This window comes from Sylvia atricapilla, chromosome Z, assembly GCF_009819655.1.
Source record: "Sylvia atricapilla isolate bSylAtr1 chromosome Z, bSylAtr1.pri, whole genome shotgun sequence".
NCBI classification, from domain to species: Eukaryota; Metazoa; Chordata; class Aves; order Passeriformes; family Sylviidae; genus Sylvia; species Sylvia atricapilla.
In genome coordinates this window covers 45575393-45819185 of record NC_089174.1, presented here as the reverse complement: position 1 = coordinate 45819185, position 243793 = coordinate 45575393, and the positions used below count along the sequence as shown (strand labels likewise).

The 243793-nt window shown below is 40.1% G+C and overlaps 3 protein-coding genes across 3 annotated transcripts; 1 reads left to right on the top strand and 2 right to left on the bottom strand.

Annotated features, from left to right (window-relative positions):
• Positions 1 to 914: 914 nt before the first annotated feature.
• Positions 915 to 89045, bottom strand: DGKQ (diacylglycerol kinase theta). Its single transcript, XM_066339281.1, has 23 exons — positions 88847 to 89045; positions 67290 to 67369; positions 57688 to 57787; positions 53029 to 53114; positions 52178 to 52303; positions 50613 to 50766; positions 45524 to 45592; positions 38728 to 38828; positions 37122 to 37345; positions 36197 to 36287; positions 33169 to 33223; positions 31966 to 32027; positions 31554 to 31704; positions 30668 to 30706; positions 28909 to 29024; positions 21026 to 21177; positions 19500 to 19648; positions 18745 to 18926; positions 17083 to 17183; positions 12780 to 12926; positions 11425 to 11536; positions 9711 to 9863; positions 915 to 8618 (listed from the first exon to the last, which is right to left on the bottom strand). Exons 1-23 carry the CDS (start codon positions 89043 to 89045, stop codon positions 8523 to 8525), a joined length of 2745 nt encoding a protein of 914 aa, XP_066195378.1. The 3' UTR covers positions 915 to 8522.
• Positions 89046 to 112206: 23161 nt separating this feature from the next.
• ACO1 (aconitase 1) lies at positions 112207 to 147229 on the top strand. Its single transcript, XM_066339024.1, is given in 26 exon segments — positions 112207 to 112274; positions 123741 to 123861; positions 125581 to 125749; positions 127813 to 127950; positions 129291 to 129360; positions 129466 to 129649; positions 132318 to 132457; positions 133417 to 133518; positions 133520 to 133589; positions 134010 to 134054; positions 134057 to 134109; positions 135087 to 135203; positions 136460 to 136568; positions 136571 to 136618; positions 139176 to 139311; positions 139800 to 139881; positions 140154 to 140214; positions 140217 to 140309; positions 140838 to 140962; positions 141716 to 141820; positions 142489 to 142631; positions 144005 to 144151; positions 144153 to 144189; positions 144600 to 144722; positions 145639 to 145824; positions 146526 to 147229. Coding segments are annotated over 25 exon segments (2694 nt in total). The 5' UTR covers positions 112207 to 112274; positions 123741 to 123764; the 3' UTR covers positions 146640 to 147229.
• A 1505-nt stretch (positions 147230 to 148734) lies between these two features.
• On the bottom strand, positions 148735 to 171354 carry RIGI (RNA sensor RIG-I). The gene is given in 23 exon segments (XM_066339023.1): positions 148735 to 150079; positions 150082 to 150366; positions 151951 to 152097; positions 153874 to 154022; positions 155556 to 155726; positions 156430 to 156517; positions 157797 to 157945; positions 158781 to 158845; positions 158847 to 158914; positions 159520 to 159545; positions 159548 to 159676; positions 161245 to 161346; positions 161757 to 161919; positions 162632 to 162732; positions 162735 to 162889; positions 163738 to 163885; positions 164778 to 164897; positions 165714 to 165836; positions 167578 to 167728; positions 168222 to 168265; positions 168268 to 168399; positions 171005 to 171136; positions 171221 to 171354. Coding segments are annotated over 23 exon segments (2775 nt in total). The 5' UTR covers positions 171327 to 171354; the 3' UTR covers positions 148735 to 150058.
• Between the last annotated feature and the right edge of the window lie 72439 nt (positions 171355 to 243793).

Genomic DNA, 243793 nt, shown 5'->3' with positions numbered 1-243793 from the left:
GAAGGTCAGTGTTTTGTTTCCTTCCCCTCTTTTGCCAGAACTATAGCCCCAAACAGGTTTTCCATTGTATGATTTTTAAATGTAACTGTAGCTGCTTCAGAGCTTGTTGATTTGCAGTCCAGCAAGGAACAGTAAAGTCTGTCCAGAGGTGTTGTAACATAACCAAGGCCTCCTTAGTTCTGCAGTCAATTGTTGAACAGAGGGAGAACCAATTTCTTATTGCCAGAGGCAAGGTTACTGCAGAAGGGACATCCCAAGTGGAGGTGTCCAGTTGATGGACCGACCACGCCCCAGCCATGAAAGGCAGACCTTAATCTCCAAGGAAGGGTAAGCTGTCCACCAACAGTGGGGCAGAGTTTCCACCCGGGCCTGGCTCACTGGACACTTGTCCCAGCTGAGTCCCTCCAAGCCAAGGTCCATGAGGTCTGGCCCTTGAGTTGTGCAGGCCAGGTCTGCCACTGCTCATCTGAGCCAAGCACAAGGCTATGCATGGGCTGTTACCCACAGCCTGAAAACACCAAACACTTCTAGGGAAGTGCAAACAGGACAAGGAATTGTACAAAAATACCTTGGAAAATCTGGATCATCATTAAAGTAACTCAAAACACCAGAATGCCTAACACACCATGGTCCTATCACAGAAAGACTTTATCAATTACAGTTCTATCCAGAGAAATAAAGGTTCTAGAGGTGCTTGAATGTTGCAGGGATCAAACTTAGATGTTGTCTCACAAATGAAAACATATGAAATCACATTGTTAGAACACAGCCACCCTTTCACAAGGCATGACCCAATCTCAAACAGCAAGGTTACAGAATTCCTATAAAGGTGCCCAGCTGAGATAAAGTATGTTTGTTTCTCCAGAAGTACATTCTGCTATTTTAATTTAAAGCATAACTACTCCACAAGCATCCAGGGTAGAAGAGATGTTGTATTTTTCACAGCAAATTCTACTTACAGATCTCTGGAACTTGTAAATAATACTTAGAATACAATATTTCATATTGGTGCAAAATGTACAGTCAAACACAGAACATGTACTGCAAAATATACACAGAATTGTTCTAAGAACAGAACCCAAGGATGAACAGATGTTTAAATACAGGAGAAAAACTCCATCTTTTATAAATTACATTTTTAAAAACCTATTAGTATACTAGGTATGTTGCTTGTAGACAAGTTACCACAATATAGTGACATGTCTCATTTGCAAGGCAGACATTGAGAAACAAGTTACATCATTAAAAGCTAGTTTTTGAGACAAACCACAAGTAAATGGTGTGATAATGCATTACTGGTTTGAGGCACAGACTGTAGAAACCATTTTCAACCACCTTAATGCTTATACTTAGGCTTTATTTTTTTTTTTTTTTCTGAGAATTAGGCAGATGCACAAAGAATAAGCACTAGACAATAACTTGTCAGCTTACATTAGTTTATTGGTTCAGGATTCTTTATTACCAATGTATTAGAACATTCACAAGAAACGCTGGGAGACACCTTAAGAGTATCCTGATAATAAAACAACATTCATACAACTGTGTAAATTGGATGATATAAATAACCAGAGGTGAAAAAGTTATTTAAGCAGTAGTTAATTTATAGTTTGAGAAGAATTAAGATGTCATCAGTCATTCGTAAATAGGAGAGACGCTGAAATCTATAGTGAATTACAAACTCTAATGCTTTGCATTCAAAGTAGAGATGTTGTCTTCCAATACTTAGAACTTGTAGCTTCAAGATACTGATTGCTGCTAGCTATACCATTGTTAACTAAACTATCACAAGGATAACTTGCTTTGGGCATGTTTGGAATGCTAGAGTTATACAGCTATTGCTATGCTACCGATCCCCAAATTTTGCTTTAAAATAGCAGTGAAGGCTTTATAAGCACCCAAAATTACACAATAAATACTCAGTAATACTTCAAGCACCTCTTGCTACCCAATTTGGCAAGATAAGCAGCACTAAGGAATCGATGCCATGGTGAGAAAAGGTGTTAAGAGTTTGACTCAGGCACTCTTGATTTGTGCCTGCCTGCCTTCAGAAAGTGAAAGAGCTTGTGCAGCACATTCTGTGATGGTGACATAAAGGACTGTAAGTGCCAGATAGTCACCAGACTTACAACCTTTCTGCAGTCTAGCACAAGGGCAGGCACTCTGCTCTTCAACCTGCAGTGATCTGTATGGGGAAGAAGCTCTGCCTTGTATGGCTGATGTTTATATTGGGAGTTGCTGCCAGAGGTGTAATAGGGATAGATCTACACAGTATAAATGAAGCCGTATCTTCTGAAATCAGGTTGTCCCCTAAAAAACACACTAGACCAGTGCAGAGTGACATGCTACATGGGTATGCTGCCAGGAGAGCTCAGAGGGATAATTACACCAGTAACACTGCCCTATTAAAAAATACTTTGCTTTGAGATAGATCTTTAATAGCTACAAATGTTTATTTCAAGACTTAACTTTTTCAGCGCTGATCTGCTACAAAAGCTCATAAATTATCTTCACAAAAAATAAAGTCACTCTTTCAGAAAACATATGTTCAGTATAACACACTTGTATCAGTACAAATTCTGTCCTGTGACTCCAGGCAGAGAAGTCATAACCCACACTGAAATCTCTCCAAAGCAACATAACCAGGACTCTAAAACCAGAAGTGAACTATTCCATTAATTACCATAGTAAGCAGAAACAATGCTCCCAAAACACACAAAGAGTGCACTGTTTCAGTGCACATGTATGGGTTTACAATCAACAGTCACTGTCCTGTAAACATTGAAACTGCTGCTCTAACTGCAAGTTAAGGTTAATAATGTGCATTCGTTTCACTGCACTCCACACATACAATGCCTACACTGCTTAAAAAAACCCCAAAACAACAACAACAACAAAACAAATCCATTAAATAGCAAAAGGAATGAAGGCTTTGGACTGCATGTCTCCTGCAACTAAATGTCAAATCAGTAAGTGTTGACATTATAAATAAAACTTGAACATTATTTTATGCATCATAAAAGCAGTCTAGTAAAACCAAAAAATTAGAATAGCAGCAAGTTGCTCAAAAATGTAATTTCAGTCAGTCAGCTATAAATACATTCTGCCATGTGAGAAGCAATCTCTATCCCCAAGCAGGCTTTCAGAAAGAACACAGTGTTAGACATGGATGGGGATCAGGAACACTGCAGCCAGAGAAACTCTTAAACAATTGTATTTTACAAACTTGTTCTCATTTTTATCTGAAAGTGCATTTTTGTATCTGTAGAATCATCCCCATATTTACAAAAAAAGTACAAACATTGCAATTTTGCCACACCCTACGCCTACCTAACCTGTATTTTTTGTTAAGTGCAAAAAGTATAATGAAGTTATACATATTCTGATGCATGTAAGATCGAAGTCTGAAAATGAGGCAACGTTGTCACTGGTGAATACAAGGCAATTCAATACTTGCCAAATCTTTTCTGCACAGCTGTAAGATGGCTAAAGTAGAAGCTGAAGTAGAAATTAAAGAATAGTTTAAGCCAAACTGACAGAGCAGCATTCAGAGCAGGAACTCCATTCCCCCACTCTCCACACACATTCACCAGCACATGCTCATACCTTCGTTACCAGTTTTGGTACAGAGCTAGGCCCAAGGGGCAGGAGGGCAGCCTGGCAGAAATAGGAAGATGTACAGTCACTCTGAAGGTGGTAAGGAAGACTTTCGGGGTGCAGACTGAAAGAGTATCTACTGCCAGGGCACAACTCCAATGAACCCCCAATACTGTTGCTGGAATATGGACTGGAAACTATGCAAGACAGAGCATACCTACAGTTGGTACATTATTAAATATATAACCAAATCTGTTGTGTCTTCAGCGTAAGCCCTTTTAAGTGTCATAACAGGTTCTCTTACCTTCTCCTTCCACAAAAAGAGGTTTCATTTGATACTGATGTTTATATGTCAACAAACTGCTACAGAATCACATGCAAGCACAAATGCTTAGCAATTCGAAACACCTGATATTCTGATCAAGTATATTATTTGCTTTTTAAAGAAATGAAATGAATACAATATTTGTAAGAAGATAATTGTGAAGATTTACAACTGTTGCCTGTAACAGTTCATTTAGCTTTGTTCCTTAGTTAAGTCTTGTAGTGACAGCTTCTTCCAAGTTTTTAAAATGCTACAATAGCCATTGCCATTGGTTTTAGACACACAGATACTTGACTAAAATCTAGAAACAGCAAGCAGAGCTCAAACTGCATAAGTGCAAAGACTGTATTCTAAACACAGTTGTGCTTTTACTACATTGCCATCATGTCTTGTTGGAAAGTGCAAGTCCCGCCTCATGTCCAAAACCGGTGAGAGAAAGATCCAGAAGTGAGTGCTATCAGAATGCTGTAACAGGACAAAAGCTGTATAATTAGGCACTGTGGAAGGAAATAGAATAAGGCGTATTCTTAAGGGTGTGTGCACATGTATGTACACACATGTATGTACACATACATATATACACACATATATAAACAGAAGTTTTTTGGCAAAATAAGCATTTCACCTAAAAATCAATGCAGTGAAAACATCAGCAATTTAAACTGTACAAGTCAAGGGTAAAAGCCATGGAGAAAAAAGCAGCAAATTTTCCAAAGTAACACCCGTATCTCAGGGATGAGCTTTTGAATTTTGGTTCTACTAATCCAAGGCAGAGGTAATGCATCTATCCATCAAAATAGATCTTAACCAACCACCTGCACTAATCTGTGACACTGGGGTATTTGAAAGCAACCAGGTTTTCAGGACCTTTCTCTCCCCAGTGCTGGCAATGCCTAGGTAGGACACTAGTAAAAGGTCAGAGTGTAAAAGGTCAGTAAAAGGAGAGTGTACCTCAGCAGGAGAGATGCTAGTTGTGCTGTTTGTGCCTGCCATGGTTTATAGGCAAGGTAAAAAGGCAGTGGAGAGAGGATGAAGGAGTGTGCTCAGGATAGCAAACAGCCTGTGTCTCTTCCCTGTCCACAGTTACTGCTCCTGGTCCTGTGTCCCTGATGTTACTTAACACCTGTCTTGATATAACTGAGCCTCTTCCTCAACATTTTGTTGCTGCATTATTTGAAGTACTTGGCCATGTGACCACTAGGTTCTCACACAATATTACTCAAACAGTCAGTAGGGAGAATCATCTATCTGCCCACTGTCACATAAATTATACTACATTGTTATGTTCAGTGAAAAGGCTAAGTCTAAATGTTTTGTATTAACTGCGAAGAGTTTTCCCCTCCCTTCATATAGCCCATGGAAGAAAATATGAGGCCTTCTCAGACATCATATGCAATGAAAATGTGAGAAAAAAATACACACACACATACATATATTCTTGATATAATGGCCTTTACAGAACCTGAAACTAGAACATCTTAATAGAGGGGTTAATCAGTGAGTTTCTCCTTTTAAAAGCTTTTCAGGGCATTTCCTGTCTCAACTGGAATCTATTTTGTCATCAAAACACATTAAGCATCATCTTTTGATGCACAGAGGCCTTATATACTAAGTGTGTTTTTCTTAACCTATGTTTTCATTCCAGTGTGGCACTCATCTCCTCAAATATATGGCAGTTGGTTTCTGGGGAAAAAAAAAAAAAGAAAAAGGAAGGAAAAACAAAACTCAAAGCCTTCTTGTCCTCCACCAGGACCCCCTCTGGATGCTGGGACAAGATTACACTCATATTTCAGTGTCACATTCCTACCATGATGCTATCCTAAAACAGGCTTGTACAGAGTTCTAGGGATGGGAAATCTCCAGGAAGAATATGCCAAAGCAAGGGGCCCTCTGATTAAAATATTGTGACCTGCGAGTTTCATGTTATTTCAGGTAACAGATACAGAGCAAAAGCAGAGACAGCCAGATCCTTAAAAAGCCAAGAACTTGAAACACTGTCAGCAACATGGTGAAGGATTATATATGCCTTGAAAAATAGTAAGACAGGCTTATTTATTTGGGCTGCAAAAGACACTTTTAAGTACCAGCAGTCTTAAAATTTATGCATGTTTTCTCTAACAAAAAGCCCAGCTTCCATTACTGAGTCAGCAACTGGAAAGCAGACCACACATTCTTTCTGCCCCAAGGATACAAAACAGTTTCTCTGTCTTTCTGGACAATTATGAAACAGCAGCCTTTTCCACATTTCCTCTCTAATTTGTGAGCTTCATTCAGAGAGTGCACATCCTGAAATACAACACTTCATCCTCCCTACTTGTAATGCTGGTACCAGGATGCTAGAAGAGGTCCAGCTGACTGACCCCTCATGCCCAGGTTCTAAAGAAGACAACCCTGTGTTTAATGATCAGGAAGACAAGGCTTTTAGGTCTGTACTGTCCAAACTACCTCCTTCATATGATGAATCCAGTTTTTATGTTGAATGAAAGTTAAGTTGTAGTCCACACTGTAGGACCCGAAGAACATCTCCAAATCTAAATTAAGAATTTAAACAATTAAGAAAAGGTTTCACTGAAAACAGAAAATCATTCCTCCAACTGCATCTCTACCAGAAAACTGAGAAGGAATCACTAGACTGAACGGAGAAGCTTCAGGCATCTACCATTTTCCATAGCTGTTTTATCTCTTTATCGGTTTATCTGCATCATTCTGTTGCTATAGATGACATTCAGACCCTTGTTGCACCATGACTGGAAAGTAGAAAGCACATATAATGACCAGCTGTTGCTGAAGCTGGCACAGTGCTGAAAGTAGATTCATCAGCAAGACCCAGCAAGAACTGCCTCAACACATAATTGGCTCCATCACAAAACAGCTTTTGCATATTTCAAAGTTACACCTAAGTCCCCTGAAGCAGATAGAGATGTTTTTCTAGACACACTGGCAAGAGGAATGCTCCTAAGGCTGACACTCAAGCAATGAATTCATGCCACCTGCATCTGAAATCATTATTACTGTTCAACAGAGGACAAGTGAGCCCACCATATGGCTAAGTGGGCTCTAGCTAACATGACTTAAGCGGCTCCAAGCAGCAGATGCATACAAGTGGCAAAACCTTACAGGGCCCACCCACAAGTGGCTCACAGAGCCCTTTGTGCATGATGTTGGCCGAAAAGGAAAGCTTCAGTCCCTGGGGAACCATGGTGAGATGAGATAGCAGAGATATGGGTGAAGAAAAACATGACTACAGCCATGGATAGCAGATGCAGATAGTGTATGACAGGACCAGCACAGCTTCTCCAGCACCAATCTCCAGCACAAAGCTGTAAAAGCACTGGATCCCCACACATTCAGCAGATGGGTAAACACAGAGAGGTGGTCTTGGCCTCACAGGAACTGATGGAGAAACAGCCTCTGAAGAGCACAGTCATCCAAGTGAGAAAAGGCAGTCACTGTGTCTCTGGGCCCACATCTAATAACAACACCCAAAAAGACTTGAGAAGCCTGATGAGGTAAATGAATTTTCATGATGCCTCTTGTATTCCCAGTTATTTGAAGCCTTGAGCATGTTACATGCACACTACAGGCTTCAAAAGCTGCTAAGGCTCCTCAGCAAAGCAATGCTGTACCATCAGTTCAGCCACAACATATGACTGTGCTAATTTATTTAATTGAACACTAAGTGGTACTTCTTTTAACCTAATTAATGATAATTCTTGAGCTTGCTATTATATAACAGTCCAAATGAATGAAAATTACACCCAAGTAAAGTCAAGAGGAAAAAAGTCTGATGTCAAAGATAATGGTTTCAGTGATAGAAAAGAATTGGTATAATGTACTACTGCCTTGGGTATTCTTGTTCCTTTTTTCTTTTGAGAGTTGTAGCTGATGAAATTCAAATGCCTGTTAAAACAGGCTTTGGCTGAATAATGAGAAACTAAGTTACAGTTGAAAAATTGCATACAGGCTGTTTCCCCTTCATTCATGCTGTCCAAATACTGTTGAAATAAATGCTCTGAAATATTTTGACTCAACTGTTCTAGCACTTTCTCTCTTCCCAGTGCACTGAGATCCTTTTCCAGAAATAATCTCTCCTGTGTTTTGTGCTTTTCTCTTTACACTTGTACTGTTTCAGCTGTGCTATTTGGACTGATCAAAGGAGTTCTCAGCAGCTCATCTTTTTGCCTTTTTTTTTTTTTTGGTTAGGATGCTATTGTGAACATTTAAATTCTTTAAATTTAAAGAAACACATTTTCAGTTATAGAACAATTAAAAAAAATCTGTGGATTTTCTTTAAGAATGAACTGGGAGGAGGGAAGGATATTTTGTGAAGGCAAATGCAGAAATCTCAGTATCTTGGAATCTCTGTTTGGCTGGGAGACAGCTAACAGAAAAGTAACCCCAAGTAAACATTTCATATGAGACAAGTGGTACATAATAGTTATTTGTGACAATGAGGTACTATCTTTGAAAGAAAAAGAAGAACCCAGTACTATCAGAGTGTAATGAAAGGCACACTCGTAGGCAACACTCTTCATGACTCGTCTGCACTCAGTTTTACTGGACGAGGGTGGTATGTACCATTGGTGTGAACACAGGTCTCCACTTAGCGTCCTTCAGAGACTGACATGCTATCCACTTTCACCTCTTTCAGGCTTCCAGTTTTTTTCTGCTTCTGTTTGGATTTTTTCAACATATGGACCTAAAATTGAAAAATTTAAAAGAAGATTAAAATATCTGTAGTCATCAATAAGCTGATCTAAGGCAACTAACTAATAACCAAGTAACAAGCTGAACTGCAACAGAAAAACATTTAAATACACAAATATCTGGTGCACCTATCCTTGTAAAGCTATAGGATTTACTGCTTTTTTATGTAAACATATACATGTTATGTATATGTATGTGTGTGTATATATAATCCTGTACACACATATATATATCCACCCATATATAGAGATAACTAGTAAGTAACCTGGTAGAAGAAGAAATGTTTCTCACTGAAGGACAAGTTAGGTTTGCTCTCTCTCTCTTTACACTACCCTCCCACTTCTTCTCATGAAAAGGACAAAGTTTTAACATATTCTAAAACTCTGAGGTAGGACCCTCTCTTTCACTCCTCCTCAGCAAGGGCAATTGCTCTGGTAGCCCTCCCAGTACAGCTACATATCCTCTGAGCTTGCCTATAGCAGCAAATGTCTGTGAGGTGGAAAGCCATCCTTAAGGTAGCAGGCAAACGTGCAGACTGGTGTGCACCACAGCCACCTACTGCAAAATGTTTATTTCACAATTCGAAGTCAATAGAGAACTTAAATTACTAGGGAGCTGATGCTGCCTTCTATGTACACACGGAGATAACAAAGAAAAAAACAGACATCAATTACTCAAGTCTCTTTTTCACAGACTCTCCTCTCATTCATTTTTCTCCTTTGCTACTACTGTCTGATGGATCTTCCCTTCTCCAGCAGACTGATTCCCATCTTGCACATTGCACTACTACCATGGCCTTTAAAACTGCCCTGCTTCAAGAAAAGAAACACTGCCTGCATATCTCAATACAGAGGAAAACTTGAGTCACCAGGCCAAAGCTCAGGGACTATTTTTTTAAACATGAGCCTCATCTGAGCCAGTGGACAAAGCCTTCAAACCATCATCTTTAGAAATTGCTATGTCAGTTACCACAGAGTGCTAAGCAGCTCCTTTAGGGTTATCAGAACACAGACAAGCAAGGTAATACAGTAACATCCAGTGCAGGAACAAACTCAAATTGCTAAGAGAAACCTAAACCCAGTACCTTTGGTCCTGCAGCAGAAATTATAATCTGGCCAGGTGCCTGAATCCAGGGCTCTCCATCAACTTGAACAGGAATTGGCTTTAGGAGCGTTACACGGAAATATGAGCCCTGGGCTATGCGGATTCCTGATCGAAAACCACCTTGGACTTGACCCTGTCAGGGAATAAATACCAGGATATCAATCACTCCAACTAACAAGAAGTACAAATACTAGCTGCAATTAAAGTAGGTTTATATTACTTTATTCTCACTTGACATTTTAAGTTTCAGCTAAAAAACTGCTCAGGCAAAACTAGGATGCCTTTACTGCCCTAGCATTAATTATTTGAGGAAGGAGAACTTGGATACCCCTGCAGGCTGCAGGAGGCAAAACAACTCCCAAAGCAAAGCTGTTTGTAGACAAAGGTTGGCCAAGAAACATACACTCACAAAGGTCTTGTTTGCTTTGGCTTCCCCCTCGGTAACACAGTGAATACTTCTAAAAACACCTAATTATACACACATTCTTCAGCACATGTGAAATTCCAAAGTCTAAAAGCAGTTTATTAATCAGAGATAGTTTTTCCAAACTCAACTCCATATAGCTACAGAAATACATACATACAAACGCTGAACTTCTTACATGCATACTCAACTACAACTTATCAGCTGAGTTAACTTTTAGAATTAACTGTAGAAGTGAAGCAATGTTAACTTTACTGCTACACTTGGGGAATGTGAACAGAAACCAAAAATGGGAGTAAAAACCTTAATATCACAAACTCAAAGCACAGGTTTGTTAACATTTATATTCCAAAGCTGCTTCTACTTTCACAAAAGATTTAAGGATCTCTACCAAAACAACTCTTTAGTATATTTTATAAGATCTAAATTACAAAATAAAGTTTTAACCAACACCAAAGATTGAGCTCCACAATATTTAAGCACTCATCTTTCCATTTTTGGTGGTTTTATGGATTAGTTATCTCTAGCTACCTGACCACATATACTTTTTCAGCACCAGATTTCTTAAAATAGTGGTAAGAGATAAAGAAAAAAATAACCTACCATTCCACAAGACTGAGTTACTAATCGCAGACCACTGTAAAAATACGTAATACATGAAAAACTTAAAAAAGAATTGCATAAGTTGAGTCGTAATATTCTTTGCAGAACAGCATACCACCTGCTTGATGTAGCATTCAAATCAAGAGCAGCAAGTACCAAATTCTCAGTGACAGGTGTTGGAAAGCCTGTGGCAGATGATTATGAAGCAACCTGTCTTGCTGGAATCTCCACTGTGATTGTGATGAGGTAGAACAAGACTTTTTGCAAATACACTAGGTGAAGGGTGCATATTTTTGTAATGTTAGAATAAAATCTTGTTTTCATCCCATGAACTGTTCCATTTGGACACTGTGATACCTGTTATGAGAAAGCTAGTGCATTCTGCAATACATATATATGTATTTGTATTTATTATACATATATAGCATTATATATATATATATATGCACACGTGTATGTTTCTCTACTTCGTTCAAAGTCCAGTTAAGTTATGAAGCATTTCCCCATGGACTTTTAACAAGTTCTTGATTCCTGTTACTTCTTACCCAAACTCAACAAAGAGGCACAATTTTTAGGACCATGCCCTTGCAATGCACTGTTTGTTACAGAAATAAGCCTGTCCCATAAAATAAATGTTTCTTTTGTGCTTGCTGGGATGCCAACTCACCATGTGAACGACACCAGTCACACCAACCACTTCCAGCAGGCCGTCATCAATGCGCGGTTTCTCAAAGCGGTTGTCACTCTCAGACCCCCAGAGGTCGGCTCCAGAGCCCCAGCTGTGTGGAGAGCACACCAGTGAAAGCCATGTGGGCTGCCCCAGGGCACACTCTGTGATGCCCTGCTAAAGGTGGCTGGTTTCTCAGGCTTCAAAAGCTATGCACTCTGCTCCCCCACCAGCTGGAGGGAGCAGTTTTCCTGCATTGTAAAAGCAGGAACTGTTTTTCTAAAATCTGGAAGAATTTTTATCAGATCTTTTTGTCATAAAAGGAGCAAAGTAAATAGTTTCCATTGGAGATAAAATGTGTAAATAGGAAGGTAACTCGGTAGAGTTTTAGTTTGCTGGGAAGTACAGGTTACAGCTAAACTAACCCTTAATTTTCAAGACTGAAGAACTTATGATAGCTCTTAATGGTCTTGACAACATTCACAGAACTTACTTAAGAGAAACTAAAGCTAAAACAATTATCGAGATTTCATTCTTGTAGCTGGCCAAAAGCACTTGTAGTTAAGCAGATACTCATGCACTTCAGTCCATTGAAATGCTTCTGACAATTTAAACCATGCTGCTTTTTGTGCAGTACTGACCCTTCCCACTCAAATCACTTGCTTATTGTTTTGGCACATGAACTACGCATCACTTAATTGTGATCTTTTCTTCTCCACAGCTCTTATGTGCAATGTATATTTTTGTACATGTGTACACGTGCAATGTATATTTGTACATGTGCAATGTGTGTACATGTAAAAAGAAATATTTGAATAAAATATTTTCAGACTAAAATGCAAAGAGATACAGGTTGTTTAAGACAAGATGGCACTTGAAAAAAATAATAGTATGGCAGGGTAATTACCTGCTGGTTTTGTGCAAACAAAAAACCTGCCTCTATCAACATCACATGTAAGGAAGCCATATCTCCTGTGGATTTAGCTTCCACAACAGTTACTTTAGCTCCCTGCAAGTGTCAAGGAAGCACTCACAGGCCTGTAAAGGTATCTGAACTGTGGTCTTCCATGGCTGCCCAGGTAGTATCACACACTCCATGTATATTGATCGGTTGCCTGTAGGACCTGGGGTCTGCCCTTCACTGCAGGACCTGCTTTGCTACCCAATCCCCAGCATATCACTAAGTGTGTGCAGGTTTGATTGTTGATTGCAGATCAATTGCCTTTGATTCTGTCACCTAGCCATTTTTTTCATGGTTACCTAACCATTTGACTTTTGATGTTCAAATACCAAGCAGCAATTCTACACATACAGTCCAGCATGCATCCACAAGGGATCCTTCCTCTTCTTTTTACCTGGGTATATTAATAAAAATGAGTCCTTCTATACTTGGTAACTCCACTTCGTGCTGGTCCACTTGCAGCTTTATATCCTTGTGAAGGTTTCTAGTGTGACTTATCTTTTGCAGCCCAACTTTGACATAAACTCCCTTGTTGTGAAACCTAGGAGCAGACAAGTATCTTGTAACTAAAAAGTAAGCCAGACATAGCACTCTTCCCTGTATGTATACCACTATTGTCCTCCAGCAGGTATGTTTAGGGAGTTTTTCAATTAAAACCCATTTCAAATTCTTCTAGTTTTACTGCAGAAACAAAGCATAAACCATAAACTGCTACTTCACATACCTTTACATAAGGGATGATTCTGCTGCTGAGGCACATGCAGATTGTGAAATTTAATTACAGAAAAATCATCCCTTCTTGAAGCATTGCCTGAATACAATGCCTCTTTGAAATGTAAACTCCTGGGCTGGAAGATTACACTTTTGATTAAGACTTAGAGGTCATCATGACCCATTTAAAATTGTTTTTTCATGCAATGCTACAATACTTACGGCAAAAAAACATTTGAAAATTTTTGCTTTACACATTCCTAATTAATTTGAAATATACTTAGCTGCAGAAACGGGCTTAGTAATCTCAACTTGTGACAGAGCTCTAACATCTCTAAATTTAGAATAAAAAAGATGATGAAGATTTTTATGGCATCCCTAGAAATGGCAAAATATTTCAAGAAAAACATAAACAAAAGTCAGTTAAACACACAGATTATTTTCTTCTGTAATGGAAGCCTTTGGATACATGGCCTTCAGGGCAACCTCAAAATAAAAAGCATAAATTTCCATTATTTGACCCTACCAGTACATGGGTGTAATTGGAATTCAACTCTGCAAAATCTCTCTAGCATTATGTCTAACTACCATTGACATTAAAGTGGCGAAGACAGCCAGGTTATGGCTGAGTCTTCAGACAGACTTTTCAGTCACCTTAAATTATTACATTGGGAATGATTAGTCCTACGTCCTAACAGTTTAAAATAGCACCAAATTAAAGATACCTCATGTAACACCATTTAACATACATTTCTGCTCTATTCAAGATGTCTGTGCTAAGGCAGGTTTTATCTAATTTGGATACAACTGAAAAATACTGGAATATCAGTAGGAAACAAAACACTTGTAATATCCCCAAGAAGTATAAATTTTTGTTGAATGAAGAAGGAAGCCTTCAGAAACTCAAGGAATACTTCACGGTGCCCCAGTTGCAGAACAGTTGTGTATCTCTGTAAAATAAGTCTAAACTTGCATAAGATTGTATAAAATATTCTCCCAAACCTTGCATTTAGTAAACTGCTTGCCACAGCAATCTCCTGCCATTTTGGATGGTACAAACAAGATGTGATCTCTTCTGTAGTATGCACTCCTAAAGACTGCTCCAGGATCCCATGGGAATGACCTGGATGATGAACCAGATGCCTCCTCAGCAAGTACAAAGCTGGGAGGAGTGGTTGATAACCCAGACAGCTCTGCAGCCATTCAGAGAGACCTTGTCAGGCTGGTGAGATGGGCAGAGAGAAACTATCTGAAATTCAGACAAAGAGCAAAGACAGAGTCCTGCACCTAGGGAGGAATAATCCCATGAACCAGCATAGGCTGGGGGCAATCTGCTGGAAAGCAGCTCTGAGGAGAAGGAACTGGGGTCCTGGTGGACAACAGTTGTCCATGAGCCAGCAGTATGTCCTGGGGACCAAGTAACCAATTGGATCCTGGATGTATTAGGAAGATCATCACTTGAAGGTCAAGCAAGTTGATCCTGCCTCTCTGCTCAGCCCTGGTGAGGTACATCTTCACTCTGTATCCAGTTTTGGGTTCCTCAGAACAAGAAAGACATGGAACTCCTGCAGTGGGTCCAGCGGAGTGCAACAAAGATGATTAAGGGACTGGAGCATCTCTTTAACCAGGAAAGGCTGAGGGAGCTGGGCCTGTTCAGCCTCAGGAAGAGAGGGAATTTTATCAATGTCTGTAAGTATCTGAAAGGACAGTGTCAAGAAGACAGAGCCAGGCAGCAAGCAAGGACAAGAGGCAAGTGGGCAGAAACTGATACACAGAAGTTCAACCTGAACATGAGGAAGAATTTCTTTACTGTGTGTGAGGAAGCACTGGAACAGATTGTCCAGAGAGGGTGTGCAGTCTCCCTTGCTGGAGATATCAAGAACCATCTGGAATGCAATCCTGTGCCAAGTGCTCTGGGATGATCCTGTTTGAGCAGGGAGGTTGGACCAGATAACCGCTGCAATCTCTTCCAACCTGACCCAGTCCATGATTCTGTGAATGAAGGCAGATGACCTATAATGAAATTTTACACTGTGAAAAAAACTCATATAGTTTGGTACTCACCAAGGCAAAGACCATCAATGTCACAATATGTATACTATTTTTATCTGTGCCGCAATGCAAGATCAGTGTTGAATTCCTGCAGGGATGTTATCACTGTACTTTGAGCTGCTAGTGAAATGTAAGCAATCCAGAGTATGTAAAGAGACTACTGATAGAGGCCAGAGACCACACAGCTTTTGGGACATTTATCAGTATAAGGTCTTGCTTCAGAAGAGCACTCAAGCCCATATTTCTTCCAAGGACTACCTGCAATTTCTGTTGCCACAATCTGAAACTTACTGTTCTGCACTCAAGAGCAGCCAGTTCACCTGCCAGCAGCTGCTGCATTTTGCATTAAGAAGATACCATTTTTAGTTAATTTACTAGAAATGAATTTCTTTTAAAAGCTAGTATTACTGACAAGAGCATGCACTTGCTTCTTACGGGGAAGCATAAATTCAACTATTTTAGCAGTCATTTTCACAGGCAGTCAAAGGTAAATAGCATGTGTCAGCACTATTAGCATGTACAAGCTTTTGGCTTCTGCAAATATGTACCTCAGTATCAATTCATTATTTCATGTTCCCTTTTCAGAAGTGTACAGCCCTTCAGATTTGGGAAAAAAAAAAAAAACAAAAAAAACCTCTCTTCTTTCCCACAAGTTCTTCAAGTCACCCTGCAAGAATGACACCAAGGCATTGTCCACTGCACTACGGATGGTGCACACTAAGAAAGGACTGAGATGAAGATGACAGGGATGAAAAGCACATAGGGCAATAGCAATCAAAGTATATCCCTTAAATGTAGTTGCAATAAGAAGAGGATGCATTTTTTGAAATGCTGCAGCTTTGCAAACGTGGAGTAGTATATTTTGAAGAAAGAATGAACATAACTTGTACATTAATTGCACAAGTCCATCTAGAAAAGTTTCACCTACTAGAATGGACACTGCCATAAGCAAAATTATTCCCTGATTTTACTACCTGAGATGCTTTCAGTCAAGTGTATTGAAAATGCAAACCTGTGCCTAATATTAATTTATGTACTAGGTACCATTAACAACTGCATTAGTCAGCTTTTAAAAAAAGCACCATGAGCAATGCCTGTAATGACAAACAGAACACTACAAGATAGGTCAGATTACACATCATTGCACTCATAACTGGTCAGAGAATATTTCTAATAGTTACAATATGAAAACTGTACAGTTGTAACTGGCTGTAACTCTGACAATCAAGAGACAATTTAGAAGGTGTTTAATCACAGACATAGGGGAAAGCAAACAAAAACAGTTTCTCTAAGGAATTACTAATCAATTACATATACATGATTTCTTTTGCTCATCAATTTCAGTAATTATGGGAAGAAGAAAAAGTCCCATTATTGGTTGATATGCATGCCGGAGAGAAGGAAGGTCTTGTTAACATGTTTTTAGTAAGATTCTCACTTGAGATACAGAAATATTTTTTATCATTAATACCAGAATGCAGGTGCTGCAACAGGACTAGGTAAAACTGGAAAAGGTACAGAAGAAGTTCTGAACACTTCTGAACAGTGCTTATTGCTCATATAGCAGCACTGCCCTCACTCTTGCTAAAGGCTTGGAGCAAGAGGTATTTCCACCATCTCAAAATTTCACTGAACTCAACAATGCAGTTATTGTCAAACTAAGAATACTGAATAACAATGACTTGGCTTCCAAAAACCACTTTGGTGCTCTCTCTTGGAAGAGGAAGAAAACCCCCAACCAAACCCAAACCAATGAAACACAGGAATTTTGTGTCTATGATCTCCTGGCTAGCTTAATTCCTCCTTGTCCCAGCTATGCCACAAGCAGTATTGGTGGAGCATCTGGTAGCATTTAAGATTATCAGCTGTAGGGTAAATTGGAAGTAATGCAATACCACAGAATTGACCTACACACCTGGTTTTCCCAGGATTACCTGCTATTAAATTTCCCTGGTTCTTCTTCTCTAGCTTGATGAAAGTCCAAGCTCAATTCTGCATCAATGCCAAGACCACAGTAATTGTTCATCTGTACAATCTGACCAAAAGGAAAGAAAAAGGTATAATTTCCTGCTTACATTTATAAATGAAAAATGAAGAAGTTCCAAAGCTTTTCAACGAAAGCAAGCTTTGCAGATGATTCTTCCAAGTCACTTGCATCTTGACAGATTCTGGAAAACATTTTCCAGAAACACTGCACTAAAAATAAAGCTGCATGAACAACTGTTGACATGTATAGTCATTATTTCCAAAGTATCAGAAACTTTAAAATTTAATCTTAATTAAAAGTTACAAGCATAATATGGCAGAAATAAAAACAAGTGCAGAAGTAAAAGCAACTCAAATTCTCAAAGCAATTCTATTCAATAACTTCACTAGCTGCTGAACACTAATGCCACTATTATTTTTGGCATCAGCCATGGATTTATATTACATCATTGGGAAGACACTCTTACTTACTTTGGAAGGTGACCAGCTTACACCAGATGAATGAAGAACTTGACTTCACGTACTCAGCTGCATTTTAACTAGCTCCCTATATGCCAGGCTCAAGTTCCTACAGATTTTGACCATTTCTTCCATGAAATCTTCCTTTGCATGCTAGTTCATTCCATAGCTCTTTTACCCTAGGCCTTACTCTCCCATCCTCCACCTTTAAAAAGCAGATTAGGCACCACGGAAAAAAAAGCCCCTGTCTCCACCAAGTGCAAAGTAGCTGGAACCTGAGCATCTTAAATTCTCCAACCAACTCATAATGCCTAGGATTTTCCAGTGACCAGACTAAAATCTTGGACAATTGCTACCATTGTTATAAATTCCTACTTTTTTTTGCAAGCCCCTTGTCCAATTTCTTTCTTTAATCTGAAAAGAGACAGAACCAGGATTCACATACAGCTCCAAAATCACCATCTACAATCAACAATTTTGCTTCCTAACCAGAAACAAGCTCATATGAAGCAACTGACAGTGACTTTCACTCAAAAAAAAACCCCAAAAACCCCAAAACAAACAAAAAACCCCAAAAAACCAACAAAAAAACCCCACACCAATAAACAAACAAACAAACAAACAACCCCCCCCAAAAATCCCAGATGGCACATATACAGGCACACAATAGCAGTAAGATGACAGAAGGATTTACTTTCTGTATGTGCTAGCAACTCCTAGTAATTTCTTAAACAGTGAAAGGAAAGATGATAGTACCTTTTGGGGAAGGAAGTGTTTTTGGTTGACACTCTGGTTTTACAAGTGTTTTGGAAAGTGTTTTGGCATGCCTTCCAAAGCTTTTTCTTATTTGAGAAATAATTTTCTTTCCAGCTGAAGCCAATAGGAATGCCATTGCTATGTGAATTAATCCTTTATCAGATGCTTTTTGCTAAACAGCTACAAAACGTGCTCTGCAGTCAGTCAACTAGCCCTGCCAAAACTGAAACACTAGGTCCAGATGTATGCTGTATTTGCTAGGAAACAGCTCAGAAAGGCCCAAGCACAAACACAAGTGAGCAGTAAAAATGAAACTATGTTAATACCCACCTTCTTTGTGATTTTCACTAGAACAACAGCTCCTAAGAATCACACCCAAATGGTGCTCAGCTTACCTTGGGAGGCTCAGGTTCCGCAATGCCATTTTCTGCACCTTCAGCTGGCTCTTCTGCATCCAAAAGGATAGTCCAGCGATCCATAAGAACATCATCCGCCTCATCCACAGAAACCAAAATGGAGTACGGATCCTCCCCACTGTAGCCAGCTCCCCAGCGCAAGACCCTCCCCAAGTCATTACCTGGGCAACAATGAAGAACACCAAAACATGACCGTGTTTCACAATCAGTACATCAGCCCTGTTTTACAAATCACACTGCATTAAGGTGCTCCAATCAAGTCACAGAATTAGTTCATTTGGAAGGAAGAGTTAACTAGCAGAAACAAAATATCTAAGTTGTGTGTCTGCACATGTGCTTATCATTGCATACAGATGCACTAGAGCATTTCCACAAAAACTGGAAGAAAAAGCTGTAATGGAGTTGAGACACCCAACTGTGTTTGCTGTCTTACAGCAATGGCTGATGCACCTGTAGTTGTCAAGTGGAGGATAATTTGCCCTCCCAACTCCTGTCCACTCACCCACACACATCAGCATTCCTGCTGACTTGTTTTTCCCTGATGCTGTTTTTCTGAAAGCAGACTGACATTTCCTTGAAAAGCTGATACTGTGGTTTACTTTCCAGCACTACCTAGAACTGAATCTCACAGCATGTTGGCTGCAAAACTATGTCCTGTGTCAGACACATAAAGACAAAACTTTCCACAGGGCTTCTGAGCTCAGCAGAAGAATGGTTCTTGCTGTGATTCTCACCTGTTCCTAAAGGTAAGATGGCAACTGAAGGCTCTGAGCACACCAGCTTGTGCCTGATCTCCTCGAGTGCACCAAGGACCCAGCCAACAGTGCCGTCGCCTCCACACACCAGCACTCGGAAGGAGGGAATTTGGGAGAACGTGTGAAACCTCCATTGTGAAGCAAAGCACAAAGAAAAATTACAATGGAATATAGGAAATGCAAAGTCACAAGATGCTATTTAAAGTAAAACAGTATTATTGGGTTTCTGTCGATGTCCCTTTACCATCATTTTCTGGATCAAATTCAACAATGTAAACGGAAAAGTATAAAGTTCTAGATAAAGATGATTTTAAAAAGAGTGAAAACCATATTCCTCTAAGATTCTTCACAGACTGAACTATATGGTTAATCACTTCCTTTTTCAAGAGAGAAAAGAGAGACCTAACTAGTCATATGAACATCTGTAACTCTCTAGATCCTAGAGGAGATGTTGATTATTGGTGGTGTTTTTGTACTTAGCCATAGGAATCACAGTACATTTTCTTCTTAATAGTACTGTTTTCCTGGTGATGCTTACCTTTTCTGGCTTTTCATCCTACATATCAACATATAATGCAAAACGATTGTTATTTCCCATTGCACAAGAAGCAACGAACAAATGGGAGCATTTTGCTATAAAGTTACAGAAAGATTCCAAAGCCAAAACAAAATGAACTAGTTACTGAAGTTGCAGCTTGAAGGGCATTAAAAAGACAACAGAATTACACAGTTCTGACAAAAAAAATTGTTTGTGTAGATTGTTTGTCTTGTCTCCTATATAAGCTGCATTGTTCCCACAAAGCTTTTGTTCTGAAGATCTTGTCAGGACAAGTTTTTTATTAAAGTAGTAGTGAAGAAACTAGGAATAAGCTACAACCCTTGCTTTCAGTTTTATGAAGCTGTAACAAAGTGGGCTTCATTAAATCAAGTCATCAGTTCCTGTCTTCCTACAAGCACATTATGTTCTGTTCCTTGTAGAAATGTTACAGCTGTGATCAGGCAGACCCTGTTAATTCTGCAACTGTGGCCAAGTTTCAAGAGTCAAAATAGAAAATTTTATTATACTTTCCTGGTAGTTCCCATGAAACATCAGAAGAAATAAAAGCAAAAATCCACCCTCATTAGGAAATGTGACATTTCTCTTTCCATCTCCATTCATATATATAATCTATTTATTTTTAATAATTATTAAGTATGTGCTACAGTAAAGTGAATATGACTTTCCCAGGGCTAGACTCTGCTAGATTTGATTTAAGTATATAAATTAGGAACCACTCCATTCTCTTGTCTTGTCTCTTGTCTACTCCATACTCTTATGGGGTATAGAGAACCCCATAAATATGTTCTCACAGGAAGAACAGTCAGAAGGAAATGATCCACTGCCCTGTTCTTCAGGCACAGAACAGAGGCCATTTAGATCTTCAAAATAAGTGAATCTAGTCCACCCTTTTATAAAACAACAACAAAAAAAATACATTAAAAAAAATTAAAACATGATGATTTACCCAGGCAGTGGGCCCCCATTGGTAAGTTCAAAGACTTGATGTGGGTTTAGCAGCTTTCTAAAACTGTACAGCAAATCACGACCTTTTAGACCACCACTTTTTGGATTCACAAATACAAGAAGTGGGCAGCAATTCTGTGGTATCTTGGAAGCCTGAAACAAAACAAGAAAAATCATTAGTCAATGACATGAAAAGGCAGGAAAATTACTTCTGCATATCAGAAATACTACCTGATGCTTCCTTGATGCCCACTAAAAAAAAAAAAAAAAAAAAAAAAAAATCCAGATTCTATAAATAAAAAGACTCAATGGAATTGAGAGTTCCTTAATCCACTCCAAGCACACATTTGAGCCTACCATTAGAAACAAAGGCATTTTAAGTAGCCCTTCCTACACATTTTCAGTAAACAGTCTAGGTCAAAGAACATTGAGAGGGATAAGAGTTCTGTACAATTAAAACAGTTTCCTTGAAAAGCAAAAACTTCTCCCCAAACCAACTGAAAAAACTATCTTTAGTTTTGTGGTTGTCTTAAAATGCATGTCAATTTATAAGGACAAAGTATTTAAAAATGAAGATTTAGGGCAGACAGGGGTGTACGTCTCCCTATGAAATTAGAAGCTGAAAGCTTCTTTTAAAAATACATAAGCCAAGCTTTTCATCATGAGGATTTACTCAGAGGTATGAGTGTCTTACGACCTACTGAAGCTGCTGCTGAAGGGACTCTCGAAGCCTCCAGAGACTGCACAGGAGGCCACTGGACATGGCAGAGGCGAGATTTCCTGGAGCACTTCATGGACTGCAAAGGAACAATATCTGCAGCCTCACTGGAGGTCAAAACTTGCAGCCAACAGGATGCACCTTGGGACTAGTTTTCACCCAGCCTGTTCGCCCATAAATAGTTTTGTAAAATGATTTGTAAATAGTTCTAGGAATATTAGAAAACACCAGCACACCTTCCATCCATCCTGCTACAAGCAGAGGCGTAGGTACATGCAGAAAAGTCCACTGGACATTCCAACAACTGCACTTCTAAACAGAAACATTTGCCATAGTCCCTAAGTTGTGGTAATTCTTATTTACAAATTGGACAGCATTCAGGAAACAGCAATTTGTCACGCAGCTGACCAGATGGATTCAGGGAACAGAACAACAGTGCTAAATATAAGTCAATTTAGACAAGAATGATTCAGGGGTCGGTGAGGCAGTAGCATGGCCACAGCACGAAAGCATCTGGAGAGATACCAAGAGCTACAGACAGGAGGAGGCGGCACCTAGACAGCCTTTCAGCTGCTGCCTGTGAGCGACCACCAGAGGCCATGATCTGAGGTGACCAACAGAGAAATTGCCTCAAATTAACGAGTTAAATTTGTGGGGATGCAAAATGGAGTCTGACATTGAGATACCCCAGACCTGTGAGCTGATTTAGGGACTTTACAAACAAATGATTGTTTGGGTCTTCACAGTACTTGAGGGATTTCCTCTAATTTTCTGTTCTTAGAAGAGCTAGGTGCTAATCCTCTGCAAGTCACAGCCTGCCAGATGTGTCAAGATGCTGACAAACACATAAAAATCCTTCTCTAACACTGCCTGCATGAGAAATGCTCTCTACCATCCAGTGTGACTTGTCTCTTGATAAAGAGAAAACACATTCAGGAAAGGAAGACTAAGCAAGTATAAAGGCTGGTGAAGCAGGCACACACTGCCCCTTCTTTACTCATCCTTCAGATCCTACAAGACATTCAGTTTAAAAATATATCTGTTTTCTTGAAAAATAAATGAGCCAAACAAGGGCTGTTTTGGGGGCCAAACAGCTGAAAGAATCTCAATGTTTTATTTTACTGGAGAGTTCCACTGCTGACAAAACAAGTAAGTAGGCTGATGATAAAGAAGCTGAAAGCTGTGCACACAAGCTCTCTCCAAAGGAACCACCTTCATGCTAAACTGACAACTGAAGTCAAAACACCTTTGGCCTCTACATTCAGGCATTTTTGGAAAGGGGGAAGCAATTACTTAAAGCATGCCCAACACATAACAAGGGTAAAATACTCATTTCTGTTAAGCACATGGAAGGGATATTTGTAGGCAGCAAAGAAAGTCTGTGGAACATAATGCATGCCACTGTCATAAAAAGGATTCTTTGAGTATTAAGTCAACAGCTCAAGGATCCACACATCCCAAAGAGACAAGTGGATTTCGTCCCCTTGAGCCATTCCAGGAAGAGTAATTAATGAAGAGCCATTAATGGAAGAGTAAGCAGAGCTCTGATGTTTTCAGAAGTAAAGGCCATCTTGTCACTCCATCAATTCCTGCATCATCATCCATATCCTACTTAGAACAGCCCTTTGATAATCACAAAATCATCAAGGTTGAAAGACAACTGTAGGATCAAGTCCAACCATCCATCCAGCACTGCCACTGTAATGCTTAAATCACTCAACCACATCACCAGCACCAGATCCAGATGCCTCTTAAACACCTGCAGGAATGGTGACCTCCCTGAGCAACCTTTTCCAATGCCTGACCACCGTGACAGTGATAATTTTTTTCTAATATCTGATCTGAATCTCATGTGTCTTGGATTAAGGTCATTTCCTCTTGTCTCACTGCAGGCATGGCAGGAGAGACTGACTGCCTCATCCTTTCAGACTGACTCCACACTGATTTCAGGGAGTTTTAGAGGGCAATGGAGTCAGCCTCCTCTTCTGGAGACTAAACAACCCCAGCTCCCTCAGCCATTCCTTTTAAGACGTGTTTTCTGGTCCTTTGGTGATCCTTGTTGCCTTCTCTGGACACACTCCAGCACATCAACGTCCTTTTTAAAGTGAGGGGCCCAGAACTGGACACAGGATTTGAGTGCTGAGTACAGGAAGACAATCCCTGCCCTGGTCCTGCTGGCCACTCTGTTTCTGATAAAGACCAGGATGCCATTGGCCTTCTTGGCCACCTGGGCACACTCCTGGCTCATGTTCAGCCAGATGCTGACCAGCATTCCAAGGTCCTTTTGTGCTGGGATACTTTCCAGTCACTCTGCCCAGCCTGCAGTCCTGTATGGGGTTAAATCCTATGAGCAACAGAAGGCAGAGCAGCTCTGAAAGGAAACATCATGTCCCATGGGGTAACAGAGCACACTGTTCCCTTCCAGCACTCCTTGTCCAGCTTTTACTCTGCCCTACTCTCTCTCCTGTCCACTTCTCATTTCTTCCTCTTCAGAGCCTTTTAATACCTAAAATTAATCTCCAGCCATTTCAATTTTCTGAACAATACCAGCAACCTGAAACCTCAAGCTTGCTATAATGCCTGGAAACTTGTGGGGTTTAAAAAAAGGGAGTTAACAGGATAATAAAAATAAAAAATATGAAGTTCTGCAGCTTGAAGTAAACAAAAACTTTTTCAAAAAAGACTAAGAGCAAAGATACCAGCCCAGCACTGAAGTCTAACAAATACCTTACCTGAATATAACAAGAAGATTTGATTATCTTTTCTTCTTCAGGAAATTAGTTTCTAAAAATACTGGTTTGGGACATTCAGAAGTGACACGCTGAACACATGTTTTATATTACTTGCTTTTACAGTCATGTTCTAATGCATTGGGTTTAAAACCAAGTAACTGAAATAATTCAAAAGCAACTTAAGTGAATCATAACTATTTCTGAGACATGGTACACTCTAAGGCATTCAAAAGCTCAGCTGTGTTTTGTGAAGTTGTCTGAGATCTTACCAAAGTAACATAAATTGTTGCAAATACATATTTACAGTTTCTACTGTAAATTGCCAACTATATTTCTTGTCAAGTGTCAATACTGCACCTAAACCCCCCCAAACCAGTTAAATATATACCCTGAATGCTACTAAGATTCACATGCAGCTACAGCAAATGCCTGAATCTAAAAAAAATCTGTACGTAGTGTAAACTGAACAGTCCTACTACTCAAACCTACCTTTGTTAAGGTATCTTACAATGTAAATTCCTAACTATACACATTTAGATGTAGCTATTCAGAATAAAAGAAGTGTTCAAGAATGTGCTTGTCTTTACAGTGAACTTGCTTCCCATCACAACTCTTCATTAGGCTTAAAGGAGTAAGAAACACTGCTAAATCCCCAGATAAAGGCCAGCTCTAAGAAAACAATTATTTTTTGGTAAGGATTAAAATCTCTTGACACTTTGTACAGTAGAGCAGGGATGCTGCTGTGCTTTCTCAAGAGCACTCTCTTCGTTACAATTAGCTGTTACAAAAGAAAGCCTCAAGGGTAGCACCATTATGCAGCACAATTTTTAAAAGTTCCTTAATAAAGGCCCACTGGGGACTGACAAGTTCGTTTGTTACAGGGCAGAAGAGAGTATGTGACTCAGCCCAAGGACTCCCTTCCCCCTTTAGCCCTGGCTTCAGTGCTGTGCTTGAGGAGTGAAATCTGCAGAACGGTTTTGTGTTGGCTGGCATTCAGGAAGGAATTTATTGCTCCTTTCTTAGAGACAGCTGAAGGAGGCTGCATGATTTAGACACTCTGACAGTCACTGTGAACTGCTTAATCCGTTAGGAATAGCACAACATGGCTTTAAACTGGGGCAAGATGTTTATTATCCATGCTAATCCCCTTCCCATTGACTGTACTGTGTAATCACATCTCACAACAAAGCAGAACAAGGCGTTCTGTGCCACCAGCCCACCCGGGTGACATCTTCCTGGATGGTGGGCTGTCTCCAGAAACTGCAGATATCTCAGATAAGTAGAATACAACATTTTCAAATGGCTGTCAGCATCTTCCACGTGCAAGGACTCACAATGCCCCAAGCACAGAATTTTCTTCACCCTCAGGCCAGAAAGGACTCATTATCTGATGAGAAATTACGTGCAAGGTGTCACAACACTACTGGAGCAGCAACTGGGTCAACTCCCAACCCTTTTCTTTATTTTTTGGCATATGGAAGGATGGAAGAAATGGAAGGATCACAGAATCATAAAAGTTGAAAGAAGACATGCAACGTCCTCAATTTCAACCTTTGGCTGAATACCACATTGCTGACTAGACCACAGCACTAAGTGCCACGTCCAGTCACTTCTTGAACATCTCCAGGGATTGGTGATTCCACTGCTTCCCGGGGCAGTCCAATCCAGTGCTTGAAAACTCTTCCAGCAAAGGGTGAAAAAGGCAGCACCCTTTCAGAAGAGTGTGACACCCTTTCAGAAGGGTGTAAAGTAATCACTCATATTTTGGCTAAAATGCTCATTTAACTACAGTGCTTTTAAGATGTAAATATTCGTGAGAGGATTTAGCAGAATGAATTAAACAGAAAGTTTCATCTATTTGGGTATCTTCTACATGTTTTCCTGCTACTCTTAATGAATCTGACACCAGAGGTGAAGTACACCAGAGGGCACTCCACTAGTAAAAGGCATTACTGACAAAGCCACAAAAACTTGTGCTGGTATTGGCCTCATACAACTGGCTGCTGACTTCCTTACCTGCCAGTGCTGCAAAACAAGTTCCCGTTAAATTAGTTCGGAATGGAAAGATTTAGGCCTGCAATGTCTTTCACCTTGAATTGATACCAAAGAGTGAAACCAAACTGTCCCCACAGTTCCTTACACACAGCAGAAAAACAGTTTATAAAATACAGTGCTTTTATTTTTTGACAGCCCAGGGAAGACAGTATTTTCATTCATTTGAATATTGTGAAATTTAAAAGTGTTTGATTAAATTATTAAAGGCCTGAAACAGCAGAACAGATCAACACATCTGGTAACACTAACTGCTTGACTTTCTATGAGGCAAATTATGCAAACTGATTCTGCCTTCAGACTTTTCAGTAATGATAATAAGAGGGTGAATTGCTTTGGGTAGACTTGAGCATGCCAGACTAGAACCATGCCTCCATCTTATAGACAGTATAGCAGACAGAGAGTAAGTAAATTTTATGTCACAAAAATAAGACTAGCAACCTACTAAGTAATACTTCTGGGCTTTTACCAATTTTTTAAGAAGGGCTATTTTGGTTTGTTGTGGTTTTTTTTGGTTGGATTTTTCTTTAATTTAATTGGCAATTCAGAAAAATCATTAGCCCTTCATTACCAATTGCTTTGTATTTCACTCACAAAAGAAATGTCAAACATGGTGTAAATTTAGTATTGTGTCAGTTCCTGTGTATTTCTTGGTACTGTATTTAAATTATCACACATATAAACAAAGATTAGTATTATCATAGGCTAAAAAGATAGCCTGGGTTGGAAAGTACCACAGGAAGTCATTTGGTCCAACTGCTACCCAAAGTAAAGACAATAACCAACCATTATTCTACCTAGGTAATTAGTGAAGGGCATAAGTTGGGTGAACAACCATACAAAAAGCAACACTTGAAGTATCATTTAAATAAACTCTTGGCTCCCTTCAGTGAGATGACCAAATATAAACAACAGATGCTGAAATGGAAACACAATGTTTGTGCCCATGTACCCTCTCTGCTGCTTACATATTAAAAATTAATCTCTAGCAGTCTCCTGAACTGGAGTTTCTAAAAAATATCTTGCATCAGATAAGAGATAGCAATTTCCACATTTTCCTGGCATCAAGAAGTTATCTTAAAACATATCCAGAAAAACAAATATATGTAATCAACAGTGTGGAGTATGTTCAACTTCACATCACAGACACCCAATATGGGCTCATAATGCATTTGCCTATAAAACACCAAAAGCAAGTATCCAAAAGTTCATAGCTGCTTTCTGTTTCTCGTAACAGGCACTCTGAAACCTAGTTTGGACAAAGGGGCCATGATTTTTAAGGACTTCACAAAATGCAATTCCTGTGTACATATAAGAACAAGGCTCTCAGTTTTTTAGGAGGGGATGTAAATTTTGATTTTGCCAGTTGCACATGAGCCCTACCACTAATATCTACTCATCTAAAAACCATAGTTTTGCCTTCAGGAAGCCTTGACAAGTGTAGAACTCATTTTTAAACAGTGAAAGCAGGTATGTGAGAAAGCAACTATGGCCATAGAACTTGATGCCCTCCTATACAAAGTTGTTTCATAATTCCCAATAATAATCCAATTTTTTTGACCTTCTGTGATGTTCAAGAAGTCAAACCAAGACTCTCACTTCACTTTCCATAACACAGTTCCAGAAAGACAGTAACTGCAAGACACACAACACCTCAGCAGAAAGTAACTACAGCAACACTCTTTTTTGGAGAGAACCTACATAATACTGATTAAAAATATCACTTCACTCAGTTAATAATTTTCTTCTTGTCACGTTGACGCTACTTTATTAACATTAAACCTCTTTTTAAACAAACTGGTTAATATGAAAGGGATTAGTAACAACACAAATAAGTCAGAACGAAGCCTGAATTTGTGAAAAGACTCTTGCACTGTCTTTCAGAAGACTATGTTCTTCTGAAATCCTCAAGTGGTAAACAAGGTCAAACTGTTTCTGCTACAGAATGAGGGAAATGAAGATAATGTCACTGTGAAAATAAGCAGAAGTATTTTACCTCACAGTTAGTGAGGAAACATATTTAGCTCCCATAACAAAGTTTTGTAAGCATTTTAAGACATACCAGCAGAAACTGAAACCCCATTTAACATTTTGATTGAAAAAAACAAACAGAAAAATAACTGTTTTCCTCCCCTTTATAGTTGTATAATTAGCCAGCTGTAGATTGACAATTAAACAGTAATAGGACAAATTACATGAGTCACTGGATGTATCATATACATGAAGTACAGGCTCTGAAGGTTTTTTTTTTTGGTCACACTACTTATAGTATGGCCTCTTTGAATAAAACATATTTTCATTTAATTCTAGCAGAAAGAGTTTTAAGGCAGTTGGGTTTTTTTTCTTTTAAAGACATATTTTAAATTCAAACTGGTCTCTTACCATAACTGCAGGAATCACCACAGCATTCAGAGGCTTGTCATTGACAACAGTATCTTTAACTAGCATATATATTCTTTCAGCTTCAGAAAAACATGAAATTTGAAGTACAACAGCACCTGTAAAGAGGCATCAGAACTACTTTTTATATTTTCTATTGTTATTATTAGAAAACAGGTCTCATATTACAGCAAAAGTTTACTCAGTTTACCAAGGACATTATTCAGCAAAACTTATTATGCAGTTGTTTGTTGAATCAGTTTTTAAACCTTCCTTCCAACCCTCAAACACTTCTCAGGTTTTTTGTTAAAACAAAGCAACTTGAAGACAAGAACTGCAGCACAGAACTAATGCATATTTAAAGATTTCCTTTGAGCTCCAGAGGTAGGGCCTATTTACATACTCTTTATCATGACTAACATTCTGTTCTGATCACATACAAGTGGCAGGGGTATCAGGTTTCATTTTGCATCCAATTATTAAAAAATCCATTAGTTCTGTTCATTAACAATATCACAGTAAGAATTACTGCAAGCAAATATTTGGGCTGATAACCAAGTTAAGATGTTTAAGTTGGTTTAGGTTCTGAATAGAGAAGCTGGGGAAGAAGGGAAGACAAAAGAGAAAAGACAAAATAAACACTGATAAGTTAGTGTACGGTAAGATATTTGGTGAGGAGGAAAACACGGCAGAATAAGACAAAAATGCATAATGGACAGTATACGAGATGCAGGCAGGTAACATATGAGATGTAGGCTGGTTGAGACAAAAAGGGACAGTTAGGAAGTTATGAGAACCACAAAAATACAAACTTAAGAAGAATGTGGCAATAAAAATCACAAGCAGAAACATCTAAAACCACATGCACTTAAATTTGGTTTAATGATGCTGTGACGTGGGACAAGTATCACAAAACCAAGTATTTGCCACTGACAAGCATGGAAAGGAGAAGGTGCATCTGAAAGCTTTACAGATTTTCCTATGAAAAGATCAAAATCAATCAGTATCAATTAGTCATGTGGACGTAGCAAATAACACAATGGAAGCACACATCAGTCTTCAAAACCATGCTATACAAAGACCCATTAGCAGACATGTGGAAGTTAGGCCTGCCAAAGGATGTGAAACATCTCAACTACAGACACCTAAACATACAGAAGAGAAAATCCCACACTTTAAATTTTTACCAAATGCAGATCTCCACCTGAGCACTGCACTAAAGCTGCCCAGAGCCACTGCTGCTCCAGCTGTCAGAAGCCTCATGGCTTCTCCGACCTTGCTGAAATAAAATTCATACAGCAAAAGCAAAGAAACAGCTCAAAGGATGAATTAATTTATTTTCTTCAACTTTCAGCCATTGAACTCTAGCTCTTAATACTACTAGGAAACAGTGACCATGCAACAGTCCCACTGAGTCCAAAAGCAGTACCAAATTTTTAGTATTCTTGAAGTGAAAGAGAGAACACTTGAAGGATTTTTAACAGATCTGTGGTGTTATATTATTCAGTTGAAGTGTAACTTCAAAATTCATTTTTATGATGAAATATTACCGCCTTCTGGTACACAAGGCATGAAGCCAACCTTTTAACTTTTTTTAATAAGGTACCACTAATCCACTGCTCTTCATTAATACAATGTATTACATTTTACCTGAAGGGCTTTTTGCTTATGCAGTAAGACTAACTGAGCTTCCAATCTCTAGTATTAAGCTGCAGTTTTGAACATAGACATTGTTTGCAAGACTAAAAGTTTTAATGCTTACCTTGTGCTTGATAAACATGACTCACAGATACTACATTTGCTGCAAAGGGTAAAAATATAAACACATAAAACCTTGGGTACATTTAGAGTAAATATTTAAAATATTTTTAAAAGTTACATAAATATAATATAAACAAATATTAAAAGTTATACAAATACAGGCAGAACCTCCGCTAACACTTTCCCTCTCATGTTTACTTTGCAAGTAAGAAAAGCTAAACTGATTTTCATAAAAGGTGACTAAGAATTCTTTCTGGCATTTCAAGTTTAATTCCTCTTGAAATGACATAAAAGACTGGGAAAAATGCTTTGTTTCCTGCAACAAAAAGCATGACACATTCTTGACACTATTTATACAAAGTACTGGTCGAAGGAATATTATGAAAATTCAATTATACTTCTTTGAAAAAGAAAAAGAAATTCTTTTCCCTGAGTGTTTGTCCATCGGTGTGTGCACACACTGCTCATCCTTCTCCGTGATGGGGCACAAAGCTCATTACTAACATGGAGAATGGCCCAGCCAAAAAGTGTCAGAGGTTAAAAAAGCAAGGTATATTCTGCACATGGTTTAAGGTATGTCTAATTCTTTTAAAAAGTGATGCCTTTTTGCATAAACATACCAATTAAAAAAAAAAAAAAAAGGTGTAGTCACATATAACTAGAGTAATGTAATAATTTTTCTGTAAATAATGAGCTGTTATATCTCTCCTGCAACTGTGAGCATGTTAAAATGATTTTAAAAGGCCACATGAGAGTAAGAGGCAGAATGATTTTTTTTAAAATCAGGTCAGAAAAAGGTAAAATTATAAGAAAAACGAGCAATTGATGCTACTACATTTTGTGCTGTACAAATTCATGTGTCTGAAAAAATGTACCTGTTTACTTACTTTTGATAGCTAATTCTTCCTTGAGAATATTTGTGTATTCTTCAGGGGAAAGCTGAGGTGGAAGGCCACCAACAAATAAATTTACTTGTACAATGGATTTAATATTTTCCACAATGTAAAATCTTGTTTGATTCATCTGACGTATTGAAGTCTACCAAAATAAAGGAAAATAAATGACAGGACATTTGGCAAAAAGATACTGTGAAGCAAAATCCAAAATAGTTCTGCACTTAGTAATCATGTCCTCTATGCCTAGAGAATATCAGAAACAGAAACCAACTTCAGTGCAAGCACTTAGCTTCTCTACACTTGAGCCTGCTTAGGGGGTAACCAATGACTCACTATTTCTGTAAGAAAGGGGACTCCATACTTGCTAAAGAAAACTCAAAACATGTTTCTTTTTCAGATTTACCTTTCTTATGTCCTTGAGTCTGTTAAGAATCAGTTCCTGATTGTCCAAGACCATGCGCTGAACTGGAGAGGGCACAAATTAATCATGTTAGAATACATGTAAATTTTTATTAGGCTCAATTACACAAAAACAGTAAGAAGAAAAATTAGGGAACAAGTACAGCTCTGCATACAACTAATTTTCTCATAAAGGACCATGCAGACCTGAGCTACTTCTTATTTAACAATAAAAACACATAGGTGCTTGTAACAGTCTGACTTTTTCCACAGTTCTTAAACATCGCCCTCCTTTAAAAAAAGGCAGAAACAGCTTGAACCCACTCAAAAGACAAGCAGCACTTTGGTCATAATCTAACAGTTTGACAGAAGACTTTAAAACTATATTTCCAAACAAGTAAAATAATAAGCAACTTCTGTCTTTTATCAAAGTATTAAAACAATTCCAACAACTTCCAGTGAATGTAAGGTTGCAAATGATGCTTTAAAACAGAGCACCAGAAACCAACCAAGATTATAACATTCACAAAGATACAATAACCTTTATAAAACATCTTCCCAATAATGCCCTAAAGTAAGGCAAAGCATTGAGACAGTATTTGAACTACAAAGATATTTATTCAGCTGTGGTCAGAGCATTAGACTACTTAAATGCTGTTATTTATTTCTCCATGTAACCTTACAAATACTGAAGCACAGAGGGATGTCAACTTGGAGAACACAAGCCCAGCTCCTGCAGGATAACAAAACACTTGAGCAATGCTAGGACTGCAGAATTGTTTGTCCTAACACAAAAACATATTATTTGGACTGTCTTAGGACTCAAACTTACTCTTCTTCAGGGGCTTTGTCAGGAGGAAAGAAGACACAGGAAGGGAGCCATGTAAACTTTAGAATTAATCTTTAATAAATAACTCAAATTCAGAAAATTATGTCAGTTAAAGATAGCTCCTCAAAACAGGGCAAAAGTGTCAAAACCCAGCAGAAACCACAAATGTGTTTTTTACGTAATAGTGAAAGGGAACTTTATTCCCACAGGACACACAGGACTGAAAAGAATCAGCATAATTTCTGATTAGGTATTTCAACATCACTATGAAGTTTTATTTGTGTTTTTTATTGTAGAAAATGAACTGTGACTGTTAGAATGGGAAAAAAAAATCCCATGGGGCTCAGATGTGTCTTTTGCCAATGCTCATTCACTTACCTTGCTTACTGCCCATAAGCACTTCCACCAATTTGAAATTCTGGAGGCACTCCATCTGCAAAAAGATACAGCATGTAAATGCAGCTTCTGACTGACATAATTTTGACAGATGTTAACATTACTATGTGTTATATCCCGTATATAGTGTATAACAGAGGATGGAAAATTAAACATTTTTTAAAAATTAAGTATTTTTAAGTCAACCATGATGTTCTTCCTCTAACCAACTCCTTCTAAGACAGGAATAATCTTCATTTTACATGCTCATGGCACCGTACTTCCATGCTCCTAAACCACTGGCATTCTCATAGCCACACTGTGAAGGTGAGCACAGTTCATCCCATTCCTGCTTCAGTGGTGAGCAGCTCATCCGGAGTATTTCCTGAGTGTCGTTGCAGAGAAAGCATGCAGGACTGGGAATGAGCCTGCTCTTGAAGAAGATCACCCAGGAACTAGATTGGCAAAAGCAGGCTGACCATTCCCTATCTCCTGGCACACTCCAGGCATTGATGGAACAAAACCCTCTTCACCTGTGCCACAGTCTCTTCTCCAAGCCACTGCCAGGGGCCACTCAAGTTCCTTGCAGCTGGACCACAAGAGCTGGCACAGCCAAGGGCTAGCACAGACAGTGACTGAAACTCTGCAAATATATCACACTCAGAATTAAGGAAGGGTCTTAAATTTTGGCCTTAAGACTCAAGAGAAAATGATCTTGCTTTGCATGTCATGAACGGAGAGCTTAAACTACCTGCATGTGCTTTACCTGATACTTCATGAAAGCAACGTGGAGCACAGGCAGATTCTGGACATTAAAAAGAGATTTCCTGTATGTGAATGTTTATACAGAGAAACAAGTAGAGCACTTAAAAATTGCCATAATGCAAAAAAAACCCCACTACTGGAGAAATTGCAATTGATCCATAGAATTAAGTCGCTTACAGCATACAACTAGCTGTCCAAATACAGAGATGTGAAGGCTTTTCCCTAATGGAACTTCCAATTGTACTCTTTGACAGTTGCTTTTTTCAGATGAGACAAAACTTCAGATATGGTTTTTCCTATTTTTGTTAAAAGGTCCACAGCACTTGAGGAAATGGACTGACAACAAATCCTGGAAGTATCCTGTAGCCAAAACAAGCTGCATGCTTTAAACAGCTGGATACAGCTAGACAGATCTATGATTGTCACTTACTGCAGAGAGCTAGTCACATGCATGTTCCTCTGTACCCTGTAAATAACCAAAAAGGGCAGCAGTCACCCTCTGCAAGCATGGCTGTGCCTTTGCACAGCAGTGGAACTGTGCTGATTAGCTGGTGTGCTCAAAAGCCTCAGGTGCTGATTAAAATGTGCAGACTACAGTTTTGTGTCTCCGCACTGGTGAGGTTGGACCTACCAATGGTTTGACATGCTAGCAAAGTCTACTAATATGTTTCCTGAAAGTCATGCTGTTTTGGCACCAACCCTACAAAGGACAGGCAGACTGAAAAGAGATTATCTTCCAAGGAAAGCCTGTGCATCTACAAGATTACAAGATGTCTCTAGAATTTCCAGTCATGTGGGAAGCAATGCAGACAGTAAAGAATGTGGGTGCTGTTCCAACCCTGAGTCCTTCATTGCAGCCCTTGTGGGCTACAGAGATGCTGCTTGTCACTGTAGGAAGAAAATTTCTGCAGTGCTCTTTAATGTTTATATAAATTGTCTGGATGAATAAATCAAACACACTGTTGAGTTTCCTGATGATACTAAGCTAGGAGGAATTGTGACAGCCTCAAAGGTAGGGAGATGTGGATGTGCTACAGAGCTGGGCAATCACCAACTATATAAAATTTTTAGCAAGACCTACTGCCAAATTCTCACCCTCGGACGGGTTAATCCTGGTTAAACAAACCTGGTTATACAAACTTAGGGATGAGAGCTGGAGAGTAGCCCTGTGGAAAAAGATGTCATAGGGCCAGCAGTGGCCTGGCAGTCAGGAGGGCCACCTGTGTCCTGGGGGGCATCAGGCACAACATCACTGCCAGGCAAGGGAGGGGATTGTCCTGCTCTGCTCTGCACTGGGGCAGCCTCACCTCCAGTGCTGGAGCAGTTCCGGGTGCCACAATATAACCCATCTGAATGTGTCCAGAGCAGAATGATCAAGATGAAAAGTCTCAAGGTCAAGACTTGGAAGGACCTCTCTGAGGTCACTTGGTTTGTTCACCCTGGAGTAGAGGATGCTGAGGGGTGACATCAATCATGCTCAAGAGTTTCCTTAAGACACACGGTGAATGGAGAAGTGCGCATCCTCTTTTCCTTGGGTCCTATCACTGGTCATCACTCCTCTCTCTGGTGATCAGTGATAGGACCCAAGGAAAAGAGAATGAAGCTACATTAAGGGGAGTTCAAATTAGATGTTAGGAAAATGTTCTTCACTGAAAGCATGGCTTGTTACTGGAACAGGATTCCTAAGAAAGTGTCCATGACAGCAAGTTTGTGAGAGTTCAAGAGGTGTCTGGACAATGCTGTTAGTCATACACTTCACTTTTAGGTAATCCTGCAAGGAACTGGAAGTTGGACTCAGTGATTTTTATGAGTCCTTTCCAACTTGAGATGTTCTATGATTTTACAATTTCCTTCAGAGGAGCATTAAGAATTAGAAGACAAGCATGATCATCCTAACAGTGATTGCCGATTTCCCAACAAGGTAAAAGTAGCAGAGTAGCTACATATGTGTTTTAAATATTTCAAGACATAAACAACCTGTAAAAACATGCTGCAGCCCAAGAATCATAGTGTTCATGCACGTGAATCTGCTTGACCCAGAAACACTCGTGGTACCTCAAGTACAGAGCAACCACGCCTACCTACCCTGAAGATTGTGTTAAACTTTGAGCAGCATGCCGGTCTATGCCAAAAGATCATCTACCAAATGCTAACAACATTTACAATAACTGTGAATTAAGGGATTATAATTTTTCTGAAGAGAAAAATATATACTTTTCAGTGTCACTCAGGTGTTATATGCACGTGCTTAGGATCTTTCACTTACCTGCCTTCCAAGTAATGGGAGCACTTCTTTGATCACAGTCTGCACTGTGCTATCCTTATTTACTCGTAGAGAAACATATGCCATTCCCACCCTAAAGAGAAAAATACTTATTTTAGGACCTATCCTAAACTTACTTTTTAAACTAAGTATAGAATTTTCTCAAACATATTTGCATTAGTTGAGGAAAGTTGTTCACTGAGGCTCATGGCAGATGTGGTGTCAGAGCCACAGACAAGAAAACACTTTCATCTCAAGAAACTGCTAATTGCAATTGTAGAACTGCAGATTAGCTTTTTCCTAATCACAAAGACAAACTGCAAATTTTATAAAACTTATCAATGCAGTTGCAACAGCAAAATGAACACATGGTTAAATTTTATCCCACAGGTCATCAGAAATTAGTAGGTCCAGACGATTTTGTTTCCACTACTAAATCTGCTTAAAATTCATCCTGTCTCAGTGGTAAATTGAATAGGGTGGGGGTTTTTTTGGTGTTTTTTTTTCCCCCTCCTCATCTCACATGGGAAGTTGCAGTGTAGTTCTTCCTACTTCATATTTCTTTGAAAAAAATCCATCAATTTTTCAAATGATGTGTATGTCATAACTTGTTTACAAGATGAACTTAACATAAAGTTGCATCTTTCTAGCCAAACACATAATAACACAATTGCACAAGTTGCACTGTATATCCCATGCATGTAAAGAAACCCAGGAGTTTCCAGGCATGAATGAATGTTCAGGAAATGAATGTTATGCATACTACCCATTCAAAAAAATCAACAGAAGAATCCTGAAATACAGAAAAAGAAACTACCCTCTCTGTTAGAGTTCTGCAGCTTCAATAACTAAAGCAAACAGCGCTAGACTACAGAGGACAAATGTAGTCAAGCAGGATAACCTTGTGATCAAGAAGGAAAATACTCACTTTAGCCAGGCAGGATAAATTCTGATCACTTCCTCGTCCTTTGGTTTAGCTCTGATGATCCAAGCTTCAGGAACAGATTCTCGGAATACTGAGCCCAAGTTGCTGTCCTCTGCAGCATCATTCCTGTTGATAACATCATCAGAGAGCAGCACCTGCTGCGTAAAGGTCTGAAGCTCATACTCCTGCTGGTCATCATTTATGTAGTATGCCCTCAAAGCAGCCTCCTAAAACACAGCAAGATAAATTAACATTTACTTGAAAAGACACCATTACTACCTATACAGCCACAGATATTATAAATACCTGATTTATGAATTGAACCTTTAATGCATGTTCTAACCTCATAGCAATGGCAAAAAAAAAAAAAAAATCAAAACAAGAATAAAGTTTTGAAAACAAATTTCCATGAACATGAAAGAAGAAAACTTGAGATATCAATGTATTTAAACACAATCCACAGTATTTTTGGCAAGTGATAGTCATTTTAAGACCAAATGTTAAAACTCAGGTCCAATAAATCTTTCAATCAAAAATGATTGAACCCAACGCTGCCTACTCAGTCTTCTTGCACTAAGGGATGCTAAAAATTAGTGAGGTACTCAGCCAAGCTGCCCTGAACCACATACCTGTGAAGAGGAAAGGGAAGGACTGTCCTTGCAAGATGCACACAGGAATTTTACATTGATAATGGGACTGTGCCTGCAGCACCTTTGTTGACACAGAGCTTACAGCTCACTTTTAAGAATTTGTATTCCTCTTCTCTAGTATTAAAAGCACCAGCCTGGTAAACTGTGCTTAAAAGGCAAATAGCACTCCTAAATAAAATCTTTTCAGTCCAGCACATAGTTTTTCTTAAAGATCTTTGACATGCAGAACACTACAAACCCTTTGTAAAACTCCTGTTGATTTTGAGCACAGTATCAAGATAAAAATCCTAATGATCTTCAGCTTTCTATTGTCAAAATTCTAAAATAATACATTCTTCAGACTTCTTTGTCAAGTCTCTGAGACCTCACCATGCACAATTCTATTGCGAACCATCCTATTCCCTCTCCGGGATCTATCTCTGCCTAGCTCAGTAAATAAATATATGTACAGCACACTTGATTTAGTACTAAGAAATTTCTCCATCCCAGATGGAACACTGGAAAAAGTTAAGGAGTGGCCAGTACATGATTAATAATTGATTATTTTCACAGCCAAGGGGTGGAGATAGCTATAACAAGCTCTAGTGTTCAAAGATGTTTAACTCAAGTGCAATATTGGTGGCTGTCCAGGACAAATATCAAACCACTACTACAAAAAAGGAGCAAGATCTAAGGAGCTGGTTATCCCGTATTGCATATATAAGTAAAATCAGGCTTCAGAGAAATACCAGGCAACAGAATGACTGCTTAACATGTGATATTGTGATCGCCACCATTTCCTCAGATGCTCTAAAATTAGAGCACTACATGAAGAAGCTAAATTAGATGGTAATATTATAGCCCATTCACAGATTTTTGCTGTTGTTGCTGAGTTACATTTCTAAAACTTAGCCTTTTACTATTGTAATATGAAATTACATGTATCACACTGGAAAACTGACCCTCACTGGGTATCTTACCACAACTTCTTCATTTTTTGCAATCCTTGGAACTGAAATTAGTCGAAATTGATTGCGTTTCACTGCGTCATTCCCATCAAATATCTTCAGTGTTTGTTTACCTGAATGGAAACATATGTGTTTCATTAGTACACACCTTGAATCAGAAAGCTACCTGAATAGGAAGGGTATTATGAAACTAAAAACCTGCTTTTAACTCACTGAAATGTTTCTTCATGGGAACATTCCTTGTCATAAGACAGGCTTTGAGGCTGAATATTTTAAATTTTGTTTTGTTACTGTGCATTTGAAACAGGGGTACATTCAGAGAGGAAAAAGCCATTTACCCTGGCTTTTGATATAACTGTTATAATCTGACTGTGCATATTATTACTTCTTCATTCCCAGCATTTAAGACTGCATTTGTTATTGACAAGTTGAACAACTGGAAGAGCAAGATAAAGTGCCACCCTATTCAAAACAGCTCCCAAAGCACTGCCAACTGTGGCTAATCAAGCTGTCTGTTAACATAGACTGTAAAGGAGATGTTACATGCTGGAGCCTACTTCGATGCTTCCCTTACAGCTCAGAAATACTTTGTAATACAGAATAAAATACTTAAAGTATTTTAAAGAGCCTTTTGCTCTCAAATAATACCAGCATTTAGGTTCAACGAAACCCACTAGCAAATTGCCATTTACCATAGAAGAATTAAAAAGAAGGACTGGAACTAGAGGAAGAAAACTACCAAACCATTTCTAACTGATGAGTGATAAAAAGCAAGCAAGAATCTAAGCAGAAATGTGCATCACTGGGTATCTCAATGCTGCAGCGGCAGATTATGAGGAAAGACTGCAGAGTATAACTACTTAGCAAGGACACTCCAAGTGCTAGCTTTCTTGAACTACCTGAAACTAAATACACTGTGTCTAATTCACATATCTGCTTCAGGATATGTTCTCCAACTTCACTCAAAAGCCGACACCACTAAACTAAAGGATGATCTAGTACTTACATGTGAAAGCAGTCTTTTAAAAATGAGATTGGAACCCTCAAAGAAAAATCATGATACCTTAATTCTCATGATCTTTATTTCTCCTTATTCTGAGATGGGACAGCTACACTTGGACTTTATTTCAGTGCAGACTTCTTAAGGCTATTTCCTCATTATCAATTCCACTGCACAATGTGTGTGCAAGGATGTTCTCATTACGTAACATGAAGACATCATTGCACAGCAAAGCAGTCCCCAGTATAGCCTCTCATGCTACTCCAAAGTCATCCTAGACTCCTGGTACAAAACTGGCTATGTTGACTGGTCTAGTGGAAGGTGTCCCTGCCCAGGTCAGGGCGGTTGGGACAAGATGATCTTTGAGGTCCCTTCTAACTCAAACCATTCTATGACACTATTATGATATTCAAAACTTTACTGAACATGATAAACTGCTCTGAGTGACCTTGCTTGAGCAGGAGGTTGTCCTTAATCAACCTTCATCCTGCCTCCAACCTCAGCCATGCTGTGACTCCATAGAGGGAAGCCTGTACAACAGATGCACGTACAAAGGAAAACAGACAGAAACAGAATAAATAAAATCACAGAATTATAAAATAGCTTGAGGTGGAACTGGCCTTCAAGGATCATGGAGTACAAGAATCCTGACAGGGACATCTTTCACTGGATCAGGTTGCTCAGAGGCACACTCAACCTAGCATGATACATTGTGACTTTTCAATTCTTTCTGTTGATATGAATAGTAGTATTGCTGTGGATTTTCAGTTTTCCAATTATCACAGTGCTTGTGTCTGTTGTCAATTTCTTTCTAGTCACAGTCTAAAGAAGTTACAAATATCATCAACTCTTACTTCTAAAGTACCCTTGAAACTCAACAACCATTGCATTGAAGCCATGGCACATATCAGAAAGTGACCTACTCCTTTAAATTCTGCTGGATCTATGCCAGAAGGAGTGGAATTCTTTTAGACACATATTTCTGTCAGAGGGATCTCCATGGTAACTATAGCATAGACAAATATTAACCAAAAGACACACTGTGTCCTGGGTGACCTTCTTCAGAGCTAACACAACTTGAGAAAACAAGTGAACACTGGTTTCTGACAGCATAGCTGATGTTCTGACTATGAACTTTCATAACACTATCAAAATCTCTGTTGTTTTCCCTAGCAATTAAGAAAGTAGACAACCATCTGAGAATAAAAACATTCATCCAAGTTTTAGTACTTGTTTCCATTTGAAGTGCCTTTGTAGTCTGCTCTTATGAGATACTAGCTGGTCTAAGAGAATCCCTAACAATTGTAATTGGAGAATTTTTAATGAGCTCTCTATGTCTTAAGAACAATCAAAGAACAGTTGGATTGACTCTCAAAATAAACTGGTTTACAAGAACAAGTTCAGATCCACGTACAGTAGTAATGTCTTAAGTAAGCTCAAGCATGTTTCTTACCTAAATAAACATAATGCTGCTAATCTTGTGTCCATCACACAAAACCCTCCTGAACTCTATCAGTGAAAAAATCACATTTAAGTTTGTCACTGTCCTCCTCACAGGGGACACTTTTACTGCAACCCAGTGAAAAATGGCTTGCTTGCACACCAGTTTCTAGAAGCACATTAACAGAAGAACAAACAGCTATATACTGCAATAAGTCATCCAGAAATACATTTCTCCACTGAGTCAAGAGCACATCCAACACATGTGAGTTAAGGTGTGTCTTATGCCAGTCTGTCTAACTAGCCTTGGCAAGAAGCTCAACTATAACCACTTTGGAAGTCAGGTAAAGCTCTTCCTTCCACATGTTCAATTTTTTAAATATTAGAAAATTACCCAGTTTCAGAGGTCAAGTCTACAAACCCCTACTTAGTATATGTATTTATGTATATATGTGTATATATAAATATACACAAAACCTCTTGCTAATATGAAACAGATGCACTTACCAAATTGTGATATTTAAAGGAGTTACTGCCTGCTTTGTTATACTGGCACCTCACTGGTAAATGTCTTTTATTTTTATCTGTTGGATCAGAGTACAGAGTGTCAAGACTTTCTCCTGAAAAACACATTATTTTTTTCTTACCACGCTAATACTGGGCTGAGAATAACCTGTTATTAGTGCTTACCCTTTCCAAGAGGAAAGTAACTACAAAATGTTAACTCCAGGCACAATTTACCAAAGTGTGGAATTTGATTTCAGAGGCTAAGATACCAAGTTTTCCTGGGAAAAGGATAAAACAGCATTGGATGAATCCAAAGTTCATGTTCCCTTTGACTTGCAAATCCCCACAGACAGGACATGGTTTCTGAAAAGACTTACATGTGGCTTGTGGCTGAGATAAGAAAATGTTGCAGTCTTGAATCCTTTTGTCACTTAAGAAGGCTAGAGGCCTTTACTGATTTGTATTTGTGAAAATTACTCTTAAAAGACTAAATTCTAGCAACATAGTTTACCAAGACCCTTCTCCAAATAACTTGTGTTATTTACATGCCTTATGCTCTCCTTCTCTACTCCTACTTCATATTACAACAGTGGGGACTATAAAATTTTGGTTTATTTCAGTATTACAAGATGGCATTTACGTATGCAGGAATTATGTGTTTTTTCTTTTACTGCCCTTCAAGATAGCCTTTCAGAATCCTGGATTCCTTCCTCCCACCCTTCCTTCCCTTCCTTTTCTTTCTTCCTTCTTCCTCTAGCTCTTTGTCTTACAGAAGAGCAATTCGCAGGTGTGTGACTTCTCTGAACTTGTTTTCTTGAGCAGCTCTAACTCCCCTAGTTTCAAGACAATTTTGAAGCACAAATCTGTGTCAACAGCTGTTCCCCCATTTTGGTAGCCACTTCTTAACCCGACTTCTCTTAGTTTTTAGAGTGTTTCCAAGTATCTGCTGAGGAACAAGTGACATGTTTAGTTATCTGTAAGCAGCTACAGAAGAACACAATGGCCCTTTTTATGAAAGCTTAGTTTTCTTAAGTATCTTTAAGGAAAAAAATCCCTCCCCATGTGCTGTCCTTGCTCATTCTAGAGAACAGTTTGTTCCTGCTTGCAGAATTATAGTGGAGGCATCCTCTGCCTCCACTGACCCACTGTCAGTGGGTCTGGGACAAGACTCTAAGCCAGTGACTTCGGTCTATCTAATACAAAACCATTTCATCTCTTATTCAGCAGATGAACAGCAACCTGTGCAAGGCAAAACAGAGGCTTGCCTTCCTTGGAAGGACATGCTATGAAACATCTGTTTGCAGACAGCACTGCAGCCCCCGGTAGACATTGCTCTAAAACCTTCTCCAGAATGGCTTTTCATTGATGGCTGAATTTTGTCCTGCAGAAGACGGACGCACACTGAATCAGATAGTTCACTTGCAGCCAGGTAGCACAAAGAGGCTCACAGGGCAGAGAGAGTCCTTTGCAAAACCCACTTGTATGTCTCTTGAATCTATCAACTCAGAAACTGTATAGTTGTTCTTACATTATTTTACCTTTTGGTTTCACTATCTTGGTAGGCTAAATATAGTGGTTGATTTAACACATTTAAGCTACCTATATTAAGACTTAGATCTTCTAACCTTTATATTTCACTCAACAGGCCCATTACAGTAGCAAAATAACAAAAATTAATGTAGATTACTAATTCAGATCTTCTTCCAGTACTAACTACAGACTTGGTATTCTTTTCTATTGGCTTCTCTCCTGTGGAAAAAGGTGTTTTCCCACATCAATATTATTCGATTTGTTCTGACTTGTTTTCATAGCTTTTAGAAATACATACTCCTAAAACACAGAGAGCTGGAATTAAGAAAAGCTGAATATTCTGGAATGTAATTGAGTTCAGACACTCTTAAGGGAGAGCATGATAACATTCCAAAAGACATGGTAGATGTACTGAGTCAACACACAGAAGAAGTGAGCAGCTCTTTCTTGACCCATGTTATACAAATGGTGTTATCCAGAGAGAGGTGAAAGTGCTCCAGCCCCTTACAACAGCGTCATTGCCATGTTAAATTCAAATTCCTGTTGTATTCATATTCATAGCACATGACTCCCCACACACAGAGAGGCACAACAGCTGGCAGGTGAACTTCAATAACTTTACCAGGTAGGTTATCAAAGAAGCTATGTCCTGAGCTGACACAAGGTCATCAATCCCATTGTCTGGGAGTGGCACACACCAGAGGAGTCCGTGGGGGAAGTTCTGGTCTCACTGACCAAGGAGGTTACTCAGCTTGCAGTGATATATGAGATACATGTAAAAAGCATTCTGGGATGGTACAAGGGTTGTTAGGAACACTTCAGGAGAGGAATCAAAGCGAAAGATCAAAGTGGTTTGGGGAAAAACTAGTATGGGAAAATGGAAGGATAAGGACACAAAGGAAGCTGGTCACATTTAAAGAAGTTTTTGGTTGTACTGCATGGCCATGCCCTGGACCACATCACCACCGTCTGTCATGTCTTATCAGTAAATGTTATTCCTGACTCTTTTTGAGAGTGGGGTCTTAGCTGAGGTTTTTAAATCACAGCGAGGTTACTGGGCTCTACACTGTCCTATGTTTTGTGAAAATGCATTATGAGAAAGCAATTTTTTATGCCACTGTTCTTTTTAAAACACAACTAACAATACTTTACATGACCCTTGAAAATACACCATCTACTGCTGCTTTCTCCAGTCCAGAGGTGGCCTGAACAAATGACATACTAAAGTTTCTATCCTGCCCTGAATTTTAGTGTCTTTTTTTCTTCTTTTGGGAAGGCTAAATTAAAGCTGAAGAGGCATCTACTAATGCTTTCTATGAATCCAGTTGAAAGATCTGGATACGCAATTTGCTCTTTTTGACAGTCATAAGGGAAATAGGCTTAATTGTTGAATTGTAAAGTCCTCACATTCAATCACTTAAGTCACTTAAAACACTGGAAAAAGGGAAAGTTATTTAGATAAACTGCAGTTAGAGTGTTTTCCTATAATAAAAAAGTATGATGGCGGATCATAACTTGAAGTCATTCAGGAACTAAGAAAGTGAAACAAGAGGATGCTTGAGATCTTTTCTATAACTGATTTAACTATTGAACTGAATTTTTAAAAATTCCCAACAGCATTTGCACAATTAGTGTCTTAATTTTGCAAGAGCCTCAGGATTTAAAAAAATAAATTAGTATTTATAGATTTGAAATGTCCTTTTTTACAACAATCCATGCAGCTATATTAGGTAGCACGTTGTTTTACTTGCTAATATGGATATAGGGGTGGGAAGCTCATAAATTGCATTTTACCTCATCTTCTAAAAAGCAATAATTTGGTAATTACCAACACCAGAAAACTCTACATGCTTAAAAATTTAGCTGTATAAAAAGCAGCCAGTCCAGCTCAACCCTGTTCACTGCAACATGCCCAAGCCAAAAAAAAAAAAAAAAATCACCTGATGTCCTCAGCAAAATTTGGATCCAGCAAATTTAGAAGCAAAAGGCTCTGAAAAGACATTGCTGTCTGCCTTTTAAATCTGTTGCTTATCTAAGGATTATTAACACCAGGTTTTCTTTCTTCAATTACCAAGCTGAGAGAAATGGCCTATTTGTCAAGGTAATGAACAGAGTGTCAACCTACCAATGGAAAATATCAAGGAGATATTTGTAAGGCCCTGGATAAATATGTTGGACAAAAACTTTGGACCTGAAATCAAAACCTAACATTAAAAAATAACCACTTAATATTTTGTCATAAGGCAATACAAGTTAAGATTATATGAATGAAGATTATTATATGAATAAAGGAATGGGTGACTATTCATCCCTCACTAAAATTTTGCTTACTTGAATCTGTTGAAATTTGGATGTCTTTTGTTGATCCTTGTGTTGACCCATCAACATCATCATCTTCATCTGTAAAGGCAGAGACATTTTAAGAATGGATTTTTGTTAATTTGAATGGAGGGGAGAAGGTGTTGTCATTTAAGAAAAGTTTCCATCAAAAAATCTAACACAAAAGGAACCAGTCAGAAAAGCACACTTCCTTTTTCTACCTATTTTAAGATAATAATTAATAGTATTAAAACAACATTAAAAAAACAAATCTGCATTGTCATGTAGCTACATGACAGTGAAGGCATACATGAGTTTCTTATACCATTAGCTTTAATATTGCAACTACTGCATTTCATCCTTTTCTGAAGCCATGATGTTTGACTGTCAGTGAAGTATGGATGACTTCCACTAAATTTTAAATTACCAAATCAATCCAGCCTTTCAGTCAGAAATAATGGTTTTATAGAATTTCCACAACTGAAAAACAAAGTTACTGACACCCAAAGAGAAAGAAATCCCTGGTCTCCAGAACAGGACTTAGACAGTAGGCTCACCACTCTCACTACAGCTAGTCAGAATGACTAGCTAGCTGTGTCAGAAAATAATGCATCCTTGTAAAACCATACAAAAAATATTTTAAAAATATTAAAATAAATGCTGTCAACATTCTGCATTTTCTTCTGTGAAGAACATCCTCACTGCATTCTCCTTCCTGACACTCAGGGCCATACAAGACCAGTGCAAACCCAAACATGATCCATTTTCCTTCACTGAGGGTAGCAGTAGAGTGCAATGCAAGTGCTCATCAAATAATGGTATTCACATTCACTCACATTGAAAATCCCAGTCAGTCTTGACTGGGATGCAGGTAAAGCTTCCAAATACATAAGCCAGGCAACACTCTCGTAAAAACTCTGCCTTTCAGCTGAGGGAGAAAGCAAGAAATCAAAGCACAAAACAAAAAAAGAAAATACAAAATAAAACAAGTAAAGGCAGATCTTCAGAGCAAAAGAGGTACTGAGAAAGCCAAAATCCTAAAGCAGAACCTTCCAAGAAGCAGAATCATAGCATGTCTAGAAGGGTACTAGGCAGTAGTCCTAAACTTGACACCAGGTAACTCACTGGATATTTGAGTAATGCTTCAAGTGTCTAAAGAAAGACCAACAATAATGCTTTTGAGTTGTGGCTTTTAAAATAGAAAAAAAGTGTTGAGATATTTTCCCTGTTATAGCTGACAAACAGCTGCTAAAGCTGATCTAGTTTCAAACTGGAGAGAAATTTAGACAGTATGGTCTTGAAACACCCTGAAATAAGCAAAAGCTGAATGTCTTCTCGAATGTCACGCCAGACAAGTAAGTTTAAAAAAAAAATGAAGTAGGAAATATAACAATAGGAAATGACTGCTCCTGAATGCTCCTAAGCCTCTTCTTTCTCACTTTAGATGGGAAGAAACTGACTTCTGTTATTTTACTTTCTCCTTCAGTCTGAAGAGTAGGCAAATCTACACCAACGGCATCTTGAAACTATTCCAAGTGAACTTAAATGACTTCTTTGAAATTTGTTATTACAGGAGTCATTTGGAGGAAGGGGCTCCACACTGCTCTACCACTGCATCTCCTGCTAGCTCAAGAGTTTAAAAGAAGACTCTTTCAGCACAGAGATGTTTATGAATGTTGGTAATGAAGCTTAGCATTTACACTGTGGCAAAAACTACTTCGGACAAATGTTCCGTAGGAGGTCAGCGATGATGGCTGTGCTCATTCACTGCAGGGGACAAGTAATCTGGCACTTCCCAACCACCATCTTGGGAAGAGCTATTGCCGGCAGCAGTCAACTCATCCAGGTAAGTGCCAGCACTTCTTTGGTACCTCAGACTGGCCTTTTCACAATCTTAAGAGTGATGTCCTTTGTCAGCTGTAGAAACAGAGGAGTGCCCTGGGTGCCTGCTACCTCAGGAAAACTTAGTGAGCTTGTCATCACACAGAAGTGCTAATTATCTGCCAATAAAGGAGTTCCTTGCTCCCCAAAAACACGCCTAACACGAACACAATCTTTAACAAGATCTGCTATCCAGAGTCTAAGCCTTTCACCTGGAATAGCAGCAGCAACTCCTCAGCTGTCCTGAGCTACTTCATTGTCAAAGGAGCATCAAATACGTCCCAAGAGAGAATCAGGAGCTGCTGGATCCATGACATCTTGGTAACTTGCAGCACATACCAGGACCTAGAGGGGTTTTGTAAGAAAATGAAGGTCTGTTCTGTGAACATGGGTAACAAGAAGAACTAAAAGACTAGAGCACTGTGTTTCCTTGACACAGGGTGATGTGAGATTTATTTGAAGACAATTCTTGGCTCTGCTTCTGAGGAAGAATTTGGCCAAAGAAAAAGAGCATATAGCAACAGTATCTGGTGCTTTTGGCAGTGACCTGCAGACACCTGATCTTCAGCAGATGACTGAGAACGGTGAACATCTAAGTAAGGCTCAACAGGATGTGGATGGTGTATAAGGAGTCGTATAAGGAGTCACATGTGGGGACACCAGACTAGTACATGAACATTCAGCATGTAGGTGCTAAACCAAGGCGCTAAAAGGCACTGTCAGCTACGGAAACACAGAACAAAATACTTTATGCACAGTGGAGTGTAGGAGAAGGGAATACAGTGACCTTGCCCCTGATAAGTAACAGCTGTGTTAACTACCTGATACAGCCTCGCCCCTAATGAGTCACAGCTATATCAAATAAAGATAAGTGTGATAAAAGGGATTGGGTTAGCTGGTGAGAGGGAATATGAAGGAGGAGGAACCTTGAGGAAGGGGGAATGAGAGGCTCATGAAGAGGAAGGATCCTGGGGAGAGAGAATCACTGCTGTGAGGTCAGTCTGGGTCTGTAGTTAGAGCCTGTTGTTGGAACCTGCAGTCATAGTCCAGCTAGGTAAAGGCCTGCATTCAGAGTCTTCAAACTAATATATGCAGTCACAGTTTAGCAGGAAATAACCAGCAATCAGAGGCTGCAAGGGAAACCTACAGTAGGAGCTTGCTGCAGCCACCAGCCAGTGAATAGTTGGAGTCACAATGGCTAAGCTGTAAAAAGGAATAAACCAGAACCCTTTCCACGCTGTGATAACCAACAAGTCTGTGTCTCAGCTAATTTCTACCCTCAACAAGAGGGCTGCTGCAACAGTGGAGTGTAAGGTAGGTGCTGCACCACAAATATTACTCACCGTGCCTTGTGCTGAGCCACAACTGTGGCCCATGAAAAAAAAAGGAAGAGGTCAATTGCTGAGGCAGCTGTCAAGTTCTCATGTATGCAACTTATCTACAGCAGGAGGAAAAGGGCGCATCACCATGGCTCAGCCCCTGTTCCCTGGGTTTCAGCAGCCCCTCATCCTGTGAGGCTGCTGCCCACTGGATGATGGGGAGCTGAGCCTAAGGGGCAGAAACTCTCACAGGCCACTGTAAAGAGAACCTGTATTAGAAATGAGATTTTTCAGGGTGTTGCTATACTATACCTCTGTGACATGCAGTCTAAGGACTATAAAAATGCATTCTGGCTTTCCAAACAATGTGGGGGTTATTCAATTTGATTTTTTCCTCTTTCATATCACAATAAAGTACTGGAAATGGTCCAAATTAAATTAGTGAGTATTTCTCCATCTCTATGTACCTGCTTATGATGACAAGCTAATGGTTGTATTCTCTAAGTTCAAAGCACCAGACACCTCTCCATTAAAGAAATACAAAAATGTCATTCTTACTTTAATGAACCTCAACTATACATAACATGAACTAACACACTTAGCATACAGCATAAGTTCTGAAATAGAAAACCTTTTCTTCCATCTCTTAAAATTTTGAAGGAAGAGACTAAAAGGTGCAGCTAAAACCTTGGATTCTTTCACTTAAGGTGCTCTATGTTCAATTTTTAAGATGTGATTTAGAAATAAAGAAGGAGAAAGTTAAGTCTGACGTATTAAAAGAACACACCACTGTTGAAGAGAGAAACCTAGTTAACATCAGAAAAGTCAAACCAAGGACTCTATTTTAAAGGTTTGTGATTAACTTCTCCTGGTTATAATAAATCAACTTTATCTTCACTTAAATCTTTGGGCCACTTGTGAAATACCTAACAATAGACTTGAATCAAACTTCACAGTGGATCTTGCAGCAAGCTCATCAGACTCTCCGGTTACTTCTTATTTAGGAAGCACTAAGAACTCCATGATTTTCAAGTAACTATCTTTGACCACTAGTATGCAAATTCACTAAAAAGAAAAAACACTCACTGAAAAAGAAACAATCTACAAAAGCAACCTAACGCCTCCTCTCTGCCTCTGACAGCTCACTGGAGTGTGCCTGGCTTACGTAGACCTCAGGTCATGCAGTTCATGCAGTAGCAGGACTTCTGCTACAGCTTCTGCACACAGAACACAGAGGTCTTGCTCATGATCATCTCTCCTTACCAAAACCAAGCCTAAGTTCAGAACAGAAAGTTCAAGAGCAATTTGCCAGGTTGAGAAAAGAATAGTTGCAAATATTTAACTTTCATAATCTGTATTTTGCCTACCTTTTGCTTCCTTTCATATTCCATTCAAGCACCAAAAGAAAGGTTTTACAGGTGCATAATAATCAAAATATAAATTAAAAAATACCTCTGTGTATCTCAGGCTTAAAAAGAATTCTTGTTCCAAAGAGCATTCACTCTAGATGGCAGCAGAACATTACCCTGCCTAGACACATGGTATTGTTTGAGTACAGAAATCTTAAAAAGGATAGATGCTTAATCCAAGAAATAGAAGTATCTGTACACATGATATATATGTGCTTCCAGCAATGATAACACTAATACCACAAATTTTCTTATTTTAGGTTTTCACTTTGCTTCAAGAATAGCACACAAACTGACCTACACCAGTAAACAGAAGTTGCTGCATTTCGCATATTATCCATTAAAAAAATCTCTAACCTGTCCCAAAAATAGCAAGAAGTTATAGTATTGCCACAAAAGCCAGTAAAAATTAGCAATAATATATTTAACTGAATTATGATGCTAGGTTAAACACACTCTTCAATTAGTTGCATTCAACTTTGAAATTTTTACCTGATTCTGTTTGCAAATTTTCCGATATTCGAAAACAATGCATTTTGCTGAAGTTGCGAGAAAACAATTGAACACAATTTGGAGGAAGAATCATATTCCTTAATCTTCCAAAGGTACATTCTGGTGTGACAATTACATAGCAAGCCGCATGAGCCTATAAACAACAGCATCAATTAAGAACTTGTGATACACATGGAAAGTAGATTTATTTATAACAAACTATGACTGAATTTGTCATAGGCCTTCTGAGTATAGACTTTTTGTAAATCACCTTCATTAAATGAATGGCCCATCTTTCACCCTAGATTTTAATTTTTTTAAGTCAGGTTTTGTATTACCAGTAATAGGGAGTCTTAATATGTCAAGAACCTTTCAAGGACCACAAACCTCTTCTATTGAAAATGAAAGGTTTTTATACAGCTACACAGAGAAATTTGAAGCTTTGGTCTCAAACTTTGATCTTGCACTCTATGTGGATGTTTACTGGGGGAAATGGAAAAAGTGCACAATGTGGAATAGCTTGAAACAAGCAGTATCCTCTTACATAGCTGTACCCACATGCAAAATCTGAGATAAGGCTGTTTCCAGTTTTATTCCAAAGGGTGACTGGATGGTTTCTGCCTTTACACTGTTGCAAATCTGCTATAATTGAATACACATACATTTTTATGTATGGCCTTACAGCGTGTTACATTTCTCAGACTGTTTTCAAAGACAGTCCCTCCCACCTCAGAAATTATGTCTCCGATTAAATACAAACCCCACAATATTAAAAAAAAAAAATCACTGAAATCGTACCTGAAATACTGAATAACCTCTAAAGTTTAATTTTAAATCATCACTACATGGAGTACCTCATCTAGCCTTAAGTGGCAAATTAATGATTTCTTACATATACTTTTCAGTTATGACCTCATCTGGTGCTTTCACTTCCATCATATTTTAATACAAGGTGGCATTAACAGGATGGACTAATTGTTATCTGCACTGCACACTGTTTATCTGTGTGTGAAAAGGCTGTGGTTTCCAGAATTATTATTGAAGGCTACCATCAGCTAGCACAGGAAATAAACACTTGTCATGTAAATGGAAAAAACATAGAAACTGATATTGACAGCTTAAAAAAACCCCAACCACACAGGTCGAGATTCTATACTCAAATAAGAGTAAACATATTAGAATGGTAAGTCTTTAACCTTGCAGAATTCATGATTTGAAAGAAATTCTGATTTAACAAAGAAAGTGACTGCAGACTTCTAACCATAGATCTATAATGATTAGGCCCTGTTATATTCCATTTGATTTACACAAAGCTTCACTATGACTTTGAGAGTTGCTCATCATGACTGTGAGGAGGATTTAAAAAGTCATATTTCCCATCTAACACATAAATATATATATATATATATAAATAAGTAAGTGTATAGATCAAGTATATTTACAGAATGTATACAAAATGTATATTTATAGCACGTGTGAATAAATTATGTTTATATCTAGTGTTCAAATAAGCACATGCCCATACATATGTGGTTCCCACAAATACATGCAGCAGCACAACATACCAGGATGCCACACCATTCACATCTCATGCCAGAGAGCACCTCAGAAGACCCACAGGTTTTTTTGCAAAATTCACAGCGAGCACTTGAAGAAAGGTTTCCCTCCCTCCAGTGGTGATGGTAAGTATCCTAAGGGAACACATCATAACTTAGCATTACATGAATCAGATACAGCTGCATGTTCAATACAACTTTAAAATCAGTAATTCCAATAGCTCTGAGGAAATAGCAACAGAGACTAGGGCATTAAGTTTTTCTCAAGATAAATATAAATCTTTAACAATCTTACATTTCACTAAAAGAAAAAATCAAACTATCAAAAAATTTATCCTAGTATTTTTCTTTCACAGTCCACTAAAAAAAATTCTTTTAAAAAATCATCCTACAGTATCAGTATTCTGTATCTACTGTACTGTAAGAAGATAAGAAAATATGTAGTCTTGCCTTAGCCAGACTGCAGGAAGCATGAGGATAAGAGAATGTTTGCAGGGATGCAATGCAGCCAACAGCTCAACATACAGAAAAGAAAAGAAAAAAAAGGAAAAAAAAGAGTTCCACAACAGCTTTTGCAAAGGAAACTTTTATATGATGCTTTTTTTTTTTTTTAATTTGGAGGTTGTACACATTCCACAGACTTTTCAGCAAGAATTCAAAGGCATCGTGAATATGCCAGCATTTAAGTTCATCTCGCTCTTTGTAGTATATTCTGAAATCACATATGTCCTTTGCCTGCCAACAAGGAACAAGGAACAAAAGTGATAACTGGCAGCATGCGAAACTAAAGACCAAAACTGCTCCTTCTCTAGTCCACAAAATACACGGCCACCTTCCCTTGCAGAGGCATCTGCACTTACATGATCCAGGTGCCCATCCTGATGACACTGCCGGCAGTCACTGCAGGCAAACAGGATACAGTCTGTGTGCACATGTAGCTCACAAACTAAAAGCACAAAAACAAGAAAACTTCTTTAGGCTGGGAAGCTGAGGAATTTTCTGCATCTCCTTCCTCCCTCCCTTCAATACTCCTCCACTACCCTTTTCTCACCATCCTTTCTTGCCTTCATGCTCTTTACATTCAGCAAAGGTAGACAATAAAGCTTACCAGCATTGTTTTGTGTGTTCCTTCACTTCCTCTGTGTTAAAAAGATGCAACGAATATAAAGGAAAGGCTGAGCTAATTCTGCTCATAAGCAGCACTTGTCATATTTCCTCCAATTACAGTAAGTTAAATGTGTACAACTGCTCAGCTTTGTCTCGCAGTTTCGCAACTACTGTCTTCTCCAACATGCTGTCTTCTGGGCCTGAAGGCTACTTTGATTCAATCACCATATATAAGGTAAATCACTATTCCATTGTCAAAAACAAATCATTTTTTTAGAGCACTCTCCTAAGTAAGGGTAACATTACCTTCCAAAATATAGTAGGTAGTGTAGGTGAAAGAAATTTTAGTGAGCCTTGTAGAAGTTTAGGTAAGCTTTCATTTTAAAATACCTTCATTATTTAAAAGCTGACTTGAAATACCAAGATGTCAAAGAAAATAATCTGCAGTTATGCTACAAAGGATGTGTTACAAAAAAACCCACCCTAAAACAATAACCAATAGATCTCAATACCTAGCTTCATCATTTCAAGAGTTAGGAGGGTTCTCTGTGGGCCTTAGGGAAAGAGATGGATGAAAAAGATCCTCCTGTAGCTGCTTTGTAAATACTTGTATTGCTCTGGGAAGGCTGACTTTTCATCAAGTAAATGAAAGCAAGAGATATGCATCAAATTTTTCATTTCTGGTTGAACAGGTTATTTATCCAAGCATACCACAAAAATATGAGAACTGTAACCGGAAAACTGAAAAGTAGCAACTGCACACATTAGCTGAAAGTGTCTTGTTATTAATTTACACAGAGAATAATACCCAATTTGAAATCTCTTTAGACTCTTCCAGAGCAGAATTAACCAGAGAGCAGAATGCTGTGTTACTTCCACAGCAGACATACTCTACCCATCACACTGAAGCAAAAACTCATGACTAAGTCAACCACAAACACACACAGGTCACCATGCTCAGTGTCTTCACTGCACTCAAGGACTGCTCTCTGAGCTATGGCACAGTCCCTCCTCCATTCACATTTTTCCCTGTTCATAAATGTAACAGGAATATTCTGCATTTTTGCCAGCTCAACTAACCAGGCAAACTAGATGCTTTGAATCATACTCTTGCTAATGTTAAAAGTGTCCACAGACAAAGTTACAGCTTCAAGGAATTTACAGAAGCATTTGGAGTTTTATTGTTAATTCTGCCAACACAGGCATGCACTGCCCTTTGCTATACTTTATAAGAACACAGAGGAGGTTTTACTCTTGGTTTAATTCACATCTGCTGCTTCTAGCACCAACCCTAGCCCAGAACTGATAAGATATATGTTCACATAAATGGTGCGATATCTGACTATCCTGGTGTATGAAAGAGTATGTTTTTGAATGTAAAGGTCAAATTAGAGGTCCTACAAAAAGAAATTTCATCTTTATCAGCCATTCCCATGATCTGCATAGTTCTTTAACTCTTAACAGAATGACAATCTTCTGTTCAAGCTAGTTATGAAAGTTCTTTATGATTGCCAAAAAACCTAACCTGATTAATTTCAGATACACAAACTTGAGAGAAGAGCCTTTAAAATGTTAACTGCCTCCTTCTCCCGTAAATCTGCTGCTCCTGGTCAATGTATAATAAGAAACTTTTGTAAAGAATTCAGCACCAAAAAAATGTTTGGATTGCTTCGATTTTTTTTTCCCACTTTCCATCTCTTCTTCTCAGAAATAAAAGGAAGAGCAACTCTCATCATCATGAGTCTGGGTTCAACTGACACCAGTGAAATCTGGCAGAAAAAACAGCTACCCAAAGTAATCAGTAACTGTCAGCAGAAATTGGAGTCAATCTATTGTCATTTCTACCAATGAAATGTATGCATTTATTTCACCATGGATTAATATACATGCATGCTCATTTCTGAGAACATGTCCCCTCCTGTGCACCCACAACATTTATGTCAGTGAAACCTTTTATTTCCTTTCAAGAAAGTTTATTCTATTTTAAGATATAAACACTGCAAAACAAGTGATTAAAATTATTTTACCAGTACTTTTAATGATGTCAATCAGTAGTTTAGAAAAGGTAACTCCATCTCAACCCTCTTTTTTATCCTAATTATGGTAAAGATTCCAGGAAAAGTTCTTATTTTTAATATCAGACATGAACATCATTAAAAAAAAAAAAAGGAAGTAAGTTCAATATCTCCATCTGGATCTAAAAGTTCAACAGCTTAAAACACTAAATTTCTAAAACAAATTCCACAAGTATTTTTGAAGAATATAGGAAGAATCCTGTGCATTTTATTAACTTCAGCTATCTTCCTGTGCATTTTATTAACTTCAGCTATCCTTTTTAAGATACACTTTAAAAAATAGCAAAGAAACAAATTGTAAACTTACAGATATTCAGAAAAAGGGCTACCAAACAAGTCACACCACATAAAATAATAAAACTGTGAAATCCATGTGAGGAAAACAATTCAGAACCTTCAACGGTTCACAAAAAAAAAAAAATCTGTGCATCTGTAATATCTAACTACAACATGCAATTTCATGTGTTTCATGTTTACAAATGCTTAAATATAAACATCTGAAAAACATATTCCTTCACACTTGTATGCTGGTTTTGGCTGGGGTAGAGTTAATTTTCTTCACAGTGACTAGAATGGGGCTGCATTTTGGGTTTGTGCTGCACAGGCTTGATAATATGTTTTAGTTATTCTTGAGCAGAGCTTACACAGAGCCAAGGCTTTTTTGCTTTTTGTACTGCCACACTCAGGAGGAAGCTGGGGGAGGCTGAGAGGAGAAACAGCCAGGATTGCTTACCCAAACTGGCCAAAGGGATATTCCAAACCATTTGACATCCTCCTCAGTATTTAAAGCTAGGTGTGATAAGGAGGAAGAAAGGGATGTTTGAACTCATGGCATTTGTCTTCCCAAATCACTCTGAGGTGAGGGGGCCCTGCTGTCCTCGAGATGGGAAACACCTGCCTGCCCGTGGGAAGCTGAGAATGACTTTGTTTTTCTCTGCTTGTGTGTGTGTGTGGCTTTTGCTTTCCATATTATACTGTCTTTTTCTCAACCCATGAGTTTTCTAGCTTTTACCCTTCCAGTTTTCTCCCTGATCTCACTGGTGGGACAGAGACTAAGTGGCTGTGTGTGGTACTTGTCTGCTGTCTGCAGTGAAACCACAACAAATGGATACAATGCAAATGCAGTAGAATTTAGAGAGTAAGAATATGAAAGCAAAATTTAGAAAGCTTTAACTAAATTGGATCATTAAACTAAAGCTATTTGCAATAGTAAAGAGGGCACAACTAGTGATAACTATTTTCTTTTCAAATTTCTTTTTAGCTCATGGCACACAGGTTCCGAGTCTTGTAAGACAGATTAGTAGAAAATTCTCTGTGGTATCTGTAGCTCACTGAACATGCTACCAAACTCTCCCAGTCACATTGTGACTATACTAAGTGACACATTCCCTAGTCAGAAGAACAGTTTGGCTCCATTATGCAACTCAACAGACAAAAGCAGAAACAGAAAGACTGTGCCATTCTAAGTCTAAATGCCCTGATCAAAGAAGATTGCTTCCACTACACATATACCTAGAGAAATCATATTAAATAAGACATTATCTTTAGTAAAACAGCAATTTTGGAAGCAGCTCAATTCCCTGAAGAATAAGTTCTTCATTCATTAGACTTTTTTTTAAAATAGTTCAGAGGTAGTATTCCTATAAAACAGTAAATTCTATTTAATATCACAACTCAACTGAAGAACTAGTAGACATTTAAGACAAGGGAGAATTGAAGAGCTGTCCTACATCAAAATCAGTCATGTACTCATGCCACTATGTGTTTCAAATAAAAAATCTGGTATTTGGGTGATTTCTTTAATTACTGTTTTTTCAGAGAATCTATGTCAGAACACTCAGAGCATTACTATTTTGACAAATAATATTTTCAAATATCTTTCCATTGAAGCTACTTCATCCTGATTACAAGTAACCGATATCTGAGACTAGTAACACAAGAAATTCTACATTCTTTTCTAGAAATACAAAAGCCTGATGATTCTCTGTACCAAAAGTTTCCACTGGAAACAGAAATAAATCACCCTAACAGGACAAGTTTTTCTTTTGCCATAATAGCTCCTCATTCTTTGCCCATCTCAGGCAGACTCATTGCACACCACAGACTTGCTCAAAGTAAACTGGAGGAAAGATGAAAAGAGCATACAGGTTTGACAAAGTTTGCTGTTTATCAAAAGTGGTCAATTTATTACTCCTGAGTTTGAAGTATACCTTCCCACAACCAGTGAACGGATAACAAATAAACCAAAAATTTCTCAAGCACTGAGATATGCAGTGTAAGGAAACTGTAGGCTATTGCGTGACACACAGATGGCTGTACAAGTAGGATTTAAGTTACCTTCACATCGAAAGGCAGGTGACTCTAGGGACTTCCTGCACACAGTGCAAAACTTTTTTTTGTAATGTCCTGGAGGCCCAAAACAGTGTGCAACTGGAACCTATCAGTGAAGAATGCATAAGACATCATTAATTTCAACTTCCAAAGTGTCAGTTAAAATTCACAGAAGATGCTTCTTCTTGCAACAATAGAGCAGTATATACAATGCAAACTTAACCAAGCACAAGAATAAATAGACAGATGAATCACCCTTTAGAAATAATCGTACTTAAAAATATTTTTTAAATACTTTAATGTAACTGTTTTTTAAATTCTTGGGAATTAATATGTATTGTATATATTTTTAAGTGCTGATTAGCTTCTTGATGATTCACAACAACATGAATCCAAAGGCTTCCTTTGGGACCTACCTGTAATGGCAGTTGTTCTAAGCATTCTTAATTGAATCAAGAACAATTAAAGAATGAGTGCACAGATGAACAAAATACCCTAAAGACATACACAAGACAACTTTTAACATCCCAGAGCTGCCACAGTTCAGTGCTCTCCACATGTCTTTCACTTGGTCTCTGAATACTGCCCGGCAGCTGGCTGACACAGCAAAGGGATTGGTTTGGTCTCCCCCTGCCTTATGCAAAGCTTCAAAGCCTGAATGGTACAGAGATCCAGCTCCTGAAGTACATCCAGACTTAGGTTCCTCCTGACTGTAGGTTGAAAATGACACACTACCATTTTCTCTTGCAAGAGATGTCTGTATCAACAATTTTGGCAAATGGTTTCTTATTATTCACTTACCTTAAATTATTTTTTTTCTTGCTTAGTGATTATTAAAGAAGATGGGAAATGATAGTACCAAAGCAAAAACAAATGAAAAGAAGCAAAGAATACTTAATACGAAACATACTTAAGCTTCATACCTGTTCTAGAAACTACTCTTCCTACAAGATGCACAGCTTTGCTAAAGTAACATTCACTAGAAGGAAGGAACATAACTGAATATTTAAAGTCCTAGAATCCAAATGAGTTCCACAAAAGTTTGCCATGATTCAGGCATTTAGTATTATGCATTTCACATGCCCTTCTTGCTATAATAAATATATCAGCTTTATCTTGTGGTTTTATTTCTGGTAAAAGCTGACAAATTATTATTTAGGTTTCAAATTAAATTAATCATTCCCAGTAAAACTCTGGAAATAATGACTTCCGATACATGTAGTCACAGATAGAAGCTTTTCCTCTCAGATATACTGGCAAAAAATCCTTCAAGGTAATTTAACAGGATTTGAATTTTTCTCCTTGTATACTGATATTTTCCTGAGAACTATTAGCAGCAAATCTGACACATACTGTGAACACAGAATCTGACGACCCAAGGAGTTGCTTCCAGTTATAAACATCCAATTCCCACAATAACTTTCTGCTTCAAAAAGTATGGGGACAGTTACATCAAACAATCCTGTAATTCAAGTGTAAACAGTGAAAGAAGGGAGATAAAGTTTTGCCAGATGCAAGGAGAAAAGTACAATGCTGGAAGTTTAATCAAGAAAAATCAGTAACTCCCAAACTGCAAAGCATGCGGTTCCTCCACTGCTCCTCAGAATCAAGCCTTGGGAGATAAAAGAGGACAAAGAGAGGTATGAAACATGCTTGCGTTACCAAATGTGAACAGGACAGTGCACAGCAGCCGACCACTGAATCAGAGTCACCAGCTCTTTGCCCCAGAAGACCATATAGTCTGGAAGAATCCTGGGTCCCTGACTGACCAGGAAACTGCCCATTCAGACCCCAGGCTCCCCAGCAAGCTGGGCTGACAGGCAGCCTACAAAAAAGACTTCATATTAGTATCTCCATTATGATATATAACAGCATTACCTCCAAAAGCCTCAAGTATTAACTTTATGTACAAGTTGGGGATCTAAAAATACAGCCAAAATATTCTTTTTGAGTCCGTATCCTACTCCCGCCAGCCCAAACTGAAATTTCATTCTCTGCAGCCCTCCATCTCTGACATAACATTCATTGCTGGCTTACACAATTTTTTTTAAAATCAAAATACTCTAGTCATATAATGTATGTTTGCAAAAGAACATATATTGGGGGGGAGGGGTGGGTGGAAATTATCCTGGAAAGCCTAAGAAGCTTTAATCAAACCATCCCAGATTAAGTCTAAGATTTACAATCCCTGCCCATCTTGCTACTTCTTCAAGAGAAGGAAGAAACAAACCTCTCTGTACAGTGACATACCAGTTACCTGAACTCAGTTATTGTGGAGGTCAAGTGCCAGAACTGTCTTCTCACTTGAGCTGCTCCAAAAAAAGAGCTTGCTCAGAGAAGCTGACTTGCACAAAATTCATCCTGCACAATGAATTTATGTGCAGAAAGATGGTAAGAAATGGCTATGTGAGCACAACCCAACCCAGACACTACAAATGCAAGGAGTGCTGAAAAGCTACAGTCGGATTTCTTCAGGCAAGCTTTTCTGCACATCCCAACCTGTCTTCAGGTTTCAAGTGTCATCTTTAAGTGCCCTACCCCTGCCACCGCCACAAGCACCAAGCAGCCCCTTGGGTGGCTACCCAAGCCAAGAAGAATTCCCCCTGAAATCAGACACAGGGGAGACCTCCTTTAGCTCCAAGGTAGTGAACAAACTGCTTTGGAAATGCAGCATGAGCATCCAACACCCTCAACAACCCAGGTCTGAAACACAGGGGACTCTTCCTCTGGCCATGAGTCTGGCTATTTTATCTTAAGCCTAGCTTAGAAATGCAGGCTGTTCATTATTGCCACAGAGAGGTTCTGCTGAAAAAAAGAAAGTGTGAAAAACAGTGTTTATTTTGGGAAAAACTGTGAGAAAGGACTTTGAGAGAAGGTAAACTTATCCAGGGTCTGACTGTACTTATCTAGAAAACTCAAGGGAAGGAGACCAAGTCTAAATTCTTCAGCTGTTTAGACCATGGTAACAATTATCTGAAGTCTCAAGACACTGCCAAAAGGAAGGGAACAACTTGCTGATTTAAATATTAAGGCGGGGGGGTGGAGAAGGGGAGAAAAAGGGAAAAAAATGTTTTTTTAATTTCTTTCTTACAAATCAAGCCAAAGAAACTTTGTTTATTGTGAGTGGTCTTTCTAACATGCTTGGAAGATGACTGGTATAAAAGCAATGCACAGCCTAATGGAAAACGGGATGGGAATAAGATGGAAAAAGAGAAAAGGTAAAAGAGCAAGTACAACATAACAAACACATCAATTACATAATGTTTTTCCCAACACATTTTGGTCACTGAACAACTTCCAAGCACCTAATATATATATATATATGTGCGTGTGTGTATATATATATGTATGTATATATGTATATAAAGCCAGTGAGACATCATGAAAGAATACAGAACATCACATGTTATTGCCTTACTTATATCTACCTCCATAAGTACGGCAAAATACAGAAGCATAAGGTGGCCTACAAAGACAATGTTAATAATTTATGAGAGTTTAAAGCTGCTTTTCCAATCCATCTACTTAGATTACCTTATGAAAACCACAAAAAATCGATTTCCACAGAAAAATACAGAAAATTTCTTCTAGTAATACCATTAAATGACATCTAAGTGCCCTTACGATATTGATCAGAAGCATATCAACAGAAAGTATACTGGCATGATCTCCAGAATGACTCTGCACTCAAGACATTTGTAGTTCCTGTTCTATTTTCTGCCATCTGTTAAGGAATGCAAGGCATTAGAGAATGTAATACGTATCTGTAAATGTTCCTATTAGCCTGTAATAAAATTTAATCCTATAGAAACCTAAGACTTAGATTCTAACCTCTTCAGTGAAATTTGTACAAGTGCATACCAGTTCTACATTAACCAAAAAGAACAGCAACAAACTGCTTTTAAAATCCACACTTTAGAAATAAAACAAAGGATAGAATTGCTTTCTTTTGATAGTGCCTTTTAAAATTGCTCCTCATCCTGAAATGTCACAGAATATCAAGCACGCGACCAGCAGCACATCACGAATTCAAGTACTCTTCCACTAAGGTGGAGTCACTTTGTACACAGTGGCCCAGCTACTCCCCAGACCCTCTGATTTGTGTATAGCATCAGACCAAGCTGTCTTACTGGTCTGCAGCCTTCAGGATGCCTCAACAGGGTGAAAAATACAGCTCCAGAAAGGCCTATTTTTCACCTAGCAGCAGCTTCTTTTCTACCAGCTCAGGCAGAAAAAAGCTCCATCTTGAATCATTAGGCAAAGCCTTCCAGGCTCAAAGGACAAGGAGAGAAATAAAGATGTACCAAATGCCAGCGTGACAGCTGCTGTCTCGGGCAAAAGTCTTAAAAAGGAACTACCTACTAAAAACTTCTCCTAGGCCTATGTCTAGATACTATTTTGCCCATGCATCTCCTTCCCCATTACATCAGGGTGACTTGCACTTGGCATGACTTTGTAAAAAAAAAAAAATGGAGAGATTAAGAAACCATGGCAGGACCTGAAGTAGTGTGGGGCTGAACAACTTCCAAGCGGCAAAGGGTACACAGAAAGATGGATACTAGCACTCTCAGTAACAGCCTCCAAAGGTTGAGTAAAAGGAATTTACCTTAAGATCACTAGCTTGCAGTTCAAAAACACTGTTGCATTTTAAGGAAAAGCACAAGCAGCTTGGAAGCAACCATCTTCATCAGACTCCCACATGGGCAGTCACACAGAGTCATTCTCAAGGACTGCTCCCAACACAAGGCCAAAAAATATTTGCTGATAAAAATTAGAATGGTGTTTCTGAAACAAAAACATGTATGGAGGTTTTAGTGTAAAAGCACTTCCCTATCTAAAGTTTCACTCCACCATCATAAACCTTTGCTCTAGGGAGGTAGATATGTTGAACATACCTCACTATATCCCATGACTACTCTGTCTGGGCCTAGATGACATCCTCTCTGAGAGAAGCCAACAACTTTGTGATTCAACTTTTGCCCTTATTGACATCTTTTCAATTTCTTCCTTATTATTCAGTAATCACAAATAGCACTTTGATTTGTTTGAAACCCTTTATTTAGTAGCAAAATATTTCTGCAACTTGAATACACTGTGTGCTCTGGAATGTCCTCTATTTCTTTTACCTTTTAGGGACAATACCTATCAACTACCCTTCACTTGTCTCCAAACTGACATTCTCGCTCTGAGCACTTGATTTATTGGCTGATGTTTAAAGGCAGTGTAAGTATGGTAGTTCTACCATATGGTAGTTCTGAAATGAAATACGAATACAAAGTTATATGGTGTCTCAATACATAGGAGAGGAGGGGACCAGAGGACAATAGGACAAGAGACACAAAATCAAATACTTAATTATCAAAATTTTAACTGGGGCTAATACAAGGGAATAAAGCAGACACCTACATGCTATCCTACTATATATAGGATTATTTTTCTTCATGCTATACATCTCTGTGATTGCAATGGATATTGCATTCCATACTACTTCAAACCAGAATGATATGATACTTCCACTCAAAAGTAAGGCTTGTATAAAAGCTTTCCACTGCTACTAAGAGTTGTATGGCCTAGTATTTTTTTTTTACTATAAAGAAAAAATTGTATGCAAAAGTCACTCACTCCTTGCTTTTATTGCTGCAGAGAAAATCAATGTCCATGTCCTTTTATCAAGACAAAGATTAAGAATTAAAATAAACACAGTGACATCCCATAATGCTTCTGAAACTGAAGAGTCACTGATACAGCTGCAGAGCTCATCTGGGAGTTCAGATCAAGTTTCAAGAGAGCATAATAAACTCTCCTGAGTTTACGAACTAGGAGGAGCTGGCCCTTCTTTCCCTTAAACTCTGAGGTTTCACTTCAGGGAGAAAAGGGAGAAGACTTTGGTGCATTGCCTAGATTACCAGCAAGCAGTTTTAATCCTCATTTGGATTCTAAATTATGCCATGTGACTGTCTCCAAGCAACAGCCTTGCTGAAGCAACACAAGGATGGGTCAAGTGCTGGAGAGAGACCTTCTTGACAGAGGGTGGTCAGTGCTACCCAGCAAGGGCCCAGAGAAAATCAGTCTTGCAGAACAACTTGGGTTGGAAGGGAACCTTTAAAGGTCATCCAGTCCAAACTCACATGCAGAAAGCAGGGACATCTTCAATTAGATCAGGTTGTTCAGAGCCCTGTCCAACCTGATCTTGAAGACTTCCAGGGATGGAGCATCTACCACATCTCTGAGCAACACATGACAGTATTTTATCACTCTTATTGTAAAAATTCCTTCCTTAAATCTAGTCAGAATGCATCTGCTTTTGTTTTAAAACCATTACCCCTCATCCCATTGCTGTGGGCGGTCCCGTTCTACTTTCAGATCATTGTTATTGACCCAAATAACCATGCTGTGCACAGCTAAACTCAGCAACCCGAGGAAGAAACTCAGGTCAGCAGACAAGGACAAGAGCAGAGACCCCTGCAAGCACCACAGCCTTCCCATTCCTTACCCCACCCCACGAATGCAGTAGCTTTCCTTACAAAGGAAAGTTTTATTTTTAGCACAAAAGGATTCAGAAGCTGATAATCTAGACTAGCATTTTTCCATTTTAGACAACCTGGCTGTAAGAACAGCAGCACACGACAAAGTCTCATGAGCAGACTTTAAAACCTTCTTAAAATGGAAATGTTTAGAAACCATTGCAGCAATGCACCAACACACCAACAAGAAAAAATAAGCATAGCAAATGCTGAACACATTACTAAACCGTTCTTCATGTGGTCTCATTTCCATATAGTTTTCCAAGAACAGTTATATAGAAAATACACACACACTTCTACAAAGCTGTGATACAGCTTCAATTCCAACCTAACAAGGGAAAACAAAACTTCACATTTCACCCCTCAAAAGGTTTTGTTTTTACTGTTACTTTGTTTTGTGTTGGTGTTTGGGTGTGAATTATTTTCTGTCCTCCCTTCCTCCCTTTTTTTTTTTTTTTTTAAACATGCACTGCAAAGTAGGTAAATCCTTATCAGAATGTAGAAAAGAGAGAATTTGAATTTGAAAAAAGTTGCTGAGACTTTATCATTGGAACAAATCATATGCCCTGCAAACTTTCCAGAAGATTGATCTACAAAAGCTTTTTAGAAACATCATGACCTGGATCCACCCTGGAATACTAAATGCAGGTGACAGTGATTTACAATGGAGAAAAAAATTCATAGGTCAGCCTTAAGAATGAATTAATCAAGAATGATCTGAGGCTGCATGCAGTTGTGGCATGCTTTTGACTCTCTGAGTCTTTACTTGACCCTGGGAAGGAAACCCTACTGTCAGGAATAGAAGTTTCCACCAAACATCTGCTGAAAAATTATTCTCCAATGGGTTGACTTAGTATCAAATGACACACACTTTGATGAGCTTTAACAATTGCCATCTTCTCTAGATGAAATCCAGGCTAGTAAAAAAAAAAATCCCTTTTCTGTAATACGCTGAATATTGACATAGCTGAAAGGACTATCAGAAAAGAATCCCACCAGTGTTCTCTCCTACGTCAGAGCTTTTAATAAATAAATAATCTGAAAGGAAAGATTAAGAAAATAAACTTTCCACAAATTGTATAAATGGCTGTCATTTGTTTTTCGCTCTGTTATATTTTTTACGCAGATGCCAAGTCTGGTATTTGCTTTGACAGAGCCTGCATGCAAAACGATGTCTCCCATATGGCAGATTTCACTTGTGCAGCTGATCAGGATTAATGCAACTCGGATGACCACGTCAAGGAGGACATGAATGTCCAGAACGAACAGTACAATCCAGAGTTTTCAAAATAAGATCACTACAGCTCAAGACAGAAAACACAGAAGACTCTTCGCAGCTAAACACAGCAATGCTGAAATGCAAACAGTTTCAAAGATTGACAACACTGCCAAATAGCTATCTTCGCTGTGCAGTACAATTTGTTTATTGTTTACAGATAAATCACAAGACAAAAATTATGTTTTGGGGCAGATAGATTACAGGGACTGACAAAAGGGAAAAAAATTACACTAATGTCTACAACTGATGCAAACGGGAACATTAGTAAGACTAAATGTAGAATTTTTACCATATAAAAGCAAAGGAACAAATATGATTTTGAACAATGGATTAAATGTAGAGCAAATCTACAGAAGAAGAAATCATAAATGTTTACAACACCCACACTGAATAAAATTACTGTTTTCCAGGTGGATTTTTGTCATCCCCCTAAAGGCCCTTGTAGATATCTATATCATCTGATTCACTATTTCTTTTGCTACAATGACTGATTGTGAGCAAACTGAAACAGCAGAAGACGCTAATTCTTAGTAAAAGCATTTCTCACTGCCGACATGTCCCTTCACCATAGGTTCCATGACTTACAGCAGTATTTCCTACTGTTTCACTGGCAAATTTCTATGTATTAGACACCTTTTTGACACCTTTCAAAACAAAAAGTATATAAGGAAAGAGGAAAAGCAAAAAGCAAGTTTTGCTTTGGCAAAGCCTATCAGCTTTATCACCTAAACAAAGCATACTGAAGAAAAACCAATGGGTAATTTCTCTCTATCCAATCCCTGTGACTCAAACTGCATATTGTTTTCAAATTTCCACATCTTACCCCCTACACAGGCTTACACAATGAAAAGGAACTTGCAAAGCATTTTACGACACAAAGAAAGGAATCAGCTCCCCTTCACGGGTCTACACAACAAATTCCCATAAATGTGTTTTGAGTCAGCAGGTCTGTAATGAACATGACTGATTTTACAGCCACGTCTCATTCGAGTTTTGTCTGTGGCTCCTTAAGGTATTTGTAATGTTTTACTACTTATCTAGTAAATTTATTACGCCCTTCCTCCCTTTTACTCCTCTTCTGTCATCCTTTCCCGAGTAGATAACACACTTTGTTTTCTCTTCAGTTTAGCTTCTTAATACCTTAGTTGCATCTCCATAAAGTTGATTCATGTTCCACACCCTTTGAATCAACCTCTTACACATGAAGTCTTGTTGGAGAAGGTCACAAGCCATCTGGAAGCAAGTACTTTATTACTTATCAAAATCAATTTTGAATCTCTGTAATGAATTGAAGTCCTGCCCTCTCTTTTTGGCTTTCAAATCCTATACTTACAATGCAACAATTTTATTCTCTAGACAATAAACATGAAGCTTCTTAAGATGCAGCAATCAATAGAAGACAAACACAGCTTCTTAGCTAGGCAGAGCAGCTTAATACGTAATAGCTGTAAAAAAATTGGTGATATAAACAGTTCATCTTTATGACACATGGCAGAGTTTTCATCAGTCATTCCCTCCAATATTGCGAGACTTCCAGGTAATGACACACAATAAGAACATCTAGTAACGCTTAAAAAATGCAAATAACCGATCTTCAAAGACAGACTATCTACAGTTGCTCATAGCAGACTTTTCAGAGGAAGTGTAGCTTTGCCTGTGAGCAGATATAAAAGCTTCAGTGATGACTAATACAATTTTTGCATTATGATATGAAAAAAACCCACTGCTATAGAGTAACATGTTCATTAGTAATAAATGTGTGGTATTACCCCAAGGAAGAGACAAGCTAGTATCTCTTTACTCACCCTTACAAGGCTGGGAGCAATACATGAGCATGGTATCTTGACATTCTTGAGGCACTTTTCATGAGACATAAAGTTGCAAACTGTGGAAATAAAATAAGAACTATGAGCAACTCTTCACAAGCAAAGTGCTTTAAGAAACAAACAATCAAACAAAACCAAAAATAAAATTAGGAATACATCTTTTTAAACATGTTTGCTGTCCCCTAGGATTGAGACTGTACAGAACTGAGCAATACATGATCCTCAAGTTGTTTTGTACTAAGACACTGGCAATGGAAAAGGAAGGAGAGTTTATCCCAGAACAGTACAAGCCTACTGCAAGTCATGTCCTCCCACACTCTCTCTCTCCATGAGCATCAAAATGAGTTCTTAAATTTCAAAAAAAGTTTTAAACAGTGCAAAACAGCTGTTTGATGGTAGCCAAAATAGAAGGACATGTTTTCAAGTGAATTATTGTACAAGCTAGTGCATGTAGAAATGTATAAATGTGAGAAAACAAAGTATTGTTATAAACTGAGTGTAACAGATGAATGAGACAAAATTCAAGGTCATCAATTATAGGCAGCTTTGAAAGTCAAGAGTAACTATTTCTTTTATTATAGGTTTATAATTCTATCCAAGCTTTCAAGGGTGACAGTGTTTTAAAAGACCATTTCTCATGGAAGAGATATTTTCCACAGCTTCTCACCATGAATTTGCATTACATAAAGCTGTGTGAAGAAAACAAAGGATTCTTTATTTCATTCTCACCAGCTCTGATTAATTAGGAACTAATAAGCCATGAAGCTAAGGATTTAGAGTCTTCTTTCTTTGAGACTTACTCTCCACCAGTTCAAACTTAAAGCCTTGTGCAGATGCTCAGGTCGTGATCTCTTGAGTGGAATCTCTGACCTCTCCCAGTGCCAGGGCAGAAGATCACTCACCAGGGACAACTGTTGCTGTACATAGGGGGTTTTCCCGTCCCTGCTCTTCATAAGCACACTGTACCACTTCCTAAGTTTCACAAGTATCTCACAACACCCCAAGTGCTTCGAGCTTCCCATCTGCAGTCCACTGGCCATTGGGCATCACAGTGCTGCTCCCTGTCCACATGGAGTAAGAGATCTGGCTTTACAGCAGGCTCTGTCCATAAGCCATCCTGGGCCACTTTTCCTACCACATTCTGTCTAACTTGGTGTTTTAATAAAGATAAAGGCCATGTGTACATATGGCAACTCATGGAATGTAAAACCAGCAGCTCTCCAACATACACTTGAAAAGAAACAGAAAACATCTCTCTCCAGGCCTCCCCAGCAAGGCAGGACACAAAAGCTGGGAATCACTGTAACTCATGAGCTGCGTAACACTTCCAAGAAAAATGATGGCTATTTATACCCTCCAATATGTCACACGTTTTACACATAAGCAATTTCTCTCTGTCCTCAAGACAGACTTCAAAGCAGAAACCAAAAGTAAGAAGAAAAAACCAGTGAATTATGCCCTGTTGGGACACTAGCAATGTATTGGTATCCCACACAAATGGCATTTGTTGATAATTGCTCATGAAATACCAGATATAACACATAATCTTCTCTCCCTTTTGAAAGGACTACTCAGTCCTGAGGAAAAGTCTAGAAAGTGTTAAAAATTACTTTGGTTTCCTCTTTGGGAAAATAGTCACTATAATTCAGTTTTGGTGTTTTTCAAACAGACATTTATTTGTATATTTGTATTCTAACATGTCAGGTTTTATTTAATTTTTTTTCTTTTATCTTTAACACTGAAGTCTAACTTTGCATTTGCTAAACATTTTTATAAATAGAACTATCAAACTGCTCTCCAGGGAGGAAAAAAGATTATCAACACAAGAACAAAATGGATCTCATACTCCTGGAATTGTGATCGGTTCAGCATAAGACTTACTGTGGACCTGCCCAGAGAGAGCACTCGTTCTGAGCTTAATAAAAGCACTTGCAAAGTAACTTGCAGTTCCTCCTCCAACCCTCCGTTGTCTGGACTATTTCCCGCCAGCAACATCCTACTCCCTCTGTCTCAGGTTTTTACTTCTCAGTTAACTTGCTCCAGCACTACAAGCAGCAGTAAAAATCTGCTTCTGCAGCAATTCCCTTCTGCTGTCCTCACTGCAGGGTGCCACCACACTTGGGTTTTGGAGCTTGTTATGAGCACCGGAGCCATCAACATTATCATTGCTACAGGTCACGATGACTCCCAAAAAGAGACAGGTGCTGGAAGATAAAGGGGAGTTCCTGCAGCCGAGTGCTCTCTCCAGCACACCCTGTGCGTGCTGGCACACAGGAGACTCCAGTAACTCACAGGAAACAACAATTCAATACTGCTTCAGCCTGTCACAGAGCCACCACAAGGGCACATGTCATATTCTGACATAAAGTGATAGTACCACAGTTCCTAAATATTGCCTGGACAACTTGGCAAAGAGTAATTAATTTAGCTTGGCATTTTTTGTGACTGCCTTAACTTGCTTGCATTCTTCTCACTTTCACCAACTTCAACTCCCAGCAAGTGCCTGCCAAGTTCCTTCTAATCTTTTAACAAAGGTTACAGATTACTGAAAGACCTAGTTGACTAAAGGGCTAATTCTTGTTTTTGAAACAAAACATTAAATCAGTAACAAACGGCTTAGAGACTCAGAATTCTTTCTCCCAGCTATGAGTGCACACTATATATTTCATTTTTGGAAAAATTTAAGGGAAATGCATTAGAGACCATACTCAGCTTATCAATGTGAATATAAATACAACTAAATTAAATGCAGTAATTCTCTGAGGCATCTTGTTAAAGGTAAGTCTTGGAAGAAGTCCCTGTCTTGGAGAGTTTACTAAAACGGATGGCCTGATATTTGTAGGAGTGTTGCATAAATGCAAAATCTCTAGAGTCCTTTACAAAAAGCCCTATAAATGTACACAGATTACATGAAAGAACTACAAGGGGACTAAAATAAAACAGAGAAAGGAAAATGTTCAAGATTTAATGCTGCATCAGACAACTATAGACTCTGCAGCAGCTCAGCCATTGCACAGAGAGAACCAGCAGACTGATTTTATACTGAGGCACAGAGGTGGCTTTTGTGCCACTCCCTCCCAGCTTTTTCCTAATAATGTCTAACATTCAAGTTGGCTTTTTTTGACAGTTACACAATGGGCACATATTTCTCTGGGTGCATCATTACAACTCTAAGATCCTTTCCTACCTATCTGTAAAAGCAGACTAAAGATTCAGCAGCTTGTAGGAGAACTTTTCCTCCCCTTCATTACCATCACTTTACATCCAACCATCCCAAGCAATAAAATGATAGACTGAAATATACTTCTGTAATCCTCAGCAGCTGGTGTCAGGGTGAGCTCTCATCTTACTACTGGCCTTTATAGAGGAGGCTGAGGATTGTTAATGGAAGAGTTGGGCAGCACAATCCCCCACACTGCCACAAATCCATGTGCAGCCTTGACTGGGTTCATTGCTTCCCTCTATCGCTTTTATCTGACACCCAGACCTGGGCATGCAGTCAGTGTATTTTTATTTTAGCATTTCACACATTATGAATGCCAACTTTCAGTTCCAGGGGGAACCTTCCATGCACAGTATCTTTGTTTATATCTGTTTTCTACTAAGATGTTCAGAAAAGCAAGGCTAAGAAAAGGCTTGGTTATGGTTACCAACTTACTCTGGCACTAGACTTGGGTGACCAGTGGAATGTTGTTTATATCTTCCTAAGCACATGAAAATTTTATAGGATGAAATAAAATAAAGTTTCTACCAGATTAAATATTGAACAATTTGTTTTTTTCAACAACAGATGTTTGTGAGTGTTATATATTATCTCTTTCTAAATACATAATCTTAAAAAGGCTATTTTTAAAAATAATGAAGCAAAGGATGGAGAAACACGGAAAAGTCCTCATCAGGTATCTAAAGTGTAACTTAACTCCTACTCTGAAATATCTCCCTGTACTCACAAGTAAACTTCCACACCCCAAGAATCTCTACCCTCCTTTTTCATGTGACAACCTTCAACCCTTTACTGTACTTCACACATCAAATGAAACTCAACTGTAGTCACACCCTTTTTTCTTCTGAACAAGTCCCAGCTGCAAGAAGCAACATTTTCTGCCAATCAAAGACTGACAGGTCTCTGAAAAGATAGGACCACCCATGCTCCTTAACACTTCCCACCACACATTTACAGACTTAGCTGTAATGACACTGCAGCAAGCCACAACTGCCCCAAACTGTGATTGCCACAAGAAGTCCAGCTTCCTACAGGTGGCAAAAGGACATGTACCTGTGGTAGCTTTGGGCAGAGCATGCATTGCTAGCAGAGAGTTCCAAGAGCCAATTGTATCATGGCTGCGAACTCCAGAGTGAAAAGCACCAAGAGCAGGATTTAGTTTGTGTTACTCAGAGAACTGTTGGGATTCAGTGGATCCACTGGGAAGGTGACAGCATAGCCATTTTTTACCTTACCACTTACCTTGCCACTCTGCACTGCAACAGAACAGCAACCTCTGCAACAAATGAAGCTTGGCAGCAGTTTCCTCAGGGCAGAAGGACGTGCAGTGCAGTTTCAAGCTTCGTGCTTCATAGGAAGCATGGCTATGTTTTAAATGCAACAGGTACTACAGAGAGAATAATGTCTCTTACCATTTACTCCAGAGGGGTAATTCATTCCAGCAGCGACTACTGAATTTCTTTTCAATACTTCCAGTAATTTTCATTTTCAGTAGCTCCAGTAAAGAGAGCATTACTGTTAAGAGCGTGCTACAACTACATCTGACTACACAGTCTGAAGAGGTACGGTCACATTCTCACGTGCTGTAAATCAGCATGACTACTTTCAGTTTGCTAAAGCATAACAATTTACCAAAGATTTTTAACTTCAAGTCAATATACCAGATTATAAATTTGATCATGTAGCATATGTCTTGCTTTTATCAAAATGAAATAATGAATTAAGGGTAAAACTAAACCCTCCAAACATTACCAGGCTTTCTGTAAAACTTAGTGCTTTGAACAGACAGCCATCAGTACTTCTAGAAATATAAATATTTCTCTTAAACAGATGCAATTATGATGAATCTTTGTTCCATATGTCACCAACTTATGTAAGGCATTCAAGAATCCAGAACAAGAGGAAGTATTTGAATTTGCCTGCAATGCAGTCTTTCAAGTAGTCATTCTCACCCCTCCCCTCACTGAAGAAACAAAACCTCAAACAAAACAAGACAGTGCTCAGCAACTGAAAAAACAGCTTTTTTTTAAGATCACTGTCAATCACTGCTAGAATATGAGAAAACAAGATGTTCTTTAATTGTCCCTTTTATTCAGGAAGAAGACGTAAATACTTATCCAGTCCAGCCAATATACCCAGGGTTGCCCTGAAACATACTAGAACCCTCTGCCTTCTGGTGGATCACCAAACCAAACTGCTTTACTCCAGAACCTGGAAGATCTTCTGAAATTCCCATTTTGTTCGCCATCATTCACAGAGATTCACAGCTTCCACTTTGGTTCTGCCAGGACTCCTAGTCATGAAATTGTATCACTGGCTTATATAAAGAAGCTGTTGACAAGTGCTTGGGGAAGGAAGATGGGTATGGAAGTGCTGAACATGGAAAAATTAGTTTGCCAAGATTAGTTAATAAAAGGCCCCCCTGCACAGAAAGGCAAAGATGACCACTGCAGGAGCCACAGCCACTGCAGCATGCTTAAAAGATGGAAGGAGGAAGGACAACTGCCTGTAGACAGACAGAGGAAAACAAACGAGAAATCCAGCAAAGCCAGGGAGTAAACCAAATGCTTCAAAGCTGTTATGCAAGACAACAATAACAGTCTCTACTTTCCAAACAATGAATCAGTGGGACTTAAAGGGCATATCAGCACCAAGACAATTCAGTCTAAGTCAGTATAACTCTTTCAAAACAAAGTTTTATTTTGGTCAAAACTAAGGTTTTTTCTTTTGCTCTGCCTGCTCTTCTATAACATGTGCCTGACATAACTGAAGCCAAAACATGTGTTTAATCCACCTCTTTCCTTCAATGGCTCTATCACTCCCTTCTGAAGTTATCCTTGGTGCGCAAACAGGCTTATTTTATCCAGCAGGACTGCTTTTGCCTTCACTGAAGAGATCTATTGACAGTAAAAAGACAATAGATTTCAGAAAATGCCCACGGACTAATTAGTCACAGATTGGAGAAAAATACTTTTATTTTTTCTATCACAGTGTTCTTAAATTATATCAAAAACACTTACCAGACTGCTTATCCAGATAGGATCGTTCAAGCTGGTAGAAGAGTCACTATTCTAATGAGTAACTTAAAAGCAACACTTTCATTTTACTGTAAGTTTGTGGGACTCAACTTTTACGTTTGTTACACAGCTTTGAGCTACTTTTCCTTTGTAACAGCTTGCCAACACAGACGCATTTAACTTTTTTGTTTACAACTGCGACCACAGGCCAGTCTGACTTTGAATACTGTGACTATTCACTGAAAGGAATGCTGGATGCAGTACACGGACTTCACCAGCTTACTTCCCAATTCAGCAGAAACATGCAAAGACCTGTACGCAATATTGGTGTGCTCTCTCAGACAAAAAACACAGCCTAGTTTAAGTCTAGAAGTCTGTTGTGCAATGCTTGCTAAATGTCACCGGGAAAGTTGTCACTAGAAGCTTTGGTCTTCCCAGAACATTTCAAACAATGGTGAGAGAGGAATGGAAAAATCTCTAATAAGTCAAGCATTAAAAAGACCCTCCTTTCTCACTGTGGTGAGAAACTTCAGGCTTTTGCTTGTCTTAAAGTTCAACTGAACCATACTGTAAATACTCTTCCTCTTCAATTTAATTCAAATTAAAACCTTGTTTAGGTTTTCCAGATACCTACTGCCTATCCTTATAGATCACCTGTATTTGACAGCTCTTTTCTCTCTCCAGGATTCTCTGGTCTTGTCAGCTAGCCTGCTTCACACCTGCTTCTGCTTTAAATGGAGATACCAATATATACCCTGTCTGATAAAAAAGCAGTTTCCCTCCACACAATGTGAACTGCCTTGCACTTTGTATTTGCATGAGAACACCTTCTCTTTAGAGGTACAAACACTCAAAAAAAATGTTTTTGTAGCATCTGAGCTCTATAACTTCAAGGCAGCACATTTGAATTCCTAATCATTTCAGATATGCTGGTAGAAAATAACAAAGTAACAAGACAAGTGAAAAGAAGACAAGCTACTTATTAAGGAAACAGCCAGACAAGTTCAGCGACATACTTGAGCTGTCAATTACTTGGTTATAGTAGGTTTGCTTGAATTGTAGTAGCCTCACAAAGCATCTGCGCTACCTCAGCACTTCTCATCTCTCATCCCTAAGGCTGTAAATATTCTGAAGCCTACAACAAGGTATCTTGCTTCCCCATCCTTCTGGTACTGTAAAATGAGCACTGACAAATGAACTAAAGAAACCTCACCTGCGAAAACAGAGTTCTCTCCATCCTCCCATCTCTTGACTCTACCCAGAGAAGGTCTCTCGAATCCTGCTAAGCAGGAAAAGCCAGAGCACCAACAGCTAGAGACAAAGGACCTACGCTGTATGCTCAGTCCCATCAAGGCTTTGCACCTCAACGAGAAAATAACTGCACCGAGAAGTTATAACACAGTAGCAAAAACAGCCAGCTCCATTTGGTCAAGCTGATAACCACAGCCGTCAGAAAATCCAGACACCTCACCAGCTGTGTCTACACACAGAAGAGAGGTCTATCCACTCCACTTAAGATGCCGCAGTCCATTCTCTTTCCAGTATGCACAGTATGGGCAGAAAGGATATGGCCCAGAGGAATATAGGCTGAGGTGCGAAAAGAAAGAGAGCAGCCCTGCTGAGAAGCACTTAACGAGGTTGGTGGATAAAAACCCGAGAAAGCATGGCCAGAGGTCCAAAGAGGTGACTCTGCACCTTTACCCTGCTCTCATCCAGCCTGGAACACTGCATCCAGCTGGGAGATCCTCAGCACAGGAAAGAAAGGATACATTTGAACAGGTCTTAAAGACAGGTCACAGAAATTATCAGACGGCTGGAGCACCTCTCCTTTGAGAGACTGAGAGATTTGGGATTATTCAGCCTGGGAAATGAAGGCTCCAGGGAGAACTTAGAGCTGATTTTTAATACTTATAATGGGGCATATAAGGAAGATAATAGGTCCCATTGCAATAGGACAAGAGGTAATACTTTTAAACTAGAAAATGGTAGATTTGAACTGGAAATAAGGAAGAAATTTGATATGATAGGGGTGGTGAAACACTGGCACAGGTTGTCCAGAGAGCTAGAAGATGATCCATCTCTGGGAAAATTCAAGGTCGTGTTGAAGAAGCCTTTGAGCAACCTGACCTAGTTGAGAATGTCCCTGCTTATTCCACGAGATGTGTGGGAGTAGGGAGCTGGCCTAGATAATTCTCAAGGGCACTTCCGACCCATACTATTCTGTGACTCTGTTCTGTGAAATTTTATGAGAAAGGTGAGTTCTGCATAAACTTTACTTTTTTTCCTCTTGATAGACAGCTGGATCAGACTTCCCACCAGTGAAATTAGGGTGAACAGAATTTTGGAGGCATGCAGTTTTAGTTACTGAACAGGTCCTTAGTATTAAGAGTGCTTTCTTCTTCATAGAGATGGAAGATAACTAGTCTCAAACTTGCATTCACATCCAGAAAGCGCCAACACCTTCTCTTTTCTTGAAGATAAAGGCAAAGATAGGACAGTGGCGTGGGACAAGGTGCTGGTCCACTGATGGAAAACAAAAAATCTCCAAAAGGGCTACAACATCAGGGGAGAGTTCAAAAATTCATCTCCTGACAATTCCAAAAAAAGAGATCCTTCAGAGGAAGAAGCCTCCCACTAACAATGTGAGGCTGCACAGGTAGCCTGAAGGGACACAGTCTTTGCTACCAACAATGTAACAGCAATAGACCATTGGCTGTGACTCTTCTCCAAGCAGGCTTCCAATCATACCGGCTATCAGCAGTCTTTGGGGATGCTGAAGGCAGGAGTCCAAAAAGAAACTGTCTCCAACCACAGAAATCTGTCTATCTGAGGGCAAACAATTAAGCTCTCGAGCAGCTCTTTTGTACAGGCAAAAGGATGAAGGTTGCCCACACAAGCCAGATGCAAAACCATGTAACACAGTTGTGGCTTTTCCCCAGGTTTTCCAGACTGCAGCCTCTACACAGCTAGAAAGGGACAAGCCAGTTTGAAGGCTGACAGAAAAGCCTCTAATCACACTCCCCACACATGCAGTGAAAGGCTATAGATCCTAACAACCTTCAAAGAAGGTCCTCCAATGACACTCAACTCATAGTTTCAGCAAGATGCCATGGGGATAAGAAAATCAAGCACCAGATACCACTAAAAGCCTCTTGAAGACCATTTAGCAAACAGAAATTTTTCCTGGCTCTGTCTTAAGCTGGTGCTTCTTCTGCCTTTTGCTGCAGCCTGCCCATGCAATCAGCTGAACCCCAGTGGCTGGAGCAGAGATGTGCCAGCTTGGCAGCATGTGTAAATGAAACTGGACACAAAGGGCAGAGAAACTGTGAAACAGTTAAAACTAGAAGAACAAGCAGATCCAGCTGGACCACACAACCACCTACTGCAGGGCATGCACACCAGTGTCATAAATGCTTACGTCCCTGCAGCTGTTGTCTGCAACAGCTTCTCCAAATCACTGTTTTCAGGGTGATGCCTTACAAAGAGAAACTTTGTCAATTGTTTATCAGCACTGTCCAGCTGACTTACAGCTACTGGTCAAAACAAAGAGCTATAGCTTATAGCACTCAGAAGAGCACAACAAAAATTACAAGGAAGATTGATCCAGCTCTCAATTTAAAGGAAGATGCACTAAAATAATTTGAGATTTACTGCAAGCATCCTTGCAACAAAAACATCATAGAATCATAGAATGGTTAGGGCTGAAATGGACCTTGAAGATCATGCAGTTTCAACTCATCCTGCCATTCAGCACACCAGGTTGCTCAGCAGACCATTCAACCTGGCCTTCAACATCTTCAGGAATGAGGCATTCACAGTTTCTTTGGGCCATCTGTTCCATTTGTTCCTTTGGGCAAAAATATTCTTCCTAACACCTAATCTAAAGATGCTCTTTTTCAGTTTAAAATCATTGTCTCTTTTTTTGTCACTATCTGCCCATACAAAAAGTCCCTCTTCCTCCTTTTTATAACCTCCTCTTAAGCTACTGAAAGCCTTCTTTTATCCAGACTGAACAACCAGATTGCAGAGGTACTCCGTCCCTACAATCATCTTCATGACTCCCCTCTGGACACACTTCAAGAAGTCCATGTCTTTCTTGTGCTGAGGATCCCAAGCTGGATGCAGTGTTCCAGGTGGAGTCTCACAAGGGCAGAGTAAAGGAACAGAATCACCTACCTTGACCTACTGGCCACACTGCTTTGGATGCAGTCTAGGATGTGCACTGGCACTGCCAGCTTGAGTCCAGCTTTTCATCCATGACAACTCTCAAGTCCTTCACCACAGGGCTGCTGTCAACTGACTTCTTCTCCCAGTCTGTACTCTTGTCTGGGATTGCCCCTAGCCAGCTGCAGCACCTTGCCCTTAGACCTGCTGGCTTCATGAGGTGATCATGCCTAGGCACCCTGCATGAACACTGCAAGGTTCCAGCCCTCACACATTGTGGGCTCCTGCAACAATATCACTCGTTACCCAGTACAGCACAAATAAATCCACACGGTGCCATGTCAGCATCATCCTGCTCAATAACAACACAGATGTCTCCTATGAAAAAACAGTCCTGTTAACACTTCTGCTACATTAGACATACCTATGCCAAAATGCCTCCACATATATAAAAGGGAAATAACAGTAGCACACTTCCAACTTTGAAAAAGAAGAATTCAAGTTACACTTAAACAGGGTGGATCTTAGCTGAACTTAATGCACAGTAGGACTTCACAAGCTGTGACAGAATTTTGGCAGAAAAATCTGACACGGACACAGTTGCCTGGACACTTTCACAGTACCCAAAGACTTGGAGACATTCTCAACATTACAGGTTCAACTACACACCAGCTGTAATACACACCAGCTCTGAACCTGTGGGGCATATCACCAGTGACACACGGAGTAAACCCCACATGTATCCCATGTACACAGGGACTCACTGAGTTAGCTGTGTGCTCTTAGCAGTGGGGGAAACTGAGAATTCCCTCCAAAACACACATAAGATGTTGATTGGACCAAGGAGAGCCAGGCAGCATTTCACATAAACACAGTCTTTTCCACTCAGTGATATAAGCAGCAGACAGGAGGTTTGCAATTCCACTTCTGCCTCTTAAAAACTGAACACAGAATATAAAAACCTAATAAAAAATCCTGAAGATACTAGAAGGAAAAATCACTGCTAAGCTTAGCTACAGAAACACCCACATACCTCCATAGCAGTTAGAATTTTTTTCAAGAAAAGTTGGATTAAATTAAAACATAGGTCCCATTATTAATCTACATAAACCCATAATAATTTTTTTCCGCTTTTAATTTGGGTAATCCCTGGATTATTGGATTATCTAAGGCATCTCAACACTTCCTAGCAACCCAACACAAGAGAAAAAACAAGATAACCCAGAGCTGCTATGGCAACCTTAACTTGTCATTCCTACAGGGCTTCATTTCCAAGTTGCATCACACTCAGAAGTACATAAAACTACAGGATTTGAGTGAAAAAAGTTCAGACCTGGAAAGAATAGAGGGAAAAAAATACAGAAAGCAAAGAAACAGAATCCTGTGCCAACTGGGTAAGCACATTCAGTATTTTCTCCAGTGTGGTTACTACAAAGCTATTGACATGGTCAGGAAACTAAAGACAAATGATTCTCACAGTGGTGAATCAGGAATACAAAACACTCACAAGGCACTATTTCCAAAAAGCAAATTAAAAGTGCTGATCTCCGTGACTTTTTTTTTTTTTTTAATCCTGATTCTTAATTTTATTAACTTGAAGCATTTTAGAAAGATTCCTTTCAAGAAAGTGTAAGGATTTAAGTTCCACCACTTAGGCTTGAGTCATTGATGAGATCAAAGACTATATTTATCCTGAATTAAAGCAACATCTCACATGTCTAAGATCATACAAAATTCATATAAGATGAGTGTTTACACCTATCTAGAGATCAGAAGCCTGCAGTATAAATTATATATATACCATTGATAAACATACCAGAACTTCCAAGATAAAATTACTCTGTTCATAAACACTAAAATTGAAAATTTATCCCTCAACAGTCATAAATCTTTCCCAAAGAGGGACCAAATTATATCAAGGCTCATATATTCATTTCAGTTTAATGTTCTTTGGTGTTGTCTTTTCAATGGATCAGAAAAAGTTCTTGTAGCACTTGATCTTCATTTACTATGTAGCACAATTAGCTATTAACTTATGCACATGGATTATCAACACATACTGAAGGTTCTTAAAGTTTCCCAGGACTTTTTTTTAAGAAAAAAGTTACACTGAGCAAAAGTCAAGTGTGAAAGCAAAACCAAAGAAATGCAATATATCTCCACTATCTTACGGACTTGATTTTAAATAATCTATTTGGTTCAGCTGAAGAAAAAGTGCTTGAATAAAAAACACAATAGTGTTAAGAAATCTCTAGGCATTTTCCAAACAGGAGCTGTTCTGCAGCAAAGAGAATATAATAGGAACAGAATAGCAGAGGTCAAAACCAAAATAGGCACAATGATATTTGGCTGTTTTGGAAAATATTTTTAACATTATAGTATTTTAACCTTCTACTTTAGCCCATTTTTTAAAAAAAGGATTTGGCAACCAAGGCCTAATACTCCTAGTTGCTCTTAGTTAACATCTTCACATACAAACATGTAAATCTGTACTTGCGTTCTGCACGGAAAATGAAACAGGAATATTTTAAGTTCTTTTTGTTTAAGATTATATCTCTTCTTTCACATCTCCTCATCTTGGATCACTTGTTTGGTTTCTCACTCAGCATCTTCTGCCTACAGAATTAAGTCTGCCCAGCATCCAGACAAAGGGCTGGAGCATCAAACATAATTGCAAGCACCATTTTCATTCCCTTCTAAGACAAAGGGACTGTGACTCCTTTTTGGAAGGGCTGCTATTACTACCAATGACAACTGTCAGCAGTGAGGGCAGACACTCTGCTCACATCTCACGTGCACACCTGCCAGGCACAACTGTTCAAGCACTGTATTATGCCACTGGGAAATCCAACAGCATCCACTCAAAATCTGGGCAACAACTTGCAAAAGAGTTTTAAATTTATGTGAATATTTGTGAATATCCAAAAATTTTTAAATCAGCTTTTCCAGTACTCTGTATCAACACTGTTTTGAGAAGAGGTTGAATATGAAAAAGCAGTATCTCCTAGGTTGTTGCTCAGCCCACACATTTGTTTTAATTCTAAGGGATTCTTTTTATAGCAGATGCATTCCAGGATTGCTAGTTCTAATCAGTTTCCCATGCAAATTTGTATGTGTGATGATTTACACTCATTCTGCCATCCTAACTAAATTCTGAAGAAAATCTGTCATCTCACAAAAAGCCTTTTATATCCTGAAAGAAAGCACCCACTGTCTCAAATATGATCAGTTTTTTCATTTTATGTTCAGAGCCTTCCCTCATGCCATCTTCATGCTTAGAGGAATCTCACCAATCTCCTCGTATTTATGATGATCCCAGGCAAAGATTCCAACCACAAAGATCCCAACAGTTTCAGCACTGAGGAAGTATTTTTGCTTGAACTTACTTAAGGAACTTGTTAGTGGATTATTTATATTCACTGGTTAACAAGGTGTACCAGTTATTATTTTCATGTTCTGCAGAGAAACTATTGCACAAAAAGGAAAGACTTATTTCCTGAATTATGGCACGGCAAACCAAGACACTTAAAAAATGACACAATCTGCCAAGCAGAAACAAAAAGCAATGAGGAACTGAGATTTTTTTCTGTGCATTCTTGCACTTAAACTGGATGTCATGTTTCCTGGCCACCATAACCTAATAGTACCCTGCAGAACAACACAATGCTCCTATTTTAACCCCCAAACTCAGATTATTCAATAATCCAATAATCTCTTACAAGAAAATCTGTTTAGCTAAATATTCAGAACGTCTCAAGTAATGTGTATGTAAAACCTCCAGGGAGGAATTAAATTGTGGTCAAATACAGCATTGTTTATTCTGTTAGCTGTTTTAGATCTTAAACAATGTCAGTTTTACAATAGTAAGTGCCATGACAACTACATCATACAACTGGTATTTAAAAAGAAGACAAGCCGGTGAGTGATACCAGTACAACATATTAATAATCCTAAACATATTTCCAAGTAAATCACTGATATTCAATTTTAAACAGGAAAGAAAGCAACAAAGTCACATAAATACATGTGAATATATATGTATGAATAGACACCCCCACCGCCCATCCTCCTAGAGCCAAGCAAATAAAAAGACTTAAATAAGAACAGGAAGTGAAATGAGGTGTTGACTGTACTCTACTGAATAGCAAACTTCCACAAGTGAGACAACAGCAGGCAATCATAAGGAAGAATACTGCGGTGGCACACAGAAAAAAAGAAGTGTGCTTTCAAGTGTTCCTTATCACACTGTGATATACACACACGTTAGGTTTGACTCTCTGCTTGGGAGCGTTTCCTAACAGGCCCCTCACAGACTGAAAGCTACCATTAAATAAAAAGGCTGGAGGGGAGGAAAATGCAAAAAGAACAGGAGCCGATCAGCATGTATTGTTTAATCCTTTAGAAAGGTGTACATACTACATATGCAATCTGCTCTTTCCCCACTGGACCTGAGTCAAATTAAACATATTCAAGTAACTTAGTCACCTGTTTTCTCTAAGTATTGCAAAAGCAGTTTCACCAAAGGTACTTTCAAGAGCCAGCTCAGGATGGATCTAATTAATAAGCAATAAGTAGCCCAGAAGAAAGTCAGTTTGAACTAAGGAAATTTAGACTTAGAAACACCTCTGGAAGAAACTAGTGACATAATCAAAAAGTAAAGGTCATCCAAGGACAGCATGGTTCAATGAAAACTCAGAGGTGCCACCTGAGAAGAGTGCTCCAAAATCAGGAAGAGAACTGGCTTTCCATGGAATACTAAGAAGCAAAGCAATACAATGGACAAGTTATAAACAGCATGTAATCAAAAAAGAAGAAAACAGACCAGCAAAGGCACCGTCTAGAGGGAGCCCACCAAAAAAAAAAACGAGGCAAAACTTCTTATACCTGGATTTGTAGTTCTGAGTATGGGTGGTGATGGTGGGTGGAATCAACAGAAACATTTGTAACAAACTGACCAGAGGAGAATGAAAACTAAAAACCTTACATGCTATTCCCCTTGCAGTAAATGCAGGAGGCCCTCATAACCTTGAGTTACAATTAGAACTTGTTAATTAATGCCCATTGGACATAGCATGGTCCCTGCTGTAAAGCAATTGTCAATGGAAAGTGATTGTTTAACGGGGTTATTTCACATGGGAAGTCCAAGATACTAACTAACATCGTCAGGGAAACATAGAAATACAACTAACATAACCACCAGAAAAAATTGCTGAGCAGTAAACTGAAGAAGGACTGAGCAACCACACAGAGATGTGCATGCAAACCGTGTTAACACAGACTTCTACATCTATAAAGAAGGAACACATGCCATCCCTAGAGCAAGGGGAAGTGTTATCAAAATGTACCGGTTTCCAAAAAGAAAGGAAACCTGAAGCAGGAACTGCATTAGCACCCATCAAATGCACATACACATCACTGAAAATGAGAACAGGCAAGTGCTTCTTTACCCATTAAGTACTGAGGTAACTTCTGACTGAAACGCTGAACAAGTTTTAAACAAAATACTGTTAAAAGACTCAGTTTTAGGGGGAAAGCCTGAAAGTTCACTGTCTCTTGTTTATGACAAAGAAATATCTAGTCCGGTATTTATCTCCCACACGACAGCATGAAAGAATAAAACCTTTCTAGATCCTTAGCACAGGACAGCAAGAACTATGGCATGTAGGAAACTTACCAGAGGAAGACTGAAAACTTTTGTACAAAATTAAAAGGAGTCCAGGATACTACCCTCAAAGATGGCTGAGAAACATTTGAACATATTATGTCTAAGGTATATTTGATAAATGATCATCTAGAAAGAGAACTTGCAGAGCACCAGTCGCAGCCATTTCACACCATGATGAGTTGATAAGCACCTTCCTTAGTGCTTTTGTCACTGCTCAGCGAGTCAGACTAAGGCAGTAACACAGATGATATATGAAAGTGCTGTGCAAGGCTTGGTATTGAATTACAGACTTTAGCGCTTTCTGCAGTAAGTTATTTACTACTTAATTGAGTTTCTGGACTGAAATCTGGGCTAATGCTATCAACGCAAACTATAGCTTCCAGCTACAAAAGCTGTGTGCATTCTCACAAAGCACCCTGTCCTTCTCTCTGCATCACTGATGGAGACAGTGATATTTTCCTCTGAGGCACTGTCAGGAGGAGGTAGGGAACAGAAAAGCATGAATTCTCTTCAGTACAAAATGGATTATCCTTCAAATCCAGACTAGTAAATTGCATTTTTCAATGCTCCAAATATTTTCCTCAACTTGTATATCAGCTCAACTGAGCCAAGTTTCTGTGTAAGGTTTTGTTTCATGGATTTTTGGGGGGTTGTTTCTGGTTTTGGGGTGTGGGGTTTTTTTCAGTCTTTGTTTGCTCCATCTAAGTTTTAAATGCAGGAAAGTCACATTCACTCAAATATCTCAGCAGCAAAAATCTTCATGCTGCACAGAAAGGCCCCACCACTGACAAGAAAACCACTGAAGAATAAAGACAGCAAAGTCCCAAGTCTTGAAAATGCAAACTGATTGGAAGATACAAGCAAAATTGTATTGTGGTTTTAACTTCTTGCAGCTTTTATTTTTAGTTCAAAATGCACCAAAACCAAGTGAAGCTCACCACAAAAAGGAAGAATATGTTTTTCCTTTTGAACTGCAAGCATTAACACTCTTGGAGGAATCTCATATATTACTCACTTCCTTCAAAACAGATCTGAATGAAACCTGTAGGGTCAAGGATGTTTCACATGTGTCTCAACAACAGAACTAGAAAGGATGAGAGTCCAAGGAGACTGCCCCTTGTCCCCTTATTCCCTGCTACTACTTCCATATCTCAACAAACTCCCAGCTTTAACACACGTTCTCTATCTGACTCTATTTTCCTAGAACAGCCTTTAAATTTAATAGACTGCATACAAAATTTGTCCAAAATATGCATCTGAAGACTGCTGCAAATACTGTCTGAATATCTCCAGGCTCTCCTAAATCAACAAGGAACAACATGGCTTGTCCTTATCTGGGACATGCCCGTATAAATCACAGCAGCTTTCTGGCTGTCTTGCCAAATCTGAGATTTATGGCATAAATATAACTCAGATCCACCGTTTACATTTTATTCTGGAAAAGCTGTGGTGTTGTCAGCCAACATCTAAATCAGATTAAGAGAAACAAAGCTTTATACATATTGGAATAAGTTTGGAGGTTCTGCTTAGAAGCCTAAAAAGAATAATTTAACCTCCCCACCTCCCCAAATCCCCTCAACTCCTTCTCTGAAAACAAAAACGGAAAACTAAGATGTTGTTTCTCAAAACATTATTTGACTTAGTGTCTTCATATCAAGACAAGTGCCTTATCTGCTCAAACACATACCAAAAAGTCCATGACTGCAGCTTCCCATAAATATTCTAACGAAATATATATCTATAAAAAACCTAAAATGGTTAAACAATTGTAAATTTGCAATCAAACTTGCTTATTAGTTAAATCCCCTATATTGTATCCTTGGCTAAAATAAACCAAACTGACTGTACATTAGAAAGTTTTATAGAACTGGAAATATTTGTAGACCCTGAAACTTACTGATCCACAATTCTTCCAACATTTTTTTTCCCTAAGTGTTTTATGTAAAATAAAAGCACTGTGGAAAGAAATGTTTTTATTGGTGGCTAAAACTAATCCCAAACTTCAGTATAAAATATCTGCTAGCTACCTTTTAGTGTATGAAATTGGTCCTTCCGTGAACTACCAGCAAGAGCTCTCTCTACACTTCCTATATAGAATTCATGGGTCTAGTATTTTTCATTTCTAAGATGCATACACACATGCACAAAACCTCAGTCACTTACATTGCCTCTTCTTTGCCAAGCCTGAGGAAGTTTAAACCCACTCAAACCTGAAATGACCATGCTTAGGAAAGAAAGAGCAATATAAGAGAGTAGTTTTCATGCTACAACTCAAGCTTCACTTATTCTGTCACACATACACACACACTTATCAAAGGAAGTCACAGCTGCAAATAGCAAAGTGGTAGAAAAAATAGTTATTTACAAGAGGTTACAGAAAACAGATTTGTTTGGGTAGGGAGATGTGAATAAACCACAGATGCAAGCCTGATTGACTGATATTACAATAAATATGTGCACAGACACTTAATACAGTGACATCTTCAGATCCAGCTGGACAACTATTCCACACAGGAAGACTACTGCATTCCCTATAAAATTTCATTTGTAAAAATACCTTGCTAATCTAAGCAAGAGAGCTGCAATTCTCCCCCAGAGTACCTTCAATCCCATACAAAGTGCTGGTGACAGTGATCTGGCCCTGAACTGGAGTAGGGGATAGTATCCTACTTTTGAAAAATCACATTAGATACAGGACACTTTGTGCCTTGCATGGAGAGCATCAGAGCATCTCTCTTCCATTTATTTTTTTGGAACTCACAGAGAAAACCTAAGGACCTCTTGCCCTCCACAATCAGAAATGTTTTGAGAATTTATTCTATTTTCTTGTACTTTTGCCTCACAGCTATGTAAGCCACATGGACACATGCCAGGCTACTAAGTAGTTGATAAGTTTATGGAAAAACTCCACAAACTTGATCATTCACACATAGAAGATGCCATTCTCCAAGGGTCTAAAAGTCAATCACAATTAAAACACAAATCCAGGTCATTTAGGCCATACAGCTACTCAAACTAATAACAGATAGGAGGTGGGCATTTTTGTTTGATTTTTTTTTTCTTTCCTTTCAATAAATGGCAGAGTCACACCACGGGCAAGCCTGGTTCCCTTCAAATATTGGAAACCATGTGTTTTGGTAATAACCAGCTTCAGGGAATGTCAACACAAACAGCATCAGGAGACTGAGCACCTGAACCTACAGAAGTGGAAGAGCAATCACTCATGAGCAAGGCACCTCAATGGCTTCATGTTGAAGCCTGTAGGTGGTTTATCAAACGGAGTCCAAAGATAGGTGCAATTACACCTGCAAACCTAGACTCTCTACAGAGAAAAAAAAAAGAGGCAGCAATTATCTACTATGTTTTTCAAGTCTACAGCAAACGTTTCCTTCTCTAATAGCTGGGTGGGTGACTTTTTTGTTTTAACAGCCTGGCACTCCTTCTATCACTTTCTAAAGTTCAATGATCAAACGCCATTAGTTGAGTTAATATGACAAGGAGGTAACTATTAAATGGAATTTACATAAAATGCTGTTTAAGAAATCATGTTGTCATTTATTAAATAACTTGGAACTTGACAGCAGCAGACACACAAGCAAATGACCCATTGGTTTTGAGATTTGTTGTTTAGTAGTAAGTTCCTGGAAAGTCAAACATGACTCTAAGCATACCTGGTTGAAAACAGAGGAAAGGACAAAACCCAAACAAAATCAAACAAGCTAATGAGAAGTCAATTCTTCCAGTGGAGACACTGATGTGCCAGGAGCCATTACAGGGTTTTCCTATACACTCTGTGCAGAGAATGTTAGAGCTAATGAAAACTGAGAGTATTTCCTCTCTGTTGTATTTATTATTCCTCACAGAGGTGATTTGCTTGGGGTAGAGTTTTCAGATGTAGTTTTAAAAAACTATTTTAACCACGCAGCTTGAAGTGCCTCATAAGCATATGGTCATTAGACAGTAGTGCTAAGGATGCTTATCCAGAATTCTGCATGAAAAACCAAAGAGGATAAACAGTGCCAAAACATCAACTGCAGTGGAAAACTAGGAAAAAAGTCCTAAGTGCAATTTGCAGCAATACATTAACTTTAAGCATGTTATATGTGAGTGGGAAAAAAAACCCATGAGACATTCAGGTCCTTTCATGTTTTGTTAGCATTACTTGTTAGCATTACAAAAAAACCCTATTCAGATCTTTAACTGGCAAACTGGCACTTGAATGCCCAGTTTTATTACTCCAAAAATTTGCTGTTTTTTATGTCAGTGATGGAAGAATTATTCACACAGTAAGAATATTGTTATTCACAGAACAAGAATAATAGGGTAAGCAGTGCCACACAGACAGACTGACACTTCTCTCAGAAAACTTTTAAGCAAATATAAAACCAGCTTTGCAAGACTTGCTTTGCACCACACAGGAACATGGCTTCCACCTTACTTAATCCTGCACTCTCTTTACCCCGGCAATGACAAAAGGCAGGACCTATTTCAAGAACTGCAGGGTATTTGTTCTACACCTACAGCCTTGTTAGACACCCACCCAAACAATGAGGCTCTTGTACAACCTGACTCTCTGGACCTGGCCTGGGAGCTGCAACCCAAGCCAGCTGGACTGCATATGCTCATGAAGACATCATGTTTTGTGCTGTTTTGTTTGGGTTTTTTGGTGGTGGTGATGTGCTTGTTTTCCTTTAAAGGGGGACACAGAGATCCACTCTTTCTGCTATGACACCACTGGATTTTGCTGCATGAGAACAAGTTAATTTTTGTTCCTTCCAAGAAACCTCAGCTGCTGTGTAGGCCAGCAAGGAAACCTAGCGATTCCTTGTCCCCTTCCAGGCGTGAGCCAAGGTTTAAAAGGTTTAAACTCCACACAGGTCTCAGATTCTTCATGGGCTCAGGGATCTCAGCCAGTAAGGTGTCCCTGGGATAGATCCACTTTCAGCTGCTGGGGTGCGTGGTGGCTCACAGTGCGTCTACCCCAGGATGGGCTGGGGCACCACTGGATCACAGCACACACTGGTGTCACCACACGGGAGTGAGCAGGGACACGTCTCCGATTTTATGTTATTTTTGTTAGAATTATTATTATTTTTAGAAATTATTTCTATAATTTTAACAGGCACAGGATTTTCAGCACTCCTGTTGTTTTCAGACTTGATTTTTGCAATTTACATCTGTTGTTACTAGACCATTCAAATCACTAGAATTTTGACTGCTACCATTAGATACTTCTTTTTGTGATGGAATGCACTATTTTTATTACTGTATTTCAGTATCGTGTTTTACTACTGTGGTTTTGCATTATATTTTAAAATTAGATTTTAGTACTATAGTTTGTCGATACTAATCATGAATAGAGTTTTTATCAGCAGTGGGTTCAGGCAATTTTTCCTCCCCCCCACCTCGCCCCGGACGCGTCTCCTGCAGGTCCCGCACGCCCGCCGCCGCCCCGGCAGCGCCTTACCCTCGCACTGGTAGCCGGCCAGCCCCCAGATGAAGTCGGTGCAGTAGTGGCAGAAGGTGGGCTTGGTCAGGGTCACCCTGCGGAACGCGTGGCCCGGCGGGCTGCCGCCCCCCGCCGCGGCGCGGCCCCGCCCGCCCAGCACCGGGCTGGAGGCCGGGCTGCCGCCGCCGCCGCGCAGCGAGCGCGCTCCCTCCGCCATTCCCGCCGGCCGCCCGCTCCGCGCGCTCCACGCCGGCCGCCGCTCGCCCGCCCGCGCTTCCGCCCCGGGGCGGCGGCGGGGGCGGCGCCACGGCAGCGCCGGCGGGCGGCGAGCGCTGCCCCCTGTCGGCCGCGGCCTCAGCGCCGCGCCCGGCCTGTCCAGCGCCGCCCGGGCACGGCCTGGTGCCTCGCCGCGTGTTCTGAGCGCAAACTCCTCCCAGCTTCCATCCTAACCCTCCCCTGGCGCAGCCCCGCAGTGTGTTCCCTCTCCTGTCGCTAGCTGCTTCAGAGTAGAGACCGACCCCACCTGGCTACAAGCTCCTCTCAGGGAGTCGTAGAGAGCGATAAGGTCACCCCGAGCCTCCTTTTCTCCAGCTGAGCAGCCGCAGCTCCCTCGGCGGCTCCCTGTAAGACTTGTGCTCCAGACCCTTCGCCGTCTTCGTTGCCCTTCTCTGGACACAAAGGTAAGACCTCCAGCTTCTTGCTATGACATTAATCTGGAAGGTTTTGCTATCCCATCGTCATACCGTTTTAGAGAACACAAAGCTCCATCTCAAGAAGTTTTGTGATGCTGTATTGGCAGAAGAAAGTGATTTGCCATAGATTTTGACTTCTACACGCAACATCTCTGACCTCATGAGAAAAGATAAGGGGTTGTGCCAAGCCTTCCTTCTCCATAACACAGGGCTTTTTTGTCCTTTGTTCACTTAACCTTCTTGTTGCTAGTTTGGAAAGTGGTTACACACATGGATGTTTCTATGTTGCCAGTGTCTGGAAGACCTCTGTTTCTTTGACATATTGGATAAAGCATTATGGATGGAGTAGGATGGGGACAAGAAAGGAGGCTATCATTTTGGATTTTATGTATATAGATGTATGCTCTCTGCATCTCAACTTGCCTGGCTGGGTCCTTGATCTCAGTTTTGTATTGAGAATCTCCACTGAGCTGTTCAAAACAACATCCAGGTACCTCCATTAAGCAATGAGAGACAATAAGAGGTAGTTAAAATTGTTGTTCCTCTAATTTATATGTATTTTGGTGAAGGGTGTGATAAGCTGGTTTAATAGACCTCTTGTGTAATAAATCCTCATCCTGTAGACCGACAGTGAAATTCTAAAATTTCTTAGTGTCTTCTAGTTTCTACTACCCTTACTTTACATCTCATTTCTGTGTTGTGAATATGAAAGTAGTTATGATCAGAAGGATTCGACCTTCTCAAGGAGAAACAGTAGAAATGATTAAGAAAATAAAGCCTAATATGACTTTTTATGGTGGGAAAATGAGTGAGTAGTTGCATACATAAGCTTTGAAATACTTCTAATTGCTTCTACAAACATGGTTTTAAAAACATACCTAAGATACTACAGAGCTGTATGAATCCCCAGATATACAGGAGCATAGGGAAGACGGAAGCAGTGTGAAGCCCCTTTGTTTGAAGGTGTGTGCCTGACAATGAAGGTGTGCTGAAGACAATGAATCAGCCAAAGCACATAATGATAGGTCCCGTCTTCCACAAACAAAGCCTTGCTTTAGTCTTCCTAAAACTAATTTCTGAGTTCACAGGGAAGACAACAGAGAGGAGCACCCAATACTGGATTTGACAATGGTCAATGCTGCCCAACCTGATTACTTTTCATGACAAATATGTAGACCTGTGACATCTGAGGGGGCACTAGTATAACCTTGACTTCAGCAAGGTTTATGACCTTGGTCTTCCACAATATTTTTGTATCCAAAGTAGAATGTTATGGTTCCGCATGGGTGGACAACGAGATGGGTAAAAACTGGTTGGATGGTTTAGCTCAGCAGGTAGGAGTTAGTAGGTCATACTTGAACTCTGCCTGGAGGCCCATAATGGGAGTAGTATTATCGAGGTCTCTCCTGGAACCTGGGCATTGAGCATGCTTATCAAGATGATGAGAAGGTGACAAAGAGGAGTACTGTCAAGTGATGCCAAGTTCACACATGACAGCAAGCTGAGGGAGCAGTCATTATCCTGCCATCTACAGGGACCTGAACCGACAGAAGAAATGAGTCATATTGTAGAATCAAAGGTTGGTTTGGATTGGAAGGAACCTTAAAGATCATCTATCTCTTCTGCCATGTGCAGGGACACCTTTCATTAGACCAATTTGCTCAAAGTCCCACCCAGCATGACCATGAACACATCCCAGGCTGGGGCATCCCCAGCATCTCTGGATGACATTTTCCAGTGCCTCATCACCCTCACAGAACAGAAGTTTTTCATAATATCCAATCTAAACCTACTGTCTTTCAGTTTGAAGCATTTTCTTCTTGTTCTGCCAGTACACACACTTTTATTTATTCTTAAAGTCCCTAGAGAGGGAGTTCACGAAGTCCCTCTCCAGCTTCCCTCTGGTACTGGAAGGCTACAGTTAGGTGTCTTCTCCAAGCTGGACAATCCCCATTCTCTCCACCTTTCTGTATGAGAGAGATACTCCCTCCCTGTAATCATCTTAGTGTCCCTCCTCTGGACTCACTCCAGCAGTTCCATGTCCCTCCTGTGCTGGGACCCCAGAGCTGGATGCAGGGTTCCAGGTGGGGTCTCACCAGAGCAGAGCAGAGGGGCAGAATCCCCTCCCTCTCCTGCTGCCCACGCTGCTTTGGATGCAGCCCAGGACATGTTTGGCTTTCTAGGCTGGGAGTGCCCATGGCTGGGTCATGTCCCAGCAGCACCCCCAAGTCCTTCTCAAAGGGCTGCTCTCCATCTGTGCAGCCCCAGCCTGTGCTGGTGATGGGGGTTGTCCTGACCCAAGTGTCTCGGTTTAGGAAGACGGGTATCTGCCAGGGAAAGCCAGAGCTTCCCTTGGAATGGAGAATGAAAACTACCACCACCACCCCCCTTCTTCCCAATTCTAACTTTTTCAGTTAAAAGCTTTTAGGCAAAAGATTTTGGAAATAGAAATAGCAGTTCTTTACTAATATATAACAAAACAAACAAACGAACACAACTACAGCATTGATAACAAAAAGAGTACCAAGAACTTTGAGGACTTTGCTTCACAAAAGCCCACGGCAGTTTGGTCTTGGTGCCCTCGCAGGATCCTCAGAGCACCAAGCTGGGAATAGTGGAAAAAAGAGTCTCGGGCTGGCAATTGCAGAGTGGCAGAAATGTCCTGGCAGAGCGGAGGCAAGGGTCCCGGCAGGGCAGAGGGGTTGTTGTGGTTTAAAAACAAACCAAGTAAGAGGCTCTAAGTCAGAAATAAAATTTAATGAGAAGAAAAGGAAAATAAAATAGAATAAAATAAAATAAATACAAAAAGAAAAACCAGTGACAGAGTCAGAATACAACCTGATCAGGGTGATGGAAACAGTCCAGACGAGGTGGTCTTCTTGAAACAGAAATCTTGTAGAAAGGTCTGGTAGCTCCGGTCCTCTGGGAATCCAGTGGGTGAGGGCTGCTTCTACTGTCCCAAATCCCAGCTTATATCCAGGTGAGAATGCTTGGCTCTTCCCCATGGGCGGAGCATCTCACAATGGGATGATGAGTCATGGAAGAGAGCCTTAATGGCCCATTAAAGAGAGAGATAACGCCCGGAGGGAGTTATCTCTGAGTCATGCAAAAGGCATTGATGGGCCATTAACTGAAGATGGTGATAGAATACACCCTAAACTACAACCCAGGACAATCCACCCCTTATTCTATTACCATCTACAACATGCCTAAATCAATACATTCTTACAGATGAATGCATATATACATACAGAATGAAACCTTACACACTGCTCTCACTTAAAATTAAGTCTCCCTGTGGTACACAACGGGTTTCTCCATCTTTCTGCATTACCCACCAAGTGTAGCCAGGTCCTTGAGCAAAGACAATCCCATGGACGGGTCTGCCTTTGCCTGAAGTGGGATTAATCCAAACACTCTTTCCTAAAATGCCCTTCATGTGTACCACAGGTACTTTGTCTCCATCCACTGTGTGTAAGGGTTCAGACTGGGCAGGACCACCCCGATTGACAGACCCTCGGGTGTTAACTATCCATGTGGCTTTGGCTAAGTTTAGTTCCCAATTCTTGAAGGTTCCCCCACCAAGTGCCTTCAGGGCAGTCTTTAATAGTCCATTGCACCGTTCAACTTTCCCGGCAGCTGGTGCATGATAAGGAATGTGGTATATCCATTCAATACCATGTTCTCTAGCCCAGGTGTTTATAAGGTTGTTCTTGAAATGGGTCCCATTGTCCGACTCAATTCTCTCAGGGGTGCCGCGTCTCCACAGGATTTGTTTTTCAAGGCCCAGGATGGTGTTCCGGGCAGTGGCATGAGGCACAGGGTGGGTTTCCAGCCATCCAGTGGTGACTTCCACCATGGTCAGCACGTACCGCTTTCCTTGGCGTGTTTGGGGAAGGGTGATATAGTCAATTTGCCAGGCTTCCCCGTACCTGTACTTCAGCCATCGTCCACCATACCACAGAGGCTTCATTCGCTTGGCCTGTTTGATTGCAGCGCAGGTTTCACAGCTGTGGATGACCTGTGAGATGCTGTCCATAGTAAGGTCCACCCCTCGGTCACGGGCCCATCGATATGTTGCATCTCTTCCCTGATGACCAGAGGCATCATGGGCCCAACGAGCTAGGAATAATTCTCCCTTGTGCTGCCAATCTAGATCCACTTGTGATATTTTCACCTTGGCAGCTTTGTCTACCTGCTCGTTGTTGCGATGCTCCTCATTAGCCCGGCTTTTGGGTATATGCGCATCCACATGTCGAACCTTCACGGTCAGCCTCTCTACTCGGGCGGCAATGTCTTGCCAAATGTCAGCGGCCCAGATGGGTTTTCCTCTGCGCTGCCAATTGGCCTTTTTCCAGCGATTCAGCCATCCCCACAGAGCATTAGCTACCATCCATGAGTCAGTGTAGAGATAAAGCCTCGGCCACTTTTCTCGTTCAGCAATTTCCAAAGCCAGCTGGACAGCTTTAAGCTCTGCAACTTGACTCGATCCACCTTGTCCCTCGGTAGCTTGTGCAACTTGTCGTGTGGGGCTCCATGCTGCAGCTTTCCATTTCCGGTTAGCTCCTACAATTCGGCAGGAGCCATCAGTGAACAGAGCATATCGTCTTTCAGTCTCCGGTAGCTCATTATATGGTGGGGCCTCCTCAGCGCGTGTTACTTGCTTTTCTTCTTCTTCTTCTTCAGACGATAATCCAAAAGTTTCACCTTCCGGCCAGTTCGTTATAACTTCCAGAATCCCAGGGCGATTTGGGTTTCCAATGCGGGCGCGCTGTGTAATGAGGGCAATCCATTTGCTCCATGTGGTATCGGTGGCATGATGTGTGGAAGGAACCTTTCCCTTAAACATCCACCCCAGCACTGGCAGTCGGGGTGCCAAAAGCAGCTGTGTTTCAGTGCCAATCACTTCTGAGGCGGCTTGAACTCCTTCATAGGCAGCCAAGATCTCCTTCTCTGTGGGAGTGTAGTTGGCCTCGGAGCCTCTGTAACTTCTGCTCCAGAATCCCAATGGTCGGCCTCGAGTCTCCCCAGGCACCTTCTGCCAAAGGCTCCAAGACAAACCATTGTTTCCAGCTGCGGAGTAAAGCACATTCCTCACATCTGGTCCCGTCCTGACGGGGCCCAGGGCTACTGCATGAGCAATCTCTTGCTTGATCTGAACAAAAGCTTGTTGCTGTTCAGGCCCCCAGTGGAAATCATTCTTCTTGCGGGTCACCAAGTAGAGAGGGCTCACGATCTGACTGTACTCAGGAATGTGCATCCTCCAAAAGCCTATGGCACCTAGGAAAGCTTGTGTTTCCTTTTTGTTGGTAGGTGCGGACATGGCTGTGATCTTGTTGATTATCTCTGTGGGGATTTGGCGACGACCATCCTGCCATTTGACCCCCAAGAACTGGATTTCTTGAGCTGGTCCCTTAACCTTGCTTCTTTTAATGGCAAAACCAGCTTTCAGCAGAATTTGGATAATTTCTTCTCCTTTCTTGAAGACCTCCTCTGGTGTATTCCCCCATATGATGATGTCGTCAATGTACTGCAGATGCTCTGGAGCCTCACCCTTTTCCAGTGCAGCCTGGATCAGTCCATGGCAGATGGTGGGGCTGTGTTTCCACCCCTGGGGCAGTCGGTTCCAGGTGTACTGCACGCCCCTCCAGGTGAAGGCAAACTGAGGTCTGCACTCCGCTGCCAAAGGAATGGAGAAGAAGGCGTTGGCGATATCAATGGTTGCATACCACTTTGCTGCTTTGGACTCCAGCTCGTACTGAAGCTCTAACATGTCTGGCACAGCAGCGCTCAGTGGTGGCGTGACTTCATTCAGACCACGGTAATCCACCGTCAGTCTCCATTCTCCACTGGACTTACGCACCGGCCAAATCGGGCTGTTGAAAGGTGAACGGGCCTTACTGACCACCCCTTGGCTTTCCAGTTTGCGGATCATCTCATGTATGGGGATCACAGAGTCTCTGTCTGTGCGGTATTGCCGACGGTGTACTGTTGCTGTGGCAATTGGTACTTCTTGTTCTTCTACTTTCAGCAGTCCCACAGCAGAGGGGTCATCTGAGAGACCAGGCAAGGTATTCAATTGTCTGATGCCTTCTTTCATCACTGCGGCTATCCCAAAAGCCCAACGATATCCTTTTGGATCTTTGAAATATCCATTCCTGAGATAGTCTATGCCGAGGATGCATGGGGCCTCTGGGCCAGTTGCGATAGGGTGTTTCTGCCACTCCTTCCCAGTTAAACTCACTTCGGCCTCTAATACAGTCAGTTCCTGGGACCCTCCTGTTACTCCTGTAATAGAAATGGATTCTGTTCCTACATACCTTGATGGCATCATGGTACATTGGGCCCCAGTGTCAACCAATGCCGTATATCTTTGTGGGTCAGATGTGCCAGGCCATCGGATCCACACAGTCCAGTAGATCCGATTGTCCCTTTCCTCTTCCTGGCTAGAGGCAGGGCCCCCCTATTCCTGGTCATCGCATACGTTGTTCTCTTCCTGTAAATGAGTTGCTGAGGTTCCTTCAAGAGGATCAGTCATATCATCATTCCTGTAACGTCTGGAGTTCTGTGCACGAGAGACCGGAGCAACACTGATTCTAGATGAGCTTTTTGTTGTAGGCATTTCTCTTTTCAGTTCACGTACCCGGGCTGCTAAGGAGGAGGTAGGTTTTCCATCCCACTTCTTCATATCTTCTCCATGCTCCCGAAGAAAAGACCAAAGGTTACCTCGGGGTGTGTATCCTCTCTCCCTGGCTGGGGGACGCCTGCTCCTAATCGCAGAGACTCTCGTCGGCTCTGGTGAAATATCGTAAATTTCTTCCTTAAGTTCTTTTTTCAGTTTCTGATGGCCTTCTTCAATTAAGTTCCTGACTTGCTCAGCCAGTCTTGTTTCCACAGATGAGACATGGGCACGAACTGGGGCGGTGACAGTGTCCTCGTAAATCCTTAGTTTATTAGCCAGGACACCCACCTTGTCCTCACCTTCTCTCCATTGCAGTGTTGCCAGGTAACGTGAGTACATTTCTGGTCCAAGCCGTGCAAATCTCAACCACATCCGTGATGTGCACTGGACATCATCTGGGCTCTTAGGAAATCTCTCATCTTCTGCAAAAATGATCTCCAGCACAGCCAATTCCCTTAGGCATCGGATACCTTGTTCTATTGTGTTCCATTTTCCTTGGTGCACTAGGAGGTCTTCTTTACAAAGGTATCTGTCTTTCACACTTGTTAGCAGTCGCTGCCAGAGGCTGAGAGTTTCTTGGGTTTTTCCAATTCCCTGGTCAATGACCACATCGCGGGACAGTGATCCCAGTTGCCTGGCCTCAGTTCCATCCAGAATGGTGTCATTGGCTGCAGCATCCCAGATGCGGAGCAGCCAGGTGAGGATGGACTCGTTGGTCTGACGGGTGAATTCCCTTCGCAGGTCACGCAGCTCACCCAGAGATAGAGAGCGAGTGATGATCTCTGTCTCTGTCTCTTCAGCTGAGTGCGAAGGTCCTGCTCCATCCTCGTCAGTCGCTATGCGGACTGATTTGCTCCTTGATTTCTTCTTCTGAGTGGTGGCAACTGCTACTGGTTTAGGCTGTTCCGGTTCAGTGACGGTTTGTGTGGAGATGCTGACAGCACTTTTGGTTCCTTTTTCCTCTGTGAGAGTCTGTGTAGTCGTCGATGTTATTGCTTTGCTTCTTTTTACCTCTTCTACTTCTTTAAGAACATGCTCCAACACACCATGCAGTGTTTTGATTCTAAGCATGGTGCAGGCTGTACAGAGAAAACCAAGCAAGACTAACAAGAACATTATGCTGTCCTTGGCATCCAGAGGGTACTCAATATTTTCAAAAACTGCTGTGTCCTTCCTGAAAAGCTGGAAAAAATCATTCTTTACTCCTCCCCACAGGGGCTGGGTGAGATTGTTGAGGCTCCAGACGTAGCATCCTAGACTAGAACAAGAATACAAAACTGGGTATATATTCTGAATAATGTTCATTGCCTCAGATTTTATCAAGCAATGGACATAATAGACCAGTAAAGCAATTTTAGTACCATATCCTGGTCTATGCAGGAGTATTAATGCCGGCAGATAGTGCCCCACGTTTGGAAAAATATAGAGAGATAGGTATAAGACACATGTAAGCATGTTGGGCATCATAACAGACAGGTGTCCTCAATAAGATTGTAATTTCTGACTTTTCTTATTGCCTCTGCCGCACGTTGGGCGCCAAAAATATGTTGTGGTTTAAAAACAAACCAAGTAAGAGGCTCTAAGTCAGAAATAAAATTTAATGAGAAGAAAAGGAAAATAAAATAGAATAAAATAAAATAAATACAAAAAGAAAAACCAGTGACAGAGTCAGAATACAACCTGATCAGGGTGATGGAAACAGTCCAGACGAGGTGGTCTTCTTGAAACAGAAATCTTGTAGAAAGGTCTGGTAGCTCCGGTCCTCTGGGAATCCAGTGGGTGAGGGCTGCTTCTACTGTCCCAAATCCCAGCTTATATCCAGGTGAGAATGCTTGGCTCTTCCCCATGGGCGGAGCATCTCACAATGGGATGATGAGTCATGGAAGAGAGCCTTAATGGCCCATTAAAGAGAGAGATAACGCCCGGAGGGAGTTATCTCTGAGTCATGCAAAAGGCATTGATGGGCCATTAACTGAAGATGGTGATAGAATACACCCTAAACTACAACCCAGGACAGGGGTGCAGGGTCACTCGGTAGCAGACGAGCAGCGCTGAAACTACAGGAACTACCACGGCGGGGCAGGGCTGGCCCAGCTCTCGCAGGGCGGCAGAGGAGCTCAGAATTCCAGGGTGAGCAGGTGATGATAGATTTCCAAGACTGGACTACAGTGAACTCCTCCAGCAAGAGCCTGAGTACTTTCACCCCGAACACCGAAAAACCAGACTGCCTGGCTACCTGAAACTCTGTCCTTTTTTCTGCCCCAAACCCCCACTCCCCTCTGAGCTTCGACCATCCCTTAGTTTTGTTAAATAGTCTTAAGTATGACATTTAGTCTCCTTGGTAACTTATGGGGAAAAAATTCTTTAGAGTAAAAAGGTACAAAACCCAGCCCCCAACACCAAGTGAAGCACCTTGCACTTGGCCTTGTGACATTCATGACATTTCCATGGGCCCCTTTCTCAAGCTTGTGCAGGTGCTTCTGCTTGGCATCCTGTCCTTCAGGGATGTCGACCTCACCACTCAACTTGATGTCATCTGCAAATCTGATGAGGGTGCACTTCATCTATCAAATAACACTGGTCCCAGTAGAGACCCCTGAGGGATACCACTGGTCACTGATGTCCATTGGAACTCTGAGCTGTTAACCACTACCCTCTGGATGCCACTGATTTCTTACCCATGTAGCAGTTCACCCATCAAATCCATCTGTCTCCAGTTTTAGAGAGAAGGATGTTGTGGAGGACCATGTCAAAATCCTGATAAATAGCATCTGCTGCCTTTCCCTTGTCCGCTAGTGGAGTCACTCCATCATAGAAGGCCTGCAGGTTGGTCAGGCAGAACTTGCCCTTGGTAAAGCCATCCTGGCTGTCCCAAATCACATCCCTGTCCTCCATGTGCCTTAGCACAGCTTCCAGCATGATCTTCCCTGGCACAGAGGTGATGCCCACAGGTCAGTTGTTCCAGGGGTCTTCCTTTCTACACTTTTTGAAGATGGGTACAGTGTTTTCCCTTTTCCAGTCACTTGGGACTTCACTTGACAGCCACAACTTTTCAAATGTCATGGAGACTGGCTTGGCAATTACATCAGCTGGTTCCCTGTAGGGAGCTCTAGGATGCATCTGACTGGCACCTGTAGACTTTTAAGTATGTTCAAGTTCTTCAGGGGGCCGTGAACCTGATCTTTGCTTAGAGTGGGAGAGACTTTGTTTCCCCGGTCCCCATCCTGCTGTTTGTCCACTGAAGAGATGTGGGAAGAGGGGTTACCCTTGAAGACTGCGGCAAAAGAAGTTGTTGAGTACCTCAGCTTTCCCCTCAGTTGTTGTTACCAGTGTGCCAGCATTGTCTATAGGGGACACACTGTCTTTGACCTCCAAATGAGCAGACAGGCTGAAGGGTAGCACTGTAGAAAAGGTCCTGAGTGTCTTGGTTTTCAGTGAGCCAGCTGTGCTCACTGGCAACAGCCAGCATAAACAGCATCCTGTGCTGTCCAGAAGCACAGCTAGTCAGGTGAGAGAAGGGATTATTTCTGTCTCCCCAGCACTACGATACTGGACTATCGCATTCAGCTTTGACCTCCATAAAGGAAATGCCTGACAAACTGCTGGAGCAAGTTCAGTGGAGACCCATGAGGTGGTTAGGAGTTTGTGCACTTAGCCTGTGCAGAGAAGGCTGAGGGAGCAGGAATCACTCTGCCTGAAGAAAAGACAGTTTCCAGGAGATCTGTAGTACTGACACAGAGGTTTTAAAGAGGATGGACCAAGATTCTTTACAGGAATGCATACTGTGAGGACAAGAGACTAAGAGAGAACTTCAAACTAGGTGTTCAGGCAGGATTTGAGGAGAAACCTCTTTACCCTAAAGGCAGTCAAGCAGAGGAGGAGGTTAAGTGAAGTTCCACTGACCTGTCCTGCCTTTCTTTTCAACATAGCCTGCCCTCTTGGAATGTGTTTCTTTTCTGTGGCTCTAATAGTTCTTCCCCTCTTAAGAGTCAGAGGCCCAAGATTTGGAAAGCTGAAACTCATATGAACAAGTCTTTCCTACAATCTGGGAAACTACCTTATAATTTTATCAGAATCTGACTGTTTCAAAAGCCTGAGGAAGTAATCAATCAGTCTTTTTATAAAAGGGGAAAATGAATTCAATTTACAAATAATTACATACATCACTGAATTACTTAGCAGGTCAGGTAGTTACAGAGTTTCTTTGACAGAAGACCATAGAATGGTATTTTTTATAGTTGAGATGTAAATTAAGTGTGAGATTTTGGCTATTTTCTAACAACTGACTCTTCAGATACATATTTAAAAGCTGTAACACAGGGGCAAGGACTAAACTTTTTGTGCTTTAACTTCTCATCTCTCAGCAACCTGTATTACCAGTCAAAACAACATAAACCATCCGATGATTGGAGTACAGCAGCAGCTGAAGGGTGGTCATCCTTTTCATTTCATGTGTATAGTACACCTGCTGCCCTAGACAGTAGAAAAGAAGTGAGGCAAAGAATTATTACTGGAGTTGTCACATTCACAAATGTGATAACTCATTAGAAGTGTTTTTTTCCTCATCCAGGAGTTGTTGCTCTACAGATTGGTAACTGAAAGATGAAACAAACAGGATAAAACTACCACTTCTTAGGTATATCTTAATTTTTTTTTTCCATAAAGAAGTGCCTCACAGACGAAAACAAACAAAATTCTTTGAGCATCTATTGGCTTTGTTCTGACAAGATTAGTAAGACAGGATTAAGAAAAAAATACAAGAACTCTGGAAAGAAAATTTACTTCTTTTTATGCCCTGATAAACATTTTGGGGCACTTTGGACTCTATAACCTCATTAAACTCAGGTTACACAACACCAGGGCTGGCAGTACAGGAAAATTGTCATTTTTCTTGTGTCATTGTCAAAAGTTTCTTGGCTTGGTAGAGGTGTATTCGGTAAATGGAGCAAAGTTTGCACCTTGGATCTTCTGAACCTTTTGTAACCTTCTTGTACTCTTTATGTCTAGGGAGAAAACATACTGTGACAGATAGAAAGCCTTTGCTACAACTGAGAAATGAAAGTTCTGGTACATCATCCCAAATTTATGTACAAGATTAAATAAGTTTGATGTGGTGTCAATATCACATGATGTTTTTATCCTTTAAGGAATACAATTAATTATACCAGAGCTCTCTTGACACTAAGTATGAAATTCAGTTACTCAATTCTTTCATTAAGCAATTTGTTTGTAAGCAAGCTTCAAAAAATCTGAAAATAAATAATTATGTCAGATCCAGGTGAGATCCAGAGAGGATTTTGTAAGACTGTATAAATATGGAAGTAGTGGGTGAAAAGCAGATGGAGCTGTGCTGTTTTTAAGTGGACTGTCCTGGCCTTCGCATTTCCTGGTTTCTCAGAGAGCTATGAACAATTTAATCCATCCACTCACATGACAGGAGTGGGAATCATTAGCTTCCCAAATGCCAGATAATTGCTGAATTTCTGTTTCTATAAAATGTGTTATTTACATGTTGATGAACTGTGAAAGTATGAAATCCAATGGTACCTATCCCATAGAGCCAAAAGCAAAAGCCTTTCTAGATTACTGGAATCTTCTATATTGTTACTTCTGTTTTCTGAATCCCCTTTCATTACCACAAGGAATTGGAAGAGAAGAATGACACAAACCATATTCAGAGGTTGAAAAGGAAATTTTAAAATAAATTTTGGCTTCTAGGAACCAAGAATTTAAAATACAAGAGGTGCTTTGAATGTGCCTTCCTGTTGGCAACCAGCAGGGAAGAAGAGCTACAGAGGGGCTGGTTTCATTTGGTTTAAACCAGCACATCAATATTTGGAAATTGAGGGATAATGATGTTTTGGCTCATGAAAGGAAGTGGCTGATGAAGTATAACCTTCCTAAACAAGAGAGGTTTCAGATTTGCAGTTTTTTCACCTCTTCTAGTTGGTGATATCTCAATTAAAAGTAATTCCTGATGTTAATTTAAATAGGATACCTTTCTTTTTTTCCCCCAAATCTCACAGCTGAAGAGACAACAAAAGTTTTAGATCATGTTGGTGCACTCTTTGTCTTGCAATGGAAAACAAAAGAAAATTCAAATTCTTATACCCACAATACAAAAAAAAAAAAAAAAAAAATTAAAAGCTAAGTACCTAGCATATAACTAGTACTTTTTTTTTCTTCATAATAACTCTACAGTTTCTGAAAAAAGTATTTAAAACAATTGTTCTATTCACAATAGAAAGAAATCAAGTGCTGACTTGTTAGTTAAAAGCACCAACTGTCTCGGAGTAAGAGAAGCAAAAGCCCTGCTATGGAAAGCCAGCAGAAAGTTCTGTGTCAGTTCCAAGTTTGCAGTAAGATATGGTATGTCTTTCAACTTTTTACTTGGTTCTGTATTTAGTCAGATTATGAGACTATACATTTTCAAATAAAGGTTATAATAAGGAACACATTAGACTGCATAATCTAAACAAAATTACACCTTAATATTTATCTATTAAATATATGCACACTTTTCACATAGGTACAGAGACTTAAAAGACAAGAAAATCCTTCAGTTCAAATTCACCCATCTCTTGTGGGGGAAAAAACCCTACAGAGATCCCATCAAGTAATATACCTTTATTTCACCAAATCATTATAGTCAGAAGTAGTAAGTATTTAATGAAAAGGTAGATACATTTATCACAAGCAGACATAACTGCAGAACTCATATTTTATTTTAGCATTTACACTTCTTACTATCTCAGGAGTTTCTCTAGTTCCGCTAACTAAACTGAGACTTAGCAAATAATAAGCCATATCAGAGCTGAAAGTAAACTGTGTAACAACATAGCAAAGTCAAGAGGTTGAAATTTTAGACCCAGCCAGCTAGCAAATATGATGATATTAAAGGCAAGTTATTTGTGCTTCAAAGATACTGATTTTAATATTTAATAGCTTATTTCCAGCTCTTAGCTTACAGAACAAATAACTTCCTGACAGAGTACATAAGGGTTTTGCTCAGAGTTAATGAATCACTTCTCTGGGAGAAAAACACCAACCAAAAAAACAGCTAGGGTTTGATTTATTTATTTATAAAGGATTAAAAGATTGTAAAGGATTGTCAGTTTGTCTTAGTCATGTTTTGTCTCTGGACCTAGGGAACATGAAAGCAATTTTTATGAATAGAGTAGCTTAATGCATTCTGAAATGCAAAATATGCAGAAACACCCACATATGGAATAACAGATTGCTGTTAAGGTTTAGTAAGTGTTGTGCACTCTGAAAATAAAATGCCCAGGTCTTGTTGTTAAAACCACATTGTGATTTCTGATTCTACACTCCAATAATGTATTAGGAACCCAGCATATAAACCACCATTTTTTAATATATGTGTGTATGTATAAATATGTAGCATTATCTATTTCTATGTCTGACAGAACTTGTTAGCCTACAGGATAGATCTACTTCTTCAGCAGCAAGAATGTAAAGAAATACTGTGTGTCCTAGACTCCAGAGTGATGTGCTATACTCCAAAGTGGTGGGCTTACACATGAGATTCTCCTTTAGCCGTGTCACTGGTGCCCACATGGATGACAGGAGGTCATGGTCTGAGGGCTTGACAAAAGCACCCCAGGTGAAACGCCCTGGCAAGCAGCAAACCTTCTGAGACAGAGAGGTCAGCAAAAGTAAAGTCTCCAGCCACCATGACTTGCTCTGTCCTCATGAGGGGCTCAGATGTCTTTCCCGACCAACTTATTTCTGTTTATCTGTTTTCAGAGTATTGCACCTGAGTGCCTTCAGTTCATACCTAGATGACCAAAAGGAGTCATTCTCCTGTTGCCAGGAGTCACAAGCTCCTAACATTTCCACCTTGGGAGTCTGAACCTTCCCACCTTGTGAGTCCTTTTAAGCAGTTGTTGCATGTAAATTCTTAAAATAAGACATCTCTGTGGAGTTAAAGGGGTTTGTTTATGAATAAATCATTATAAAATTATAATTAAACAATTACTGAAAGATAATTAAATATAATGTAATTGAACAACTGCAGTCCACTGCTGTACAGGAGAGCTCAGTGGCCTCAGGGTGGGGCAACAGACGTCTATAGTGTAATGTGGTTGATTTGTAGTTAACCTGCCTTGGCCTAGTACAACCACAGCAGTTTTAGTTTTGGCTAGTCCTGCCCAGGATGGTTCTGTTAGGTCCTGATAAGTTGTGGTCTAGGCTCCTTGGTTCCTGAGAAGTCAATGGCCTGGCACAGTTCTCTGCGTGTGCACAGCAGGGCTGACTGGCAGTGATGCCTGAACCAAAGTGCTGTTCACACAGCCAGAGTTCTGCACCCATCACTGCTGCAGAGGGCTCCAGCACTTACCTCTGCACAGGCACCTCCTTAGAGGTATCCTGTCGCCTTCCTGCTCATCCTCCCTGGTGCTATGTGGGGTGCTGCCTTCTTCCACAGCTTCTGCACCAGACAGCTCTGTACCTGAACCCTGTACCTCAGCCAGACTTCAACCTCCCCAGAATCACCCTGGGAAGAGGCATCTGGCACTCCATATAACCCAACACCTACAGGGCCCCCCATGTTCTCTTGGAGTAGCATCTGGGCTGGTGCTAAGGGGCATGCTATAGTGCTGGCTCCAGCACAGTCTTCAGCAGTTCTTCTGTGCACCCTTGGTGTCCCCTGTAATGGCAATGCTGTGCTAAAGCCATCTGCCCCTCACCAGCAGATCACTCTCTCCTATGGTACAGCTGAACAGAAGTAAACATCCTCTGACCAGGAAAGCACTGACTTGGAGATGAGCAATAAGGAAAACAGAAGGAGGGGCAGCAGTGTATCTCTATCTGTGAAAAATAAAAACTGGACTGTTAGCTGCCAAGTCCCCATTTGCTACCCCTGGTTACCACTACATTTCCTTCTTCTGTTCTCTAACAGTTTGTAACTAAAATGGGTTCTGTAGAGTGCAGTCCGTGGTTGATTAATGGAAAGATAATTCATGTGAATGCTGCTGCAAGCACTAGTTTTGTAGGTGTTTATTTCACTGAATAATGTGGAATAGGAGAGTACTCTGGAACTCAGAGGAGGGGCAACCTTAAAGATAGATCCAAGTTCAATATTAAAGAGGTTCTCCACATTCTCCCAGCAGGACTGTTGACTTGCTTTATCACCTTGTTGTGCAGACAAAACTTTACAATATGTAACTCAGTTCAAGATTTCACGAAGAGTTTTCCAGTCCATGCTGCAAGTAAAACTTGCTTGTGTGCTCTGTGTCACAATTGGACAGGACCAGTACGCAGTCATTGATAGAAATTTTCTGGGTATGCAGGGCAGCCAATCACTAGGGCAACAGTGTGACATTTCAGATGATCAGCCAGGGAAGGAACTGTGGCAGTGACCCTTATTATTGCAGAATTGATGTCCTTAAATTCCCCACGAGCCAAAAGAAATGAGCATCTAGCTTAAAAATGGGCCTACTACTAAGTTAACAGCAATCCTGCACCTGTGCCTTACAATATGGGAACAGGCACCAGCACCTCCAGCACCAAAGCTGTGATGGGCCTGGAGAGAAGCTAAAAGCTCATCCTAAATCTAGGAACCTACCTTCAGGCTGATTACAGGACAGAATAGCCATGAATCATGCAGATTTCCACCACAGACCACTGACATGATGGAAATCTAAGCACTGAAGTGTTGAAGTGCATTAGGAAAAAAGGTGAATGAGATTTCACTGATGGAAATGAAGCACTGAGGGCCTGGTAACAATCAAGTTAACATTTCATAAGAGATCCCATTGGATAGCTTTCTCTTGACAAAATCACAGCTTTTCATTAAGGTCTCTGGTAAATTAGGCAGTCTGTTCACTGAAGAGAGATTAACAATAGAGGTACTCTTTGCATATAGAGAAGTAGTAGAGGATTTCTCACTCTCACGGCATCTAGATGTTGTGCTCAGAAGCAGGGTAAAAAAAGCCCACCAACCTCTGTGTTCTTTGCTAGGTTATCCTCCTGTTCTGTGTTTGTGTGCAAAGAATTGAACTACAAACAGGCAAAAAGGACATTTTTTGTGAGATGTAATTTAGCTCTGTGCTCTCACTTTCACTAGTGGTCAGGGTATTTCTGTCACGATGCATTTGCTCTCTGCCCTCAGAGGCAGGAAAATATGTCAGGGAAGCATCTATCCTGACTGTGCCATATCATAGGCAATCTGATGGTCTGATCTACTCTGTTCAGGAAGCCTTGGGAGCAACTAAGTGGAATATTCTTAAATTGCAATTGCTGGTTTTATTCAGTATGTTAATTTGCTGTGAGAAAATTGAGGAATCAAAAAACAAAGTACGAATAAAAACATCTTGGGAAAAACAGGCAGTATCCATTTTTTCACTGAAAAGTACTAAAGAACAGTCACTCACGTTCAGGCATAATAATAAGTAAAATGTTACAGAAAAACAGTCTACCTACACTGCCTACCACTCTAACTACATTAGAGTGCAGCAAAGAAATTCCTACTACTCTTCTGTGTATCTTTAATGCTCTTTGAGCAAAATGGTTATGTATAGGCAGCATAAAATGTGGACCTCTGTTCAAAAAGTGTGTTTTCCATTGCTTTCTATAAGGTACCGGTTGTTTTTAATGAAGTTCTAGATGTCAGAGCAACTACAAGCAATTACTAGTCAGTACAGGGAAGTATTCCTGAACACAGAAACTGCATGGAAGGAAAGGGTGGTGCTGCAGTCCAAGGTTGTTACGGTTACCAGTCACCAAATGCACGCAGCAAGCATGTAGTAGGGAACAGGTGCCTCTTAGGTAAAGGCTAGTGACTCTGTGCTCAAGTTCTTTAGGCAGGTACAGTGGCAAAGTGAAAACTATCTTAGACTAGCCATGTGATAGATTATAAATTGCTTGGACTCTAGAGTTTGTTTCCTCTATCAGCTTTGTGGACTAGCTTACTCCCCACTTCATCCTGCTGTATCAGATTAGTAGCGTGTTCTGCCTGAGTCCTGAGCTCAGTAAGGGGGTGTTAGTACAACTGCAACACAAACTATTAACAGCACAAATCCAGGGTTACTGTGTGCAAGGGTGTTGTACATCACCTATACACCAGAAGTTAAAATAACATTCTGAATATAGGTTGTTTCCAGTTGAGCATTCACAGGAATCTAGTCTGGGTTAAAGTCCTCTACACCATTCCAGATATTCAGGGAAATACACTGTATTTACTGCAAATTATATCATTACTCTCAAAAGGGATAAGAACAATCCTTCCACTTCTACGGTGCAAACAGTTCTTCTTTTTCATGCTCCATACAGCAACTATAAGCTGATCATAAATTATCTACTTTGGAAGAAATTTTCCAAAACATTACATAGTCTGGTGCTGAAGATGCAGTGCTGACAGTGAAGACTTTTACTTGTCCCAGGCAATATTTATTCTATAATTGGTGGTACATAGTGCCATCCTCACATCTCTTTTCTTCAGTTCTTGTGGTAGATTCGAACAAATGTTTTTATTCTACAAGAAAACAATATTATTCCTTGACAATATACTTGTGTGAGTTTCTGCTTGGGACTAAGTAGAGGATCTGAGCTCTCAAGTCAATACTCTCACCGGTAGGAGAGACAACGAGCCTCTGCTGAACCCCATTTAACCAGTAGATGGCAGAAGTTAAATCTTTGTTTTGCTGCTGAAACTGAAGTTCAATAAACCTAACTGCAACTTTCTGAAGATTTCTATATTTTCATTTTTAAAAAAGACAATTAAGTTAACCAGTGCTAAGACCATATTTATTAAAATATGTCGACGACAGAATTTTCTTTAGAGGATGCACAATCATTTAATTAAAGGTGGAAATGCAGTATGCCCTCACTTAGTTCAATAACCAGAATCTACTGTGGTATTTCTGAGAGGTCTTCTGTGAGCTGTCAAACTGTCTATTTTCGGACTTGTACTCCTGTTGCACACTGAAAATCTGAACAGTCATTACTAACAATGAAATCTCAACATGAACTCCTTCATGAGCCATCAAACATATTTTCCTGTACTGAGAACAAGCTATAGGCTATAACCTGCAAGCTACCATCTTGCCAATTCTTCAGTTCGTTCACAGGTGGCTTCCTAGGGTCAGGAATGCTTTTACTGAGTGTTGAACTCATTTAAATATATAAATTCATATGTTCTGTAGAATATAGTATGTTAAATTATGTACCCTTAGGTGCTGTTTATGGGGACACAGCAGTCCAGAGCAAACCTCATCAGTCCTTTTCATTATACTATAGAGAGCCAGGAAAAGCAGTACACATGCAGACACTTCTTGATGGCAGCTCCAAAAATCTGGGTCCTCTAGGCTGCCCGCTCAAGTTTGTTGCCTCCCCGTCAGCCCTATCCTAGCCCAGTTTGAGATTGATTGCAGCAATCCTGTGATTGCTGCAACCTCAGTTATCAGCTGAGCCTGCGTGGAAGATTGCTACAACACTGAAGGCTACAGCTGTATGTTAAGGCTTTATTAGCTGTAATAAGCTGAAAGTTATCTCCTGGGAATTCCAAGTATTTGTAACTTCTTGACAGGATCAGAAAGAGTGAAATATGTAGAGAGACACAATAGGGAAGTCATATAGGAATTGAACAGATATGATGTGATCTCTGGACTTATAGGACGTTGGTGAATAACCTCAAAGAACACTCCAGAAGGAACCTGATATTAAACCAGGCTTCTTGGGAATGGATTTCAGTAAGACAGAAAGGACAAAGGTCTGACACATAGTTCCTAATCTGTTGTGAAATAATTTCATTAAAAACCCTAAAAGCACTCAAGGATGAATATGACTGCAACATAAAAGGCATTTTTATTCCTATTTTTATCCATCTTCACTGCATGAACAGAAAACCTTTTTCTTTAGTCCTGATTTTGCAGAATGTATGATTGTCCAAGAAAACTGTTGGACATCCTTGCAAACTGATCCCACACCCAAGAACCCATTTCAGTAAACTTCTTCCTTACAAACAATGGATCTAATATAGTTCTCACCTCCTGGCAGTCCTGGGAGGAAGGCAAACCCACACATTTTTAGTTGTGTGCTAAATAAGACACATTATTGTAAACTCAGCCCCAGTGAGAAGAATATTCAAATGCTCAAATGCTGGAAACACCAGTAATAACATTCAGACAGTGTTACTATAAACCCTTGAATGAACAGCCTGTCTTCCAATCCCGTGAGAGCCTCTGTGTCTTTACAAAGAACCAGTAGAGGCTGAAGCAGTTCTGCTTCTCTTTCCAAGATATAAAATCTTCCCTTTTACTCTTATTGTCAGGGGGCTTTCCTCCCCACAGAACAGAAAGTACAAACCTTGCAGTTATTCACTGGGAAAAGTCAGAGCTGATGTATGGATTTCCCATTTCTGTTCCTGACCTGCTATTTTCACTAGTCTTTGCATTTTGTCCAAGAGATTTTTGGCCAATTAGATTTTTCAGCAAGTGCTTTGGCATCTATGTATGGAGGATTTTATTCATGATACAAAACTTAGTGATACACATGGGCCTCGGAAGTCTGTTCTGTTAGAAACAACAACCACCAAATCAAAATTTTTACATTTTCTTTTGAAAGGAAATGACCCAGAGAAGCATTACAGGACTTAATTTCACAAAGAGAACCATATTTGAAATGTTTTATTACTATTAATTAAACATATACAAAAATAAAATTCTTCTATCAAATAAAGAAACATTTAAAGCTATAAGGTTTTAGAAATTGTCTGTCTTTTCAGACCATCAGTCATCTACTGTTTTGTGGTGTCATATAGAAAGATGGGCTTTCACCTTCAAGAGCCAAAAGCCAAACTACAAACATAACTGTGTTCCACCAAACTCAGCCTTAGGAACCTCTCTGGCCAAAGGTTTGAAAACAATATTATGAGTTAATGTCCAGTTCCATGTTAACCATTTGGGTAAAGCAAATTGCATTTTCTAAAACCCAATACAATTCTAAAAGAAGAGCTTAGTGCAAGTGAATTACTCCATGTGGTATTTATGCTGAACAGAAAACAGACCAACCTGGAGGAGATTTTGAGCAATAAATCAAAAGTACTGTATGTTATAGATTACAGGCTATTTAGAGGTATCAGTTCAGAGAATAGCAGCTTTAACTACAGAGGCTAACCTAGAAGTTAAACAGCAGGTTTAACCTAGAAGTCTTAACTATTCAAGTGAAATAATAGTAGCAGGTGATTTCCATATTTAACTAAAAAAACCCAACCAAACAAATCCCAACAAAAACCTACTCAATGTATTTTGTTTGCTAGATCTTGAGGTCCTTCCACTGATTTCTTCTGGTGTGACAATTCCAGCTGGACAGTGTATGTAGGCAGGAGGATCTGTCAGCACATGTCAGTGTCCAGGAATCCAACCCACAAACATCCAGATGAGACATTATGGGCATTTGCTATGTTTCATCCTTCTTTACAAGTAGAGTTAAGCACTTCCATTTTCACTGACCTGAGACTTGCTCTTGTACAGCAAAGCCAGGAAGTAACTCATTTTCCTCTTACCCCAAGCTTTCTTCAGGTAAAAACAAAACATTAGTGATCTTGTTTTACTCCAGCTGTTAGCATGTCTGGTCAGTGCTCCCAAGACCTTGCAGATCTTGCAGAATATTTACATTCCTTACAGGAAACTCCTCTTTACTGTGTATACAATTATTTTCCTGGAATTAGATACTTTTTTGTTTACTTAATTGTTAAGGAAAGTTTCCTGTCTGAGCATCCCGGAATCACTCTGGCAGGCACCCTCAGACCACATAAGCTGAAATGAAGGTCACTTCACAATGGGTGGCTCCAGTGATCTGAGGGGTGCCCTGTTTGACTCCCTACACACCCCACTCTCACCCAGTCAGACCAAGTTTCCTTAAGGGCTGGACCCCAGGTTTCCCATGACAGAGTCTCAGACTCCTGGATTCTTAAAATGGTTTAATCATAGTGTAGTGACAAAATAACAGCTCAAGCTAGTGTCTCCGAGGGACCCTGAGCAAAGCAAAACCTGGGCTTTTATACCCTCACAGTCTAAGCGTGTGAAAGTCTGGGGTCGTCCAACTGAACCACTGGCTCTTGCTCTGTCTCTGTCTGCTCACCTAGCAGGGCTACAGAGTCCTGCACCCTTTATTGGGTGAGTGCCAGTTCCTAGATTCTAACTTCTGGCTCCTGCTATCCAGAGCTCAAACGCGCATCTCCCGCTGCAGCTGCATCCCAACTACTTTTGCTGAGTGTATTTGTCAATGTTATTCAGGCTAAAACCATATACTGTTCTCCTGGGAACGTGCTGGACAGTGATAAACTCTCCATGGCACTCAGCTATGGGAATGATGTAAATTATGTCCTCTAGGATGTCCTCTACTCTGATACTGTTCTTTAATGTTGACGTCATGATATTGATCTTGACAAGCTTGTAAGTAACAGCCTGTTTCTGCCGTCAGCCAGGCCAACCAGCCCTCCCCCTGCCAAGAGAAACAACAGGAGGTCCCATTGCCCGGCCAGGAGGATGAGGATGCAGTCCTGTGTGTCAGGTGGTGTCCCCGAGCGACACGTGTTCTCTTCCGGGCCCAGGCTTCACTGACAGCACCTCTGGACTTCTCCGCAGCCTGAGCAAGCGCTCGGGGCTGCGAGCACGTGGCGCACTTAGGGCCGGCACAAGGCACACGACAGCCCACACCCCGCTGCCCATGTTACAGTGCCCGTCTTTCCCATCACTCTGCAGGGATCTGGCCTTGACCTCGGTACCATCCTCTCACCCACCCCTCTAAACCCATAGCGCTCCCTCTCCTCCTCCTATATCCAAAGAAAGGGGCTCGCCGAAGAAAGCAGTGGCTGTCTGTGTGGTCAGGGCTGCGGGCGGGAAGGGGAAGCCCGCCTCGCGCCCCCGCCGCCCGGCTGGCCATCCGCTCGTCGTCCCTCCCTTCCCACCTCCCGCTCGGGCGGCTGGCGGCCATCCCGCCGCCGCCGCGGCCTTAGGGCGCGGGGCGGAGCCCGCCCGCCACCGCCCCTTCTCCCTGCGCCCGGCGGCCCCTGACGGCGAGCGGCGGCGGTTTGTGCTCCTCGCTCCCGGTGAGTGCGGGCCCCCGTCGCCCAGCTTCTCCCCCGCCCGGGGCCGGCGGCTCGGGTGCCTGCGAGCCGCTTCCCCGCCGCGGCGTGCCCGTTCTCGGCGGCCGCGGGGCGAGGCGGCGGGGCGCCCCTCGGGGCAGCCGGGACGGGTGCGGGCCCGGCCGGAGGGTGGGGGCCGGCGGCGAGCAGGGCCCGGCTGCAGGACGGCAGATCCTGCCGTCTCCCGGCCCCGGCCTCTGCGGTGGCGGCTGGAAAAGGTCGTTGGATGCTGCGGGCGGCGGCATCTGGCGGAGTAGCCGCTGCGAGGCACCATCTCGTACAGCGGCGGGCTGCGCGGCCCCCGCCGCGGCTCCGGGCCCCGGCTGGCGAAATCGGGTCTCTCCGACACCCGGCTTGGGGCCGGCTCACAGCGGGTACAGGGGGCGGCTTTTGCAGAGCGGAGAAGGAGGAATAGATTTAGCTCGAGAAGAACGGGCGTGGAAGAGAAGTTGTGCTTTCCTGTCCTCATGTATGTGAAGCTCTAAACATTGATTTTTCTCCTGCAACTACTCGAGCCTTGTCTGTTGGTATTTCAGTAGTATCTAAATAGTAGAGGATAGTGCAGAGTATACATAGCAAGCGCACAGCACAACTCCTGTGTTGCAAAAAACCTCAGTAGATCTGCAACATAGGTGGGACAGGGAAGGGATGGAAGGAGGTGCCTATAATGTGCTAGGTTTTAATAATTTTGTGTGACAAAATAGTCTGTTTCATGTTCATGGCACAGACAGCAGGTGCAGGTGTTCTGTAACACTTCTGGAGGTCGTAGCACAGATGCAGGTATTTGCTTTCTGATTTAACTTGACTTAAGACTGTGGCTGTGGACATGCCCAGCTTCAGTAACTAGATCAGGTACATGTTTGAATCGGTCCCTGTTTATGTTCAGTATGTTTCATAACATCACCACAGTTCCCACTTATTTTTTAACTGGTGGTTGTACTTTGATATTTAGTTTCCACCTCTAAGGCTAGTGAATGTGGGGGAAGGTGGATAAAGGGGAAGACAGAGAGGTCTGGACATAAGTATTTTTTAGTATCAGCAGGAAACTTGGTCTAAAACAGAGGATTCTCTCTCCAAACAATTGGAATTGAATTAATATCTCTGAGCACTCAGTGGTGTTGCTATTGTTCAGACTGGCTTTATCAATCCACAAAACTGAAGTAAAGGAAGACCACCCTAGAGAAATATTAACACTGGAATGTTTATTTAGCAATGCTTTGCTTAAAAGCAATTGTGCTTTATTAGAATGTCCTAATAAACTTCTGGGGATTGTTACTGCTTCAAAGAAAGTAGGAAGAGTGTAACGGGCATAGAGTAGGAAGTGCAGCTGAATCTTGTGCCTTCTAGGATCTGTGGTGTGTGTGAGGAGTTATTAGGAAAGTTATCAATACTTTATTAATCTCAGACTTTATAAGATAGAAGAGATTCCTTTCTATGTGAAAAGAAGTGTGATCACTTAGCAGTGCTTTACAGATTATGTCATGTGGTTTATTGCTGAATTGAAAAGACCACAGGGCTTTCAAATGTCAGGTTTTTGTCATACCATATTTGTAATTTAGCACCTTTCTTTCTCTCTGGTTGTATTTGGCCAGAGGATGATACACTCCAACTTTGATACTATTTGGTGAAGTTTTTATAGTAATGGTGGAAGAACAAAAACAATAAATGCAGAAAATTAGAGAAGAAATAACATTTGAATAGTAAGAAATGGAACAAATCTCTTTTGCTAGTGTTTTCCAGCATAGACTCTCACTGTAGGATTGTAAGCGAGAGTAAAAGCTGGAAATTTGCTCCCTCCTTGGAGTAACAATCCACTTAAGCTAAGTGGAAAGATGTGAATTGAAGAGTGGTCCCTTTGTATCTTGAAATATAGAGAAGGTATAGAGGAGTTTTAATTGTGAAAAGGAGATAAATTTTTTCAGGGTTTTTGCTTGCACTGCTGCCTTGGGGATTGATTAATTCAGAAGCTTTTCTCTGTTTGGCACTTTGAAAGAATTGGGATGTCCCACAGCTGTATGCTTGTGAAAGAGGGTGTTAATTTGTGTTGTTTGGGGGGTTTTTTGTGTACCCTTTCTGTGTGAAAACTGTTATGAAAAAGTTAATGTAAAAATGTTTAGTGGAACTTAACTTCCCTCCTCAGGGTGCTTGGCCGGTAAACTCTGCTAACAGCTAGTTTGAGTTCATGAAATTGTATCAGACTCACACACTTGTTGTCCTTAGAGACTGAAGCTGTGGCTGTTTGAAAGCTGGATTCATCTACACCAGTAGTTGAATAGCTGCTGAGACTGCAGGCAGCAGTTTTTCGAGTGAGAAAATTATCTTTATTTCCAGACCACAAATGCAGGATTTGTCTCAAAGTGGTGTGAAAACTTCGGACCCTACAGTATCAGATTATTTCACAACAGAAGTAATCCTCTGATCTGCTGATCAATTCTTTATCCTGAAAGGAATCCTTCCACCTACATGTCTTTGGTAGCTCTAAAACAGTTCAGATTTCAAGTTGCAGAAAAGGAGTTTTCAAGGTGCAAGAGAGGGCAGTTAATAGAGCTGGTATAATGGTAATGGCACGAGCACAGAGCTGATTCACAATACTCTCATTTTGTTTGCCTTTCCCATGCACCTCTGCTGCATTTCTTCACCCTTCACAGGAATCTTTTGAAACAAATAGACCAATACTGAGATGTCTTTTAATCCTTCCTTTTGAAATTGAACCAAAATTTCAAAGACCAAATCTTTGTACACATGTTCTGTATTCCACACTTCTTGCAGAGCTTCCATGTTGGTTTTGTGTTTTTTCTTACTAACACTGAAATCTAGCTCTTGGCTAAAACTGGTCCAAATTGCATATTTGTTAATGAACAGTCTGAGACTACAAGCATAGGGTAAAAAAGCAGCAAGTTTGTATAGAGGTAGGAAGTAGGTTAAAGTTCAGAGTTGCTCTTTCAGGAGGTGGGAAAAAAATTTCAACGCTTCATTTTTCAGTGTTTGGTAGTCTCCAGATAAGCTTCCTTTTATTCTCGGGTGTAGTGCTGCTCATTTTCCTGTGGCAAAAAAAGAAAGCTAGTCTTTGCTTTTCTCTGTGACACTCAGTGGTGAGTGTGCTGACAAAGCACTCCCTTAACACTTACACCTGATTAATTATTATCTGGATTTTGTTAAGACTATGTTGCATTTCAGAGTCTGTCTGAGAGCGCATGAGAGCACCCACATGTGTGTGCTTGCCTGGGTTACCAAAGGCTGGTGATATCTATATGAGAGAAGTGTTTTGACTATCCCTCTAAGCTGTAAGTGCACAGTACCTGTGTTGAAGTGGGGGAGGAGGTAGCATTTGGCTTTCATGAGGGATGACTTGAAGGAGTTTTATATCTACATTTTGGAACTGGGCATGCATCTAAACTCCCAGCTCACTTGGAGCTGGAGTCACTTTAAGACCTCAATGCTTGATTTCACAAACTTGATCTCTGACCTAAATTTTCAGTTCCAATATGTGCAATGCAGCATTGCTAACAAAGCGAAATGGTGATAACACTTATGAGAGCCTATGAAATACACAGTTTATGGGACTATACAATTAGCAACCTGTTCAGTGTGCTGGAAGTTTAGCACTTTATTGATCTGAATAAATAAGCATTGTAGGATTGCAGTGAAAACTTTCGGGCAGGAACATCTGCACTCCAGAGCTCTGTTTGTTCCAATACAGTGTTCCTCTTGAGTATTAAAGTTGAAAAAGGTTCTCTGAAACTTTGACTAGAGATTGTTTAAGAAACTCTCCTTTTTGTATTACTGCATTTTTTTCCATTGAGGAATACTGATTTTATTTGTACCAGTGGAATAGCTGCCCAGTCATTGATTTGTTAGTTGACTTCTCTTGAAAGATATGTATGTAATGATGAACTTTTCTATGTAAGGAAGAAACAAAGATTCTTTCTCCAGTCTCTGTAACTACTGAAATCTCCTCTGTGTTTGTTAGCAGCAATGCAACAGTGTATATTTGTTACATAGTCACCTTATCTGCCACAGGTAGAGTAAGTGTTAAATAATAGGAGCTTCTCTAAATCAAAGCAAGAAGCCCGTGTTTATTGCAACAGTAATTGCACTCATCTGTTCTTTGTAGGTCTAGAAGTAATTACAGTATTTTATATTTTTTATAAAACAGGCCTCTGCTTGTTCTGCTTCTGGAGTTGAAGTCTATCCAAATGCTGGGGGCATGTGTAGGTTTGAGGCTTTTTTTTCCTTATGGTTTGTTTGGTTGGGGTTTTGCCATTTTTTTGTGGGTAGGTGGAGTTTTTTGTTGTTCTTTTGTTATGTGTCTGGTCATCTCTGTCTGTCACTCAATTTACCCAGTGTAACAAAACCATTTTTCTTAGGCAATTTGGATATTTAAATTTAAAAAAAAAAAAATCTTGCTACACAAATGTATTTATTAGGATTTTCTTTCTAAACTGACTTGAATTATGGATGGATTTGCTCAGCAAAGTTTTACTACTTTAAACATCTGATGGATGCTGAAGAGGCTGCCTTTCCATATCAAAAATGCAGAGTTTTGTCAACATGCTTAACATGGGTGTTCTTCCTCCTTGGTTTTTGGGCAAGGTGGGCATGTACCGAATATGGTGCAATTCCAATATGACGAAAGTTTCTACATGCTGGTCCTGCTTAGAGATTTTTTTTCATAGCTATGCCATCTATAACTTAGGTAAACTGGCATTAGTCATCATTTTTTTAAATGGAGTCCCCCTGCTGGCTAGAATGTGAAACCAGGAGAAGAGCTATGTAAGTTTTAGAGGCTCAGGGGAATTGAGCAATAGCCCTTTATTAAAGAAATGCTGTTCATCTATATGTAACTGCTAGTGATATCACAAAGTGCATGCTTAATGTTGTGATGAAGAATTTATAAGTCAGTAGCCTCCTGCCCTGCTGCAGCTCTGCTTAGATTTTTTAAGTTGCTTGCTTTTGCAATTTGGAGGTGCTTGTTGCAAATTTGGCAGCTAAGCACAAATACATACAATGGCAGTCATTTGAGTGGACAAAAACCAAGGGAAATAACTTGTGGGCATATGAGTAATATTTGCAACAGAAGGTGGTAAGATCAGATTCAGCATGGATGAAAAGCATTGCATTTTTCAAGCAAGGCCATGGATGTTGCCTATGTCCTGCCTTATCACCAGGCAAGGGCTTTTGTCATGGTAGTTCTACCAGTTCACCTCCTTTTTTCCAAGTTTTCAGTTGGAAGTTTCATCACAGACACATCATATTTTGTCATGTTTCTTCACAATTTTCATGCAAGTACCAGCAAGTCTGAGCCTTCCCCTTTTTCTTGATGACTGATAAAATTGTGTCTTTACTTTGCCTGAGTGTAATCTTTTTTAGCATTTCTAGAGTATGGTAGAATTTCAAATTGAACTGCTTCTTTGCTGAGTGTGTGCTTCCCAGTGATGGCCAGGAATTCACCCACATTTCAGGAAAAAGAGCATTTGCTACTTGAAATTTAGTTAAGGTACTCTCTGTTTAGTTTTATGAAGAGATGTCTAAATTTTACCTCTTTTCATTAATAACATAGGCATCCTTTCTTAATTGGAAAGACAGTAACTAAGAAACCAAAGATAGAATAGAAAAAGCAATTGTGGAAACATGTTTTTCCAAGTGAGATTAAATATATGTCTGTACTAAAAAGCTAAATAACCATGGCTGTTCTGTTCCTACATCATAGCCTGAAGCTTAGACTGAAGTTGTCTCATCTAGAGCCTTTTTTCCTTTGTTTAGGTCAAACAATCTGTGTCTTTGGTTTGTCATCAGGTACTTCTGTAATAAATGTGATTATTACTAATCATGAGTCTTTTTTATACATTAGTGTCATATACTACAGAAAAAGCAGGGTTTGCTGTCAGCATGCATGTAGGCAACTACTCTGTGCTACAGTTTTCTCATTTTCTGGATGGTTAGAGATGGGTGGGATGCTCTGATATCCCTAAAAAACCCCAAACCAATACATACTCTTGATAATATGGATCTGTTTGCAGTCAATGAGTAGACGTGCAGCTGTGCTTTTTAAAAATAATCTCTTATTTTTGGGATATGAGATTGCTGCTTTTAGTCTAGCTGTGTTCAGTTTCACCTTCAACTCTAAAGAGAATAAAGTAGTATATTATAAAGTGATGTCTAGAACAGATTTCAGACTTTTTCTCAGGTGTACCAAGAGGCTAAATACATTTTTTCCCTCTCTATGATCTTAATGAGATAATTTCTGCAAATGCAAAATTACAGGATATATTGTCATGTTTTCTCAATTCTGTGAATTCCAGTGAAATTTATTTGTTGTCATTGTTTTAAGTTATACAACTGCTTTTAAAGAGACCTGAAGTAAAGTTAAGGAGTCACTGTTTGGAATGTTCTCCAAACTGAACCAAGTCCTTTTCCAATCAATGTTGTTGTGATGTGACTAGTATTGTATTTATGTTGGATACTCAGAAAGATACAACAGCTGAAGATTTGAAAGCACACATACAACATATATTGAAGTCTCCTGAAAAAGTGGAGGGGGGGAACTTTTTTTTGCTTGTTTTTTTTTTTTTTTGCTTGGTTTGTTTGGAACAAACAAAAGGTTTGTTTGCTTGGGTTTTTATTAAAGAAAATATTTTACGTTACTTAGTTCAGTCTTTTTTTTTTTTTTTATGGAGATTCACACTTAAAATTTATCTCATGTAGTTGATGGATGAGTAAGAGAGGACACGGAAAGGGTGGACAGACACCTCTTTCCTTCTGTCCCCTTGGACTTGTGCATGTTTCTTATGTTATCATCATCAAATGGTGTGCCCTTCAGGACACCAGAGAGATCCCCTCAGATGGTACAGCCAGCAGGCACCTTTGCAATGATCATCTGGTGCTAGTGAACATCTGAGATCTCGTGGTAAAGGCTGAGTTGGCTGGCACACTCAATATAGATGAAGTGAGGAATGTTGTACTAGAATTTTGTTTGTTCAAAAGCTTTTTTAAAGTATCATAGTGTAAAACTTACGTTTCCAGAGAAATTTGAACTGTCCTGTGTCATATATAGGGATACAAACAACAGGAGACAGCTGTTGTGGCCAAGGGTTCATTCTCTACCCTAAAGGGCAAGATGTTGCATTTGCAAAAACCAGCTTCCTTTTTTTTATATTTGGAAAGTTATGACCTTATCCAAATTTGCCTCTCCTGGTATTCATGGTTACAATCTTTCTGTACTTCTGCTTCTCTGAGAGAGAAAGAACAGAAATCAGACTTTCTGTGGTGAGCTGATGTGCAGTCTGGGTGAATTGAGGTGTATTCTAACAAGAGATTGAGTGTGGTGGCACAGTAATAATCTACTGCATTGATGTAATAAGATGAATGGAGAAAAATATTGATAGGGAGTTTAGATTCAAACATGATCACCATTAGTGTGGGCCAAATTGTGGGTGTTCTCAGAATTTCAGTAGTAGGCAGCAAGGATGGGCTAAAATAAGGCTGTTGTTTGTCTGCTACACTTCATACAAGTTATGCAACCCTTTAAGAAAGATCCCATACCCTGAGATTAGCTCTGTTGCTCAGAGCATGGCCCTAATAATGCCAAGGTTGTGGATTAGAACACCATATAGGCCCTTCACTTGGACTTGGTGATCCTTGTATGTCCCTTCCAACTCAAAATATTCTGTGAGTTTGTGTCAGTAATGAGATGCTCCTTTTTAAATCCTATTCTTCATTTTCAGGTTTGAGTAATCCACATTTTTTTAATGTAATCTCCATACAAACAGTTTTAATGTTGTTGGACAGAAGATCAAGTGCTTGTTTTGGTATGTCTGAGCAGATATTGATGTGGTCATGCACTGGCCATGGTGAATGCATGTGACTGTATGCTGCACCAGTTCCAGGCAGACACATATCTGCTCCCCCATGTTTGCATATTTACATTTCAGTGCCTGCAAAACATGAATAAATATTCTGTGCTGCTATCACAAAATAACCTGTATCAAGTTAAGAAAAAAGGTAACCTATATCTATGGTGAGGATGACTTTAGAAGTTTTGGTATGCTCAGTGTGCAGAGTATTGCCCCCAGACTTCTTTTTGGCAGATCACTAGTTCAGAGTCTGTGCTGTGGCTGCTTGGTTTATAATTTACTGTGTGAAAATCCTAGTTGGTATGACTGAGGCTTCCCTGGCTCTGTGAAATTTGCTACAGCAATGCTGCTAGTTGGTATTTTTTCTAAAGATTTTACCTCTTCTCAGGTGTTGCTGAGTGGCTTCCAGGTTTGTAACAGTGTTGTTCACATCAGTGTGACCAGGCAGATGAAAAGAACTTGTGATTAGGTCTTGGTCAGCCCATGGTTTGGCTTATTTGTATAACTCACTGATGGGAGGAGATTTGTACTGAAGTATCTCATACTGTGAACTAAAAAACCTCTGTTCAGGGTAGAGGGCGATGTTTGGTAAAGTAATGTTAACACATAGATAATGTGTCATAACAACTTGAATTTCTGCTGTGATTTGCCAAGACGTGGGCTTGGATGCATAACATTCAAGCTGCAATTTACACTTGGATGAGAACATGTGAACTGAGTACAGTGGACTCACGGTCATATCAGATTAATGATCTACTTTATCTGTCAGGGGATATCCGAATATTTTCTATCTACAGCTACTCTTAGACTTTCCCATGAGAAATTGATATGCATAAAATAAAATTCTCATAGTGGAATGCAAAAAAAGTAAGTCTTAACAGGAGAGTAGCTGGCAAGAAGAGGAAGGAAGAAATTAATTTTGATCATGCTCAGTTACAGAAGTGCAGAGTTTGCTTAGCAGAATAGCTAGTAGTTTATGCTGTTTAAAGATCATGGCACCTAGAACTTTAGGGGCTTGTGTGCAGGGTGAGTATTTGCAAAGCTGGGAAGAAGAGTTTCAGAAAATAACTTGTCAGTGGAAATGTGAAAGGTGATACATTTGAGGTTATGTGTATGTTTGCAGTATATTAATTTGCTGGCATTCCAGGTTCCCTGGGCATTCAGCTTTCTATCTAGAAACATCCATTGTTTTCCTTAAAAGAATTCTGGAAACTTTTCTTTCTCTTACATTATCTTGCTGCTTTTCACCCAGGACCTTCTTTTGTTATCATTTCTGCTGTTTCTTTTTGGTTGTCTCCTAAATATGTTTATTTTGAAAATATGGGAGTACTTTAAAAATTCCCCATAAATATGTTCCACATAGCAGTATTTCCTGAACATTCCATGAAATTAGCAGGTGAAATAAATAAATAAATAAATTCTTTGGCCTTGCATTGTCTGTTTTTAAGGGCTACTGGACTTTGTGCATCCTTTTGCTCCAGTCTCCAAGGCCTGCCATGTCTGTTTCCTGCCTTGTTGTGAGTTTTCTTGTTTGGAAAACTGTGACAAGAGAAGATAATGTTACTTGAATGAAGACAGCAACAGTACTCTGGGAAAACATTAACAGATCTAGAAATCTGTGATTATCTCTCTTCTTAAAAATTTTAATAGTGACTGGGAATGTTGCCAGGCTCTGCAAGAGAACTGTTCTCACTGTTAAATTGTTAGCTTGATCCTTGGCATATGTTGGCCTAAGCCAATGCTTCCAGAAGAGACTTGGACAGAGTTCAGGTCTTCAGTGTTCCATTAAGTAGTTTGCATACAGTTAACTTTTTCTGGACATTAAGAGATACTTCTCTAGTGAATTTAGACCCCTTTCTGCTGGTTTGCCTTGATACGTGGAATATCTCATGGTCCTTTAACTTTTGTACGTGAACCCAGTTCCCAGAGGAATGCTTTATCCAGCAAACCAATAAGCCACAAAAACCTGTTAATCAGTAAACAACAACAACAAAAAAGAAAATATATCAAACTAAAATGATGTTTACAATAAAGCCTATATATATTTTCTTTTTCGTGGTGACTCTAACAAATCTTTCTGAAATTAGGTGGGTTCTTTTTGTCTGAGACAGCATTTGTAATCTTAGTCTATAATACTTCTTGTCTCAAAACAAGTATTTTCTGGTTTTGTTTAATTGTTTTTCATTTTCAATGCAAATGTCTGTCTGTTTAGCTTTAGATCAATGCCACTTCTGTTGGTTTTGGCTGTGATACAGTTAATTTTGTCCCTAATAGCTAGTATGGGGCTGTGTTTTGAATTTGTGCTGGAAACAGGGTTGATAACACAGGGATGTTTTAGTTCCTGCTGAGGTGAGCTTACACAGAGCCTTTGCAGCTCCTCACCCACCCCACCAGTGAGGAGGCTGGGGGTGTGCAGGGAGCTTGGAGGGGATGCAGCTGGGACAGCTGACCCCAGCTGACCCAAGGGGTATCTCACAGCATATGGCAGCATGTTCAGCATGTAGAGTTGTGAGCAGAAGGAAGAGGGAGATATTCAGGGTCATAGTGTTTGTCTTCTCAAATCACCATGTGGTGTGATAGAGCCCTGCTGTCCTGGAGATGACTGAACACCTGCCTGCCCATGGAAGAGGTGGATTAATTCCTTGTTTTGATTTGCTGGCAGGTCTAGCTTTTGCTTTTTTTATCAAACCATCTCTATCTCAAACCATGAATTTTTGCAATTTTGCTGCTCTGTTTCTCTTCCTTTTTCCACCAGAAAGGAGTGGGGGAGTGGCTGTAGGTGCTTAGTTACATAGTGTTAAACCACAACACACTTAACAAATGGGACTATGTTGTCATGGTGGTTTTTGAATCACAGAGGCCCAAATGACTGTCTTGAAACAGCGTAAAGAAGAGAAGAATGAATACATTGAATTTCCTTTGTGAAATTGTGTCCAGAGAAGGGCAGCCAAGATGGTGCGTGGGCTGGAGCACAGGTTCTGTGAGGAGTGGCTGGAGGAGCTGAGGTTGTTTATCCTGGAGAAAAAGAGGCTCAGGGAAGACCTTATTGCTCTCTACAACTCCTTGAAAGGAGGGTGTAGCCAGGTGGGGTCAGTCTCTTCTCCCAGGCAGCTAGAGACAGGATGAAACGTTCTCAAGCTGCACCAGGGGAGGCTTATATTTAATATTAGGAAAAATTTATTCCAGTAATTGGAATAGGCTGCCCAGGGAAGTGATGGATTCATCATCAAAAGGTGTGTGGATGTAGCACTTGAGGGCGTGGTTTAGTGGTGGATACAGGGATGCTCAGTTAACAGTTGGACTTGATGATCTTAGAAGTTGTTTCCAGCTTTTAAGATTCTATGATTCTAAACCATGTGGTATATCTGTATTTTCCACAATAATCCTATCTTCATTCAGACCTTTTATCTCTGAGGATGTGTTGCAAGTAGATTTGTGGTGGATGGGGAATGACTGACAGTACCTTTTTCCATGGTACAGGCCTTTGTGTGTGGGATAGATACATTGTAGACTGTGGTACATGTTCTTCCTATGTAGGACAGATGTCAATAAAACATTTTGATTTCTTTTGTTTTAGGGACACTAACAGTCTTCAACAACCATGAGCAACCCTTTTGTACGGATTGTGGAGCCACTGGACCCGAAACAGCCTCTGAAGAAATTCTTTAATCTGAGCAAATTGGAAGATGTGAGATATGGTGTGTTGACAACATAAGAGAAGCATTTTGTTAATACTGATGAACAGAAGCTGAACAGACTTTGCCACATTGGATGATACTTGGTCTCTGGAGAGAGCTATGAATTCAAAAGGCAGACCTTGAAAACAAAATTTTAGCAAAATTTTTTTCTTGAAATTTAGAACAACAGAAATAGTGGCATGATCACAGTAGTATTTTCTCAGCATACTGTGCACACAGCAGTCTTGTTTTTCCTGAGTAGGTGAAGAGAGCTAGGCACAACTAGGAGTGCAAGTTTTCTTATACTGCTAAAAAGGCTGGAAGGGATCTAACACTGATATGTATGACTGAACCAATGAGAAAGATTTTTTTTTTCAGCTTTAAAAACAGAGAATCTTTTCTGAGGAGGCTTTTTCCTTAGCTTCTCTGACATTCCCCAGATCTTTCAGCCATACTGGTAAAAATCTTAGTGCCTGTGCCATTCACTTAGAAAGTGAGTATTTATAGCTTAGAGTTGTCTATGGTGGGTGTCTGGTATTTCAAAAGGAAACAGGTGATTAAGAAGAATTCAGGGAACAAGAGGAGGAACACTTTCTCCAAATGTCAGCAAAGCATATCCATTACAGGCTCCAGTAAGTAAGCAGTCAATTAATGTCAGCCTTGGTGAGTGTAAAATTAATGTCAGCCTTGGTGACTCCGAGAGGAGTCTTAAGAAATAGATAAATATACATGTGGTGTTACCAGCTGATCCATTCCAGGATTCCAAGAATGATAACCTCCAGATTCTTTAAAGAAAAAAGGATGCAATTCTCACTATCCAGCATAAAAAGGCAATACCTTAGCAAGGAAGGCCAGGAGAAGATTCTAGAAAACCCAAAACAGCAACAGTAACAATAATTCCCAAATGAACAAAATCCTCCAAAACAAAACCCCCAACAACAACCAACCGAAATTGTTCTGAATTACTGTGTCCTGAATAATGGGGTTTTTTTACAAAAGCACTAATGAGGTATCAGTGTGATTAATTTACTTTTATGTCTTGGGGGCCAGCCTGTGTAGAAAGTTGGAACAAACTTCTCAAAAGATTTTAAAATGTGAATATTCTGAGAGGCAATCAAACAACTATAATTAAAGTGGACCAGAAGAGGAAGGACTGAGACATGTTTGGGTTTTTTCTTCATATCCGTTCCTTGTCAGGACTGCTCTAATAGTATTTTGTATCATCTTCTTTAAATATTTCTAATCTGAAGTAAAAGAAGAATAATAAATCCAAAGTCTGACTTTCATTCATTTCGTCTTCCATCTCTTGAGATGAAGAGTCTGCATAAACCACTAAAGCTGTGCTTTCCAATGTGGCAGGCAGAAAACTATGCTTTTCCTGGTACATTTATATGTCTGTGTTCAGTGGCAAGACTGAGAGCAAACTGCAGAAAAATAAGGTGAGCATGTTTTCAGGGTAGCTGTGCTATGGAGGATGGAAAAGCTGTGGAAAAGTCCCTCAGCAAAGATGTCTACTGTGTCACAGAAGCTGAGATAATAAACCTACTGGAAGCATCAAGTGGAGCATGTCAGTTAGTACTGACCTCCTGGCAAAGCTGGAGGCTGAAAAAAAGGGTTTAGATCAGGATAAAGACTTGTGAGAATATGAGGACCTTTCTGCCACAGGCATGGAATTTTGCACTTGCTGACATATGCCCTAAGGTAAAAACTGAACTTACTTCTTGCCTCTTACCCATGCAGCTCGCCTGCCATTTTCCATTCGAGTCCTGCTGGAAGCAGCGATCCGTAACTGTGATGAGTTCCTAGTGAAGAAAGAAGATGTTGAGAATATTCTCAACTGGAAAGTGATGCAACACAAGAATGTTGAAGTGCCATTTAAGCCTGCAAGAGTTATTCTGCAAGACTTCACGTGAGTCTGATGCTCTCCAAAACAAGGAGAAGGGGCTTTTGAGAGTGCAGCAATGGTCAGCTTGGGGTGGAGGAGTGAGCTGAGGGGAAGAATAGCAGTGAGATATTTGGAAAAGTCTTTTTCAACTTTGCTGGATATCATGCTGCATACAACACTTGAAGAGGCAAACACTCAGAATAAGAGCATTGAGAGAAACTCTTCTGAGATGGAAAAGTGAATATCTTCACAAAACTAGGGAGGAAAATGAGATTGATAAATTGCATCCAACTGAGGAAGTTTGGTATTTAGAAGTTATTTTTTGGAGGGGTGGTATTGTCTATTTTCTCTCTCTTTCTTGTTTGCTTGTTTGTTTTTGTTCCCCAGGGTCTCATGCTTTCAGTTTTCTACCTATTTCAGTTCTCATTTAAAATCCACATCATTACTTCCTCTTCTAAATCAGTATTGTTATAAATGTCTTTAAAAATATATATTTATATATATTTCTCTGCTGTTGAAAAAATGAGTGTATTATTTCTCCCAGAAATGCAAATTGAGATTCCTACCTAATGGACCCTGAAAACTGGGCCTTGTTACTGCAGTGAGTCCTCAGGTGTCAGTAATAATAATTTAATAGTCCCTGTTCACTGTGGAAAGTCAAGTGAAACAATAGCATCTGTTCTAACACCATTTGACTTGTAAGTCTATTCACTGTTTGTATCCTTGTCCCGTCTTAATAAAATATTTTAGTACATCTATGGTAAATCCAGTGTAGCTATGCTGCCTGTTGGTTTTCTTTCTCAATGGTGAAATGTCGTAGCTGCTATACTCTCTGTTTTGCATTTTCATAGAGGTTGTCAAAGTGCTAGTGACCTAGAACAGCTCAACTTTTAAAGAGAGTAGAAAAAAGTGGCAAAACTTCAAATGAAAGAAGTGCTGATTTCCTAGCTATTTTTCATCCACTAGCTGTTGTTAATGTTTTGAAAAACTGGAGCAGAGAGGAAGCTGAACTTTCAAGAAAACATTGTTCCTTCTCTTACTGCTCTTCTTTCTTGTCCCCTACTCCTGCTGAGTTTTAAAAATGTGCCTATAAGTCTGCGAGCAACTGCAGTCCTGAAAAACGGGCTCTTAGACAGGCTGAGGACCTTTTTGAAAAAGGCAACTTTGGCAACTTCCCAAAAGCCATACAACATTCAGGCTGTCCTGGTTTAGAATTCTCTAATTTCCTAGTTAGGATTATTCTGTAATTATCTGGAGTTGTTCTAAGATGGTGGAAGGATATTGTATCTGTTCCATATCAATTGTATAACATTTGTAACTTGGCAAAATAGCTCTTCTCCTTCTTTCCTCCTATCCCCCCTCCCTCAAATTCTTCTAGGTAGCATAACATAGAATTTCCTATTTTTCCTATAAAAAGCTTATCTTGGGATATCAAAGTGCTGAGCAACATAAATTAATTGTGTCCAGGTTAGATAATGTGGATCTTTTTTCCTGCTTATTTTTGATAATTATTCAAGATTTTCAAGGATATCAAAATTCAGTAGGAACTAGGAAGCCTCTTACTGCTCTTGTTGCATGGTTTCTGATACTTAAAAAAAAAAGTAATAGCTTTCTTATGCTTAGAGTTGAAAATATAAACCCTTACTCCTTTGGGCTACTCTTACAGAAATGTACTTTTTCAGTGAGTTGCTCATTGATGCCAGATCCTTATGAGCACATCAGAGAACTCTTTTTGTTTTATCAGCCAGCAAAATCAGATAGGCAAGTATGTAAGCGGGTTTTCCAAGCTGGTTGAAGATATCATGGTAGAACATACCTCAGTAGAAAACTGGGAATGTGTGTGCAGAGAAGCATCAGAAGCTGTGTTAAAAGAAATACTGAAAAGTATATGATCTTTTAGATAAGTCAAGTGTTGAAGTACCAGAAGTTCTGGTTACTACTCATTATTTGCATGTTTTGAAGATGGAGGAGTGCAGTTTGCTTTGTATGTGACAGTAGCTGTCTGTTCTGTATCTCAGGATTGGGTTTGGGGGATTATTTTCTCTTATCCAAATTGTTTCACCACGCCCATTTTGTTTCTGTTGTAGTGGGGTGCCTGCTGTGGTTGACTTTGCTGCAATGCGTGATGCTGTGAAGAAACTTGGTGGGGACCCTGAAAAAATCAATCCTATCTGTCCCGCTGATCTTGTGATAGATCACTCCATCCAGGTTGATTTTAACAGGCAGTAAGAATAAAAAAATCACTTCTTACTTCTTAATGGTAGTAAGTAAAGTGAATCCATTGCTAGTCATCAAGGTAGTTCTGTTACTGATGTATTTATGTAGTTACTGATGATACCATTAGCATTTGTACTGCAACTTTACAAACATTAAGAAATTTTAAAGTTAGGCTGAGGTATCAGCTGCGGTGAGTTGGGGAGAGAATTTTCTCTATCTGTGGTGCATCTTCTCAGCAGCACAAACCTGTACTAAATGTTGATAAAAATAGACTCATTCCAGGCCTGTGTTTATTGTACTTCTCTTTTATAATGTTGCATTATAATTAATCGCTCAGAAATGGCTCTTTTTCTCACATGCACTTTTTTGACCCCATAAGGGTTTTTAGAAAGGACAGATGAGAACATTTCCTTTCTTCCTCACTTCTCTAAGAATAGAGGTGATCTACACTAGGCTCAGCTCTGAGGAACTGCTTTCTGCTGCAGTGCCTCCAAGCAGAAAAGCCTGAGACACTGCTTACTATGGCCCTGTGACTCCTGGAAAGAAGGGCTATTCAGTCCTCAGCATGCTGAGGACAAAGACTCACTAGGATTCACTAGACCCACAATGAAATACAAGACTTCTATATAGAGGTCCTTCTACCTTCCAAGGTACATAAATATGGACCTATTGCACTAATCTTCCAAACAGATCCTGCAATCACACATTTTATGGTGGTTTCCTTCCACCTTTTTGAAGTTTTTTGGTATGCAGTTACTAATAATTGTTTTTTGTCACAGCTTTATTTTATTTCTATTAGGCTCATTCGCATATATAAGAAAACAAAGATTTTTCTCTCATATAGGGAACACTGGCTAGATTTATGCTTCAGTTCTTTCAGACTCTGCAGACCTAAGTTAGGCAGCTGATGGAAGTGAAGAACTTGTTAACCCTTTGCCTTGAAACACAGAGGCTTCAGACAGCACTGTATCATAGTGACAACCTTTTTAAATGAAGTTGCAGGACAGTTGTGTTCCAGTTTCCTTTTACTGCCTTGCTGATTGCTTCTGATTTAGATATTGGAAAAGTCACATTTCACTAACATGCAGTGGTACTTATCTCAGGTTACAACATTTAAGACTGCCAAATGCAGATTAGTATTCACTTTCGAAGCAGAGTTCAGGTATTATCTCTTAAGATTTCTTAAATGCTTTTCATTGGTTGCCTATAGTGTTATTAAAATGGTGCAATGGATCAGCATTCACATTAGCTAATAAATCTTATTTTCTTTCAACCTTTGGATATATTTGACTAGATATAAGATTCAGGTGGTACTTTTGCTCTGACGGCTGATTATTTTCACTTGTAGGCCAGACAGCTTGCAAAAAAATCAGGACCTGGAATTTGAAAGGAACAAAGAAAGATTTGAATTCTTAAAGGTACTGACAAAAATAATCTTATTTGCATGGAGAGAAGTTCAGTGCATGAAAGTTCTTCAAGTGCTCGTGTTGAAAATTTTTAACTCTTAATTCCTTTTGTTTCAGTGGGGCTCTCAAGCTTTTAAAAACTTGAGGATTATTCCACCAGGCTCTGGCATCATCCACCAAGTGAACCTGGAGTATTTGGCAAGAGTGGTGATGGATCAGGATGGTTACTACTACCCAGACAGTGTGGTGGGCACTGACTCGCACACCACCATGATAGATGGCTTGGGAGTGCTTGGCTGGGGTATGTATGGCAGTGTATCATGAGCAGTCTCTTGGCTCAGGCAGCTGTGTTTTGGGCTCTGGTGAGTTGACCCTGGCTGGCAAATCACCCCCATGCCATCACTTTCTCATGCCTCCTCCTTACACAATGAGGGAAGAGAATTATTAGTCCAAATGCAAGATTAAACTAATGGGTAGAGACAAGATAGTTTAAGTGAAGAGGAGTGAGTGTAGGGAAGGGAAATGAAAGAAGTGATGCAAAGACAGTAAGTCACCAGCTCCTATCAGCACCCAAAGCTCAACCAGTCCCTGGGCAGTGGCTACTTTGGGAAGCCCACCTCCCCAGTTGATGCTGAGCCTGATGTTTTGTGGCATGGAACGTATCATTGTTCAGCTCTGGTCAGTTGTCCTGGCTGTGCCTCTCCTAGTGTTTTCCCCACCCCAGCTTACTTGCTGTGGCGCAGGATGTGAAACAAAATGCATTGATACTGTGTGAGCACTGCTTAGCAATAGCTAAAACTCTGGTGTGCTATCAACAGCAGTTTGGTCACAAATCTAAAACATGGCACTATATGGGCTGCTGTGAAGAAAAGTTATCTCTGTGTCAGCTACACACAGTTCTATAGCTTAACCCCAAATGCAAGTAACCTGATAAGGTCTTTTACAGTTACATAAGACTTTGTAACTAAACTCCTCTTTCTGATAACTGCCTCAGATGACTTCTGCTACATGTGTTGTTGGCTTTGTTTGGGGTTTTTTATATATTCTTTTCTTCTTATATATTCTTTTATTTCTGCATTTAAATCACAAGAAAGTGGGTAAGGACAATATTAAATAAAAGCAGGGAATTGAAGTATCACTGACCATCCAATTTTTCTTGTGTCACTTGGCTACTTTAAAGTGTTGGATTATCCAAAAATTACTGCAAGTACAACAAATGGTTGGAGAGGACATTATGGAAACAGAGCTGTGATGTTCTGATACCATTACTCTGCACAATATTTCTTACAGGAATAGATATAAATAATTTATTTTTCCCCATAGTGATGAACTGTAGTGCTTGAATTATTGAATAAATAGGTAGCTATGGAGTGGAAGTATTTGTAATCCCACACAGCTAGCAAAGACTTTAGCTGAGCCTTTATTTTCCTGTGGTGTGGTGATAGCAGCACTATTAAAACAACTGTTGTACAAATATGGAGCACACTGTGTATTTAAAGAATATTTGCTGGTTGTTCATGGATGTGCTTGTGAAGTTCTGAGCACCTCATATGATAGAACTTTCTGTTTTTAATAACCCACCCTACTGCAGCAATATTGGTTGAGTGAGACTTTTCAAATCAAGAGTGAAAGAGTTCTGGTGTAGAATACAGAGGTAAACAAGTTAATTGTATCTAAAGCATGACATCTTTGGGATTAGACACATCTCTTATTCTGTATTTTGTTGCAGCATATGCATGGAACCATCATTTAGATGAAATTGTAGCACTAACAGCTGCTTGAAAAGTGTGACTTAGCCTCATTTTTTCTCTAGAATATGAAAGTATGGCTGGACACAATCTATAGCATATGTGCTCAAAACTCATCCTCTTGGATCCAACATTTTTTTTCCAGGTGACGTTGAACTTGGTTCATGACTGTCAGTGGTAGTCAGTCAGTTATGTCAACTTACTTGACTGTTTAAAAGTGATTCAACACCCAGTGAAAGGAGCCACATGACTGGATCTCTCACAGCATTATCTTTTAAATTAACAGAGGGATATAATTTTGAATAAAAGAAATAAGAAATTATTTTCAGAACCATTCTTAGATTAAGAAGGAAAAAGGATTGGACTAGTGATTTGGCATTCATAAGCAGCTATTACAGGCAGTTTTTTTCTAGTTTTTTCAGTTTTTTCTTGGTATTCATTAAGCTAAATAAAAGGTAGAAGTAGATTCAAGGAGAAGATAATATACAAGGAACTTTCTACAGGCAAAAGGTTATAAAACTGCTTAATGGTTTGGCTGCTTAATGCCAAATTGCTAAATGATAAACATCGTGGCTTTGTTAGATTGCATATGATTCTGACATCTTCATTCGTTGCCTTAATAAATTAGCAATATTAAGTAGTAGCTGAAATTCTAATAGTTAAGGTGTACTTATGCAAAAGTTCCCACCTACGCTTACCCAAACCCTGTTGAAACTTAGTGGACATAAGGGAAGATATTTCTGTCTGAACAAGTACCTTTTCTGTTAGCATTCTTTAGTAACATTTATGTCTTTCAAAATAACTTCTGAGTTTTCATTTGGTGACCAGTCATGGTCTGCATATGTTTCACACACAGCACATCATGTTTCAGTGCCACATCAGTATTTCCTGATTTGTTGTGTTACATATTTGAGATATTAAATAAATCTTCTACATCAGTTATTGTAAAAGCCAAGCATCCTTACAGTAAGTTATTGGATTCACCTAACATCCCAGCTAATGGAGCAAGGATGAATATATGAAATAAAACAAAATTTAAAAGCCCAACCTTGCAGAAACAGCAGCAAGGTGAAGAGTGCCTCTTAGCAGAAGACTGATGCTGTCTCCTTTATCTTCTCTATCACACATTGAATTGAGTACTCATCAGGCACTTCAGGTGTTTATCTCTGACATGTTAGTATCTTTCTGAATAGTCACACTGTATCCTCCTGTTGTGCACAGGTGTGGGTGGCATTGAAGCAGAAGCAGTGATGTTGGGTCAGCCAATCAGCATGGTGCTTCCTGAGGTTGTTGGCTATAAGCTGGTAGGAAACCCTCAGCCACTGGTAACATCCACCGATATTGTGCTCACCATTACCAAGGTAAATTACCAAGATTTTATATTTTTCCATTATTTCTGAGAGAAGGACCACATTCTGTAGTACAGAGCCACTGTACATATATGTTTAAGAACCCTGTGTGTGCTTCTAGGTAATAATTTTGAATATTTAAAAAGCTTTATCCCTGTCTGTGGACTGGAATCAGCTCATTAAGGACAATTTTCTAGGCAAATTTGTTTCCCAGAAGCCATACAAAATATATGTTGGGATATTTTCGAATTCAGTAATGTTTTGGAGTAACAGTGCTTTTTCCTCTTTCTCAAAAAAACCCTGATGGTTTTGAAGTCACCACTTAAAATAAGGCAATATAAAAGTTGGAAACCAGACAGTAAGCATTGCAGTATGATTTCTTTCATGTGCCAGTGTTTCACTCATGTCATATATTCATAATATGTTTACTCAGTCTGTGTATTGTCACTGAGTTAAGAGTATTACTGGGTCAGCATTAGTGTTGCCGGAAGTCAGAAATATGTTACATAAGTTTGTAATGGAATGCTATCTACAGAGAGACCTTCAAATGGGGAAAGCCAACCTATTTCCATGACTTTTTTAAGATGTTGTGTGTGTTCAGTTTGACTCATGTACTTGTGCAGTTTAGTTCTGGTTTTCCATCTTCCTAGGTTTGCTGTCTGAAGACTCCCCACACAGTTCTCCTCCTCTTAGAATGTCATACTGAGAAAAATACAATTGTTAGATAGTCTAGTTTAAATGAAAGGAAGAGCAAGTTTTAGAAGAAATACGGTCCTGTGTTGTACCTTATTGAAACTTTACATCTCTGTGTCCTCATCTTCATGATTTAATTTAGCAAAAGCTTCCTGGTTCCAAATGGCCGTAGAAATCTTCACAAGAGATTTCTCTGAGTCAAAAGCTGGTTTTCATAATAGACATGCTCATGTCATTTGACACATAACAATGACACAGTCACTGTAATTTTATAACAGCATCTTCGCCAAGTTGGAGTTGTGGGTAAATTTGTGGAGTTTTTTGGTCCTGGTGTTGCCCAGCTGTCGATTGCTGACCGAGCCACCATTGCCAATATGTGTCCCAGAGTACGGAGCAACAGCTGCCTATTTCCCAGTGGATGATATTAGCATTGGGTACCTGATACAAACTGGTGAGTATAAGAGACCACAAGTTAAGGGGTAATGGAAAGGACTCCAGTTTTATATGACATTAGGAGTGGGGTGAATCAGGTGAAGCCTTCTGAGCTTCAGTTCATTTTTTATTGGTACTTGCTTATTGAGACTGGTTTTTGCACTTACGATCCATGTTTAGGAAGAGCTGAATGTTAGACTTTAGGCAGCCTGCCAGAAATCTCAACCTAGATTGTCCATGTGACAGAAATAAGAACCTAAGATTTGTTCTGCAAAATTGAGAAAGTCTGCTCAATTGGTTTGTTTTAGTGGATCTCTAATATTTGTCTTGAAATGGTCTTGTAGTGCTATTTACAGCATGCCTATTATGCACTTTTTCTGTCAGATGGTTTCTCCATTTCACTTGCATTTGGTTTTGCTGTATCTGGCTTTCATTTTAGGCCGCAACGAAGAGAAGGTTATGTGCACAAAAAGGTACCTTGAGGCTGTGGAATGCTAAGAGATTTCAAGAACTCCTCTCAGGATCCAGACTTCACACAGGTTAGAGATTACTCTGTCTTCTAGCTCTTTGCTTTATGCCCTGTTATATTTTATTGTGAGGATTGTCTGCTTTTCACAGAAACTAAGAAATAGTCAAGAGATTCTTTGTCCTTTGGTTTGGTCTGCACAGCTGTCTTATTTTAAGGCCCAGTGGAATAAGTCAGCTGGCTCTTCAGGTGTGAAAACTTGGATGTAGGTATAGTTTGGCTCTCAGTCGACCTCCAGCTGGTGCAGATTCTGCAGTTTGTTCCATGGAGCTTTGAGAAGTCCTTCCAGGCTCTGAAGAATATTTGGAAGTGCAGCTATGGAGATAATATGGATGTTGTGTGTGTAAGCTTTGTTCGCAGTTTTACTCTTTCTGTTCAGCCAGTTATTTTGCTATGTGAATCGGGACCCTTAGAAGCCTGTGTGGTAACCACAGCGCACAGAAGTAATTTTCTGTGCAAGAAAATTAAGATCTTACTCTTTGTCCAGGAAACTCAAGAATAATCCTGGTTTCTCTACTGTAAAACTTAATCTTGTAACTTACATTTGGGTCTGCATGATCAAAAATCTTAGTAGATTTGGAAGATGTAGCACAATATGAAAACAAGTTGGAAAATGTGTGAGGACTAGATTAATAGTCCACTTTGGTTTGTATCAGTACCAGTAATTCTTTACATAATTTTTAACCTGCTTCTGGCATGTGAAAAGACAAATTAAAAATAATTTAAAATGCTTAGATGCTTTAGTTACGTTGGGTTTTTCAGTAATTTTAATACCTTCAGTAGCCATACCTGTGAGCTGGCAGCGTCTAAAATTAGAAGTGTTCCTTTTCTTCTCATCTTCTTGTTCTCATGTGTCTTTAAAAATTTCTGCAAATAGAGATGTGCAGACTTAGCATTGATTCAACAGCAGAGGTAAACATACCTGTGGCTTACCTGGCTTCAACCTTTCAGGCAGTGCCCAACCTCTCTCTATTTATCTTACTTGACCAGGTTGTTGAGTTGGATCTCCATACTGTTGTGCCTTGCTGTAGTGGACCAAAAAGGACCTCAGGACAAGTTGCTGTGTCAGATATGAAGAAGGACTTTGAGACTTGTCTGGGAGCCAAGGTGGGAACTGGGAACATTTGGCAAACAAACTAATGCATGCTTCTAAAAGCTGTCTGGTGTTCAGCAGCTACGCTCTGGTGTTGTGTGCTGTTTGATTGCCTACTGAAAATAAATTAGGATATTGACTGCAGTTTTGAAGGTGACAGAAGGAATAGGTTAGATTAAAATTGGGATGGTGCTTCTCTTGCATGAAAATATTCATGTCCTACTGGAGTAATATTTCTTTCTGATCTTAGGCCTAACATGGTTTTGACGTAAACTAGAGATTTCTAAACTGTGCACAATGGGGTATTGTTAGTAGAGGGGAAGATACCTCCTACTCTGAGTTCTGAGGTAACTACCCAGCTCTTTAGCTTTCCAAGCATTCCGAGCAGGTTATGGCCCGAATCTACAGTGTGGTTTTGCCTTAAGTATTGAATCTGTTCAACACAGCAGAACTGCATGTGTCTCCGAGACTCTTGATGTTGGTGGTAAAGACAGAAAACAATTGCTACATTCTGCATCATCCAGTTGTAAGTGGGCATTGAAAGAAGAGCTAGACTTATATTCAAATGAATATTCCTAGATACTTAAGGTTTTTTTAAATCAGTTTGGTCTTTATCTGATACAATAACCATCCTTGTTAAAGGCATTACAGAACTCTAGTGATGTAAATCAAGAAACCTAAACAAGAAACATAGTTCCCAGTAATTCTTGGTTTGTTACATTTTCCAAACTCCATTAGGTGATCTTACGCTTTCAGATGTCTAAATGTAATTTTTCATAGCATGAACAGTGCCTTCTTGCTCTTTGGTTTATTTCCAACTGTCAGACCTTTGCTCTCAAACCAGCTGCTGTTCTACATTCAAGCTGTTTGATAATCCTGGCTTAAAAATCTTGTGTTTATGCTAAATCTCAGGACTAGATTATGTACTGAGACAATGTGCAATCAGGAATCTGTAACATACAGGAGTAAGAGGCATCTGAGAAAACCCGAAGAAGGATATATTCATGCAAGAAGAAAATACAAATATCTATTGCTGCAAAGGCTGCTTGTTTTACCAGTAAAGAGAAGAGATGAGAAACTCCAGGAAAAAAAAAACGTTGCCCATGGTTTTGGTTGACCAGAGATGCAAGCCTTCCACCATCAGACATAAAAACTCAACCACGGATGTACTAACAGATGCTTCTCAGGGTGAAAAAACACCCAATACTAATGTTTAGTCAAAATCTTTATGTTAACCACTCCTTTTTATTCTTATTCTCTCCTCCTACAGCAAGGATTCAAGGGATTCCAAATTGCCCCAGACCGACACAACAGCATAGTCAAATTTAATTTTGAGGACCGTGACTTCGAGCTTGCTCATGGTTCAGTAGTGATTGCTGCCATACAAGCTGCACAAACACCAGTAATCCCTCAGTTATGTTGGGTGCAGGTAAGTGATTTGCCTAACTGCAGTAGTTTCTCTATGGCTCTCATGGTGTCCTAAAGACAACACTGATGTAATTCAACGTGTTGCAGTGCTGGTTTTGTCATTTGAAGTGCTCAAAACTGGGCTTAGTTCTAAAGGTAGCAGAAGGACTTGTAGAAGTAGGTTGACAAAAATGTATTCTTCCTGTACTGTCTGTTCTACCGGACAACCTGGAACTTAATTAACTAATACTTCTGACACTTTTCCAAATGCACAGAACCTGTTATATAGAGCTAAGAAGAGGCTGTTGAAGTCAAAGCCAGAGAGGGACAGTTGAAGAATGTCTTTTGGGGCAAGTCTGAAGGTGCTCTAATCTGTCAATAGAGTGAAAAACATACATTTAGCTAGCCTTGCCCTCTAAAGTTGTTACAAGAGTCTCGGGCATGGTAGATGTGAGTAGAGGAAGCAAATGTATTCTCAGGGATTTCCAGCTTTCAGAGTCTTTTCATTTACATCTTAACTGCATCAGGAGGAAGCCAGAGGTGAGCTTGGTATGCACCACTACAGGACAGTTAATCGACTGGTTGTGTAAAATTTTCACGTCAGGAGATTGTTCATTTTTAGCATGACTAGTCTGGGCAGAAATTGTCATTCCTAATGTGGGGTTCTGGCAACAAATAAGAGTGTCAGCTCAAAGGGTTCAGTCTCTACTGGACAAGTTTGGCCCAGTTTCCCAGGTGTTTGGCTACGTTTACATATTTCTTTTACTCCTCTGCAAACGTACAAGATGATATCTGTCACTGTAGGATCATTGCTGCATAAAGGCTTACTAGTCTGTCAGACTGTTTATGTGATGCAGTCTTTATTCCTGCAAAGGTCAGAAGGGATGTGCAATGGGCAATACAAAAGCCCTTCACCAGAGAGGATTACTTCATGATTTAAGTAATATAATTTGTTCCTCTGAGGTGCTGGGAAGCTTTTGGGTTGTCAACAGTCTCTGTCAACAGTCACTTTGTGTTTGGATTTTTGATGTTGTATTTATCACTTGGTTTTAGACTAGCATCTACATTTGCATGCTTTACATACCAGCAGTTCACCCCCCTCCTTGGCCAAAGGTCTTTTAAACTCCAGCAACAGGTTCAAAGTCCATCATAAACTAATCATAAATTTTGCCAGTCTTTGATAACTGTTGGTAAACAGCAGTGCTGAGAACTTCTGAGATGCCCACAAGAAACACAATAATTTGGCTTTCAGGATGAGATTTCAAATGAAAATAAATGAGAATACAGTGTTCCAAAAATAACCAAGCTGTAAAAATCCAGAATTTGGAGCAGTTATTTCAAACTACTGCTATATATCCTGTGCACTAAGCAGGGGCTGTGTGTCTGTGGGCATAGTGGGTATGTGCTATAGGAACTTGGACAGCCTAATCTGACTTCACAAAGATGTTGGATTAAGGTTGCTCAGAGGAACTGAAGTTCTGGCATTTTCTTGCCAGCTTTGGGAGTGAGTTGACTATGCTGTCTTGTCAGAACTAGTATAAGCAGCAAGACAGAAGCCAACGCTTTCAAACAGGCTGTCAAACCCTCAGTTCCTAGGATGACCGTTTGTTCATGGTCTCATTTGCAGAAGTGTCCAAGAGCTCCCTCTAGCAGCAAAGGAACCTCAGCAATTTCAGGAATAGGTCTGCTTCTTTAAATTCATGTGCAGGCCATCTCATGCAACTCTTTGAAGTGTCATGCTCCAGGTCATGTCTAGCAGAGCTGCCAGACACCTGGGAAAGACAAAAGTTTGATGATATCTTCCTGTTGGAGATCATGTTGGATCAAAGCACAGCTTATGTCTATTTTCTTATCTAAATGAATGTCATATGTGAGGGTAAAATCAGCATGGGAATGTGAAATTTTGCATTGTTTGCCTATCTGCTGCCTCTTTTATGTTCATCCTGGAAAAGAACTTAGAGAACTTGTTTTCTGAACATTCATCTCTGCATGGACAATTCATTTCAAAGGAAAGAATTCAGGATAAATGTGTCTAGGAACATGTTCCACTGAAATATCTCTATGCATATTACAAATCAAGAAGTGGTTAAACAGCACTTGTGCACAAGCTGTGGATTATGAGATGGCTTGTTTGTGGCAAGGGCCAGCATTGGTGCTCTCATAGCCTTCTGCTCCTGAGGGCAGCAAGTTCTATGCTGGCAGTTGTTTCTCCTCTGGGTTATGAGACCACGGTAAGTGAGAATTTAGCAGTCTTTCATTGCATTTTTGGTGAGACATTTGTCTTACAAGTAGTATTCTGAAATTTTGAATGTCTACTTGCTGCCCCAGTGAGTGCATCTTACTGAATGCAATTTCCATCAACTTTCTAGTGGAACAGAAATTGCAGGCTGGATCTACAGTTCAACAGAGCACTTGTCCTCTAGCTGGTTATCACAGAATTAATGCTGTTGGCTCGCTGTACCATTTCATCGCTAATGCCTTTTCTGTTCCCAGTTATTTAATGGTACTTCTCTTAACATGCTTATCTACCAAATTGTCTCTTTTCTAGGAAAACATGCAACTATGCTCTGTATTTTCAGGATTGCTTGCTAAGAAAGCTGTTGAAGCTGGTTTGACAGTGAAGCCGTACATTAAAACTAGCCTGTCCCCAGGAAGTGGGGTTGTCACTTACTATCTGAGGGAGAGTGGAGTAATGCGTTACCTTTCTCAACTGGGGTAGGAGTGCTTTTCTTTACTGTTGTCCTCTGGTGCTTAGCTAAAAGCGTTATCAACAAGTGATGCAATTGAATATTTCTCTGTACAGCTTAAAAAATATTGCAGGTACATTATGGTGTGATCCTGCATGAGTGAACACATTGCTGTTGTGCCGGCTGGCTCTATACCAATGATGAAGGCCTGCTGTAACTTCTTGAAGACTTATGTTTTGGGGCAGGAGAATGGTTTATTTTCAAGACTAATTGTTTTGAAACAGTGTAAATTACACTATATTGTTGTTCCTCTTGCTAGGCAACACATTTCCCACTCTGTTTGCATAGACAGTCACTGCAATGGTAAAAACAGAGCATTTAAAAATGCTAGGTTTAGCAGCATTTGATTTGTTAAAGCAGTACTTCTCCTGAAAGTAACCTTTGTCAACTGCTGAGTGGTCAAATGTCTTGTTCCAAGGTAGCTTTTGTTCACCGTTATGTTTGTGCTTTTTATAGGTTTGATGTGGTGGGTTATGGCTGTATGACATGTTGGCAATAGTGGACCCTACCAGAGTCTGTGGTTGAGGCCATTACACAGGTACGCAGTTTTTCCTTTGCAGTTTGTTTATGTAAGCTGTTCTCTGCTGTGTGCTGTTCTGAGTTGTATTATACTGTGTGATGACTCTTCTCAGCTCTGTACAAAATAAATTGAGTCTGTTTTCTTTTCTTCCCTTTTGTGGGAAATGTTTTGGGATTGTTCAAGATCTGTGACTGGTCATAGTTGTTGCAGTGCAGTGAGGCTCTGCAGACTTGCAGTGTGAGTGGATTCTGCAAGCACCTGACCTGTCTGTCTTGAACTCTGTCTTACAGGGAGACCTTGTGGCAGTGGGTGTGTTGTCTGGCAATAGGAATTTTGAAGGCCGTGTCCATCCCACACCCGTGCTAACTACCTGGCCTCCCCGCCGCTGGTGATAGCCTATGCAATTGCAGGAACCGTCCGGATCGACTTTGAGAAAGAGCCTCTAGGTAAGACAGTGTTGGGATGCTGTTTCAGAGCTTATGAACTAAATTCTTTGGAATTAAGCACTTCAGAAACATTTGTCCTAGGGAAGTGCTCTAAAGTACTAGTACCTTTGGGAGACAAATTACGCAATACTTAAGAGTCAGAGCAACAAGGAGTCAGTATGATGGAGAAAGAATAATGCTCATGCTTGGCTTCCCCCTAATTCCACTGGGTCATATTGTTGGTTATATCTGGGTCATAGCTCTTTCAAGAGCTAACCTGAGTAAGTAGGTTTTCTTTGTGTAGACGCCTTCTAAGATCCTTTCCAGCATAAATGATCCTATAAATTATCTGGAAGGCCATTGGAAGTCACAAAAGAGGGGTTGTGTTCAGATGTTATCAAGTTTGTGACACAATTTTCTGTCACACCTTTTTAAGTGAAATAAGGTGTGTCTTGTGAGTGTTACAAGGAACATGTAGCCAGAGAACACAGTGGTAAACTTTTCTTTCTTGATGAAAATTTGTGCAATTCACAATACCTTTTTATACAGGAATAAATGCTTCAGGGAAGAAGATTTTCTTGAAAGATATCTGGCCAACAAGAAATGAGATTCAGGCTGTTGAGCGTCAGTTTGTAATTCCTGGGATGTTCAAGGAGGTCTATGAAAAAATAGAGGTGAATTAATCTTATTGGCAGTAGTTTGATTAATGTACAATGCTATTCTGAAGATACTAAATAAGATGATCATGATAATGAAACTTTTCATCTCTTGGCTTTGCTCTTGTTCTGACAGATATTCAAATGAGGTTTTTTCTTTAAAAAATCTTGTGGATAATTAATTCATTCTTTAAGACAGTCATTTTGAAAATCTCTCCTTATGATATTTTTAATGTAACATGTAGATGATGTGTTTTCAACACCCATCCCCAGCTGATTCTAGAAGGTGGAATATTCCAGCTTCACAGATTTTTTTTTAGCTGACATAAAATTCATTTACATTAACTTATAGGATTGATAGCAGAAAAAAGGCTTGTACTTGGTAATGTTTTCCTGCAAATCTTTAACAAGTGTTGAAACAAAATATTCCTATGGTTTTTATGTTAGGGAAGCTTCTTAAGATTACTTACAAATACAATAGAGAATTATAAAGTGTCACCTGTGTACATAATATAAGTTATTCTCGAAAAACAGGATGAATGCCTCTTCTTTTGCAATGAAGTGAGGATTTTCCTAGATCTTTTAATAGTTAGAATCATTAAAAAAATATCCCCAAGCATAATGTAGATTGATATGTGACTTTTCCAAAGTGCTCTACGAAATACATAAGGCTTTTGCTAAAGTCAAATTTGTAATTTTACCTGTATTCTGAAGGAATTATGTTGCTTCTGAAAACTTAAAAATCAATGAAAGGATTTGTGTGTTTTTCAGACAGTAAACAAAGCTTGGAATGCCTTAGATGCTCCTTCAGATAAACTGTATACTTGGAATCCCAAGTCTACTTATATCAAGTCTCCTCCTTTCTTTGATGGTCTGGTATGTATGTGCTTTTCCTTTGAATCAACCCAAAGTGTGCAGTGATTTTGACTTATACTGAAGGTGAAGCAAAGCCATTTGAAGGGGCCTGAGAGGATTCTTAATAGCCCATTGAGGCCTTGGTTCTTAAATGTTAGAATTGCACTATTGTGTTCATTTTAATACAAAAGCATGAGTGAATCTCAAAACTTACTGTAAGGATTCCTTTTCACTTCAGGGTTCTTCAAAAGTCTCTTCTATTTTTAAGTCAAAATACTTCTAAATAGTCACAAAGCAAGTGAAGAAAAAGAACAGGAAATGAAATGCACTGTTCTCCCTACTTGCATGTTGCACCAAGTAGTTCCGTGTTTGGATTCCTAATTGAGTGTCGTGTAAAAGGAGATTTTAATGCATGCACATATCTAGGAATCCTTCATTTTCATCCATGTATCACAGGAAGCCTTGGCTGGTTGTTTTTTTTCTCCTGTTTTTCTTCATGCAGGAACCTGCTGGCACAGCCAGGGCATCATATTGTTCAAGAACATAAATGTTTTAATAGTGTTGAGTTTTTCTTTCTCCTAACTTGTATAAAAAGGGAGACTTTATTTTGCAATTCGCACTTTTTTTGAGAAAGGAAAGAAATTATTTTTCACACATTAATTGTTTTATTTGTATTTGTGATGGCTTAGACTTTGGCTCTTCAGACCCCGAAAACAATAGAAGATGCTTATGTTCTGCTCAGTTTTGGGGATTCTGTGACAACTGACCACATATCTCCAGCTGGGAACATAGCAAGAAATAGTCCTGCAGCCCGTTATTTGACCAGCAGAGGGTAAGCACTGCTTCTTGTTCTTGCCATACATCGGGAAGAGAAACAAACCACAGCTATTATACCATGTTACAGGCACACATACCTTCTGTCTGTTCACATACATTTGTATACCTTGACAGCTGCCTGCACACTATAAACTAGGAAAGAAAAGCATTCCTGTTTTTGCTGCCTCAGCAGCCTTTTCACTAAAGAAGAAAGAAGTAGAATAGTGTATACATCTGTTATTACTGTAGAGCTAAAGACCTTTTTATGGAAATAGGAGAAGATGACTTACTGCAAAAACTAGCCTGTACATTTATTATTACATTTATTATTAAAAATAATTATTAATTACATTTATGTACATTTACATTTGTTAGTGCCAAAAATGGGGGTTTATATTAATTTCTTCTAGCATATGCAGCTACTTCACATATCTAGGCTCTTAAGAACTACAGAACATCCAGAAGTTTAGGTTTCAGTGCAGCTGCAATAACTATTGTGATTGGAGTCCAAACACCTGTAAATGTTAATCTTTTCTATGGCCAGTCTTTCATTTTAATACTTGGGTTCAGCTTAAGGCAAGACTTGGACTTAACCAAGTTGACCTATTCAGACATCACAGGTAATATAATGTTTTATTCTCTGATTTAGCATTTCTTACAACTTCAGTGTGTTTATGCAACAGCATTGACATAAAAAAAGTCCTAACTCATTAGACCTAATAATTTTGGAAAGAGAATGGATTAAAACAGTGTGATACTGAAAACCAACTGCTCTGGACTCTCTGACCCCTTACTATCAGTTACTTGGAAATCTAAATAGTCCTACACGCATTACAAAACAGATGTTGTATGTCATAACTGCAGTTTGGATGTAGCCCAGTGCAAACAGTCTAATTTTCTTTTACATTCCAGTGCATTTTTTATTTGCTGGTTAGGCTGGAGCGTCCTATCATTCTCATATTTCTGTTTGCAAGTGAAATTTTCTTCTGTGGTTCTAACTCGCAGCAGATTGTTGCTGCCTTTTAGATATTTAGTACAGTGCTCTTCCTTGTTCTAGATGTTACAGTAGTGTAAGTAAAGAGGATCTGCAGGCACCAGCTATTAAGAAAAAAATCGTGTTGCATCTGCTGACTTAATGTAAATTTATCTTTGCATCACTGTTGGAGACTATTTCTAGGGCAAGAGTAGGAATATTATGTAAGTTGCTTTTTTTGACCAAACTGTAGCTATTTGTAAATTACTTTTCCTTCAAAACATCTCAAAAGGAGAAGTACTAGCTAACTGGATGCTTCTGCCAGGGTGGGAACTACATACATACCCGCTCAAACACCAGTTTATTGCTTTCTTTTTTGGAAAGAGAATGGATTTTTTAGAGTAGAGTCCTTTTAGTCTAAACAAACATGGTTTCCGTTCTTCTTTTCCCTTAATAGCTTGACCTCGAGAGTTCAATTCTTATGGCTCCCGCAGAGGGAATGATGCTGTCATGGCCAGAGGAACATTTGCAAACATTCGCTTGGTCAAAAGTTTATTGATAAACAGGACCTCAGACGATCCATTTCCCTTCTGGGGAAATTGTAAGTACACATGCTGCTCTAAACTGTGTTTCACTGACAACAGAATGAATTATTGCTGGCTTTCCTTCTTACCAGCTTAGGTTCTTACTTCAGTACCTTTTAAGTAAAGCTAATTGTGGGGCAGGAGCTGACTCAGGGAAGCAATCACATGTACCTATGCAATGTGGTGCTTTCAGGCATATCTGTGGAGAGTGTAATCACTGTAAAAGCACCAGTGAAAGATGCAGGCTTGTGTTGGGAGTGAGATCAGACTAGCAGCCACCAATGTTGTATGGTCAATATCCTTAAAGTACTGCTTGGTGGAAGTTGTGGGCTTCAATTATTTATGTGGGGACACTATTTTTCCTCCTTTCCCTGGAACTGTGCATCCACTTGGAAAAGTTACAAAGCATTTGGCATTTTTATTCCAGCTGGATGTGTTTGATGCTGCAGAAAGATACAAGCAGGCTGGTCATCCTCTGATTGTGCTGGCTGGAAAGGAGTATGGTGCAGGAAGTTCCAGGGACTGGGCTGCTAAAGGACCTTTCCTCTTGGTGAGTGGCTGCAATAAACTAGGGAGGACAGTATTAACAGTGCATTGATTTGTCAGTAAGACTAGCTTATGACCAAATCCTGGGTAGCTCATTCTCACTTTTGGTAGCAAGAGCTACTTTGAAATCTCAGCTGCCTCCAAGAGCCACAGTAGCCTTGCAAAAGCTATTAATACTAATAGATCTTGTACCAGCTGGAAGGCTTGACTGATCTTCATAGAAATCCATAGAAAGGCCAATTTCTTTACTTCCACTTTCCATGACCCCATAAACCATAGGTCTGTTTTCAGCAGCATCCTTAAGCTCACTTAGCAAGGAACTAGAAAGTGTAAGAGAAGGGTGTCAGTGTAACTTAAATTTAGCATGGCTTCTTGGGAGCCCAATAGAGATCCACATACACTGAAATACCTATTTCTTTCTGTGTCTGTCCAGTTGTACATGTTCACAGCAAGAACTCTGATTCAAGCTTTCTTGCATTATCAGAAAAAGTTGTATGAGTTGGTATTAAAGTTCATCTAGATTTTGGAGGTTTTTTCTGGCAATGAGCTTTTGTGTTAAAATGTATTAAAATGTAAAATTTTCAAAATTTTAAACTGCATGCTGGTGCTTACAGGACGGCACACTGAATTAGGAAGAGTTATGGAAATGACTAATGGTGCTCTGCATAAGACATGTTAAAGTAGATGCAGGATTCCTGAGAAAACACATTACTCTTTTGAGTCAGGCTTCTTTTAAAGAGGTGTGAAAGTGAATGTACAATCAAGTCATCCTGGACAGTTTACTGTCAAACAGACCTGCTGACACTGCCAGTAGGTGGTAAATGGAATGGAGAGGACCACAAACAAATCAATTTTCTTCTTTTGAGTATAGAAATACTGTCTGAACTATGAAATTACTCAATCTGTTGTGTATTTCTCAGGGTGTCAAGGCTGTGCTTGCTGAAAGCTATGAGAGAATTCATCGAAGCAACCTAGTAGGAATGGGAGTGATTCCTCTGCAGTATTTACCTGGAGAGGATGCAGGAACTTTAGGACTCACTGGACGGGAGCGTTATACCATTATCATTCCTGAAGAACTAAAACCACAGATGGATGTCCAGATTAAGGTATGAGACACCTAAGAGCTGAATTTTCTGAATCACTGTAATTTTACTCAATATTAATTGTCTCTTCAAACATATGCTGTGTCATATGGAAATCCAATTAGCTTAAAATAGAAGAATTGAGATGGTGAAGGAGATTAAAACAGTTATTCTAACAGGGATTAAACTGAAGGAAGGTAGAATTAGGTTAGATACAAGGAATAATTTGAGATGAGGCACTGGAAGTACTGCCCAGAGAAGCTGCGGATTTTTCTCTCTGGAAGGGTTCAAAGGCAACCCATTTCTCTCAAAGGATTCAAGGTTGGATAAGGCTTTGAGCAACCTTTTCTAGTGGAATGTTTCCTGCTCATGGCAGTGAGGGTTCAAACTAGGTGATCCTAATGTCCCTTCCACCCAAACCATTCTATGATTTACTGTGACAAGATATAAAAGCAGGATGCTTGAACTGTTTTAATTAACACAAAGCCATCCTGTGTTTTGGACCAGTCACTCAAAGTTCGCTATAAATTTCTCAGTTATAAATGAAGCAGCAAATGCAATGAGACTCCATACTGTGTTTGTTATGGTTTAGTACTGGTGCCTGTTCTCTTTAGCTATCATAATTTTTTAAGATAGCAAAATTATTCTTGTAGTCCTTTTTTTACTATGATATCAAGTAACACGTGCAGGATTCTGCTGCTTGACTGACTTCTTTGACCTAACAGCTGAACACCGGGAAAACCTTTCATGCCATCATGAGATTTGACACTGATGTGGAACTCGCTTATTTCCACAATGGCGGCATTCTGAACTACATGATCCGGAAAATGGCGTCCTAATAAAAACAATTAAGCAAAAAGGTCAAGGTACAAGCCTGCTTCTCCTGAGCACAATGAAACTATAGTAATCATGCATTTCAAAGTGTGAACCATAAAGTGAACAATTTTTTTCTGTGGATTGTGTTAGAAGGCTTGTTTACAGTGCTGAATTTTCTGTGTGTCAGAAAACTGGACACAGCCTATAAAGTAAACAGCACTTATTAACTGTTTTGTATGGCAGTTGGCTTGACTTACCCTAGAATACAGTGCAAAAGCCACTAAAATACTGCTGGCATCTATAGAAGCTTTGAAGATCATGTGCTGATTTCATGTATTTGATCCACTTAGTTTGACTCTGAAGTTATGTTCCATGCTCATATCAGTGATCTAGAAATTAACTGACAGTATAAAAAAAAATTTATTCCTTCCTGATTACCTGACACTGACTTGCTTTCTTATTCAGTTAAACAGAATCTGAATCTAATACTGAAATTATTTCACTGTTTATTAATTCTAAAAAATGTGAACTCTGTTTAAAATCTAAGCCTTTGTGGAAAGGTGGACTTATTGGGGATATTTCTAATAGATAAAATTACATTTATTTTTAAAAAGTTTGGTGGTTCTGTCATTTTATCCTTAGTGTTGGGATGCAAAACAAAACTTCGACTTACACACTTCTCACTGTCCCTGTAAGAACAAGTCTTGACTTTCTATGTTTTAATTCTAGCTTCTTTGACAAGTTTGCGTATGATAGAATGAATACAAATACTGTCAGATACTGGCAGTCTTCTTTAACCTAACAGAATACTGGCATGATACAATTCCCTCTGGTTTATGCCCTCAAGAAAACAATCTCCACACTTTCAAGATCCTCGTCAGCAATTTCTAAGTCAGTTAGCAACCAGTAATTACATTCATGCACTCAGTGCAGTCATTGACTGCCCACTCAATGCCACGTGAATATATTTACAGGGGTACCAAACTACTCTTACTCAGAGATAAACAAGGTTATAGTACTAATTCTCTAATAGTACTAATAGTTAAATTCTTAGCCCTATTTACAGCAACTGCTGCAACAATTAACATAATGGAGAAATTACTTCAAAGTAATTTCCTAATGTGTTTTTAGTGCAGTCAGGTCTGGCTGTTTCTGGATAAAAAACAACTATGAAAATAGTTATGAAGGAGAGACTTAAGGAGGGCACAGAGACTGCATTGTACCTGAAACAGGCTATTGCTTGATTGTGACAGAGCTCATCTAGTAAATCCATCAGACGCCCACCACAATGTTGCAGGGATTGAAATGTCTCTCATGAGGAGAAGCTGAGAGCCAGGACTGTTTAGTCCAGTGATGGAAGGTTCAGGGATATCTCTGCTGTTGGTGTGCAAATATCTGAATGGAGGGCACAAAAGAATATGCAACCAGGCTCTTTTCAGTGGTGCTAAATGACAGAGCAAGAAGCAGTGAGCACAAACATTTTTCACTCTGAGGGACCAAGCGCTGACAGGAGGAGATTGCCAAGAGAGGCTGTGCTGACTCCAACCTTGGAAATGTTGGGATTCTGTCTGGACATGTGGACATTGTCCTAAGCAATTCCTTGGATGACCTTCAGGTCCCTCCCAACCACAGTTGTTCTGTGATTCTGTGAACAGAGTTAATATGGTAGTAATCTTATTAAGAAATAGGCAGTTTCAGCTTCAATTAAAAAAAATGAGCTTCTGAAAGGCCAAATAGAGTACTGGTATTCTTCCCGACCCTCCCATCTCCACTGTGTACTGAAGGAAAGGCTTCTTGTATCAAGGTGAATTCTTATTAATGTGTTATCAAATCAGCCTTTGATACTCATTAAGGCTGAATTGCAAAGTTGTTTTAGTCTTAAATGCTTGTGTTCAAAGAATATGAAAATATCAAAACTTTTCAAATTCAACTTCCCAGTAGTTACTACTATAAACTAGAATTTTTGACTGATTATTTTTTTATGCCAAGAGTCCCAAAGCAGCTGGTCCTTTCACAGAGCAATTTGATACTTGAGAACTGTGATTTTTCCATGTACTTTTAATCTTACAGTGCTAAACCATCGTTTTTAAGAAGTATTTTGTTCCTAATATATTTGGAGGAGAGGCATTATCTAAACATAAATCATCTTTATTCATTGTTCTGTGTTTCCTTTTAGGTAGAAACTAAGTACAGAGGAAGTTACTGTAGGACTGAGATTCGGCCTTCCTGTACAATGCATACAGCTTTCAGAGTAAAAGCCATGGACTGGGGTGGAACATAAAGTAGTGCTTACAAAGGTCTTTTGCTTTTAATGCCACACAACACTTTACAAGACCACCACAAGCCTCACTGAGTAGGATTTAGGCAATTTAAATTTATTTTTGAACTCATAAATTTAGGTTAATTTTTTTAAACTCACTTAGGTTGGGGGGTTGGGTTATGTTTTGTTTTTTGGGATTTTTAAAATTAGTTATGGTGTTTTGTAACATAATTCTTGCACATACATGCCTTACCACACTGTCAAATACACAAAATGAACTTAAAATGCATTTGGTTTTGGTTCCAGAAATAGTGAAAACTAAGCTAATTGAACATGTGTAAAATCAGCAGGTCCTTTAAAGTGTACAAGTACAAAATTTCGTAACTCTCTAGGAATTTGTTTTTTCCAGAGAAGGCTGGGATCTGGGTAATCCACAAGGACTTCCAGGTCAGTGCCATCCAAACTGAACCTCTACCCATGATCCAGGGCACTGTCTTGTCCATATCAGGGCTTGTTCAGTTCAGCAAAACAGGAGGGTGCTCATTCTGCAACTTGAGCAACAGCAACTTGATCAAGGTGCCGTGATATAAAAAAGTGCTACCATTTTAATCACAAGAATGAATCCCCAAGAGGGCTCTGCCCTACTGCATTTCTTACTGTTCAGAAGCATTTTCTATTAAAGATGAATTTAAGACATGCAGTATCTTCCTTACTAGAAAAGTTACTAGACATTTTTCTTTCAATTTTATATATCTACATCTAGACATTAAAAGTAACTTTTTTTAAAAAATTTCAAAAGTAGCTAGAGCAGTGCCTGAAATGCTAGTAAGCCAGGCTGTTTGCAAGGATGTGCAATCCAACAACATGTTACTAGTACCAAAGAATATGCTGATTTGCACCTCAATTCTTGTCACCTGAAGTTGGATATTTAGTTAGTCATTTAACTTGATATTACCTTTTTCAGACCAGGCTACTCATAGCCATAATGACCTGGATCTAGACGCCTAGGTTCATGTTTGTCCTTCTGGTGAAGTATTTCATTACAGAGCAAACATTGGGCTAGTGGGTTTACCAGCCTTTTAAATCTAGCCACATGTGGATGAGGGGCCTAGCATAAAGAACAAAGGTTTTTAAAGATAATTGATTATCTCCTTTTCAGCATAGTGCACAAGAACATATCCATTAAAATGTTGAGTTCAGCTGGATGTTTCTTCATCAAAATTCTTCAAAGACAAATTAATACTTTTCCACTTCTGAAAATCCATTTGTGTCCCAGTTTCAACATTCTAGTACAAAGCTTTTGATTTTGATCATGGTAGATTGTCAAATGTCTTGTACTTCACTGTGATCCCCCAGTCATGCTGGCACTCAGTATTTTGGCAATGCATCTTGCTTTTTTCTCAAAACCATCAAACTGAAACTGGTTTCCTGTGGGGCTTTGTTATATAACGCTCCTTGAATGCGTCACCTAGGACAGTGTGATGAGATTCCTGAAACAACACACGCAAGAAACAATATAAGAAACAACATTCCTCGTTTTTCTTGTAATTTCCCTTCCCTTCTTAAGTACTCTCCCTTTTAAGGCACTTGCTATCATTCAGGAGGCTCACCTTACAGCCTCTTTGGCTCATTGCTCTTTTTTTTTTCCCCTGCTCATGGAATACCTGGTAGTAGCAGGACCCAGGCCTGGGCTTATCAAAACAAAAAAAAAATAAAAATTACTGTGTATCCCCAGTAATATATTTACAATATTTGCACTTAGTTAGCTTTTAAAAAACTGTCTTTGCAGTTTGAGCCATGTCCATGAAATTAAGAGAGTAATTCAGACAATGGACAAGTTTGAAAGGACGTTCGTGGTAGAAAAAATCATCCTAACAAACTGAAAGAGCTACAGTTGTTGTTTATAACATATATAAGATTAAAGAAATTAACAGCCTTATTGAAAGCATATTTACAATCTGAGCTTGAGTCTGAAAATGATAGATCCTCCTGAAAAAGCAGTTGTAGGGATTATTTTAACAACGGAGGAGTTATTTGCAGAGTACTAAGCAAAACCACTTACTGAAGAGTTTTCTGTATTCTGGATCTATTTGCCCAGGTCTAGGTGATAAAGCAGGAGCACAAAATATAGTAAAAGTCAGAGGCCCTTTTTAGATAGCCCTTGTTTTGTCAAAGAAAGATAACTAAGTTTTCACAAAGCCAAGCTATTCCAGCTTCTTGCAGAGGAGTAGTGAGCACCATCTACATTCCAAAAACAGCTGGTAAAAAACAAACAAAAATTTGGCAAGGGCCTGAAGGCAGACACAGTAATGCTCAGTTGTGGCCTGAAGCCCTTATCACATTGCAAACTGCACTTTTCAGAGCAGCACAATAGAAGTAGCTTCAAAAGAACAAAGGCAGAACTATAAAGGATCAAAATGCTCAGAAAAGGCTCCTTCCATGATCATCACTTTCCATGTGTAAGAGTATTGCCTTTTGTCTACAGAATAAATTTTCATGTTCAGAAAGAGTACAATAAAAATGTCCCTAGTATATACATAGAAGCAATGTGAACTACACCTACAGAATGGAAAACAAATAGTATCAAAGAACTGTAGGGCTTTTCTTGTGAAACCATGGTTTACCTTGCTTTTCAAAACTCAAACTGACCTGTAAGACAAGCAGTTGTAAGCTGATCCAGTACTTTGTGTAGATAGCTTTCAGTCAAACAATTGTGGCGAATTCTAAACAGCAGAGACTTCCATCTGATGCTAATCAGAAAGTAAATATCCAGCAGTAACTCTAGAAGGTCATGTAGTGAAGACTAGGGGTTTTCAACAAAATTCATCAGAAAGGCTTCAGGAAAACTGAAGTGATTCCTACCATATCCCATATTTGCACACTGGGACAATGTCAACTCATATCGTATCATAGTACAGAAGTAGTCACAACGGTTCCGTGGCTTACGATTACTAGGAATTTATTTTCCTCCATTTGCACAAAAAAAAACTTCCACACTGATAAACAATGCACTTAGTTCAATAATGCTGACTTCCCTGGTGGTCATGGATGTAGGCTCCTGAACAGAAACATACCTTTATAATTCTGATGTCATCTGTACTGCAGACATACGCTTTGCATTTTCCACACAAAAGGTTTTTTTTCCCTTCCACTACTTTATGTTTTGTTTCTTTCTTCCTGGAATCTCGCAGTATCTTTTCCTTAATTTGCAGCTGATGTATCTTTAATAAGTAAATAAAAATCAAGATATTATGAATGAAGCCCCAATGTCAGCCTAAACATGACTTTAGGCATGTAACATCTGGAACCTATTACCTAAAGCCCACAAACAAAACATACCTTCTTCTGGCAACTCATACCAAGAAAGAACAGGGTACATTTGTCAATTTAGAATGCATAGCTAGAATGAGACTGTGTGATGGACAGCATTTACTGTTTGTTCCTCCCCCCCCCTCTAGTTCCCAGCCCCTCTGAACTTAAGGCTAGTATGTCAGTGTGAACACTTAAGTCATGTGAGACCCTTCAGCACAATTAACACTGCTGCTCTGGGAATCTCATGGTTTGGAAAGAAAGTTACAGAGACCACACAAACTGCAGGCAAAGAAAGAAGCCTGGAGCTGAGAACCAAATGATAGAAATGGAATCCTCTGAGAAGAAGCAGGAGCAACCACACCAAGCCTTGGAGGTGGGAGAAGAAATGTCACAGAGGCCAGAGGGCTTTTGTTGCACAGCTCAATCTCTGAAAGCTTGTCTGGAAACACAGGATGACCTGTGAGTCCAAGGGGGTATGGGAGAACTATGTACAAGCTTTTTCATTAGTAGTGCCTGCCACTGGCTTATTCCAGACTTTCCTGAGCCATGGGGATACCAGCTACCAGCTCTATTTAACTCCAGTCACTCCCACTCTCTGGGCCCAGCCATCCAGCCATTTTTTACCCAGCAAAGAGTGCACCCAGCCAAGTCAAGAACAGCCAGTTTCTGCAGTAGAGTGCTGTGGGAAATGGTCACAAGGTCCTTACCAAAGTTCAAACAGACACCAACCACAACCTTCCCCACATCCATTACACAGGTCACATTGTCACAGAAGAAAATCAAGCTGCTCAGGCAGGAACTGCCTTTGATAACTCATCCCAGGTGGGCCTGATCCCTAGTTATCCTGTATGTGATGGGTAATAGCACTCAAGATGATCTGCTCCATAACATTCCTTGGAACTGAGGTCAGACTGACAGGGCTGTAGTTACTCAGATCCTTCTGATCCTTCTTGTAGATGGGTGGTGACACTGACCAACCTCCAGTCACCTGGAACCTCCTTGTTTATCCAGGACTGCTAATAAGTGCTGCAAAGTGGATTGATGAGCTTTTCCACCAGCTCCCTCACTACCCGTGGGTGGATCCCATCTGTCCCCTAAACCTGTGTGTGTGGCAGTGGTGTAGCAGGTCACTAAGCAGTTCCTTTTGGATTACAGGGCCTTCATCCTGCTCCCTATCTCTCTTCCAGCTCAGGAAGCTGGATATCCTAGGAAAACCACTCTTACAGAGGCAAACAAGGCATTAAGAGCCTTGGTAGCTTCTCTTCATCTGTGTCACTATGTTTCCCTCCATATCCAATAAAGAACAGGGATTTCTCCTTAGCCCTTGGTGGTGGTCCATATGAATATCCAGTTGGGTTTTGGCCCTCCTGATTTTCAGCTGCAAAACATCACAATATCTCTGTACACTGTGCCCAAGATGGCCTCCTCTCTCACATCTCATTTCATAAGCAACAGGTCATAAATTCTACTCACACTCAAGTTTTTTGCAGTTACTGTACAGTTGACATTCATAAACTGGCAGTACTCACTATCCCTTCTCTGCTGACCTAGCCCTTGACAGAAATCAACTGCAATGAATGCTTCCCTTAGATTATCACTTGGCCCCACATAAAGCCTTAGTAGGTGAATGCTGATATAGATTATGCCTTTAAAATCTGAGTATGAAAACTGCACAAATCACAAACCCTTCTTGTAAATGTTGTTTCATCCCAGTTCTGTAACTTTTCAATAGCTGCATTCATTTCTTCCTTGTAACGGTTTAGTTTTTCATTCTCAACCACTTCTGTTTTGCTTGTCACAAGGATGCACTTGCTGTCTCTTGCTCTTCCACGACCTATGTAGCAACACAGTTATGCTCTTTAGTTACTTTTAACAACATGCAAAAGTGACAGGGCTGCCATTAGACTATTAAAGGCCTGCCTTCTGTATGGCTGCTTTTGTTTGCAATGTTCAGATAATGATGCTACTGAAGAGCATTCTTCAATAACAAACAGAACAAGATGCCCCCTTCTAGGTATCCTCATGGATATACCCTAGCCAGTAATGTATTGCCTGCCTCTGTGGCCTCTCTGTGTTGAGTTCAGGCATGCCTTAAAAGAAAATTTTTGTGCAGCATCTTGCTGCCTTCTTGTCATGGGGGAAAAAAAAAGAGAGAGAGAGAGAGAAAAGTTCATCTCAGTCTTACTTAATAGTTTTCAGCCCTGCTAACTGGTGTCTTAAAAAACCCCAAAACCCCTATATCACAAAAACCTAAGGAACTGGAAAATAGTGCTCACAGGAACACACAACAACAGCAAGCACCTTCTCTTCTACCTGATTATGCCTACTGCCTCCCTGTTCATTAAAGCTGTGACACAGGCAAACCTAGAACTACAGGGATCTCATACCAGTTTAGAAGTATTTCAGTTATAAAAACTGTTCACATGTTCTTTTGATCTACTCCACAAAAATCACGATTGTATGTGGTTTAAAACTGACACAACCTCTTTGTTTTGCACCTTTAATGGCTTTTCAATAATAAACACTATCTTTTAATCCATAAAAGTCAATTCTAGGCCAATTATTTTATTACGAAACACAGATAAGAAGATCACAACACAAAACCCCTGAAAGTAGAGTGCAGTGTAAGTACAATGGAAATCACTTCATATTAAATTATGATGTTAACTGCTTGGGAAATAGGATAAAATATTGCACATGCATCCAAAAGAGTAGGCAGTTTTACGCCATTGAGGAATGTGAAGCAGAAATCAGTATTTAGTGTGGCTTTTCATTTCCCTCTACTGGCCATACAAATTTATGGCCAAAGTCATGACAGACTTCTCTGGACAAGCAGGGAAGACAGAAACAGGGTGTCTTTCTTTTGGTCTTAAATATTAGAGATCTGCACAGGCAAAGGCCTTATGTACCTGGGAGCAGCTGGGTTGGTAATAAACCACTGGGCTGGGGAAGGCCTTCAGAAGCCAAGGTAATACAAGAAATGCCATTGCAGCAGTCCATTGTAAATTGTCACAGAATGATTTGTAATATTTCTAACAACAGTTCTTCTAGTCATAGTTCTGCTTAAATGTATAGTTGTCTGCTTGAGGTATCAGTCATCAACAGTTCAATAACCTTAGCAGCATGGCTAATTTGCATGGCAAAAGAACAGTCAAACAACATAAAGGACTTGGCGCTGTGAACAAATTTATCACGTCCTATCCTTCACTTGACTTTACTCTAAGGCACAGAAGAACAACAGCAAGGCATGCACATATTACTACAGTACAATTAGATACAGATAATTTCCAATGTACAATTAGTAGCATTTCATGTCCATTTCTAGGTCAAAACAGGTTTCTATAGTAATAGCTCTGAAATTCCATACCTCTGACTTGGATCATTTTGGTGACATTACCGAAGTATTCATAGAGAACCACAAGGTTGCACTCACTAATATCAATGCCTTCATCAGCAACAGATGTAGCAATTAGCAGTCTGATGTCTTTGTCATTTCTGAATGCATCCAATACACCCTTCTGCATTGGCAGGGTCATACCTACAGTACCGAGAAATTGTGTCAGGAAAAAAACACTGAAGAGCTCCTTGAGCAAGATACCCACATTTGCTTTAACTTAAGTGATTAGGAATTAGTACATCCTTTTGATTTGGAAAACGACTTCAAGTTTATAGACTTTAAGATATACAGCTGGGTGTATACCCACTAACCCAGACTCCTGTTGATGAGTCACAGGAATTACTGACCTGTGAAACCACTTTAGATATAACACCCAGCTGATCTTTAATATCAGAGACACCATGCAGCTTAGTTAGTTAAAACCCAAGCTAACTCCTAACTTAAGCCATAGATAATTCATTTCAGCTGTAATTTTTATTCTATCTTAAAATGTCTTTCTGCCATCAAGCACAAAATAAGAGGGGGCTCTATAAAAGTAACAGAGATGAGAATTATTCACATGAAGCTATGATAGTGAAGTTTCTAAACTGCTTTTGAACCAGCAGAAGAATCCTGCAGGAAAGTATCACTGACAGTGTTAAGGCTGCTTTAACCAAATGTTCTGGACAGAAAAGGCAACCATCTCCTTAAGATCCATTCAAGGTCTTCCCAGTAAAGAATGCAACTGCAAACCTGCATGACCTTCCTCTGTTTAAGGGCACAGAAGATGAACACAGGAAAAGCAGAACAGTTTTAGCAGCATAGCCACCACTGGTTTAGCATACATCAGTGCAAGTCTGCATACCTGTTTTATGATCTTTTCTTCCTTTACCCATCACATCTGTCTTTATGTGGCTAAGTACAGGGTTTGCTTCTATCCACTTCTTCAAAGCCTGGAGAGCAAATGACGGAGTTAGATTCCCTGTCCAGATGAAATGCTAGTTTGAGATAGGTAGATCTTTCCTATGCTTGCCTAGTCAATTAATACTTCCACAAGGACCCAAAAGCAGACAAGGTGTAACTTGTGTGTCAGGAGGGAATATTTTTAATAGGTGACAAAGCAAGGATCACACCATGATGCCAGATTAAACCATGCCAGACTTACTTCCCTATTTCCTACTCCTGCAACTTAAAGGGTGGTTAGAGAGCAAGCAGCCTTTCACTGCTAAAAAGTTTGCGTTTTTCTCTTAAACTAATAGAACACTGAATGCTACATACCTCTGGCATCAAAGAAAAGTAGTTGCTATTTACAAATGGGACTTCTGCTACACAGTGACAGCACATTCAAACTTTAAAGAGCACATTCAAAGTGCTCTTAAAGAAGAACAAATTCAGCCAAGCTACTACAGGCTTTCAAATCTACAATGGAAAACTGCCAGCAGATGCTTCTCGTTGTCAGTTTGGACTTCAGGCTGCTTTTTCTGGTTTGCAATTCATCCAGCATGTATGGATGGAAAGGATAAAAAGGAAGGCTGCGTCATTCAGCTGACAAATCTGTTCACAGTAGACAGAGACTGCTGATATTTGCAGTAAATGTTTTAAACTACTCATGCTAACAATTAGCAGCATATTAACTTCAAGCACAAACCTCTTCTGGGAGCAAGGTACTATAAGGAGAACAAAAGCACCATCCAGCCTAGATCCTTGGTCATAGGCTAGTATGAAATAGACCAGTGGTAAGAGTCATCCAGAGAACATCTGCTGCACAAAGGCTTTCCTTTTTCTTGATCAAAAACAGGTGCTAGGGCACAGACCTTCTTTAAGTCTATAGGAATTGTCTGAGAAATGTGTAAATACCTTCTCATGTGCAGTTAGTAATAAAGTAGAGCTGCTGATTCATAACACCACTACCTTAAAGCCAAAACCCTTAAGACACATCTTGTTGTAAATGACTTTAGGCCCAAAATAAAAATTTGATGGCTTAATGATCAACTACGACATGTAGTTAGATGTCATGAAGGACACCATACCTGTATTGTAGTTTTCAAAAAAAGATAAAAACCCCTCACTCATCCTGCCTCAGAGCATCAGGGCTTAGGTAGACAGTAAAATAAACTAGAAAGATCAAATACATGCACATTTTTCTATTTCAGCTGAAAATGGGAAGGGTGATAGATGAGACATTTATTTTTCCACTTCCCATTTTAGAAGTTTTAAAAACAAATGTCATACAGCTACTAAGGCTCTTGTCTTGGCAAAGAGAATAGTGCGAGTCTCTGGGTTATAGCGGTATGCTTCGTCCAGGATGCAAGTGAGCTCTTCCAATTTTGGATTCTCATTTGACTCATCTTTTGAAAGGGCAGTCAGCTCTTGTTCTTTCTCTGAAAGAAAAAAATACGGTTTCCTGGAAAATTTACCTTTTTTAATGCAGAGAGCAGAATTCCCACACAACCTACTTTCAAACGCACACACATCCTCTTTAGCCTTTTTTTTTTCCTATTCCATTCTTTCAGATGGAAATCTGCGGGTTAAATGCAACAAAATCCCCAAGAAAAAAACCAAAATTATGATTATCTCATATTTGGTAGCAAACTGACATGAGAACTTATGTCATACACTGTGTATCAAAAGATAGCAATGAAAAAACCCTCAGCTCTTGTGTAATTTCTTCCTAGAAAACAACTGACACTCAAGGGCAGATAGCCCAGTGATTTAAAACTGCAGTCAATACTGCAACACCAGACTACAGGCTGGAATATAGCCCTCTGCTAACTAAATCAGAAGTCAGAGAGCATAACCTCTAATTCCCAATAAGAAGGGTACAAGGGCCACCTGCTTCTCCCCAGAAGACTGGGACTGGCCAGGAGGCTAGGCAGTACACTGAGCAGTGTATGTTGGCTTATCTAATGCTACTAGCATGCATGATTGTAGACTATCCCCCTAATTGTGAGGCACAGCCATAAGGGCACCGTTGCCTTATCTCCAAGCCAGGCATATAGGAACTTACTACAGCATCAGGCACAATTATTGCTACTTTATCAGCTTATGCACTAAAAGTTTACAGTCCCAGAAATTTAGTCCCCCTCACCTGTCGTAACACTGTACTTGCACCCATGCAGTCACTATATCTTCTGGAAAGTGCAGGAAAAACAACTGCACTTACCCTGAAGACTTGGACCATCCTACCATAAATTCTCAAGATACTGTGGGAAATACCTTGAAATTTCTCCGTCAGTTGCTTCTCTAACTCTGTATATGGTCCATTTTTTACATTTGTGAAAATTCATTTAGGTAAGCCAAGCATCTTCAATGCGAGCATCTTCACTGATAATGAGAGCATCGTTGAATTTCTGCTTGGAAAGAGACACACGCATTTAGGCATCATTTTCCACAGGGTGGGATGAACACAAATTGTATTTAGCTAGATTAAGTGTTGCAAACCTGTGCTGTTCTTCCATTTCCATGACAACACAAGCACTACAAAGTCTCCTCTGCACTAATCTGTCCCTGGTGAGTAAGATAGAGATATCTCTTACCTTATGCTTTAGCCCATGTCAACTTGTCACTTAGTGGAGAGGCAAGTACAGTGACAGGACCCATGGAAACAGCCTGAAGCTGAGGCAGGGGAGGTTTAGACTGGATTATCAGGAAAAGGCTTTTCACCCAGAGCATGGCTGGGCACTGAACAGGCTCCCCAGGGAAGTGGTCCCAGCACCAGCCTCAGACAGAGCTCAAGAAGTGCTTGGACAATGCTCTTGGGCTTATGGTGAGGATGTCCTCTGCAGGGACAGGAGCTGGACTCAATGGTCCTTGGGGGTCCCTTCCAACTCTGCGTATATTCTACGATTCTAAATAGAACAAGTGGTTCAAAATCTGCTTCTAGGTGAACGTATCTGTATCAGAAGGAACAGAATGACTCTACCTCTGCATGGAAGGAAAGAGGAAACAGACTTACCCGCAGATGTTCAGTACAAATGAAATGTCTCTGCAAATATTGCTCTCTTTCTCCTTATCTTCCAGTTGCAACAGTCTGCATTTCCTCTGAGTGGAAACTATCCAGTGTTCATATCTCTGTGTTCCAAAGTAATTCTTGTTGATTTGGGAGATGTTATCTATTTAAGGAGAGAAAAAAATAATTGTTCATCTAGAATAACAAATAAAAAGCATTAGTTAGAGGATAACAGATTTCCCACTAATATTGGCTCTTAAAAGCCTATGCAAAAGAACAGTTTTTTGATGCAATCAGAGAACCACTAAGGCAGGAAGGCACCTGTAGAGGTCTTTAGTTAAACCCTCTGCTCAAAGCAGATGACATAAAGCAGGTCACTCAGTTCAAATGGGCTTTCAGTTCAAATACTTCCACGGACAGAAAAGCTACTTCCATTAATGCAAGATGAACTGTCATGCAAAAAAGCTTCGAAAGTGTTTGCTTAATGTAATGTGCATTTTCAAAATGTCTTTGTTCTTTGATCAGGCATCTTGGGTTTTGGACTGTTTTGTTGGATCTTTTTTGGTGGCGTGGGGTTTTAATTCTCTTTTCCAGCCCCAGAATATAGTCCACTCTCAAATATCTGGGAAGTTGAGGGCAGGGGAGAAATATAGAACTGAGGTAAGCAGGTTTAAGGCATTGCAGTCAGTGTGCAAAAACCAGTCTAAGCACAGACAACATCCTTTAATCCCGAGCTGGAGAGACCAAGGCTGATCCTGAACGCATCCATTAATCTCTGCTTTGTACTCCCTTCTGCTCTCCATTTTTTAATAAAAGCCACTTACTGGACACTACTTAGGAACTCTGCAAAAGCAGAAAAGATGAATTTATTTCTGAAGGGTTATAAAATAATCTCATGATCACGAGACCCGTTTTCTTTTCACAATCATGCATCTCTTCTCTTCAAACCTTCCCACTGGAGTAGTTCCTGAAACTGGAACCCTACTGACAATTGTTTCCTTTCTTGGGCAGCCATATCCTCTCTCCAGTGATGTTCATGTTGCACAGATCCTATTCTGAAACATTACCTCAAAGGTTTGTTAAAGGAAAATAATGGAGACCTGGTAAACAGTGGAAATAGAAGTATCCAGAAGCCTAAGGAGGACAGAATGGTGACCAGCAAAGGTGGCCAGGGCAATCCTAGAAATAACTCTGAGTGCAGCTCACTGACCAGAGAAAACGCAAGAAGCGTCACAGCAGCAAGCATGAAAATTAACTTTTGTGATAAGGAAAAAATGACAACATTCAGACTAATACCACTGTGATGTTTCTTATTTTTCTAACAGTGACACATTGGGTGTGAAGGATTTAGAGAAATGTTTAAACAAGGACATACAGGTATCTCTCATCAATGAAATCCAGCCCACTGCATTTTGAATGCAAGCCCTTTTGTTTCAGATTCTTTAAATTCAGTAGGATTTGACAGTGTGAAAAGCACACTGTTTTTAGCTGCATGTAACAGGCTAAAATTCCAGCAAAAATGTTTATGATTGACAAACTAATCAGGTATAACAAGAAATAGTTAATCTCCTATCTGTGATCTCTTATTTAGAAAATATTGGTTAAATGCAACTAAAAATGAAGGAGAAAGGAAGTGAAAAAAACACGTCTGTTCTATAGAGCAGCTATAAGGATTCACACTTGATTTAATCAAATACTGGACTACAGTATAGGCGAATTACAGAATCTTACCCACTGAGTAAGTCCTCTTCATCAACACCTCTGTCTCAGACATCAGACCTGAGATAATGTCTGCAAAGTGATTCCGAGCTTGCATTTTAACCCATCTGATATCTAGAGAAGAGAAATGTAAGTCAGTGCACTGAGTAAGTAAAACATTTCTTCGGGAAGCACAGAACCAATTCTTGTCCAGAAGAATGCTACACATGGTGCTCCATACAATCTTTATCAAGTTTATTCTTAATGAGCACTGCAGATGCACTGAAAAAGTAGTCCCCAATTGTTACTGGCAAACTGAATAAAAACTAGAGATGGTGCATCTAGAGCAAAGAAAAATATGCCCAAGTGGGCACTGCCTTACTGCAGGAGATTGCAAGCCTAAACTTCTTTTAAGCTAGCAGGAAGCCAAGCCCCAGCTCAGTTTTAAGCTTTTACCTTAATCTAAAAAAAAAGGGGGGATTTGGTAGCTGCCATTATCATGGTGCTTTGCAACTCACGGGAAAATAAAAAGGAAGTGTGCTTACGTGTTTCTGGCTTGTTTCCAAACCTCTGCAGGTCTTGTTTGTTCTCTCTGACAGTGGATATGGTCTGTATGTCAAGGTAGGAGCAGAGGGTACAGATGTGCTCTACAGTTTCATTAGTGCTCTTGGCATTACCGACTCCAACAGAAGCAGTTAAACCTACAATCTAAGCACACACATGAATAGCAGTGGTCACTTCTGTGTCACATATAGAGTAAAACCAGAAGATATTGTTACCAGTCACAAAATCACTTCAACCAGTCACTTCAAAAACATGGAGACAATACAGGCAGCAGAAGTAAAAAAAAGGCACAAAATCCTAAAACCAACACTGTAACACTCATGCTCTCTTCAAGGCACTCGGAGTATTTAACCTTAAAATAAACTATCCAGCCACTTAAATCTATGACGAGCTGTATTTGTCAGTGCTTATCATACACAGGAAGAGCAAACTCACACTCACACCCAACCCTTTGCATTCATTCAGAGATGTCTTCTCAGCTGGATGAAAACCTCATGCCAGCAGTGGTGGTGGCCCTATTTTATTGGGAAGAAAACAGCAACAGAGAGGTAACAAAGATTACTAAATTACATGCTTTTTCCCAGTTCAGCTCTTCCATTTGCTCCCAAGTACTTCAGTCTTTGCCATGCTTGATCCATCTTTCTTGGCAGCTGCAGGCAAAGATCTAACACGGGAAAAAAGCCTGGAAGTGTCCAAGAATGAAAACTATTCCAGATGCTACCGTTTCCATTTGCAGCTGTTGTTAACGGAACTGAAACTTTGTGAACTGGATCAGCACAAAAGGCAAGACTTTGTCCTGACTGCATTGCAAAACACTTTGCTCTAATGTATCCACCAATGATGGGCTGGGCCTTACCTGAGGCAGCTGGTTTGCAGAGGAGTCAAATTTCTGATCCAGGTATCTGGCCATCAACACATTGTAAGGGTGGTTGCCTGTAGTGTTGTGGCACTCATCAATATCATCAGAGTGAAGATGGAGAGGGAGCTAAGGATGCCTTTCTCCATGCTATTCACAAGAATCTGGGGTGTTAGCACAATGATGTCACTGTCCTGTATAACATTTTCTACAGACATATTTGCAACTGTTTCACCACAAATTCCTTCAACAGAGTATCTGAAAAGAAGATGCAAAGAACAGGGAAAAAAGGATATCTTGCAGGACAAGAAAAGCTAGAAAAGCTGGGCTTTTCAGGGAGCTTGAAAGTCATTTACTAAGTTTCAAATGTCAAAGAGTTGGAGCTGGCAGTTTGACCACAGAAGCTGAGAAAAAAAAAGCTGAGGGTGAATAACTGGATTTTCAACTACCATTAACGAAATATATCATACTTGAGGATGATTAACTTGTATGTTCAAGCCGCATTTGTCAGTTCACATGTAACATCCCTTTTGTCTATATATCTGGCATCATCTGTGACTGTTTCTGCCCAGCAGCCTCCTTTTCCCATAGCTATAAGCATACATGGATGTTTAGTTACCAGGTCCCTCAAAATCTCAAGATATAGGTTGTTAATGCCCCTCTAAACCATTTCCAGTCCTGAGAGGTGAACTGTCATTTTCTGACAAGGAATTGTAACAACAAAGAAGTTTGGGTCCTTCCATTTCGAAAAGAGAGACTCTGAGAATGGCAAGAGGAATCCCACTGCTACTGCCAGGAACTGCCTCAGCTTTGGAAGCAGGTGTGAAAGGTGTCTCAAAAGAGACGCACCTCACCCTTTAAGTACAGAAACACTTTTGCCATTTCCACTTATATGCACCAAGTGCTTAAACTCTCCAAAACCAGACTTCAGATTCTCCAAACAAGTCTGCTACAGCAATGCTATTCTTGCAGATACACATCATCCTGATATTACTGTCTAACACTCTTGTTCACCAGTACACCCATTACATCTCGCCCTACCCACAGCTGACTTACAGGGCAGTTTATTTTTTCTAGAGGAAGCCACCATGTAGAATTATGCTTACCCACTTCTTTCAAAATGCTGCCTGAATACATTTTTCTGTTGCTCATACACTGGCACTTTGGTTGCAAGGAAGACAACTTTTGCCTTTCGTCCTGAGGGAACGTTTTGCAAATGATGTTCACAAATCAGAAGTGCCACAAAGTTTTTCCAGATCCTTCAAACAAAAACACGAAAGGTAAAGGACTAGTATGAAAGGTGCATCTGTAAGCTTGTCTCATCTGAATGCCTTGCAACGAAGAGGACCCAACAATGGTGCTGTTTCTCTTCCAGACTTGAACATATCTGCAACAGATTTGAACACAAGCATGTTGCTTACTCAGTCTCTCTCACAGTCTCAGTCTATAAAAGCAATTAAGGGGATTAAAATCCATTTGCAGTTGTATTTGAATTCTTTGAAATCACTGTTTTTCACAGTGATTTCAGACAGTGAGTCTGTTTTTCACTCTCAGCATGTGCTCCTATATCAAATCAGACCATGTATAGACACAGGCCCTTTCAGCTTCCATCCTCTCCCATGCAGCCTTGCTCCTCTCCCACTTGTTTTCCTTTGGCCCTCAGGCTCGCTGTGCAGGCTCTCCAGAGCTCTTCTCTGCCCCTGCCTCCCTTATCCCACTTGGCTCTCCAGGGCTCAGGGAATATTAGGCTGTCTGGATGTTGTAGGCACTGCAGTAGAGAAGAGAGGGGACCTCCGGCTAACTCACCCCTCACCCTATTTTTCCTTCAACTTGCAAGACAAATTTCTTAAATATCTGCAAAGATTAGTGACTGGCTTTAACTGAAGATCTACACTGAGGAGTGGAAAGCAGAAGTCAGCATGGAAATGAATGCTGAATGTGCTGAATACAAGCACTGATGTGCCAACAGACACATCTGTCTTGCCAGCTTCTGTGCTGTTCATGGTTATTAATTGCAGGGTAATCTGGATCTATTGCAAGGAGGACAGCTTTGAAATAAATGCTGAAGAAGTCTGATTCAACCTTTACCATTCCCTATCCTTCACAGCCATACATGCAAGAGAATTTTTCTAAGAAATGTCTGTCTCCTTACCTGTGGGAGCACAAATCAATGTGTTTTTCCCATCAATAGCAGGCTGTGCAAGCTCAATCTGGTAGCTCCGAGCCTTCTTTTGTCCATAAACAGATGAAGACTCATAGACACTTTCTAGAATAAAACAATGTTTTTGTGAAGAGTGTTGCAATAAAAATAAAATAAAAAAAAACATTGTGCCCCATATAGTTGCTATCTAAAATGATAAAGGTAGAAGAGTCCTTGCAGTCTACACAGAACATTCTCTAACAGACAAACCTTTTAACAGGACAGATGCACCAAACAAGAATTTTATGTGAGTCTGATGGCACACCTTTGTTACCCCACAGCCGTAATTCATAAAATGAACTTATTTCAAGGTTTTGACTGACAATGCTCATTTCAACTGCTCTTTTTTCAACTCAGAAAGACAATACAAGGGATTATTTTTCCCCAAATACATGGACAGGATTTATTTTAGCCTTCTGCTCTACAGACTTTTGAAGTTACTCTCTTAAACGGTGGTCTTGTCAGAGTGTTTGGACTTATGAAACAGGAAGCAGAAACTACTGGTGAGCAAAATTTGCCACGACAGCCACTGCACAGATCCTTTGCAGTCGCATTCAGTTCTCTAAGCTGGTCAGTATCAGGTCATGTGTGAAGTATATCAGAGAAGAGGTGCATAAACAACAGGTTAATGTTTCGGGACCTTTTTTGATAATGTGTCGACAGAACAACTTTTCACTAGAAATGTGATAATTAGGTGCAAGCCCTAACATTTGCAGTGACCAGCATGAGATCCTTTAAACATTAAAACAGAAGACAGCTAAACCAAGTCAGAAATTTGTACAATTGCTCAGTACCTTCCATTGTGGCACACTACGTGTGTGTCTTTCAGGAATCTAAGGAAACAGAAAATACCAACCACAAACTTAAGTTCTTGAGACTTACCTGAAACTGAAGAGAAATTTTCACTGAGATTGTCATATTCTGCTTCTTCAGAAAATGTCATCATGGTTTCAAAGTGATTCTCAGAGGCATCTGTCATTTCACCATCAACATCTTTGCCATTATCTGTATAAGTGGAAAAAAAGGCATGTTACTGATCCTTGTGACTTTGAAACATATTTGCTGTGATGACAAAGTGAAGGAGTTGGCTGCTGGAAGAAAAAAAACTGCATAAAATGATGCTGCACACAGGCTCCTTTTCAAGGAAGATGGATAGCACTGAGAATCTTGGTTTTAGAAGAACACAATGCATGTGTAACAACTTCCAAAAAACAAAGGAGACAATAAGATTGAGAGGCAAGTTTATCCTGTGTGTTTAGCAAAAAGAAGTCACTGTGTAACACGGACATTAACCACAAGCATGAAAAGTCTTAGGAATTCAAAGAAGCTTTGTAAATTCAAGATTCAGCTCTCACTTTGTCCCCATCTTCTGAAAGAACCTAGAAATTGTAAGAATATCTCTATTCTTTGTATTACTCAATGATCAAAAGAGAAATTTTCTTTGGTGTTATAATTAATAGTTTCGCAAAGAACTGTCCCTGGGCTGTACATGAAGACTCTCTTTGCAAACAGAACATATGATCACAAAGCACTGCGCTTGGAGTGGGAGAAGGAGCACATCTGCACATCAATCCAGCTCCAGAAAGCACACAATACCTGCAATTAATTTCTGGTACTGACTCTTATTAACTGCCAGCAGTAAATGTTTACAGTATGGACAATATTTCTCCAGTAGGCTGACTTTGGCTTTGCTGAATTGCATGCTGGAGGAAGCTGCCCCAAAAGTGATAACTTCACCTTAAAAAATGTAACTGTTAACAAATAATATGTATACCACCAGCTACATAAAATAATATCCATATATACATGGATACTCAATATTAATGTACATATATGTATTATCTTATGTATTGTTTTACCTATATTTTAATAAATTTATTAATTATGTATACAAACTTATGCATATATAATAATTAATTACCCAGGTAAGAAATTACATTCTTTGACTGTAGTAATAGAAAAATTTCCAAGTAAGAAATATTGTTTAGGGAACCACTTAAATATAGCTTATCCCTGTTGCTAACTAAAAAAAATCCAATTCAAACAAGCACCTAAGGAGACAGCAACGTAGATATGAAGATATACAGTCCAGTTTATCTAAAATCACTTTCTTAATAGCAAAATAATGTATTCTTCTATAAATTCTTCTATGTTGCAGGCTACTTATACAAGATTTTTTCAGGGAGGAAAAGGTAAATTCAATGACAAAGCAAAATCTTACAAGAGACTATTCTGCACTTACACAAAATATGAGCATAATAATTTGGTAAGGACTGCTTATTGATTTCTCATAGAAAAGGCACATTATCTGCCCTGGGGATCATAGAATGTATCGCTCTCTAGACTATCACATTATTAACATATATCAGAAAATATTGCATCTATCAAAACTCAAGCAACCAAAAGATGGCAAAGGTTGAATAAAGAAGGGAAGGAAGAAGATCACTATCTGGCTATTTTTATGCCTTCAGAGCCTGCGCTGCCTGATTCTCCTTACCAAGAAAAGGTACCATGCCTAACGATTTGGGAGGAAAAACAGCCAAAAACTAACTTCTGCCTGTTTGAAGGGTAGTGCTTGTATTTATTATATATAAAAGACATTTAAAATAAATTTTTAAACTTTTTCTTTTTAAACCACAAAGTAGTCTGACAGTATCCTTCTAAATCAGTCTGATTCTCTTGAAAAAAAGATTACTGTCTGGTACAAGACGGGAAAAGAGTATCATAAAAACAATTCACATTTTACCTTCTCTTATATTCCACAGTTCACTTGCATTGTAATATCCTGCATTATCCAATGCTAGCTGAAGACTTTTGGGCCAGTTTTCCTTATCTGAGCGACAGAGGCATTCAATGAGTTTAGTTATCCCAGCTGCTTTGCTTCTGTATTCACTGATCTGCACACACAACAAACAGAAACTGCTGTAGGTTCGAGCAATCAAATCTACTGTTCTTTGCTTAGTAGAATTTAATACATCTGATGTTCAGTTGAAAACTGCATTTCCTTCTCAGTGAATAAAGCTTTACAGTAAGATTCAGCCATTTACCCACTACAGCTTCAATTCTGCCAGAGTAGTTATACAGTTAACTTAGCCATACTATAACAATAGGCAGGCTGTTTGTCTGAATATTTGTAAATGGTGTGAAACGTCACAGAGCTATTCTGTCAATTTCTGTCTGGCAAGATCCTTGTAATAAACTCTGTCTGCCATAAACCTCTGAGGCTTTCCATTTCAGAATAGGAAAAAAATAATATCAAAAAATTATGGCAGTCCTGTGGCCAGCCATCGTCCTCACCCACCTGTCACACAGGCACTGATTCATCCCACAAGTGATGCAGCCAGCATTTCTCTGAAGAAAAACTAGACAAATACCAAGATTTTACCATACCTGCAAGATCTCATCACACTCCCTCTCTATTAAGCATGTGTTTAGTATGGCATGATTGCTACAGGATCAATTTCTAGCATTGTTGCTTCTATCCGCTTCAACAGCTGCCTGTGCAGCTCCAGTTTTTCCAGTTTGCTGAAGTCCCAGTTTTCAATTGCTTCTGCCAGTCCAGTGTAACCTTTCAGAAAGAGACAAATCATTACTGTGAATTCAATCTTCAGCTAGACTAGTAGGAACAAGCTGAAAAACTTTTCTCAGCTGAGAAAATTAAATTATTTTGTGCTGTAAACGATAAAATCTAGGTGATCTGTAGAGGCACTCCATGGACGGCAGGGACAAGAACTCTGCAGACTTGAGATAGGCTAGAAACACGTGTTTTATTGCAAGGGTCGTGGGTAAAGAGGGCTGCTTTCAGCCACCAGCCTCGCTGAAGGGAAGCCCCAAAGAGGGAGAGAGAAGATGGGGGTATGAGTGAGGGAGGTAAGAAGAGTGCCAGGGTCAGGGCGGGAGGAGAGAGGAGGTAGAAGAAGCGAGGGAGAGAGCGGGCAAGAGAAGGGGCAAGAGAACGGCCCGAAGAGGCAAGAAAGAAAAAAGGGGTGAGAAGAGAAGAGGCAAAGAGGTAGTGGTAACAGGTAAGAGAGTAGGAGGTAAGAGCTCAGGAGCACGGAAAAAAGCAGGGAAAAAGAGAGTGGTGAGAGGAGAGGGAGCAAGAGAGCGAGGACCTTGTTACAACACACCATATCTCCTTTTGTGATGAATATTCTAATTGTACAGGACCAACCAGCGCAAGATACAAAACCTACAAACTTTGCATGCAGCCTACGAGAAATACTAAATTTCCATATCATCCTATATTCTAAACTCTAAAGACTACTCTCTTCTTATCTACTTTTTCCTTGATGCCTTGGCAGGGTGGAGAGGGGCTGCATTCTTAGGATCCTTTGTTTTCTGTCCTTCAGCCTATCTCCAGCTGTCTTCCGCCTGCCATGCCTACATCTCAAAGCTGGCCTTCATTTCTATTTCACTCATAGATTTTATATCTCCAGTATTTCTTACCAGACAATCATATCCATAGGCCCTTCCTGTCCCATCTTTCCAACAGTGAGCCACATACAATTTCTATCTAGTAAGTAACTATTTTCCTTCATAGCACTTGTATGTCTAATATGAAAAGTCCTATACTAGAAGAGCGGTACCTGCAAAAAGAAAAAGAGCCACACTATGTCACAGGTCACATCACCCAAGCAACTATATCCACTCCTGTCTTTCAATCATATAATCCTTGGAATTCTTCCATTCCATTATATTCTTCCACAGGATTCCCAGAGCAAGGACACTACTCAGAATCAAGATGCTTTGGTGACCTTTTCTTTTATTTACCAGCATTTTATATTTTACTCTTGTCCTTGGCTCCACTCTCCTTCAAAAATCCCTACTGTACTGGATTCAAACCAGTCCCTGACTGAAAGCAGTTCAGACACCTGCAACCTAGACAGTCGTCAAACAGCTGAAAAAACTGTCCTGGAACAGACACTGTCAGGGAAGCGTATTTTTAAGGACTTGTGTATTTGCTGTGTAGGCTTCTGAAGCGGAAAAAAGCAGATTGGGGTCCCAGAGGAACTTGTAGGCAAAACAGAAGGAATACGCCTAACGTTCTTATTTCCATTTAGAAGAACAGGAGAGTTGTGTGGATACTCACCACCATAATGTCTTTAGTCTAAGTATTACTTATTCCTGCATCTGTCAAAAAGAAGAGTAATCCTATATTCTATTCTCCGGCCCAATTAAAAAGTACTTAGGATTGCACTTTGAAATAGCAGGCTAACTGTCTCAAATTTTTGCTGAAGATATGCCAAACTGAACACTACTAGGAATTCAAAGCAGATAGTTCTGAAATTCAGAATCAGGATTATCACAGACTGTTAAAAGGTTGCTCTGGACCTAGTACTTGCTTTAAGGGACAAATGGGCTACATCCAAGTGATAAGAAATTTTGTAATATTTGTTCACTGAGATAATTACTCACAATTAATGGTGAGGGAATGAAAACAAAAGCAGTTTATGGCATGAGATTGTGGGGTTCAACATATCTAATAATCACCAACAAGAATCTGATACATGTACGGAAGGAAGCTGGCAGATGCTGCTAGTTTTATATCTCCACGACCACTTCTGTTCCATTTCATAAAGGAAATTGGATCAGGAACTTACACATCAAGTAGTTACAGCTACAGTGGAACAATCATCCTTATAAACTACTAATGATTAATTACTTCTTGAAAGTAAGTAACCATTAATTACTTGGAAGTAACTACATTCAGAAGACCTTCAATGCCACTGAGTAATCTTTAAAATTTTTTTTAAAAGTCATTTCAGACTGTTGTTGAGTGAAGTTATCCCACCCTACTAGTCAGTGCCCATGCACCTCCTGAAACCCATTTGGCTTTCTGTTTCAGAGGATATAGCCTCCTTTCACCGTATTTGGTGAGAACAATGAATGTCTTGTTTCTCCTTTAAAGGCTCTGAGACAGACAAGCCTCCTGTCAATGAGGCTTTCTCCATCCTCACAATTGTTCCCGCTGCTTCACCTCCCAACAGGCTTACTCCCAGACTCTGTCAGCTTGCCTTTTCCTACGGCATCTGCCCTGGGGTGACAGGACCGGCAGCCGAATCCCAGGGCCGACGGAGCGCCCCTGCGGGTCCCGGGATGGCCGGGCGGCTCTGCCCAGCCCCCGCAGAGCGCGGGGAGCAGCGGACAAAACCCCGCCCGGGAATGGCACCCACCTGCTGCAACCAGGGCATCCAGGAAGCCACGGAGCCAGCCCTCCGCCTCCAGCAGCAGCACGGTATCCAGGAACAGCGCGGCGGCCGCCGTCACCCCCTTCTCCTCCTCCTTTCGGACCCTCTCCTTCACCTCTAGCGAGAAGCCAGCACAGGCAGTGAGGGGACCGGACAGGGGCAAGGGCAGGGGCGGGGGGCAGCGCCGCTGCCGGCTCTCACCGTCGGACAGCCAGTCCGTCATGTTGCTGAGGATGTACACGGGGTTCAGGATCCCCTCGATGTACCGCCTGTAGCACTGCAGGTTCCGCTTCTCCTCCGCCGTCATGGCTGCGCCCCGCCGGCGGCGCGCCCGACTCCGCTCCCGCGGGCCCAGCCGCGGCACGGGGAGGGCTGCCCGGGAGAGTGCGGGAGCCGCCCCCAAGCAGGGAGCGATGGGAAAAAGAAACTTCCATCCAGCTGAAGAATAGAAACTGAAAGCGGTTTAGGTGGGGAGCGGTGCGTTACGCTTGCATCTGTCCTTAGCAAAATAAAAAGGGGACCGCCGCCCCCACCCCAACTAGTCATATGCACATGCATACGGTTGAAAGGTGTAACCAGCCCGTTTTTGCGGCTGTCAGAGTGAAAAAGCACAGCGAAGAAGTAGAAGTAAAAGCATCGGCCTACATTCTCTTCCCTCTTGTCCCCAGAAAAACATGGACGAGCTTTTATGGGCTGTATCCTGATGTGGTGGTCTTCTGGTGTGTTTGTTGTTGTTTTGTGGTGTTGGTTTTGTGGGGTTTTGTTTGTTTGGTTGGTTGGTTGGTTGGTGTTATTTTTAAGATAGAGGCCCTTCTAAAAGCTGCTAGAAAATGGATCAGGTAGGTGAACGTCGAAGGAGAAGCCTCACCAAAGGGGCAGTCCTGTTGCAGGGCAGAAAGCGGCTGCAGTCGGAAGTGCTGCTAAAACATGACAACTCCACAGGCAAACCTCCGTCTCACCACGGGCTGAGTGGATGTGCCATACTCAAACAGGCGACTGACAGGTACTGGCTCAACACAAGATTCCTGCTTTCTAAAGCCTGCCAGTGTTAGGATAGGGTTAATAATTTCGGTTACCAGAGAAGCTGGGAATAGAGTCTCAGCTTCACTGCAACCAGGTGTTGCTTCCATTGTTTTAACCAAATCAAGTATAACACTGCCTGGGTAATCGGGATGGGGGGAGAAGGAGAAGATTGGGACGGCTTGTACTTGGAAATGAAGTATGTCGGGGGAAACTGTACCTAATCATCATAAGATAGATGATCTAATTGTAATGATTGTTGGTAGCTGAACATGATTATTATCTCAAACTAGAATCATGAGAATCGTAAGGGAAGATATTTACAAAATTCATGCTTGGATGTATACAAATAGAACAATGTAGGTTTAATGATTAACATAGAGTTATGTAATGAAATGGTATAATACGGGGCACCTTTTGAACCCTCGTTGGAGGTGGATTTGGGTTTGTTCCCCGGCTCCCAGAGCTCTCATCAATAAACACCCACATAATCATCCGTGATTATGCGTTTTCCTCGCTAACACCAGCACAATAGCACTGTCTTATGGGCTTGTACTGGATGGACGGGAGTAGCAGGGGCAGAAGGAGGAACATTGAGGAAGGCATTGATGTTTCTTTTTCTACTCTTTTGTAGTAAAAGTCCACTTTTACTCTCAAGTATTTAATATCCTTTCTCTTAAGTCTTCTCTCTATTGGAAGAGTGATTGGGCAATAGGATGCCCAGGGAAGTGAAGGAATCTCCCTGGTGACCCACTCCTGAAGGTGTTTAAGAAAAGACTGGGTGTGGCACTTAGTGCCAAGGTGGTCAGAGGATGGACTCAATCATCTCGAAGGTCCTTTCCAACCTAATTTGTTCTGTGATTCTGTGGTTTCACAGTAAATAAGGAAAGTACTGTTCTTCTCAAAAGGCTCTAAAGGTCATTAGAGAGCTTTGCAAAAGCCTATGGTGTGGTTTATTGTGTAAACCTGATGCCACACAGCATGAGCCCAAGCAGCATGTGGATTGCTGCAACAGAGTAGGCAAGGGGCAGCGGGACTTCCAGGAGCAATTGTGTATTCATTCTGTAAGTCAAGAGGATATTGAGATATCCCAATTTGATAAACCAGACATTTCAGAGACCTTCTTTCCATCATTATGCAAGAAAGCTGCTTGTGGATTTCTGCCTCTGTTTTAGGACTAAATTGCCTCCAATCACAGGAGTGGGTCTGCTGAGGGCAAGGGGATCTGGCAGCAGGCAAGGTCCCTGGGGAAACCAGTGTTGCCAGGATGGTTCTTTGCTTGCATCCTACCTCACTTCCCAGGGATCCTCCATTCTTCACAATGTCCTTGATTGCAATGTGCTCAGACTCCTGCTTCAGCTTTCCATGCCTAATGCTGGATAAAGTAAAATACACAAGAACAAGGGTTGCTTTGGCACTGAGACCCAAAGTTCTTTGATGTCCTGAGAGTGTAATATGCTATGTATGGTGAGCAGTTAAGATAGAGTAACTATCAACGCCAATAGAAAATTAATTAGATTTGCTAAATCCCTCGAGTTTTGTGTGGAAGACTTGAACTGACAGTATACTGGCCTGAGAATTGTGTCGATAAGTTATGCTGTATCTCCCTCTGTTGATCAAGCCTTGAATCGCACTTCACTAGAAGTCAAGGGAATGACGGCTTTCTGAGCAGTTTTATTTCTACAGAAGGTGATCTTTAAAACTGCCCATTTCTGTAAGTTCCTCAATAAGCATCCACCATGCAGAGAATTAAAAAAATGAAAAAAAATTGTAAATGCAGTTATTAAATTGTAGTTAGTGTCATGTAATTAAAGACCAGGTGGTAGGTTCTGTTGTCGCAGGAGAAATGCATGAAGTTTTTGATAGATAACAGCAGACAAGAAGGGCTACAATTCCTAATCCTTTCATTACTGCAGAGTGCATTAGACAAGATAAAGTGCTGGGCTGATTGCTTCACTGCAGTATCTTCTGCCTCTCTTGCAAAATCCTCATAGGTCTCTGGCTATAAACCAAAGATCTGAAACACCTTTTGAACAAACACTGCCATTCTCATTCTTTGGTGATTCCTCCATCTGATCCCATTGAGCCTTCCCTTGGGTTAACCTGTAAGAGCAAAAAGTGCCTTTTCAAAATGATGTTTTGCATGACATTTTATGTATCTTGGGAAAAAACATGATCTCTGTTTAAAATTCTTTTCTCCACCTTAAAATGCTCTTTCTCTTTTCTGAAGACATTATATTCCATTAATGAAGGCATGGGAAGACATCCTGCAGAGATCTTAGAAGACACTGAAATTATGCTAGAATTTACTTTACTTTGCAAAGCAAAAGACAAGAAGTATAAGAAAAAAACCTGAATTACCTTTGCCTGTTCTGTGTCAGGTACTCAGCACAGCACATAAGTAGCTTTGCAACAGAGAAATTATGCTTGTGAAGCTCTTATCTTTGCCTTAAGGAAAGTCTTCAAGATACTGTCTTCTTCAAATCTTCAAGATACTACTACATTTGAAGTAGGCTTGAATCTCCTGTAATGCTTTCAGCCTTCCCTTGTGAAATGAACATCAGTTTTTATTCTAGTGTACTTTGTCTAAAGGACTTTAGGTCCTGATACAGCAAGACAGAAACTGCACCTGAACTCAGGAGCTGAATATAAAAAGAAACAGCAGAGAGCAGAGGAGGCTGACAATGGTTGTTAATGGTTTGTGTCGTATGAGACAGACTGTGAGTGCTATCAACATGGCTGTTCAGTGCTGCTTACTGATAAACCTTGCCCATCTGGGAGCTAAATTTATTTTTTACAAGACTTGTAAAATGTCTTTGTCAATATCTTTCAACATGTATGCTATTCCAGTCCTGGTTTTCAACAGGCATTTGGTACTGCACAATCCTCTTCTCCAAAATTTTGCAGGAGCCCAGGGAAAGTTTTTAAATCCTGGAAACTAATGCAGTAGAATGATAAGAGGCATTTATGACTGGCAGCAGATGAAGATGCCCAAATCTTCATTATCTCAATTATTTTAATGTTTAATCTTTTGTTAGAAGGCTCATACTGGGAAGTAAATCTCTGAAATGATCTTGTGCATTCCCCATAATATTCAGCACACTCACATCCCATAGATAGAAGAAAGGAATTACGTTCCACTGATTAATGTGCATTGGAGTCTTTACAGGTTTAACTGGCCAGAAGGACTCCCTGCCATATGAGGTAATTAATAGGAAATAGTAATAATTGTCAGCCAAGTCAAACATCATGGAACTTACCTGTGGCCTTAGCAGAAATGTGAAAATGATGTGCAAAGGAGCAATGAAACAAACTTCATAGGACACGTTGAGTGGGGTTTGTTGCTAGCCTCATCCTTATCTGTCGTAGACTTTGGGTAGAGAATGCTCTGTTCAGTAATTTTGGAAAGTCATGTGTATGCGCACAGTGGGACACACATCCCCATAAGAGTCTTAGAGGAGAAGGTCTGCTGAAGAAAAATAAATACCACTTCTATCAGATTCCACCTAGGAAAAGCACGTTAACATGAACCACCACATGAACATGAACATTCCCATGTAATAAAATTATCTATTTTAGTGAGAATTTGAATTAGTGTAAAAACTGTGAAACATTTTCAGTCTAAGCACATGAGCCTATTAAGAAAGTCATATATCTCCTCTTGCAGTGCAGACTGACTGACAGATGTGAAGAGGAACAGCCTGAACCCTGTGTCCTGATGGCCAATACACAGTGTGTCATATTTTTACCTCTCGGTCTAGTGTCTCTTTGACACAGTCTTGCTGACCACACAGGTGCCTTGAGGCTAAGTTTTCTTGCACATCAAGTGTTTCCATGGTATTGAAGCCCACCTGCACCCATGCAAATACTTGGTTCCTCCCCATCACGGGTAGAGCAGGTGCTCAGCTGATGAACAGAAACTTCAGGTGCACTGTAGTGCTACAACCACTGGAGTCATGTACAGCATGGCTTTGTTTGCACCAAACTGTTATTCACATGATAATCCAATTGGATTTGGGGGAAAAAGCTGCTGCTGTGGAAGTCAGTGGGAGTTCTACCACCTTTCTTAAGCAGAGCAACACTCACACAATAAGACTGTTCATGTAAGGAAGTTTGTCTGTGTGTATCAACATAACTGTGTCTGTTTCCTCTTTTGGCTTCATCTTTGGATGAATGAATGAATGAATGAATGAATGAAGCAAATGCTTAAACTGAGCATGCATACTAGATGTTTACTCAAACACGAAAGGTTCCAGAAAAATGTCTCAAATTGAACTCCCCTTCATTCTTTTCCCCTAGGTCCTATTGCTAATGAACAGAGAGCAATCAACACTTGCCCCTCTGCTGTCCCCCTTGAGGAAGATGTAGACTGCCATGGTGTCACCTCTCAGCCTTCTCCTCTCCAAGGTGAGCAAACCAAATGACTTCAGCCTCTCCTAAATCTTTATTTCCTAAGCCACTGGCCTAAGTGCAGGATGACTCACATGGGTCTTAAAAGTCTTTTGACTCCTGTTCATCCTCTCAGGCTGTGTTTTCACTAACGCAACATCACTGACCTCAGTGGACGTATCCCTGACCTGTAATCAAATAGCAAGTAAAAAAGAAATCCCCAAATCCCTCAGCAATGATCAGCTCTGGTGTGTTCTACCCTGAAAGCATACACTGGTATCATTCAATAAGATCTCTCACATTAGCGTGCGGGCACAGTTCTCATTGAATTAACAATACCCAGCAACTTCTCACATTTCCTCAATTCCCTCATGATCCTACTGCCCAGTCACTAAAAGGTGGCTTACAGAAGTGCCACAGCATGAAGGCTAACCACTCAGTGAAACAAGTGGCACTCTGTTTAAACAAGGCATTTTGATTTTGTTGACATCCATCTGCAGTTGCTAATCGACTTTAGCTTGCTTGTGTATTTCAGAAATAGCTAATCTTGTTCTGGACAATGGACAGAAATCTGTGATATGCCATGGATTATGAGCTCAGAAACTAGGAAACCAATGGTACATACTGGTCTCAGTGGCTTGTACATAGGTGGTTTTAATGTATCTACGAGGCAAGGTTCTCCCCACAGAAAAAAACTCAAATTTGTTGTGATTGTGGGAGATCTGTGAGGAAAGAGGAGACAACAGCTCCCATATTCCCTGCTCATGTGGTGCAGGCACTGTTGGCCCATGTCTCACCAGGGGTGTGGGCCAGGAGCTCACCTGCAGTGTTTGGCAAAGGCACTCACTGAGTGCCCATAGGGGCCAGACCTCCCTCTGCTGGGAACATGAATTAAGCAATGCAATATATGTTTTAGTTAAGATACAGTGTTATTCATACAGACACTGTTGAGTGTATAACCCATGACAGTGAAACAGGGATCTTTTTGAAATATAATACTTCTAATCACAAAAAACGCCAAAACAAAAAAATCTCAAATGAAACCAAACCAAAATACCCCTCAGAGCTCATCATTGCACAGAGCTCTTGATCAATCTCACAATCTCATTGATCAAGCTGTTGATCAATGACATAACCCCATATGGGGAAGTACCACTGCACTCTGTAATATCATAATTATGAGAATTATTAATGTGCTGAATGGACATGACTGGTGTTTTAATGGAAAATGAAATCAAGGAGTCAGTTTGTTACCCTTCTAAGAAAGCAATTCTAGAAGAAAACATTGAAATACAGTAAGTGTGACTCTTTTGACTTAGTTTGACTGGCTCTAAATGGTCTTCTGAAAAAAATTACAAGGCCTAAAACAATAAGCTAATCATTTTAAGCATTGCTACACCAGATAAAGTACTGTGAAGATAAATGGTTTCTGTCAGTGTTAATGTTGAATCAAGTAGCAGCCTTATGCATGTTGGTACCACATCAAGCCATTAAAGCATGCCGGCAAAAAGTGCTCAATAGTTCAGAGTGGAACTTCATTACAAATTTATGTGCAACTCCAGGAAAACAGGAGTTTGAAGTATGTTTTTCAAAATTAGCCAAACGATCAAGGACCGAAAAACCAGATTTGCAAAATAATATAGACCCTGATGGGTCATATGGAATGGTCTCAAGACAGACTTCTGACACATTGGTCTTAAAATCTCAGTCATAGGTTTTTAAATTTCTAAGGTTCTCAATTCCCTTGGTAGTTTACTGTTAGTCTATTAACATTCTTCTTTTTTATTTCTGTGGTTAATCTAAAATTGTAGAAGTTACTATGTATGAAAAATTATTTCCCAAAATGACAGAATGGCTGTGGTTGGAAGCACCTCTGGAAATTACCTACTTTAGTTCTCTGCTCAAAATAGGTTCAACCAGGTTGTCCAAACCTGTCCCCCCTCAGTTTTTTAAATATTTCCTGGAATGAAGACTCCTGTGCTGAATTGCCTTTATACTGCAAAAAAAAAAAAAGTAATTTTGTTTAAGTAGAATTTTCTATATTTTACTTTGTATGCGTTGTCTTTTGTCGTTTCACTGGGCACTGATGGGCAATGTCTGGCTCTTTTTCTACATACCTAACCAGCTATACCTGTAAATATTTTATTGATTTTTCATAAAGTCACACAGAGCAGCAAAAGGCAAGTTATGGCACTTTTTTTCTATGAAACATCGCCTTGTCCCAGCTGTCTTTTTTCTATTTGAGCATTCACTATAACAATTGCAGAGTACTTCTATTTTATTCCCTTCCTTGTTCATCCAAATTTTGGAAGTCCTGGTGGCAGAACCATCAGGCCTTTAAACGAGTCACTGCTTTTTGCATGGTTGTACTTACACACACAGACAAACACCTTGTGATAGGTGTTTGGTGAATTTTCAGAATATACGTCTGCCCTCTGTTGTTAAGAGACATGGATGAGCCAAATCTGTGACAATGAGGATTTAAGAGAGAATAAAATTCCTGTGAATCCTACTTACGTGTGCTTCATTCAATAAAATGAGGAGATCGTTTTTGACTTTCTGCAGAAATGTACAACTAGGAACATTTCACTCGTTTTGATTTGTTCTTGGCTCACAAGTGTGTCTTTGTGTAGCTGCACAGAAGCACTAAGAACATGCCAAGAGCCTGAAAGACAAGAAGTTAGGTTAGAGGCTACTACCAAGGCATAGAATTGCATTTTTGAAGCTTGTCAGGGGCATATATAGGGAAATTCTCAGCACAACAGAGAAGATTATTTTCACAGATATGCCAGTCCTTTCTTCCATCTCTCCATGGTATTCCCTTTCAAAGAGGAAATATGTTCACTCATTGTGAGCTATTTAAGCCCAGGTCTGACCCTGATCAGTGTCCTTAACTAAAACCAGTCCTGACTTAGGGCTACCTCTACTTTTCAGAGTACTTTAGTAACCCAGGCTGTAGTCTCAGCCTTAGAGTTTACCTATTGGAAAAAAAAAGGGCAACAAGGAAAGAGATAGTTGTATACAAATGAAGCTTGCTCTTCATTCACACCTTCCCTAAGGCAGCTGCAAGTCTTTACCAATATGTTGCTGACCAGCATAGTCACCTCCTCTAAGACATCAGCACTTTCTATTCCCAAGCAGACTATGAACAAAGCACATTGCTTTCACAACCTTAATCTGACTCTACCTTCTAAAACTAAAATAAATTACCCAGATTCACACTTCCTGTATTCCTAAAAACCTAACCATAAAACTCACCTTAACCAGGGAGATACAAACTGGTGATATTTGCTAATATCAGCACTGAATGCTGCCAGGGGAAGCAGCTGCACAGCTTGTTAGCATCCTCTCCTTGCAGCAGTTACTTTACCTCCCCTTAAGGTCCAGAACAATTATCTCATTTAAGTGACCCTTAACCCTAGATCACCAAGTGCAAGACTGTATGGACAGCAGGAGTGTTGATATCAGGTGGCACCCTGGCCTCAGCAGGGCTCCCCATTTGACCATGAGCAGGAGGAGAATTAGCCATGCTCAGAAGCTCCTGGCATAGGCATGCAAAGGGCCTGTATGGCCCAGGTATGTGGGCAGGGAGAGGGAGCCTCAGCACACCTGGCAGACAGGGGCAGAAACTGAACCAAAACACACTGAACCCAATCGCTGCTGTTTTTCCTGGGCATTGGAAGCACAATTCTGGCTTTGTCTCCAAGGCTGTCACCCAGCCCCACCAGTGCACTGTCAGGGGAGGATACTGCAATTTACAGCTAAGCTACTGAGAAGCCTGAGAGAATGTGTCACCTGCGCTGTGTTGCTCATAGCAAGACAGTGTTCAGGACCTATCTGTGCTTTAGTCTCTGTCTCTTGCTTCCCATCAGTTCCCTCAGGGATGTGCAAGCAGCAGAGAGTTCCCAGATGAATAAGCCAGACTAGCTGCAATATCCATTTTAGCTGAGCTGATCCAGCCTTGGAGCACAAGCTTGCAGGGTGTTTCGCAGGAGGTGTTCAGTATTCCTAATATAACCACACTGCAATCTGCATGTCTTCCTGCAATTTCCATGAAATTCAAAAACGCCCCCAAAACACCCAAAGCACTATAAAACAAAGGTTAAAAGTCCTTCACATCTAAGTTTTCAGATTTGATTTTTCACTCAGCAATGAAGTCCTGTATGGTTCTCTGAGAGAACAAATAGCCAAGTCTTTGGTGCTGTAGGTTCAGCACAGTGTGTAGAAAACAGTAGAGAGACACCTGTGGATGTGCAGGTTTCCATCTGGCAGACACCTGCACACAAACACTACACTGGAATTCAAGGTAACTTGGATTAGGATTAGCTGCTCCTTATGCAGTGATTATTCACTTGATTGGGACCAGAACCACTAACATCTGTCCTGTCTTCTGGAATTATCATTAACCTCCTCAAATTAACTGTCTTCCTGTTCCGTGTGGGTGTTTGGAAAGGAAATGCATGCATGTGCTTAAAATAGTTGTTACCAGAGACTAACGGAGAAAAAAGCTTCACATATCATTAGCTAAGCACGTAAATGGTGTGTGAGGCTTTAAACACAGCGACACATGCACACGTAGTACATCACATCATATCACGTCACATCACACCACTCCTCTGTTTTCACTGTTTCGGAGTTTTCCAAGCCGAGGCTGGGCCGTGAGGTTTTTTTGGGAAGTGTAGGGGCACCATCTAGCGTTTTCATATGGAAAAAGCACATTGTGTCTCAGCCCCTTAAACTTTTACCCTATCACGGAGGACAGGACAAAAGTTGACGGAAAAATTGCCGAAATTGTAGCTATGTCCTTCATCAGGATAAAGTGTAAAGCAAACAAGCTGGATGACAACAAATGAAGCATATCAGAGCCCATCTTTCCAAGAAATTGGGTACAAATTACGTAGTTTGTAGGGAGAGTCTAAGTGACTGTAAGGAAGAGAAGTGAGACAACGCAGAGAGCCTCCTGCTCCTGTGGCACTTCTGGGTGGAGGCAGCTTATTCCAGCGTCTCTCCACAGCCTGGGAACATGCTGTGCAGTTAGATTTCTTAGGCATCTCTGCCCCAAGCAGTCCAAGCCCTCAGATCCCAGATATATACAATTAACTCCTGTGCAATTCCACTAATTCATTAGCACAGAACTTTAATCTTTTGGGTTTTTTTCATGTAGAACTCAGCAAAATCAAACTTAAGAGGAAAAGGGTCATCAAGTCTATGATTAACTCCATTAAATTCTCACTTACTAGGGTTTCCTTGGCCCATTTTTCTGAAAATATACAGAAATATAGTTACTTAATATTTGCTATTTTTTTTCCTAAATATGAGCATTGCTTTTCTGAAATGTCATTCATCCTATTTCAAACAGACTGCAGAGAATTTCAGCCCTTATGATGATAGATTTTCATCTAGAGTAAACATTGTTGCCTTTCTTTCACTTTCAAATTCCTCATGTTTTCAAAAACTGGGTGTGATTACGGGCACATTATGTGTTAATTAAGGACAAACAAGGGAGGTTTTGCGTGTACTCAGATGGACTGCAACAATCCCTATATTGCTGAAAAGCTGAACAATAATGACTATGACTAGTAGTGTATGCACACAGGTTTCTTGTCTTTTATCTTGATATCAAAATTTGATGAGATTCATTGAAAAAAACCCCAAGTTCAAAATCAGCAGGAAGTAAAAACACTGTATTATTGCCAAACAGAGATGTGGGCAGTCCTGCTTACATCAGACTTCAGTGGGAAGTTAGCTTCTTTCATCTTGAGTTCACATTTGCTCTAAACACATAGCCAAGAAAGTTTTACACCTAAAAGAAGTTCCTATCCCAAATGGACTGTAACAGCACCATTACATGTATAAATTTAAATATTTAATTATTTGTTTACTCTAATCCCTGTCTCAAATACAAGGTTCATCAGGTAAATGGAAATTCAGAGCTGTCAAGGACAGATTAATGGTATGCAGGGTCTGTTCTGGCAAAGTTTCTCTCTGTCTCTTTTTTTTACCTGGTGCATGTAGTGTCTCCAGGCAGTGACTGGGAGTCAGCATTTTCAGCAGAGTCACTCTTGGAAAACAGGGTATCAACCAGCCATGGCCTGTGAAGATACCTTCTTGGAGTACCGCATTCTTTTCTACTACATTTAAGCGAAGTGTTCGTTGCCTTAAACATGGCACTTTTTTAACCAGCTTGGTGAGCTGTAGGAGGCAGAGCCACCACATTGGATGCGTGGGAGGAAGACCTGTGGCTCCTAAAACCTGGAGCAAACATGGGCTGTTCTCCTGCTGGATTTAACAAGCAATGCAGGCAGAAATCCACACCATAGCCCAATGCCCTGTTTGTTTGAACAATCTGTGTTATGGAACTCTTTGTCATTAAACAGGCTGATCACACAGACATATCTCAAAGATTGCACACAGGCCTGTCTCTAATTAATTTTGCTTTAAGACGTCTTCCTAGCTTTGTTGTCTCTCTCCTACTTATTTTACTAATGAAAAAATGCAATTATAGAACTACAGATTTACTTTCTTTGCTCCCTAGTATTCCCTGTAGTATGAAAAAGACCACCACAACTTTAGGTATTTTAATGTTGGTTTAATAAAATAGTTTCAAAATTATGCTTATGTTGTGCCCACTTCTAGGGTTTCAAGGATTATGTTTATGGCCACTCACATCCATAGGTATTTAAATGTCATGAAGAATTTGGAGACATGAGACAGCACGTAAAACACTTTGATCCTTGTTTTTCTGCAGCAGACAGGGAAATCCCCATGAATAATAAGGAAGGAAATCTAGGGGTTTCCCTGAAGACCAACAGACTGCCTGAGAATCTTCTGAAGTAATGTGCAGCAGGAACACTAATAACTGAGCTGGGAATAGTGCAAGAGTGGTTTGGTGGATATACTTAAACTACGCTTTTGCAGGAAATTAATAGTAACTAGCACGTAGCTCTTTAAGTAAGATGGTTCCTCTTTCCTTGCTTTGCATCACATCCAAAGAACAAAGCAGCACAGATAATGCTAAAGTGCCTTTCAGTATTGCATGTGACAAGCACATAGTTAGAACAGAGCTGGACTAAACAGTTAAATAAATTATTACTTCAGTGGAAAAAAAGTAGCACAGGGAGAAAAGTGGTTCACAAATCATGCACTAATTCATGAAAACTTGTCTAAGAAAAGAGCATGGGAAGACTTAAAATTTCCCAACAGTTTGCTTTTCTTGTGCATTCCATTTGGAAATGTTCTTTATCTATTACCTCTTTTCAAAACAAAACACAGTTTTGAAAATGTTTTTGGTTTCTTTTTTTTTTAATTTGAAAATGGGACTTAATTTAAGAAGAAGGGGGGAAGAAAAGAACCAGGTTAAGAAATCTAGAAATAAGGATTTGATGTTAGTAGAAATATGCAAAATATTTGGTTTTATAAAGTATCCAAATAAATGAGTTGTTTCTTAGCTTGCTTTGCAGAAAATAGTTCTGTTTCAGTCAGACTTTATTTAGTTTCTATTCCTTGTTCAGTCAGCAGTCCTTCCCATTCAGTCAGCATAATAAAAGAGAATTAATCACCCAGCCCTAGCCTGGAATAACTTTTCTGATTCTCACTGATTTTTTTTTTTTATTTTTTTTTTTTTTTTGTCACACCCAAAGGCAGGACTCCATATCCTGAAGAGGTGGTAATTGATTTTGCCCCATGCCCCTGACTTCAAGCACCACAAGTGTCCCACAAGTTCTGAATGTTTCCGCCGAGGTGTCACACAGCCTCCACCACAGACATGTGCATCTGCATTTCAAACATTGTCTTTTCCCTTTGCTGGGCAGGTTAAATGTTGCTGCATAAGGAGAGGGAATTTTATTGCCTCATGTTGCTGCCAGGCAGACAGTATCTTGTTAGATCAGTAAAAAGTTATCATATCAATATGCTGCAGACAAGCTGGCATTGAAAGAAAGAACAGATGAGAAAGTAGAGTGTGGTATCAAACAAAAGACTGTTGTATGGCTATTTGAGGATTTGTACTCAGGGTGAATACTACCAACAGCAATACCAATGCAATGAGTGAAAAAGAGTTCACTGTGTTCTACCCAGCTTCAACACCACCAGCAGAGATCAAAGGCAGAGCACACAACATCTTGGTTTTGAACAGAAGAATATTGAAGAATATTACAATATCTCATTTTTCTAGTGGCTCTACCACTATAATGAAAATGCTGCCTCAGAGCAGTTCTAGTGGAAAATAAAGAGTACCTGGCTAGCCCATAACAACATGCACATGTGCAACAGCACAAGTTCCAGTGGGGTTTGAGTGTAGCTTCTGAATGAGGATGCCCCAGTAAAGTAGATAGGCCCCATTTGTGGGCTTAGAAGAAGTGTGAAATGCATGGAAAAGAGCCCACTTCCCATTCAAGATTGGTCTTGGGCAACTCCAAGGTGCAAACTCTGGTTGCTAATAACTTTCAGGTTAAAACGTACAAGAAACTTGCAGCCTAGGTTCTAGAGGCAGGACATAGCATTTAAGTGCCCTCCAGTTCCCACTTTAGCTACTGAATGAATTCTTCTCAACCTATCACCAACTTGAACCACAAAGTCCTCTTTCTTTGCCTGAGGGAGTTGGTCACTGAAAATGAGGAGACTGTAAGGCATAATCAGTAGCAAAATTTGAGGCCAAAGAGATTCAAGAATGTAGAAGGCTTAATGTTTATTGAACTTTTAAGTCAGGCTTTCTTGTTAACATTGCAAAAATTAGTGCTTCAGGGCACAACAGAAAGGATAAAGTTTTACAGTTTTTAGATTAACGCAAGAGAAAACAGTCAGTGATTATTAATCTAACACACTGCAGGTAGCTTTCCTGTATTTCATAATGTCACTTTTTTGTATTACCCTCCTAAAATGTCTTTAATGCAATATTTATTTTATGTTATTTTCCCTTGAGTGTGGTGTGTCTGAAGTTGTCTTGAGGGAAATCGTCTGTATTTTACAAATCTCCAGGTATTGTGGTCACTAACACTTAAATTAGTGACAAGATTTTAAACCTACTGGAATGCACTCTGTCATCTATCACGCCAATTAACACAGCATTAATAGAAATACTATGTTACTGTAAGTCTTAGAATTTCATACATACCTTATGGGGACATATGGCCAATATTTTTGAAGCAAGTGACCGATCTCACCAGAATAATTTTTATACACTTCAAATCCTTCTTGATAACTTTCATGCTTGTTATTCACAAGAACTGTCTTCCACAAAAATCCACTGTTACTTACCAAGCAACCCACAATAAGGCGCTTCCATAGTTACTGAACTGTATAATAATTTCTCTGTGACCCATGTGCTCTCTTACATAGCCTTTCAGATCCTGCTTTACAGGGAATTTACTCCATGATTTCAAGGCATGTGCATCCATATGTGCATAAATAAGCTTGTCTTGGTACTGTTGTTGAGCTTTCTCAACGTGGAGGAATTTAGGGCTCGGAGTGTTGTGATCTTACACTATACACTGGGAATTTACAAATTAACCGCAAAAGACTCTGATTCATCTTTCTATTGCTGAATTTCGCATTCCTCTCACAGACACCTGAAAAGAACATTCTTAATCATGAAGCAAACGAATTTCCACTCAGATACCCAGGGCAAAATTGGAAACTTAACTCTTTACTTTCCTTCACATTAACTGTGTTGGCTTGGCTTTGCTCCTCACACTTTGCTTGCACTTTTGCTGAACATCCTTGCTTCCTTTCTCCACTTTTTCAGAGTGCACACGGTTCTGCCTTTCAGGGCATTGTGTGTCTCATGCCATTTTTAACTGCAAGCTCTGCCCTTGCTCTGTCCAATTCACAAATAAACAAGCTGGAGATGACCTTTCAATGAAGAAGACTGGTGCTTTGGGAAAACTGATGGAAAGCCTGGAAAAACAGTTCATTTTCAGGAAAGGAGGAATATTTTGTGCTGCGGAAACTGGTTAGACCCATAGGAAGAAATGTGGGAAAAGACAGGAAAAGGATTTAACGAACTCTTGAATTTGGTATGTGTAGTGAAAAGAAAGAAGATTTGAAGGTTGTGAGGAGGACAGGTGATTCAAATCCAAGTCAGAGATATTCAAGGCCCTGGCAGTAGAAAGACTTTCTCTCTTTAATAAAAATGCAAGGACCTGGGGTAGGGGGCCTTGAGAGAGAATCTTACAGGACCATGACCGAAGATAAAGATTACTCTATGAATGAAACTGAATGGCTGTAAGAAGGATTTCAACAAAGGTTGAAAAAAATTTTTATTGAAGGTTTGCTTTGGTTATTGATAGGAGCATCAGACTCTTTGCTTGTAGCAGGCAACCACATATATAAATACATATGCCCTGTAGGAAAACTGCCCTGGTTGGGCTTCTTTCAAAATTAGTAAGATTTTCATGTTCCTACCTACAATTAATTTTTAAAAACATGGGAAATTTTGAATTCAGCAAAGCTTATCAGCTGCAAGGCATGTTGAGAAGACCACCTTCATTGGTAGGAGGAATCTCACTATGAAGGAAATCTCCAGAAGAAATGGGACTTAGTACGTTGCATAAAAAAGCAAGTATATTATAGCTACCATAAAATGTAGTGTATTGTCCTTCTAAATTCCTTCTAAACATAAGGTATCTCTAGGAGCTCTGCATCAGCTGGCAATTTTTACAGGCTTTCAACTGCTACCAATAAAACCCCTAAATGGTGGGTTGCACCACTTTAATAACAACAGAAGGCCCATGTAATGATGCCATTCACTTACAAACACCTTTTCTGTTTGTTATCATGCTTGTAAGGAAGGAGGGAGTTTGTAGTCATATCTCATTTGCCTCATTGCAGCAATACACTTGATGTCAGTAACTTGTGTTCTAAAGTTTTCCATTTAGAGAAAACCTACAGAATGGAAGTATATCCTCCATGAATATTATTTCTGAATGGAATAAGGGGTTGTAAAAATGTCAGTCTGGTAGAGGTGTGGAAAAAAGGACCCCACCAACATATGTCAGCTGTTTGGGGCAGTCCAGGGGTTGAGTAGTTCTCATTAACCTTTGCTACTGTCAACATCAAGGCCAGCTTCTATAAAACACAATGACTTACTGCAATATTTATTGAACCTGAATCAAATGTGTCTGCCCACTCATATCAGCACACAAATAGGTTTTCTAATTGTTCTGAGGCATTCTGTTATTTAATTTCCAATAATGAAACAAATTCCATCTAGTGATGAAAGCTTCTGTCCTAAATTCTTCATTCAATACTGGAAAGAGAATGTAGAAAAATACTTCATGCAACATAGGAAGGAATGCTGTGATTTGTGATTTAGAATTAATTGCATAGCAGTAAAATATGACAAGATCAGATACTGTTGTTTATACATATATCCAAGGCCTTTATTTTCAAGGACTGGCATTTAGCTTATAATTGCAAAGTACTCTAAAATCTACAGTAGCTTGCACCCACTTCATGCCAAATTCTTCCCCAGTGTATGTGATGCAAGTAATTAACATTGGCACAAGATTTTCAAATAGTCAGTAAGGTTGCAAAAGTGAGTTTTATGTTTAGAGGAACAATGAACAACCAAGCCACTGCATATATTGATGTTACATTTTGAGTACATCAATCTCTATGTAGGAAATCAGGTGTTGACTTACATTTTCTAATGTTACTGAAGACTAACAGAGCACGTCACTGGTTTTCTGTGTATAACTTGGGAATTTTATGGAGGGTCCCTATCAAATTTAAGAATGAATCAATATCCTATAAATAACTGTTGTGTCCTCCGTAATGGAATCCCAGTTACACAAGATCCTGGGTTAAACAGAGTTCATTTGCATTCTCCTGGGTAATGCTTTATACAAATTTTTGTATTTTTCCAGATCACCCATCTTTTAAGTTTTGCTTCCCTAAATTGCTGGGTTCAGAATTAGATGCTGCCCAAGTGAAAATTAAAGGGTAGTCTATTGTTCTTACTTCATCTGAGAAGAATTTCATCAACTGTACCTAACTTTGTTATTACCAGTATTTTACTGGCTGCAATTCTCTTCTTAGTGTAATTCTATTTAGCCAAAGACTTTGGATGTCACCCAGACGTTCACATAAATTATACTTTTCTTTACTTGAGGCTGACTTCACTGATGTCCTGTGACTATAAAAAGACTTGGCAGTCCTTCATAATACTGAATCTCTAATCATATTTTCTAGAAATGCTGTGCATTCTTATTGCTGTGGATAAAGGGGCTATCAAGATAAAGTTTGTGTGGAGAAGAAACTTCTTCTAAGGCACAGAGCACAAAGAAAAGCATTACTACTTCAAACTACAACACACTAATATACTGGGTAGACTATTGATTTTATTCACACAGTAAGAGGCTCCTATTAAACAGCATGGCATAGTGGCCATTTAAATGCTGTGGGCTTGGTTGCTTTTGTCTAAATACTTGTATAGCTGCAGTCCATACCACTGCAACACTGCTGAGGTTATCAAGTTCTTCACAGAGTTATTGTTGTAGTGAGCCTGTGTGCTGGGGTAGGGGATGAGAGGTAGCATGCACATATTCTCCAGTGAAACAGCAAGTTGACTGCTATTTATAAATTATCCTTTTAAATACAGAAAAAGAATGCTAAGAACATCAAGTTCAGTTTACAGAGTCTGTAAATCATTCTTCAAATATTACACATGGCTTCCATGTGTTCCAGACATTCGGATTTTCTCCAAATTATTATTAGAAGGCCTCCTGTGGGGTTAAAGATTTTTGGAAAGATTATGAGACCTTTATTTTTCTAAAGTAAACTCACATACCACTGTTCTCCTACATGTTGTTCAGCTTCACAAGCCTGCTGAACTAGTCAGCAATGACTAGTTCCATGGATTTATTTTATGCCTCTTTTTTTGTTCTTCCAGGAAGAGAAGAGTTTTCGCCAGGGTACTCCTGTTGCTTCAGGCAAATACATCCCAAACATGTCAGTGAGAACATTCTCTTACTGCTTTTTTGTGAAATAGTTTTGTAAAAGGTTGGAGGTCCCACACAGTGACAGCTTCACTCTGGACATAACAGGAGACTGAAAAATAGCTAAATCTTTCATTCTTCATCCCATTTGAACATTTTGTTTAGGTTTTCTGTCACAGCAATACAACACAATGACAGGGCCCTGATTTTAGCAGGATATAAAGACAAACAAAATTTCTGAGAACCACCTTGAGAAAGCATAACAAGAAATCCACATCACTTTGGGGGAAACATGTGGCTTAGTCTGTTGTGTGTCATAGGGGCACAAACAGAGGTCATAACAATGGATACCTTTCCCATTAGATATTGTAAGATAAGATGCACCTTGACAGATACTGAAGAGTATCACACAATGGCACACATCTGCGCATCAGTTCAGGAATTAGACCACCATTCAGGATGACTCTCTTGTTTCAAAGAATGTAATTTCCTAAAAACTGCTTTCTTCAGCTCATAGGCAGAGCCCTCTTACATCATTCAGCAGCACTTCTGGAAAGTGACACACCTCTGAAGCCAAACTAGAGAGGACTCTGTACAGTCACAAGAACTCCACACATGACAGTAAGAAGAGCAATTAGGAAAAAAAAGTCATTAGTAAACATTTCCTATGAAATAATGAAGTTCCTTATAGTTTTACTTCCAAACTGCTACTTTTTCATAGTGTTTGATAATCACAGTGGACTCCTCTCCTCTCAGGATACACAAACCACAGGATTCCGATGACTCACGCTGAAAGAGCTTTCAAACGCATGGAGGACGGAAGGGCATGCCTTTTCTGCATTAAAAGTTCCTGCTAAAACCCCAGACTAAGCACACACGAATATATTTGGACAAAGTTTTAGCAACAATGGTAAGTTCACCTCACTGTAACTGTTCCGGTGAGACAATCTTGCCCATTTTATGAACCATCTGATTGCATCCTGTTCAACACTTCCTTTCTGAAAATCACAGCCAAAGCAAAAACGCTTGTGAAACTGTTGTTTGCACAGAAAGGTGCAATATTGACTTTTAGGTGCAAGGATAGAATACCTCTGTTCATTGATGGTTAGCAGAAAAGGTGATTGTGCTGAAATCTTGAGAGTTTTTTGGACAGGACTTGTAATGTAAAAAATGTATCTTTATTTTACTTTTATATCAGTAAGTTCCTTACTGATCAAACTCTTGATCTAACATCAACAGTATACTGAAAATTAAAGTGAAATCTCTCTTCTTGGAACTGTAAGGATAAATCCTTCAGCTGACGCAGCACCTCTCCTCCAAAGGAGAAATGTTGAGCTCAATCCACTGTAAAATTTAGGAGTTCTTATGGGAAAGCTTAAGAAGAAAGTGGTCTGAAAGGGGAAACCAAATATACACAGGTTGAAAATGCAGTCTGCTGCTCTTGCTGTCAGTAAAGCTATTTGGCTAAAGCTATTTTTCCACAGAGCTTCTCTGGAGACATGCCAAGGCATTCACCTGCTGTTTAACACCTAGCAAACACTGCAGGGAATGCTGAAGCCTGTTCAGCCACATATTTCTCAAAGCAAAGACTGAATATCTCTAAATATCCTGTCCAGCTGAACTTAGGTAGTTTCTCAGACCATGGTTTGGACTTTGATGGAAAAGAAAGTAAAACAGGTCAGTGTAAATGGTTTACAAAGCAATAAATTTCAGATTGTAACAAACACCAGGAGCCAGATAAAGACCTGCATTCTCAAATTCATAAACTAGGTGATGAGAGTGAATGCCTGCCTTGAAAGAACAGTGTGATGGAGACATGCAAAACTTTGAGATGCTGAGCTGACCTCAAAAGTGCAAAGCAAAACCAATGGACTTACAGAGCACCCCAAGTTTTGCTACCTGAATTTCATCCTCTGCAGTTGAAAGTGCAGAGCTTTCAGTAATTTGATGTTAATTTATGTATGCTATAATCCCCAGATCCCAGGTGCAGCTCCATTACTGAAAGTAGACATAAATGTTAGACCAACCAGACTGCACCTTTCATAACAGGAATAAAGCATTTGGGACCCCAAGCAAGGGGGATTGGTGAGTTGTGCAGTAGGATGATATGTATTTGTTGGGAACCTCTGTGTGGCTGACAGGAAAACTGTAGGAATAGAATACAAGCATTGCAAGGGTACAATGAGGACAAGAAGCAGGAAGTCTTACACTTTAGGAGGGCTGTAACAATCTTTACCAACCAAATGCACAACCCCGTTATCCTTGATGTGTGGAAAGCAGATAGCAACAGTTTTCCTAGGGTGATCAGTGCATCCCACAGTTTAGGCTTTTGCTGCTCCCACAGGGAAATCCTGTGCTTATTCTCTTCCTTCTATCAGTTGCATTTGCAGATAGTACCAGTACACTGCAACTGGTACAGATTGTTGTATTATTAGTGTCCCAAGATGGCAATGTACAATTCAGGGCATATGGAATACTATTCATGAAAGATTTGAAGGAATTTTCCTATTGCGAGTCTCGCCCTTGCATCTTTCCACCCCATTCATGGATCACTCTTTCTCCTTTATCCACTTAGACATCTTTAGGTACAATTGCTATAGAAGATCTATAGAGAGTCTTGAAGAAAATAATTTTATAAATACATGGTATTATTACTAGAACACTCAGGGTTTTATCCTGTTTGTGTTAAGCTTCCATCCAAACTATTCCCTTTATGAGAGTTTTTCTAAGAGACCAAAATCCTAACCGTCTTCATGTAGTTAGGGAAAAGCAGTGGTTACAATGGCAGCTGTTACTTTTTTCCTACGTCCATTTTGGTAGTTAAAAATCTGCATCATTCCAGATGTTTGAAGGTAACATATACTTAATATCAAAGCAAAAGTGAATATTTGCATGAAATGAGGACAATAGGTCCTGGAAATAAAGGAAAAGCATGCTAGGTGTATGCTGGTAAAAAATTCAAATTTTTAGAGGTCTGGATTTAAATAGGAATTTTGAAGCACAGTCCTATATGACATATTTTAAAGTTAATATGATTTGGATTATACTGTTCTAGGATGGTTGCTAAAAATTTTTGGGAAGCACACTTCAAGCAATGGTGACAAAAGTGGTGTCAAACAGGATGTATGTATTAAATAAGTTTTCCTTGGATTTACCCCAGGCAGGTATTCAATGTTCTTGTTAGCCACTTGGATGATAGAAGAGTGAATGTGTTTATTGTACCATCAGTGTTGTATGAGCTGCAAGGTTATATGTGCTAGAAAGCAAGGTTAGAGTAGTTTTTGAACATTAAAGAAAATGTCTGGAAACCCTGGTTTTAATTTTCAGTGGTGAAAAATGAAAAATTCTAGACAAAAAATGGCAATCAAATAATGCAAATGCAGGGTAGGAAGTGATGGGCAATTGTAGCTCTGCAGAAGGGCATCTGGAGGGAGGTGGTTTTGAAAAACCAAGGAGGTCCCACTAGGACACAGGATCAGGTGGCTAACTTGAGACCAGGGAGAAATTGCTTGTGCTCTGCTGATAGATCTTCAAATAATTTTTGTGCTCAATTTTAGCCATCCTATCTTAAGAAGGGTGAAATACGCTTACAATTGCATACATAGCAACTGGAAATCTGTAAGAGAAGAAAGAGAATGAGGATGATCTGAAGGCTACAAAATAAAGCTGATAAAGAAAAATCTGAGACACTTAGAGTCATCTGCTTGAGAGAGGATTAAGGGGAGGCTAGGGAAACAATAGGACTGACAACTTAGGGAACCTGCACTAAGGGACATGAAGATCAGACAGGTCTGGATGTCTCAGGTCACCCAGGGAGTCTGACAAGTCTCTCCACCAAACATCATTGTAAACATGGCCAACAAATAATCCTCACTAGTAACTGTCATGGAAAAGAAGATGACCACGATTTGAATCTGAACCTTCCAGACCTTCCAAAATGTCATGTAGGCAGTGCACAGGACACAAGCAGTATCAAAGTTTTTGATACTTCTAGAAAGATTGAGGGAATTAAGTAAACAAAGAAAAAAATGTGAGATTATTCTAATTTGGTCAGTCTTGAAGGCTGTGTGTCTAGACCCTCTTCCAGAATGAGGATCTTATGATAACATCAAAAATCAATTCTAGTGAGAAGAGCTTCATTTTAATGGAAATAAAACTAGAACAATTCACTTTGTTAATTGGGAAAACTCCCAGCAACTAATTCAGACAGTCTGGAAATAGAAAGGTTGGTGTGAATTCCTTCCCCAGCCCACTGTGTCTCTTCAGACAGATCCTCATGTCCATGACTGGTTGTAGCCAACTCACTGACTTTTTCAGCAGCAGTAGAATTTCCCAGTAGTCTCTAGGAAATCTGCCCTTCTTCTCCAATCCTCTGGTGCTTGGATGTCTGATATCTCCCTAGGCAAGGTTAGCCTAAACTGCCTTTCTTTCTAGAGGGTTAAAACCAACCTGTTCACTTTTTAGTGGAACTCAATACATCACTGTAAGCACCCAAGCAACACAAACGCCACCCATCACGCTTCCTGATGGAAAGAATGCCAAATTAAGGTGATGGTAAATGAGGATCAACAGTTTCTGGAGTGTAAGGCCAACAGGGATCACTCCTGACAGCTGGATAGCCTCTTAAATAGCATATATAACCAAATTTCTCTGAAATATTTTTTATCTGACATAAGGGTTTTTTCTTTCTTTTTTAAAATATCTAAATTCCAAGTTGAAACTTTCTGCTGGAAAACTTGTCACATTTTTTAAACATGGTTTAAAATCTGTGATTTATTTCTAAACTGAAAATCTGTGATTTATTTCTAATCTTCACTTGTTATTCTCTGGTTCTTGTGATGTTTTCATCTGCCAGGCTTGAGAAGCAAAGTCAAAGGCTTGCTCACTCTATGAGTGTTGACCCTCTGGGACCAATTCATCTCCTAACTTCCTCTTCGGTAAGCCAACTGTTTTGAGTTTCCTAATGTGGGACATGTTTTGGAAGTCATTACTCATCCCTGTGGCTCTGCCATGAACCCTTTGTACTTTAACAACATCTTTAATAACACTGCAGAAATAGCTGCATTGGTGGCATATATTAAATAAGGGAGGAAAAAGACCATCTTGATTTCAACTTAATACTTCCCAACACATTTCTCAAGCTGTTTCAGTACTGGCATGACAGGGGGAACTTGCTTACATGCCACCCACAAATACCTTGTAACCAGTTCTTATTTAATCCCTGTTGACTACTTTCTCACCCTGACCCAACATATGTTATTGCACTTACCTAAATATTTAGATCTGATTGCAAAATCCACAGTGCAATCTCTTGCACCTCTGAATATTTGTCTTACAATGAATTTAGATTCTAGACATTTTGTTTATTTTTTTTTCTTAAGTAACTGGCAAAGTGTCAAGTGTATTAGATTTAAGCTCAGCAACTCTCCAGTATTTGTCTTAAAAAGGATTTAGATAGATTCTAGCCATTTCATTTATTTTTTTTCTTAAGTTACTGACAATGTGTCAGGGGAATTAGATTTAAGCTTAATGGAATGGAAATGGGAAAAGCATTTCAATACTTTCTTCAAAATGTATAAAGCTATGATAACTTTCAACTTGCATGTTAATGTCTCTTAATTTTCATCTTTTGTTTCTGCCAAGTTTTTGTGTTTGCTGATCTCTGCATGTATTTAACTGTATGCAAAGAGATAACCGAAAACTATTTTGATTGAGCCTTTTGATAGAAATAATACAGAGATTTTTGGGTTTTTTTTTGTCAGAATCACACTTCAAAACAGGGTGCATATTGGTAGAATTTTATAAGTGTTGTGTTTTGGTAGCATCAAAACTTGCTAATGACATTTTAATAAAAGAAATTTTTCAGCTCAAGCAATTTTAAGTGTTTATTTAGGATAAGTTTAAAATCCTTAAAGCAACTTAAAGCAGAAGAAAAATATTTTATTATCAAAAAGGCCTCAAGATGTATTGAAAAGCCAGTCAACCAAAGAAGCTTTCGAAATATTTATTCCTGTGAGGTTTTTGAAAAGGTGAGGGGTTTTTATTTCATTATTCATTGAAACATTCTGTAATGTCAGATTTCCTCCGACACAAAAAGGACTTTACCTGGCCAGCTCTTACATTTGAATCTCAGACAGTTTTCAAAGTGCTCTGGGCAGGTCACAAGGACAATAACCCCCCAGATACTGCAAAACAGGAAGGAATTGTAAAACGTGGCAGCAAAACAATGATTCATGCGGATGCCAGGCATTTGGGATGGTGTGATTCACACGCCTTATCATGCCTGCTTCCAGATCAACATCATCTCATCAGGGCAGAGGAGCTCAGCCAGCTGAGCACTTACAGTGGCAAACAGGACACATCCGCTAGCAGCAATTCCAAGTAACTCTCAGGGGAGAAAACCTCCGTTGAATGTGCAGTGCTTAAGCCTGTGAAACCTGTGCCTCCACTCGCATCCTGTCTCCTTGGGGAGCCTTTCTGGCACCTTGCAGAGACACCACCCCACAGACCAGTTCTGCTCTTTCAACACCAGGTGCTGTGAAGACTCCACCAGATCCCTTTCCTCTTTCTTTCCTGAAGGCTGCCTGTATAGCCCTTAACTAGCTCACATCAATCAAAGTAAACTTGACAGATAGTTTTTTCCAGGACCATCAACCTTTCCCTTTCACATCTACAGCCAGCATTTTGCATGAGTGAATGAGAAAGCCAAGGGGAACAGTCTAGATGGGAAAATCCAAACTGCTTCCATCATTCTGTGTACTTTCTGTTATTTCCAGAATAACTGAAGGGACTTTTTTTTTTTTTTTCCCCACCTTTCTTATTTCAAGCTCTCTTTTCCACTGCACTGAGACACCACAATAATTTCTAAATCTTCCCACAGAGTCTCCCTTTCAGCCAAACAGGAGCTCTGGGCCCCTTCCAGTTCCTCCTTGAATTTTTCAGGGCAGACTTCAGGACTCCCCAGCAAAGACAATCATTGCCACAGAGCAGTGGGGCAGGGGGTGGTTGGTAAGACAATTCCTGGAGCAGAGCACATCTTCATAGGGTTTGCAGATCTCAGTGCCTGGTGTGGGGTACATGCTTTTACCAGCAAGGGGCAGGGAAAACAGTGGTCTTTCACAGACCGTGTTACCAAGTTCAGTGCTGATGAGGAAGTGTGTGGGTGTTGAGGGATAGCAAAAGTTCCTCTTTCCACAGTTGGCCAATCCCACCAGCCTCAAGAGATGTAACTGCCCCATTGATTTCGTGTTTACCACAGAGTACCTCCTTGGTATAATAGTGCTCAGTGCCGACACTTCTCCTAGAAAGTTCTTCTTATTCGACTCCAAATGTTTTATCTGAAAGTTTTAAGTCCTAGCTAGCAAAATCTGCTTGTTTATATTTTGTTGTTGTTGTTGTTATTGTGAGTGGCAATATGATTTCTTGTGTTCTACTGTCTTCAGACTGTGCTTCTTCTGCTTCTTTCAGTGTTCCTGTGTCCAGAGAAACGTGTGAAAATGTGTCACATTAATATTGTCACCTGCTGGAACTGATTTCAAAAAAATTGCCCAACTGGCAGCTCCATGAACACTAGATACAAACAATAGGCCTAAAGATCCACTTCTAAGAACCTCCCCTGTGTATCACTGCAAACTGTTTTTCTTCTGATGCATGCTTTTTCAACTCAAAGGGAAAAGTAATCCTGAAGTAAATAAATAAAGCTCACTGTCAGAGAATACATATCTCTATACATGCAAATAATTACTAAAAATTAACAATATTTTCTAACTCACAAAAGAACTGTCTTTCATGTAATTATCTTAAAAGCATCCTCAGAAATGATTTAATATTTTTCCTGTAAAGGCTTTACATTAATTCAAATATTTGGATGTTGGCAATGAATGAAACTTCTTCAAATATAGAGGTTTTTTTTAAGGAAGCCAAAATTATTGATTCAGATGAATTTTGGAACAGTAGTTTAGCTCAAGACTCAGACAACACTTGCACAACTGACTTTCCAAATCTTCTGATTGAACAAGAAAATAATGCAATAATAGTTATTGAAATAAAATTAAGCAAATACCCATAGTAACAATGTGTTTCCATCACTTTAAATTTGGCTGATCATCTGACTGTATGCATATGTCTGAAGAGCTTCCTAATTAGTTGTAAGTGCTCTCAAAATAAATGTCATGCAGCTTCCTTTTCCATGAATAGATGGGCCCATGGGCAATATTAAGTGATCACTTCTAATGAAATAGCCCTTGCTTTCAGAACACGGGTAGTTTCAGATGCATTGCAGATTAATTTGAGGTCTACCTCTTGTCTCTCACTGTAAGACTCAGAGAATGACCTTAATAATTCAGGCACAGGGGAAACCAAGGACAATGCCAAAATCATCCTGTTAATTCACATAGAGATGGGGCTAGCTTCTTGTGGGCTTTATTTGATTTTACAAATATACCTCAGAGCAACAGACATAGAAATATGTTGGATATTTTGACAGCAAAACAAAAGCAACAGTTCACAAAATTTATTAAAAAGCATTATCCCTGAGATTGCCATATGAAAGAAAACAAACATCTGTCTTTCTTGGCAATTTGTGCTGAGGCTTATTCTCATTATATAAGTCTCTTCAATTGTTAACTGTTTATAACCACTATGTGCCCTCTAGAAAATGAAGGTATAAGAAACCCTTGGGGATTAATAGGTGCTAAGATTGACACAAAATCAATACAACAGCATCAGGATCTCTGCTAAACCCTACCAGATAAAATTCTGGACTGCACGGTATTTTACGCTATCTCACTTGCTCTTGTGATCAGAAAAGGTGAGTATCTTCAAGGAGTATTTTTAAACCTGACCATGTCTAGAATGCAGCATGGCAGACTCTGACTCGAACTGTGCCTTTGCCTTACAAAATCAAGACTTGCTCAAGTCATTGAGGATGAATGGTCTCATCAAGAAAGGACTTCATTTTTCGTAAAAAATGAACTTAAAGAATCTCAGAGTCTAGTAATTGGCTCACTCTGCACCAGGCTTTCCCCATCCCCTGTCCTTCTAACGAGACTTAATTTCTCCCTCCGTATTTGCACCCTGTATTTAAAGCTGCCTCACCTTCTTCTAACCAGTCCCTCATCGCTCTCCATCACTGCTTTGAAACTAATAGTGCCCCATCCCAGCATGGAGAGGGGCAGGAGATGGAGATATGGTGGAAGATATGGTGGGAGTTGCTCATCCTGATGTGGTTTCTAATGTCTGTGTGCCTGTTGCTGGTACAGTGATGGATGTGCTGCCAAGTCACAGACATTCCTTTCCCCTTAGCATCCACTTCACACTGTACCCAAAATATTTTAAATTGAGCTTTGTTGAATTTGTAAGGTTATCTTGCCTGAAATCAACTCCCAGAAATCAGTCTTCTGTCTAAGAGCCTGTCTAAGGTGTAAATGACAGTCAGTATAATTAGCAACCACAATAACCACTTCCCTGACTAACCATCCTCAGAAAAGCGTATTTATCAAACATCTGCCCTGTTTCTAGCTGCTGAAATATATGCAGTGTTCTTCCCAGCACTGTGGATTCTCAGAAGGGTTGTTCATTGGTACTACTATGCAAAGGGTGTGTCATCTCAGACATCTGTGTTTGCAGGAAAAAAAAAAGGCTGAGTTCAGCTCTCTGCTGCCAACTGGCTTTTCTTGGGTGAATCTCAGAGTTAAATATAGACCTGGACAGACACAAAAACCAGCCAAGAACAAGTCAAGACACGACAACAATATAAGAACTTCATGGCTGGACACTTAAGTGAACAGACAGCAAGTACAGCAGGGAGGAAACTAGCTAGCTCTCACACTGTATTGAAAGTATTATAGCGTGCCCTATTCAAATTTAATTCATTCAGACAAATGTGTTGTTGCACTCAGTGTATCTCATGGGTGTAGTTTTTGTTGCTTCAGGAAACAATATTGTACATGCTTTCTTCCTCTTCCTATGTTTTGGATTTACAACTATTTTGGATTTAAAGAGGGTCATATGATTTTTCTTCCTGTTACTCACTATAATTAAATAGTGTTTATGTACTTCTGAGTGGAAAGCTTTATGATTTTTTTTTTTCATTATCAATCAGTAGTTATTTTGGTTTTTTTCTTTCATAACTCAGTCCTTTATTTTCAGACATCTTGTTGCTCCTTCCTGACTTGCATGATTTGCTAAACTTTCAGCCCAAAACATTTGACACTTGCTCTTTATAGCTCATTTTGGTTTATTTTCCCTGTGCAAATGCCTTCTCCTTGGCCTATAAAGTCAGTTCTGTCAGCCTGTAGATTCTCCCCTAAGCATCTCTGACCTCTGATTTAATCTCTGTTCCAGACAGAAATTTTGTTTCCTTTTTCATCTTCTGAAATGTCTGACATACTTCTCAATTGTTGTTATTACCCCCTAACATACTATGTATTATAGTTCCAACTTGTTCTGCTCTGAATATATAAGCAATTTCTTCCTTTTTTCTCTTTTTATTTAGTCCATTGACATCCATCCCCTCTCAGTTCTTGGGGCCTGGAGTCTTAGTTTAAGTACTGTTAATAAAGAGCAAATAAAAATAGCTCAGATTACTTAACTCTTGAACTCAAGCCTGTATGTATTTTGCTTAGGTGTTCTTACATCCTATTAATTTTGTAAAAGGCTCATGTGATAAAACTGGTAGATGACCTCAGCAGTAAAAAAGTTTTGCTTGGGTCATTCAGTCATTAAAAACTTAGATTTCCGGATTTTTAATTCTTATGTGCTAAAAAAGAATGTGAAACTGGGGATCATGATCCATGGATTCTTCTTGCTTATGTTCAATGACCAACAGAAAACACTGTTTAGTTACTAGGAAAGGGAAAACATTTTAACTGAAGAGCACAAATTATTTGTCTGCTTGTGCCCATTTACAGAACTCTAAGTTCAACACATGGGAGAGGGGTTTCCTTGAGATTTCAGACAACAGGACCCCAGTGAAAAGTATGATGTCAGAACGGAATCTTCAGTCCTTCCTAAAAGACCATGCACTCAGAGACAGAATCAAGAAAACACTTATCTGGCAATAAAAAGCTTTCTGAAGCAAGAGGTAGACAAAAACTCTGTATATCATGAAGAAAAATGTATAGCCAATTTGTCTAAAAATAAATGTTTCATTATCAATAATCACACAATACCACTAAAAATCCCCAAATTATTCTCATTTCCCTTTTTATTGCCTGATTGTAAGATCACTCCTTTACAATTTTTGGGGGTTAGCAGATCTTTTGAATATTTGAATTTCCTCTTTCTTCCTAACTTTTTTTCCCCACTGAAACCTCTGGATTCTTGTCTCTCAGTAATGATACAAACGGATGTAGTCACCCACAGCCTTGCAGTCAGCCCTTCAGAGTCTTTCTTGCCTTTCATGAATGCCTACATGTTATGACCCCTTTCCAATCCCATTTTCTAGATGGCTGCAATACTTGATTAGAGGGGCAGTGCTAATATCAGCCAATGAGAAACTACGAACATGCGAGCAGGAGAAAAATCACAGTTGATACTAAAAATAAAAAATTGCAATGTTGATAGGTGAAGTCATGACAGAGGGAAAAAGAGTTTTGCCTACATAGTTTTTGAAAGCAAATATTTATCTTGTTTGGCCTTACATACATCAGCTTCACATTACTCAAAAGTTTGTTTATGCCGTGTCACCTGCCAGTGGAAGATTTTATTTGTTCATCTAGTGAATGAAAACCCAATGAATTAATGATTAAGAATGTACTCAATCACACCAACACATATGGGAGCAGCAAGCTAAGCTTTTAGTGCCTTTGAAATAGAGGTGTATTCACTCAAAACTAATAAATCCATAAGGCTTGATAAATGAATCATGGTCACTAATTACATGCTGATTAATTTTGTACTTAATTCATTCATTGAAAATCATAAAGAGCTAGAAGGGGCTAGGGGAAATGCACAGAGGCTGTCTTCCCAAACCAAATAGTCTTTGATCAAGGCTGAGTAGGGGCAGGCTGTGGTAGCACATGCTGATGTGATACCTGAGCGCTTCATAAACGCTGCTGCCGACACTGGGGCAAAAAACAGAGGTGAGAGTGCCAGGTATAGTTTGCTGCCTCCCTGAGCCACCGCTCACTCTTCACCTGAACACAATCTTGACCTAGGCTTGTGCCACCACAATAGCAGAGTGCAGGTTCTCCCTCCAGAAATTTCTCTTGGAAATTCCCAAATCTCTGCAGAAGAGAGGTCTCAGTTGCTGAGATTAAAGCTAAAAGCCTTATGCATATAGGCAAAACAAGAATGTCGAATCAGAAAGTTTCTTACTGTACAATGTTCACCTCAAATACTTAAGGAGTTTCCTAGACCACATAATGGATCCTCCTTTTGAGCAAACTGGCCCTGCTTCAGCCCCTTGAGCCTGTGCCAGGTGAAATGCAGCGGAAGAAAGACACAAATATCCTGCATTTCTGAGTTCACCAAGGTCTGAACAATCCGGGTGCTTTGTGAGACATTCATACCTTTCGAGATTCAGAAGGTGTACAAAGACAGCTATTGTGGAAATTCCCCTATTCATTGCCAGGAATCACTGTGATCACACCACAGGTGTTGCAAATCTAGAGGATGAAATGTGTGTCAAGGTAATGTGGAAAATCGTTGCCCTCCTACCCAAAGGCAGTGTGGTACCTAGCTTGCTGAGGGAAAGTTCAGGGGTGCAGGTAAGGGGTTGGTGTCTCTGCAGAAGCAGCAGCAGTAGTATCTCTGCAGCATCCTCAAAAGACTGTTCTAGAGAAACAGACTTTGCTGGAGTGAGGATAGTGTTCTCAATGTTGAGAAAGCTGAAGAACAGCTTATGTGTGGTTCATCTGAACTCATAAAAGCAAGTAGGAGAGTATTTGAACAGGCACTTGCTTACAAAGGTAAAGATGAAACAGAGCAGTCAGGAATTCATGGTTCAGGCATAACTCCTGACTGCAGAGTGATCATATTTGTCTTACAAAACCATGTAGCAGTCATGGCATTAACATACCACTGGTCTTGGAGTTACTACATATTGTCTGGATACTATAAAAGGAGATGATAATACTGTTAATATATTCTTGTTGGATGAGAAGTAGCTGATCAAACACTTGTAAAAACCAAAGTGAACACAAGAAGTGTTTATTCAAATAAACTGCATAGTTTAATGTGTGCGCCATTCCTAGCATCAGTAAGTTTCTATTTGAAACACTCAGCGGAGGAATTTTCTTTTTTGTGTGAGAGTATCAAAGCCAAAATAAAGGTCTGTGGATGCATTATGAATTCAGATTTAGATGGCTCACATCTACATTTTATGTATAATCTATTCCAGCAGAACATCTGTAGATGCCTAGGACATTTCCAAGTACTGTAAATAGTGTAATTGTAATGTTAATTATTCTTTACATGTAAATAATAAAGTCTTAATTTAACATGGTCAGTTTTCTGTGTATTTTATTACATGCTATGTAGTATACTACTGCTGAAATCAGAGAAGACAACTGAAGTTAAATAGATGCATATCATTCTATTTATAAATTCTTTTCCATGTACTATGTGGCAAAGTTAATGCCCTGTTTTGCTGTGTCTTCTGAAGTATCCTACTTCTTCATCTCCTTGTTCAGTGTTGATGTGCCAGTAGAATTCTCTGTGAATGGCTGTGTCCTTAACATCTGTTTTCATACTTTGATTTTATAGGACTTCCACAGGGACCATGCTGCTGAGCAGAGGGAGCATCCCAGCCACATCCCAGTGGGATGCAGAATATACTCACCAGCCTCCACACATCCTGCTGTTCTCTAGAAGGAAATCCCAGAGGCTATGAGAGAAAGAAAGGAAGTAGCCACCTTAAAGACTCTGGTTGTACAGGTTCACAGAACATCAATGCTTACAGGTCATCAGTTTTATACCATTTCTCAGACCTGAAACACCTGAGGTGGTAAAGACTCAACATACTTAAAAAAGCTAAGATGGAGTGTCCTGTTAGGCAAGAACGAATACTACTTTTGTTTTGAACCTTTCTGATTTGTTCCTCATACCTTTAAAAATTACCTTTTCACTTTGGCACTCTGAAATCCAATAATCTGTTTCTAGTAAAAAAACTTGAAATTCCAGGTTATTTATGCTTGTTACAGAGTGACTTCTTGATAATTTCAAATCACTTCAACAGTTAATTCCTCCAGGTACTCCAGATGAACTTCAACTTTCTGAAAAAAACTCTTACTTCTAAAAGGGTTTCTTGATTTTTTTCCAGGTGATAAGATACATCTAGAAAAGATGGAGTGCTCAATTTACAATGTCTCATCTTCTGATTCCCCACTGGCAGACAGGGATTTAACCACAGTTACTCATCCTGTAACTCTTCCCACACTGGTTTGGAAGACAGGCTCCAACATGCCTTTCAACAAACCAAATTATCAACCTGAGCTGGTGTGGGAATACCACACCTCCTCCAGGAGCAGCCTCTCTTTCCCATTGTGCACTCTGCACACAATCCAAGTCCTACCCTAGTGCGGTGAAAGTCTTAGCTCTGGAGAGGCCACTGCATTCCACAGACCCCTTGTGCTTCAAGAGGTGACAGCTGGGGTTTCTCTCAATTAGGGAGTGCTGCCACTGCACCTTGCTTCCATGGGCAGTCATAACTGGCTTAAAATTCCCTGGTCATTTGGAAAAAGTTGGTCTTTCCAACAATAAATTGTCTTGGTTCTCCTGACCAGCTTTTAGTTTGTGTAAAACAGGGCAAATATCTAGGACAAAAGGATTGAGGTCTTGGAAGAAACTCAGGATATGCAAGATGTTTCGAGTCCCTTTTCTAGTTACTTACTTCTGCTCTGTGCTTGTGTCTTTTTGTGCACTTACCAAGTAAATACTCCTTTTTTAAACTGAAAATCTCAAGAGGAAAATAGTTCCTGCCTCCAAATTAAGTTTTCAACATGGAATAAAAAGTCCCAAACCTATTTAGGACAAAAGGTCCTAAAAATAAGAAAAACATTTAAAAGCGAAAAGTTTTGAAAATCTAAATGTAATGAATTTTGGTTTAATTTTGACCATAGACTTACTCTCAATAATAATCAATATCTAAATGATTGACCATAGACTTAATTCTAAATTATCTTTAATTATTAATTACAAATTTTAATTAATTATAAATTTTAATTAAAATACTATCAGAAATAAAAGTTAGGATTCTTAAAATCGTCAAGTAGAAAGAAAGTTAAATAGTATTCTTAGGAAAAGTTTTCATATAAGTAATTTTTTCATATGGACAGCTCTTATTAGAATATAGCTTTTTACAAAGGATTGTTCTCATAAAGAAATCAATCAGATCAATTTACCAATGAAATTAGACTTGAGAAAAGGCACAGCATACATAGACTTGCACACTTCATAAATAGTTTGAGACATCTTGTGACACAAATCTACTTTTGATGAAGAACTGGGACGTTTTCTTTACAGTGACTCAAAATAACATCCTTTGCTGTGGTCAAATAGGGAGAACAGTATCAATCATTTTGTTCTCAAAATCAGTGTTGTTTACTCGAGAGTACTATAAAAATCACTTAATGAGGGAGAGGTGAGGAAAGAGAGAGAAATGCTAGCTGTGGAAGTTCTCAGGATGAAAGTTTGTAGAATTTCAGTGGGGTTTTGTTGTGGGAAAACACATCTGAGCAGCACAGTGCCAGTGGAATATATATATAGACCTATATTCCAGGATGTGTCTGTCTTTAGTGTTGTTTTATACAAAACAGGGATACACTCTTTAAAACTCCTACCTGCTTGCTTCTTGCTTATATTCTTCTGTCACTGAGGACATACCACACAGTTCACAGTGAATCAGATGGAGAAAGATTAGGTAAACATTTCTATTTTTTACAGTAACCTCGAACTGCACTGAACTTTATGACAGATTAAATAATAAAAGGTACTCACTTTTGTCCTTTATCCCATCCAATTAGAGTCTACTTTTAAACCTACAGCCAGTGTTTCCTGGAGAAACTTTATGCACCAGCAGGGCTGCCGAGCATTGGGTGTTGGACCTCAGTGCTGTGCTTCCAGCATCACTGCTGCCGCCCACGAATGCACACTCTGGGTAGGTAGCAGGGAGCTGTCTGGGGCTGACTTTCTCAGCCCCTCTGCTGAGGACAAGCCAGAGCATTTGGAGATAAATCTGCTGGAGCAGGGCACACAAGGGAGTTTCAGCGAGAGAAGGGAAATTCCCAGTGTCAAGTCATCTAGCAGTGAGTTACCCATTGCTGGCCCCATCCTGGGCCATCGCTGCCCCATGGGCTGTTTGCTCACACCACAAGCAGGCTGCTAGGAGCAAGCTGCTCACAGTGTGCACAGGCAGGGTGCAGACAGCTGCTGCCACACTGTACACAGGGGCTTGGACGATTTATGGAGTCAGCTGGCGGCCTAACATAGGATGATGACATGTTAGGGTTTTTTACAGAAGCCAGAGAACCTCTCTACTTTTGTCACATGTTACAAAGTGGTAGAGGCCAAGGACACTGGAGAAATCAACTGTTTATTTTGGAGGGGTGTATTAGGTTTCCCACAGCTGAGAGACATGCAGCTTAGCTTCTGTGGCCCCTTAGTTCTTAGGCTTCTGTATTTGAATAAGTAAGAGAGAAGAGAGGAAATCTAGGAATAATCCTTCCCTTTAGCTCTTTGATTTATCAAATCTTAATTCCTGGTCTTCAAATAGAGAATTGGCCAGGTCAAGTAGAGGCACTCTGCCATCCAGCCACACAGACTTCTTTTGGTAGTTTTGGGTTCATTTGGTTTGTTTATTTTTCAAGCGGTAACTGTACTTATAACCAGAGGAAAGAAAAGGGCAAAGCAAACAGGCTGAGTAAAAGTTTATAAGAAAGTGCCAAAAGACTTTAAAAGATTCAAATCCCAAAAATTCCACTCCCTTCTCTTTGAGATTAAACAATTAATGTAAGTTACAGTACCTCTTCCTTTACCATTAAAATGAAGCAGTACAATCAACACTCCATAATACACATTGAGAGTCCTCTGCTTGATAACTGTGGAAGCACTGAAACTTCTGATTAAAAAGTGTCTGTTTTCAATGAGGCTCACTAGGAAGTAAAATTTCCGTTAACACAGGATGGAATAAGGAAATCATCAGTTACCTTAGCAACTCTTAAAAAAAAGCACGTGCACCTATCCAAAGGGCAACTAATCTAATTATAAATTATTGTAAAGGTTACATGAATGACAGTAGCAAGAGGAAGCCATGATTCATTATTTTAGTCTGTGGGAAACAGTATTGCCATTGTGCTCCTGCACAGGCTGTTCTACTGCTGTGCTCTGCAGACTGTCTGCCAAGGCCTCCTACTTAAGTCCCAGGACTAACCAAAATGCATTTGGTTAGTTGCCTACTGAAAAATCTGGCCTAGGCTCACTCGCTGGCAATCTGACTCTTTACCTCTCCTGGCTTGTAAATTTCTTGCACCGAGGAGATAGGAGCCCTAAGCAGGCATTCTCTTGTTCAATCCTGTGTATAGCTCATGGCACAAAACTTTTGAGAACACTCAGGCATTGTTCAGGGCTGCCTAGCTATGAAATCACCCTCTGCCTTTTAAACATCCACATAGGTGGTGGGCAGTGATATGTATTAATACCATAGCTACCATTTAATAGCACTTAACCTAGTGCTAGAGTGGTCCTACCTAGCACTTTGTGACCGGTTGGGTGTGTCAGACCAGGGAAAGTGTCCTACCCACCAGCACTTTTCTGAAAGCACCACGTGTTCCTCCTGAGCAATTTTATCTTCAATACACCCCAAAGATGGTGTGTGTACTTTGGAGGTTGTGTCTCTGTAGCAGAAGAGGTCTCACCACAAACTCCAGCTTTCATCTTTGCCACACATTTTACCAGAAAGATGAAGGCTTCACAAATGCCAGTGTCTGAGTGGCAGAGAGCAGACAAGGTGAAACACTGGGGTTAATGGCAAGGGAGAGAATGCCAGGTTTCATGGATAAATTCTCCAGCACAAGAAGTGATCTGTACCCTTTGGCAGGAACACGGTTTAAAAAAGGTGAATCAGAACCACAGTCTCATTGTTTTTAAGCGTGATCCTTACTTAAGAGGAAGAAACACAGGAACTCAGAGGTTGCATCTTCCTTAAACTGCTTCCTGTACTCATAAATTAATGCAAAAAATCCTTCCCTTACCAGGTTGTTTAAAGCAGATAAATGTCACTGTGAAATAAGCTGGGCATCTTCACTCAGTTTCTCATCCTGATATTCCTAAGAAATACAAACTGTGACTATAATAGTGGGTTGGTAGGCTTGAAAGATGGCTTAGGTTTTATTTATAATGTCATGACCTTCTGTTTTTCTGGGATGGCATGGAGTCTGTGAACTACCCTTAATTTCCAAGGTGCTGAGAGAGCCTGACATTTCCTAAATCAAACAGCAGCTCTGCCCATCCCTCAGCTCCACAGGGACCATGCTGCTGAGCATAGGGAGCATCCCAGCCACATCCCAGTGGGATGCAGAATATACTCACCAACCTCACACACTCTGCTGTTCTCTAGAAGGAAATCCGAGAGGCTGTGAGAGAAAATGCCATTCCCAGGTTTGAATGCCTACAGCTGTGTGCTGGCTATGGGTTTCCTATTCTGAGTGTCATTTGAAATCTGCCTTTTTATTGTCTTTGGCATATATATCACAGATTACCAGACTTGCTTCAAGAGATTCTGTTTGGGCCCAAGCTGGGAAAATTTTTTCTGGGAAATCCCTGAAATCGCACCAGGTCTTCTGTATTGCATAACTATAGCCAGGTGCAGTGTTTGGTTAGAAGCTGTGGGAACATCTGTTGAGATGGAGAAGCTGAAAGGATGCCTTTCCATTTCCTTCACCTGGAAGTGGAATGTTTTCACCTGAGCAAAATGAAGACTTTGTGATTGGGTAGAATTTTGTGCTGATGTAGTAGAATTTCACATTGGTTTTCACAAGTGGACAGCAAGACATTATCCCTTAAAATGCACTTCAGAGGAATGAAACTAAACAAGGTATAAAGGTAGTATGTTCATCTATCTCCAGAAAAAGGTAGAAGGGTGTGTTGGTAAGATCCTAAAATAGAAACCTGGATTGTGAAGGATTCAGTAATTTTCAGTTTCAGTGGCTTGGGGACTACTTCTTTCATTCACCTCCTAATCTTGCAAGGCAGTTTTGACACCTCCTCCTAACTCTGGGTTTCTGTAGGACCCCAAAGAGCCATGAAGACCGCAGTTCTCCAAAAGCAGCCTCCCAAATGTCACTGAAAAAGAGAGTGACCAATTCCTTCTGCAGCACAGGCAAGGATCCTCCTGCCACTACTCCGGATCTCATTCAGTCATTAAAGGAGACTAGACTTTTCTGGCACCATGTGAATAAAGAGCTGCAAATAGTCTGTGAGCAGAGTATCAGCCTTGCTTCACCAAGATATTTATTATGCAACATAAAAAAATGGGAAACGGAGGTAAGGGGGAGTTGCAAGGTCACACAGGAAACGTGCAGCCCAGCTGGAAATAAAAACATGGGTCTCCTGACTACTGTGACCAACAAGCCCTTTCCTTTCTGCATCAACAAAGGCTACTCTGAAAAATCTAGTTTATTTCTCTGACAGCATAAGAGCATTTTATATGCAGAAACGTAAATTATTTGTTAATGTTACCATCATTATAATCACCCCTTTTCTGTTCTTTTAAGAAAGCTGTTCAGAAAGTGCTCAGAAATGGAACACTTTAGTTCTAGGTCATTTTCTCTCTACCTTAATCTTCTGTGCAGATAAATTGTTGGAGTTATTTTTCAGTATTTCTCAGTTGTAGTTCAAACAGCCAGATCTCTATTCCTTTCCATTTACTTTGATCCCGTACTGTGATCTCCCAATGTTAGCAGTAATTTAACTGATGGCCAGCAGGAGGAGAAATAGACCAATGTGTGATGCTTCACATAGGAAATAGAGATTAAATGGTTTATATGGAAAGATTGTGTTAATGGCAGCTTGAGGTGGAATCACTCCTGCCAGTAGTTTTGCATTAGAGTGCTGTTTGAGCTTCAGGGCACTGCTGGTATGTCCACCACTCCCTGAAAGACAGTGTGGCCCGGTCTGATCTCTGGCTGTCAGACCTGTTAGGATGCACACACATCCTCCACTTGACCCCTCTGGGTTTGCACTGTGCACGTCAGGGAGCAACTGTATAAAAGAATCATCACACCTCATGGCACAAGTTTTATCTTGTTCTTCTTTGAACCCACTTGTAGGTGCTGCCATGCCTCAGCATGCCGTAACTCCCGATCCCCCTCTGCCCAACTAGGGTGAGAAAAAAGGACCTGGGGGAGGAAAGCTGCTGGAAACTCTGCACGTTTTCAAGTGCACCAAAGTCCTTAGGAGCTGAAACACATGAGGCTTTCACTGAGATTGGCACCCTTGGTTTTGCATGGGTCACTGTGATTCAGCCATCAACATGCTGCTGTATAGGAGCAAATTTCTTTGAAAGGGTGCGGCCGGGCCGTCGGGATGGAGGTGACTTGTTTGTCTTGTCAGGCCTGCAGCATCTAGGGCCAGGTAGAACCCTGGAGAGGCACAGAGAGCCCTCACCTCTTCCAGCATCTGCCAAGCATGGTTGGGACGGGAAAACCTGGCAGGTTGCTGGATGAGGATGAGGGACCCCACCAGAGGGAGCTGGCAGCAAGTCAACAGCACCACAGCTCTCATTTAAGGTCCTTCCATAATCTCACATGTGCATGACGCAGCGCACTCTTTAGCAGAAATGAGACCTTTTTATCTGTGACAACAATGTCCTGTCAGCATAGTTCTTAAAAATAGGTATTTCTTATAGGATTACCAGTTTTCTTCGGTGTAGAGTTGGAGAGTTTTTTCCATTTGTTTCACATTAGGTTAGCTTTCTGTGGCAAGAAAAAAAGTAACAGGTCAGGGAGATGTATTGTAGTAAAATCAGTCTGGAGAGTCCAGCAGGGACCATGGAAGTACATTCTGAAACTGCTGTATGAAATCAAAGTAACAGCACACACACCAGGATGAATAGCCAAATATTCATATTCAATCTACTTGTGACCCTAGCAGATGAAACATTTATTATGACCTGTAAGAAAAAAGATGGCATGCTAAGATGTGAAAGTAAATCTGTACTGGTCTTCCCAACACCTTGTCTGACTCACTGACATTCTCTTCAAACATGAGTATTTGCTTCAGAAGTGTATTTTTACTAAAATAATATTAAGAGTGATGTGACTTTCACACTATTCAGTAATATGCAGCATTATGCCAATAAATGACTTTTAAAGACAAGAATAATGGAGCAATGTCATGTGAAAGGAAATGAGCAAAAGCATACGCCCTGATCCACATCTAAAGGCTTTTCTGCAAGACAGACTTAGACTTGCATGTTTACCATTATGCTTCTCACATCTCAAGTTCTGGTTCTGTGCAAGCAGTGCTACTGAGCCACTGCTGAGCATCTCAGCGACCATATCACAAAGTGCCAGTCCCTTTGATATAAACACCCTGAAAGTCACACATATTCATAGCAGAAAATATGCCTGCAGCCATTATGACTCAAAACCAAGGATGAAATTATAAACTAGTCTAACTTTTAATACACATCAGTGGTCACAGACAGCACACAGGCTGATGTAATATCAGGTTTATCTTCAGGAGACCGTAAACTCTTTTCCTCTTGCCACGAGAAAGGATAAAGCACAACTGATCCCTGCTTCATTGCCAGGGACATGCGGCTAGACGGAGCCACAGAAGAGGTCCCCTCTCTGTGGACTGTTGCAATGATAACTTTGGACTTACTTTTCGTTTGTGCCACCCTTAGCACCATAACCACTTAAAATTTTTCTTTCTCCTTGAAAGGAAAGCAGGAGGAATGCCAGTCCTTCTTAGCTGCAGGGTATTTTCCCAAAGCCTATTCTCTCATCCAGTCCTCTCTGCTCCCCCTTGAGTCTAAGCAAAGCAGAATGAACCTTCATGAGCCTCAGTTATATTACTTTGCTACCACATGGACCTCACCTTAGATGTATAAAAAGGAGGGGTACCATCTTCTTACGAAGATGAGTTTCAGGCACTCTCTAAACATTGGTAAGGAAGTTGTTCATTGTTCCTACTTCTGTAGCTGGAGTATATTCAGTGCGTTGTTTGAATTACCTATCAGAGAAATGTTGATGGAACTCAAAACAAATTATTGTTTTCTTCTTATGAAATCTATTTGGCATTTTCCTTTTATCTAGGTGGGTGAATCTGCTTTTCTTGATGAGTGTAATTTAAAATCAAAAGCCCGGGATCATTATAAGCAGATAAAATGTCTGCCTTCATCTCTCTACCTGGCTGCATTCTCAAATCAAACTTTGATTCACTGGGTGTCTGTGAGGCACAGATCCTAGGACAGCACTGCTGTTAGCTGAAGAGAAAACCACTCTTCTATAATAATAAAGGCATTATTCCAACAGCAAAGCTAATTTCTGTACCTGTAAATTTAATCAAATTCACTTGGTTTGATGTATTTAAAATAGTTCTGCCAAAAACATTTGTATTCTTATCAACAAACGTATTCTTATCAGTTAGTACTTGCACAAAAGAATTCATTTTCCTCTAAATTTGTTCTCCAAAGAAGTTGAGTGGTTTTAGCCGAAGTAATTAACCATTAAAAAGTAATCGCAGGATAATTTAGATTGGAAGACTTTATAGGCAGTCTGCTCCAACTCCCACTTTGAAACAGCTCCAGTTATATTAGGTTGTGCCAGGATTTTGTTCATTTAAGGTTTGAATATCTCCAAGGATTACTCTGAACTTTGTTCCAAAGCTGTTAACACCATCATGTTACAGAAGCTTTTCCTTGCACCTAGTAGGGTTTCCCCCATTCCAACATATGCCTCTTACCTCTTAACCTGCTGCTGTGCATCCCTGAGCAAAACTTATACTTCCCACCAGGCAGTAACCATGGCCTGGTCTCCCCTTTCCCTCCTCTTCGTAAAGCTCACTGAACAAGCTCATTGAACTCCACTTCCTGCATATACTATGTGTTCCAGCCATCTCAGGGGACCTTCCACTGGATTCTTTCCTGTATGTCAGCATTTGTTCTCTGCTGTGAGCTCAGGGCAGCACACCAGGAGTGGTCTCACCACTGCTGAAAACCTGTGAAAGATCCCTTCCCCTTGCTGGTGAAATATTTTGCTTCATGGGTGCACTTCTGCCTCCTGGCCAAATTGCATCCCACTAGGATCCCTGGGAATTTCCTGCAGAGCTGTTGCCAGCTGGATGGCATCAGCATGTCCTAGTGCAGGGCTTTCTCCATTCCAGAGGACCACATTTACACTGTTGTTTACTCAAAAAACCTGTCCTGTTTGAACAGCAGCATACCTTACAGTACATTTTGGCACAACCCCACATTTGATTTCATCTGCAAATACACCAAGAGTGCTGCAGCCCAACCCATCATCCAAGTCAGTATTGAAGGCAATAAACTTTACTGGTCCCACTGCTAATCTGTGAAAAATACTGCTAACTGGGCCTCGTGCCGCCACCACCACGTTTTGAACCTGGCAGTCCAACCAGTGTGTACACCACCATTTTACGGTGTACATGCCGTATATCCCACTGGTTTGACTACAAGCAGTCTAAGGAAGACCATGACAAAGGCCTTGCTTAAATGTAGAACTTCCCTCCCCCTTAGATCACTGTAGAAAGCAATCAAGCTGGTTGAGCACCATTTGTCCCTGGTCCATCTGTCTGACTGGGCTATTCTCAGCCACGTTCTTGCCCTTTCCAAGGCTGGAAGTGGCTTCCAGGAGGAATTTTTCTATCACCTTTCAAGGAACAGAGCTGTGGCTAATTCTTCTGGAGGGAATAACCCAGGATGGATGATTCATTCTGAAACTATTACTGTTTGGCCAAGCAACTGGTTAACAAGTTCCTCTAATGAGAGCTTAATCACTGAGCAGGGTTAAGCACTCATGTACAAGTGAGACCTTTTTTTTTTCTTTTGGAGATTGTTCAAACTTGAGATTTGCAGGAATTTAATCAATGTAAACCTATTGAGGTCAATATGTTTGTAGCAATGTGATCTGCATATGCACTATTGGATTTATCACTTCATCTAGCAAATTCCTGTGAAAGAAATTACAAGCTTGGCTTATGAATGTTGGTGGTTTTTTTTTTTTTGTTTTTGTTTTTTTTTTTTTTTTTTTTTTTTTTGGTTTGTTTTTTTTTTTTTAATCAGTCTGTAAGAAAGCATCTTACTTAGCCTAGAAATGATAATTGCATTCTCCATAATGCGATGCTTTTCCGTGGAGATGTCTTCTATTTTACAGCCCTGGAGTTTGAAAGAATAGCAGTGGCAAAATTGTAACATATTGGCACATGTTTTTCCCAAATACTTGTGCTGGCAGCAAATGAATTTTACAAGGACACATGCCTACTTGCAAAGTACAACAGATCAATAAAAGGGTGTATGATTCACACCTAAATAATTGTTTGTCCTTTTAATCAGTTAAAGGCCATCTCAAGTTAAACTAAAAATTCACTAAAATTTCATGTAGTTTTCTGGCTTCTATAATGTTATCAAAATGAGCTTTTAAATGCTTTGTTTTATTTTTAGCTTATGATATGCTATGGAGAGGATTGATGTCCTGCTATCCCAGGCAACAAAACAGAAAAAAAGGATTTTTCTTATTGCAAATGCTTCTTAGATTCTTGAAATTTTCCCCCTTCTTTTCACAGCGTTTTATTTGGCAATTGTAAAGTATAAAAAGAATGCTTATAAAACCATTTTTTGTTCAATCAGGCAGCCAATGGATCTTATTAAACTTCTTTAAAATATGTCCTAATTCTAATTGTGCAAGACTAATAAACATTGCCACTGTCTTACAAGGTTAACCAAAATGATCAAGTACTGCCAGCAATTTTAAACTAAAGGGGAATAATTTCAATGGACTAATGTAAAAAAATTGATAATACAGCTTTCATTTGGAAAAGACGACAATTTTAGGTCATAAAACTAGTGCTGTGATATGCAACTGAGTTCAATTGAGATATGGGTACATTTCTGTTCTCCTGTCACTGAAGACCAGTGTAATCTGGTTTATCTTCAGACTAGCCATCAAAACAAGGATATAATATGAGCTCCACCCTCATCTCACATCTCTTAGGTGTAGGAATTAAGAGGTGCTGAAGCTTACAAGACCGTCTGAAGCAAAGTGCAAAACTGGATCATATTGTCATAGTTCCTGAAACATTGCTTTAGATGATCGTTCCTTGTACAAGGCAGAGGGGATACACAGGAAGGAGGCTGACTTTAAAATTAATGTGAACACTGAATGTCTATGACAAAGCAAGACTTAATTTGTGTTTTAAAACACCTTCCTGTACATAAATCTATCTGAATGTAACCATTTTCTCACAGATTGGAGACAAATCACTGCTAAACTCAGTGCTGAGTCAATATCCAAAAACTCGTGAACTATTGACACACTCTGCCTTACCTCTCTTCTTGGCCTTTATCAAACAGTTTTATTGTCCTCTCTAAACTCATTTAAATAATCAAGATTAAATGTGAATTACTGCCCAGTACTCTTCAGTATAAATCTTGTGGTAGGACTTGGGTCATCCGTGTGGGCTCCTTCCAAATCAAGTTATTCTATGACCTCTAGACAGCACCACTTTCTTCACTCAAGCATCCTGCAGATCAAACAGCTACATACAGCTGCCTCTGTCTCATGTGAGAACACGTAAAATCCAGTTCTGAAGACAAGGGTGGGTGTTTAACAGCCACCTTCACTGTCACTCTTGAAATCAATCATGAGCTCCCTTTGATAAGAGTGGGCTAAAATGGCACCATATGGAAAATTTCCCAATTTTTCAGGATATAGATTTACTTTGCTGTAGTAGTTTAAGGCAGGACTTGTTTCTCAAGGCTTAGGATGGTGTTCCAGGCAGTAGCATGAGGCACAGGATAGGTCTTCAGCCATTCTGTGGTGGCTTCTACTATTGTGAGCACGTAGCGCTTACTTTGATATAATGTGTGATATAATCAATCTGCTAGGCTTCTTCATACTTATATTTGGACTACCGCTCACTATACTATAGGGGTTTCACCCACTTGGCATGTTTGATGGCAGCACATCTCCCAGTCATGGATAACTTGAGACAAACTGTCTAAGGTTAGATTCACTCTTTGGTCTCGTACCCACTTATAGGTGGCATCTCTACTTTGATGGCCTGAGGCATCACGGGCCCATCGGACTAGGAATAACTTTTCTTTGTGTTTTCAATTTAAATCAATCTTTGACACTTTTATTTTTGCAGTCTGATTTACTGGCTTGTTGTTTTGATGCTCTTCATTAGCTTTACTTTTGGGGATTTAGGCATCTATGTGGCAGACTTTTACAGGTAGTTTCTTTACCTTGGTAGCAATGTCTCCCTACTTTTCAGCAGCTTAAATTGATTTTCTCTTACACTGTCAATTAGCCTCTTTTCACTTCTCTAGTTGTCTCTACAGAGCATTGGCTACCACTCATGAATTAGTATAGAGATAGAGCTTTGGCCACTTTTCTTTTTCAGCAATGTCCAAGGCCAATTGAATGGCTTTGAGTTCTGCAAGTTGGCTTGATTTACCATTTCTTTCAGTGCCTTCAGCAACTTGTGTGGGGTTCTACACAGCTGCTTTCTGCTTTTGGTTCATTCCTACAAAGTGACAGGAACTGTCAATGAAAAGAGCATAATGTGTTTCTTCTGCTGGCAGTTGGTTGTAGGGTGGAGCTTCTTCAGCCTGTGTCACTTGCTTTTGTTCTTCATCTGTGAGATCAAAATTTTTATTTTCAGGCCAATTTGTAATTATTTTCAAAATCCTAGGGCGATTAAGTTTATTAACACGGGTACACTGTGTAATTAGAGCAATTCACTTGCTCCATGTGGCATTCGTGACAATGATGGGTGGTGGGGACTTTTTCTCTGAACATCCACCCCAGCACCGGTAGTTGGGGTGCCAGGAGGAGTTGTGTTTCTGTGCCAATCACTTTTGAGGTGGCTTGAATTCCTTCATAGGCTGCAAATTTATTTTTTTTTTTTTTTCAGTTAGAGTGTAGCTGGCTTTAGTTTCTCTGTATCTTCGACTCCAGAGTCCCAGCGGCCGGCTTCAAGTCTTCTCAGGCGCTTTCTGTCAAAGGCTCCAGGATAGACCATGGCTCTTGGCTGGACAGGAGAGCACATTCTTCACATCTGGTCTCATCCAGACTGGGCTAAGGGCCACTGCATGAGTTTCTTGCTTGATTTGGGCAAAGGGTTGCTGCTGTTCAGGGCTCTAGTGGAAATTGTTCTTCTTGTGGGTGATTAGTTAAAGACAGCTCATAATTAGACTGTATTCTGGAATGTGCATTTTCTAAAAACCTATGGTGCCTAGGAAAGCTTGTGTCTCCTTCTTGCTGGTGGGTGGAGACATTGCTGGAATCTTTTTGATGACATTAGTAGGAATCTGACACCGTCTATTTTGCCATTTTACTTCCTGGACCTGGATTTCTTGAGCAGATCTCTTGATTTTACTCTTCTTGATAGCGAAACTGGCTTCTAGGACAATCTGGACAATTTTTTTTTTTTAATACACTTCTGCTGCTGTATTTTTTACACAATGATGTCATCAATGTACTGTAGATGTTTTGGAGCTTCACTTTTTTCTAGCGTAGTCTGGATCAGTCCATGACAAATGGTAGGACTGTGCTTCCACCCTTGGGTTAGTCAGTTCCAGGTGTACTGCACACCCCTCCAGGTGAAAGCAAACTGAGGCCTGCATTCTGCAGCTAAAGGAATGGAGGAAAATGCATTAGCACTGTCAATAGTGGCATACCACCTTGCTGCCTTGGACTCCAGCTCGTGCTGGAGTTCCAGCATGTCCGGCACAGCAGTGCTTAGTGGTGGAGTCACTTCATTCAAGGCATGGTAGTCCACAGTCAACCCCAAATCTCCTTCAGATTTATGCACAGGCCAATATTGAAGGGTGAGTCGGTTTTACTGACCCCCCTTTGGCTCTCCAGCTCTCGAATCATCTTACAGATGGGGATCACAAGATCTCAAGTTGTTCTATACTGTTAGTGGTGCACTATTGATGTGGCGGTGCACTATTGGTACTTGTTGCTCTTCTCCTTTCAGAAGTCTTACTGTAGATGGATTTTTGGACAGTTCAGGCAAGGTGTTCAAAACAAACTTTTGACAGCTTGATTAATAGCTGCAGTCCTGGAGTTGAACATGTTTCTGCCTATATATGACTCACCCATCTCCTGGTTCAGTTTTACAGGAATTAACCCTGTAAGTATTTTGCTTCCTGTTGGTCAGGTTTAGTCTGTAAAGTAATTTCCAAAATAGTAAGTACTGGGGTCCGTAATAGATAATTTTATAAACAGTAAGTTTAGATATGAAGAGGAACTTCAGGCTCTGAGTAGAATGTTAATGAATTACTGCCTCTCTCATTTTTATACATGCTGCACTTAACATGAAATTATTTAACTCTATTGTGTCCTCTATGCTAACAAAGTGTAATGAAACATTTACAAGGTTTTAATGATGGAACTTAGCAAGAAGTGTAAGAATTCAGATGACCTGAGACTGTGGAATCCTCTGATTTGGAAGAAGCTGAAATCTGATGTTACTCTCCTTATGTTATCTCCTCCCTTGACCCAAACCCTAAGACTCCTCCCCTGCAACACCTGATAAAACCCCACCATCCTGCCCCTGCTCTTGCTCTCCACCTTCTCCTCCCTCCCTGATTTGGGGAGTGGAAATAAAATGGACTCTTAACTCTTAACAAAGCAGAGACTTGTTTTGTCTGATTCCCTGCTGGTGGCTGTACCTCCCTGGACATGATGTTCACTGTAGCCACGTGTGGTCTCACTATATGAGACATTAATGATTTTTTAAAGGAAACGTGCAAAAATTTGTGGGTTACATCTTAAAATAGGATGAAAACAAAGTCTTGTTCCAAATTTTCTAAGTTGGTCTTAAACCAGAAGACATTTTCATGAACCAAAACTGCAGGAATAGAGAGAGGATGGAAGGGAGGAAGAGATGAGCTGACAGCCTTCAAACAAAGCTGCTAAACACTGTATTACAAGGAGGAAGATAGATATGTTGTTTCATGCTCCATTCTTTCTTTTGGGATGTCAGTCCTACAGAAAACTTAAATCTTGATTATATTCTAAAGCAGTGGGATACACACACCAGTGTTGCCATGGCACTGCATTAAGAATATCAATACTATTTGCAACACTTTTTTTTCTAGACTTGGAGTTATTGCTGTGGAGGGAAAAAATTATTTACTCTTTTGAAATTTTAGCTGGTGACATTGCAGCCTTTATAATACTGCATTCAGGAAATAGAAGAAACTTATTTAAAATTAAGTATGTAAATTGTACTGCTAAAAATGGTTAATTAATTTTGACAAAATTTTCTCATAGCTTTGCCACAGTGATCAGATTTTCATGAGATTCTGATTCTCTGTTCTAAGTCACCTCATAGATTTCTTGGGGAATGCGATAATTATATTATTATATATTAACCTGAAGGCTTAAAAAGGATGTCACCATCTCCAGAATTTTGTAACAGACTTGGCTATTGAGAAATTCTGATACTCAGGTGTTCCTATTTTGCCTCCATACATAAGGCACATTTTAACTAGAATATCAGGTGTTATGAAAATAACTTTAATACATTGAAGTCCAGTATATGCTATTTTTCTGAAGGTAGTCATCACATTGCCAGTCTTCACAGCCTAAAAGTGAGGACAAACAAGCTTTTGCCTATGCAACAGTCTCTGAGTTGTCAACGTGGACCATGCAAGGAAGCATTACCTTCTCTCTCATACATTACTAGGCTACTATCTTGCAGTCAGAATACCAGTGCCTTCCCTCCTCATGTCCACACATACACCCATTCTGATGACTTCTAGTTCAGTTTTCAGCTGCCTCCTCTTTTTGCTGTTTTCTCTAATCTTTAGCATCTTAATATATCCCCACATTTCCTGCTTTATTGTGGGAAAGGGTTTTTCTTCTATCTATCCCCATGAAGAGAATCTGGTTTAATCTTTTGTTTCATCTGATACCTGGAGAAAGTCAGTGAAAAAACCTTATCCACTTAAGTGACAATATATCAAATACCTTGACTTCGCTAATGAGTGTTAAACCACAATGTATTTTAGCAGAAGTGCACCCACCCATCTTCAGATGACTTCATTACCAACAAAACATGGTAATCTCCTGTCTGAGATTAGGGAGAGTATGTAACTGAGGAAAAAGTGCAGTCCCCAGATATACATTGCTGCCCCATGCTCTTACCAGCTGCAGCCAGCTCCAGGTGTTGAGGCTAAACTCTCATGCTGGCAAGAGCTAGACTGTTACTGCTCTTCGTTTAGTCAGCTGTGAAATAGCTCAGCTGTGGAGAAGATAATCATTGGGCACAGTGAGTCTCAGAGCCTCTGCGTTCATTAGGAAGGAAAACAACCTCACACAGTAAAGTAACACATGTACATAGTTCTGTCCTGAAAGGCCTCAGGAGAGCTACAGCCTTGGCTCTTCCTAGTTCCAGTCTTACATGAGACATCCACAGAACCTGTGGCTCTGATCAAGGGAGGCTGTGGGACAGACATTTCTTTGCTGCAAGCAGATGAAGAAGTGGCTCTGAACAGCTGAACTGTGCTGCTCTGCCTGACATGGTTGATATATTCATACATTACAGCACATCAAATAATTATATATATACTGACATTTAAAACAATAATCTACCAGACTGTTCCTGACAGTAAATTGCCTGTGTAAAAAGGCTGGGTAGAAGTTACCTGTTTATACCAGGGGTCTTATTTGATCAGCCAGGCTGGTGTCTGGTTTCTGAACTAATGGCCAACTTTTTGATTGTATATTAAAAATCATTTACTAAGCTATTGTCTTCCTCCCACCTTGTAACCAGGTATCACACTCATATACTAACCTCAGCTGTTCATAAGTCATAAATCCAGACAACTCTAAAAGCTGGTTAACTTTAAAAGCTTAACTACAGCCTACAGGCACTGCCTTTCTTTAGCTGATGATCACTGCTCCTGGAAATCAGCTGCTTCGTGTCAAGTTATTTCTCATTTAAATTCTGCCTTCAGACATTGTTGAATCTTAAAACTTCTGTTCTAAGCTCTTTCTCTCCTCCAAAACACTGATGACACCCCTGAGAATTTTGTGTTAACTTGTCCTGCATCAGGACAAGTTCATCTTCGCTATTTCAACAAAGCACAACCACAACCCTCTGCCTTCAAAAAGAATCAGCCAATGACAATGATAATTTGCTTGGATTAGAGGACTATAGCTTTTCCCTCATCAGTGTGGAAAATACATGTGAGGACCCTTCAAACTGCATACCAACTTGGTGCATACTCCCAAGACTCACTCAAGATCCCTTTACAGTCCTGGCAGGAACAAAATAATAATGGTAGGCAGATGTTGGATAGCTTCTGAAAATTAATAACACGGAAAAAAAGGGGGTCTTGTAATCTGTAACAAAATTACGTGGAAAATAAGCCTATGCCTGTTGAAGTCTAATACCTATAAGCTATTTTTCTTAGATAAGTTTAGACTTCAAGTCTTTGTATCTTAAAATGGATTGTTCTAGTGTTGTACAAATCAGTCTGCCATACAGCTTTACTGCAGAGAGTGAGGCAGCCATCTGCCTGGTTAAGACACAACAAGGCAGGTTCCCCAACACTGTTTCCAGCAGAATGTGCCCAGAACTATTTTAGGAAATTCTGAAAGGAGGTGTGCAGTCCATGTGTGGGTGGGAGACTGAAATTTCTCATTAGGTCATGGGATATACCCAAGAACATGGGATTCCTGAATAAATATGGAGCAACTACAAGACTTGTAAAGAAGGAAAATAAGACAGGTTGCAACAAGTCATCTCCTATTCATCTCTTTTTTTTAAATTTTTGAAATATACAAACTTGCAATCCCATTACATATGTTGTAAACAAAATTCTGAGCCTAAATGTGTGATTTAGAGACAAATCACTTCACTTTTCTGATACTATTCTCTTTTTAAATTTTGTGAGGTTTTCTTTACCACTTTCTGAGAAGTTACCCTCCAGACTGTATGTATGTGTGAAGAAATACTGTGGGGTTTTTTTCTGATTTTACTGTATCATTAAATCCATCAATGTAAATTTAAGAATAATTCAGCAACCTAGAATCAGTTAACATTTATTTTAATTTCTTTTTTGCATTACGTAAATTTAGAAAAAAGACATCTAGGCATTTTCTTCCTCTTTGAAATCAATTCTGCCTCTTTGAAGAAACATAATTTGAGACTGTAACACGGTGCAGGGAGAATACATCTGTTAAGGTCAATGCAGCCTGCTAAAGTGGTCCGCTTTCCATATAGTATATCTGAACAAGTTGCCTACATAGGCTTTGCCATTTCAGGTCATTTTGTGCTGTCATTCATCACTGTGAATAAAATGAAAAATAACCCCCGGAAAGTCATTAACAGTGTGTGTGCAGGCAGAGCAGTGCTGAAGAACGGTAGTGGCAGGATTGATACTGAAGTTTTGCCAGCAGTGAATGACTCAAAACAATCTATGGTGTGTTCACGATAATAATCTTTTTAGACCTTGTACTGATGACGAGAACATTGCTCTGGTCCCAAGGCTAAGTAGACAGATTTTATCACAAGGCTGTTTCACTGTATGATAAACATTTTGCCTTTCAAAGATTAAACAACCTCCAGTTAGTTCTGCAGCTTGTATGCTGCTTAAAAGGTTAAGTCTGCAATTGACTACAGAGTCTGAAAGCACGAATCAGACCAAAGGGTGTGAATCAGACCAAAGTGCATCAAGAGCTTTTCGTGCTGTCTCACATTTTTGCTTGGAGATAGGCTTACTTTCAACTTCCCACCTATATATATATATGTATATGCAGTCACTTCACTTCCATAAACACACAACTTGCCATCTTTTTGTGTGGCCAGTTGCTGACTTCCACTTTTAAGCAAGTTTCTAAATGTATGGCTGATAACATCCTGGGAGAGGAGGCCCAACTACTAAAACCACTAAAGATCATTGATTCTACAGGTGTAGGATTTGTAATTGGGCAGTGAGAGATAACACATAAAATTCTTTTAATTATGCTTCAGATGAACTATAGACTGGTTTAAGGCAAACAAAACATTGGGTAGAATATGTATATAGCTGTACTTTTTACTTGTTCTAATAGGAGTAATGGTAAATGAATTTGTGTGCTGGTTTTGGCAGGGGTAGAGTTAACTTTCTTCAGTGTCAGGTATGGGCCTGTGTTTTGTATCTGGGCTGAAAATAGGGTTGATAATATAGAGATATTTTTGTTATTACTGAATAGGGCTTACACAGAGCCAAGGCCTTTTCTGCTTTTTGAACTGCCAAGCTGGTGAGGAAGTTGGGGATAGCTGGGAAGCTGAGAGGAGATACAGCCAGGGCAGGTGACCCAAACTGGCTGAAAGGAATATTCTAGATCATGTGACATCCTGGGCAGTGCAAGAAGGAGGAAGAAGAGAATGTTTGGCATTTGTCTTCCTAAGTCACTGTGATGCGCAAGGGGGTCCTGCTGTCCTGGAGATGGGAAACACCTGCTCCCCCATGAAAAGCAGCGAATTATTTCTTTGTTTCTCTTTGCTTGTATGTGCATTCCTTCCCTATGCAACTTAATTGATCTCAACCCATGAGTTTTCCAGCTTTTATCTTTACAGCTGTCTCCCTGATCATGCTGGTAGGGCAGGTAGCTAGTGGCTGTGTCTGGTGCTTGGTTGCTGGCTGGAGTGAAATCATGACAACTTGAAAATCCTTGTCTTCCTGTCCCACCTTCCACTTTTAAACCCTTTCACCACTTGTTACCTAGTTAACACTAGACTGGGAGTTTTCAGGCAACTGGAGAAAGCCAGGTCACAGAAAGTACCTGCTGAAAACCATATACTACCTCTTCCTTCAAGCAAGGGACAAGAACAGTGCATCCCAATTAGCAAGAATCAGACAAAAGAGGTAAGAAACCACTGTGCATAAAGAACTTCTGTCATTCCTCAGATGTAAACAGGAAATACACATGTGATAGAAGCAGGGTCAGGCCCCTTGGAATGAACACAAAGAGGTTGTCAGAGTAAGCAGAAATAAGATGAGGAAGCCCAAGGCCCTATATCTGGCTGAGGATGTCAAGGGAACAAAAAGGCCTTCTTCAAATACATCAGTAACAAAAGAAAAACTAAGGATAGTGTGGGCTTGTTACTGTATGGAAAAAGGACCCTGGTAACAGAGTATGCAGAAAAGGCAGAGTTGCTGAACACCTTGCCTACATTGGTCTTCACTATGACCAGACACCAGGAATCTCTGACCCAGGAGACAATGGTAAAGGAATGTTGAAAGGATATTTCCCTTGGTCAATGAGGACTGGATAAGAGAGCATGTAGGCAAATTTGACATCCACAGGTCCGTGGGCCCTAATGGAATGCACCTCAAGTCCTGGGATAGCTGGTGCCCCATTCTGTAGGTTGTCTCTATCCACATGGATAACAAGAACATGACCATGAGTAACCAGCATGGATTCAATAAAGGTAAATCATGCTTTACCAATCCAGTTGTCTTCTGCAATGAAACAACTACCTGGACAAGGGGAGAGAAGTGAGTATTGTCTGCCTTGACTTCAGAAAGGCTTTTGACACAGTCTCTCACAGCATCCTCACAGGCAAACTCAGCAGGTGAGGACTGGATGAGACCATGTGAACTGGCTGAATGAGGGTCACAATCAGACACACAGGGTAAAACTGGAGGTCTGTCACTGGTATTGTCTCCCAAGGTTCCATACTGGGCCCAGCATTGTTTGCCCTATGCATCAATGACTTGGGTGGAGGGCAGATGCCTGCTCAGCAAGTTCACTGATGTCCCAAAACTGGGAGGAGTGGCTGATAGGTCAGAGGGCCCTGCAGCCCTTCAGACAGACTTCAACAGGCTGGGCGGAGAAAAACTGTCTGAAATTCAGCAAAGGCACATACAGGAAGGGACATCTGAAAAACAACCCCAGGCACCAGCACAGACTGGGGTGACCTGCTGGAAAGCAGCTCTGTGGAGAAGGACCTGGGTGTCCTGGTGGAAAACAAGCTGTCCATGAACCAGTTATGCACCCTGGGGGTGAGTGGGGTCCTAAGATGCATTGGAAGAGCATCAGCAGCAGGTCAGGGGAGGTGATCCTGCCCCTCTGCTCAGCCCTTGTAAGGCTGCATTTGGAGTTCTGTGTCCCATTTTGGGCTCCCTAGTTCAAGACAAGGACATACTGGAGCAGGTCCATTGGAGGGCCACAAAGATAATTAAGGGACTGGAGTATCTTTCTTAGGAGGAAAGGCTAGGCAAGCTGGGTCTGCTCAAGAAGAAACAACCACGAGAGGACCTTATCAATGTCTGTAAGTATCTGAAGGGACAGTGTCAAGAAGACAGAGCCAGGCAGCAAGCAAGAACAAGAGGCAGTGGGCAGAAACTGATACACAGAAGTTCAACCTGAACATGAGAAAGAATTTCTTTACTGTGTGTGAGGAAGCACTGGAATAGATTGTCCAGAGAGGGTGTGCAGTCTCCCTTGCTGGAGATAGCAAGAACCATCTGGATGCAATCCTGTTCAAATGGTCTGGACTACCCTGCTTGAGCAGAGGTTGGACTAGATTATCCACTGTGGGCCCTTCCAATTTTACTCCTTCTGTGATTCTCTGATGCTGCAAAAATAAGCCATTCCTTCAGGTCTAATTTGACTTCCTGCTTCTGCACAAAAAGCCCTGGAGTATTTGGGGTTGTGGATATTCAATTGTGAAATTTTGACACAGGATAAAAAAATGTCTTTCCTCAAGTGGCCTAATCAGAGTGTGCCTGCCTTGTAACTTAACTTTTGCCAGTATTGAAGTTATCTAGGCTCCCCTGACTAGGAAATTTCCCAGACTTTAAAGAAATTACATGTCTAATCAGACAACAAATAGCATTGTGAGTGAAGAAAACCAAAGAAAAATCTCATTTGCAGCATCTTGCATTAAATACATTTTCATCAGAATAAGTTAATGTGATGGATTTGTATCATTTGATGTTTTCAGTTCAGAGGAGTCCTAAAATGTAGCTTTTCATACAGCTTTACCCTCACACAGCACTAATGACAGGAGTCTGACACTCCCCTGAGTCATCCTGGTGCTCATTTGCAGCATCAAGGCACATCTTTAATACATGTTCTCTGTTGATTCATGCCCATAGGGCACGAATGGGCATGCAAGACACCTGCACAGCTCTGGAAGAACACAGACTTCCAGCTTCACACATGAAGCCCAACTGAGCATTCCCTGAAGCTATTCCCTTGGGAGATTTCCACTGGTCAAGAAGTGCTCCCACTGCTTCCTGTTCCCAGTAGCCAGTTTGTGTATCCCTTGGATCAGAATGAATTCTCGTTACAGAAGAACCCAGTGAGTGCTACCATTTACATAGAGTTTAAAAAGTCTCTTTTCACTGGGAGAAAGGTTCTAAGAGCAGGCCCATCAGAACACAGTATCACAGTGAGCAAGAGAAGACCCCACCCCTCCAGGAAGTTCTTAATGTCCTGGGCAGAAATCATGTCCTCCTGGCCATCATCCATGTTTAATTATTCCTCTTTGTGGGATGGGAATCATCTGAGAGGAATTCCTTTTGAAAACTGCCTCAATTTCTAGACACTTCTCACAAATTTCAAGTTCATAGAATTTAGTAAATAATGGGTTTTGTTAAAGACTACTACCAACTTAGAGGACTGTAACTCATTATTCTATTTGGTGGAACAGGTACATAAAACAACCGAAAGTCTCTTTCTGATTGCATGCAATAGGAATTTTCCATCAGGTACTGAGCCACTGTAAAAGCAAAGGAAGTATTATAGACAGCTAGAACAGCTGTCTGTCTGGTTAATCCCTTTTTTCCATGCCCCTTTCTGGAATGAGCAGGAAGTAAATGTGCACTGTGTTCAGAGTCATCATTTATTAGAGATTAAAGATAACATAATCTAATCTTCCATTAATACCAAACATGCATAAAGATGATGATTTTGAACACCCCAGGGCCAGAAGAGCAGGGTACACATTTACCATATAAGGGTTATTCATTTAGGAATCGGCTTCATAATTTAAGGAAAAAGACAAAATGGAGCATCACTAAGTACATCCTATTATTTTCAGTGGAATGTTTTCCCTCCCAGCAATTCTGTCCTGAAAGGTGCTGAGCTGACTCATACTGTCTGGCCAGACAGGGACACAATGCTATCAAGCAGTGGGTGGAGAGCAGAGAATTGAAAACTATGTGTTTTGACGGAAGTTTACCTGTATTGGTATTGTACCTGATTCAAGTAAAACATCTAGTAACCAACTTAACTAATAGCTTGTCTGGACCAAATGCAATTCTCAAACATTGTCCTCCAATGCCAAGGGATAGAATTGTAGATCTGGACTCCACTCAAATACATAAAATATCTCCTTCCTAGTGGCTGAGCAAACAACCCTTTATATTTATACACTCACTAACACTGACAGCTGGAAGGGTTTGCTACAGGCAAGTGAAAGACCTGGCCTATAGAACACAAAATCCATAGCTGAATTTTGTAGCCAAGACCCCTCCTATTCCATAATGGGAAAAAACCCAGATTTTAGCTCCATTAGAGGTCTTGCACTTTGTGCTGAAAGCAGCTCTTTAGTTCAGCTATCTTATCAGCTAGTCATAAAACTGTACCCAGCACAACTACAGTGGAATTTACCAAAAATTACATGTGTACATATGCAAGGGTACAAGCAAACACAAAATATTTGTCCAAGTTATTCTTTCTCCTTCAGCAGTTTGCAGAATTCTTATCTATTTTGTCTGGTGCAGCTTCATTGCTAAGAACATATTCTAAGATGAATAGTGATAAACATCCTTGGCTATACAACTAATGAGAAAATGAAAAAAACCACCCAAATCCTAAACCCACTTTTTTTACATTTGCCTGTAAATGGAAAAATAAAGTGGGGGGAGCTAGAAATAAGCAACAGAACAAGTTTTCAAGGAACAAAAATGCATGGACATCATTGCACATCAATCACTCACACCTTAGGTGTCCTCTAAGCACTAGTTAAGTTAACCATTAGTTCTAAGTGCAGTTACGATGTCTAAGATATGATATTGCAGCTAATTCCATCAACAAATACAAGAGCTCCATCTGCACAGTAACTGCTCATGGACAAATATAGAAGTTAAAGGGATAACAGCTCTGCTTCATTTATTGCTACTATTCTATGATCTATATCCACTGGAACTAAGGACAAGGAAGGTGGGAGTACCTTTTCTTCATGTATGCCTCCTATCGGGCAAATACAGTTGCATTAAGTTGCCTGAGGTGCTAAAAGCAATGTGCCACTTTGTAAAACTTACGGGAAATATCTGCCATGGCCACAAACATAACCACAACGCCAAATACACTCTAGCCATTTAGCTGTTATTTCCCTTTTCTGTAATCATGACTTCTACAATCAAGTTACACAGGATTGAAGTTGTTTAGTCAACAGCAGAAAATATTGTCTAGTCTACATACAGCAACACACTTGGGATACTTAAACCATTTTAGATATTCAGTACATGAACTCCTGTTGAAGTATTGAATTCCAAGATTTGTAAAAGAAACAAACCACCATCTTTCAGAATATAAGTCTTGACTTTTAAGAAAATGGGAGGGAGTAGGGAAGAGGGGGGGCAGAGGCATGGAGTGGGGGGTTGTGGAAAGAGAGAGGAAGAAAAAAAACTTGAAATGTTATTACTTAGCTTCAAAATGACCCAGTAAGGAGTACAAGAGCTATATGCTATTTTCTGCTCATACATCTCCTTCCCTAAGCCTTTGAAATCTATCACTTAACTAATCAGAACAGCCCTTATGAACCAGTAACGTAAAAAGGGCCTTGTGATAGACACTGCAATTTACCATCAAGCATGCTCTTGCTGGGGAATGAAAGAAAGATTTCAAGGGAATATCAGCTTTGTTAAGTGTTTTGGCAAGTTTTCTGCATTTGTTTTTCATCAGAGTGTTGCCACTGAGCTGTAAGAAAAAGATGATCAGAAATCTACTCCCTTTTGCTCTGTGACGTGTGGAGCCTAGTCACAGAAAGAACTAGGTGTTGGGAAGCTGAATCACTTCAACTGTGTGAGTGGGGGTAAAGCTAAAGTAGACAGCAGTCCCAGGCTGCACACAAAATGGCAAAAAAGAAACCTTTCAAGTCACAGTATGTGTCTTCTAAGTGAATGGAAATAAAAAGGCAGTGGGCAAAGGTGCTTTAAAGTGAGTGACCGGTAGGAGTGGTCAGGCTTTGGTAGGAGTATTTACTGCAAAGCCCTCATGACTTCCTTTGTTTTAGAGAAAATACAGAAGAAAGGATATTGAGAAAAAGCTTGACGTGTTGAAGATACAGTTAGTGAAAAAGTCAAAGGCTCCCCAATCTAAACAATGCCTGGGTGTGGTTATTTTGAATTATGGCAGTAGTGCTTCTTTTACTACTTTGCACTCTGCTCTTGTTTTTAGGACATAATAAGCCTATATAATCTGAAATTTTCACAATTACTTTGTGACCTCCCTTACTCAAAAAACCTTTCCAACAGTTCACATCAGTTCTCTCTCTTGCTTATTTGTCCCAAACTTCAGTGCAAAAAACCCCAACCAACCAACCCCAAAACCAAAAAAACACGGACAAAACCAAATCAAACAACAAATAAACAAACAAACAAAACCACAAAAAAACCCCACCCCAACAACAAAAAACCCCCAACCCCAAAAAACACTTGAAAACCTTCAAGAATGTAAGTACATTCATTCTATTGAACTCAAACCTCCCTGTGGTATAGACTGTCTTTTTAGACCTGAACTGTGCAGCACCTTGTATTGTCACATTCTAATACATGGCTAATGGTCCTAAATATGATCATTAAAATGTAACTAGTGCATGATAAACTGAAATGGAAAATTTTCACTTCATTTAATAACATATAATTATAACAATGTACAAAGTACAATACTAATAACATCCCACCAATTCTTTTTTATATGTCATAATTAAGAAAACTTGCAAAAGTGGGATGGTAACATCTGGACTTTGAAAAGCACATTAAAACCCATTCAATTTTGTGTCCTGAACAAATGGGAAGTTAATTATTTGTTTTCAAATTCATTCCTAATTATTTTCATGAAATCATAGAATAGTCAGAGTTGGAAGGGGTCTCTGGAATTAATTTATGTCACTGCTTGAAGCAGGTCCAGTTAGACCAGGCTGCTCAGAGATTTGTCAAGTCAAATTTTTGTTTCTCCAGGGTGAGTGACTTCACACACTTTCTTGTCTCTGTTTCAGTGCCTGATCTCTCACATGTTTTTTCCTAATATCTAATGGGATTTCCCATGTTCCAGGTCATTTTCAGTGCATATCATCCTGTTAGTTTTCATCACTGGGAAGTGTTTGGGTCCATTTTGTCTGTTCCCTCACACCAGTCATTTGCAGACAGGAAAAAGTTCTCTCCATGCCCTCCTCTTACCCAGGCTGAACCAGCCCAGTGACCCCCTCCTGCCCATGAGTGCCATGTGCTCCAAACCTGACCCTCACAGTGACCCTTCTCTGGACTTATCCAGGAAGAAATCCTTCACTGTGAGGGTGATGAGGCACCAGATAAGGTTGCCTAGAGAAGCTCTGGATGCTCCATGTCTGGAAGTGTTCAATACCTGGCTGGCTGGAGCTCTGAGGTACTTGGTCTAGAGGGAAGTGTCCCTGCCCATGTAAGGAGATTGGAGCTAGATGATCTTTGTCCCTTCCAACTCAAACCATTCTATGATTCAGGTTTGTCTGAACAGTAGCCCTTGCACACTGACTGCCTCACCAAGTTGATTATTATTGCCACATTTCCAAGACTGTCATTCACCGCACTATTTGTGTTGTCAAGAGACACACTGATCAATGCTGTGACACTTCCTCCTCACCTGTATCCCACATTTTTGTTTAGTTGTTGCAGGCCTGAGAATTTAGAGTCTGTCTGCTGCTGACACAGAGCAGGTTTCAGCCACTCCCATTCCAAGGCTCTCCAAAATACTCTATGTCCCCCCATGTCCTCACTTCTCCCTTTACTCTGTAGCTTGGGCTTTTGCCTCTGCAGTATATCTTTAAAAACTTCATGGAGATCCTATTCTTCCTTCCTAATGCTACACAGTCTGCTCATCTACTCTGACCCTCTTGAAATTATTTCTTCAAACATGGAACCTATGACTGAGATTCAGAAGAGACACATCTTCCTCATCACCTTTACCACATGTATCTGAGTCAGTGGACTCAAGAAAATATTAATATCATTTGGCAGTTGGACCTTGTCCAGGTATGATCATCTTAATACCTCCACGTGGCCTCAGAAGCCTGTGTGTGACACACAATCCTTCTGTGAGGGCCTTGTAGAGACAACTCTGAATCCACATGAAGTGCTGTGAGTCACAGTAGGCATTTCAAATAAAGATTAATGTTCACATAACAAATATTTCTAAAGCACTTCTGCCTTGATGTTCATATAAAGAAAACAGTATTATGCGCTCTACAAGATGTTTGATGTTTTTGCTAAGTGCAAGTACTCTCAAGAGATGTTTCAATATTGTTAAGCTTCTCACCTTAGACAAAAAGCAATAAATGATGTGTGAAATAACCCATCATGGATTAAAACCATATTACTTTTTTAATGCTCGTCTGAAATGCAAACATCTCCTTGATGCAGGGGTGGCTGTAACTTACTGTTTGACTATTAATAATCTAGCTGTGTTTGCCTGAGTCTGAGTAACTCAAATAAACGGGCTGTTCCTATACATCCTGGCAGAATTACTGACAGAATTACCTGCTGTGGCTCTGAAGAGGAGCCCCAGCCTGTTGAGTGGAAGAGCTGCTCCTAAACATCATGCCTGCATGCAGAAATTATTCCCGTCTGGTTTGTGCTTAGAGGCAGTGAAAAAACGTTCAAAAAATCAACAAGAGATTATTCAATGCAATAAAACTAAAGCTCACTGTTCAAGCTCCTTCCTGTGCTCATCGTATCCTCAACCTGCAGTCAGCTGACACAAAGAAAGTGACTGTATTTCAGTATATGGAACTAAGAAGTGTTTTATCAGGTAATAACCCAATAGGCATTTTAATTCCAGTGCTTATCTTTATGACAAGTATTCTGACTTACTGCAATAAATTTTAAGTATTTAGATGAAGGAAGGTCCTAAGAGTGATTACCACATGGAAGACCATTTTCTTCAGAACCTGAAAACCTGAAGGTCTGGCTATATCTCCCCAAAATTCATAAAAGGTATTTTTAAAGAATAATCCCTGTCCTTTCAGTTTGTTTTGCAGTGAAGCAGAAAAGGAAAATATTATCATCTGCTGTCACTGAGTACCAGTTTCCAAACCATTGTTCACTGAGAGTTTGCAGGCCTGGGCCCAGTCTCTGCCCATCCATCTCTGACCTGGAGACAAACCAAACTTCCCCATGCCTCAAGAGAAGGCTGTAAACAGTGGCTGATCATCTGCATTATCTCCTGCCCGAAGTGTACTGAAAAACAGAGACTTACAGTCCTGAAAACAGATATGCCAAAAGACTTAATATTTCTTCTTCTGCCCCAAGTAAGGCAAATACCTATTCTGAACATTCCCCACTCATCTCTAGCTATCAGATGATCTTCTTTGCACAGCCATTTTCACCCTGGTTCTCTGTGCCTGTAAAGATCTAAAGTTCTTCTCCCTGAACAAAGAAAGCTGACAGAGATGACAACTACAATCAGGTCTGTGATGAATGAGACAAGAATACTGCAGGCCTGGGCTGGGAGGAGACCCTGGGTGACCTGAAATGATCATGGATTTATGCAGAGAACAATATGTTTGGCTTTGTAGAACCTGTTCACATGCTGATTATTGACAGGACATTGAGTGAAGGTGTTCAAAGGGCAGTTCAAGATATGGTTGCTTTCACAGCCGTTGGGTCACGGATTATCACCTTCTTTATTCAGAAGAGTTGTATTGCATTCTTCTTTTTATTTTCTCCTTTTCTTCTTTTTATTTTCTCCTTTTGCGATAATATTAAGAGTCAGGGTGATAAACTGTGTGGTTTCTGTGGGCTGTGGTAAAAAGGTTGAGTTAAAATTAATGGGCTTGAGGAGATAATGCCATGTGAACAACCTGTTAGACTTTCTTTTTCACTCCCCTCCCATAGTCACCTGCTTTTACAAACAGGCTGCCAGTGGTAACAGGCTACAACGTGTTTCAAAGGGGTAAGTCATTAAAAACAAAAAAATCCATTCTTGTATATTTAAGTCCATGATTTATTTTATTCACTGCCAGAACGATGTAATGACTCATATCCTATGTCAAGAGCCAACAACCTACTACTACAGTGCTCAAAGCACTGAATTTCTCTGAGCACTCATGCAGGGAGAATTTGGAACAAATTAAGTTAATTTCCTCCAGAAACAAGGTTAAAAACACATTTTAAAGATTTTTGACCCTTATCCTTGACACAAAAGGGGTATTGTCACTTCCCCAGACTTTCAGGGGCAATGCAAAATAGAACCTCTCTGAAGCGGAGGGTAGAAGAAGGGGTAAAAATCTCTTCTAATAACTTCAAGTGTAGTAAGTCAGCTTCAGGCTGCCCTGAGCAAACTTAGTGAGATAATCTTTTGCTCAAATCAAAAAAATAACTTGTACATACATTTCTGAGCAACAACATCTGTGTTAATTTTCCCAGTACTAGGTCCCATGGAAAATCTCTGTCCAGTGAAAGTGAAACTGAAATTTCAATATTAAGCCAAAAGCATCCCCTGTTTTCATTAAATTTAGCAATTTCCAACCCCTGATACCAGGGTGTGAGAGGATGAAAGAGATGGAGTTAAAAGGCTACCATACCTATCTTAAGAAATCTCTTGAGAGCTAAATAAATAGCTATATTTTATGTGCTCAATCAAGCACTTTGGTGTTCTATTATATGAAACAAAAGACATAATCTTTCATAAGTACGTTTGCAGATGACACTTAGCTGGGAGCATCTGTTGACCTGTTGGAAGGTAGGAGGGCTATGCAGAGAGATCTGGAAAGGTTGGATGGATGGGCAGAGTCTAACAAGATGAAGTTTAATGAGTCCAAATGTCAAGTCCTGAACTTTGGCCACAATAACCCCCTGCAGCATTATAGGCTGGGGGTGGTGTGGCTGGACAGTGCCCAGAAGAAAAGGGCCCTGGGGGTTCTAGTCAGTAGCCGGCTGAACACGAGCCAGCAGTGTGCCAGGAGGCCAAGAGGGCCCAATGCCATCCTGGCTTGGATCAGGAATGGTGTGGCCAGCAGGAGCAGGGAGGTCATTCTTCTCCTTTACTGGGCACTGGTGAGGCCACACCTCGAGTGTGTCTCCAGTTCTGGGCTCTCAGGTTAGGAAGGACATTGAGATGCTTGAACAAGTCCAGAGTAGGGCAACAAGGCTGGTGAAGGGCTTGGAAAACAAGCCATATGGGAAACGACTGAGGGAGCTGGGGTTGTTTAGCCTGGAGAAAAGGAGACTCAGAGATGACCTTATCACTCTCCTGAAATGTGGCTGTAGACTGCTGGGGAGTTGGTTTCTTTCTCTGGGCAGCAACTGACATAATGAGAGGAAAAAGTCTCAGGCTGCATCAAGCAAAATATTGGTTGGATATTAGGAAGAAGTTTTTCACAGAAAGAGTGATTAAATACTGGAATAGTCTGCCTGGGGAGGTGGTGGAGTCACCAGTCCTGGATGTGTTTAAAAAGAGACTGGATGTGACTCGGTGCCATGACCTAGTTGAGGTGTTAGGGCTGGGTGGGACTCTATGATCTCGAAGGTCTCTTCCAGCCTATACATTCTGTGATTCTGTGATAATTTTGTCTTTATGAAAATGTATTAATAAAACAACTTGTCCTGTTGAAGACAACAGGAAAATGTCATTAAAAATAAATCAATATTTCAAGAGAGCCCCCAGTATAACTGAAACAAATTTCTGCCTTACTATAAAGAATTCCTTTGTTCTCCCAAGAAGCAGGACTCTGACTGTGCCTCTAACTTTTGGGAATCTGAACTGTGCTGCAAAGAACTGTACTTTGATGTTGTCTTCTGCCATCTTCCACTATATATCTTATCTCATGGGAAAACGAAAGGGGGCAGTTGAGGGCTGTCAGGGTTTTTTCAGGTACTTGCTGATGAGTTAGATTTCTCTTTTCACTTTTCATTCTATATTGGTGAAAAACTAAGTGAAAATTCTGTGGAGGGAAAGGAGTTTGCTCTTACTCCATGCTTCCAAAAACTCAGACTTCTGAACATGGGAGATTTTGGTAACTGCAGACATGTTACTCAAGGCTGGATAATTTAAACCTAACCTCAAATCAGAGGCTGAGTTACCTAACGCTCCAGTGTCTGCTCCTTAGAGTGAAATCAAAAAAGCCAGCAACAGCAAAACATCCCTGTGTGTTTAAGCAGAGGAATGAATACTCAAGGAAGGAGGTACAATAAAAACAGCTGCTGAGCAGGAAACTACCTGTAGCTTGGGAAACACAGTAGAGAAAGGTGTGACTGCAATCTCACTCCTTTCTCAAAAGCAGTTTTTGGGTTCCCAGTAGCAACTAGGTGTCATTGATGACAAAGGGCCCGGGGTCTTCCTCTAAGCACTGGCCTTCAAAAAGAACTGACCAAAACAGGAGCAGTTCCTGCAGCGAGCCTTCAGGCAAAGTGCTCTAGGACTGATCTAGCTTTCCTCATTCCATGCAAACCATTTGGGGCAAAGGTCTGTGGTAAAGCTGAGGCTTTACCTGAAGTATTCAGCCTTCCTTTGCCTTTCAACAGGACACTGGCACAGCTGCCTACAGAAATTAATTGAATTATCCCAAAGCTATGCATTAAACAGCACCAATTGATAGGAAATTTTTGTCTCTGGTCTCCTGCCTTGATCGCTGAAACCGATTGGTTTTGTGATAGAAATTAGGCTAAAGTTTAACTGGGGTTCCAGCAGTCCATACTAACATGGCAGCAGAATTGCCCTGAGCTTCCTGCACTTGGAGGCAGTTCTTCCCAACAAGGGGAATAATGTAGTTCCAAAACTAGAGGCGAACATTTATATTTAGAAGCAGCAGGACGTCTCCATACACTGTTTCCAGGTCACAGAAGTAAGCATGTGATTTATCACTTTATGTGAAGTATGCATGTAATTTCTGTGCAGGCAGAATGGTTAGACTGGATGGCAGCTACTTATGATACTACACTAAGAAAATTACAGGATATGAACCTTTTTCTGTGGGCTTTTTTCTTTTTTTAGTAGGCTTCTAGTTTTTGTTTCCAACAGCTCCTGAAAACACCAGCTTACCCTTTTTAGCCATGCTCAGTATGTTTAGACCTGATAAAATTCTCAAATGGACTTTTGTTCAGTCTTTGTTTTTCTAAACACTTGCCTACTTAATACACACACATATTGTACTTATTATCTACTTTTTTGTCTTACCCACACTTAATATGATGGAGGATTTTTCCAGCCATAGCAAACTACATCTTTTCCCCAACATTTCTGCCAAATGTGCATAGAAGTCTGTCTGATAGAGGTCCAGCAAATGCTGGTGGTCTATAACCACAATTTCTCAAAGAATATGGAAAGAAATCTACTCTGGAATACGTTTGATGTGGTAGCAAACAGAGTATTTATTCACTGGGATGAAATAATAGGCATTCTTCAAACCATGAACACAAACTTTCTGGACAGTAAACAAAGACATCTGCTACTCTGTGCAGTGGGACCTCATGGGTATCCCAAAATCTTATAATACCTTCTAAGTCTAGTCTGCAACGGTACCTCTATTCTTGTCTCTGTGATGAAATGAATGTGTCGTATACAGGAGAACGAATCCTATGGCTAATGCAGTTGGCACTGTGTGCACCCCCAACTTCCTCATGCTGCAGGCAACATAAGCTGGAAAGCACTCCTGCCTTTGCAGGTGAGTTTTCAGGTGTTTCATGCTGCAGCAGTCAGAAGGAGTGGGCTGCGTCTCTGTTCCATACATCCTGTCCACTCAAGAGATGACCCTCATGGCTATTCCCTGACAGCACAAAGTTCACCAGGAAGTTGCCAACAACAGTAATGGTAGAGTTTGCTTTCACTAAATTAATAGTTCTTTCTGAAAACAGCCTGTTTTGGGTTTCTTTGGAGGTTTTTGTTTTGGGTGTTTTGTGGTTTGTTTTTTGTTTGTTTGTTTGTTTAGTTTTTGTTTTGTTTTGGTTTTGTTGTTGTTGTTTTTTGGGGTTTTGTTGTGTTTTGGTTTTTTTTGTTTGTTTGGGGTTTTTTTGTTTTTTTTTTTTGCCTATGCTGCCTTCCTTGTAAGAAAGGGTTTTAATACCATTGCTAAATCTGAGAGAAAAGTAGAGAAAAGTCTCAAAGGAATAAAATATTTACTGTGTGCTTCCAAACAGCTCTTTCTCCACCTTTTAAATTCTGGTGGGACTTTTTAGTGCAGAACAGCTTTATAAAATTCGGTGGGTATGAATACCACCCAGCTTTCATTACAACTAACCTTAAGCTCCTTTAAGGACAGAAACTTCTCAAGCAGCCTGTATCTGGCATACTGAAGAAATCAAGGTACAGAGGCCAATTTCCAGAAATTTCAACATCCCTGATCCCCTTCTGATACCCACATACATAGCTGCCTGGGACACACCTGTGTGTGTCCTTGCCCTGGAGCAGTAACCGTCCTGGAAAGCTGCAGGGCTGCACCTCTGCCAAGAGCCCGTTCAGACTTATCTGTAGAAAGGCTGGGCAGAGTCGCTCAGACCTTGTGAAAGTTCACGGCTGTGTGAAAGTCTGAGGGAGCTGAGTGAGCCAGGAGCTTATGTGCAGAAAGGAAAAGGAGATGGTTGTTATAAAACAGCGATCAAGGAGTTTGATGTTATAAAGCAGCATAAGCCAGCAATGGTTTTTGAGATAATGTCATGCTCTAACCTCCTTTCCTTCCTGTTCATCCAGCAGAAGTGTCCTCCCTGCACAGTATTAGGATGCAAGTGAAATAAAAATAGCCTGTTCCCTAAAATTGTGTGGACAGCCTTCAGCTGGGCATGGTTGGGTTTTTTAGGTTGTGGTTTTTTGGTGAAGTTTTGGTTTTTTGGGGGATTTTTTGGGTGGTTGTTTTGTTTTGTTTTGTTTTGGTTGGTTGGTTGGGGGTTTTTCTTTGTTTTCAGGAAAAGGGGAGGGGCAGAGTGGGAGAAGGATTTTTATGAGAAATCCCTTTTGAAGTCTTAACACCTCAGGAAAGGCAGCTGCCTGGCTATCTAAAGTCAGGGTGCTCCATGCTCACAGCCTGTATGCTTTGCCAGCACCTGAAAGAGTCTCAGTTTCTCTTGCTTGCACAACACTCCCTGAGAGCAGCCCACCAGAGAAACACCACCATTACATGTACAGCTATGATCTTATTCAAACCACAGAGCAAATACCCACAAAATTATTTGGGAAGTTTCTAACCTTTTGCTATCTAAAAACCAGGAAGTTTCTCATCTTTTGCTATCTAAAACCCAGCTGTTTGGGGTTCCTCTGCATTCAGAGACAGTCACTTTCATGAAGTAACTCCTTCCATTTGTCTTGAACACTCATTTGAGAGTGATTCTAATTTTTTGCTAAGACTAGAATAATGTGTTTCCCAGTAACTGTCAATTCCCATGTATAAGCCCCACTCAATTTAAAATGGGTATTTAGGACTTGCTGAGAACTAGACACACAACACTCATAAGACTATAATCATACAAAAATGGCGGTGTCAATTCTTACTACTAATACAAATATATTTGAAGTATATTTTTATTTCAGAACATGAATGTTTAGGTTGTAGAGCCTAGATCTCACAAGAAGTTTGTCAGACCTGTTAGCAAGGGTTAGAGCTCTACGTTACTTCTGGAACTATTACAGCAGGTGCAGACTGACTTTTGAAGTCCCTGTCCAGTCCTGACATCTATGCTTCAGAGCACATTCTGGCAAAAAGCACCAGAAGGACAATCCTTAATCATGAAGATTTTCCTTTCAATAAGGGATAAATGAGAAATCTCATCAACTACCACAACAAAAGCTTAAAGAATTATTTGGTCACAGCCTGTCAGTACCTACATTTGGGGTAGTACCTACATTTCTGATACTATCTGCTTCTTTCAATCAAACAAGTAAAGAGATATGATATCGTTTAATGGCTGGAAGTTAAAACTGAACAGAATCAAACCTATAATGATGATGTATAGTTTTTAAAATGAGGGTGACTGGGTACAAGATGATGTTTGGTTGTCTGCCAGTGAAAGTTTTCTGATAGATAAAATTGATTTTTCCACAGACATTCTGAAGCACAACTGTGGGGTTAATACAGAAATTACTAAGAAAGTTAGACAGTCAGTGCTATTAGGAGTTGGTGGTAGTTACCCACTTTTCTCCCCAGATGCACAATAATCTCTTTGCCTTAATCTTTAAGGCTCTCTGGAGGAGTTCTTCATGAATTTCAGAAGATGGAAAGGAACAGACAAGAACACAGTGAAGGTATTACAGAATATATGAGACAGTGGTAAATAACCAATGAATGAGTAATTCTCTAATTGGCTTGCAGGAGAAAACAACAGGGTGCTTGAAGCAAACCTGAAGAGATGTTTGTTCCCAGATGTTTGTTCCCAAAGCAAAAAATGAAGAGATGTTTTACCTGTTTGACGTGAGCCTGTATGATATTTGCAATCACTATGATATGGCAGTATCTAATTTTTCTCTACTAGTAAAATCTGCAGTGAATATGAGAACAGATGCTCAGAAACAACAACAAAAATTTAGTTGACATCTCAAGAGCTATGGCAGAGAGCACTAAGAGATAATTAAGAAACCTTTCTAGACTTCAAACCATAGAGAAGATACAAAAATTTACTTTTTATCCATTTTCTCAGAACGTCTGGTTTTCCTATAAGCAGAGGAATTGAGAACTAGATCCAGACTGTTCAAAAGAGGAGCATGCCAGGTGCATCGTTCCCACCATTACATTTTGTATTTAAAGAGGGCAGTGGTGCTTCAGGCGTGAACATGACCACATGGATCACCAACCAAAAACCAGATATTCCTGCCCCAATCCTGTGACAGCACAGCTGGTAAAGGTGTGCAGCACACACTTATTTGGATTAGAAAATCTGCAAGTGGCAGTAACCAAGGTTACAGACAAGAAAACAAGTGGAGGTTTATTAGTGGACTCTTTGTAGGGTTTTAAAGATTCCCTAGTAAAGGATGAAACTTAGTTATAGTGAGGCTGCTGGCAGGAACAGCACATATTTCCTGCATCCAAATGATTGGAGGATCAGGCTCGTACGATCTCTTTTGTGCTGACTAATCAGAGGGCAACAGCTTTCCAGAGGTGACATTAGCCCATAAAAATGCAAGATGTTACTTTTGCTGTCCCAATACATTCCTCTTTGTACTGTACTCTGATGTAAACCCATTTTTACATGCTTCACTGGAAAGCTAAACATTGCATCTTGGGCTAATGGCAGGTTGGGTCATGTCCCTGATGCATGGGTAATCCACATTTCAGTCTCTCAGTTTTGAAAACAGTAGATTGAAAACAATCTCATGCAATTAATTTGCAATATGTAACACATCTAGGATCATCTTCTGCCTCATACAGACAGACTTTTTGATTACTCCATGGCAAATTGAAAAGATTTTTGAGAGATTTTCTATTTTAGCAGTTAGATATATTGCCAGCAGGATATTAGTTCTTTCTCACAGTTTGCTACTCTTAACTGAAGGATCGAGAAAATTAAATTTAGCCCCTATTAAGATAGGCAAAAGCTTTATCTTTCAGGAGCATCCCCTGGCAAGGAGAAAGTCTGATATGTGTGTATCTCCAGTGATGATTGTGTCCGCAGCTACCTTTCATTACTAGCTTCACTCTGCTTCCAATACCCTCATTTCCCAGTCAAAATCATGTTTCTGTCCTGGTGGGGATGTTGGAAGAGTTTCTGGGAGGGACTGTGTCATGTGTGCCGTATGGCAGCACAAAGCACAAGAAGCAGGAAAGCCTCGTAGCATTTGCATTTCTGTTGTTGCTTCCTGACTTCTGGGTGGCCTGCTGTAATAGCAATGGCTCAGAACTTCCAGCAGAGGCTTGGTGGTGTAATTTATTAATAAGCTAGAGATAAGTTAACTGCTGGCTTTGAAGAGTACATATATATTTCCATCTCAGCCTGGTGGAAATGGCATCACACCAGGGTCTACAATTTTCCACCAGCAATTCAGACAAAATGCTTTTAACATCCGTCTTCAGGGGAGTTTACTGAGGGAGTGCACGAGACATACATTTCTTGGGTGTCCAACAAGATTTTTCAGAAATGTGAGATATAGTGCAATATGCAATTGTGCAATATAGTTAGAGAAAAACAAAACACTCTGGTAATTGTTTTAAATACCTCCGGCTAGTCCAGTACTCCTGGGAAGGTGAGATGAGTTGAACAAACACTATGGGAATGCAAAGTGCTATCAAAAATCCCTGTCAAGAGACTTTGAGAATTTGCTGAGTACCAGAGCAGCGTGCCATACATGCACAGGAACAAAACTGGTTAATATTGACATGTTCAAAGCATAAACTCCTCTCCATGCATCCTTTGCACTTGAGACTAAACTTCTAAAAGACCTCTAAGTGTCTGATGTGGAAGCACTGACTCAGAACAGAAGTTGTGATTGCTGTCTAACAGAGCAGACTTCCACTGTTCACTGACAGATACCACTTAGAGTTCAATTACTTGGCTCTTAAACATGTATTTTGGGTGTTGCTTGGGCTGGAGCAGCAATCCCAGATAAGATCATAAGTAGATACTGTACACATGCACACTGTCAAGAGAAGACAGGCCATGGCCTAAGACATTAATTTTCTAAGTAGACTGGAGGAAGCATAAGAAAGGAGGGACTGGTAGAAGTGAAAATGCTTAGCCAAGTTTCTACTGCAGCAGATACAAAGAATGTCACAGCATCCCCTGGTCCATCTTGTATCTCTGACATTGTTTTTGTGATTGGTGCTCACCAGCTTTTCCCTCCCCACAGTCTCAATGCTCGGAGCTGTGGATACTATTTCTGGAGCAATGTAAAAGATGACTCTACAGAGAGAGAAACACTGGTGGGGGTGGGATGGAGGTCCTCCAGCCTGTCTGGTACCACACCAGAGGGGAAAGGGTTCCTCTGTACCCATGAGCCCTCTCCATCTGGTTCATAGGTAGAAATTCAGCAAGAGCAAGGGCTAGAATCATACTTATCTTACAGAGATAGTGGTATCCCCTGAATCATGCATGTGCCTTGTACAGCTCCTGAGGGCAGATACATGTTTCTTTAGTTGCTATATCAAATCGCCTGTCAGGTTTTGGGCTTTTTCTTTTCAACTGAAATCTCATTTGGTTCAAGTCTTTCTAAAATATATTGATTAAATTAGTAGAATAATTTTCTCTCTCCCTGTTTTTCTAAGCTTGTGCATAAGAAGAGTTTTTTTAAATTTTGGGAGGCAAAGATTGTAAGAATAGCAAAGACTGTTTCTTTGGATTTGTGAGAAGAGTACACATCTAACATATATCACATTGCATGTAAATACATTTTTGCCTAAAGTGTTGATTTTTTAACCCCAAGATCCTTGACAAGGTATTAATAATGATGTAGTCAAACAATCATTTAACTATTTAACCACTCAACAATTAACAATTTAACCACCTTAAACTGTAGATTTTCTGGCAGCTTTAACAAAGTTCATCCCTCCACCAGTCCCTGCCATGCACTGGAATACTGCTCACCCTCAGAAAGGCTGGCACAGATGATTTAAAAAATTTAGATATAACAAGGCTGAGAGGGAGCAAACAGGAAGGAGGCACATGAGTTATTTACACAAGCTGCAGCCCTGCATATTAATTCTTAGTGCAGGAGAAAGATGCTCCTGCAGGGCTTACAGCAACCTAAGGGCACCCTGCACCACCAGCAGGATCATAGCCAGAGAAGGGAGCAGGTAAAAGGTAGAAGGAAGCAAAGAACAGCTGCTGTAAGCTGCTACCACCCGTTTGGAGGGCAGCATTTTACTTTCCCCGACTCTTGTTTTGGAATGTGATTCCTCTTTGTGGTGGGATAACAGCACTGCAAGCTTTCACTTTGTAGAGCATCGAACAGCCTGACTCCACAAGCTCACCCAGTGATGATTTCTTGCTTTCTGCTGTGGTTCATGTGTGACTTCAAGGAAGGTGTTGCCTAGCTGAGCATGTCTGGCCTACTAAGAAATAGGAAGAATTTTGAAACTCCCATCACCCTGCAACCACAGTTCCTTTTAGAGATTATAGTTAAATGACCAGTTACTAAAATTGAGCACTTGCAAGCCTGCGGCTGTGTTTTTGTTATTGGGCTTAAAACTACAGTCCCTAGAGCCACAGATGTTCAGGCCCAGTGGTGACCCCCAGGTTTCCTCAGAGATCATCCTGCTTCCCCCAGGACACATCCAGGACCCCCATTCTTGCTCACCCTCCCCCTCTCACTGCAGCAGCACCCAAAATCTCTGCAAGTTGAGGACAGCTTGTGCTCCCCAGTGGCTTTGTTGCCACTTGCAACCTTCTCATTTAGATAGGTCATAGCACTGGCCCCTCCACTTTCCAGTTTCCTTGCAAAAGACTGAAAAAGAATGTAAGCAGCCATGAAAACCATCAGAGGGAACTTACTTTGCCAATTTTTTGCTATCATTTGCATGGCAGCTCTTCAGTAAAGCTTGGAAAGATATATCTTTTTCAGGTTAGCAAAAAAAAATCTACGCAACTACATAAATAAAAAAAAAAATAATTATATAACAACAAGAAATCAAAGCTTCAAGGAGCCCTTTTGCAGAAGTAACTTTCATTATGTATGGCAGGTTTGTAAGAATAATACTGTATTTTAGAGACTTGATAGCTTCCTAGGGGAAAAATATAATTCAGACCATGTAGCAGAAGAGTAGCTAGCAGCTACTGGTGCTGAACAAAATATAGCTGCAAATGTTTACTTTTTAATAGATAAGCAAGAATCTTGTGTCTTCCTGGAGCCCAACTCAAACTCAGATATTGTTTAACTTTCTCTCCTACAACACACATTTGAACTTATAAAGCTTTTGAAATCTTGAGCAAATAAAATACTGCAAGTTAAACATTACATGAGTCAAAGGTACCCATTACCATGACTCCAAAAGAATGGCTCAGACTTAGACCTGTAATAAAATATTTTAATGAGGAATTAAGAGTAACTGGTGTTTACCACAGCTTCTTTTCCTAATAATATACCTGCCACGTCTATGAAGATTTCTGAAGATAACACCACTC

Excerpts from the sequence above, each read along its gene's own strand:
- DGKQ (XM_066339281.1), bottom strand. The coding sequence starts at position 89,045 with ATGGCGGAGGGAGCGCGCTCGCTGCGCGGCGGCGGCGGCAGCCCGGCC. Across the intron at positions 33,224-36,196 it reads TCCCATTACTTGGAAGGCAG|ATGGAGTGCCTCCAGAATTT; the intron begins GTAAGTGAAAGA and ends ATCTTTTTGCAG. Across the intron at positions 32,028-33,168 it reads GCTTATGGGCAGTAAGCAAG|TTCAGCGCATGGTCTTGGAC; the intron begins GTAAGTGAATGA and ends TGCCCTCTCCAG.